This window comes from Ovis canadensis, chromosome 8, assembly GCF_042477335.2.
Source record: "Ovis canadensis isolate MfBH-ARS-UI-01 breed Bighorn chromosome 8, ARS-UI_OviCan_v2, whole genome shotgun sequence".
NCBI classification, from domain to species: Eukaryota; Metazoa; Chordata; class Mammalia; order Artiodactyla; family Bovidae; genus Ovis; species Ovis canadensis.
Window position 1 is genome coordinate 31,714,508 of NC_091252.1, and position 229,313 is coordinate 31,943,820.

The 229,313-nt window shown below is 38.0% G+C and overlaps 5 protein-coding genes across 12 annotated transcripts; 3 read left to right on the forward strand and 2 right to left on the reverse strand.

Annotated features, from left to right (window-relative positions):
• The first annotated feature begins 31,660 nt into the window (after positions 1-31,660).
• On the forward strand, positions 31,661-54,676 carry GPRC6A (G protein-coupled receptor class C group 6 member A). Its single transcript, XM_069598936.1, is given in 17 exon segments — positions 31,661-31,755; positions 34,767-34,803; positions 34,805-34,883; positions 34,886-34,924; positions 34,927-34,957; positions 37,604-37,819; positions 37,821-37,910; positions 40,261-40,418; positions 40,421-40,560; positions 48,220-48,259; positions 48,992-49,078; positions 49,081-49,163; positions 52,511-52,634; positions 53,456-53,781; positions 53,784-54,187; positions 54,189-54,308; positions 54,310-54,676. Coding segments are annotated over 17 exon segments (2,436 nt in total).
• An 18,415-nt stretch (positions 54,677-73,091) lies between these two features.
• Positions 73,092-85,969, forward strand: FAM162B (family with sequence similarity 162 member B). 2 transcript variants are annotated; one of them, XM_069599186.1, is made up of 4 exons: positions 73,092-75,591; positions 75,728-75,839; positions 78,149-78,257; positions 85,787-85,969. In XM_069599186.1, the coding sequence occupies exons 1-4, from the start codon at positions 75,183-75,185 to the stop codon at positions 85,883-85,885; spliced, it is 729 nt and encodes a 242-aa protein (XP_069455287.1). In that variant the 5' UTR covers positions 73,092-75,182; the 3' UTR covers positions 85,886-85,969. The 2 variants fall into 2 exon arrangements, with proteins under 2 accessions (XP_069455287.1, XP_069455288.1); XM_069599187.1 differs by lacking the exon at positions 85,787-85,969 and adding an exon at positions 82,919-83,018.
• Positions 85,970-90,243: 4,274 nt separating this feature from the next.
• Positions 90,244-139,480, reverse strand: KPNA5 (karyopherin subunit alpha 5). The gene is made up of 14 exons (XM_069599185.1): positions 138,192-139,480; positions 133,676-133,809; positions 132,227-132,328; positions 132,017-132,116; positions 130,550-130,644; positions 123,879-124,010; positions 121,896-121,984; positions 105,930-106,029; positions 101,797-101,960; positions 99,449-99,527; positions 97,399-97,524; positions 96,471-96,598; positions 93,938-94,116; positions 90,244-91,427 (listed from the first exon to the last, which is right to left on the reverse strand). Exons 1-14 carry the CDS (start codon positions 138,193-138,195, stop codon positions 91,240-91,242), a joined length of 1,620 nt encoding a protein of 539 aa, XP_069455286.1. The 5' UTR covers positions 138,196-139,480; the 3' UTR covers positions 90,244-91,239.
• On the forward strand, positions 137,552-162,069 carry ZUP1 (zinc finger containing ubiquitin peptidase 1). 6 transcript variants are annotated; one of them, XM_069599180.1, is made up of 10 exons: positions 137,552-137,971; positions 141,686-142,258; positions 146,418-146,528; positions 148,465-148,586; positions 150,433-150,601; positions 153,444-153,632; positions 153,923-154,088; positions 158,663-158,814; positions 159,858-160,078; positions 161,828-162,069. In XM_069599180.1, exons 2-10 carry the CDS (start codon positions 141,700-141,702, stop codon positions 161,873-161,875), a joined length of 1,737 nt encoding a protein of 578 aa, XP_069455281.1. In that variant the 5' UTR covers positions 137,552-137,971; positions 141,686-141,699; the 3' UTR covers positions 161,876-162,069. The 6 variants fall into 6 exon arrangements, with proteins under 6 accessions (XP_069455281.1, XP_069455285.1, XP_069455279.1 ...); XM_069599178.1 differs by lacking the exon at positions 137,552-137,971 and adding an exon at positions 139,750-140,081; XM_069599179.1 differs by lacking the exon at positions 137,552-137,971 and adding an exon at positions 139,792-140,029.
• A 1,504-nt stretch (positions 162,070-163,573) lies between these two features.
• RSPH4A (radial spoke head component 4A) lies at positions 163,574-178,276 on the reverse strand. Of its 2 annotated transcripts, XM_069599176.1 has the most exons (6): positions 177,452-178,276; positions 172,950-173,184; positions 170,350-171,090; positions 168,657-168,807; positions 166,632-166,749; positions 163,574-164,777 (listed from the first exon to the last, which is right to left on the reverse strand). In XM_069599176.1, the coding sequence occupies exons 1-6, from the start codon at positions 178,237-178,239 to the stop codon at positions 164,549-164,551; spliced, it is 2,262 nt and encodes a 753-aa protein (XP_069455277.1). In that variant the 5' UTR covers positions 178,240-178,276; the 3' UTR covers positions 163,574-164,548. The 2 variants fall into 2 exon arrangements, with proteins under 2 accessions (XP_069455277.1, XP_069455278.1); XM_069599177.1 differs by lacking the exon at positions 168,657-168,807 and having other exon boundaries at positions 164,671-164,777; positions 177,452-178,251.
• Positions 178,277-229,313: the final 51,037 nt, after the last annotated feature.

Here is a 229,313-nt window from a genome sequence, read left to right on the forward strand (position 1 = left end):
GGAGAGGCAACTCTCCCCACCTCTACTCTCGGGTGACATCAAGGATGCTTCAGGGGACTGCCCTGATTCTGCACGCCCAGGCCGGAGGAGGGGGACCTCAGAGCACCGCTCAGTCTGCAGAACATGGTCTGGGCTGATTTATTCCCAGAGTAATCCTGGGCGGTGGGGGGTGGGGAGTGGTGAGGGATCTTCTCAGTGACCCGGACAGACGCCATCTCGGCCCACTAGTGGGAAGACTGCCTTGCTCCCCAGCGCAGAATGCCTGCCTCTCTGCCCTCTGGGAATCTGGCTCTGAGCTTAGAGGAAAAGATGCATCCACTCTCTACGTATTTTGTAATTTAAACGCATCCCTGGCGATTCCTCACCCCTCATACCTGGTAGTAGTGCAATGGACCATTGCGGAAATGAAAAAATGAAGTTGCCACATTTCATTTCCAATCTAAAATGCCGAGATAGTCGTGTATGGGGGAAAATATCTTGTTCTTTCTTTAAGGAGAAATCAGTAGACTTGGGCTCTGTGTTGCCCCATTGACACCGAATCTTTCCTTCCTTCCACCTTCTGTTCTTTTGACAGATATTGCCCTGTGCTCACTATCTATATGTTTGGTGCTCTCCAGAGAGAGCAAATATCTTGCTTTCATTCACGCTTCTTCACCACAATCTGCAGCCTGCCATCCTCATTTGGAGCTTAGTAAGATAGATCACTCCTGAAATTTAACAATACTAAACTATATTATATCCAAATATAACATGGAAAAAGCAAAATGGGACCCAAGGTGGTGGATGGCTGAAGGGTGGATTATAGGTGGGAGTAAAACAATCTAAGAGCATTACTTTGCCAAAGTGGCTAAGATTATGAGTACATTTGACCCTTACCCATTTTTCAGCATAACTTATGGAAAAGTCACCACTTCTCTGTCAGAGATTTTCTCCTGGTACCTCCAGAGCCTGGATCTAGGTTGGGGCAATCCATCTATCCAGGCAACCAAAGCTCTAAGTCTATACCACTATCACTCCCTACAACCTTGAGTATCAGTCTCCTCCACCCAGTACCCCCTCTCTGCAAAGCCTCAGAGTTTTCTCAGTCCATGGGGCTCAGCCCTACAATGGTAAAGTTTAGAATGTCCCTTCTTTACAGAAACACCCTCAGACTCACTCTATAAAGGAAGTCCTCGTGGTTAACTGTGCACAGAAAGACTCTGTCCACTTGTATCACATAATCAGAAGAAAAACATTCAAGAAAATTACTAGGATTTAAAAATAGCTTTTTAAAAATATCACTTGATGGACAGGTTGTATGTGTGTGTGTATGTCATACGGACACTAAGTGAATATCTGGCAATTATCCAGTTGAATTGATCAGTGAAAACACAAACTGTTTAAGGCCCCAAGTGAATTTCTTGCTTTATTTTTAAGTAAACTCTTTCCCCTAACAAAATAATATGTAAGTTCTTTGTACTACTGGTCAGAAATAAAAATCTGAAAGACTTATCATAAGTAAAGAGCTTGAATCAGTAATAAAAACATTTCCAACAATAAAAGCCTAGGACAAGAGGACTTGAATGCTGAATTATACCAGATGTTTAAAAAAGAGTTCATACCAATCCCTGTCAGATGCAGTAAGAGTGGTGTTCTGAAAAGGGGGGAAAAAAAGCTTTTATCATCCTAAATTGCCATTTGTGATTATCATAATTTGAGCTCCTAAGAAAAATGATTTAGAGACATAAGACTGATAAGCAAGTTAAAAAAAAAATCCTAGGCAGGAAAATAGGTAAATATAGAAAATGATCTTTTAAAATACTGCTTCTAAGCATTTTGGTTTTTGTATTCCTTTAAGAAATTTGCATAAGCCATAGATTCTCTTCCCAGAAGATAAAAGCACATGCATGCACTCACATACGCACATACAAATTCTGTATGCAGTACAGATCTCAAAGAATATCTGAAAAAGTTTACTGTTTGAATAAAACAACCCAACAATATACAAGAAAGCAGATTCTTGGAAGTTCCCAAATGAGAGTATCTTCATGACTGGCTGCTGCTGCTAAGTCGCTTCAGTCATATCTGACTCTGTGCGACCCCATAGACAGCAGCCCACCAGGCTCCCCTGTCCCTGGGATTCTCCAGGCAAGAACACTGGAGTGGGTTGCCATTTCCTTCTCCAATGCATGGAAATAAAAAGTGAAAGTGAAGTCGCTTAGTCATGTCCGACTCTTAGCGACCCCATGGACTGCAGCCCACCAGGCTCCTCCATCCATGGGATTTTCCAGGCAAGAGTATGGGAGTAGGGTGCCATTGCCTTCTCTGGCTTCATGACTGGAGGTACCACATTAAAGGGAAAAGGAATTTGGAGTCAGATACACTGACACTCATTCTCCTAGTGACTCTGGGCACTTAACCTTTCTGTTTCTTTCTCTCTAAACTGGAAAAAATAGTAGCTATCTGTAGCAGACTCATGGGTGCTTTCTCAGATCCGCTTGGGTCCACCTTACATTTGTGAACCACACTTTCTCCAGCTTCAATTTCCTTTTATTTCCAGTAACCAGCTCTACCACCCACTGCCTGAAAGCACCTGAGACTCTTCTTTGGAGGAACTGCCCTTGGCTACTAGACCACCTTTGCCCATAGGCAGAGTGAGCCCCAGTACCTCAGTATTTATACGTCCCCTGGATAGCCCTTAGCCAATGACTGACGATTAAGGAAAATAAAAGTCTAGCTCATTGACCTCGTGCTGGATAAATATGAGCTGCAGTTTACAATCCAGATTTCCTCTGTGGGATCAGGCTGAAGCATCATCTGCTGGGCTGTTCCTGGAAGCCTGGTTTTTTTCTTTTTTTCCTTTTTTAAATTTTATTAGCTTTTTAAATTAGAGGATAATCAATTTATGATATTATGTGGTTTTTGCCATACTTCGACATGAATCCGCATTAGGTATCCGTATGTCCCCTCCCTCTTGAAACCCTTCCTACCTTCCTCCCTACTGTTCTCTCATATCATCCCACCCTCTCCTTCCCCACTGTGTCCAAAATGTCCATGCGTTTTTTCCTGCCCTGCAAGTAGGATCACCAGTACTATCTAGATTCCGTATACATGTGTTAATACATGACATTTGTCCTTTTCTGACTTAACTTCACTTTGTATAATAGGCTGTAGGTTCCTCCACCTCATTAGAACTGACTCAAATGCATTCCTTTTTATAGCTGAGTAATATTCCATTGTGTATATGTACCACAACTTCCTTATCCATTCATCTGTTGATGGACATCTAGGTTGTGGAAACACATTCTTATTTGGCTTCTTCCTCTTCTCTGTCCTGCCCCATCCTTTGTTTCTCCTTGAAACAGTTTCTTAAAAATCACATTTGTAGATGACTGCTTGACTCATGTTCTGCTGACATAAGATACCACACTATAGCACAGATGTAAGAATTAAATAAAACATCGTGAAAAAGAACCTAGGTGTGTTCTTTTTTATGACAGTGACTGGAACAGTTAAGCACTCAATAAAAGGTATCAATAGTTTTATTCTGAAACTTTAAATCTTCTTTAACTCCGTAGGCAAAAAAGAAAAATAAATTTTCTCTTTCATTGCAGAATGATTCTGAGAAACATTTTGCTCCTTGCCCAGACTCTTTCTGGGCTTTTGAATTTGATGCTCTTCCTCACACTTCTAATATATACAAAAATTAACTCAAAATGAATCAGAGACATAAATATAAGAGCTAAAACTGTACAGCTCTTAAAAGGAAATCTAAGTATAAATCTGCATGTCCTTAGAGTAAGCACATATTTCTTAAATATAATACCAAAAGCACAGCAACAAACAAAAAAAGATGAACTGTACTAAACTATGTACATCAAGGAACACACTATCAAGAAAGTGAAAACACATAGAATGACAGAACAGTTAAAAATCACTTACCTGATAAAGATCTAGTACCCAAAATATCTAAATAATTGTTATAACTCAACAATGAAAAGATAGCAGCCCAATTTATAGACGGACCTAAGATATGAATAGACATTTCTTCAAAGAAGGTAAATAAATGTCCAATAAACACATGAAAGGATGTTCAATATCATTATCCTTCAGTTCAGTTCAGTTCAGTCGCTCAGTCGTGTCCGACTCGTTGCGACCCCATAAATCGCAGCATGCCAGGCCTCCCTGTCCATCACCAACTCCCGGAGTTCACTCAGACTCACGTTCATCGAGTCAGTGATGCCATCCAGCCATCTCATCCTCGGTCGTCCCCTTCTCCTCCTGCCCCCAATCCCTCCCAGCATCAGTCTTTTCCAATGAGTCAACTCTTCGCATGAGGTGGCCAAAGTACTGGAGTTTCAGCTTTAGCATCATTCCTTCCAAAGAAATCCCAGGGCTGATCTCCTCCAGAATGGACTGGTTGGATCTCCTTGCAGTTTCATTAGTGTCTTATAATTTTCTGTATACAGTTTTTTTGTCTCCTTAGGTAAGTTTATTCCTAGATCTTTTATTCTTTTTGTTGCAATGGTGAATGGGATCAATTCCTTAATTTCTCTTCTGATTTTTCATTATTAGTATATAGAAATGCAAGTGATTTGTATATTGATTTTGTGTCCTGAAACTTTGCTAAATTCACTGATTAGCTCTAATAATTTTCTGATACTATCTTTAGGGTTTTCATGTACAGTATCATGTCATCTGCAAAGAGTGAGAGTTTTACTTCTTTTCCGATCTGGATTCCTTTTATTTCTTTTTCTTCTCTGATTGCTGTAGCTAGGACTTCCAGAACTATGTTGAATAATAGTGGCAAAAGTGGACACTCTTGTCTTGTTCCTATCTTAAGGGAATGCTTTCAGTTTTTCACTACTGAGAATAATGTTTGGTGTAGGCTTATCATATATCACCTTAACTATGTTGAGGTAGGTTCCTTGTATGCCCATTTTTTGAAGAGTTTTGATCATAAATGGGTGCTGAATTTTGTCAAAGGCTTTTTCTGTATCCATTGAGATTATCATATGATTTTTATCTTTCAATTTGTTAATATAGTGTATCACATTGATTGATTTGTGTATATTGAAGAATCCTTGCATCCTTGGATGAAAGGATGCAACCCAACTTGATCATGGTGTATGAGCTTCTTGATGTTTTGCTGAATTCTGTTTGCTAAAATTTTGTTGAGGATTTTTGCATCTGTGTTAATCAGTGATATTCGTCTATAGTTTTCTTTTTTTGTGTTTGTCTGATTTTCATATCAGGGTGATGGTGACCTCATAAGATGAGTTCGAAAGTGTTCCTTCCTCTGCAATTTTTTGAAAGAGTTTTACAAGGATAGGCATTAGCTCTTCTCTAAATGTTTGCTAGAATTCTCCTGTAAAGCCATCTGGTCCTGGGCTTTTGTTTTTTGGGAGATTTTTGATCACAGCTTCAATTTCAGTGCTTGCAATTGGGTTGTTCATAATTTCTATTCCTTCCTGGTACAGTCTTGGAAAATTGAACTTTTCTAAGAATCTGTCCATTCTTCCAGGTGATCTATTTTATTGCCATATGGTTGTTCTCAATAGTCTCTTATAATCCTTTGTATTTCTGCATCATCTGTTGTAACCTCTCCTTCTTCATTTCTAATTTTGTTGATTTGATTCTTCTCTCTTGTTTTCTGGATAAGTCTGGCTAAAGGTTTGCCAATTTTGTTTATCTTCTCAAAGAACCAGCTTTTGGTTTTATTAATCTTTGCTCTTGTTTCTTTCATTTCTTTTTTGTTTATTTCTGCTCAGGCCTTCATGATTTCTTTCCTTCTACTAATTTTGGTTTTGTTGTTGTTGTTCTTTTTCCCCTTGTTTTAGGTGTGAAGTTTGGTTGTCTATTTGAGGTTTTTCTTGTTTCTTGAAGTAGGGTTGTATTGCTATAAACTTCCCTCTTAGAACTGCTTTCACTGTATCCCAAAGGTTTTAAGTTGTCATGTTTTCATTGTCATTTGTTTCTAGAAATTTTTTGATTTCCCTTTTGAGTTCTTCATTAACTTGTTGGTTATTTAGAAACATGTTGTTTAATCTCCATGTATTTGTGCTTCTTACAGTTTTTTTCTTGTAATTGATATCTAGCCTCATAGCACTGTGGTCAGAGAAGATGCTTAATATGATTTTAATTTTCTTAAATTTACTGAGATTTGATTTGTGACCCAAGATGTGGTCTATCCTGGAGAATGTTCCATGTGCACTTGAGAAGAAAGTGTATTTTTCTGCATTTGGATGGAATGTCCTGAAGATATCAATGAGATCCATCTCATCTAATGTGTCATTTAAGACTTGTGTTTCCTTATTAACTTTCTGTTTTGATGATCTGTCCATTGGTGTGAGTGGGGTGTTAAAGTCCCTTACTACTATCATGTTACTGTCAATTTCTCCTTTTATGTCTGTTAGTGTCTGTCTTATGTATTGAGGTGCTCCTATGTTGGGTGCATAGATATTTACAATTGTTATGTCCTCCTCTTCGATTGATCCCTTGATCATTAGGTAGTGCCCTTCCTTATTTCTTGTAATATTCTTTATTTTAAGGTCTATTTTGTCTGATATGAGGATTGCTACTCCAGGTGATAAACAAAGGTCTGGACTAGGAAAATGGCAGTGAAAACAGAAAAGAAAGGAGTGATTCAAGAACATATTGAGGATGCATACAGGGTGATGCTGATAGATTTCTTTACAGTATTAGCTCCTAATGATTCATGAATTCTCCACCCATGCCTTTGGGAAATCCCCTATGTTGAGTCTGAACATGTCTATTAGCAAACATGCAAGCAGAGTCTTGAAAAGCACCTAATATATATTGAATCTCCAGTTCTCTTGATGATGCTGGAAACCTTGATACACCACCATGTGGCCAAGCCCAGGCTAGCCTGCCAGAGACACGTCAGATCCATCACTCCAGTGACACCCAGAATTAATTAATAACAAGAACCAACTGCTAGACATGTGAGTGATCTAAAAGAAGCCAATCTGAGGTAACTAGTCTCCAGCTGACTTGCCAGCTGAGTGCAACTTCATGAGTGAGTCTCAGTGAAGTCCAGCCCAGCTGAGCTCAACCCAAATTGCTGACCTATAAATTTGTGCACTAATAAACGATTGTGGCTTTATGCCAGTAAAGTTTGGGGTGGTTTGTTACATGTCAAAATCTCACTGATTTAATGATGGATCGGTGATAGCCTTGCATATTGCAAAAAGTTTGTTGAACTTTTAGACACTTTAGAAGTAGCAGTAGCTTGTGGGAAAGCAATTTGGCTAGTATATGTGGACGAATTTTTATTTGGTTTTCATGGGGTTTTGGCTTGTGTGTATTTTTTTTTTTTTAAGAAGAAGAAGAATAGAACTCAAAGGTGTGGGAGATTTGAGTAATAAAACTTACTTCAAAGAGTTCATAAAGATTAAATTCAAAAATATACACAAGAACACCAAATGAAAAATAACCATTGCATCTACTTATGCAAACCATACATATTTTATTTTTTTTCTTGACTTTTTAAGGAAATTCACACTAAACACACAGAGAGATCTACATATGCATCCCATTTTCCAGAGAAGCAACATGGAGTGCCCAGTACAGCAAAACAGCTCTGTAAAGTTTCTGGCTGCAAGTGGAATATAATTTTCAGAGGCACACCTCCTTCTATCCCCAAGCCCAGCAAATTCTGCACTTGCTTCTTCAAAGTGAAGAGTCTGTACAGAGACACACTCTATGGATATACGCAGAAAAAAAGAAGTGTGCACACTAAATCCTCTGAATAAATTAAGCACATTTGAGAGCTAAACAAACTCTATTCATTTGAAAACTTTTCATTACAGTATTATACTTACCACACATTTTCCTAGTGGCCTTGCAGCTGAAATGCCTATTATTTCAGATAAATAAATTATGTAAAAATATGTTAGTTAGTCAACATTTAATTTCAAAATATAATATGTAGTATATAAGATGAAAACAATACAGTGCCCCAGGGCAAAAAAATAAAGAAGCAAAAATAAAGAAATGGGACCTAATCAAACGTATAAGCTTTTGAACAGCCAAATAAACCATAAACAAAAAAAAGACAATCTAAAGAATGGCAGAAAAAAATCACAAACAATGTGAAAGACAGAGGCTTAATTTCCAAAATATACAAACAGCCCATAGAGCTCAATAACAAGATAACCAAGTAACCCAATGAAAAAATGGCAGAAAACCTAAATAAGCATTTCTCTGAAGAAGATATACAGATGGACAATGGGTACATGAAAAGATGCTCAAAATTGCTATTATAATTAGAGACATGCAAATCAAAACTACAATGAGGTATCACCTTACATCAGTCAGAATCAGTTCAGTTCAGTTCAGTTCAGTTCAGTCACTCTGTTGTGTCCGACTCTTTGCAACCCCATGAATCGCAGCACGCTAGACCTCCCTGTCTGTCACCAACTCCCTGAGTTTACTCAAACTCATGTCCATCGGGTCGGAGATGCCATCCAGCCATCTAATTCTCGGTCGTCGCCTTCTCCTCCTGCCCACAATCCCTCCCAGCATCAGAGTCTTTTCCAATGAGTCAACTCTTCGCATGAGGTGGCCAAAGTACTGGAGTTTCAGCTTTAGCATCAGTCTTTCCAAAGAACACCCAGGACTGATCTCCTTTAGGATGGGCTGGTTGGACCTCCTTGCAGTCCAAAGGACTCTCAAGAGTCTTCTCCAACACCACAGTTCAAAAGCACCAATTCTTCAGCATTCAGCTTTCTTCACAGTCCAACTCTTATATCCATACATGACTGTATGGAAAACCATATGGAAAAACCATACCCTTGACTAGACAGTCCTTTGTTGGCAAAGTAATATCTCTGTTTTTGAATATGCTATCTAGGTTGGTCATAACTTTCCTTCCAAGGAGGTAGCATCTTTTAATTTCATGGCTGCAATCACCATCTGCAGTGATTTTGGAGCCCAAAAAAATAAAGTCTGACACTGTTTCCACTGTTTCCCATGAAGTGATGGGACCAGATGCCATGATCTTCATTTTCTGAATGTTGAGCTTTAAGCCAACTTTTGCACTCTCCTCTTTCACTTTCATCAAGAGGCTTTTTAGTTCCTCTTCACTTTCTGCCATAAGGGTGGTGTCATTGGCATATCTGAGGTTATTGGTATTTCTCTCGGCAATCTTGATTCCAGCTTAAGCTTCTTCCAGTCCAGCGTTTCTCATGATGTACTCTGCATATAAGTTAAATAAGCAGGGTGACAATATACAGCCTTGACGTACTCCTTTTCCTATTTGGAACCAGTCTGTTGTTGTTCCATGTCCAGTTCTAACTGTTGCTTCCTGACCTGCATATAGGTTTCTCAAGAGGCAGGTCAGGTGGTCTGGTATTCCCATCTCTTTCAGAATTTTCCACAGTTTATTGTGATCCACACAGTCAAAGGCTTTGGCGTAGCCAATAAAGCAGAAATAGATGTTTTTCTGGAACTCTCTTGCTTTTTTGATGATCCAGCGGATGTTGGCAATTTGATCTCTGATTCCTCTGCCTTTTCTAAATCCAGCTTGAACATCAGGAATTTCACGGTTCATGTACTGCTGAAGCCTGGCTTGGAGAATTTTGAGCATTACTTTACTAGCATGTGAGATGAGTGCAATTGTGAGGTAGTTTGAGCATTCTTTGGCATTGCCTTTCTTTGGGATTAGAATGAAAACTGACCTCTTCTAGTCCTGTGGCCACTGCTGAGTTTTCCAAATTTGCTGGCATATTGAGTGCAGCACTTTCACAGCATCATCTTTCAGGATTTGAAATAGCTCAACTGGAATTCCATCACCTCCACTAGCTTTGTTATAGCGATGCTTTCTAAGGCCCACTTGACTTCACATTTCAGGATGTCTGGCTCTAGATGAGTGATCATGCCATCGTGATTATCTGGGTCATGAAGCTCTTTTCTGTACAGCTCTTCTGTGTATTCTTGCCACCTCTTCTTAGTATCTTCTGCTTCTGTTTCTTCTATGAAGACCTACAAGACCTTTTAGAAGTAACACCCAAGAAAGATGTCCTTTTCATTATTGGGAACTGGAATGCAAAAGTAGGAAGTCAAGAAACACCTGGAGTAACAGGCAGATTTGGCCTTGGAGTACGGAATGAAGCAGGGCAAAGGCTAACAAAGTTTTGCCAAGAGAACGCACTGGTCATAGCAAACACCATCTTCCAACAACACAAGAGAGGACTCTACACATTGACTTCACCAGATGGTCAACACCAAAATCAGATTGATTATATTCTTTGCAGCCAAAGATGGAGAAGCTCTATACTGTCAATAAAAACAAGACCGGGAGCTGACTGTGGCTCAGATCATGAACTCCCTATTGCCAAATTCAGACTTAAAGAAAGTCGGGAAAACCACTAGACCATTCATGTATGACCTAAATCAAATCCCTTATGATTATACAGTGGAAGTGAGAAATAGATTTAAGGGCCTAGATTTGATAGACAGAGTGCCTGATGAACTATGGAAGGAAGTTCATGACATTGTACAGAAGACAGGGATCAAGACCATCCCCATGGAAAAGAAATGCAAAAAAGCAAAATGGCTCTCTGAGAAGGCCTTACAAATAGCTGTGAAAAGAAGAGAAGTGAAAAGCAAAGGAGAAAAGGAAAGATATAAGCATCTGAATGCAGAGTTCCAAAGAATAGCCAGGAGAGATAAGAAAGCCTTCCTCAGTGATCAATGCAAAGAAATAGAGGAAAACAACAGAATGGGAAAGACTAGAGATCTCTTCAAGAAAATTAGAGACACCAAGGGAACATTTCATGCAAAGATGGGCTTGATAAAGGACAGAAATGGTAGGGACCTAACAGAAGCAGAAGATATTTAGAAGAGGTGTATTCTTATACACAGAAGAATTGTACAAAAAAGAGCTTCATGACCCAGCTAATCAGTCAGAATAGGAATTATCAAAAAGTCTACAAATAATAAACACTAGGGAGGGTGTGGAGAAAAGGGAAACCTTTTACACTGTTGGTGGGAAAGTAAGTTGGCGAAGCCACTATGGAGAACTTCCCTGGTGGCTCAGAGGTTAAAGCGGCTGTCTGGAATGCGGGAGACCTGGGTTCGATCCCTGGGTCAGGAAGATCCCCTGGAGAAGGAAACGGCAACCCACTCCAGTACTCTTGCCTGGAGAATCCCATGGAGGGAGAATCCCATGGAGGGAGGGGCCTGGTAGGCTATAGTCCATGGGGTCTCAAAAGAGTTGGACATGACTGAGTGACTTCACTTTCACTTTTCATGGAGGTTCCTTAAAAAACTAATACTAGAGTTACCATATGATCCAATAATCTCACTCCTGGGCCTATATCCAGAGAAGATGAAAATTAATTTGAAAAGATAATGTATGCCAATGTTAAAAGCAGCATTAATTACTAATAGCCCAGACACGGAAACAACCTAAGCACCCATCAACAGATGAATGGATAAAGAAGATATGTTATGTGTATGTATGTGTGTGTATATGTATATGTAGTGGGATATCACTAACCATAAAAAAAGAATAAAATAATGCCATTTGCAGCAACATGGGTGGACTTAGAAATGATCACATTAAGAGAAATAAGTTGGGAAGAGAAAGATAAATATCATGATATACTTATATGTGGAATCTTAAAAAATGATACAAAAGAGTTTATTTACAAAACAGAAACAGACTCACAGACCCACAGAACAAACTTATAATTACCAGAAGGGAAAAGGGGGAAGGACAGATAAATTAGGAGCTTGGGATTAACAGATACAAACTACTATATATAAAATGGGTAAACAAGGACCTACGGTATATCACAGGGAATTATATTCAATATCTTATAATAACCTATATGGAAAATCACTTTGCTGTACACCTGAAACTAACACAATATTGGGAATCAACTATATTTTAATTTAAAAAATCTGAAAGTGAAAACAGTAAACAACTTCATGTCATATCAGTGCTTACTTGGGAGAAATGGGCAAAACCAGAAATGCTTTTTAGTCCTAATATTCTCACCGAAACAAGGCAAATAATTAAAAGATTATATTGTAAGTATGAATTTTCAGTTATGTTATATATACTGTCATGGACAATTTTGAAGAAATTAAATTATCTAAAATTTAAGGTAGGATACATGATTTATCATAATTTCATCCTTATATTTAACAAAAAAAAAATCAATAGTATACTTAGTTCAATAGTATACTTAGTATACTAGGTATACTTTCTGTTTATCATTGCCCAGTTGTGACATACAAGCTAAATGATACCCTTACTTAAAATTTCTGTTCCATGAATATTGAAGATTGTAGCTTTTATTTTTTCTCAACCTTTCCATTTTTGTATTTTATAAAATTAACATGTGAATAATTGATTACAATGACTTTATTGTATATCATCATTTGACTAATAATCACTAGTACTTTTGATGAAATACATTGCTTTTTAATGTAATACTGAAATCAGTAACTCTTTTCAGAACTCATGTAATTTCCTCAAGTTAAACAAGATTAGTTTTGCTTAAATCACTAATTTTGTTACTTGTCACTGAGTGGAATGGACACTATGCCTACTAACTGCAAGCTGTGGTTCTAAGACTGTGTGTACAATATATTTATTCCTCATCTCTCACTGTGTTTGAAAGCTTTTGAGACCAATACATCATCTTTACGGAACAATCTATCAGTTGGAGGAGCTGAGTAAATGTTGCTCTTTCCATGACATATTGCTTTTGGGTGCCAGTAAAGGATAAATAACAATGGGACAACATAATAAGTAAGTAAACATTAGGTCAAAAGAAGAGGTAGGTTGTTAGACCTAATGTAAGGTTTAAAATGGCACTTCTTGAAGTTGGACCATCTGCACCAGAATTACCTGAAGTACATGTGAAATATGCAGATAACCAGGGAATCACTGCAAGAAATAGATTTATCGACATAGTGTCATAAATGTCTCACATCAAGACAAGGAAAATTTGCTTTGTGAAGATATGAGGGAGGAAAATATCTCTCAGCCTTAGCCACAGTCTAAAACCTTAGAAGCATAACAAAGGATCTGTCAACTGGATTTGATTTGGCATCAGCTCATTTGGAATGACAATAGGGAGGAGAGAGTTGGAGAAAGGAGAAGAGAACACATATGGAGGAATAATAATATAATAATAACACATATGGAGGCTGAGGAATAAGAAGGTGATCACAATCTCTCAATAGTCTCAACAGTGCTTTCCTGTTTTTTTCACACCATAGTACATGTAGAAAATGATAATGTTATATCCAACACACTAGGGTAAACAGATGAATCTTCTCACAGACAGAAGTAAGCAGATAAGAGACTCTGAATCCCCTAAAAGAGACTGAGGGGAATCAATACTTTCCCTTGGGGACACTGTGTTGGGAACAGCCATCAGTCTCTCTGTTAGCATGTATATCACTATGCACTGTTACCAATGCCTGGCACTGCCTGCATGTTCTCTGCTTTGAAGAACATAAAAGTTAGTACCAAGAAGTTGCAAGATCTTTCTCTAGCTCCTTATGAAGTCATGGGATAATTTTTTCATTTCCATAGTCAACTAGCGAATGCTATTAAATGAATAGAATACTACATGTGGAGTATTTTTGATTATTATAAGACATAATTTAAATTTGAATGAAATAATTTAATAATTATTATAAAAATATGGAAGAAATGGACAAGTTCTTAGAAAAGTACAACCTTCTAAAACTGAACAAGGAAGAAACAGAAATCACGAACAGGCCAATCATAAACACTTAAATCAAAACTGATAAAAAATCTTCCAACAAAGAAAAGTCCAGGACCAGATGGCATCACAGGCAAATTCTACCAAGTTTCGAGATGAACTAGTACCTATCCTGCTCAAACTCTTCCAGAAAATTGCAGAGGAAGGAAAACTCCAAACTCTTTCTATAAGGCCACCATCACCCTGATACTGCCACGCTCCTCTGTCCATGGAATTCTCCAGGCAAGAATACTGGAGTGGGTAGCCATTCCCTTCTCCAGAGAATATTCCTGACCCAAGGATTGAACCTGAGTCTCCTGCATTGCAGACAGATTCTTTACTGTCTGAGCCACCAGAGGAAAGATATCATCAAAAAAGAAAATTACAGGCCAATATCCCTGATGAACATAGATGAAAAAATCCTCAACAAAATTCTAGCAAATAGAATCCAACAACACATTAAAGGGATCATACACCATGATCAAGAGGGATTTATCCCAGGATACAAGGATTCTTCAACATATGCAAATCAACCCCATCAACAAACTGAAAGATAAAAACTATATGATCATCTCAAAAGATGCAGAGAAAGCCTTCACAAAATTCAAAGCCCATTTATGATAAAAACTCTTCAGAGAGTAGGCATAGAAGGAACCTACCTCAACATAATAAAGGCCATATAAGACAAACTCACAGCAAACATTATTCTTGATGGTGAAAAACTGAAAGCATTTCCTTTAAAATCAGGAATAAGACAAGGGTGCCCACTCTCACCACTATTATTTAACATAGTTTTGGAAGTCCTAGCCATGGCAATCAGAGAAGAAAAAGAAATAAAAGGAATCCAGATGGGAAAAGAAGTAGTAAAACTCACACTATTAGCAGATGACATGATACTATACATAGAAAATCCTAAACGTTCCACCAGAAAATTATTAGTTATTCAATGAAAATAGTGAAGTCACGGGATATAAAATTAATACACAGAAATCCCATGCACTCTTATACAATAACAATGAAAACTTAGAAAGAGAAGGAAACAATTCCATTCACCATTGAAACAAAAAGAATAAAATACCTAGGAATAAACCTACCTAAAGAGATGAAAGACCTATATGCAGAAAACTATAAGACACTGATGAAAGAAATCAAAGATGACACAGCACATGGAGATATATATAATGTTCTTCAATTGAAAGAATCAATATTGTGAAAATCACTATATTACCCAAAGCAATCTACAGATTCAAGGCAATACCTATCAAACTATCAACAGTATTTTTCACAGAATTAGAACAACATTTTCACAATTTTCATGGAAACACAAAAGACCTCAAATAGCCAAAGCAATCTTGACAAAGAAAAAATGGAGCTGAAGGAATCAACCTTCCTGACTTCAGACTGTACTACAAAGTTGCAGCCATCAAGAAAGTATGGTATTGGCACAAAGACAGAAATGTAGACCAATGGGATGAGAGAGAAGGCCCAGAGATAAACTTATATACCTATGGGGGCTTTATCTTTGACAAATTGACAAAGGAGTCAAGAATATACAACGGAGAAAAGATAGCCTCTTCAATAAGTGGTGCTGGAAAAACTGGACAACTACATGCAAAGACTGAAACTAGAACACTTCCTAACACCTTAGCCAAAAATAAACTCAAATGGATTAAAGACTTAAGTGTAATGTCAGACACTATAAAGCTCTTAGAGGAAAACACAAGCAGTATGTTTTCATCATAAATCACACCAATCCTCTTTGACCCACCTAGAGTAATGGAAATAAAAACAAAAATAAACAAATGGACCTAATTAAACTTAAAAGCTTTTGCACAGCAAAGGAAACAATCAGTTCAGTTCAGCCACTCAGTCATGTCTGACTCTTTGCAACCCAATGGACTGCAGTACGCCAGGCCTCCCTGTCCATCACCAACCCCTGGAGTTTACTCAAACTCGTGTTCATTGAGTCGGTGATGCCATCCAGCCATCTCATCCTCTGTCGTCCCCTTCTCCTCCTGCCTTCAATCTTTCCCAGCTTCAGGGTCTTTTCAAATGAGTCAGTTCTTCACATCAGGTGGCCAAAGTATTGGAGTTTCAGCTTCAGCATCAGTCCTTCCAATGAATATTCAAGACAGAGTTCCTTTAGGATGGACTGGTTAGATCTCCTTGCAGTCCAAGAGATTCTCAAGAGTCTTCTCCAACACCACAGTACAAAAGCATCAATTCTTCGGTGCTCAGCTTTCTTTGTAGTCCAACTCTCACATCCATACATGATTACTGGAAAAACCATAGCTTTGACTAGATGGGCCTTTGTTGGCAAAGTAATGTCTTTGTTTTTTAAAATGTTGTCTAGGCTGGTCATAACTTTCCTTCCAAGCAGTAAGCATCTTTTAATTTCATGGCTGCAGTCATCATCTGCAGTGATTTTGGAGCCTCCAAAAATAAAGTCTGTCACTGTTTCCCCTGTTTCCCCATCTATTTGCCATGAAGTGATAGGACCAGATGCCAAGATCTTAGTTTTCTAATGTTGAGCTTTAAGCCAACTTTTTCACTCTCTTCTTTCACTTTCATCAAGAGGCTCTTCAGTTCCTCTTCACTTTCTGCCATAAAGGTGGTGTCATCTGCATATCTGAGGTTATTGATATTTCTCCCAGCAATCTTGATTCTGGCTTGTGCTTCATCCAGCCCAGAGTTTCTTATGATATACTCTGCATATAAGTTAAATAAGCAGGGTGACAATATACAGCCTTGACGTACTCCTTTTCCAATTTGGAACCAATCTGTTGTTCCATGTCCAGTTCTAACTGTTGCTTCCTGACTTGCATACAGATTTCTCAAGAGGCAGGTCAGGTGGTCTGATATTCCCATCTCTTGAAGAATTTTCCACAGTCTGTTGTGATCGACACAGTCAAAGGCTTTGATGTAGTCAATAAAGCAGAAATAGATGGTTTTTTTTTCTGGAATTCTCTTGTTTTTTGATGATCCAGAGGACATTGGCAATTTGATCTCTGGTTCCTCTGCTTTTTCTAAAACCAGCTTGAACATCTGGAAGTTCACAGTTTATGTACTGTTGTTCACCCCACGTCCAAGGTCAGAGAAGCCCCAGCAAGATGGTAAACGCTGGAGTGGTGGCTGCGCAGTGCTGGAGCAACTTTGAGGAGATATCCCACTTCCAAGGGCTAAGGAAAAGTCCCAGCAAGATGGTAGGAGGGGCGAATTTGTGTTTAGAATCAAACCCCATTCCCACTAGAAATGCTCAGAGAGCTCAAACAAACCTTGCATGCACCAGGACCCAGAGACCCCACAGAGACAGACAGAACTGCATTTGAGCATCTGCTGTAGGGGTACGGGTCAGCAGTGGACTGCCACAGGGGCAGGGGCTCTGGGTGCAGCAGACTTGGGTATGGCATAAGCCCTCTTGGAGGAAGTTGCCATTTAATCCCACCATGGAGCTTCCAGAACTTACACAGGACTGGGAAACAGACTCTTGGAGGGCACAAACAGAACCCTGTGTGCACCAGGACCCAGGAGAAAGGAGCAGTGACCCCACAAGAGACTGACTCAGACTTGCCTGTGAATGTCCAGGAGTCTTCAGTGGAGGTGTAGGTCAGTGGTGGCCTGCTGCAGGGTTGGGATATTTCTCCAAAGAAGACATACAGATGACTAATAAACATATAAAAAGATGCTCAACATCACTAATTATTAGAGAAATGCAAATCAAAACTACAATGATGTATCATCTCACACCAGTCAGAAAGGCCATCATCAAAAAAATCTACAAACAATAAATGCTGGAGAGGATGTGGAGGAAAGGGAACCCTCCTACACTGTTGGTGGGAATGTAAACTGATATAGCCATTATGGATAAGAGTATGGAGATTCCTTTAAAAACAAAAAACCTAGGAATAAATCAACCATATGACCCAGCAACCCTACTACTAGGCATATACCCTGAGAAAACCATAATCGAAGAAGACACATGTACCTCAATGTTCATAACAGCATTGTTTACAATAGCCAGAACATGGAAGCAACCAAGATGTCCATCAACAGATGAATGGATAAAGAAGATATGGTACATACATACGATAGAACATTACTCAGCCATAAAAAAGAATGAATTTGAGCCCTTTCTAATGAGGTGGATGAACCTAGAGATTGTTATGAAGAGTGAAGTAAATCAGAAAGAGAAAAAAAATATAGTATACTAACACATATATATGAAGTCTAGAAAGATGGTACTGATCAGTTTATCTGCAGGGAAGGAATGGAGACACATATGTAGACAATGGACTTGTGAACACAGTCAGGGTGGGAGAGAGTGGGATGAATGGAGAAAGCAGCATCTATATATGTATATAAAATGTATATATATTATCAGATGTAAGATGGAAAGCTGGAAAGCTGGTGAGATGTTGCTGTGTGGCACAGGAAGCCCAGTCTGGCTCTCTGTGATAACCTGGAGGGATGGGATGTGGGGAGAGGAGGGAAGCTAAGGAGGGGGGAGATGTATATATAATTATGGTTGATTTGCTTTGCTGTATGGAAGAAACCAACACAACACTGTAAAAAATTTTTTTAATATTTAAATAAAAAATAGAAAAAATTATTGTATCAGAAAGCATGTTACATATGTTCTTTTTGATAAGCCATATATAGATGATGTGAGGGTTTCCCAGGTGGCACTAACGGTAAACAATCCACCTGCCAATGCAGGAGATGTAAGAGACACAGGTTTGATCCCTGGGTTAAGAAGATCCCCTGGAGGAGAAAATGGAAACCCACTCTAATATTCTTGCCTGGAGAATCCCATGGATAGAGGAGTCCATGGGATTGCAAAGAGTCAGACATGATTGAAGCAACCTAGCACACATGCACAGATGATGTGAAGTGAAATTTCAAGAGAATTTTTACTATTCTACATAAAATAAAGAAATATAAACTATAATATTAAAAATGCAAGATACATAAAAACCCATTTATTGTGATAGAACCCATTTTTATCCTTGGATGAAAACTGCTAACCATGTTGGCAAACAAACAAACAAACAAAAAATCATGCATTTCAGGTTAAAAAAAAAAAAAGGTGAACGGGAGGAGGAGTTAATAAGAGAAAGAAAAGCAAAGAAGTGGCTTTGATATTAACTTTATAAAACCAAAACAGCTAAAAACATCAAGTGATTAATATTTCAAATACAAAGCCTTATGGATCATTTTCCTAAAATCTGTAGTACTAAAAATGTATATCCATATACACAATAAGTCAACTATGTTGAATTTTAACAATACGTCTTTCAACATAAATTGTATGCATAAAAGTAAATTAGAAAATCTACCACTTTGAAAATAATACAACGTAAAAAATTAAATGTCACAGTAGTAAAGTATACTACAGTAACATTTACATTAACATGGAAAACAAATAATTACATACCATTATACATCTTAGGTTGATCTATCTGTAATTTCTGTTTGTTCACATCTCTAGGAACTTAATTCATTAACGTGTAAGGCAACATAAAATCTGATGTAAAACCAAAGTGTATATTAAACCTAGTCACAAACTTTAGAATAAATGTGAAATAAGCTTCACTTTTACGAACAGAATAAATAGCCACTTCATCCTCACAGCATAGCTACTGTAACTATTAAAAAGGTGGTTGATTTTCTGTTTCTAACCATGAGTTAATTTTGAAGGGAGACATAGGAGACATAAAAGTCAATTGGTCCCTCCAGAGATTCTAGGTAAATTGTCAAGGTCATTATAGGACTTGGTGGAGGGTCACATAAGGAGAATTAAACTAATGGAAAATTCTCCTACAAAGAGTTTCCATTAAATAATCTATGAATTACCAGCTGCCTTCAGCATTCACTTAGTTAGAAATAAAAGGATCAAAGAAGACCATAAATAAAAAAAGAAAAACCAATAGTTGAGACAGGAAGTGATTAAGGTAAAAAGATGGACTTGAGTAGAGTCAGGGTCACGGTAAGGATGATTTCTGTTATGACCCTGTTCCGGTATGTTGATAATTACAAGCCTATAGAGTGAAAAAGTAATTCCATGGTGCCAACAGCAGGCATATGTTAGACTTTCCATTATTTTATCATCCACTTTGATGGGAATGAGCCCAAATTTTTAAGCTAGAGAATGAAAATTTGTAGGGATATGAATACATGTCATGGATAATGTGATCCTGAATTTAACTTAAAAGTTAAGATTGTGAAGTCATTTTTTTTCAAATTCATGACATTCTGATGTTTTCAGATTTATTGTGCCAGAGAATGGAAGGATATGATGTTTTCACTGCTTCATTCTGTGAGCAGTAGGCCTGAAGCCCTCTCTGAAGGGGTAGCTTTGTGAAAAACCCTACTCTTTTGTAGGAAGCAAGGCTCCCTCCTCAGGGATGCACTTTGATTCTTGCATTAAGAGGACACACCCAGACTTGCTGAGGAACCAGGCTGCCTAGCCTCACCCAACAGAATGATCTCTTCTGTACACAGACTGATGACATAGAGAGCTGAACCTCACATTCACCTGTGTACAGCCCTGATGTCCAGCAGGGAAATGAGAGATGCTAATGAGACTATGGAGAATGAGAGAAAGGAAATTCAAAAAAATCCCCGAACTAAGATTTTGATACATCTGAATGCAAATTCAAGACCCAGAAGAAATAACTGGGATAAACTGAAAGGGGTAGAATTCTTTGTACTTGGAAAAAAACCACACAGTAGAAGGATAGCACATTGAATCCTTTAAGCCAGAATGGACACAAGTTCCTCGGGAATGAAAGAATAAATACAAAACATTTATCAATATCTGTATCATTAACAGTATATAGCACTTTGCTTATAATTGGTATTCAATATTTATTATAGGGGTTAATAAACTTTGGGAGTTTTAATAACACTACTTGCATACCAGGGCTTCCCTTGTGGCTCAGTGGTGAAGAATCAGCCTGAGATGCAGAAGACACAGGAAAGCTGGATTCAATCCCTAGGTCGGGAAGATCCCCCGGAGGAGGACACAGCCACTCAGTCCAGTATCCTTGCCTAGAGAACCCCATGGACTGAGGATCCTGGGGGGCTACAGTGCATAGAGTTGCGAAGAGCCGGACACAATGAAGCAACTTAGCACACACACACATGCATACCAAACACTAGTGCTGAGCACTGTGTTAAGTAATTTATATGTTATGTGGTTTTATCCTCACTGATTCTTTGAGATAGATGAAAACATGAGTTTTTTATAGATGAAAAAACTGAGATTCAAAGAATTTAAGTTACTTGCCTGAGGTCTCATGGTTAGTAAATGAGAAATCAGGATCGAATCCAGCCTGGCTTGATTTAAAGGGTCACAGTCTTATCAGTACGATAGCAAGCTTGCTAGACCGCCTACCAGCAAAGGGTCTGTGTCGTACACACTTGTATCAGTGGTTCTCAGCCCTATAAACCCACACCTCCACATCCCATTGTTATAAGAAATATTTTGTAATACTACTTTACTAGAGAAATTCATAGATAAGTACACACATATTTAATCAATATAATGCATTGGTTCCAATATAAAAAATGAACTAAAGAAAGATAATTAATAATAAGCAACATGCATTTCAAAATAGATATTCAACAGATACACTAAAACACTTTGTTAAGAAATCTGGTGCTTGTATCTAACCATAGAATCACCATGAAAAGAACAATTATACATATAGGGTAATATTGGTGTGGGATTCTTACATGGAGCCACAGAGTACCCAGACTATTCCAAGAATCAAGAAGTGCCCATTTCTAAAGACCTGGGCCTGGAAATTTGCATTGTGTCACTTCTGTGATATTGTATCAATCAAAGAAATTCTAGAACCAGCCAAGATTCAAGGAGAGGGGCCATGGATCTCACATGCCATCTCTTGGTGACAAGTGTCAAAAAATGTATGACAAGCACTACAGTCCATTCTGTGACCACAGATTACTTTCATTCCTCTCACTTGTAAAATACACTCCCTCTCTTTCCAAATTCCAAAATGTATCATCCCCTTACAGCACCAGGCTCAGGCTAAGTTCCAGGGTCTCATTATCTGCACCACAATCTCTTTCCCTATCTCCCATTGCCCCCAGTGTATGAGCTCTTATTCTAATCAGGATGGAATACCATCATACATTTTTTTTTCAAATCAACTTTAAAAGGCAAATACTTCATGTTCTCTTGACTTTGGGGCTTCATCTTTAAATCTTTTTCTCCCACAAGTTCAACCCTATCAGGTGAAAGTATTGGCTTGAAGACTTGTCTCTGATAAAAAAATTTAAAAGTCTTTTTCAAAAGTGTCTATCCAGAAACTTTTTTCCTTTGTTTTTAATTTGTATAAGAAAATAAATGTCACTGTACAGAATGGATACAGCTGGGGAAAAAACTGGAGGCTGAGAGGTAATTTAGGAGGCTGTGTGATTTTGTACATCTGAGATGATGTGGACCCAAAATCCTGCTTTGGATTGAGTCAGTGATTTGTCCTCTTACCTAATGATAATGTTGAAAATTATTATTTCTTCCTTAGGTTATATTGACTCAATCCAAAAAACAGTTTATTATTCTGTCATTTGCCCTTTCATAAAATTCTTGATAAGTTCTCCACGACCTTAAAGTGCTCAGTATATGTTAATCATTATTATTAGCAGTAGTACTTTATATCTTTAAAAGTAAGAATTTTCAGTTTTCACTAATTGAATAATATTATATAGAGTTACCAGTAGGTGGGGATGTTGAACAATATTTTTCTAGGATGTCACAAGCCTCGTTCCTGACTTAAAAAACAAAAGCCTAAGAATAAAGAACTTCCCTACTGTATTACACAATCTCTTATTAATGGAAATTTTTTTTCAAAATTTACAAATAACATTTTTTTAAGTATTCAAAATAACCATTAAAAAAAAGATTGGGTTCAGCTTAGAATATGAACTCTAGAGCTCCTGGAGGAAGGTATGGTCACTGAAAGGTCACTCTCTTGCCTCTGGGCTGCTTAGTGGACTTTAAATCAATGTCTCATCTCAATTTTGGACCCAGTACTTTGAGAGTAGATTACAAAATAGAAATAAAGAATAAGTGCCTGTGTCTGATCCACATGTCAAAAATACTAGGATAGAGTCTGGACTCTACTTCTTTCACTAATAGTAGCTATTTAGCAACTATAGGCAGACAAGGCAGTGGCACCCCACTCCAGTACTCTTGCCTGGAAAATCCCATGGATGGAGGAGCCTGGTGGACACAGCCCATGGGGTCGCTAAGAGTCGGACACGACTGAGCGACTTCACTTCACTTTTCACTTTCATGCATTGGAAAAGGAAATGGCACCCCACTCCAGTGTTCTTGCCTGGAGAATCCCAGGGACAGGGGAGCCTGGTGGGCTGCCTTCTCTGGGCTCGCACAGAGTAGGACACGACTGAAGTGACTTAGCAGCAGCAGCAGCAGCAACTACAAGTGCCAGGTGCTAAATTAGGTGCTCTTCAGATTTGGTAAGAAGGCTGCGCGTCAAAGAATTGATGCTTTTGAAATGTGGTGTTGGAGAAGACTCTTGAGAGTCCCTTGGACTGCAAGGAGATCAGTCCTAAAGGAAACCAGTCCTGAATATTCACTGGAAAGACTGATGCTGAAGCTGAAGCTCCAATACTTTGGCCACATGATGCAAAAAGCTGACTCATTAGAAAAACCCTGATACTGGGAAAAATTGAAGGCAGGAGGAGAAGGGGACGACAGAGGATGAAATGGTTGGATGGCATCACTGACTCAATGGACATGAGTTTGAGCACGCTCTGGGAGATGGTGAAGGACAGGGAAGCCTGGCGTGCTGCAGTCCATGAGGTTGCAAAGAATCAGACACACCTGAGCGAGTGAACAACAACAACAAATTCTCATAGCAACCCTAGGAGGTCGATATAATTAGCTCTATTTACAGATAAGAGAACTGAGGAATTAAGTTACTTAGCTAGTTTCATTCAACTATTAGGTGGTGGAGACAGAATTTCATCTCTGCCTTCATTGATTCTTATGTTTTGCTTGCAAGCCTGTGTGTGTGCTAAGTCGCTTCAGTCGTGTCCGACTTTTCCAGTCTTTGTGACGCTATGGGCTGTAGCCCTCCGGGTTCAACTGTCCATCGGATTTTCCAGGCAAAAATAGTGAAGAATATCCTTTCTTCCCCACTCAGGGATTTTCCCCATCCAGGGATCTTCCCCACCCATCTCTGCATCTCCTGTGTCTCTTACATCTCCTGCATTGACAACTGATGGTCTATGTTTTATCCTAGGAGTCAATTCTGACTAAATATCCTAAAGATGACATGAAACCAGCAAATATCTCCCCCAGTGCCAAACTACAGCATTCAGATGAATCTGCAGCTTCAGTCTCATTGTGGCATTTATGGAAAATGAGACTTCATTTTTGAAGTTGGCATCTGTGGAAACTTCAGTTTAGCAACAAAAGAACCATCATTTCCTGACTTACCCATGAAGTTGTTTCCTTGATCTTGTCATTCTAACCTAAATGGGACATTATTTTTCTCCAATATCCTAGGGACTAACAATGGAGAGAGGTTTGAGAAGACAAGATATAGAGTGTTAGGAAATAATTTTAATTCATATATGTAGCAGAATTTATAAAGAAACCTTAAGAAAAAGGTACAACCCTATTTTCCAATGGACAAAGCACTTAGCAGGTGCATTTTGTAAATGATATCTCCATGTGTCTGTACCTCTCTAGGGTAAAGGCTGAGAAATCAGAGACCTTGGCTGGGGCAAGGGATTTGGAGGGATATGCGTACTTAGTCTAATGCAAAGTTTCCCATTTAATTAAATAAAAATCATTTTATCAAAGGACAACTATAAACATCTTAAGAAAGTTTGGGAAACATTGACCTGGAGATTTTATTTTTTCTCTTCTCTAGTTGCTCACATAAAATTCTCTCTCAGATCTTCCTAGTACTCGAACTAGGAAGTCATCAGACACCTCTCTTGCCAGCATTCTATCATTTGTTGAAGTTGTAACTCATAAGTGTTTTGTTTTTCTTGTCTCTCCTGGAAGATCATTTTCTTAAGTGGAGTTTAAATTTTTGGTTTACTTCATAATCAAAAGAAAATGCTTTTATCATCTCTTGTTTACTAAAGCAAGTTCTAGTAGTTTTAAACTGAGCATGAAAGTGAAGTGTGGAAACACACCAAGTAAGAGAGAGTGGCAGAGTTCAAAAGCTGAAAAATGTCAATGATTATTCTTTTCCTGTTTGTCCTTTGCTGTCTTTGAAGCCAAATGTTTGATCTTTTGCATTTTCCAAGATGGACATATTATGCTGTTGTTAGGTAAACACCAAGAAAGAACCATGAAGCTCAAAATAAATGTTTCAGCCACAGCCACACTTCATTAAAAATAATATTTACTACATACTTAGTAAGAGAAAAATACGAACTGTGTTATATCTTTTATCTCATTTTATTGAATATTTTAGGAAAAATAGTGATGATACAAAATTAGAGAAATATTATGTAGTTTTTCTTGAACATTTACCTATTTAAAAATATAGGTTCTATAGCCAAATAATTTGACTTCCTGAATCTATACCCATATCCTTAGTGTAGGTATAATGGAAATTGAAAAAAGAAAAAAAATTGAATTTTAGAGTTGGCAATTTTTCTAAGTGAGCAACTTCTGTTGGCTGTGGTTTTTAAATCTATCTAGAACTTGACTACTTCTGACTTTCTCTGCTATAACTAGACTCACCAGAGTCACCATCATCTTGCCCAAATTATTGTAATGACTACCAACTCTCTTCTGATCTACTCTCAACACAGAAACAAACTGACCCTTTAAAAACTTAAATCAGGTAACACAACATTGTAAATCAGCTCTACTCCAATAAAAGCTTGTTAAAAAAGACATGAAAAAGCAATGCAGTGATCTAACACATGTAAATTAAGCTATATATCACTCTACGATTCAAAACCTTTCAATAGCTTCCCATTTAAAGTCCTTACAATGATCTACAAGGCCCTCATATGTGGCCCCCAGTCATTTCTCTAATTCATCTCTTTCTGCCCCCCTCCTTACTCCCTTTACTCCAAACGCTACTCTTTGCTATTCTGGATGCTCTCTATTCAACTTTTTTTTTTTTTAAGTCTTTATTGCTTCTGCTTTATGTTTTGTTTTTTTGACCACAAATCATGTGGGATCCTAGTTCCGTGACAAGGATCAGACTACGCGCACTGACTGCAAGCGAAGTCTTAACCACTATGCTGCCAGGAAAGTCTCCCTCTTCAGGCCTTTGTAACTGGATCACTCTTTTCTCCCATATCCACAGGCTCCTCTCCCTCACCTTTTAAAAATCTTTGTTCAAATGTCTCATCTCAGCAAGCCCTTGAACGACCAACTTGCCTTACCAACTCTGGAACTTTCTATCTCCCTCTCTGCTTCTTTATTCTTTACAACCTTCTTAATACCTTCTAATATATTATAAAACATACATTTTCTATAATTATTGGCCTCCTCCATTAGAGTGTAAGCCTCACGAGAGATGGATTTCTTTTTCTGTTTTGTTCACTTTTATTTCTCCAGCACCTATGCTAGAGACATAGAAGACACTTAAGTATTTATTGAATATGAATATAGTGTAGGCACAGTTTAATATGCCTTTTAACCAAGAAGGAAAGAATGTATAAACAAATGAAAAGTAACTTTGATCAATGGCCAGGCAACTGAGACTGTTTTAGATAAATTATATCTGAGAATAGAATTGTAAGTAAAACTGATCCAAGTTCTCTCTACATTTCTCCTAAAGCATTGAGTTGCTACATGATCAGTTTACCTTTGATAGAAATGGATAGTAGTCTATCAGCACACGAATGTTTATGTTTCACTTTTATTCTTGTTTCCAACTCTCATATTCTACTTTATACATTTTTAAAGAGTTATATACATTTATTTCTACAATGTTTGAGGACAAATTGAATGGATTCAAAGAGCTAAACGATGCTGGTCAATCTAACCAACTAGGATTCTATATAGTAGTCATAAGTATAATTGTTATCCTTCTTAGTAAGATATCTGTTTCACTGTCTTTTGTAATCATCACAGAGAAGATTTTTACCTGTTTGTTTTCAATAGTTCTGTTATCTCTTTCTATAAGTAAACTTTGAAAAACCCCTTCAGTGATTGCTTGCCAACAGAAGCAGCTAGATCTGCAATAATTCACCAACCTGGTTTAACCAAATTTGTCTGCCTTTGTTTGAGGGATTAAATCTGTTGATTATCTGGAATCTCAAGGGCGGAAAAGTTGAGCTTGTCTCTTACACTGGGCCCTATTTCCCACTCAAACTCACAACCTCTTTACTTCTGCCTGTTGATGAGGAACCTATAAAGGGAAATACCCCCATTCATGAGCAACTTTGCTATTTTTCCACTGATGAGCTGTTCATATGACAGAGTTCTGAGTTTCTCGTCTACTTACTTATCACTTACTTCGGCCTGTTTCTGTTAGTGATTTAAATTGAACAGCTACATGTGTAGCAATAAAAAAGGTATTTATCCTTAAAACTGTCACATGTAACATTCACAATGTGAACTGCGAACCTGATGGAGTATGTTGAAAACAAATAACAGGTCAGTAGTGAACAGTCTGTTGGGGCTACAATCAGCCAGGTGCTCACTATTTCAGCTTATTAGGAGCGGAAGGCGGAGAATGAATAAATAGGGGAGCAGGTATCATTGACTTCAATACAAATCTTCCTTCTGCGATCACAAACCAGAGAAAACCAATGTGAACTTGGGAGTTTCTATTTTTAGCTGCTTTTTTTGTAGGATTCACCAATATTCAGCTTTAAGAGTTTCTATGTGTGCTGTAGATTCCTAAAGCTATGTGCACTCAGTCAAGAACAGCAGTCTAAACTGTAGCCATTCGTTTTTGTCCTGTTTCAAAGTATGCATTCATTTGTCCAACAGCTTGTTATTGAGTGTCTACCATGTGTTGGGCCTGTATAAGATACTGGATACAGTCAAGTAACCTTATGGACATAATCTCTATCCTTGTAGAGTTTTAAAATATAATGGAAGACATGGACAGTAAACAAATAACTAATGGTGAGAGATATTAATAAATGCTGTGAAGAAAATGAATAAGTTCTCTAAGGAACTTACACATTTAAAGCCAAAACAAAATACAAACAGGTTGACAATAGTATCAACATCAATAGGGTAACAAAAAGTGATCTTTAGACTTTTTCAACTTTGGGCTCAACAGAGTAACCTGGGTAAGAAGGAATAGTTTTATCACTAACACAAGCATTGTGTGCAGAATGTTTATTAGGGAATGTGGGGATACAGGAACACAGTTTAGAAATTTCTGAAGAAAGTTTATTTTATAAATTAAGCATTACTTATTATCAATCACAATAAACTGTGGAAAATTCTGAAAGAGATGGGAATACCAGACCACCTGACCTGCCTCTTGAGAAACCTATATGCAGGTCAGGAAGCAACAGTTAGAATTGGACATGGAACAACAGACTGGTTCCAAATAGGAAAAGGAGTACGACAAGGCTGTATATTGTCACCCTGCTTATTTAACTTCTATGCAGAGTACATCATGAGAAATGCTGGGCTGGAAGAAACATAAGCTGGAATCAAGATTGCTGGGAGAAATATCAATAACCTCAGAAATGCAGATGACACCACCCTTACGGCAGAAAGTGAAGAGGAACTAAAAAGCCTCTTGATGAAAGTGAAAGAAGAGAGTGAAAAAGTTGGCTTAAAGCTCAACATTAGAAAACTAAGATCATGGCATCTGGTCCCATCACTTCATGGGAAACAGATGGGGAAACAGTGTCAGGCTTTATTTTGGGGGGCTCCAAAATCACTGCAGATGATGACTGCAGCCATGAAATTAAAAGATGCTTACTCTTCAGAAGGAAAGTTATGACGAACCTAGATAGCATAATCAAAAGCAGAGATATTACTTTGCCAACAAAGGTCCATCTAGTCAAGGCTATGGTTTTTCCAGTGGTCATGTATGGATGTGAGAGTTGGACTGTGAAGACAGCTGAGCACCAAACAATTGATGCTTTTGAACTGTGGTGTTGGAGAAGACTCTTGAGAGTCCCTTGGACTGCAAGGAGATCCAACCAGTCCATTCTCAAGGAGATCAGTCCTGGGTGTTCTTTGGAAGGACTGATGCTAAAGCTGAAACTCCAGTACTTTGGCCATCTCATACGACGAGTTGACTCATTGGAAAAGACTCTGATGCTGGGAGGGATTGGGGGCAGGAGGAGAAGGGAACGACAGAGGATAAGATGGCTGGATGGCATCACCGACTCGATGGGCGTGAGTTTAAGTGAACTCTGGGAGTTGGTGATGGACAGGGAGGCATGGTGTGCTGCGATTCATGGGGTCACAAAGAGTTGGACACAACTGAGCGACTGAACTGAACTGAATTGATTAATCACAGAGAAAAGAAAGCTTAGAGCTTGTCTTGGACTATATGTGCACATCAAAAAACTGAAAAGTGAAACATTCAATCAGCCAATTGTATCAACAACTTGAAAGTAGTGATTCAGCAGATATATTTTTTTCAAAGAATTTATAACTTAACATGATACTGAAAATGGCTTTCAAGTATGTGCAACTTAGACAAAAGATGAAAGCCTTATAACTTTTTTATAACTCCACTGAAGATAAGTGTGGGAGATTCAATTAATGCATAAAAAGAAGGCTGAAACAGTGATTGGATACTAAGGTTAATCATTTGGGATTTTTATTTCCTTGCCTAATATACAATTAGGGCTGAGCTGGGCAAAAGAAATATTTGTATAAGTGGAACAGTGTATCAGAGTTAGAAGATGATAAAATGCTATATTACCATTCCATGTGAGACTGTGAAAGGTAGATCTCAATGGCAACCTAAGTTACTAAAGTTCTCCTCTTAGAGAGGGGAACATACACACACCCTCAAATTATAACGAAGTATTTATTTTAATAACAGCATTTTTGCATGATTGGCCAAAAAAAAAAAAAGAGAGAAAATGAAAATAGCTTTGCACAATGAACATTCGGTCTGTTCTGTTTTGAAGTAATGAAACAGTAAAGACTGTTTTGGCTGCTTAACTTCACCAGGAAACAGCAATCTTTCCCTTCATTTTGTGGTCAGTAAGGTAAGTAGGTTTTCTTAGGGTGGTGATCTAGTTGTGATCTGCTTTGCAAGTGATGAGAAGTACTTTGTGGGTCTTTTGACTGGTGGTTTTAAATGACTACTAGATATCAAGCCAATGATGAAGTTGTTAGTGGAAGATTAGTGAGAATGATTGGAGGTACAAATGGATAACAAAAGCAGTATCATTATCTTGGAAAACATTCCCTTGTTTCCTGGGAAGCAAGGCTCCAATCAATTCTAATAGACAGTAGTGCTTAACTTCTCTGTGGGAAACAGACTAGGAGAATCTGATAAAAGCACTGCCTGCTCTCCCCCCAAAAAACACACACATGCATGTCCACTCAAAATTTTTATACACTTTTAAGGGATTCACAGACTTTCATGGATATACTAGGGTGACCTGAGTAGGATAATATCCCCTATGCTGAACATTCAAGAACACTAACTTTCAAATGCTAAATCTATATATTATACACAAACAAAATACTAGGAGAGAAATTTCAGTTACAGGCTGGAGTACAGCAGATGGTGTATGATGGAGCAGATGTGTTGCAGTGATAACTGACAGTTCAGTGAGGAGTACCCAATGATGGAATACAGACAAGGTGAGTAAACAAAGGGAACAAAGGAACTGGCAGATGAAAAATTGCAAGAACACCAAAATTTGACTCAATTATTTTATAATCTTCTTAAGAACCAAGTCTAAAATTACTTACATATTTGAAATCCAACTACTTTCAAAATTTGAAATTCAAATACTTACATATCTGAAATCGCTCAATCTTGTCCAACTCTTAGCGACCCTGGACTAGTCCATGGATTATAAAGTCCATGGAATTCTCCAGGCCAGAATACTGGAAAGGGTGGCCTTTCCTTTCTCCAGGGGATTTTCCCAACCCAGGGATTGAACTCAGGTCTCCCTGAGTTGCATTGCAGGTGGATTCTTTACCAGCTAAGCCACAAGGGAAGCCCAAGAATACTGGAGTGGGTGGCCTATCCCTTCTCCAGGGCATCTTCCCAACCCGGAAATCCAACTGGGGTCTCCCGCCTTGCAGGTGGATTCTATACCAACTGAGCTATCAGGGAAGCCTGGAAATCCAACTGAATGAAATCAATTACTTATCTACGCAGCTAACTAGTTCCATTGGTGATTTAGGCCTCAGCCATCTAATTTTACCTCTAGCTGAAGTTTGCTGTACTTTGTGACGTACGACACAGTGGTATCCCTCTAGCATCCAATGCTGCTTAAACATCATATGCATTGATAATTTGATTATTGCAAGTGAGCAATAATAGTAATAGCCTGTCTCAGATGCTGATCATATCTAGTAACCGCTGTAGCTCAGATTAGCTTACTGGGCTGCAGCAACGCACCCTATCAAAGTGCTATACACTAATGATAGTGCAAAGCACGCTTAGTCATTGATTTTGCATCCCTTACTGTACTTGTCCAAGCAGGGTAATGGTGTCTTTATGAGAATTACTTGGCCAGTGCTCTCACTTCTGTGCTATCAGCTTTAAATGATATTAGCCAGATATGTCTTCACATTAAGAAAATTTCAAAGAAATATAGAACCTTGAGATCAGAGGAGAAGTAAGCTAGTGCCATCAGTAATTCAACTCACTGGAAACTTTTTTCCAATTTTTATCTTTCAGAAGCAGTTAATTAAAAAAAATCTTTTGGAATAGTAGCAATTATTATTGTAATTTTAAAGTCTTTTAAAATTGCATAAAATGTATAGTAATTATAGATTCAAAATGATGGCTAAAACTTTTGTCACTGGTCCAAAATTAAATCTTGATAGTAGTAGAAACTACAACAATGAAGATAACATGCCCAGTGAAATTCTGAAGTAATTAACATACCCTTATCTTTGCCTATGCTGAACTTAGTAATGGATTTACATTCTAGGGAGACTATAGCCAGCTAATGGTTCTACCGCAAACATCATTTCCACCAGGCATGCATTTAAGATATTTGAGAAAGAGCTTTGAACAATGATTTACTTAGCCAATTGTGGAAAGCACTCCACATTTAGGAATTAATAACTTTCAGTTTGGTTTTAGGAAGGAACATGAGGGAACTGCTATGTTCTGAATGCTTATATCCTCCCAAAATTCAGATGTTAAAACCTAAGCCTAGAAGAGATGGCAAGAATACACAGAAGAACGATACAAAAAAGATCTTCACGACCCGGATAATCATGATGGTGTGATCACTCATCTAGAGCCAGACATCCTGGAATGTGAAGTCAAGTGGGCCTTAGAAAGCATCACTACGAACAAAGCTAGTGGAGGTGATGGCATTGCAGTTGAGCTATTTCAAATCCTGAAAGATGATGCTGTGAAAGTGCTGCACTCAATATGCCAGCAAATTTGGAAAACTCAGCAGTGGCCACAGGACTGGAAAAGGTCAGTTTTCATTCCAATTCCAAAGAAAGGCAATGCCAAAGAATGCTCAAACTACTGCACAATTGCACTCATCTCACATGCTAGTAAAGTAATGCTCAAAATTCTCCAAGCCAGGCTTCAGCAATACATGCACCGTGAACTTCCTGATGTTCAAGCTGGTTTAAGAAAAGGCAGAGGAATCAGAGATCAAATTGCCAATATCCGCTGGATCATCGAGAAAGCAAGAGAGTTCCAGAAAGACATCTATTTCTGCTTTATTGACTATGCCACAGCCTCTGACTGTGTGGATCACAATAAACTGTGGAAAATTCTGAGAGAGATGGGAATACCAGACCACCTGATCTGCCTCTTGAGAAATCTGTATGCAGGTCAGGAAGCAACAGTTAGAACTGGACATGGAACAACAAACTGGTTCCAAATAGGAAAAGGAGTACGTCAAGGCTGTATATTGTCACCCTGCTTATTTAACTCCTATGCAGAGTACATCATGAGAAACTCTGGGCTGGAAGAAACACAAGCTGGAATTAAGATTGCTGGGAGAACTATCAATAACCTCAGGTATGCCAATGACACCACCCGTATGGCAGAAAGTGAAGAGGAACTAAAAAGCCTCTTGATGAAAGTGAAAGAAGAGAGTGGAAACGTTGGCTTAAAGCTCAACATTCAGAAAACGAAGATCATGGCATCTGGTCCCATCACTTCATGGGAAATAGATGGGGAAACAGTGGAAACAGTGTCAGACTTTATTTTTGGGGGCTCCAAAATCACTGTAGATGGTGATTGCAGCCATGAAATTAAAACACGCTTACTCCTTGGAAGAAAAGTTATGAGCAACCTAGATAGTATATTCAAAAGCAGAGACATTACTTTGCCGACTAAGGTCCATCTAGTCAAGGCTATGGTTTTTCCAGTAGTCATGTATGGATGTGAGAGTTGGACTGTGAAGAAGACTGAGCACCGAAGAATTGATGCTTTTGAACTGTGGTGTTGGAGAAGACTCTTGAGAGTCCCTTGGACTGCAAGGAGATCCAACCAGTCCATTCTGAAGGAGATCAATCCCGGGATTTCTTTGGAAGGAATGATGCTAAAGCTGAAACTCCAATACTTTGGCCACCTCATGTGAAGAGTTGACTCATTGGAAAAGACCCTGATGCTGGGAGGGATTGGAGGCAGGAGGAGAAGGGAACGACAGAGGATGAGATGGCTGGATGGCATCACTGACTCGATGGACATGAATCTGAGTGAACTCCGGGAGTTGGTGATGGACAGGGAGGCCTGGCGTGCTGGGATTCATGGGGTCGCAAAGAGTCGGACACGACTGAGTGACTGAACTGAACTGAAAGGTGATGTTATTAGGAGGTGGGGCCTTCGGGAGGTGATTAGGTCATGAGAGCAGGGCCCTCCCAGTTGGGTTAGCTATATGAAAGCAGCCTTGAGAAAGTTCCCTTGCCTTTTCTGCCATGCGAGGTTTATAGCAGGCTGTCAGTAGAGACTGAATCTGCCAGCTCCATGATCTTGGACTTCACAACCTTCAGTACTGTGAGAAATAAGTGTTTGTTGATTCTAGGCCAACCAGTTTACAGTATTTCTGTGACAGCAGCCTTGATCAACTAAGACAGGAGCCAATTACTGAGTGCCTACTAAAATTAAGGAGCTTTACAAATCGATTCAGCTCAAGTTTCAGAACATATCCATGAGACAGATTATCTTATCTATTTTATATATGAGAAAATTATTGTCCAGAAAAGTTCAGTAATTCATTCGTGGTCACATGCTAAGTGGTAGGCAGAGTCAACCAATCTGTCAGTTTGCAAAGTCTAAGCACTTTCTGCCACATGACACTGAGTTTTATAGCGCAAAGTTTTGAAACTTTCTGTTTTTCTACCTTCATAAGGCTCCTTAATAGAAATAGATTTTTCAACTTAGATTAAACTGAAAATCACAAATATCTATATTTAACTGAATTTCATTTTTTACATAGAGTTTTTCTGGGAAAATAAATTTGGGATGTTATTTTTTATATACTGCCTTACAGTTTTTGTGCCTTGAATTTGATACCTTTGAAAATGCATAACTGTCCATTTCCAAAGTGAGAAAATGTTCCCAAACTGCTCCCTCTTGAAGATTCTATATCCCACTTCAAAAGAAATACCAACATGACTCAAAGCCTTTGACACGTCAGAAGAGTAAAAGATGCTATCACAGTGAGGAGCTGTGTATAAACACACACATCACATATCAACAATGGGGTATGAGAGGGTCTGATATGTTCGTATTGGTGAAGAACTGTTTTGACCATCATCAGATATCTGAACACTGGGTGTTTCTGGCCCTTGACAGTGTCCCACGCTGTATACGTGTTTACAGGTGAAATAGGAATCATGTTCCTGCCACCTGTGAGCTCAGGGATTCCTAAGAACTCTCAAGAAGTGAGCAAATGAGACAGAAACAGGGTACTATTGATAGTACTGATAACCTGTTTTGTGATGACCTGTTTTTGCTGCTTCTCAGCCTTGCCAGACCCCCGATGACTTTGTGGCTGCCACTTCTCCAGGACACATCATGATTGGAGGTTTGCCATTCACAAAAAAATGCTGTCCTCAGAAGAATACTCAGAAGGCCAGAAATCCAGAAGTGTGCCAGGTGAGTAAAGCCTCAGAGAACACATTCAGATTTCAAACTTGTCCTGTGAGACTAGGGCATGTAAATGTTTACTTGTATTGACATCTAAATCATTTTAATAAAATTTAAACTCAGATACTTTTAAGTTGCATATAATTACTTCTTGCTATTCTTTCTTAAAAGAAAACTATATTAGTACTATATGTATAATCAGCCTCCAAGTACAGAGGCTATGAATGCTTCCCATTAATGTATTTGTTTGGATTTTGCCTAAAAAGAATAACCCCAGAAGTTACACGAGAAAAAACAATGAGAAGACACAGTAGTAGCCGGCCCACCACATGCACACACAGCACATTTATATTTCCATCACCCACAGATGCAGGTTGTTCCAAACATGAATCTTAATTCTTCAAAATAGACTGCACTTCAAATTTTTCTTTACACTAATGTTTTTGTCAACACTGTACTTATTCCATTCTTGAAATAATCTAATTCTTTCATAATAAATTAAGATCCTACTTCAACTCAGAGTGTTCATATGTGAACACTTTACATTGTGAAAGCTGGACTATAGAACAGACATTTGTCATGGTGTATTATAGAAGAGTTAAGCTGAATGGAGGATATTGCAGATAGCTTTCTTTAAGGAGAGCAGACTATTTGAATTCTAATTTCACTTTGGGGACAAAGTGATTTTGTAGATTTAGGCACATCATTTAAACTCTTTGAGATCCAGCTTCTGATTTTTCTCTTCTGTAAAACAAGGGCCTAGATAACTTTTAAAGGCAGGCGGCATCAGCTTCTGCTGCTCTGGCAATGAGATTCCAGCGCTTCCTGCTAACTGCCAAACCTTGATATTTTTTATCTTGATATTTTTGGATGCAAATTTAATCTCATTTTCTCATCTCTCTTTTTTTTTTTAAAAAAAAGCTTTTTATTTTGTATTAGGGTATAGCCCACTAACAATGTTGTGATAGTTTCAGGTGAACAGCAAAGGGACTCAGCCATACATATACATGTATCCATTCTCCCTCAAACTCCTGTCCCATCCAGGCTGCCACATAACATTGGATAGAGTTCCATATGCTATACAGTAGGTCCTTCTTGTTTATCCATTTAAAATATAGTGTGTACACGTCCATCCCAAACTCCCTAACCATTCCTTCCTCCATCCTTCCCCAGCAATTATCTGTTTTTTAAAATTCAAAAGTATTTCGCATGTCCTATGTGAATGCTTTCAGGTAAAATGTGTTCCCATGTCATTCTAATATTCCTTCCTATCATTCTTTCCAGAAATTGGGCATTTTGAGCTACTGGCATCTTCATCATTGATTATCAAGTATACCAGTGAACACTGCAGAAAACATTAATGAGGATTTTTCAGAGCACTAATTGGCACCCAAAAAGTGACTATAGATTTAAGGCCACAATCATAGGTCAACTAATAAGGATGGAAAATGTGTTTTTAAAATGTCATCTTGTTTAAAAAAATTTATTCCCAAAAAAGGTCACTGAACATCCTTTGGTCTTATTGTCACTCCTTGAGAGAAACAGTATTCACTCAACACTGAACAACTCTTATTAAATGTCTATATTACCTTAGCCCTATTCTAGGCATGGGTGGTACTGAGGTGAACAAAAGAGATTCAGACTCCCATAGAGCTAATGCATAGGGGACTCTGAAAATAGTGTGCATTTTATTTGCCAGACAACTCATTACTTTAACTCTCTCTCTTTTGTATCTTTCTTTAAGTTAAAAACTTAAAGCTCATTGCCAAACTTCACATTTAGATGACAGTGACAAACAGCATTATCCAAATATTATTTAATTTATGTTAACTAAATGAATTAAAAGAAACTTGAAAATATCAAAACCCTGAAAAAATCCCCTTTTGTTCATTCAAAAAATATGTCTTGAATTCTTACTATATATTAGGCACTGTTTATAACCTTTTGTATATAGTGGTGGGTGAAGTAAACGTAACAGTGAGTCGATAATCAAACAATTCAGTGCTCTGGAATAATTACAAGTCCCGAAGTCAACTGGAAAAACCCACTAAATGAGGAAATACCCATGCCTCAGAACTAAAATATTGCACGTTATCTAGGAGAAAGCTACTGGTCTTTTACCCAGAGCCTGTTTTGTAAGTAATTCTTAAGACTCTTATTCATCTGTTTTCCAACCACAATAGCTTAGCATCACAAAACTAAAAAATGGGGGAAGTGAGGCTCTAAGAGCAGATTCTTGAACATCAATAAAATGCTGACATCTAACTACAAAAAGGAACAGATATCAGATACATCTTCATACTGTAGAATACTAAATTGAGTATTCAAAATCATCCTGAATAATCAAGAAAAGGTTAAATCCTGTTACACGGACTCCATTCGAAAAGCTGTGGATTCCTATATACATTAAAAAAATTTTTTTTGGCTGTGCCGTGCAGCATTGAAAACACCGGACTACCAGGGTAGTCCCACTATATACTCCTGAGAAAGGTGTCCATCAAAACCTGTTTTTAAATAAAGTTTGGATCCTCCGAAAGGTAAACTTCACTGATTCAGGAATTGTCCATCATAAGGCAGAAATTAGGGTAAAATTGGATATTATCATGTCTGAAGAAGAGCTATGTTCTAATTTCAAAAACACTTGTTTCTCAACAGCTTTGAAATATCAACTTTTCTTCAAACTCTTGCCATGATACACAGCATTGAGATGATCAATAATTCAACATTATTGTCTGGAATCAAACTAGGGTACAAAATCTATGACACGTGTACAAACATCACAGAGGCGATGGCAGCTGCTCTGAGGTGTGTTTCTAAGTTCAACAGCTCCAGAGAAATCGTAGAGTTTAAGTGTGACTATTCCAACCTCATGCAGGGTTAAGGCTGTCATAGGTGCTGGCTACTCAGAAATAACCAAGGCTGTCTCCCGGATGTTGAGTTTACAGCTCATAGCCACAGGTGGGTTTTGTTCTACCACCATTGAGTTGGTGTGATCATATTCTTCATCCTAAACGGATCAGGGTAATCTAGGAAACTAGTTGAGGAGATACCTCTACTTTAACTTTTCTTTCTCTTCAGAAAGAAATAAAGGATGTGCCCTAATATGGATAGTATAGTGATCAAAGTACTAAGGAGTAGTCACCCCTCAATCTGCCGGGTCTAGTTTCTGACAGCTTTTAGCATGATTTAGATAAGACAGATGCCTCTAAGCCACTCAACTGTCTTGTTTCTAAAGTTACATCAGTTAGATGCCATGAAGAAAGCTGAAAAGGAAGTGAGAGGTAAAGGGGCCCAGAAGTCCAGGAATACTCTCAAGGAAATGATGGCTAGCCTGAAACTTGAATGAGAAGAGACAGCCAAGAGAAGATGGGAGAGGAGTGGAAAGCATCTAGGCTGAGAAAACAGTTAAGTGCAAAGATGAAATGTCCAAAGAAAAGCAAAAATCAACAGGGCTAGACCAGTCTGAGCAGAAAGGTACAGACTAAGAGATGCATTCACAGAGATGTGTAGGGGCCGGGCATGCAGCATCCTGTAAGCTACGGTGTGCCTGGTATTTCATTCTGAGTATTACGGAAGGGCTTTGAGCAGAGACTGGAATATGAGCTTCCTATAATGTAAGCCTTTACCAGGAAGTAAGCAACACGGTCTCTGAAAGACCAAAGCACGTGTTTGAGAGCCCTGCGCTTAGTTCCTGTGCATTACTCTAACAAGTACCCTGACTTTAATTTTGAACTAACCTTCATATGACATCACTCTATAACTCAGTAGATCACTGCTTTCTAAGCTCAAGGAAAATTAGAAGCCAAAAGTTAGACAATGCTTATGGTCAGATTATCAAGAAGTGAGCTGATAAAAATATATATGAGTAATATAATAAATATGTGTAAGAATTCAAATTATATAACTTTTTGGAGCCAGACTAAATAAGTGTGTATATCCCTGTAAGATTCTGAGAGTTCCATTATACTGTAGCTAGCAAAGTTGATAATGAAAAGTTTAAATTAAAAAAATTAAAAAGAACTATTCCTCCAAATATCTCAGAGATAAGGTTTTGGCCCAAAATTTCTAGACTATGTATAAAACTAGTTAGGTGACAAGTAAGAAAAGTAGAATATTTTTAACAATGGATGTTTAATGTAAAAATGTAATTTCCATGATAGCACAATAGTAGAGAGGACTCTCCATGGTAACACAGATTTCACAGAAGCCCGGGTAGCAGAGTGAAGGTGAGCATAGCAATGTCTCTGGAGGCAATTAAGGTTTAGTGAACTGTGTGCCAATATCCATTTAAATCATTTACATTTTCTCCTTCAGTCTTCACAAGAATCCTGTCATTTCACAGTGAAAGAAATGTTAACTAACTTTGTCAAATTTATTGCAGTCAGGATTCTAACAGTTTGTTTGACTTTAAAGTGTATTGTGTTTCCTTGCATACCAGTAGCTGCTATAAATAGTAAAAAAAAAAAAAAAGGAAAAAAAATTCACTGAGCAAGTGGCATGGTGCAATGGCAGCTGTGGAAGGTAACCACTCTCCTTAGAATAAAATCAACACAGCTGTAAATTAGGCAAAACTTTGCACACAGTAGGGAGATTTTCCAAAATGCTACTGCTCATTTGAGTAGATTAGGAGTCAGAATCCATATTGCCTGTGGATCAAATGTGGCTCTCAATGTCTTGAGTTCTCAAGCTAAGGACGATTTTTACATATTTTTTGAAAGGTTGTTACAAAAAAATACAAACATAATATATGACAGAGACCATATGTGACCAACAAAGCTTAAAATATTTTACATTTGGTCCTTTACAGAAAAAAGTTTGCTGATCCCTGGACAGATGATTCTTTGTCTGGATGATTTATCTAGAATAAAAGTCATCAAAGTTGCCATTTATACAAATTTTGAACAAACAAGGAGTCCCAAAAGTCATGGTGCTTATTTGACTGGTTGCATTTTCTCATATTTATTTCTAAGTTTGTAAATAATATACACTGGTACCCCTGACCTGAGATATAAGATAGATATAAATACATATAGGCATGTAGACAGAGTTATAATACAGAGCCTGAACCCTTGCTTATACTACACACAGACAAAACAAGTGAGAGGCAATGACTCAACAGTCGTCAGGTCCTAACTATCATGATTTAAGCTATTTGTAAGGTAGTTCGTTGAAGGGGAAGGATAGTAAGGATCAAAGAATTTAGAAAACTTTATGGAAACTCACAGAAATCAAAGACAAGAACATCTACTATGAATAGCCACCTGCAGCTCATCAATACCACAACTGAAATATTCTGTCCATTTCCAGGTGAGTTACGAATCTACTGCAGAAACCCTAAGTGACAAAATTCGGTTTCCTTCATTTTTATGGACAGTGCCCAGTGACTTCTGTCAAACTAAAGCAATGGCCCACCTGAATCAGAAATCTAGACGGAATTGGATTGGCATCCTAACCACAGATGATGGCTATGGACTCTCAACACTTTTGCAGTTCAAATGGCAGCAAATAATGTGTGCATAGCCTTCAGAGAAGCTCTCCCAGCCTTCCTCTCAGATACTACCATTGAAGTCAGGATCAATCAGACACTTGAGAGAATCATAGCAGAAGCTGAGGTTAATGTCATTGTGGTATTTCTGAGTCAATTCCATGTTTTCAATCTCTTCAGTAAAGCCCTTGAAAGGAATATAAATAAGACCTGGATTGTTTGCTGCTGCTGCTGCTGCTGCTGCTGCAGCTAAGTCGCTTCAGTCGTGTCTGACTCTGTGCGACCCCATGGACTGCAGCCCACCAGGCTCCTCCATCTCCGGGATTCTCCAGGCAAGAACACTGGACTGGGTTGCCATTGCCTTCTTCATAGCTAGAGCTGGTCAACATCCACCAAGATTGCTACCATTCCTGATATTAAAAGGACTGGCAAAGTTGTGGGGTTTACCTTTAGAAGAGGGAACATGTCCTCTTTCCATTCCTGTCTTCAAAATCTGTATGTGTTTCCCAGTGATAACAACAAACCCTTAGATGAATCTGCCATGCCCTAATCTGCTTGTGCACATGCTGAAGACAGTGATTTGAGCCGATGTATCTCCAACTGCTCTCAGGGCACTTTGGCCAACAGAAAGGAACTTCTTCCTGAGAACTGACTTCCTGTGGGATTACACCGAACTGGGACTTGTTCACAGTATTCAGCTAGCAGTATTGGCCCTTAGTTATGCCATTCAGGATCTGTGACAAGTTTGAGACTATCAGAACCCCAACGCCTTTCAATCATGGGAGGTAGTAACTCACACGTACAAGAAAATTCCCCTACCATCATTTCTTTCTTTCCTTTAATTTGCAATATTGCTATAAACTGCTCTAAATTTTAATTCTTTTATAAGTAGATACTGTCAGTGTTGAATAACCTTCATTTCTATTATTAGTTCTTTGTTCTTAAGCATAACAGAGTTATTTTACCTTCACCTTCTATTCTTTTCCACCAAAGTTGTATTCTCTTATTTTCCAAGAAGATTCTGCTGATAGTGTTATTTTCCTTTAGCTTGTAGATTTATATCTGATCTTGCAGTTTTTCAAAACTTCATACAAATTATCTCTTTTGATGCTCTTAACAACACAAGACCAGGCATGTTTAATGATCCCTTTTATTATTGCTAAATATTGTGGGTAAGGAAGCTAAAGCCAAAAGTACTAGACTCTAGTCTGGGTCTTCTGACTCCATACCCTTTGGGTGATTACAGACGAACGCCTTCAGTTAGGACTCTTTCTTAGGGCAGTCTTTCTAGGACTCCAGTCTTCTTCAAAAGAATGTTATTAGGTCAATCATAACAAGTCCTGTGTTATCTCAGGTTTAAATGAACCGCTAATTGTGTAAGTCTTTCTCTTTCTTCTCTTCAATTAGTTTGTAGAAACTCTAATTAGAGTGGCCCTATTTAGTGAAGATTATCCACTGTGTCTTTAAAATGTTCATAAACAAGGCATTTGAAAGCAAACTGCTGCTTTGTATGATAAATTTAACTCATCAAAAACAAATTTCTCAGCATTCAAACTTGTCTGTCTTAAGAATCATGCTCCAAAATTTATTTCTTTTAAATTTGTTAGGGAAAAAAGGTAAAAGGGAATAAGATCCAGTTTTTCCTGATCACACAAGTGATCTGAACAGGGCTGGATCAGTCCAGGGCTGTTTCTACTTGTGTCATTTTTAAACATCCACAGCCACAAGCTCCGAGGTTTGAGGTGATCAGCTTTGGGTGAATCATGTGATGGTCAGAGGGTATTTTAAGTTGCTCATAATAAAACTAGTTTTCACTTCGTAAATGCAAGGCAAAAAAAACCACAACAACAACAACAACTAATGAAGAGGTAAGGCTAGAGATTAGGGTTTTTACTTTTAATTAAAAGTCTCTTTAAAATATATAGCACTATACACACACATGCATATTTATATGTCTAGTTATTTTAAGGTGGCTATTTGAAAGCATACTCTTTGTAATATAAAACTTTAACAATGGATTAGTTAAAAAAAAAAAAACCTATACATTAAGTGGACCAACATAATAAAACCTACTAGGTGAAATTTTTAAGAATGAGAGGTGAGAGCTAGTAATGGAGAGAAAACAGACAATCGGAAACAGATGGGATAAAGGGGAGGAGCTATAAAGAGACTTGTAAGAAAAAAGAAATACAAATAGCAATAGTTACTTATTCTCTGGGAAAGTATTTGAAATCAGGAATAACTCTCAAACATTCTGAGGAAGATCTTGAGAAAGTATAATTGAAGCAGCTCTTCTAAAATGTTTTATTTAAACACTGGGAGCCTGAGGTCATTCTTTATTCACCCCCTGGGACATGGTAATCCAGAAACAGACAGAAACAGCTTGGAAATGAGGAGCAGAGGAGTGTCTTGTTCCTTTGATCACCAGTGAGCCATGTCCCTGCCAGATCCAATAGGACAAATACAATAATGCAAACAATTGTCTTTTTAGGAAGAAATCTCCATATAGATATTAAATTGAAAAGATGCAATATTTAGGGTCACTAAACAAGGATATCGTCCTCAAAATTATTTTGTCCCCTGGCAAAATTCACTAATACTTAAATAATACTTTCTGAGTGATTTTAGATTCAAATAACATCAAAGGAGTTAGTTTTCTCCAGTATCGAGGCTAATCCTTACTTTGGCTCCACATTTGGTGATATCTGTGAGCAGTATTCAGGGAGACTGCAACCATATTTGTTTCATTGCAACAGATTTTTTTATGTTCTTGTCGAATAGTAATTATGGTTTCCTTGTTTGTTTCCCTTTATTCTGGATCAGGTACAAGGTAGTGAGTGATGTATGTGGGACAAGAGAATGTATAAGAGCCAAACTACTATTCACACAATTATTTGCCAAATATTTATTGGATGTCTCGGTGTTCTGGCCATGGTGTTGAATTTTGAAAATATTATGGGCAACGAGATAATTCTCTCACTGACAGAGTCATGTGTCTAGAGGAGTAAGCAGTCAAAGAATTAAGGAGCTGATTACAGTGCAGAATAATGCATTACAATGTTTCATATAAATACAAGACGGCAGAGAATACTCTCCAGAGATCGTGACATCCCTGGTGAATATGATAGATGACTGGGTGCTAGGCAGGACAGAAATACTCCAGCAAAGTCACAGAGAGAGAAAGCCTGGCATCTTCAGGGATCAGAAAGTGGCACCACAGAACTGGTCTTTTGTGGAAACTACAGAGTGGAGGGTTAGTGAAGCATTCATCATTAGGGCTTGACGATCAGAGCATCTCAAGCTCTGCTGGAGTGTTAATTACCTGGTAATCGTATTATCATGTTGATGCTAATTCAGTAGTTCCAGTGAGGGGGACCTGAAAGTCTGCACTTCTAACAACCTCTCAGATGATTCTGATTATTGCTGGTACAAAGACCACCCTTTCAATGGGAAGTCTGCAAGCTATGTTTAAAGGTTTGGACTTGAGAAAGCAAAGGGGAGCCAATTAGAGCTATTTTTAGACAGAAGAGTGATGTGACCTACCATTGTAGAAATGGTATTTCTACTGCAATGTGCTTTGATTAGATGAACACAAGACTAGCCAGAGAAAGTTTGTTAACCCAGGAATACATTAAGTATGCCTTATACTTCAGGTATAAGTATTATAGGTACTAAGAATGTGACAATGAGGAAGGAGTGATATACACTTAAGAGAAAAGATGAAGAGTCTTTGGAGATAGATTGGATGTAAAGAATGAGAGAGAAAAGCAAAGATGCTGCAAATGATTCTAAATTTTGGCAACTGGTGCCACTTATTGAGTTGAAAATGCAGAGAAAAGTGAAGGTCTGTAAAGTATTTAGCATTCCATTTTGGACATGTTGAATTTGAAGAACTTATAACACATTCAAGTGTACTGGTCTGGAAGTCAGAGGAGACATTGGGACTAGAAGGGAAAGATTGCGAAGTGATGAGGACAATAATAACTAATAATTTTTAAGGCTTACCAAACCAAGCCTTGGGGCTTCCCTCATAGCTCACTTGGTAAAGAATCCACCTGCAATGCAGGAGACCCCAGTTTAATTCCTGGGTCAGAAAGATCCACTGGAGAAGGGATAGGCTACCCACTCCAGTATTCTTGGGCTTCCCTTGTGTCTCAGCTGGTAAAGAATCCGCCTGCAATGTGGGAGACCTGGGTTTGATCCTTGGGTTGGGAAGATCCCCTGGAGAAGGGAAAGGCTACCTACTCCAGTATTCCAGCCTGGAGAATTCCATGGACTATACAGTCCATGGCGTCACAAATAGTCGAACACAACTGAGCGACTTTCACTTCACTTCACAAACTAAGCATTAACATACCTCATCTCTGATCTTAGACTGTTATGGTACATCCACAGATTCATGTTCACTGCACTTCATCCTAAAGAACTGGCAGGTTTTCCTGGTGACTGAGACTTGCAGCAGTTTAGAGATGGGGGGACCTCAATTGCAAGGATCTGGGGCCCATCAATAGCCACAGATGAGCAACAAAACTCTCCCAGTCTTAGTCATGTACTTCTGCTACACCATGGAAAACTTTACAAAAGTAAAAGACATGGGTTGGGTACCAGATAGAGATGCAAGGGTGCTTCCTCTGGAAGTCTCTGCTTGACTCACATAGATGTCTCTTTTCCCAAGCACAGCTCACTTACAGAGTTGCAGTGGGCAGCAGAGCGGCTGAGGACATGGAAAACAACATGGACCACAGCAGCTTAATGGGAGCGGCCTCCTGACCTTGTGTTCTCAAAAATAGGTCATCACCATACTGAGGTGAATTATATAATCAAGGAAATGCAAATCCTACTCTCTAAATATTTTGGGGTCAACTTATCATGAGGGTCAGAGTCTTGATGAAAAACAAATAAATAATGGATGGAAGAAGTCTTTAACAGCTTAATAATCATAGCATTAGTGTTCAGAATTTAATCCAGAGCAAACATTCAAAAGAATATTTAGCAGGTAATGAATACACTAGTTTGTTTCCATCCTCTTTCCTGTAAGAACAAAGGTGGAATTGTGCCATTTTATTTACATCATACAATGTTATCATTATTTATAGAACATAAGTGTGTCAGAAATTTACCCTGTAAAATCTAATTAAATACAGGAAACAAGCTGGTGGAAATTATAGTTCAAACAAGAGAATGGAAGAGGATTTGCTCCCTAAAGAACTAAGATACTAGGGCTTACATGTGTATATTGCTTAAGGAAGCAATGGAAGAAAAATCAATACATAGAGGTAGAGTTGGGAACACTGAAAGCTTGGATTTTTTTTTTTTGGCCTATTTTTGTTCCTTCCATTAATTAAAAGAACTAGAAGTCTGCGAAGACATATAATAAAATCAATACACACGCTTAAAGATTTTGCTAGTTATATTTGGTCATTGACCTGACTACTGTAGCTAATATAGTCACTTAAAATACAACTTGATTGTCTTACATTGTATTTGCCAAAGGGGGAAAAAACTGAAGGAAGGAAATATTCATAAAGGATTAACTGAGAAAAAACAGAGGAAGAAGAACTCTATTCAAGTAGAATAACTTCTGCCTTGTTCCATAGATTTTTGCACCCAGCAAGAACCACAGAAGCATCACAGGTACAGATGTGATGGTATTTGCTTAGCCATGATTATATATCACATTAACGGTGGAAGAACTCAAATGTTCTCCTCCTTCTCAGTCTAGTATTCTCTCCTGCACCACAAGTTCAATATGGCTGCCTCCTTTGTCAGTGAAACATTTTCTGTTCTAGCTGTACTGCATACAAGTTCTCACTGTACAAACTGAGTAATAAGAAGAGTAATTTTCCATTATATTTCTTTCTTCTCAGGTTAAAAACATCATTTTCTGAACTAAATTGGAAATAGAATTTAGAGGTCTCTTTATTATACCCGGGGGCTTCCCCAGTGGTTCAGTGCTAAAAAATTCACCTGCAATGCAGGAGACATGGGTTTGATCCCTGGGTTGGGAAGATCCTCTGGAGGAGGAAATAGCAACCCACTCTGGTATTCTTGCCTGGGAAATTCCATGGACAGAGGAGCTTGGCGGGCTACAGTCCGTAGGGTTGCAAAAGAGTCAGACACAACTTAGCAGCTAAACAACAATTACTATACCCTCTGCTACTGAAACAGACTTAAAAACCATTGGTGATGGTAAGATTCCCCACCTTCCACCCAATGAGTATGGACTCAAAGGGAGGTCACTAGCAGTTACTCTGTGCTCAGCTGTGTCTGACACTTCTGTGACTGCACAGACTATAACCTGCCTGACTCTTCTGTCCATGGGATTTCTCAGGCAAGAATGGAGCAAGTTGCCATTTTCTTCTTCAAGGGTGCTTTCTGACCCAGGGCCTGAACCCAAGTCTCCTGCTTTGCAGGTGGATTCTTTACCAGGAAGACATCTGGGAAGCCCTAGAAGTTACATTAGGTCCACCAGTTAAACTTCTCAGGTAGGGATGCACCCAAGAACAAGGTGCGTTTGTCATTGAACTCTCTCTGGCTTTGCAGCTCTGTCGCCTCAGCCTTCATTTTGGGGCTGGTGAGCATGACAACTCCTGGCTTGGATCACCTGCTGAGACTTGGGTCAAAGACCCAGGCTGAGTGTGACTCTAGAAGGAGAGGATGAATTTTCCTGCTTCCAAATGGCACTTTGATTATGGCTTTGAGTCAGAAGGGAAAAAAAGAAAAACACAGCGAGGAGAATTTAAACTAATACATCATTAGGTGCAACAGAAAGACCCCATAATGAAAGTCAAGATGTGTATCTTCAGAGAAGGTCTTTCACTCCTTGGCTGGGGTCCTCCTCTGAGAAAAGAGGAAGATGATCCCTGCTAAGTGTGCTTCACTGAGTTGTATGGAGTAAAAGGGCATCACAGATTTGAGTATTAGAAAGTAGCATATTAATGTCAGGTGACTTTATTACTTGATAGACTCAAAGCATCTTCATTTATTTGCACATCATCCCTGTTAGCTAATTATAGGTATTTAAAAGTATTAAGCTAATCTCTATTAACCCTTAATCTGTTCCTGATGCTAGGCTAAAGTGTTCATACACATGTGTGTGTGCTCAGTTGCTCAGTCGTGTCCAACTCTTTTGTGACCCTACGGACTGTAGCCTGCCAGGCTCCTCTGTCCACGGGATTTTCCAGGCAAGAATACTGGAGTGGGTTACCATCTCCTTCTCCTGGGGAACCACCCAATCCAGGGATTGAACCCACATCTCTTGCATCTCCTGCACTGGCAGGCAGACCCCTTATGCTGCAGCCACCTAGGAACAATTGCATTTAATTCTTACAACAATCCTATTAAGTATAATAGGTTTCATTTATCTCAACTGAGGCCTAGAAAGAAGTTGTAAATGTCAAGATCACACCACTAATGAAATTTGGAACCAGAATGAGAGTGGCATCTGCTCTAGAGGACCCATTCTGAAATTATGCAAAGTGGAATACATGAAGGTGCTCAGATTTCAGTTCTGTAAGTAAGAGAATCTACCTCCATAAACATTAACTTGCTTTCTCAAATTCACAGAGCAAGACATCAGAAATTCTCAACAATTCTCAAATTGTTGCCTCGTAGTTCAGAACTACTAGTCCTCAAGTAGTTTTCACACTCAGGGATCCAGAATATCCTTTTTTTTTTTTTTTTTCATTTTTAAGTGATATTCCTTGCAAGGAAGTGTTATAATTGGGATAATGGATACACTTAAAATATTTCTATCAGTCTTTATTTCTGTTTTTATTTTCCATAGTTACTTGCTACACTGGAAAATGTCACATTCATGGAGGGCTGCTGCTGCTAAATTCCTTCAGTCGTGTCTGACTCTGTGCAACCCCATAGACAGAAGCCAACCAGGCTCCCCTGTCCCTGGGATTCTCCAGGCAAGAACACTGGAGTGGGTTGCCATTTCCTTCTCCAATGTTTCCAGTGGTCATGTATGGATGTGAGACTTGGACTGTAAAGAAAGATGAGCACAGAAAAATTGATGCTTTTGAACTGTGGTGTTGGAGAAGACTCTTGAGAGTCCCTTGGACTGCAAGGAGATCCAACCAGTCCATCCTAAAGGAGATCAGTCCTGGGTGTTCATTGGAAGGACTGATGTTGAAGCTGAAACGCCAATACTTTGGCCAATTGATGCGAAGAGCTGACTCATTGGAAAAGACCCTGATGCTGGGAGGGATTGGGGGCAGGGGAAGAGGGATTGGGGACGACAGAGGAAGAGATCGTTGGATGGCATCATAGACTCGATGGACATGGATTCGGGTGGACTCTGGGAGTTGGTGATGGACAGGAAGGCCTGGCGTGCTGCGGTTCATGGGGTCGCAAAGAGTCAGCACAACTGAGTGACTGAACTGAACTGAACTGAATGCATGAAAGTGAAAAGTGAAAGTGCAGTCACTCAGTCTAGTCTGACTTTTAGCGACCCCAGGGACTGCAGCCTACCAGACTCCTTCATCCATGGGATTTTCCAGACAAGAGTACTGGAGTGGGTTGCCATTGCCTTCTCCAATTCATGGATGGAGGGAGTTCATTTCATTCTGATGCTCATGGAGCTATGAATACTGGATACAATATTGTGCTCTGGAGGGAGATCAACGGCCACATGACTATCACAAGATGGCACAATATGACCTGAAGAATGATGTCCTCATTGTCACAAATCAAGAAACAAAAAATGAGCACAGGAATCTTGAGGTAATTTTGTATTGGCTGCTTTGTAGCATTCAAATCAATTGATACTTCAACTGCAAAAGTCCTTGTCCCCACCAGACCCTTCAGTGGCCCTACTGCCTGTTCAATGTTCCCAGCTTCCCTCCTGAAATTCCATGGTCAACTTGTATATTACTGCCTTGTACACACCCTCAGTTTCCTTGCCCATCTCTCTATTCATCATTCATTGGACCAAAGTATAATCCTGATTATATTAAACTTTGTCTAACCAATACAGCTGATCTTGGCAAAAACAAACAAACAAAAAAACCCACCAACTTTGCTAACTGTTCTCACTTAAAATTCATGATCTCTAACTTCCATTGGGTTCTAAATGCTGTTGGGAAATCAGACTACTATCCTAGCCCATTCGTTTGTCCACCATCCTAGATGGTTATCTATACTTTCTTTTCTGTCCTTTTACTCCAGCACACCTTTCCTATCTTCACTTCCAGTGACCCTGCTTCCTATTTGACTGACAAAACTGAGACAATGAAAAGGGGCTGGCTGCCCCCACCACATCTGTGCTGCGCCACTGCTTTCCATCTGGGACTGTGCGTGGGCTCTCCGGGCTCTGAGCCAAGGTCAGCTCCTCTGAATCCCAGAGCCTTTTACTTGCTCAAAGATATTTCTCTGGCAATTCTCCACTCTCTTCTGCACCCTCAATTATTTTCTCTTCTGTGTTATCTAAATGGTGACACAAATAAGCTGTTCTTCCTTCCATCTTAAGGAAAAAAAAAATCCAAAGAACTGTATTGATTCCCGTCTTCCTCCTTCGTATACTGCCCTTTCCTGTTTCCCTTTACGGCAAAACTCCTTGAAAAAGTTGAATATATTTACTGGCCTCAATTTCTCTCCTCCCATAAATTATTTCTTTCTGGTTAATAAATACAAACATCATCTTACTTCGCTTACTGGCTAATTATTCTCCCCTCCGTGAAACACTTTCTTTATTTGCTTCCACGACAGCACACTCCCTGGGTTTCCTCTTCTGTGTCTGGCCACAGCTTCTCAGCCTCCTTTGCCCTTTCCTTACCATTCCTGCTCCCTCTGAATACTGATAGACCCAGAATTCAGAACTGCTCCTTTAAAAAAATTTTTTTTATTTTAGCTACACCCTGTGGCATGTGGGATCTTAGTTCCCAGACCAGGGATCAAACCTGTACCCTATAAACTGAAAGTGTATAGTCTTAACCACTGGACCACCAGGGAAGTTCCCTGTTCTTTTCTATCTGCACTTTTCCTTAGTGATCTCATCCATGCACTTAGACAATGTCATTATATAGAAGGCAGATGACTCCCACATATTTATCTTCTGAATTTCAACTCAAGTAAATATACAACTGTCTATCTGACATCTCTACCTGGGTGTCTAATAGTTTTTCATCTTAACTGATTAGCTCCAAGACTGACCTCCAAAATCTACCTCCATCCCAATAAATGGTAACTCATTTCTCCTAGCTGCTTATGAAAACATCCTAGTGGGATCCTTGTCACTTCTCTTTCTGTCACACTTCATAGCCCTTCTAGGTTACACTTTCAAAATACACAGTCTACACTTTTGTCCTCTACTCCACTGCTACCACCACCCTGATCCAAGCTCCAATCACCTCTCACCCAGACTCATTTTCTTATTGCTATCTTTTATGTGGGGAGAGAGAAAAAAAACTGTACAGCTAGGAAGAAAGGTTTCACTTTTATCCCCATAATGATGTTCAGCTTTATCTCATAGTTCAATCCTTTTGTGTCTTCTGAGCATCCTTTAGGAGTGTGATACTCTGGACTAAGTTTTCCCTGGGGAATCCACAGGGCAGATATCCTGCTTGCCGAAAACCCAGATCAGACATAGCTATGGTGAAGACAAGAAAGCCAGCATCTGCGAACGCAGAGCTACTAACCTTGGCTCCTTTTCTCTCTCACTCAGGTCATTTTCATGTCCCAAAGAAAAGACTAGTTAGCTAAGGGCTTCATTTTCCAGGCTAGGAATAGCTGTTAAGTCACTCTAGAGAAAGTCCCATTTACTTGTTCAGCTTTGGCTTCCCAAGGGTAAGAGTGAGACCAAAAAAAAAATTTATCTCACAAGATGTGCCATGAGAAAGGGATTAAGAATGAAAAAAAAAAAAAGCTGAAATGCAAAGAGTTACTAGCTATATTGAAAAGAGATGGTTCCATAAAAGTAGAATAGTATGTGTGACTCACATCATGACATGCAGAATTAAAGCTGAAATTCTCAAGATGAATTAAATATTAAATTTTATTTATATATCAAGGGTTATCTTTTAAAGTAATACTTTAATGGTTTTAAATTATAATTTTTCCATTATTTTGTTTTTCAAGATTAGGGTGAGTATGCTCCTTGGAGGCCATGATTAATAACCTTCATCTAAAGTATATGAAAGTCCAATGATTCTTATATAGAGTTGAACTCTTTATATAGCACAGGATTGAAATTTTCCAAAACACCATTTCTCCATTAGTTCCACCACTACACATTTCTACGTCTGCTAGTGAAATTAAAAGACGCTTACATCTTGGAAGGAAAGTTATGACCAACCTAGACAGCATATTAAAAAGCAGAGGCATCACTTTGCCAACAAAGGTCCGTCTAGTCAAGGCTATGGTTTTTCCAGTGGTCATGTATGGATGTGAGAGTTGGACTGTGAAGAAAGCTGAGCACCGAAGAATTGATGCTTTTGAACTGTGGTGTTGGAGAAGACTCTTGAGAGTCCCTTGGACTGCAAGGAGATCCAACCAGTCCATTCTAAAGGAGATCAGCCCTGGGTGTCCTTTGGAAGGAATGATGCTAAAGCTGAAGCTCCAGTACTTTGGCCACTTGATGCGAAGAGCTGACTCATTGGAAAAGACTCTGATGCTGGGAGGGATTGGGGGCAGGAGGAGAAGGGAACAACAGAGGATGAGATGGCTGGATGGCATCACCGACTCGATGGACATGAGTTCGAGTGAACTCCGGGAGTTGGTGATGGACAGGGAGGCTTGGTGTGCTGCGATTCATGGAGTCACAAAGAGTCGGACACGACTGAGTGACTGAACTGAACTGAGTGACATTTTGAAAGAGTTAATTTCCTTATTTGCTTACAAAATTTATTAATGTGACTAAAACTGTATCCTTCCTGAGCAGTTTCACTATCTGAAAGTTTCTAATTTTTTAAGGTTGTTGAAATTCCTCCAGATGACAAAAGAATTCTTTTACGCTATGAAGAAAAAAAGACCAAAATACTATTTTGTAAATAAATCTTTAAATTAAATCAGAGATATTATAGTTAGGATAAATCTTTTAAAAAACTTATTTAGAATTTCTTTTCACTTTGCAGAAAATTCAATCTAAATTCTCCAAGGAATGAAGTCCTGGGCAAATGAAGAAAACCACAAAAAGTCAACATACTTGATGCTATGAATGTGTGACCTGTCCTGAAAATCACTATAGTAATCAGACAGGCAATTAATTACACTCCCTACAACATGCATAGTGATACACCTGAACCATTTCTCTTTAAGCTGATTTTTTAACACGAATTCTATTTGGTTTATTTTTTTCATTTCAAAAAATAAAAAGTGTTTTATGCTTCTGCAGCAGATGAACACTCAATACCTAACAGATGTAAAAGTAACTTCACTTCCAAGGGAAGATGTTATTCCTCTACTGGACTTCCTCTCCCAGCACCTCTTAAAATAATGCAAGTTCTCTGTCAATTTTTGTCTGTATCCCACACAGACATGTCTGATTTGTAACTGAGACACGGTAACTATAGATAAATAAATGCTGAATTAACCAAACTGAGCATGATGAAAACCCGGAGGTGTGCATATCCTATAGATCTCATTATTCCTACCAACAGGCACTAGTTCAGTCAGCTTGTTCAAGATTACAGGACCCATAAGGGACAGAGAAAGGGCTGGAAATATGTCTGGTACCAAAGCTCTTATTCTTGACAGTCCCTGAACTGCCACCTATCATAGCAAGTTCATGAGAGGCTAGCATCTATCTTGAGTATATTAATTTTCTAAAGACTCATGGCCTGGATGAATTTTTCTCTTTTCTCCTTTTCTCTCCCACTCTTCCTGTTCCCTCACTGTCACCCTTTCTTTCTCACCTTCCCGAGTCATGTGCATGCTTTATTTTAATAAGTAACCGATGTGACAATTATCTATATCCATTTTCCAGTCAGAACTCTCACTGAGGAGTCTCATCTGTAGCACTGGGGACAATCACCTGGCTTAAATATTTGCAATGTAACCAAATCTGCTGTGTCTTTTAGATACGGATCATTGCCTTTTATGCAACAACGAAACTCACTGGGCCCCTGTAGGGAGCACAATGTGCTTTGAAAAGGAAATGGAGTACCTTGACTCCTTGGCTATCTTGCTCCTGGCCCTCTCTCTGCTGGGAATCCTGTTTGTTCTGGCCATTGGCATAATATTTACAAGAAACCTGAACACACCCGTTGTGAAATCATCCGGGGAATGTATGGTCTGCTACGTAATCCTCTTCTGTCCTTTCCTCCTCTTTGCCGGCACAGGCTTTTTCATTAGAGAACCACAAAGCTTCACAGGTAAAACCAGGCAGACACTATTTGGCATGAGCTTTTTACTCTCTGCATCGCCTACATTCTGATGAAGTCCCTGAAAATTCTGCTGGCCTTCAGCTGTGATCCCAAGCTGCAGCACATCCTGAAGTGCTGCTATAAACCCATCCCCATCATTTTCACTTGCACGGGCATCCTGGTTGTCGTTTGCACTCTCTAGCTCATCCTTGCAGCCCCTGCTGTGGGACAGAATGTCTCCTTGCCCAGAGTCATTATCTCTGAATGTGAGGAGGGGTCCATTCTTGCATTTGGCTCCATGCTGGGCTATACTGCCATCCTGGCCTTCATGTGCTTCATTTGTGCCTTCAAAGGCAGGAAATTACCTGACAATTACAATGAGGCCAAATTCATAACATTTGGCATGCTCATTTGCTTCATAGCTTGGATCACCTTCATCCCCATCTACCACGTTTGGCAAATATATGCTGGTTGTAGAGATCATCATTATTTTAATATCTAACTACGAGATCCTATGTTGCATGTTCTTCCCCAAATGCTATGTTACACTTTCTAAGCAAGAGACTAACAAAATCTGTCTTTCTCAAGATGACTTACAGTTATTCTTCCCACAGTGCAGGCAGCCTTGCCATGAGCCATAACAACGTCACAATAAGCAACCCCAGCTCTGCTGGTGGGTCTGCAATCCAGCAGAAAAGCAGAGATCTTCAGGTACGAGGCTTTGCACACATATGCAGAGAAAATGCTACATGCAGATCTAAAGCTTTGCCTCAAAAAAATATGAATGAGTCCTTAAGACATGATATGTTTCAGAATGAAATGTTTTCTAGGGTCTTTGCATTTAAGATGTGCATTTACTTCCTGAACAAATATACACTATGTTTCTTCACTACTACTACCTGCACCAAATTTCCCCCTGTTCAACCACCTGTGTAACAAAGAAAATAGAGCCCTCAACCTGAAACTCCTTTAATTCCTTAGCCACCCCCATCAGCCTCCATCTTTACCTACTTCTTTTTAGGCACAGAGTCAAAGGTATCTTTTCTATCGAAATCAATCTGTAATGCATCATCCTTATTCCATTCTCTATAACCTCTCCTCAAACCTCTTTGTATGGGTTCTCCTCCTCTCTTGAGCATCTTTGCCTTCTAGCCTTGTCTGCTGAACAGGCAGTTGATCAATTAAGGTCAGTTAAATAAGAAGTTAAGCAGTTACCATGTTCAGGTGATATGCTAAATACAAAGGTACAAAAAGGATTGAGGCATCATTTCTGACTTTAAAGAGCTCAGAATCCTGGGGAAAACAGTCACAAATCATTGTTCAGTCGCTCAGTCGTGTCTGACTCTTTGTGACCCCATGGACTGCACCACGCCAGGCTTCCCTGTCCTTCACCATCTCCTGGAGCTTGCTCAAACTCATGTCCATTGAGTCGGTGATGCCGTCCAACCATCTTGTCCTCTGTCGACCCCTTCTCTTCCTGCCTTCAACCTTTCCCAGCATCAGGGTCTTTTCTAATGAATAGGCTCTTTGCATCAGGAGGCCAGAGTAGCGGAGCTTCAGCTTCAGCATCAGTCCTTCCAATGAAGATTCAGAGTTCAATTCCTTTAGGACTGGTTGGTTTACACTCCTTGCATCCAAGGGACTCTTAAGAGTCTTTTTGAAAGCATCAATCAATTCAGAGCAGTTGTGATTGATGGTTGTAATGTGAGTAGGGCACTATAATCATATCGTGAAGTAGCGCTTAGCCACTGGGGGAATAATGGGAGGGTTTTAAAGAAAGTTAAATAAAGAATGTGATATTTAGCTGAAGTCCTGAAAAATGAGTAAGAGTCATGGCTACTCAAAGAAAGTACAGAAAGCTGTTCCAGATAAAGTGGGAAAACAGCAGCAGAAAATGTATCAAGAGTATGTACCCAGGGAAGGACAGTCATTTTGTATGACTAGAGAGAAGTCTTCAGCCGTATGTAAAGGTAAAATTATAAATGAATGTCACAGACCAGAGTTCTTTTATGAAAACCTTAGGTCTTTATCTTATGGGTTGAAGGTGACCATCAAAGAAAGAAAACAGGTTCAAAGTCCTGTTCTAGCAATTTGAATGTACTTCATGCCACTGAACAGTGTACTTAAAATTGTCAAAACAGTAAATTTATGTCGGTGGTTTAGTCACTAATTCGTGTCTGATTCTTTGTGACCCCATGGACTGTAGCCCAACAGGCTCCTTTTTCCTTGGAATTCTCCAGGCAAAGTTACTGGAGTGGGTTGCCATTTCCTTCTCCAGGGGATCTTCCCAATCCAGGGCTCAAACCTGGGTCTCCTGGATTGCAGGCAGATTCCTTACTGATTGAGCCTCCAGGGAAGCTCAAATTTATGTTATATATATTTTATCACAATAGAAAAAAAGTATGCAAAAAGAGTCCTATTTAAGGCAGATCACTCTGACACAGGCGATGGATGGAGTCTAGCTAACAGAGGATTAAGATCTATGCCAGGGAACAGAAAGAAGGTGTGGGGTGTGCGTGTGTTTATGTGTGTGTTTGTGTATTTATGTGCGTGTTTGTGTGTGTGTGTGTGTGTGTGTGTGTGTATTCAAGCTACATGGGAGGTGGGAATTTATTTTGAAGTAGTTGTTGAAGGTTAAGGTAATAGGCTTCTAGCTTGCTTCATTGATGGGTGGCATAGAATACAGGAGAAAGACTAACTTAAAGTAAATGAAGAATATTGGATTTGCCTGGAGTCTAATATTGGAAGTGCCTGGAGTCATCTCAAGATGTAACGGGCATTTACATGGATATAAGACTCTGAGCTCAGAGAATAGTCAGGCTGGTGATAAGGATTTGGATGCATGTTCATATCATTTCTATCCTTATAAAATAAATGACAAAATAATATCTCCCTCCTTTTCCTAACTGAATGCTTGAGGGAATAGTGTCATAAATGACTTGTGGTCTATTTACTCTGAGATCACTAAAATCTGGCCTCTAGATGCACCAGTCTACAAAAAAGATCTCAGAAAAATGAGGCTTTTTAATCTATCAAATTCAATGGTCATTTTTAAGCATCTCCTTTGAATCTTAATGGCATTTGTGGTATAATTCCTCCTCCTTGAAATTCTCTTTCTTCTTTACCACCATAGTTTTTTTTTAAGCTTTCAATCATTCCTCAATCTAATGCAAAGGCTCTTTTGGTTCTACTCTGACATCCCTGACCATTCAGATTTGGTCTCTATTGCTGATATGTCTTCCTCCTTTTGACTCTAAATGTGGTCATTCCCCAGAGTTCCTCCATCAGTATGAGTCTCGCTTCTTTCAACCCCCTTTCTCACTACAATATTATCCCATCTTCATGTCTCAACTTTGATGCAGATAACTCGCCAAACTCTCTGGTCCAGGTCATTCTCTAATCAAACTACCTGCTTGTCGCTCTAACACTTCAAAGTCAGTATGCCTAAAATTTATTCCATTATTTCCTCCTCCTCACTCCTCCTTCTGGTGTTTTCCACTTCTCAGCTTGTTGTACTACCACTGGACTAGGTGGAACCCTGGAATTCATCCTAGTCACCTTTAACTTCACTATTTCCTTCATTCTTCTCCATTTTTAATTCATCACCTATATATTTTTAAGTCTTTTTTAATTTGTTACAATATCATTTCTGTTTTATATTTTGGTTTTTTGGCTGTGAAGCAGGTTGGACTATTATCTCCAAGACCAGGGAATGAACCCACACATCTTGCACTGGAAGGAAAGAAGTGTTAGCTGCTCAGTTGTGCCTGACTTGTTGCCACCCCACGGACTATGACCCACCAGGCTGCTCTGTCCTTGGAATTCGCCACGCGAGAAAACAGGAGCGGGTTGCCATTCCCTTCTCCAGGGGAATCTTCCTGGCTCAGGGATCGTACCCTGGTCTCCTGCATTGCAGGCAGATTCTTTACTGTCTGAGCCACGAGAAGGCAAAGTCTTAACTACTGGATAGCCAGGGAAGTTCCTGTCTTTTATTTTCTAATTCCTGCATTTTCTCAAAATCTTGCCAAGATCTTTATCCCTGTCTTTAGTTCCTTAAGCTAAGGAAGGCCTTCATCACTTCTTACATAGATTATTGCAGTAGGCTTCAAATTGACTCTGGTCTCTCAATGTTTTATTCTAAACATAGAGAAGGACTCACTAAACCTTCCACTCACTTCTGATACACATATTTCTATATTAAAAACCTCTTTGCTTTACTCATTTGTTTTTAAACCTGCAATTAGCCAAAACTCCTTATCCAGATGCTCAAATTCTGCAAGTCCAGCTCCAACATGTAGGTGTCTAGTGCCTCACCCTGGGGAAATGGCCAGCTGCTGGAGATTGTCTGTTCCCGCCCCTCAGAGCCCACCTCTTCCCCCTGCCTTAATGTCCTCTCCACCCCTCTGTCCTCCTCACTGGTCCATCAGATACAATTCAACCATCTCCTTTTCTACCAAGATTTTCTTTCTTCTTCTGTCAAAGCACATATTACATTTTACTTCATTCATCTGTTTTCATTCTAATTCATTCTACTAACATTTATCAAATGTTTTACTATACACAGGCATACCATTCTATGCAAGGGGAATATAGAAATGATACAAGACAAACAAGTTCTCACCTCTTGAGCAGTTTACATTCTAGTGTTTCCATCATTTTGCAGTGAGCAGTCAATTCTCCTTTAGAAAGAGCTCTTTCAACTGCCCTTTCCTCTCTGCTATTACTACTGTCGGCATCACAATTTAAGCCCTTATGACTTTATCTCTCTCTTATTGGAAAATTCCATACTAGTTACCTACCCCGAGTCCCCTTCTGATACACAGAATACATCATTCCAGATCAACCTCTAACAAGTTTGTTCCAATACTGTCGTTTTCCTATTCAGAAAATTGAATAACCTCCTATTGCCTTCAGAATTAAATTACCCCACCTTGCTAAGCAAGACCTTCCACAGTCTTATCTCAGCATGGACTAAACAGTTAAGATAAATAAACAAATAAGCAAATGAAAAGAACAAAGATATTAATCCTAGGTGACTGCTTAGCTTAAATGTATTTACATACAATATGGTGATAATATCTCATAAAATTGTTAAGGGTATAAAATGTTCTGATGTACATGAAAGTGTTAAGAAATGAGTATTCTGTTTGTCATTTCATTGACTCATTGTGCTGTTGATATGAAAACAGTTTCTCCTGTTGACATGGGAGCAAAGCTGTGGGAACGCTTTCAGATTCTCAAGTATAATCACACAAAACAGAAATCCCAGCACTGTTGTGCCAACAGAACGATAAAAGAAATATTGTTTCATAGGAGTTGTGAGCTTTACTACAGTTACAAAGCTTTCAACAGTTATTCCACAAGAAAATGCTACTCAACCTATGAAATTAAGTTCTGAGTCCTTTAAACCCAAAGCTACCTCCTTGCTTCCATGTAAAATGAACAACTAAATGAATGACTATTGTACCTTTCATTTTTCTGTTAACTTTTGAGGTTTCTGAATTCAACTAGGTATAAATTCAATGATTTTCTTACTATTTGTCATAAAGGGCTTATTTTTAATTATAAAGACAGTATACAAATATTATAAAAATGAAAACATAAATTTATTATTTCTTCCCTGGTAGCTTGGACTGTAAAGAATCTGCCTGCAGTGCAAGAGACCCGGGTTTAATCCCTGGGTTGGGAAGATTCCCCTGGAGAAGGGAATGGCTACCCACTCCAGTATTCTAGCCTGGAGAATCCCATGGACAGGGGAGCCGGGTGGGCTACAGTCTTTGGGGTTGGAAAGAGTTGGACAGGACTGAGGGGACTAATACTAATACTACTAAGAAGATAAAAATAAGCAAATGAACACTCAAAAAAGGACCCATATAGTCATCTCCTTCCTCTGTTTGTGGAGATACACTAATATATTTTATTGCTAAAATGCAGGGGTGGGGAAATAATATACATCGTACCACCACTTTTATTGGCAGAATGAAATCAGAAGCCTATCAGCCCAGGGTGTGAGGATCTCAAGCGCAAGGTCCAACTGTAATTGTGCACTCTGGGTTTGGTATAAGGCCACCTCCGAAACTGGCATTCAATACACGTTAAATGAGCGATTTTAATGTTCTCACCAATTTTCCTTACATCTTGGTCAGCACAATAACTCAGTGTTTGTGTTCCCAACTTTCTCCACAGTTCTTGAGCTATCTTTAAACCAGTCCTTCAGATAGGCCCTTCACTGCCATGGTCAACAAAATTAGACTTTCAGAGCAGAAAACAATGAATTGCATAACCTTCAAAAGATGGCTTAAAATAAGGTGGAGAATAAGCATGTGAGCAATGAAACATGGAAGTAAGTGACACTTCCACTGTGATACTAAAAGGAAAGGATATGCCCTCTCCCAGCTTCTTTTCCCTTCTTGCTGCTTCTGTGGAGCAATGGAGCTATGATCTCAGATCATGAGATAGAATCCGCAAGTTGAAGACAGCAGAGCAACAAACCAGAGGAAGGCTTGGTCCCCCACACTCTAGCACTGCTTTTTCAGCCCTGGATTACTTATGCTTAGAGAATATGTAAGAAACACAGACAGCCTGATAAATTCATGTATGGGCTGCTTGTCTGCTTTAATGAGTGGCCAACTACAAAATCAATGTCAAGTACTGGAAGACAAAACACACGAATAGACGTATACATCAAAAGGTCTTTGGAGGAAAATCTCAATTGACATTTCTTGCATTTCATAATTTCTGCTCTTATATAATTTTTCTGGTACCTGGTATTATGTTTCCAGCCAAAATCAGATTATAGGAAAATAAAATTTTGAGAATGCCAGACCTAAAACAAATTAATCAAAGATCTTCTCATTTTTGCAAATAGCCATTCCTTCACATCTATAAATATGTGAACTTGATCTGTTTCTTGCTTGTTAGAAATAGAAGGCAGGACTAGAAGATGTACAAGCTGACAGTGTGAAATCTAGTCAGCAGTTAACCAGTGGGCCTGTGTTAGATTATTTCCCATCTAAAGAGCTATCAATTGTAAATACTTTAGATAAACAAAACCTGGAGGTCAAATTCTGCAAGTTAACAATGTAAAACTAATGGAATTCAGGATATTAGTCCTTACATGCCACTGTATAGTGACTATAGTCACTGTATCAGTGACTGATAGTATAAGAACTGATAGTGAGAGATGCCCATGTTGGTAAAAAGCACAAGAAAAGTGAAGTGTTGAAGGGTGCAAGTTATTTATTATATTTGCAACCACCTATTTCCAAAAAGACATCTGCAGTGTATTTTTTAAAAGGAAAATACATATAATAGAATTCTTAAACATTCTAGAAGGCAAATAATAGAAAGGCATTCTAGAAAGGCAAATAATAACTGAAATTGAAGCCAGGAGTAGTGATTGCTTTTGTGCTAAACTTAGCTCTGGGCATCTTGGCAGACAAGGGAAGTGGACACCAGCGCCCTCAGCAGGCATAACCTGCAGTGCAGTTGGGAAGTTCATCGTCTCCGAGGCTTGTTTGCTGGTCTCAGCTCCTTCTGCATTTGCTGTGTTCCAAGTCTCCATCCCTCTTTATAATTCTTTGAGGAGCTGTCTGCTCCACGTGACACTGAAAGGACTGTCAGTCCTGGAGCACTACAAGGGTGGAAAGCATCTGTGACTGAGCCAGCCACAGAGTCCTGGGTCCTCTCCGCACTGGGAAGCAGGCAGAAAGACCCTCCTTGATTTCAGTTTGTGAACGATAGGGCCATCAACGATAGGGCTATCAACGATAGGGCTACCTTTCCTGCCACATGAAGGAAACCTGTTTGAGACAGAAGATAATGAGTTCAAAATGAAAAGTGAAACTGAGCCAAGTAATACAGAAGAGGGAAGCAGGTAGAGGGGAAGAAGAAGAGGGGAGGGAGACCAACATTTGAACATCTCGATACAGCAGTAACTAAAGCTGAACTCTCTTTAGACTATCGGCTATGAAAGCAAATAATTTTCCTGTTTTCCTCAGTTTATTTTTCTTGGATGTCTACTAATTGAAATTAAAGAATCATGACTAAAACACTTGTGTCTCACATCACTGGTTACATGTTCTCATCTGTAAAATGAAAGACATGGAATAAATTGATTTCAAACTTCCCTTTCCAATCTAAAATTCTATATTCTGACTAGATTAATATGTGAATTCCTTCATCACAAGGATATCATCTCATCAACTTTGGTATCAAAAATGTGTGCCACTTAGAAGACTCTCAATAGCTATGTCTGGGAATCAATTGAAAAAAAATAGGTGGGCCACTCTTCAAACCTATTCTATAATTATTTATCTCTAATTTTGCTTACTTATTCCCCATCTGTATCCCAAATAAAGCAGTATCAGATATATGCTCATAGGTTCTCATTCCTGGAAAAAGAGCTAAATAATGCAGCTAAATCACTGAATGTGTTTACAACCCAAGTGAGAAATACACATTGAACTATAAGTCTGATTTCATGGGAAATATAATATTCCAAGAGAGTTATTTTTTAGTGACATAGTTCAAGTTAGGGAGAAAATTATTAATCATTCCACTCATAACGAACATTTAAGATTTGAATCAGAGGGAGTATAAAAGCAGTTACTGGATCAGTAGTTTTAAAAAGTAGAAGCCAAACTTTGGAACTCTAGCTCATGAATCTGTTAATGTCAAGACTTTCTTTTCTTTCAAGTATCTACTCCTACTCCTCAGATAGAAATAAAAATGCACATTTACATACACGTCCTCCAGGATGGGGAAGAAGATGACAAATCACTCTGCTAAGCCACATGGGAGAGGGTCCTTTTCTGGTTTACCTCTAAGAGCCAGTGTGTATTTTGTTCAGGGGCTATTCCTAACCAACCTAGTGTGTGGAAGGCTGCAAATCAGTGCTTGTAATGAAGCTCTAGTGTAAGCTGAGAAAACAGAAGGTGCAAATTATATGCAGAACCAAGGCTTCCAGTGGTGGAAGACACAAGAGGAAACTTGCCTATTCTATTTCCAGTGGGCATAGGTGAGTGAATTGCTATACAAAAGCAATGGCTGTCTAATAATTCATAGTACTTTTATAAACTTATAAATAACACACACATTTCTATTTTCTAGTCATTAAACTTTTCTCCATAACTATATTCAAAGAGTTTTGGCGGGAAAAGCAGAGGGAGACCTGTTGGTCACAGACTGGTCTTCTCATAGTAAACATCCTTAGGAACATTGGAAGAAATATCATATACACACAGGAACCCCTGAAATGCTTTGCTAGGAATATTTATGTAAGTGTCCTTGTCCTTGGTATTACCTTTGTGTAGTAAGATTAGCTTCTCAAAGAAACATTCCTTGATACTGTTACCACATCTTAACTGTGCCTTAGTTTTCTTATATGCAAAAATGATGATAAAAATGTGTATTCCACCTGCCATATAGGGTTACTATAAAGATCTTCCCTGGCAGCTCAGCTGGTAAAGACTCTGCCTGCAGTTCAGGAGACCCTGGTTCAATCCTTGGCTTGGGAAGCTCCCCTGGAGAAGGGATAGGCTACCCATTCCAGTATTTTGGGGCTTTCCTAGTGGCTTAGATGGTAAAGAATCCACCTGCAATGTGGGTCACCTGGGTTCGATCTCTCGGTCAGGAAGATCCCCTGGAGGAAGCCATGGCAACTCCCTCTAGTATTCTTGCCTGGAGAGTCCCCATGGACAGAGGAGCCTGGTGGGCTACAGTCCATGGGGTTGCAAAGAGTTGGACATGACTGAGTGACTAAGCACAGCACAGCATAAAGATCTAAAGAGATAATGCACCATTAATGTGTTTTGAAAGCTACAAATCACTATTCAAAAATATTATTATTATCCTCATCACTGTTATTACTAGTTTTCACAACAATCTTGTGAAGTTGGTAACTATTACCAAGGAGGATATTATGGAACAGTAAGATTAAGCATCTTGCCTGAAGTCTACAGCTATTTAGTGTCCAAACAGATGTGATTTCAGACACTCCAACTTGCTGCTAGACCATACAAATCTATGTACTCTGCAAATTTCAAGCAGAAAAGGCTTTCAGAGGTTTATATCAACACTTTTTTCATGTCTTTGACCTAAAAATGTTTAAACTTAAGGGGATACATCAGATGACCTTACAGACATCCACGTATCAGGTTAGAATCATAAACCTGTTTCTCCAGTGAGTCAATCAAAACCAGATACAGAACAAGAGGAAAGCGTGTGTTGAACACAGTGTTTACTCAACCAGGAAAAGATATTCTTGAAACCTTCAAATTGTGTTAAATTTACTAGTTTGGAAATAGGAATTATTATATACTGTAGATGAAACAGTAATTCAGGACAACTTTTTGAAGGTCAATTTGTCAGTATTTGTCACAATTAAAGAACAGTCCCTGACTTAGCAATTCTCCTGCTAGAACATTCATACCTCAGAAATAAATTCTCAACTACACAGAAATATATTTATTTACAAGATATTCCTTGTAAAAAACCATATAAGGATAAATTTATTTTAAAAATATCAATTTAATACCAAAAATAAAATAAAAAATTTTAAAATTTCAAATGTTAAATGTCTATAAAGAATTCACTAAATAAATTATGGCACATTTGTTCAATAAATGACTGTTCAGCCACTTGAAAAAGTGAAGTAAGTTTATATGAACAGGTATTGAAAGCCCTGCCTTCCATTCTGAATGTTGAAAATCAGTTGCAGAATAGTAAATTTTTTGCATATATAATATATATAAAGATTGGAAAGATAAGAATCTAACTGAAAACACTAGTTTTCCCTAAAGAATACTTGGTCGAGTAGACTTTCATTTGCTATGTTTCATTACTGTTTAAATTTTCATTACAATGAACATGTTTCATTTCAGAATAAAAATTTTAATAAAAATAATTTCTCAATTTAGCCCGTTCACTTTTTTTGTGTTATTGCAATGAAAATCATAAAAAGCTGTTTTATACAATAAAAATGGAAAATAAGTGGCAAAGAATATTCTAAAAGAGAATAAGAATGATACAGGTGGGAGAAGTACCAGGAGTCAGTAATGCTTCCAGATAAAGTAACAATAATTAAATGATGCAAAATTGAAACAAAAACAAGCATAAGTAAAACAGAACTTTAAAATCCAAATTAACCCGTTTATATACCCTCAGCGACCCCATGGACTGCAGCCTACCAGGCTCCTCCATCCATGGGATTTTCCAGGCAATAGTGCTGGAGTGGGGTGCCATTGCCTTTGCCAATATTGTAGTTAAGCAGTCAGTAAAATAAGAATCATATAATTCCAGGAAAGTGATTATTATGTAACAAACAGAGAGGGATATTGAAGTACAGTTTAGAGAAAATTGATTTAAATCTAAAACGTACACTCTGAATGAACACTCTGTCAACTATTTGATTATAGAAAAGTGACAAAAAAAGTAAAGCATTACTTACGAAAAATAAAGTTATGATAAAATTCACAGAATTTAAGTGAAGTCTGAAGAAATATCATAACATTGTTTTACTTGGACATTTTTGTTTGTGTGAACTGTGGACGTGAGTCTGAGTGAACTCCTGGAGTTGGTGATGGACAGGGAGGTCTGGCGTGCTGTGGTTCACAGGGTCACAAAGAGTCGGACATGACTGAGTGACTGATCTGAACTGAACTGAAAGTTAGAAACAACCTATGTCTACCATATAAATTAAAATAAATTATAATATATCTTTATAGCTAAATATTAAGATGCTGTATAAAAAGATAAATATAAAGATTAAGCTGTAAAATGGAAATGATTTATCATCTAATAAGTGAAAAATTTTAGATACTATGGATACTGTAATTAGAACTGTATAAATGTAGATCTGCTTGCTGATGCAGGAGACATAAGAGACACGGTTTCAATCTCTGGGTCAGGAAGATCCCCTGGAAAAAGAAAATGGCAACCCACTCCAATATTCTTGCCTGGAGAAGTCTATGGACAGAGGAGCCTGGCAGGCTATGGTCCATGGGGTTACAAAGAGCCAGATACGACTAAGCGGCTGAGCACAGCACTTGAAGGAAGCATAAGAAATAGAAAATATTTGTGTTCAGGATGTGAGAATGTGGAAATTTTATGTTACCTTTAATATGACCTTAATAATATATAATGTAAATAATGTAATGGAGTACAGTGAAATTTACAGATGAAAAGACTGAGATTGTTCCCATCAACTTGCAATTCTATTGCCACTAGTTAGAGCAAAAGTAGACTGTGAAGTAAATATAATAATCGTGAACTGAATGCCCTAAAGCACAGCTGCTTTCTAATGATAAATACTAGTTTTAATTGTCTGGAGGCTGAGAAAAATCATGAAAAAAAAAGCAAGGCCTGAAACCAAATACATTTTTAGTGGAAAAACTATCAAAGAATGTCTATTAGATTAACCTTTGGGGAGCTGGGTTTATGGCACACAAATCTCATATTTGCTTGCAAGCACCTCACATAACCGCTTGGTTGCTCAGAATCCACACTGGCAAAAAAAAGACTACAGTAAACTCAGTTTCTTTTCTGATATTTGAGAATAGTCTGTATTTACAATTTTTAGCTACAAAAAGGGGAAAGGAAAAAAACAGAAAGTACATATACAGCTGCGGAATTCAGACTGTGAGCTAGCTGAGGGCAGGGACAGAACTTATCCTTTTCATACCTATCATGAGAATTTAGGAAGACTCTATTTTGTAGGTGTGCATTCCTAGAACCTGAGAAGCCAGTGGCAACCCACTCCAGTACTCTTGCCCAGAAAATCCCATGGACAGAGGAGCCTGGAACAATTTGTAATTCTGCTGCCACCTAGTGGGCAATCATATTTTTACTATTTATGGCCAATAGCATAATAGGAACGAGGACCCTTAAGGAATGATTTTAGAACGACTTCATGATAAAAACTTATATTTATGTCTCTGTTTAATTCAATACTAACAAGAATTAAATGAAAAAATATATTTTATTAGTTTACAAGATAAAGTATTTAAGAAATGGGCAATGGCTAATAGAGTTTTGCCAAGAGAACACACTGGTCATAGCAAACACTCTTCCAACAACACAAGAGAAGACTACACATGGACATCACCAGATGGTCAACACTGAAATCAGACTGATTACATTTTTTGCAGCCAAAGATGGAGAAGCTCTATACAGTCAGCAAAAAGAGACCAGGAGCTGACTGTGGCTCAGATCATGAACTCCTTATTGCCAAATTCAGACTCAAATTGAAGAAAGTAGGGAAACCACTAGACCATTCAGGTATGACCTAAATCAAATCCCTTATGATTATACAGTGGAAGTGAGAAATAGATTTAAGGGACTAGATCTGATAGAGTGCCTGATGAACTATGGACAGAGGTTCATGACATCATACAAGACACAGGAATCAAGACCATCCCCATGGAAAAGAAATACAAAAAAGCAAAATGGCTCTCTGAGGAGGCCTTACAAATAGCTGTGAAAAGAAGGGAAGTGAAAAGCAAAGGAGAATAGGAAAGATATTCCCATTTGAATGCAGAGTTCCAAAGAATAGCAAGGAGAGATAAGAATGCCTTCCTCAGTGATCAATAGAAAGAAATAGAGGAAAACAACAGAATGGGAAAGACTAGAGATCTCTTCAAGAAAATTAGAGATACCAAGGGAACATTTCATGCAAAGATGGGCTCAATAAAGGACAGAAATGGCAGGGACCTAACAGAAGCAGAAGATATTAAGAAGAGGTGGCAAGAATACACAGAAGAACTGTACAAAAAAGGTCTTCACGACCCAGATAATCACAATGGTGTGATCACTCACCTAGAGCCAGACATCCTGGAATGTGAAGTCAAGTGGGCCTTAGAAAGCATCACTACGAACAAAGCTAATAGAGGTGATAAAATTCCAGTTGAGCTATTTCAAATCCTGAAAGATGATGCTGTGAAAGTGTTGCACTCAATATGCCAGCAAATTTTCCAGTCCAGTGGCCACAGGACTGGAAAAGGTCAGTTTTCACTCCAGTCCCAAAGAAAGGCAATGCCAAAGAATGCTCAAACTACCGCGCAATTGCGCTCATCTCACACACTAGTAAAGTAATGCTCAAAATTCTCCAAGCCAGGCGTTGCAGTATGTGAACTGTGAACTTCCAGATGTTCAAGCTGGTTTTAGAAAAGGCAGAGGAACCAGAGACCAAATTGCCAACATCCACTGGATCATCGACAAAGCAAGAGAGTTTCAGAAAGACATCTATTTCTGCTTTATTGACTATGCCAAAGCCTTTGACTGTGTGGATCACAATAAACTGTGCAGAATACTAAAAGAGATGGGAATACCAGACCACCTGACCTGCCTCTTGAGAAGCCTATGTGCAGGTCAGGAAGCAACAGTTAGAACTGGACATGGAACAACAGACTGGTTCCAAATAGGAAAGGGAGTACGTCAAGGCTGTATATTGTCACCCTGCTTATTTAACTTCTATGCAGAGTACATCATGAGAAACGCTGGGCTGGAGGAAGCACAAGCTGGAATCAAGATTGCTGGGAGAAATATCAATAACCTCAGGTATGCAGATGACACCACTCTTATGGCAGAAAGTGAAGAGGAACTAAAGAGCCTCTTGATGAAAGCAAAAGAGGAGAGTGAAAAAGTTGGCTTAAAGCTCAACATTCAGAAAACAAAGATCATGGCATCTAGTCCCATCACTTCATGGGAAATAGATGGGCAAACAGTGGAAACAGTGTCAGACTTTATTTTTGGGGGCTCCAAAATCACTGTAGATGGTGATTGCAGCCATGAAATTAAAAGACGCTTACTCCTTGGAAGGAAAGTTAGGACCAACCTACATAGCATATTCAAAAGCAGAGACATTACTTTGCCAACAAAGGTCCATCTAAGTCAAGGCTATGGTTTTTCCAGTGGTTATGTATGGATGTGAGAGTTGGACTATAAAGAAAGCTGAGCATCGAAGAATTGATGCTTTTGAACTGTGGTGCTGGAGAAGACTCTTGAGAGTCCCTTGGACTGCAAGGAGAATCAGCTAGTCCATCCTAAAGGAGACCAGTCCTGGGTGTTCTTTGGAAGGACTGATATTGAAGCTGAAACTCCAACACTTTGGCCACCTCATGCGAAGAGTTGACTCATTGGTAAAGACCCTGATGCTAGGAGGTATTGGGGGCAGGAGGAGAAGGGGACAACAGAGGATGAGATGGCTGGATGGCATCACTGACTCGATGCACATGAGTTTGGGTGAACTCTGGGAGCTGGTGATGGACAGGGAGGCCTGGCGTGCTGCAGTCCATGGGGTCGCAAAGAGTTGGACACGACTGAGCGACTGGACTGAACTGAACTGAACTGAACGTAAAGATATATCCTTAGGAGCAAAGAATTTGCTTTTAAATTGACTCAAAAAATTACAAGTTTTCATTTTGTCAAGGCAATGAACCCTATTTTCAACTTTTAAACATTTTTTTCTTTGGGGAAAACTGGTTCTAGAAATGGTTTTTTTCCCTAAAAAGTCAAACTATAACACATATGAACAAAATCTTCACAATATTTTTTAAAAGTTTCCCACCATTTATTCATTCACTCAGCATTTCTTTTTGTAGTCTTTCTTTTTTCATTTAAAGAAGCTCTTTTTAACACTGTTGTAAAGTTGGTTCAGGTTGATGAACACTATTTTTTTCTGTCTGAGAAGCTTTCTCTCCCCTTCAATTCTGAATTACAACCATCCTGGGTAAAGCATCCTAGATCATAGGATTATAGTTTGTTCCCCGCCCCCCCCCCACCCTTTGAGTACTTTAAATATATCACGCCACTCCCTTCTGACCTTATAACTCACATTTTAAATACAGCGCTTACACAACTAGTAAGTACTTTAATGGCCTCTTAGAGTAGTCTAGCTTTTTATGAACCAGCTTTCAAAACTTTAGATGACTACTAGAGGAAGCCAGGAAACATTTCAAACTCAGAACATGATGTTTGTAATAGAAGTAAAGAGTATTTAACATTCAGGTACCTCTGTCTCTGTTTCCATTTAACTTTGTGTTTGTTTGTTTGTTTGTTTTTGAAATATCTAAACAAAACTTTGTTATTGAATCAATATGTTTCAGCCTCTCAGTGTCATAATTTTTTTTGTTTTATAACTGCCATTTAGTCAAGATACACATGGAAATTCCAATAACAAGTATGTATTCAAGGAGATAGCTTTTTTAATATTATTAATGTTTTATTTTTGGATAGTCTACTAGGGTTGACTCATTGGAAAAGACTCTGATGCTGGGAAGGATTGGGGGCAGGAGGAGAAGGGGACGACAGAGGATGAGATGGCTGGATGGCATCACCGACTCGATGAACGTGAGTCTGAGTGAATTCTGGGAGTTGGTGATGGACAGGGAGGCCTGGCATGCAGCAATTCATGGGGTCGCAAAGAGTCGGACACGACTGAGCGACTGAACTGAACTGAACTGAGTAGGGTTGACTCTTGGATATTTAGTAGTTTAAGCTTTTGAGAATAGTGAAAGAATGAAGGAATAATAAGCTAATAATAGCTGATTTTTAACCTATATAACATTCTGTATCCTGGGCCATCTAGTTTTGACCTTAAAATATTTCCCTAGATTTTGATTTTTTTTACCTAGCTCTCTTGTAGGAGAGCTCTGATAATTTAAGTGACTTGTGGTATTAGTGTCCTGTCAATTATCTTTAACAAATTCTGTTGCTAATCTTCATGATCACAATCATAAATAGTAAATAATAATTTAGTGTGAATTTATAGATGGTGGTGTAAGGAGAAATATGAAAAAAAAAACCTCTTGAGACTCTACCCTTTTAATTAGCTGTGCCAAGATATAATTAGACTTCACATTGGAAATTAGAAATCAGTATGAGTAGCCCCAAGAAAAAAGGGTCACAATAGTAAAAAGAAAATTATTCTGATAAGCTGATCTCTTTATCCCTGAATAGGGAAAACATTCAAATAGGCCAATTCCCCATTTCCTAGAAAATATGATCACATGAAGGATTTCCCTGGTGGCTCAGACGGCAAAGTGTCTGTCTACAATGTGGGAGACCTGGGTTCGATTCCTGGGTCAGGAAGATCCGCTGGAGAAGGAAATGGCAATCCACTCTAGTACTATTGCCTGGAAAATCCCATGGACAGAGGAGCCTGGTTGGCTACAGTCCATGGGGTCGCAAAGAGTCAGACACGACTGAGCGACGTTCCTGTTCCTGTTCCTGTATGATCACAGGAACCAAGAGAGAGCAAAGCAGCCGAGAGAAGCTGAAGCTCTGAATAGAGGCATGTAGGGAAAGAGGCAGTTGTTTTAAGAGAACGTGAGATGGCATCATTCACATCATGAGTATGAAAAAAAACGCCAGCACCTTCTTCAATTGTAACTGTATAAGTAAGGTATTATATCACACATTTATAATGGACCTTTCCTATTCATGTGTAAGGAGGATGATGTGGGACTCGGAGCTGGAGAAGTACTAGCAAGCCATTATAAATTTCTATTGCAAGATACAGGTTTGAACCACATAAAGGCATGACTGTGCCTCAAGGGTGTGAAGTCTGTAGCAAATTCAGGGTTGGAGACCATAAAATCCTCATTTTTGTCATAAAAGATTGTTACTAGGAATTCTGGAGTTTGAAATTGATCATGGGTGCCAGAGGCTACTCTGCAAAAATGATTAGCAATTACATAAAATCTGACATTTATGTGTCTTTATAGACATTCAAGCAGGCTATAAAAATAACCTTTCAGCCAAAGAAAGTGAGAGACATGACCACTACAGATGCCTCTTCACTGTCCTAGGGGACAGTTTGCATAAGTAGTACTTCATAAATATGCTTATATCTCAGACTTGCTATTTCTAGAAAAAAATGCAAGCTATGTATTACTGAAAATATAAAAGGCTTTGATTGGTGCAGAAGCAGCTAATGCAGCCTGGTTTCTTCTGAATGTATTTCTCAGACTAATGTTTAGAACAATGGGACAACAAGCAACTCAGTCGGTCAGAACTCAGCCGTGCCCTGATGAGTACTGTGCCTACCCAGCTATATAAGCCAGAACTAAACCGTGATGTTAGTTGATTGCTGTTGTGCGTCACTATTAGCACAGAGTAATTCAATGTAATCTATCTACCTGTGCTTAGTGACATTTTAAATGTCTAGGGATATGACAAGGGCATAGATTTGAATCAAACTAGGCAAAATATCAAAGCCGAAGACTTTAAGAGTCCTCCCTGACTCACTATAAGTTTTTTCAGGGTCCTTTTTGTAGTCTGGGGGTCGGGATGTGGGGAGCAGGATTAGAAAAGGAATAGGGAAGAGACTGGCACCAACCATGAAAGTTTTACACGATAACATCCATGTTATAGAAAACTATCTCTGGCAACTAGGCAGAGAAGGGACTGGAGATGGAACTGACCAGAGATGGGGAAGATACTTTGGAGGTCCTTACAATAGGATGATTGAAAGAGAATAAAAGACTGAGCTGCAGCAATGAAAATGGAAATTAAAAGGAATAACATGAAGAGAAGTACATAGATCTTTTCAGTTTTCGAGATCTCATCTTGAACTTTGGCTGGTGTCCTCAGCACACACGTAGTAAAGAGCAGGTAATCCGACACTTACCTGGACCACCCACTTGGTAAGGCTGCCTGAACCACTGGACACCACTGTAACCTGGGTCTGCCAGGAAACTGTCACTTTAGAACTTTCCCTACAGAGGGACTAGTAGGGGATTGGAAACAGATTAGTTAAAATCCCTCCCAGCTCCTCCTTTGGGAGCAAGGCATTTCCTGATGAGGGAATATCATCCCAGCCAAACTGGGAACTTCTCCCGGACTGTGGCAGTCTTTGCATTTCCTACCTTAGCCCTGTGCTGAGCACACACTAGCTTTCAATAATAAAAAGTGATAATAATTTAAAATTGCCTACACTTTCCACTTACTTTATGTAATAACTTTATTCTAAAAAGTTATATATCTATAACACAAGTAAATAAATTAACTGTAGGAAATGGGAAAGTAAACTATACTAATCCAAACAAGCTTTGAAGGAGCAAAACTGAAAACAGTACATGCAAATTAGATGAACCATTGGACTGAGACATAATATTGAAGGGGATGGGTAAACTGAAAGCGCCATGGATTAGTAATAAGCTCTACGAGAAACAAAAATTTTTGTATGTTTACCTGCTATGCTATGACCTCAAAGCCCAGAACAGTACTCAGTGCACAGGAGACACTCGATGAACATCTGTGGAATGAAGAAATGAACTGTCCCGGTTTAAAAGAAAGAAAGAAATATAATTGGCTTTTTTTTTTTCCTATTAGGAGTTGATTTGAGTTTGTTTGTTTATGTTTTTGTTTGGTTGTCCCAATTCTAGAGCTAAAGAAAATATCTCTCATGCAGCTGTAACTTTTTAAAAAATGGAGAACACTGCCAAATAGCAGTATTTTAATCCCATCAGGAACAGAGAACAGACTGCAAACTGTTCTTTCTCTCATGACGTAAGCCACGATTCTCTTTGCCCTGTGGTTCTGCAATGCTAGAGAAGCCTGAGATGGAAAACCATGTGTCGATGCCTGACATTTGGTTCTCTCCAGGGAAATAAATTTATTTAACTAGTTTAATATTTCTTGGTGAACTATTAATGACAGGCTGATTCACAGAGATGTTTTTCTCTAGCTCTATGGATATACTCGATGACGTGTAGAAAATTAAATTAATAAAGGAAAAAACAACACATTTGAATAATGGGAGAATTTTCAAGTGGCATATACGTGCAACCATCAAATATTACCTTATGGCAACATAATTTTTCAGGTAGGAATTCATTCTGTTTATCACGCAGCATGTCCTAAGTGTCCAGTCTCTTCTTAAACTCGCCCAGATGCAGTCTATTTTATTATTGAAGATTCACATTAATTTTTTCATTTGTGTAAGATTAAAATTAAGTATCTATTAAGAGCCAGTGTTTGGGCTATACCCATAGAGAGCTCATAGCCTCCTACAGTTCCCTACAAGGGATTTCATGAATTAAAATGCACTTGTGCTTGGGAACTAGTTAAAGAATGTGAAGGGAAAGAAACATCTTTGAAAGGTTATTAACGTGCCAGGGACATTTAGAAGGGTATCCTTAACCATCCTCTCTAAATAGTTTCTACCTCATGTCTGCTTACTTTTTCTCATCCTGGTCTTTTTTTCTTCTTCATATGCTAATCCCCACTAGACATTGTTCACTGCTCTATGTTCAGCTCTGAGGAGTAGCTGGCATAGAGCAGGGTGTTGTTTTTTTATAGCTGTTGCATGAATGAACTTGAAAGGAAGCCATTCTTATTTTACAAATGAGACCAACACTAATGACTTAAATGATTTGCTAATAATTGTGCAACTCTTAAATCACAAATTAGGGGTTTAAACCTTGGTGTGAACACAAAGCTCATGGTACTTTCCATTATCACATCTCTCAACGCATGTTTCTTTATGGAGATATGAATGTTTTCTTTTGTTGAACACATTACATGAAAGATGCAAAGTTACAGAGATATTGCCCTCAAGAGCTGGACACTTCTAGTTAGGAAGGAAAGAAGTATCTGGAGACCCAACTAAAAGTAGCTCAGTGTCTGGGTTCAGAAAAACCTCAGAGACAGAAACAGGGAGGGTGAGCTGGCCTGGGCTCCCTCCAGGGGAGCACTTTAACTTGGATGGGGTCTGTGGTCCCTTGAATCTGAGGAAGTTGCATGTTATGTTAGTCCTCAGTCCTGCTGGCTCTTTGCAATCCCATGAACTGTAGCCCTCCAGGCTCCTCTAACCACGGAATTCTCCAGGCAAGAATACTGGAGTGGGTTCCCATTCCCTTCTCCAGGGGCTCTCCCCCACCCAGGGAACCCACGTCTCCTCATAGCAGGCAGATTCTTTTTCCTCTGAGCCACCAGGGAACATGAGGACATAGAATAAGTATATTTCTTTAGAGTTGACAGTTTTCCTACAAGCCTTTTTTTTCTGAGTTCCTATCTTCATTTAGATGCCAAAGAATAGAGGATTCTCCCCTCTTTTTGAGAGGGAAGGTGGTAGAAATGTAGAAAAGCTCATTTTGAAGAGTGTTTGGAGAGTTTGCGGTCTAAGAAATGAAGAGGTGGACAAAAACTGTAGGAACTGAGGTTGTTTTGTCTGGAAAAGAGAAAAGTATGGGAGTGGAGGGTGAGGTGAAGAGCTAACTTCAAAAAGTCGCCTGACAGGAAAGTCAGAAGTTGGTTGAAAGCCCTCACACTCGCTTGGTAAACAACTGAAACGACCTGCACTAGAAGGCCTGACTGTTGGCTTTCCCTGGAAGAGAGGTGAAATTCATTCTCTTAAGCACCGAACAGTGAAATTAAAAAATACATATACATGTGATGGAAACACGTTTCTATTCAACACCAAGAATTGCCTTTAAAAGGCATGGAGCTGTTTCGGGAGGAAAGTCTTCCGAGGCGCTCCAGGGGACCGACAGCCCCAGGGTCAAGACGCCCGATCGGGGGTCGCAGGCTGGGGGCGGGGACCCGGAGCCCAGGGCGCGCACGTCAGACTCCAGCTGCGCATCCGGGCTCCCCTGGGAGCGGCGCGGGGCGGGGCGGCAGGGGTCCCGGGAGCTCCGGCCCTGGCTGGGCTGAGGGCGCCGGACCAGAGCTCAGCAGCATGCTGGCCACGGTCGGGAGCCTCCTGCGCCTCCGCCTAGGGCGCATCCCCTGCTGCGCCCCGGGAGCGCCCCCAGATGTCGAGCGGCGGCCGGTCGCGTCTCTCTGGCCCCGGGGTCACCCCCAGTACTCCAGTGGCAGGAGCCCCGGCCGCTCGGAGCCCCCAGGTTCTGGTGAGCAGGGGCTGGGAACGACCCGGGAGGGACGGGTCCGTGGAGCGCTGAGGCTGGAGGATGGAGGCGCGAGTGCGCCCCGATCACTGGGCCGTCGGTCTCTCTGTCACTCTGTATGTCCCTGTCGCTTTCGCAGCCGAGAAGGTCCATAGGGTCCCCGCTGAGCACAAGCCGTCGCAATTCGACAAGAGAATCCTGCTGTGGACCGGGCGTTTCAAAGCGATGGAGGATATCCCGCCTCGGATTCCGTAAGTGTGCCGGGCCGGGTTGAGGGCCCCTTGGAGGGTCCGCCCCAGGCCTGGAAGGCTCGGGGTCCACCCACTTCCCGACCTGGGCGCACAGAGGTCGGGAGAGGTGTGCAGAGCCACACGGGTTTTCATAGTACTACTTACCACTCTAAAGGAATTACTCACGCGCCCCTAGTGCGGTTAAATGCCAAGCTCCTTCACTGGACTGTGAGAGACAAGCTAAGCTTATGGGGAGACTGTTGAAGTCGGGTGAAAATCCCGAAGTTCAGTGGGTACTTCCACGGTCACTCAGATACCCGCCCCCGGCGAACTCCGGGGCCGGGAGGCAGTGGAGCCCTTAAGCCAAACAAAAACCAAGGTCCTCGCATACGCCCGGCTGGCTGAGAGGCGGAGGGGCCCTGGCCTGGGCTGGGGAGGGGAGGAGTTGCGGCTCCCTGATCCACCCAAGGAAGGATCATGACTCGCAGGGTGGCCGGAGAGTCTCTGGGAAGAAGCCACATCCATGTGACCTCCTCTTCTGGGGCGGGAGATGCCTGGTGTACGCGGTTCTGCAGCCCTCTGAGCGCGGGTTTTCTGGGACTAAGCCAGGGCGCATCTGTGTCTCTGGCCTCCTCATCCCATACCCAAGACACACGTTCGCTTGATAAAACCTAAGCTGACAACTTCAACACCAGGGTAAATGTAATCTTTTACGAAAACAAAAATAAAGTAAAGGTCACGCGTAAAAAACATTTTTTACAGCTTCAGTTTATGCAAAGCCCAGAAATCTTCCCAGCACTTTACAAGGGAGTGGTTAAAAGGGGAAGGAAGGAAACTAAAGATAAAGCCAATCTACCACTTTTTAAACTGTTCTCAAAAAAGAAGTGAGACTAGAACTATAAAATCCAATAAGTATTTCAGATGTTCAAATATTATTTTATATGATGTGATCAATGCCTGTTAGATGATGGAAACTGGGTCTACACCTTGCTCTGTGCATATTGTGCACACTTTTTATTGATTGTTAATTTATTAGTCATCAACAGCATTTCAAATGGGAAAAATACGGTGGGAAATGTTCAGTAATGAATTCTCAAGCATTTTTATCCCTTTCTTGGATTAAATGATTTAATGAGGAATGGACATGGAATTTGAACTCTGTTTTCAGCACTTACTCACCATGGAGATCTTTTTTTTAATATTATAAAACAAATTTTGTTTTCCTTGAGATCTATAATTTAGCCCAGAGCAGAAATTAGCCCCAGAAGAGCTTAAAAAGACCATCCTCAGTGTTTTTGGATTTTGGATTTTAGGGCTATATGAGAGTAATCAAAAATGTAAAGAACCTGCATTGTTGTAAATTAACGCATGTCTAGAGATTCTAGACCCAGTATTATAGCAATATAGCTGTATATGTGAAGAGACCCATTTTACAGAAATAATTCTTCCCCAGGATCACAGTCAAAGAAATATCGTAAAAAAGGAGAAATTCTGTTAAATTAACTTTGAGCAAGGTGCCTAGGAAAAGTATTATAGTTTTGGGTTGGAGACATGAAAGTATTTGAATATTTTTTATTATTTTCTATAATTTTCAAATCATTGCTATTTAGGAGAGATATGCCTCCTAAGCTAAGTGTTAAATTTACAATGTAAACAGCTTTCACTTTTATGCTTTTAATGGACATATAATTAACAAGTGACCTATAATTTTTGTACCATACACTAATGATATTTAATAATGACTGTACTTTTCCCTTTCTTTTCAGTGTTAAACTAATTTGGTATAGCAGTTCAAAGACAGATGGATGGGTAAAAAAGATCAGATCTTTCAGGTTCCATCTGGAACAAAAATCAACAAGTGTAATCTAATAATGTACTAATATTCACCTGTTTGCAACTAATATCTTAAAACTTATATTAATCTGGCTAAAACCTGAGGAAAACAGGCTAGATATTGGTTTTCTGTGTTCTTTCAACTAGTGGAAAGTTAAAGATATATTTTCTAAGAGGAATTGCTTTTTTTTATGTTACTGGATTCTATTCAAATGGCATAGATAAGGAAAAATACTGCTGAATATTTTCTCAGAAATCATTCTTTACTTATATCTATTTATAAGCTGCCACTTCATATTACTGCAGCAATATAAATAATAAATACCTGTTAATTTGAAATTAGTAAGATAATGTACTAGAATGTGTAAGGCTTTCACATCTGCCAGTTGCATTCAGGGAAATTTTTGGAATATTTACGTAAAAAATCATTGTCTATTATGCCAGTCAGGAAATCATATTGCTTTAATGTAATTAATAGAATACACATCTTGGTTTAGGCCAGAAATGATAGATGCTGCAAGAAACAAAGCTCGGGTGAAAGCTTGTTACATAATGATTGGACTCACAATCATTGCCTGCTTTGCAGTGATAGCATCAGCCAAAAGGGTGAGTACCACTTTAAAGTAAAAATAGACTTGTGAATTTTAAGAAGGATTATGAGCTTTGTTCTCATTTGGGGGATTATTGCTAGTTTTCCAATGTAAGAACAGTCTCATCTCAGACAGCTTGACCCATCCTCACATTATCAATTGTACTGAAAACAACACTGTTCATGGAAATTTGAGTCAACAAATTAACTATCTGGACAGAAGGGATAGAAGCTTGTTTCCATTTATAAGACAAAGAAAAATGAGAAATTACAGTTTATAACCTGGTTAAAATAGGCAAAGGAAGAACTTTTTTGTATGAAAGTTATCCAAACTACACCCTTCCTTAAATCATGAACTGTTTAGCTATGGCATCAGTTCAGTTCAGTTGCTCAGTCATGTCCGACTCTTTGCGACCCCATGAACTGCAGCACGCCAGGCTTCCCTGTCCATCACCAACTCCTGGAGCTTACACTCATGGCCATCGAGTCGGTGATGCCATCCAATCATCTCACCCTCTGTCGTTCCATTCTCCTCCCACCTTCAATCTTTCCCAACATCAGGGTCTTTTCCAATGAGTCAGTCCTTTGCATCAGGTGGCCAAAGTATTGGCATTTCAGCTTCAGCATCAGTCCTTCCAATGAATATTCAGGATTGATCTCCTTTAGGATGGACTGGTTGGATCTCCTTGCAGTCCAAGGGACTCTCAAGAGTCTTCTCCAACACCACAGTTCAAAAGCATCAATTCTTTGGCACTCAGCTTTCTTTACAGTCCAACTCTCACATCCATACATGACTACTGGAAAAACCATAGCCTTGAGACTATGTAAAAGATATTGCAATAAACTAGGCAACAGATGGTTATCTCAGACAAGGGTGATATCAGGAGAGATGATGTGGAGTGGTCCAACTGGGATATATTTTTAAACAGAGCCAATAGGATTGCTGGTGTATAATGACTTACATATGAGTAGCTGGGAGGATAATGAAATAGTACCTGAGTGAGAGTGTTTCAGATGCAGTGGTCAGGGAAGCTCACTCTGAGAAGAATGAGAATAAGTCATCAGGGTAAGGCCAAGAGAATGAGGAAAGCCTATAGAGAGTAAAGTGTCTGGTGTATTAAGAAAAACAAAACACACAGAACTAATGTGGCTGAAGTATAAAGGGAAGACAGTTTGAAACATGAAGGGTCCAGGCAGTATTGGAATCCAGTCTGTCATTTAGGAGCTAGAGAATCACCAACTGGATAGGCAGGTTACTAAGTAGGTTAAAAACTAGAGATGACTGAATTTCTTTATTTTTATTAAGTGTTCATCCCAATAAACATTTACTAAAATTTCCATTTGATAAGAATAATTTCAAAGGCTAAGTTATTTGCCAAGCCAACAGAAAGAAACAGATATGTATACGGACTTCCCTGATGGTCCAGTGGTTAAGACCATGTTTCCACTGCAGGGGCAAGGCTTCCATTCCTGGTCTGAGAACTAAGATCCCCACATGCCACATGGCATGGCCAAAATAAAAGAATAGATATATAGATAACATTAGGGCTTCCTAGACGGCACTAGTGATAAAGAACCCGCATGACAGTGCAGGAGACATAAGACACATATAGGAAACAGGAGACACGGGTTCAATCCTTGGGTCGAGATCATCCCCTAGAAGAGGGCATGGTAACCCACTCCAGTATTCTTTCCTGGAGAATCCCAGGGACAGAGCTGCCTGGCAGGCTACAGTCCATAGCATCACAGAGAGTCAAAGATGCTTGGTTGGTTCCAGGCAAACTATTCTGTGTGATGAGGCTACCAAAATCCAGTTCAATCCCTGGCTGTGTTACTAAAACACAGTTCCAAAACAAAGAAGTTATAATTACACTCTAATGGGCTCAGTTGTAGGTGCCACCATGAAGAAGGACACTGATAAACTGGAGTGTGTCCAGAGGAGAGTTCAACACAGAGGAAAGTTGTTAAGAATGGAGAAATTCAGACTAGAGAAAAGATGATTCACAGAGATATCAATATTTGTGGGGCTGCATTTCATGGTAAAAACTAATCAGCAGATGCAAGAATTGGGGAAAAGCAAGAAGCAAAATTAGAGAGTTATTACCTCATAATTTCCCTTCAGAAAATACATATTAGAGATGGCAAGGAAAAGGGCTCATATACAGGACACAGGCAAACTAGACTCCGTGGTCATCACTTCAAAATTTTGCACTTCTACTTCATGATTCTATGCACAGACATACTGGAATGTGAAGTCAGGTGGGCCTTAGAAAGCATCACTATGAACAAAGTTAGTGGAGGTGATGAAATTCCAGTTGAGCTATTTCAAATCCTGAAAGATGATGCTGGGAAAGTGCTGCACTCAATATGTTAGCAAATTTGGAAAACTCAGCAGTGGCCACGAGACTGGAAAGGGTCAGTTTTCATTCCAATCCCAAAGAAAGGCAACGCCAAAGATGCTCACAGTACATACAATTGCACTCATCTCACACACTAGTAAAGTGATGCTCAAAATTATCCAAGCCAGGCTTCAGCAATATGTGAACTGTGAACTTCAGATGTTCAGGTTGGTTCTCGAAAAGGCAGAGGAACCAGAGATCAAATTGCCAACATCTGCTGGATCATGGAAAAACCAAGAGAGTGGCAGAAAAACATCTATTTCTGCTTTATGACTATAAAGAAGCCTTTGACTGTGTGGATCACAATAAACTGTGAAAAATTCTGAAAGAGATGGGAATACCAGACCACCTCTTGAGAAACCTATATGCAGGTCAGGAAGCAACAGTTAGAACTGGACATGGAACAACCGACTGGTTCCAAATGGGAAAAGGAGTACGTTAGGGCTGCATATTGTCACCCTGCTTATTTAACTTACATGCAGAGTACATCAGGAGAAAGCTGGGCTGGAGGAAGCAAAAGCTGGAATCAAGATTGCCAGGAGAAATATCAATAAACTCAGATATGCAGATGACACCACCCTTATGGCAGAAAGTGAAGAACTAAAGAGCCTCTTGATGCAAGTGAAAGAAGAGAGTGAAAAAGTTGGCTTAAAGCTCAACATTCAGAAAACTAAGATCATGGCATCCGGTCCCATCACTTCATGGCAAATAGATGGGGAATCAGTGGAAACAGTGGCTGACTTTATTTTTCTGGGCTCCAAAATCACTGTGGATGGTGATTGCAGCCATGAAATTAAAAGATGCTTACTCCTTGAAAGAAAAGTTATGACCAAACTAGATAGCATACTAAAAAGCAGAGACATTACTTTGTCAACAAAGGTCCGTCTGGTCAGTTCAGTTCAGTTGCTCAGTTGTGTCTGACTCTTTGCGACCCCATGAACCGCAGCATGCCAGGCTTCCCTGTCCATCACCAACTCCTGGAGTCCACCCAAGCCCATGAGTCGGTGGTGCCATCCAACCATCTCATCCTCTGTCGTCCCCTTCTCCTCCTGCCCTCAATCTTTCCCAGCATCAGGATCTTTTCAAATGAGTCAGCTCTTCTCATCAAGTGGCCAAAGTATTGAAGTTTCAGCTTTAGCATCAGTCCTTCCAATGAACACCCAGGGCTGATCTCCTTTAGAATGGACTGGTTGGATCTCCTTGCAGTCCAAGGGACTCTCAAGTCTTCTCCAGCACCACAGTTCAAAAGCATCAATTCTTCAGTGCTCAGCTGTCTTCACAGTCCAACTCTCACATCCATACATGACCACTGGAAAAACCATAGCCTTGACTAGACAGACCTTTGTTGCTTTTTAAAAATATGCTGTCTAGGTGGGTCATAACTTTCCTTCCAAGGAGTAAGCGTCTTTTAATTTCATGGCTGCAATCACCATCCACAGTGATTTTGGAGATCAGAAAAATAAAGTCAGCCACTGTTTCCACTGATTCTTCATCTATTTGCCATGAAGTGATGGGACCAGATGTCATGGATCTTAGTTTTCTGAATGTTGAGCTTTAAGCCAACTTTTTCACTCTCCTGTTTCACTTTCATCAAGAGGCTCTTATAGTTCGTCTTCACTTTCTGCCATAAGGGTGGTGTCATCTGCATATCTGAGGTTATTGATATTTCTCCTGGCAATCTTGATTCTAGCTTGTGCTTCTTCCAGCCCAGCATTTCTCATGATGTATTCTGCATATAAGTTAAATAAGCAGGGTGACAGTATGCAGCCCTGACGTACCCCTTTTCCTATTTGGAACCAGTCGGTTGTTCCATGTCCAGTTCTAACTGTTGCTTCCTGACCTGCATATAGGTTTCTCAAGAGGTGGTCTGGTATTCCCATCTCTTTCAGAATTTTCCAGTTTATTGTGATCCACATTGTCAAAGGCTTCGTTATAGTCAATAAAGCAGAAATAGATGTTTTTCTGGAACTCTCTTGCTTTGTTGATGATCCAGTGGATGTTGGCAATTTGATCTTTGGTTCCTGTGCTTTCTTGAAAACCAACTTGAACTTCTGGAAGTTCACAGTTCACATATTGCTAAAGCCTGACTTGGAGAATTTTGAGCATTACTTTACTAGTGTGTGAGATGAGTGCAGTTGTATGGTAGTGTGAACAACTTTGGTGTTGCCTTTCTTTGGGATTGGAATGAAAACTGACCTTTTCTGGTCCTGTGGCCACTGCTGAGTTTTCAAAATTTGCTAACATATTGAGTGCAGCACTTTCACAGCATCATCTTTCAGGATTTGAAACAGCTCAACTGGAATTCCATCACCTCCACTAACTTTGTTCGTAGTGCTGCTTTCTAAGGCCCACTTGACTTCACATTCCAGGATGTCTGGCTCTAGGTAAGTGATCACACCATCATGATTATCTGGGTTGTGAAGATCTTTTTTGTACAGTTCTTCTGTGTATTCTTGCCACCTCTTCTTAATATCTTCTGCTTCTGTTAGGTCCCTGCCATTTCTGTCCTTTATTGAGCCCATCTTTGCATGAAATGTTCCCTTGGTATCTCTAATTTTCTTGAAGAGACCTCTAGTCTTTCCCATTCTATTGTTTTCTTCTATTTCTTTGCATTGATCACTGAGGAAGGCTTTCTTATCTCTCCTTGCTATGCTTTGGAACTCTGCATTCAAATGGGTATATCTTTCCTTTTCTCCTTTGCTTTTCACTTCCCTTCTTTTCACAGCTATTTGTAAAGCCTCCTCAGACAGCCATTTTGCTTTTTTGCATTTCTTTTCCATGGAGATGGTCTTGATTCCTGTTTCCTGTACAATGTCATGAACATCCATCCATAGTTCATCAGGCACTCTATCAGATCTAGTCCCTTAAATCTATTTCTTACTTCCACTGTATAGTCATAAGGGATTTGATTTAGGTCATACCTGAATGGTCTAGTGGTTTTCGCCACTTGCTTCAGTTTCAATCTGAATTTGGCAATAAGGAGTTCATGATCTGAGCCACAGTCAGTTCCCGGTCTTGTTTTTGCTGACTGTATAGAGCTTCTCCATCTTTGGCTGCAAAGAATATAATCAGTCTGATTTCGGTGTTGACCATCTGGTGATGTCCATGTGTAGAGTCTTCTCTTGTGTTGTTGGAAGAGGGTGTTTGCTATGACCAGTGCGTTCTCTTGGCAGAACTCTATTAGCCTTTGCCTTGCTTCATTCTGTACTCCAAGGCCAAACTTGCCTATTACTCCAGGTGTTTCTTGACTTCGTACTTTTGCATTCTAGTCCCCTATAATGAAAAGGACATCTTTTTTTGGGTTTTAGTTCTAGAAGGTCTTGTAAGTCTTCTTAGAACTGTTCAACTTCAGCTTCTTCAGCGTTATTGGTCGGGGCATAGACTTGGATTACCGTGATATTTAATGATTTGCCTTGGAAATGAACAAAGATCATTCTGTCATTTTTGAGATTGCATCCAAGTACTGCATTTTGGACTCTTTTGTTGACCATGATGGCTACTCCATTTCTTCTAAGGGATTCCTAAGCTATGGTTTTTCCAGTAGTCACGTATGGATGTGAGTTGGACTATAAAGAAAGCTGAGCTCCAAAGAATTGATGCTTTTGAACTGTGGTGTTGGAGAGGACTCTTGAGAGTCTCCTGGACTGCAAGGAGATTCAACCAGTCCATCCTAAAGGAGATCAATCCTGGGTGTTCATTGGAAGGTCTGATGTTGAAGCTGAAACTCCAATACTTTGGACACCTGATGCGAAGAGCTGACTCATTTGAAAAGACCCTGATGCCTGGAAAGATTGAGGGCAGGAGGAGGATGACATCACCAACTCAATGGTTTGAGTTGGGTAGGCTCTCTGAGTTGGTGATGGACAGGGAGACCTGGCATGCTGCGGTTCATGGGTTGCAAAGAGTCGGACACAACTGAGCAACTGAACTGAACTGTATCCATCTTCTTTCTCTCCAATCACCTGTCACTTTGAATAATTAATGTTACCTTATCTAAGATGCTGTCAGATAGAGATGGAGAAATGGTTAGCAATTTGAGATTTGTTCGGAAAGGTAAAAAGGATAGACCTTTATGGTAAGTTCAGTGTGGCAAGAGAAAACAAAATGGAAGAATGACATCAAAAAAGCCTGGATTTCTGGCTTTAGAATGTAAGATGGATGGTGTTGCCATTCCCCATGTGTACAGCTGGGGAAAGAACTGGTAGGCCTGACAGACAAAATATATCAAGTCCTCTATTTTGGATATGTTAAGTGTGAAACGCATAACAGACTTCCATCAATATCTATTAGATTTTTTTTTTTTCTGCAAAGTACTTTGTATGTTCTTCAGTCTGAGGGACCTATTGCTTTGCTCACTTCTGAAAAAGTGTAAGCTGTTATTACTTCAAATATGACCTCTCCCCTCATTCTAATAACTCACCTGGTGGGAATATATGTTGGAATTTCTAATTATCCATGTCTCTTAACTTCTCTATTTTTTTGTACTTATATCTCTGTGCTGCATTTAGATTATTTCCTCTGATCCGTTTTGTAGCTAGAGTTCTTTCCTCCTGATCACAATGCTAATTATCTTCTCTTTTTACAAGTAATTTTTTCTCCCCCAGGTAAATGCTTAGTGTTCTTGCCAGTTATCAGGCTGGTAAGAGCTTTAGTCATTTCACAGGAATACCTCAGCTCCATGCCCATGATCTAAATCCTGAACTTGCCTATTGGTATAGCGATTCAACTTCTAGCCCACAGCTGTTAAAGCCATTATTTCCCCCTAATAAAGCCATTTCCGTCTATCCTGGCTTTTGTCCTTCTCATTCCCCATCAACTTATGCCTTTTGCATTCTTTTCGTAAAAGGTACCTGAGGATTTCCCTTTCTTGATTTTGAGTTTAACTATTTGAAAGTGATTTATTTTTTGTCCAACAACTATATCTTTGCGTGCCAAGAGGAGGTGGGGGCAGATTTCTGATACAGCGGTACTGTTGTCTAGAAGTCTAATAACTTAGGCAGATTTTTTCTGTATCAAAGGATTGTTTTTCTGAAATGCTACATGTGATTGATGCTTTGTTATTTTTCTTCTTTCATGGAGTCTGCTATGTATCTCTAAAATACAAATTTTTCCAGAGCGTCAAAATGCTTTGCCTTTTGCTTCTGCAGGCTGCAGAACGACATGAATCTTTAACAAGTTGGAACCTGGCAAAGAAGGCAAAATGGCGTGAAGAAGCGGCACTGGCTGCACAGGCCAAGGCTAAATGATATTCTAACTGACAAAGTGTTCATTGGAATATCATCACTATTACCAGCAACAATAAATGATAGGTAAAAGAGAATATTTAACAACGTACTTGTCAAGGCTTTATTTTGGTAACAAGAATAGCAAAATCTTTTTTTATTTCTACTTTTAGTAAATTTTTGCTGAATTATAACATACATTTAGAAAGTGCACAAAAGTGTACAGTTTGATAGAATTTTAGTGAATACTCCTGTATAACTGTTCAGGTCAAGACGTAAAACATCTCCTTTCTGCCTTATTTCTGCCCTCAGTCATTACCACACAGATAAAAAAAGATGTTGTTTTATCACCGTAGACTAGTTTTGCCTGTTTTAACTTTATATACACAGAATTATATAATATACACTTGTGTAAATTCTTATACTCAGTATTATACTGTGAGATTCATCAACAGACTGTGAGTAGCAGGAAGTCATTCATTTTCATTGTTATAGTATTCCATTGTATGAATATGCCAGTTTATCTGGTTATTTGGTCCAGTTTTTAGCCACTAGAGATAATGCTAAAATGAGCATCCTGGGGACTTCCTTGGCGGTGCAGTGGTTGAGACTCTGCACTTCCACCGCAAGGGGCACAGGATTCATCCCTGGTTGGGAAACTAAGATCCCACATGCCTCGGGAACAAAAGTAAAACAAACTTCCCCTACCACACATCACGATGTAGTCACAAAACAGAATAGTGAACAGCAAAGAGAATGAACAAACCACACATACATGCATCAACATGAATCTCAAAAAATGTTAACATTGAGCCAAAACCCCAAACTCCCAGATATAGAAAATATATGTAAACTTCCAGTTTACACATTTAGAAAACAGATAAGTGAGGCTATATTTCTTAGGGATATATACACACGAGATGAAACAATGAAGAAAAGCACAAGGATTATTAATAAAATCCAGAGTAATAGTTACAAGGGACTGATAATAATTAAATTGGATGGTGAATACACAGGAGTTTTATTATTCAACTGTCTTCTTACACATTATTCTCTTTGTGTATTTTATAATAAAACAATTTAGAAGGTGGAATGCTCAGAAAATAATGATTCAAGTTAAACCCCTAAAATTTTGCCATACTTTTTTAAACAGTTTAAAAAAACAACCATGACTGAAAGGGAACAAGAGGGATCCCTCAAAAGTAAAGCTGTCTGAAGTTTAGAACTCCCAATTTTTAAATAACAGGTACTTTTGAGCATTACACATTAAATTCCCCAAATTGCCTACTGCTTCCAAATTTAAATGTTTATGCAAAAGCTAGGTGGGCTGCCGTCTATGGGGTCGCACAGAGTCAGACACGACCGAAGTGACTTAGCAGTGGCAGCAGTGAGCATTTTAAGCTTTTTACTTGGTGGGGTTGCTCCCAATCAACATTTTAGTTCTGGTGGTGCTGTACAGCAATGCTTGCAAGTGCAACTATTTGAAAATTTTATTTCATAAGAATGGAAAATTGAAATGTTAAAGTGACTAATAATGATATGATGTATGTGTCTCTTAAAATTGCAGACGGCTTTATTGAGAGCAAGAAACCCTAAAAATAACTGACATAACTACTTTTACTACTCTATGATTAACAAAGTTTCAAATACTGAAGGAAATGAGGCCAGATGAAGCAAAAACAAAAAAAAATGGTAGTAGAATAAGAAAATAAAAACACTAAACTAGGGGCGGAGGCTAAGCTTGGCTACTGTGTGATTTCGTGTTTCAGAGCACACTAAGAAAGTTTAAATCAGATATTCCCTTCTATTTCCATATATTAGGTTTAAAACTCTAAGACTTAAATAAATGCAGTGCGTTGCATTAAAATAATAGAAAAGGAAAAATAATCTCAGCTGAAACATGTGAATGTCTCATTAATTGCCAAGGCATGAGATACAAACATAAATTAGATACATCCTCCATTATAGTTGAATATATAAGTTCTAAAATAAACGCAACATACTACTTTATCAGATAGTCCTACTAACAAAATCTTACTGGTTTTAGAAAGGGGATGGAATTTTACTCAAGGGCATCTATTTTTGCTCCGTTAGGAATACACAATCCTAAGTGAGAACAAATGAAACAGACACGCTTATATAAATGCAATTGTAAAATAGCATTTTATTGTTTTTAATATAGTGCTGTAACATTTCATAATATTGCATATTACTCAAATGTTGATTTTTTTTTTTAGTCAAGAACATCTTCCCCATCCCACTTCCCAATCAGAACTTAAAGACACATTATCCTTCTAGAGCTCTATCATATGGGCTCCTAATATGTTACATTCTGTGAAACAGTAATGCTATAAACTAAAATGAATAAAGGTTAACAATTACTTTGATTTCACAGTTTCACAAAGCAGCTGAATTTAGAACAGCAACAAAAATCCACTAAGACTTTGTATTGTAATTACTTTTTCCATAATGCTCCTTCTTAAGAGAAGAAAAAATATGAAGGCAAAGGTACTGTTTTGTCCAACAAAAGTCCTTTATCAACAAATCAATCTTTATCTGCATATAGGTTTTACAGTTACCAAATGATATGCTGTTTCTGTGCCAGCAGATTTTACTACACTTTTTTTGTTTTTATTTTTTGCTTTCCTGTTCTAGTGCTACCAATAAGTGAACAAAATGACACTAAAAATTAAGTTCTAGAAACAGTTTTCAAAATAAAACTGATAGTAAAAACACCCGGGTCATTGAGTCAAGTACTTACAAATATAAAACAAGTAAGCATAATTGCATAGATTAGCTAGGAAAAATTCAAATTCAGACAAAACTAAAACACCAAATTTAATTAAACGTAAAGGACTCTTTCAAGTATTTTTTTTAATTTCTGCATTAATGTTGCATGCATTGCCCTTTAGAACATGTTTTCTTTTCTTTTTTTTGGCACAGTTTCTCTCGGATTTAAATATAATAAAGCTTAGGAAAGCAAGTTGAAAAAAGAAAAAAATTTCCCACAAGGGCCAGGGAAGATTAAGGAAAATACATTTTGGAGCATTTAAAATAGCACATTTGAAAAGAGTAGTCATATTAAGAAAAAATTTAGAAACAAGTATTTGCTAGTATTGGTTCAATAAAGTTATTACCATACCAATAGCGGGTCCATATTGCCCCTTGCACTTAAATCTAATCAAATCAATTATCCTAGTAACAGATCCAATGAATTAAATATAATTTTTGTATATAAATGCCTAAAATATGGTCAAATTCTATACTTAGAGGTATAATGCTTGCTTTACTGGGAAAAAATTTAAAATTAAAGGCCATTCTATTATTTCCATTATTTTTCCTTCTGTAAGAACTATTTTGTTTGAAAGATGTGGCTTAGAGATTTATTAATCTAAATCTCCTAAACTGACTACAGGGTCCTCAAAATAAAAGCAGGCACAGCTGGTTAGTTTATGAATTATGCTGCATTATCAAGTTCAATTGATTAGAAAGAGTGGAATACCCTGTCACCTGATACTTATACTATCAGCATCACAAAAAAGTGTTGATCTGATAAATTCACCATCAGTTTGGTAATCTTTAATATAACTACCCTGTTCTTTTGAATATACACATACTGAACTTCATAACTTCTACTACAATAAAAAGGGCACAGATACAATACTCTACTTAACAATATAAAAGAGGTTTGGCAGATGCAGTCAGCATTATGGACACCATTTAAACCTGTAGTCTATAGCCTGTAGGTTTTAAGTGTCTTGCCAAAAGCTTAGTTTCATGATATATAATTTTACAAAGTGTCATACTATTTAAAAGTACTTCTGTATACATTTTCTTCTTGTTAACATGCCTCTGATTTCCAGCAGAAACATTATAAATGATACCATAAATGAAATCTTTCTTTACAGAATAGACTATGAGTCATATCAAAAATGCTTTTAGTTTCTATCTTAAAACAGCAATAAACTAATTTTTAAATAAGTATTTTAGATATATAACTGGAAATGTAAATAGCCTGTATATAACTATAAATGAAAAGACTGAGCTCAACAGTACCATATCTGCTTAGAAAACTACCAAGTATAGTACCGTGAAAAAAAACACATATGACACATGCATATATATGGATCTATAAATAAATATATATATATAATTTTCTATTGAAACTTTTTTAAGTTTCACAATATGAAGAGGTTTTTGCTGTTAATACATAAACACTTACATTATATTAACCAATCTGATACAAATGTAATCTAATACAATGGTACATTGATAAGCAGCAGTATGACCCTTTGAGTATTACCAAAGGGGAAAAAAATCCTAATATAGGTTTCAACCAATTAAAGAAGCCTTCGTAATTTTCATTAGTATCATCCTTTTGTGTCCAAACAGTAAGTACATTTAATAAAATTTAATACATAACAAGGTGATTTCTTCAGGAAAATTTTGCCATTCAAGTACCTAAGTTCATTATTACACAGAAAGTGAAACTTCTCAATTACTGCTCTGAAAAATCAGAGAAAGGAATACAGTATTATTTTTGCTATGCAGCACTACTTTAGATTCATAATGGCATCTCTATCATGATGCTCTCTAAAATGAGCAGTGAAAAAATAAAAAAGCACTATTTCAAAAATGTTAGCATATTTGGTCAAAATATAAAATATAGCATTTATATGTTAAAAACAAATATTTAAATGTTGTGTAATTATTTTAATGTGTTCAATATGAAGAACAGCTTCTCTCTTCACAATTGCTACATTTTAATTATCAGTACAATATTTTTCCTATATTTTATAAGTAACTTTTACAGGTTTTGTCCAACCTTTTTTTTTTTTTTTGCAAAGTATAACCTAGAGCACAGTGATTTATAATTTCTGGTAACACCTATCTTTACATTCTAATTTAGCCTTTTCTCTATTTCACGCTTCTGAAGCTTTTTTGTTTTGTTTTTGCTTTGAGAGGTAGATTTAGTAGAGAACGGGAATGTCCAACACTGCCAAAATGCAATTATCAACAGCTGTACTGTTAATGTGCAGTTTCCAAGAGCGCTAGAAAAATTCAGAACCATTATTGTCATACTTTACCAAAATTCTCCTTCTCAGGCTTAAATTATTAAATAATGTATTTAACTGTTCTCAGATAGACACAAAAAAAGATAAAACAATGAAAGATATATATACAGGCAGGCCAACATAACAACAAAACTATAATAAAAGGTTGCATATGAATGGAAACTTTTGTTTTGCTTTCTAAAAGTGCATCTTCTTTGTTTTTTTGTTCTACACAAAAACACATCAAATATTCCTACTGACAATGCAAGAAAGGGGAGATATGTAAAGCTACCCTTCTTAGCCATTAATTTACCTCCTACCAAGTTAAAGTTGGAACCCTTCCATTGGTGCTTCCTGCTGCTGAAATACAAACTGTTGCTGATTTTCATCCACTTGAGGTACAATACTGGGGTCATCATCTTCTACACCAAAGTAATGTTCAATCAGATCAAAAGCCTTTTGGTAAATTTCCTGATTTTCATGGCTTTGCAGAAATTCAATTTTATCTAGACCTATTATATAAAGCATATATATAAAATCAAAGTTATTACTCAGATTTCAACATATATTTAAATCAAAATAATGAATCAATAGATCACCAGTCCACTGTCAATGGAACTGTTATTTTTAATCTAATTTAAAAAATTAAAACATAATTTTTAAAGGTTGTATTCCATTTACAGTTATTACAAAACATTGGCTATATTCCCTCTGTTGTACAATACATCCTTGAGCCTATCTTACCCAATAATTTGCACTCCACCCCCACTGGTTGCACTGGTAACCACTAGTTTATATGAGTCTACTTCTCTTTTGTTATAGTCACTAGTTTGTAGCATTTTTTAGATTACACATTTCAGTGATTCTGTAGCTTTTATCTGATTTTTGCATATAATGATAGTCAATACTTATGCTTTATAGTTCACAAATAAAAATATTGGGCAATAAGGTATGAAGAGTAAGCATAGGCTGGGCAGTAGGAAGATCATAGAATCCACCCTTCTAGTTCTATGATTTTTCCCAAATAAGTTTGATTCCTCTGTACTTCAGTTTCTGAATTTTAAAATGACAGTTTTAGATCATGTAAACTCCACAAGTTGTTTCCAGGGTAATCATGTTAAATAAAAAGCACAAAAAGGGAAAGCAACAAAACAACAACAACAACAACAAAGCCCTAAAATTAATGAGGAAACTAACAATAAGTTCTCTCACAGAATAAGCCAAAGTGTATCAATAAGGAATAAATGAATACTATTTGTAAATCCAATACAGTTTATAAGTGAAACTTAACCCATTTTCATAGTGTAAGGAGAATCTACAGTGTTTTATTTTACTGCTCACAAGAAAATAATCCACATGTAAGTCTGGATGATGCTAAAAGTATTTTTCACTTAATTATAGATAAACCTCTTCAATTTGTTGCAGGATATAAATATATCAAGTAATCATATCTATATATACTCATAGAATAGCTTAAACTCTAGTATAACTTGGGGCCAAAATAATGATTGTAGCAGGAAATATTCTTAAATCAGCGATTAATATCTTTCATTTATATGATGTCTTAACCAGTGACATTATGTAATTTGAAATAAAGGCAAAGTGGTCTCCCAGGTGTGGTTGAATGGATATAATAGGATTTAAGACAGAAAGTGAATATTTAATGGAAATATACTGAAAGGAAAAAGAACTGACTTAGATTCATGCCTCATCTGGAAATAAATTCCATGGTCTTGGTTACAGTTGTTTGAATTCTGGATCTGATGCCAAACACAAAGGACAAGAAAGTAAAAATAAACAAGTGGGACCACATTAAACTAAAAAACTTCTGCACAGCAAAGGAAAACATCAGCAATATGAAAAGATAACCTAGGAAATGAGAGAAAGTATTTGTGAATCATATACCTAGTAGGGGGTTAATATCTAAAATATATAAAGAACTCATATAACTCAATACCCCAAAACCAAACTGATTAAAAAATGGGCAGACAATCTGAATGAACATTTTTTCAAGGGAGATACACAGATGCCCAATAGGTATAGGACAAGATGCTCAACATTATTAATCATTAGGGAAATGGAAATGAAAACCACAATAAGATTTCACCTTACACCTGTTAGAATGACCACTGTCAAAAAGATGAGACAGAAAGTGTTGGTAAGGATGTGGGAAAAGGAAACCCTTGTGTACTATTGGTGGGAATGTAAACTGGTGCAATCCCTATGGATAACAATATAGATTATATGGCAGTTCTAGTTTTAACTTTTCACATTTATTTCTTAAAATATAATCCAGCAATTTCACTTCTTGACATTTATCTCAAGAAAATGAAAAAAAAAATGAACTCAAAGATATTATGAACCCCTGTGTTCACTTCAGCATTATTTACAACAGCCCAGACATGGGAGCTATCTTATCTATCAAAGAATGAATTGATAAAGAAACTGTGGTACATATACACACAACACATACACATACAGAGGAACAGTATTCAGTTTTTTTAAAAAAGAAGAAAACCTTGCCATCTGCAACAACCTGGATGGACCTTGGGGGCATTACACTCACTGAAACAAGTCACAGATACAGACAAATACCCTATAATCTCACTTATATGCAGAATCTAAACAAACAAAAACAAAGAGCTCAGAGTAAGTGCATTGATACAGGATACAGACTGGCTGTTGTCAGAGACAGGAGGTGAGGGGTTGAATTAAATGGGTGAAAGGGGCTGTCAAAAGGCACAAACTTCTAGTCTGTATAAGCTTTGGGGAAGTAATATACAGTGATGGGGACCACATTTAATAATACTGTAATATATATATGAAAGCTGCTAAGAGTAAATCTGAAGAGTTCTCACTACAAGAAAAAAAATTTTAACTATGGTGACATGAACTATAATTATTACATTCATTTTGCAGTATACACAAATACTGAATCATTATGTTATATACATGAAACCAATGTGTCACTTGGATCTCAATTAAAACATTGATAGCAATATAAATTTTACTGAATGCTCACCATATGCTTCTTCAATGAGTGCACAGTATGGATTAATGCCTATTCCATTCTGCTTAGATTCTTGTTCCCCAAGCCGTAAAATATTTTCAAGTCCATTTAAAGCCACTTGAACTATTTTAGAGTCCATAACAGTCAACAGATCACAAAGTGGTTTAATGCAGCCTAAGGCTACCAAATACCTTCAGAATAATTAAAAAAAAATGTGGAGGAGAAACATTTTAAAATACTTAAATATTTATAGCAATGACATGAAAACATTCTTCAGTGAAATGTTACATAAACACTTAAGTATTCTTAAAAATACTTAAATTTTTACTTATATAGGAACCTGAAAAATCTTACTCTTATTTTCATAATTTAACATAATTAGCAATTAATGGTTTACAAATATTATAAAAATACATATAAGCAAATTGGTACTTATAGTTGTTTTTGCATAGCATATGAGTGCGAAGTATAGTTGGCTCAAGGTTTGTTTTTGTTTTAAAGGTTAGTTAGCCCGTATAACACATGAAGCCATATCGGGGTAGGTAGAAATGAAGACGGAAAAGAAACACCTAAATCAAACTGAAAGAAATTTTCCACAGAAACAATCGTAGTTAATGTTCTAAAATATAGGCTGTGTTTCAGAAGCACAGAAGGCTTCTAGAAGCAAAACAGGCCATGTTGTGAATAATCTTAATAAACAATGATCACAAAAATTGTTCTACTCATTTCCTAATGCTTTTTCCTTTTCTAGTTATTAGATCTTTAAAATAGCTAATTTCTTCACCTGGCAAAAAGTCCATATTAAGCATGCTCTAAAGTCCATGTTAAACATGCTCTGAAGCCAAACTGCATGGTTTCAAGTCCTAATCCCACTCCTCATTAGTTGTGTGCTTTTGTGTAACCTCTCTGTGCCTCAGTTTCCACATCAAAAGTGGAAATAATAATAGTTCTAAACTAGAATGTTGCTGTGAGAATACTGCAAATATTCAGTGGAAGTTAGTTTTCATCCCCACCTCTTTTAAATGTGCATATCTTCACTGGAATACTCACTTGCCATATCCTAACCTGTGACTGATCAAATATAACTGCTGAATGAATAACTATCTCATAGTTATAAAGTTAATGGAAATAAAATACATGAAAGCATCCGATGTACTACTGATGCTCAACAACTGAAATGACTTAGCATAACAACTAGCAGTCAATAAAAATTAGTGATATGAATGCTGAACCTTATCTGAGATCAAGTCTTCTTCCCCTATATGTAGAGTTAAAGAAATGATGGAAATGGCTAGAAAAATAATTATCTCAATTTGGACACCTGAGTCACACTAATACATTTTAAGGAACAGACACAAAGATGAAAATAAATTGAAAAATAAAATACAACTGTTTATAAACTGTTTACAAACTTTGGGCCCCAAAACAGACAAAAATAACATCAGCATCAAAAAAATATACAAGTTAGAACAAATGAAAGATCTTATTTTATTACTATTTGTAATTCATGACACAAATGAAATGAAAATAATACTGATTAAATCAGAGGAGGAATGAAAAATAAAAGGCAGAGACAGATGGTATCAACATATCTGAGAAAAGAAAATAACAGTAGAAATGAAGGCAATAATAGACAATGATCTCCCAAAAAGTAGATTTCAAAATCCTCCTAGTGATTTATAGATTGGCATAGCAGCCTAACTTCTTTTGTATAAATTAAGAATTAAATAAATATGTATTAGAAAATATTTCCTAAATAAGCACTTCAAGAAACCAAAGAAGTATCGAGTTTCAAGAAGTGATCCTCACAACAAGAAGATTCTGTAGAAAGTCAGGCTTTTCTAGAACGGCAAAGTAGAACTTTCCTATGGAGGAAAAAAGAGTGAAAGCAGGGAATTCTCTGGCAGTCAAGTGGTTAGAATTCTGTGTTTCCACTGCAGGGGATATGGATTTGATCCCTGTCCAGGAACTAAGATCCCGCAAACCACACAAAGCAGGAAGAAAAAAAGGTGACAGCAGAAAAGAGAATACCGATAATAAAAATTGATGATGATTACAAATAATAATGATAATAGCTAATCTTAGTAGAGAGCTTAATGTTTAGGCACCATGCTAAAGCACTGTAAGACTGTAAGTGTGCAAATTACATTTAATTGTCAATATACTACCATAACGTACTATCCATTATTCAATCATTTAAAAAATTGAAGACAATCATGGATTAGAGACATGCATGAGATTTTAATGGTCAAAAAAATACTTATTGCCCATAATAGTATAGTTTTCAAATTAACATATACTTCTTTTTCAGATTTTTAATCTCTGATTTTTCATAGTTTGCCTAGGAGAATATCAATTATACTTTGACAAAAATAAACCACTGTGAATGAATAAAAGATATAATAAATGCTATCATTTCACATTAGAAATGCTTATAAAACTTACTTAGAAATAATGTTTTAGTCTTATCAACAAATAAAAAGTATGTATTATTCCAAATTTTGTCCTATTTATATTTAAAAAACAATTAAAAAACTTTTTTCACCTGATCTGTTCTGGAGTGCCTCCTGATGTTGCATTAGTTATAGCCCAAGCTGCTTCTTTCCTAGTGCGAAACTCTGCTTTCTGAAGAATCTCAATTAAAACAGGAAAAATATTTGCATCTATAACAGCCTGAGGAGAAAAAATGATATAGCATAATCATTGCAAATAGTGTCTTATAAATATTATGAAGTAGAAGAATCTTGAAACTTGTTGGCTTTAAAACGTCAGACTTTTTGGAAACACCTTTAGAAATAATTTATTTCTAAATTTTCAACAAACTTTCACATACTTTCCTTTAAAGACTGGAAAATATATTAGCAGAATATAAATTTTAAAGATGATAAAGCACAGGCTGGTCATTGATCAAGATGAAATTAGTATTAATGACTCAAGCAGCTTGATGGGACACTAATAAATCACTATTTAAAAGCACTGAGAGGAAGATTATTGCCTAGTGTGTTAGTTGCTCAGTCATGTCTGATTCTTTGTAACCCCATGGACAGTAGCCCGTCAGGCTCCTCTATCCATGGGATTTTCCAGGCAAGAACACTGGAGTGGGTAGCCATTCCAAGAATACTGGAGTGGGTAGCCAATCTTTCCAACCCAGGGATCAAACCTGGGTCTCCTGCAGGCAGGTTCTTTACCATCTGACCCACCAGGGAAGTCCAATCATTGCTGATATTGAAACCTAATGAAATTCAAGCTCTTCTTAATGACTGTTACATGTCAGGCACTATACTAGAATACCTACAACAGGTAAATGTTATTATTTTAGAGGAGGAAAATTCAGTTTCTATAAAAAACTTTTCAAGGATCTTTTGAGAAAATGTTTTTAGTAACTCACTAAAAATATCACTGATAAAATGCCGACTTTTGTCCAAAATAACTCCTGAGGTCTCCTTTTTTTTTCAGATATGAAAGCTGTTTACCTGAATCTGAGCTCTGTTTCCAGCAGTGATATTTGAAACAGTCCAGCAGGCTTCTTTTCTGATTGACTCCTTTGAGCTACTCAATAAGTGTAAAAGACAGGGTAAAGCAGAGCAATTCAAAATTACCTAAAACAACAATAACAAAATGAAAAGTTTTATTGGAAAAGAACTACACAAAAATATACTATTTAGAAACACAATAATAATTCTGGAAAATGTATTAAGAAAAAAGAAATTTCTCTCAAAGTAAAACTTAGTTAGGCACTTGCTGTCTTCTACTCTCCCAATTTGCCAAAACTTGGTGTAGTGAAGTGCCCTGTTCTCCATCCACTCATTTGCAAATATGAAGAAAACAGAGGTGTGCCCTTCAAGTTTACAAATACATTCAGAGCTCAACTGACACAACTATTTGAACAGAGATTTAGTGATTGGTCAGGATCCAACCACTTAAGTTTTGCCAAATAAATTAATGGGGAAAATGTATCTATATTTATACCTCAAACAGTTTGAATGTATCCAACTCCGTAACTGTTAAGAAAGTGTCTATTAAGAAATTGTTAAGAAATGTGTATATTAAGTCTATTTGTTTCATTAAAATTTATACTGTCCTATTTTCCTTTTGTAAGTAAGTACAGTTTGCTTCCCTGGTAGCTCAGCTGGTAAAGAATCTGCCTGCAATGCAGGAGACCCTGGTTCAATTCCTGGGTCAGAAGATCCTTTGGAGAAGGGAAAGACCACCCACTCAAGTATTCTTAGGAGCTTCCCTAGTGGCTCAGACAGCAAAGAATCTGCCTGTAATGCAGGAGACCTGGGTTCGATCCCTGGTTTGGGAAGATCCCCTGGAGGAGGGCATGGCAACCCACTCCAGTATTCTTGCCTGGAGAATCCCATGGACAGAGGAGCCTGGTGGGCTTCAGTCCATGGGGACACAAAGAGTCGGACATGACTGAGGGACTAAGCACAGCATGGTTTGCTTTGTCTCTTTACATTCTTTATTTCACAGCAAGATTAATTATGCTCCATTTTCACAATAACCACAATGATTTACATTAAGTTTACTTGGTGAAGAACATATGAAGCAGTGCACCAAAATTCTGCTGAAAACAGTGTATGTGTGGAAGTGCATTTTATTTTAAAGAGCTCTTTTAAATTAATAATTATCAATTACTAAAGATCTACTGTTTAATAACTAAATATCTAAATATGACTTCAAAAGACTAAAACTTAAAGAATGTAGATTAGAATATATAGTTCATGATAGCAATGGATAATTTAATGTTTCTGAGTTTAAGTTTGTATCTTTAAGAAAGAATATTCCAGATCTGAAATCAGTTTGACATCACACCTTTTTTTTAAGTCTCACCATCATCCAAGACAGGCAAACACACACGTAGACACACACAGACACACAGACATGCAGACACAGACACACAGTTAGTTATCAATGTGGGAAAATGTTTCCTTGCTATCCCTCCTTCAACTCTCATAATCTAGTTTTCAATCTATTACATTGCATTTCCAACCCAACTTTTAACCTGTAAACATCTCCTAAGCAGTTTCTTTTCCAGCCAAGTTTAACACCTCTTAATCGTAACTCACACATGTGTGCCTCTACCTTATGACCACATAAATTTCTTCCAGTCTACTGAAATTCTTCTCCAGCAGTAATTCCAACTCCTTTATGGAATCGACAAAGATTTCTCAGCACACCAATTTAAAAAAAATTTATAGTATTTAAGGACAAATCAGTTCTCAGGAAACATACTACCTTAGGTAATTTGCTTTATTTCATTATATATTTTTTCCTCAACTGAAATGTAAACCCCTCAAGAGCCAAAGTCCTATCCTATACTTCTTTACATTGATATAGGTCTACGATAGTGCCTTCATATAGGGGTATTTGAGATGGATTACTTATTACTGAGAATATACTTACTGACATGTAACAGATGCCTGCATAATTATGGTAATACTAACATCTTGATTAACATGATAAACTTCTTAAAAGTTCCTTATGTTACCAATTTATCATATTAAAGTCTGAACTCACCTGTGTTTGAATATCATCACCAGTCACAATATTACCAACTGCTCTTAATGCAGGTGATACAACTTTATAATCATTGTGCCTAAAAGTAATAAAAATATGAACTTATATTCTATATTAAAATTTACAAAAAATTTGCAAAAATAGTACAGAAAACTCCTCCATACTCTACCAGAGATCCTTTTCAAGTTTCACTAATTTTCCCAGTAATATTCCTCTAACAAAGAAATCTAACCCAGAATCATGTGTTGTACCCATGTCTTTCCAGTCTCTTTGAAGTCAAAAGAATTCCTTAGTTTTCCCTGTGACAATCAAAAGCTAATTATTTGGTTTTGTTCAGGGATTAAGATGAAGTTATATGCTTTTGGCTGAGATATCAGAAATGCTATAGTCTTTTCATTACATAGTATTATATGGCATATGGTATCTATTTTGTCCACTATAGTGGCACTGGCCTCTGTCACTTAAATAAGATGGTGTCCATCAGATTTCTTCACTACTGTTTTTCCCCTTATAGTGTTTTGTGAGAAAATAATACTTTTAGACTATGTAAAATACCATTCCTTAATCCACTTTCACCACTAACTTTAGCATATTCTGATATTTATTGTCTGAATTAATAATCATTATTGTTGCCAATGATGAGTTTCTAATACTATCACTTACACTATATATCTTTTTTTTAAATCTATTGATCTATCTACTTATTTAAGTGTGGACTTATGGATTGCTATTTTATTCAAAAAAGTTGTAATGTTACTACAATTTATTTCAATGTTCAAATCATTCCAGGTTTAAACTGTAGAAGTCCCTTCAAGTGGCCTTCTGTGTCCTTTTGATATTTCTCTCCTCTTTGAGCTAGAGAAGGCAATGGCAACCCACTCCAGTACTCTTGCCTGGAAAATCCCATGGATGGAGGAGCCTGGTAGGCTGCAGTCCATGGGGTCGCAAAGAGTTGGACATGACTGAGTGACTTCACCTTCACTTTTCCCTTTCATGCATTGGAGAAGGAAATGGCAACCCATTCCTGTGTTCTTGCCTGGAGAAACCCAGGGATGGGGGAGCCTGGTGGGCTGCTGTCTATGGGGTCGCACAGAGTCGGACAAGACTGAAGCAACTTAGCAGCAGCAGCTTCTTTGAGCTCTCAATACTTTCTGGGTTCATCTTGCCTTTTTTTTTTTAATGCCCAACCCTGGTATTAGTCATTTTTCAAGAACTCATGACTCTACTTGATGAAAGCAGTGTTTAAAAACCAAGACTTGTGCATTTGGTGTGCTCATCTTGTTAGTATAGGTTTGTCACTGCTCTCAGGCCCTCTAAGAGGAAACATATACACACATACATGTATATTTACATATTTATTTATTTCTATCTCTTTATGATGAAAGCCATGAGGCCACATTGATACCGTTACTTCTGATCTAGCACCATAAGATTATTCTGGCTTTTCTCCTTTCCATACATCTATCTCCATTTTCTAAGAATAAGAAGCTGGCTTCCATTATCACAACCTCCCTATGTATGACCAGCTTCTGATTCAGCTAGACTGCTATCAGGTACTGGTTCCAATTCCTGCTCCAGCCTGCTTATCTGCTCTGCTCTAGTGGGTGTCATCGTCAGTATGGGCCCTGATCCGATCCCTCGGTCGCACTGTGTTCCCCTCTTCCTCAGATGCTGTCTTCAAGCTAGGGTCACAACCTCTTACTGAACCTCTCTTTTGTACCATCTTCCTTGTTTGAGACTACCTGATGACTATTTGAAAGAAGAAAAAAGGCAGAAAAATAACACACTTTTTCAAAAGAAGAGGATGAGGAAACTAAAATAATCTTTTTAAAACAAGTTTTCTTACAAGTTTTTAATTTCTTTCATAGAAAATCTGTTCTTTTAAATAAAGTAGCAACAATAGCCCAGCAAAGAAAAACATGATCTCTAATACAAGCAAAATACTAAATATTTTTCACTGCATGGACACATACACAAATTGATTACTGTAATGAACAGTTAACTAGATTATTGGTTCTGTGAGAGCAGAACTGTGTTCCATACATTATTAACATATTGCACAACACTCTAGCAGGTGATAGGCATTCAATAACTACTTGGTGAATTAAGTCCTGCCCATTTATGAAGAGATTAGTAAAATTCATTAACAAACTGATTAGTTCCAAATAGAGGATATAAAAGCTAAGTTTAAGGGTCAGATTTTCAGTATTTCAGCTATTCTGCAGAGTGGATTCAGTAGCTTTTCAATCCTTCCTGAAGTTCGTAACTCGAGATGTTTAGAAGACCATTACTCTAACTGCTAAACTTAAAACACAATCATATACTTATTAACCATAAATTATAGTTACATCAAAAGTTCCACCAATCTTCGACAGACTCCAGAATCAATGACTGCTTGAATTTTATCATTGGATCCATCGGAAAGATAAGAAAGGGCCCAACATACATCTGCTAACACATCTGGGTCACTGCTAAATAACAATCGTGACAGGACATTTAAGCAAGGTGAAACCTGGAAGGGAAGAAAGAACCAGTATTTAAAATTTTTCTCTATCCAAAACAGTTTCTTCAGGAAAATAATTTCTACTCAGTTTAAAATCATTTTAAATACAAAATTTAAGTTAGAAAAATATCAGAGAAATTAAGACATTCCACTGTTAAAATTATGATCGTGAAAACTACATATAAACATGAAACTGATTATGATTCCTATTTATCTTATACTGGATAAGTTATTTGGCAAAGTTTGTAAAAATAATTATGTATTAGGGATCTCCTATGTCTGAGTCATATACCACACCTCTACTATGATTTAAAAAACAATGAAGTCCTACAGAGTTCTAGTTTTAAGAAAACAAAATAAAAACATTTTTGCCCCACTGTCTTCTCAGAAACTAGAAAAAGAAGAAATAGAAATACAAATTCCATCTTTGAGGAGTCCAGTAGACATTTATAATCCTGACTACAACTGGGAAGCTACAGAAACTGAACTCTGGGGTACAGTTCATAGAAGAGGCTGAAATGAAACACTGGACTGTAAACTAGAGAGATTAAGAAAACATGGTTTTGCTACCCAATTAGTCTACAGTGAAGCTCGTAAGATGATGAACCTATATACCCATCTTTCAATCAGCATTTAGTTCCTGCCTCTGGAGTATTTCCAGAGTGTCAAGGATCACCAGCTGTATGAGAACCTCTAGTAGGGAAGAAATCAAAACAAACAGACCATAAACAAAATGAAGGAGACATCAGAAAAAAAGAAAAATTAAAAAATTATAAACCCACACATAAGACAATTTGCTGAAGTCATAAAAGAACAAAAATTTACATAAAGATGAGCAATCAAAGAATAAAAAATACTATTCTTGAAGATATAAAATATGATTGTAAAAATAAAAATTTAAAAACTTTGCATGATAAAATAATTTCTCTCAGAAAATCACAAAAAATTTACTTAACAAAAGTCTAATGAAAGAAAAAGACTCCTAACTTTAAGAATTTTATACTTTAGAGGAAGAAAGATTTTTTAAAATATAAATAAATCAACAAATAAACACATATTATATTAAAAGGTACTGACAAAAAAGAGTAAAATGTGGAGGTCAGTGGCTAGGGATGGTATAGATTATATTAAATATAGGAGTTAAGGTAGAGATTGAACAGGTAACTTTTAAGGAAGGACTTAAAGATGGAAATTAGGTAGATATTAAAGCAGTATTGCAGGTCAGGGGTTTTCAAAGTGTGGTTCTATGGACCCCTGGGGTATTCTTGAAACCATTCAGTTCAGTACAGTTCAGTCTCTCAGTTGTGTCCAATTCTTTGTGACCCCATGAATCGGAGCACACCAGGCCTCCCTGTCCATCACCAACTCCCAGAGTTCACTCAAACTCATGTCCATCGAGTCAGTGATGCTATCCAGCCATTTCATCCTCTGTCGTCCCTTCTCCTCCTGCTCCTAATTCCTCCCAGCATCAGAGTCTTTTCCAATGAGTCAGTCTTCACATGCGGTGGCCAAAGTTTTGGAGTTTCAGCCTCAGCATCAGTCCTTCCAATGAACACCCAGGACTGGTCTCCTTTAGGATGGACTGGTTGGATCTCCCTGCAGTCCAAGGGACTCTCAAGAGTCTTCTCCAATACCACAGCTCAAAAGCATCATTCTTCGGCACTCAGCTTTCTTCACAGTCCAACTCTCACATCCATACATGACCACTGGAAAAACCATACCCTTGACTAGACGGACCTTTGTTGGCAAAGTAATGTCTCTGCTTTTTAATGTGCTATCTAGGTCGGTCATAACTTTTCTTCCAAGGAGTAAGTGTCTTTTAATTTCATGGCTGCAATCACCATCTACAGTGATTTTGGAGCCCAAAAAAATAAAGTCTGACACTGTTTCCCCATCTATTTCCCATGAAGTGATGGGACCAGATGCCATGATCTTCCTTTTCTGAATGTTGAGCTTTAAGCCAATTTCTTCACTCTCCTTTCACTTTCATCAAGAGTCCTTTTAGTTCCTCTTCACTTTCTGCCATAAGGGTGGTGTCATCTGCATATCTGAGGTTATTGATATTTCTCCTGGCAATCTTGATTCCAGCTTGTGCTTCTTCCAGCCCAGTGTTTCTCATGATGTACTCTGCATAGAAGTTAAATAAGCAGGGTGACAATATATAGCCTTGACGTACTCCTTTTCCCCTTTGGAACCAGTCTGTTGTTCCATGTCCAGTTCTAACTGTTGCTTCCTGACCTGCATGTAGGTTTCTCAAGAGGCAGGTCAGGTAGTCTGGTATTCCCATCTCTTTTAGAATTCTCCACAGTTTATTGTGACCCACACAGTCAAAGGCTTTGGCATAGTCAATAAAGCAGAAACAGATGTTGTCTGGATCTCTCTTGCTTTTTTGAAGATCCAGTGGATTTTGGCAATTTGATCTCTGGTTCTTCTGCCTTTTCTAAAACCAGCTTGAACATCTGGAAGTTCACAGCTCACGTATTGCTGAAGCCTGGCTTGGAGAATTTTGAGCATTACTTTACCAGCATGTGAGATGAGTGCAACTGTGTGGTAGTTTGAGCATTCTTTGGCATTACCTTTCTTTGTGATTGGAATGAAAACTGACCTTTCCCAGTCCTGTGGTCACTGCTGAGTTTTCTAAACTTGCTGGCATATTAAGTGCAGTACTTTCACAGCATCATCTTTCAGGATTTGAAATAGCTCAACTGGAATTCCATCACCTCCACTAGCTTTGTTTGCAGTGATGCTTTCTAAGGCCCACTTGACTGCACATTCCAGGATGTCTGGCTCTCGGTGAGTGATCTCACCATCATGATTATCTGGGTCATGAAGACCTTTTTTGTACAATTCTTCTGTGTATTCTTGCCACCTCTTCTTAATATCTTCTGCTTCTGTTAGGTCCATACCATTTCTGTCCTTTATTGAGCTCATCTTTGCATGAAGTGTTCCCTAGGTGTCTCTAATTTTCTTGAAGAGATCTCTAGTCTTTCCCACTGTGTTGTTTTCCTCTATTTCTTTGCACTGATCGCTGAGGAAGGTTTTCTTATCTCTCCTTGCTATTCTTTGGAACTCTGCATTCAGATGGGAATATCTTTCCTCTTCTCCTTCGCTTTTCACTTCTCTTCTTTTCACAGCTATTTGTAAGGCCTCCTCAGCCATTTTGCATTTTTGCCTTTCTTTTCCATGGGGATGGTCTTGATCTCCATCTCCTGTATAATGTCACGAATCTCCATCCATAGTTCATTAGGTACTCTATCAGATCTAGTCCCTTAAATCTATTTCTCACTTCCACTGTATTTAGGGGGTCTTTAACGCCAAAACTATTTTCATAGTTATTATGTGTTAGCTTATACTAACATGGCTGGCCTTTTTCATTTTGTTGACATTTGTACTAAAAGTATAAAAACAATGGTGGGTAGTAAAATTATCAGCACATTTACACAAATCAAGGCAGTGATACCAAAACGTACCACAGATTGTTGTAGTCTTCACATCCATATACTTATAGTTAATAGTGGAGAGGGAGAATAATCCCAAAGAAGCAGTAAATATTACTAATTTTATTAAACCTCAATTCCTGAATATATTTCTTTTGAATATTGTGAGATAAAATAGAAAATACACATCAAGCACTTCTGCATATCAAAAAACTATGATGATGATCTCCACAAAATATATGCATTTGAGTTACAAGCTGAATTCGCTCTTTTATTTTCCCCATAGTAATACCATTTTTACTTAAAAGACTGACTCTTAATTGTTATTCAGTCAAATATTTCACAGACATTTTTCTTTGGGAAAATAAAACAAGTGAGCCTTTTCATTATGCATCTTTTGATTTTATGTATGTGCCAACACTGTCCAGTTAATTAAAAAATAATTACTAAAAAGAGTACAGTCCCTTCAATCTCTAAAAATCTATTATAAGGAGACTTATTTTTGTAGACAGATTCCTTAATTTGTGTACTTTACAAATACCTTACTAAAGTTTGGAGGAGGATTTTTGCCTCTACATAAATTTGAGAGGGCCCATACGGCATTTCTGGTTGTTGTAAGTCTGTTTGAACTTGTTAGTAACCTGCCAAGAAAAAGAAAAAAGGAACTGTCACTTTATATTCATTTTTCCTTTTCAGCTAGCTTCTACTATCATAACACAAAAGTTCTTAATATATCTTATAAGGAATCAAACTGATGTGGTAAAAGGAAAAGTGGGTTTTAAAGATTCATTATATTTCCAGAAAAAAAAAAAAAACCATTCAAAAGAAAAGTATCGTGGGAAATTGACTTAGTTATTTCTATATATTTTAAAAAGAATCCAGAGGGATGGGATAGGGAGGGAGGTGGGTTCAGGATGGGAAACACATGTACACACGTGGTGGGTTCATGTCAATGTATGGCAAAACCAATACAATACTGTAAAGTAATTAGCCTCCAAAGAAAATAAATTTATATTAAAAACAAAACCAAAAATAATTAAGAGTACATTATTAGATTACTTGTTTTTAACCATGAAAATAATGCACAATACAAATTCATTAAGTAAGGTATACAGAGTCAAATTGAATGAAGATCAGATATTAAGAAAAAATAGTTTTTGTTTTGTTTTTAACAAACTGCCTGTCTTAGTATTTCTATCTGCAACCTGCTAGCAAACTCCAAGAAGTACAGAGAATCTAGGTTTAGGAATTCTTATTCTAGAGTGACTTCGGCAAAAATGGTACAGGAGATAACCCTGGAGGCCTATCCTTCCCCAAATCACCAATTTTTTCAAACTGTGTTAGAATTAGCTCAATTAGAACTGTCCAAGATAGTAAATATTCATAGTAAGGAAGTAAACTTTTAATCAGGAAGGGGCCGAAATGTGGAAGGAGAGCTTTCTGGCAATATAACTTACCTTTTTATCCAATCCCCTCCCTAGCCTGGAAGCAGCCTTGAAGACAAAAGCTGGAGTTCCCACTGTGAGTTCTGTTTCCAAAAGGGTCTATGGAGACTTGTTTCCAAGTAATTATTGTGTTTCTCTGTTTTGACCTGTCTGGGTACTCCCTGAAAGATTGATGAAGGGTGCTTGCCTTTGTTTTGCGTAACTGGGAGTTCCCTCATTATGATCAACAGCTGATTTGTCATCAAAAATCATGGAGGACAGAGGCAATAATATACTTAAACTGCTGAAAGAAAACTATCAAACAAGAATTCTATATCCAGCAATATACCCTTCAAAAATGAAGGAACAACAAAAGCTGAGAAAATTCCATCATTAGTATATTCACTTTATAAGAATAACTAAAATAACTAAAATGTCCTGAAATAAGATGATAACTAATAACTCAGGACTGTGTGAAGAAATAACAACACTAAAAATAACTACACAGGTAAATATAAAAGACAATATTATTTCATTCTTGGTTTATAATTTCTTCTATGATTTAAAAAATATACACATAGAGCAGTAATTACAAATCTATGTTAACAGGCACACAAGGTAAAACAATGTAATCTGCAACAACAGTAACTTATTGTAAGAGATATAAGGGAGCAGAGCTTTTGCATCATACTGAGACTAAAGTGGTATAAATTCAAAGTTAAAGATGTTCATTGTACTCCTTAGATTTAAAAAATACAACCAAAAAATATACTAAAAAAGAAATGAGAAGGGAATAAACACAGTATATTATTTTTAAAAAGTCAATAAATGCAAGAGAAGGCAAGAAGGAAGGAACTAAGGAACAAAAAAGGTTTAAGGCCTAAGACACATAGAAAACAACAAAATGGCAGACGTACTTTCCCATGAGTAGTTTTACTGAATGTAAACAGACTGAACTCTTGAATTAGAATTAAAAGGCAGTGACTAGCAGCATGCATTAAAAAAAAATAAAAAAAACAGTAATTCATGAGCCATCTGTAATGCACTCTACAAGACACTCATTTTACATTCAAAGATACAAACAGGTTGAAAGTGAAAGGATGGAAAAAATATTCTGTGCAAATAATAACCCAAAGAGAGCCAGCATAGCTATATTACTATTAGAAAAATAGACAAGAGAAAAACTGTTTAAGAGATAAATAACATTACATGCTGATAAGAATGACAATCCATCATGAAGTTTTAACATTTAGCAACAAAGCAAATTGTACAAAGCAAAAACTGACAGAATTGAAGAGAGAAATAGACAGCTGTACCATCATAAAGGCCTTAATATAGTTTTCAGTAATAGCTAGAACACTTAAACAGAAGATCAATAAGAAAATAGTGGACTTCATCAACACTATACATCAACTAATAGTAAGACACCTAACAGTCTATGGGGACACAATGAGTTGGACACGACCAAGCACAGCACATACAACACTCTTCTCATTAACAGGAGAGCATACATTCTTTTCAAGTGCACATGGGATATTCTCCAGGATATACCATATATTAGACCACAAGATAAATCCTATATATTTTTAAAGATTGAAATCATACAGAGAACAATGGAATGAAGCTAAAAATCACTAAAAGATGAAAAACTGGAAAATTCACAAATATGTGGAAATTAAGTAACATAATCTTAGACAACCAATTAGTCAAAAAAAGTCACCAGGAAATGAGGAAATATTTCAGAATAACTGAAAATGAAAACCCAACATACTAAAACTTACAGAATTCACTGAAAGCTCACAGAGAGAATTATAACTGAAAACACCTACATTAAACAAGATATCAAATAAATAACATAAACCTTCATCTTAATTAAGAAACTAAAAAATCTGCAGCAAACTAAACCCCAAGCTAGAAGAAAAAAGGCAATAATAAAGAGCAGAGATAAATGAAACAGAGAAGAGAAAAACACTAGAGAAAATGAACTCCATCAAGAGTTGACACTTTGAAAGAAAAATCAACAAAATAAACATTTACCCAGACTGACAAAGAATAAAAGACTTAAATCAGGAATGAGAGTTAGGGATATTACTACTTACCTTTCAGAAACATAAGTAATTACAAGAGAATACTATGAACTATAAGCCAACAAATTGGATAATGCAAAGGATATGAACAATTTCTCAGAAACACATAAACTACCAAACTGATTCAAGAAGAAACAGAAAATCTAAATAGATATATAACAATTAAAGATAATGAGTAATCAAAACCCTCCTAATAAAGAAAAGTCAAACACGAAACAATTTCACTGGTAAATTCTACTAAACATTATAGAAGAATTAAATCCTTCTCAAACTCTTCTAGGAAATAAAAGAGAACATTCCTACCTTATTTTATGATGCCAGCATTACCCTGATACCAAAGCCGACATGACAAGAGTGTGTGTGTGTGTGTGTGTGTGTGTGTTACTAACAGATACAAAAAAATCTTCAACACAATTCTAGGAAACTGAATCCAGGAAAATATTAGAAGAATTATATACTATTATACTATAATTATATACTATTATATACTATGACCTACTGAGATTTATCCTAGGAATGCAAAGATGGTTCAATAAACAAAGACCAAACAATACATTCACCACATCAACAGCATAAAGGAAAACAAAACAAAACGTGATCATGTCAACTGATGCAGAACAAGCATTTAACATTTAACATTTAACAGATCCCAACACCTCTTCATGATAAAAACACTCAATAACCTAAGACAAGGAAACCATCTCAATAAGTAAATGATATTTATGAAAACCCACAGCTAACATTATTTTCAATGGTGAATGAGTGATAAAAAACATAATGTCGCCACTTTTATGCAACATTATGGTGGCTCACTGGGTAAAGAATCTGCCTGTAGATTCAACTCACATATGGATGGTCAATGCCTTTTCACCAAAGGTATCAAGATCATTCAACAAGGAGAGAAGAGTCTCTTTAAGCAACCATGTTGGAACAAGTGGATGTCCACATGTATCTCAAGTCACACAAAAAAATTAGCTCAAGATGGACCAAAAATGCAAATGTAAGAGGTAAAACTCTTAGAAGAAAACACAGTGTTTCATGACCTTAAATTTGGCAACAGTTTTTTACGTATGACACTGAAAACATAAGTAATAAAAGAAAAAATAGATACTACTGGACTTCATCAAAATCAGAAATTATGTGAAAGAAATTATCAAGAGAGTGAAAAGAAAACCCACAGAATGCAAAAGATATTCTAAAATCATCTATCTGATAAGAATCTATCCAGAACACATTCTTACAACTCAACAACAAAATGACAATTGAATTTAAAAATATGCAAAGGACTTAGGTATTTCTCTAAAGAAGATACACAAATAGCAAACAAATGTATGAAAAGATATGCAATGTCATTAGGAAATGTAAATCAAAGCAAAATTAAATACCACCTCATACCCACTGCTGCTACTGATAAGTCACTTCAGTCGTGTCCAACTCTGTGTGACCCTGTCCCACCAGGCTCCCCTGTCCCTGGGATTCTCCAGGCAAGAACACTGGAGTGGGTTGCCATTTCCTTCTCCAATGCATGAAAGTGAAAAGTGAAGGTGAAGTTGCTCAGTCGTGTCCAACTCTTCGCGACCCCATGGACTGCAGCCTACTAGTCTCCTCCATCCATGGGATTTTCCAGGCAAGAATACTGGAGTGGGGTGCCATTGCCTTCTCCCCTCATACCCACTAGGATGGCTTTAATCAGAATAACGGACAACAGAAGATGGCAGAGGAATAGGACGGGAAGACCACTTTCTCCCCCATAAATTCCTCAAAAGATCCTTTGAATGTTGCGCAACTTCCACAAAACAATTTCTGAATGCTGGCAGAGGACACGAGACACCCAGAAAGGCAACCCATTCTCTTTGAAAGGAGGTAGGACAAAACATAAAAGGAAAAAAAAGAAGATTTAGGGATGGATATCTGTCCTGGGGAGGGAGTTGTGAACGAGGAGAAGTTTCCACAGTAGAAACCCTCTCAGAGGCAGGTCTGTGGGGAGTTTTGGAATCTCAGAGGGCAATATAACCGGGAGGACAAAAACCAAAAACCACACATTATGTGCCTAACCACCACTGCCAGTGGAGAAGTAGCCCAGGGGCTTGCTGAGGCTGGGTTGTATCATCAGACAGGGCCTAAATGCCCTGAGGACAATATAAAGGATCTAACATGAGATAGCAACCAAAACTGTGGGATCTCCAGAGAGACAAAAAAAAAAAAAAGAACTTTCCCAAGAGGGGCTCTAAGGCCTATGTCCTAGACAGCTGCGAATAGGCCCCTCCTCACCCCTACCCAGCCTGGAGGTAGAGAGGCAGCCAGAAGGCAAGGGCGGCCCCAGAGATCAACATTTCAGCATCTTCCACCAAACTGAGCGGGCACCCAGTTGCTAACCACGTCTTCCTGGGATCCTGGGTGGTTGACATCCACCAGGAGGATCGCAGCCTGAGATCAACTCCCCAGAGGAAACACACAGACCACCTGAAACGGTGCCATTGCAGTGCACCTGGGAAACCAAGCGCCCGGGACCAGGGAGGTGATTCAGACGCACGCACGGCCCATCTGGGACGGTGTGCTCGCCAAGCACCTGGTCACCTGAGCTGCTTGGACCTGGGAAGGGCACAAATGCATGCCAAACTGGGTCTGTGCCCTTGTGGAGTACCCAAGAACCTGCGTGGTTTAGACCCGGGAAGTGCATGAAACACAGGGTCCACTTGGGACAGTGACCTTGCAGAGTGCCCTGGAGCCTAAGCAGTGTAGACCCAGGAAGCACATGCTGCTTTGGGTTGTGGCAAGCTCAGTGTGGTCCATATGCTGCGACCACTCCCCCGACACCAGATATTTGTTTGCAGTGTCCCTCCCTCCCCACAACTGAACAAGTGAGCCTAAATAAGTAACCACCTTTGCCCCCTTGTGTTAGGGCAAAAATTAGACACTAAAGAGACTTGCAAATAAAGGAAGCCAAAATAAACAAAGAGGGAACCGCTCTGGAAGTGAGAGGTACAACAGATTAAAACCCTGTAGTTAACATTAACTGCATTGGAGGGGGCCTATAGACCATAAGTTGACCTTGAGTAAAAGCTGGAACAAGGAACTATCTGAAACTGAACTGACCCACACTGCCCACAACAGCTCCAGAGAAATTCCTAGGTATATTTTTACTATTATCACTTTTAAATTTTTTTCAAGTTCTTTATTATGCCTTTAACTTTCACTTTGATAACCTACTATTACCTTGCAAAAAAAAAGACCCTATTTTTTAAGCAAATTTCATATATATATTTCTTTTAAAATTTTTGTGATTGATTTTGTTTTGTAATTTTTATATTGTATTTTTGAGAGTCTAACCTCTATTCTAGATTTTTATTCTTTGCATTTTGGTATTTGTTAATCAATTTTGTACATCTAAGAATCTAATCTTCAATATCCATTTTCACTTAGGGATGTAATTACTGGCTTGACTGCTCTCTCTCCCTTTTCTCTCCCAGGTCACCTCAATCTCCTTACTCCCTCTCCTCTTCTCTACTTAACTCTGTGAATCTCTCTGGGTGTTCTGGGCTGTGGAGAACACTTAGGGAACTGATTACTGGCTAGACTGGTTTCTCTCATTTTGACTCCCCGTCTTCTCCTCCTGGTCACCTCTATCTCCCTCCCTCTTCTCTTCTCTATGTAACTCTGTGAATCTCTCTGGGTGTTCTGGATTGTGGAGAGCACTTAGGGAACTGATTACTGGCTAGACTGGTTTCTCTCATTTTGACTCCCCGTCTTCTCCTCCTGGTCACCTCTATCTCCCTCCCTCTTCTCTTCTCTGTGTAACTCTGTGAATCTCTCTGGGTGTTCTGGATTGTGGAGAGCACTTAGGGAATTGATTACTGGCTAGATTGCTCACTTCCTTTTTGACTCTCCCTCTTCTTTTCCTGGTCACCTCTCCCTCCTACTTCTTCTCTTCTCTATGTAACTCTGAATCTCTTTAGGTGTCCCTTGCTGAGGAGAATTGTTTCACCATTAACCTAGATGTTTTATCATCTGTGCTTTATGGATGGAGAAGTCTTGAGGCTACTGTAAGAGAAGGACTGAAAGCCAGAGGCAGGAGGCTTAACTCTAAAACTTCAGAACATTAGAGAACTCCTGATTCCAGGGAACAGTTACAGACAACAGCTCACCCAAAAGTCTCCATACCTACACTGAAACCAAGTTCCACCCAAGAGTCAACAAGTTCCACGGCAAGACATACAATGATAATTCTCCAGCAAAGCAGGAACAAAGCCCTGAGCATTAAAAAACAGGCTGCCCAAAGCCATGCCAAACCCATAGACACCCCAACACTCACTACTGGGCATTTCATTGCACTCCAGAGAGAACAGATTCAGGTCCACCCACCAGAACACAGATACAAGCTCCCCCCAAGCAGGAAACCTTGACAAGCCACTAGTCCAACCCCACCCACAGGAAGCAGACTCCACAATAAAGAGGAACTATGAACTTCTAGCCTACAGAAAGGGCACCTCAAACACAGCAATCTAAACAAAATGAAAAGACAGATAAATATTCAGCAGGTAAAGGAACATGATAAATACCCACCAAACTAAACAAAAGAGGAGGAGACAAGGAGTCTACCTGAAAAATAATTCAGAATAAATGATATTGAAGATGATCCAAAATCTTGAAAACAAAATGGAGTTACAGATACACAGACTACAGACAAGGACTGAGAAGATGCAAGAAATGTTTAACAGGGACCTAGAAGAAATGAAGAAGAGCCAATCAATAACGAATAACGTAATACTGAGGCCAAAAGCACCCTGGAGGGAACCAACAGTAGAATAACTAAGGCAGAAGAGAGAAGTGAGGTGAAAGACAGAATTGTGGAAAAATGAAGCAGCGAGGAAAAACGCAAAAAGAATTAAAAGAAATGAGGACAACCTCAGAGACCTCTGGAACAATGGTAAACGCACCAGCATTCAAATCACAGGTATCCCAGAAGACGAAGACAAAAAGAAAGGGCATGAGAAAATACTTCAGGAGATAATAGTTGAAAACTTCCCTAAAATAGAGAAGGAAATAGGCACCCAAGTCCAAGAAAGCCAGAGAGTCCCAAACAGGATAAACCCAAGGTGAAACATCCCAAGACTCATATTAATTAAACTAAGGAAGATCAAACACAAACAATAAAACTATTAAAAGCAGCAAGGGAAAAGCAACTAGTAACCCACAAGGGGATCCCCATAAGGATAACAGCTGATCCTTCAACAGAAACTCTTCAGGCCAGAAGGGAATGGCAGGACATACTGAAAGTGATGAAAGTAATGAACCAGTGATGAAAGAGAAAAAGCCAGATTACTGTACCCAGCAAGGATCTCATTCAGAGATGAAGGAGAAATCAAAAGCTTTACAGGCAAGCAAAATCTGAAGAGAATTCAGCACCACCAAACCAATTCTTCAACAAATGCTAAAGGATCTTCTCTACACAGGAAACACAGAAAAGGTTTATAAAATCAAACCCAAAACAACAAAATGGCAACAGGATCATACTTATCAATAATTACCTTAAATGTAAATGGGTTGAATGCCCCAACCAAAAGACAAAGACTGGCTGAATGGATATAAAAACAAGACCACTATAAATGCTGTCTATAAGAAACCCACCTCAAACCAAGGGTCACATACAGACTGAAAGTGAAGGGCTGGGAAAAGATATTCCATGCAAATGGAGACCAAAAGAAAGCAGGAGAAGCAATACTCATATCAGATAAAACAGACTTTGAAATAAAGACCATGAAAAGAGACAAAGAAGGACACTACATAATGATCAAAGGATCAATCCAAGAAGATGTAACAATAGTAAATATATATGCACCCAACATAGGAGCACCTCAACACATAAGGCAAATGCTAACAAGTATGAAAGAGGAAATTAACAGTAACCCAATAATAGTGGGAGACTTTAATACCCTACTCATACCTATGGATAGATCAACCAAACAGAAAATTAGCAAGGAAGCACAAGTTTTAAATGATACAATGGACCAGTTAGACCTAATTGATATCTATAGGACATTTCACCCTAAAACAATGAATTTCACCTTTTTCTCAAGTGCACACAGAACATTGTCCAGGATAGATCACATCCTGGGCCATAAATCTAGTCTTGGTAAATTCAAAAAAACTGAAATCATTTCAAGCATCTTTTCTGATCACAATGCAGTAAGATTAGCTGTCAACTACAGGAAAAAAAAACTATTAAAAATACAAACATATGGAGGCTAAACAATATGCTTCTGAATAAACAACAGACCACAGAAGAAATCAAAAAGGAAATCAAAATATTCATAGAAACGAATGAAAATGAAAACACGACAATCCCAAACCTCTGGGATTCAGTGAAAGCAGTGCTAAGGGGAAGGTTCATAGCAATACAAGCTACCTCAAGAAAAAAGAGAAAAATCAAATAACAACCTAACTTTTCACCTAAAGTAACTAGAAAAAGAAGAAACGAAGGACCCCAAAGTTAGCAGAAGGAAAGAAATCACAAAAATCAGAGCAGAAATATATGGAAAAGAAACAAAGGAGATATAGCAAAAATCAACAAAACTAAAAAGTGGGTCTTTGAGTAGATGAATAAAATAGACAAACCATTAGCCAGACTCATCAAGAAAAAAAGGGAGAAGAATCCAATCAATAAAATTAGAAATGAAAATGGAGAAATAACAACAGACAACATAGAAATACAAAGGATCATAAGAGACTACTATCAGCAACTATATGCCAATAAAATGGACAACTTGGAAGAAACAGGTAAATTCTTAGAAAAATATAACTTTCCAAAACTGAGCCAGGGAGAAACAGAAAATCTTAACAGACCCATCACAAGCATGGAAATCTAAACTGTAATCAAATATCTGCCAACAAACAAAAGTCCAGGACCAGATGGCTTCACAGGTGAATTCAACCAAAAATTTAGAGAAGCACGACCACCTATCCTACTCAAACTGTTCCAGAAAGTGGCAAAGGTAAACTCCCAAACTCATTCTATGAGGCCACCATCACCCTAATACCAAAACAAGACAAAGATGCCACACAAAAAAAGAAAACTACAGGCCAATATCACTGATGAACATAGATGCAAAACTCAAGAAAATTCTAGCAAGCAGAATCCAACAACATATTAAAAAGATCACAAATCATGACCAAGTGGGCTTTATCCTAGGGATGCAAGGACTCTTCAATATTTGCAAATCAATGTGATACATCACATTAACAAATTGAAAGAAAAGCCATATGATTATCTCAATAGATGCAGAGAAAGCCTTTGACAAAATCCAACAATCCATTTATGATAAAAACTCTCCAGAAAGCAGGCATAGAAGGAACATACCTCAAAATAATAAAAGCCGTATAGGATAAATCCACAGCAAACATTATCCTCAATGGCAAATAATTGAAAGCATTTCCCCTAAAGTCAGGAATAAGATAAGGGTGCCCACTCTCACCATTACTATTCAATATAGCTTTGGAAGTTTTAGCCACAGCAATCAGAGAAGATAAAGAAAAAAAGGAATCCAGATGGGAAAAGAAGTAAAAGTCTTCCTGTTTCCCTATGACATGATCCTCTACACAGAAAACCCTAAAGACACAACAAGAAAATTACTAGAGCTGATCAATGAATATAGTAAAGCTACAGGATGTAAAATTAATACACAGAAATCCCTTGCATTCCTATACACTAACAATGAGAAAACAAAGAGAAATTAAGGAAAAAATCCCATTCACCATTGCCAATGAAAAGAATAAAATACTTAGGAAAACCCTGAATAGCCAAAGCAATCTTGAGAAAGAAGAATGGAACTGGAGGAATCAATCTGCCTGACTTCAGACTATACTACAAAGCTACAGTCATCAAGAGAGTTTGGTACTGGCACAAAGACAGAAATATAGATCAATGGAACAAGACAGAACGCCCAGAGATAAATCCACAAACCTATGGACACCTTCAGAGAAGGAAATGGCACCCCACTCCAGTACTCTTGCCTGGAAAATCCCATGGATGGAGGAGCCTGGTAGGCTGCAGTCCATGGAGTCGCTAAGAGTCAGACACGACCGAGTGACTTTCCTTTCACTTTTCACTTTTATGCACTGGAGAAGGAAATGGCAACCCACTCCAGTGTAATTGCCTGGAGAATCCCAGGGACAGGGGAGCCTGGTGGGTTTCCGTCTATGGAGTTGCACAGAGTCGGACACAACTGAAGCGACTTAGCAGCAGCAGCAGCACAGACACCTTATCTTTGACAAAGGAAGCAAAAATACACAATAGAGAAAGACAATCTCTTTAACAAGTGGTGCTGGGAAAACTGGTCAACCACTTGTAAAAGAATGAAACTAGAACACTTTCTAAGATCACACACAAAAATAAACTCAAAATGGATTAAAGATCCAAATGTAAGATCAGAAACTATAAAACTCCTAGAGGAAAACAGGCAAAACACTCTCTGACATAAATCATGGCAAGATCCTCTATGACCCACCTCCCAGAGTAATGGAAATAAAGTCTATGTCTGACGCAGGATGCAGCATGCTTGGGGCTGGTGCATGGGGAGGACCCAGAAAGATGTTATGGGGAGGGAGGTGGGAGGGGGGTTCATGTTTGGGAATGCATGTAAGAATTAAAGATTTTAAAATTTAAAAAATAAAAAACTAAAAAAAAAAAACAACAACAAAAAAAACAAAAGAAAAAATAAACAAATGGGACCAAATTAAATTTAAAACCTTTTGCACAACAAAGGAAACTATAAGCAAGCTGAAAGACAGCTTTCAGACGGGGAGAAAATAATAGCAAATGAAGCAACTGACAAAGAATTAATCGCAAAAATATACAAGCAGCTCATGCAGTTCAATACCAGAAGAATAAATGATCCAATCAAAAAACAGGCCAAATAACTAAACAGACATTTCTCCAAAGAAGACATACAGATGGCTAACAAACACATGAAAAGATGCTCAACATCACTCATTATCGGAGAAATGCAAATAAAAACCACAATGAGATCCCATCTGACACAGGTCAGAATGGCTGCTATCAAAAAGTCTACAAACAGTAAATGCTGGAGAGGGTATGGAGAAAAGGGAACCCTCTTAGACTGTTGGTGAAAATGTAAACTAGTACAGCCACTATGGAGAACAGTGTGAAGATTCCTTAAAAAACTGGAAATAGAACTGCCACATGACCCAGCAATCCCACTGCTTGGCATACACACTGAGGAAATCAGAACTGAAAGAGACACGTGTACCCCAATGTTCACTGCAGCTCTGTTTATAATAGCCAGGACGTGGGAGCAACCTAGATATCCATTGGCAGATAAATGGATAAGAAAGTTGTGGTGCATATACACAATGGAATATTACTCAGCTATTAAAAAGAACACATTTGAGTCAGTTCTAATGAGGTGGATGAAACTGGAGCCTATTATACACAGTGAAGTAAGCCAGAAAGAAAAACATCAATATAGTATATTAATGCATATATATGGAATTTAGAAAGATGGTAACAATGACCCTATACATGAGACAGCAAAAGAGACACAAATATAAAGAACAGACTTTTGGCCTCTGTGGGAGAGGGCAAGGGTGGGATGATTTGAGAGAAAAGCACTGAAACACGTATATTACCATATGTGAAATAGATGACCAGTTCAAGTTCAATACCTGAAACAGGGCAATGAAAGCTGGTGCACTGGGACGACCCAGAGGGATGGGATAGGGAGGGAGGTGGGAGAGGGGTTTGGGTCGGGGGGACACATGTACACCTATGGCTGATTCATGTCAATGTATGGCAAAAATCACCACAATACTGTAAAGTAATTAGCCTCCATTAAAATAAATAAATCAATTAAAAAAAAAGAATAACAGACAACTGTTGGTGAGAAACTGGAACTCTCACACATTGCTGGTAGAAGTACAATGGTGCAGCTACTATGGAAAAATTCTGGCGATAAAAGGTAAAGACAGCATTAGCACATTACCCAGCAATTCCACTGATAGGTATATACCTAAAAAGAATTGAAAACGCTGGTGTTCAAACAAAAACCTGCACACAAATGTTCACAGGAGTACTACATATATACAGTAACCAAAAGGTGGAAATAACCCAAATGACCATCACGTGATGAATGTACCACAAAATGTGGTATATCCATATAATGGAATATTATTTAATTGTAGGAATGAAGTACTGATACATTCTACGATATGAATGAACCCTGAAAACCATATGCTAAGTGAAAGAAGCAGACACAAAAGGTCACACAGTGTATGATTTCATTTATGTAAAATATCCAGAATAGGTAAATCCAGAGAGACAGAAAACAGATTAGAGGTATCCAAGTACTTGGAAAAAAGGGTATTGGGGCTTCTGTTTGGGATGACAGAAAGTTCTAGAACTAGATAGTTGTTCTGGTTGAGAAACACTGTGAACATACTGAGTGGCAGTAAATTGTACATTTTTAAATGGTAAATTTTTTATTGCGTATATTCTGTCACACAAAAAATATGCTCTAAAAGTTTTGCTATAAAGAGTATTTGAAACCTCCTAAAACCATAATTCATTTAGAAATAAGTTAGTTATACTGACTTACTACATCAAGAAATGACAAAGTATTATTTATTTTTAGTATTATTTAGTAGTATTTATTTTCAGTAAATACTTTTGGCTTCACAGGCCTTCCTCTGTTGCAGCCACTGAACTCTGCTGATACAGCATGAAAGCAACCACAGACATTAAGTAAGCAAATTGATGTGATCCAGTAAAATTTAATTTTCAAAAACAGAGGACAGGCCAAATTTGGCATGAAGACTGTACCTGGCCAAGCTGTGATGCATATTATCCTCCTTGTATTAATGGGAGTATTATGAGAAATTACAAATCTTTTCTTGTCCAAATTTGCTGTATTATAAATTAAAGTTGCATTAAATTAAAACAACAAAGCTATATCAGTATATTGGGATCTTCCCTCGTAGCTCAGTCAGTAAAGAATCTGCCTGAAAGGCAAGAGAGCTGGGTTCGATTCTTGGGTTGAGAAGATCCACTGGAGAAGGAAATGGCAAACCACTCCAGTATTCTTGCCTGGAGAATCCCATGGACAGAGGAGCCTGGCAGACTACTATCCACAGGGTTGCAAGAGTCAGACACGACTTGGTGACTAAATCACCATATCAGTATATAAAGTCCATAATAGTAAAAGCTTTACATTTACTGAGAATCAAAATGCAGAACTGATAAAACTGTATTATATTGATAAAAATTTTATACATACTTAACACATTAGCTAAATGTTAATTTAACTGCAATGTGAACTACAGATTATCCATAATCTTCTTAAAGTTAATACCATTTTTCCTTTTGATCAACCACGGTGAGAACATCTTGACATACCTTCCTTCTTGTCGTCTTTCTCAATTTTTTAATGAAACTTTGAAAATTTCTAAACCTACTCTTTTTCTGAAATTTATTATGTTTATAACCATGATTCAATAGCTGGGTACTGTTTGTTTCTCATTAGACCTTTGTTTTTTAGTTTGGTTTCTTTTGTCATAATTAAAAGATCGCTAAGAGTTGGGCACGACTGAGTGACTTCACTTTCACTTTTCACTCTCATGCACTGGAGAAGGAAATGGCAACCCACTCCAGTATTCTTGCCTGGAGAATCCCAGGGACAGAGGAGCCTAGTGGGCTGCCGTCTATGGGGTCGCACAGAGTTGGACACGACTAAAGCAACTTAGCAGCAGTAGAACATTTAGAGTAATTAGAACTAAGAAATGCTTACTTACCATTTCACAAACCATTACCAACTTTAAATATTAACAAATAATAAATGACCCAAACACAGAGAGCAAAGAATATGGCCTAGAGACAAAGTAAAAAGAGAAACCAAGTGCTCACAGTTAATCTACAAACCATAAAATCAGGCCAAAAAAACCCTAAGTTGAAAATTTAAGAGATACTTTTAGCAGTATGAACATCAAAATAATTCTGATATTGAACCCTAAATCAGTATTTTCCTTTATAATTGGACTAACTGCTCAGATATTATTTTGAATAAGCCCAAAGTAAATGAAATCACAAGTGGTTCAGTGGCCTGAACATAGTTAAGTACTCAGTGTGAGTTGAGTGAAATGATGCTGAGAAATCCATTTTGTCCATGGAAAGTTACACATTCTAAAACAATAAAATATATTTTGCAAAACTGTATCTAAAAACATATTCTTTCTGTTTGTATCTAAAAACAAAACAAAATTGTATTTAAAAACATATTCTAATTTCTAAGCTTGGAAAGAATGGCAAATGGCACAGAAATGGTAAAATTTTCCCTTTCAAAGTATCTCCTCAATTACTTTTTCCTTTTTCACTATTTGCCAATGGTATTTAGCCTAAATAAAAATTCTCTCAGTAAATGATAACCAACTTGGATAAATAAACCTATCTTTCAAATAATTTTATGTCATTTCTGTAAAGAACCCTATATTATGGGGAGCTTCTTTTCTTAAAAAAAGTATTAGAAAAAGGAACCACTAGCTGAATCATTTTAAGTAAAATTCTAATTCTGAAAAAATTTCTCTGTTCTCTGAACATTTCAAAATCAAATATGAAAATCTGACAAGTTCAACATATCATCTGTTCATCCACTCAATATTATCTGCTTTAGTAACTAAAATTTTTAGTGTATTAAAAACTACTACTTATCCTTGTTCTCTAGAATAATTGTTTTAGCACAGTAGGCATCAAGTAAGCAATGGATGCTGTGAAGTGTGGCTTAAGGGAACATAAAAGACAGATATGATACAACCAGAAATTTTCTTTGTTAGTTTTATATAATTTCAAGCTATTTCAGGCTTGGCCAAACATAAGCAAAATTTAAAAGTATCACTGAAGAAGTAAATGTGTATGTAGAAATATAGTGTACAAAATAGTCTGCTTTTCCAAAAGTTAATAGTATTTAATTGTGATAAACTTAAAGTACTTACTCTAAAAGAGGTGGAAGTATTTCACAATTCAAAACAAAATCTCTGCATTCTGCATTGTCACCAGCAATATTACCAAGTGCCCAAACAGCCTTCAAAAAATAATAAAAAATATTCTTTTACAACAATATCTTAAATAAGATTCTCTCTTAAGAATGAAATGTTATTGTAAAAGGAAAAAACTGGTTAAGTTTTCAAGATGTTAAAAAAAACATGCTAGTAGACAAGAAAGGAAAACTTCAAAAGTATCTTTAATAATATTCTTAGTCAAATTAAAATACAGGGCATTTAAAAATTTTTTCTTACATGCTAGTGAAATGTTTATTCTCTATAAGAAGGAGATAGTTTGTCTACTTTGAATCTACATGGAGAGACAAAATATGGTTGACCTCTGAACAATTTGGCAGTGAGGGGCATCAACCCCTGCACAGTAGAAAATCGACGTATAACTTCAAAGTTGGCCCTCCTTACCCAAGATCACTTGCAGACTCAACCAACTTCAGATTGTGTAGTACTGCAGTATGTATTTATTGCAAACCAAAAAAAAAAACTGTGTGTAAGTGAACCAACGCATTCAAACCTGTTTTGTTCAAGGGTCAACTGTATATCTACATAGGTAATTTTATAATTACCTATGCTAGAGGTTTGCTACTATGCCAAAGAATCCACTCACTGGGAAGGAACTGACTTGTAAAAGAAAAAAGGAAGGAGAGATAAAGCATAGTAAACTAAGGTAAAGCTAATGTGAGCACTGTCTTGAATCAATGCTTAAAAATAAGCTTAGAGATAGTCCAGGTTAAATAAATGACAGTAAAAGATCAAATTATTCATGTATTAAATTTCAATTAGATAAGAAACTACACAAATGCAAATGATCATTATATTTTCATTTCAAGTTTCTCATATAAGCACAAAAGTAGATATGTTAATTTTTCAACTGGGAAAATTATATTTTAACATTTAAAATTTACACTAATATTTTTAACATCTACTCTAGACCTAAGTTTATTTTTCAGATTTTTAAGAAAAAGTTTTTAAAATGATGACATTTTGCACCCTAGGAAGTATTTTGTTTGTGGCATATCAATTTTTATAACATTTTGGAAGTCAACTTTGAAATAGTAATAGCACTTTAAAAGCTTTTCTTTGAGTATAATCATTTTTCCTTAATGAACTAATCAAGGCATATATTAATGTCAAGACATATTACTATCAAGATTGATATATAATGATGCTCACCACAATATTAACACCAATAAGCTAGAAATAATTGTACAACTACTGAGGAATAGATAAATTATGGTAGCTACCTGAATGGATAATGAATAATCAGTAAAATGTTCTTCAAGAATAATTAATGCCATAAGAAAAAGCTCTCAATACTATTGTCAAGTGGGAAAAATTATAAAAAATATATATATAAATAAACAAATGGAATGGTAGTGAGATCTACGGATCAATTTGCATGAACATGAATCAAAACAAAAATAACAAAACATTTGACTTTCTCTAGATGGTAAAAATCTTATGTGATTAAATTTTCCCTGTTACAACAACTATGATAATTTATATATAGTCTAATCTAAAATGGTTTATTAAAAAAACAGGACATATTAAAAAGAAACAATAAAATAATCTAAAGAACAAGGAGTCAGACTGGTTTAAAAGTCAGCCAGGTTTAAAACCTGGCTCAGTCCTTCGCTGTGACTTTGGGTAAATTACTATCTTTTCTGGGTCTCAGTATGCTCTTCTATAAATGGGAATAGTAATTCTCAATAGCTGAAATCTATGTACAAAGGAGCCAGGACTATACCTAAAACAGTTCATTCTTCCTTCCAATTTGACACTAAACAGAAATTATTATATTCTCACAAATGTAATGCACAGGCAACTTGGTAAAAATGAATTTTAAATCATAATCACAAATGATACTTCCAACAGAAAATTAAAATCTAGTAGATAAAACAGTTTAAGTTAGAAACTTACCTGTTCTTGAACATCTTCATGCTCTGAATTAAGAAGTTTGATAAAAATTGGAACAGCCCCAGTTTCAATCACTACTTTGGTATGCAGAAAAGTTCCAGATGCTATATTAGTTAATGCCCACGCAGCTTCAAACTAAGGAAAAATAAAAGCAAAATAAATGAAAGCCCCAAAGAAATGTCAGAAAGAGGAAGAAAGGGAGAAGAGAGGGAGTCAAGACTTAGCTGAATAAGTCTGAGAGAAAGATTCACTTACGATAAATAAGATTCAATGTGAAATCAGATTTGATAGGTAAAAATATTTTTTTAAAAAAGGACTCTTTAATCTGGAAAAATAAGAAATGAGAAGAATATAACAAAAATTTATAAACCCATGGACAATAAATGAACACATCTGAATTTATATTTCTTAAGACCCCTGATGTTTACTATTAGGGAGCCAGGTATTCTAAATCAAGCAGTTTAAAACAAAATGATACACACTACTTAATTAATAGAATATTTATGGAACTTAGAATCATAAAAGGTTACTTTTGTTTCCCTAAGGATCATCTATTCCTAACTTCCTCACTTAAGAAGTAAGAAAAACTATAAAGCCATACATTTAGGTGGTTAGTTCAAGGTGAAAGAGTTCATTATTAGCAGAGCCACAAGAACTTGTGTAACTCTTTCAAGCAGCAGAGCCTCTGGGAAGTTACTCATAACAATCAGAATTCAGATATACTTATCTGTGATGGATTTATAATGATGCAATTGAAAAAAATTTAACTCATGGTTCTCTAACAAACTAGCAAATTAGACCTGCAAATTAAGGAGTGAGGATAGTGACAATAGCTTTAAAAATATTTGGCCTAGACAACTTCTCACATTAAGGTAGGTATTATTATGATTAATAAAAGTGTAATAAAAAGCATTGGTGAAAGGCATGAAAAGTACAGATAAAACTAGAGAAAATGGTTATATTTTTAAAAAAGAAAAAAAAGGGGGGGCGGGCAGAGCTCCTATTCGACTCCACTAGATCTTTAGTATGTGGCAACAATGCCAATTCTTCTGATTTGTAAAAAGAAGCCCTAAATCTAGACTTCCATTTGAAATTCTTCAACTTCTGAAAGCCTGATATCTGAATTAATATATTTTAAAACATGTGCAGGCCAAACATGTAGGTCCCCAGTTTGAGGCCTCTCAATTACAGTAAGTCCCCTACATATGAGCCTTCAAGATGCTAACTTTCAAAGATGTGAACGTGTGTTCCATCAACATCAGGCAAGAGTGAAACTGTAGCTTAACCTCCATCTCCTATTGTTGAAAATCCTTCAGCTCTATCATCTCCCACTTTCTCTCCCTCCTCCAGTCAGTAACTCTTCTCGCCTGGCATGTCAGCCCCTGCCTGCCAGCTGCTGTACTACACTACTGTACTTTTCAAGGTAGTAGTATACTATGAGATTAAAAATGTTTTATTTTTTGGTTGTTTTTTATGTATTATTTGTGTGGAAAATATTATAAACCTTTTACAGTACAGTACTATATAGCCAATTGTATTAGTTAGGTACCTAGGGTAACTTTATTGGACTGATAAATGCACTCTCAGAACAGAACTTAGTATAGTTCAGTTCAGTTCATTCACTCAGTCGTGTCCAACTCTTTGCGACTCCATGAACTGCAGTACACCAGTCCTCCCTGTCCATCACCAACTCCCGGAGTTCACCCAAACCCACGTCCATCGAGTTGGCGATACCATCCAACCATCTCATCCTCTGTCATCCCCTTTTCCTCCTGCCCTCAATCTTTCCCAGCATCAGGGTCTTTTCAAATGAATCAGCTCTTCGCATCAGGTGGCCAAAGTATTGGAGTTTCAGCTTCAGCATCAGTCCTTCCAATGAATATTCAAAACTGATTTCCTTTAGGATGGACTGGTTAGATCTCCTTGCAGTCCAAGGGACTCCCAAGAGTCTTCTCCAACACCACAGTTCAAAAGCATCAATTCTTCTGTGCTCAGCTTTCTTCACAGTCCAACTCTCACATCCATACATGACCACTGGAAAAACCATAGCCTTGACTAGACAGACCTTTGTTGATAAATTAATGTCTCTGCTCTGCAATATGCTGTCTAGGTTGGTCATAACTTTTCTTCCAAGAATCAAGTGTCTTTTAATTTCATGGCTGCAATCACCATCTGCAGTGAGTTTGGAGTCCAAAAAAATAAAGTCAGCCACTGTTTCCACTGTTTCCCCATCTATTTCCCATGAAGTGATGGGACCGGATTCCATGATCTTCGTTTTCTGAATGTTGAGCTTTAAGCCAACTTTTTCACTCTCCTCTTTCACTTTCATCAAGACACTCTTTAGCTCTTCTTCACTTTCTGCCATAAGGGTGGTGTCATCTGCATATCTGAGGTTATTGATATTTCTCCCGGCAATCTTGATTCCAGCCTGTGCTTCCTCTAGCCCAGCGTTTCTCATGATGTACTCTGCATATAAATTAAATAAGCAGGGTGACAATATACAGCCTTGACATACTCCTTTTCCTATTTGGAACCAGTCTGTTGTTCCATGTCCAGTTCTAACTGTTGCTTCCTGACCTGCATACAGGTTTCTCAAGAGGCAGGTCAGGAGTCTGGTATTCCCATCTCTTTCAGAATTTTCCACAGTTTATTGTGACCCACACAGTCAAAGGCTTTGGCATAGTCAATAAAGCAGAAATAGATGTTTTTCTGGAACTCTCTTGCTTTTTCGATGATCCAGCAGATGTTGGCAATTTGATCACTGGTTCCTTTGCCTTTTCTAAATCCAGCTTGAACATCTGGAAGTTCACGGTTCATGTACTGCTGAAGCCTGGTTGGGAGAATTTTGAGCATGACTTTACTAGTGTGTGAGATGAGTGCAATTGTATGGCATTCTTTGGTATAGTTAGATCTATGGTTTGAACAACATATTTCATATTAACTTGGATAATATGACACACCATATAGCTGCCCCAAGAACACACTGTTGAATTTCACTAGGTTTCAAGCATAATGATTAATTGGAGGTCAAAATGTCAACTCGCTCCAGTATTCTCGCCTGGAGAATTCCATGAACAGAGGAGCCTGGAAGGCTACAGTCCACAGGATTACAAAGAGACACGACTGAGTGACTAACACACACACAATGATTGATAAACACTCAAATCCCCAACATTCTTGAATACTGTGTGCTTTCTACACATGCTATTTTCACAACCTGAAATTACTTTTCCTTTTATTCAGCCTGTTAAACTCTCATTCCCTCTTAAGACTAGCTGTGTAACACTGTAAACATAAGCTGTTATGTTCTCTCTGCTCTCAAAGTACTTTGTATAATTTTCTGTTAGCACTAAGCATACTATAGTATCACAGATCTATTTAGGTGTTTGTCTTCCCCAACAGAGTGAAGAGTTTCTACAAAGAGAAAAATATCTTACCAATCTGTAACTACAATGTCTTATACAATGTATTGTTTAAACTAACATTCAATTTTATCCATTCATTTCTTCTTTCAATCACTTAGAATTGAAGAGCCAAATAATAAACTGCTATCAGAAGGCTTAGGTTTTAGTTTGGACTCAGAGCTTACAAATAAAGTGAATGACCAAACCATGATTCCCAGCCCTTACAGCACTACTACGTAAAGACTCTAGTTGACAGATAGATTTTAGGTCAGACTCAAATTGAAGAAAGTAGGGAAAACCGCTAGACCATTCAAGAATGACCTAAATTAAATCCCTTATGATTATACAGTGGAAGTGAGAAATAGATTTAAGGGCCTAGATCTGATAGATAGAAGGCCTGATGAACTATGGAATGAGGTTCATGACATTGTACAGGAGACAGGGATCAAGATCATCGCCAAGGAAAAGAAATGCAAAAAAGCAAAATGGCTGTCTGGGGAGGCCTTACAAATAGCTGTGAAAAGAAGAGAGGTGAAAAACAAAGGAGAAAAGGAAAGATATAAGCATTTGAATGCAGAGTTCCAAAGAATAGCAAGAAGAGATACGAAAGCCTTGCTCAGTGATCAATGCAAAGAAATAGAGGAAAACAACAGAATGGGAAAGACTAGAGATCTCTTCAAGAAAATTAGAGATACCAAGGGAACATTTCATGTAAAGATAGGCTCGATAAAGGACAGAAATGGTATGGACCTAACAGAAGCAGAAGATATTAAGAAGAGGTGGCAAGAATACACAGAAGAACTGTACAAAAAAGATCTTCACAACCCAGATAATCATGATGATGTGATCACTAATCTAGAGCCAGATATCTTGGAATGCGAAGTCAAGTGAGCCTTAGAAAGTATCACTATGAACAAAGCTAGTGGAGGTGATGGAATTCCAGTTGAGCTATTTCAAATCCTGAAAGATGATGCTGTGAAAGTTCTGCACTCAATATGCCAGCACATTTGGAAAACTCAGCAGTGGCCACAGGACTGGAAAAGGTCAGTTTTCATTTCAATCCCAAAGAAAGCCAATGCCAAAGAATGCTCAAACTACCGCACAACTGCACTCATCTCACATAATAGTAAAGCAATGCTCAAAATTCTCCAGGCCAGGCTTCAGCAATATGTGAACCGTGAATTCCCCGATGTTCAAGCTGGTTTTAGAAAAGGCAGAGGAACCAGAGATCAAATTGCCAACATCCGCTGAATCATCGAAAAAGCAAGAGAGTTCCAGAAAAACAGCTATTTCTGCTTTATTGACTATGCCAAAGCCTTTGACTGTGTCGATCACAATAAACTGTGCAGAATACTAAAAGAGATGGGAATACCAGACTCCTGACCTGCCTCTTGAGAAACCTATATGCAGGTCAGGAAGCAACAGTTAGAACTGGACATGGAACAACAGACTGGTTCCAAATAGCAAAAGGAGTACGTCAGGGCTGTATGTTGTCACCCTGCTTATTTAACTTCTATGCAGAGTACATCATGAGAAATGCTGGACTGGAAGAAACACAAGCTGGAATCAAGATTGCTGGGAGAAATATCAATAACCTCAGATATGCAGATGACACCACCGTTATGGCAGAGTGAAGAGGAGCTAAAAAGCCTCTTGATGAAAGTAAAAGAGGAGAGCGAAAAAGTTGGCTTAAAGCTCAACATTCAGAAAATGAAGATCATGGCATCCGGTCCCATCACTTCATGGGAAATAGACGGGGAAACAGTAGAAACAGTGTCAGACTTTATTTTTGGGGGCTCCAAAATCACCGCAGATGGTGACTGCAGCCATGAAATTAAAGATGCTTACTCCTTGGAAGAAAAGTTATGACCAACCTAGATAGCATATTCAAAAACAGAGACATTACTTTGCCAACTAAGGTCCGTCTAGTCAAGGCTATGGTTTTTCCAGTGGTCATGTATGGATGTGAGAGTTGGACTGTGAAGAAGGCTGAGCACCGAAGAACTGATGCTTTTGAACTGTGGTGTTGGAGAAGACTCTTGAGAGTCCCTTGGACTGCAAGGAGATCCAACCAGTCCATTCTGAAGGAGATCAATCCTGGGATTTCTTTGGAAGGAATGATGCTAAAGCTGAAGCTCCAGTACTTTGGCCACCTCATGCGAAGAGTTGACTCATTGGAAAAGACTCTTATGCTGGCAGGGACTGGGAACAGGAGAAGGGGACGACCGAGGATGAGATGCCTGGATGGCATCACGCACTCTATGGACGTGAGTCTGAGTGAACTCTGGTAGATGGTGATGGACAGGGAGGCCTGGTGTGCTGCTATTCATGGGGTCGGAAAGAGTCGGACACGACTGAGCGACTGAACTGAACTGAACAGTCCTTATAGCACTACCACTTAATTGACAATAAGACTGTCCTTATTGTAAACATTCTCAGCATGTTTTATAAAGCTCATGATGGATAATATTCACAAGTGCAGCACATTTCTTCGCTTACACCTAGAGACAGGATCTTTCCCAAATTACTCAGATTAAGTGGAACACTATTCTAAGATGTAATTTCAAATTATTCAAATATCAGGAACAGTTCTCCAATACCAATAAGAGCATTGAGAAAGTAGGTGTAGGTTATATATATAAGAATGAAAGTCAGGAAGAACAATCTTAAACAGTAAAATATTTGTAAACTTCAATACTTTTAGTAGTCAATTATTTGGAAGACATCTTTAAATTTTCAATATAACTGAGAAGCAACACTCTTTAAGACACACTCAACTTTGGTCACATTTTAAGTAGATTTATACTGATTTGTTCTTTCTTAAAAAAGAAAAAAAAGGAACTGATCAATCAGATAAAAATGTTTTAAGAGGTACAAGAGTTTATACTAAAAAGTTACAACTTTAGTTAGGAGCCAAAATTAATTTAACCATTAAGAAAGTTAAGATTTTGATTTATGATTTTCTAAAGCAAAAGTTATTAAAGGTTGACAACTATAAAACTTTTCTTAAAATTACAAATGATTTAAAATATATTTTTCAAAAAAAATTGTTTAATGATAATAGTTTCAGAGAAAGTAATAGTTTCTAGAAAAAATTAGCACTGTAAACTTGACCAGGGCAAGACAGGTAGCACCACCTTTAATCGCCACCTACTGATTTTTACTGAATGCTTACAATATATTCACTACTGTAGAAGTTGCTTTCACTAGAAACTAATCCTACGTCATTTCTGGAACGAGATAATTAAGAACATAAACTACAGAACTCACTTGTAATGTACAATTTTCATGTCTTTCAAGAAATTTGACAAATCTCTGCACCACTCCTGGTTTCTGTATAACTTGATCAATTGGTGGATTAGGTTCTAAAAATTAAAAAAGAATGAAGCTATTATGCAGATACAAAAGCACAATGATCTGGACCCTGTGTCAGTTAACAGGACACACAAAATAACTCTTTCTAGATTTCACTGCCAGATTTGAAACCTTTAGCTGGATGTAACTGAAGAAGACAAATGCTCTCATAAGTGTAATGTTTGCTGCAAAAAAAAAAAAAAAGTACACAAAAAGGCAAATTCTTTTTCATTAGTGTAACAGTAAGAAAATTTTAAAATATTTCCTAAACAAATATTTAAAATTCATAAAGGCTATTTAGCAGGTCACCTTTACAGTATGGGAGTATTTCAGTCCAATACTCAAAACACCAATCAAAGGATAATAATCCTTCTAAGGGTGACAGTCCTTCTAATTCTTCATAACCATACTCCAATTTCCAGGGATGTCCCTTTCACTATCAACCATGAACTGCCTAATGTCTTTCAGCCAGACAAGTCCTATCTTCTCAAGATGTTATTTACAAAAATGCTACTGAACTATGTAGAATTCTTGATTAAACTCTCATTATAGGTGAGGACTTATGAGAATAATAAAACCTCTGAGAAGTTTAAATGCAAATTTAAAATAAATGCAAACTTAAAATAAAGATATTTCTGGGATTCCCTGGCAGTCCAGTGCACTTGCAATGCAGGTGGCCCAGGTTCAATGGTTGGGAACTAAGATCCCACAAGTCAAGCAATGTGGTCAAAAGAAAAAAAAAAAAAAAAAGGAATAGACTTTCTTCCTTTTCTTTTTTCTACAAATTTGCTATCCTAACTTTTTCAAAAATTGGGAGATTTCTGCAAAGCTAGTAAAATACTACAAAGTTTTGTTTTGGTGTTCTACATGAAAAGTCTGGATCCTTCAAAATGTAAATTCCAGACTACAGCCTAAACTGCTCTTAAAGTTATAAAACGTCAACAAGATAATACATAATATTAATGCTTTTACTCCCACCCAATATAAAATACAAATTAATTTTTTTTAAATTTGGAAAAAAAGAAATATCTGATTAAATTATTTTACATTCATGCTCTCCTGTCATGCTGCCATTTTTAAAAAGTCTGAAAAATATTTCTGTAAGAATTTATAAATATGTATCTCTAACTCTCTTAGCAATGGGACTGATTTGGGACTATTTTGCTTCTTTAAATTCTTCTATATTTGCAGATATTCTACAATCAACATGTGTTACTTTGACAGTATAATGGTTTTAAAAAAGAGATTATCATAGAAAAAATCAAGACGTACTGGCAAAGAAAGTGTCTTAAAATTAAAAAAAACTAACAAAATTGCACTACAAATTCCTGTAACATCAGGAAATAAGTAACATCAAATAAGCACACTGAAAATAATTCTTGCCTTTAGAAAGCAGCTTTCTAAATTTCTGTGTAGCTGTTAGCTGTTGATCAGCATTATTAGAAAAAATCATCTGAACCATATCTGAAGTAATAACTTCTTCCTATAACACAGAAAATATAATTATTATCTAAATATTTTAAATTAATAATTTTGCAGTACATCTCTGAAATACTGAAGAAATATAATTTGAAATACATTTGTAATATCTACCTCTGGAATGGGTACAGTGGAACTGATGTCTGGATCCTGGATAGGATTTTCTAACATAGATTCATCATTTCTGGGCAAAGAGACATTTCTGCGTTTGAATAACTATAATAAAGAGAAATAATATATTAAGTTTTCCATAAAACACTAAATGTCCATAGAATTATTTTTTTCTTTAAGTGAACAAAACAAAACAATCATTTTATCGCTTAAAGTTCTGAATATTTTAGTATTTCATAATCACCATACAATAAACAACTAAATTATTCAAGAGAAGTTAAACATCTGGGGCTAGATTAGCTCTTGTCCTATAGACTGCTTTGGGGCATTCTTAATCTCAGGTCTTTTAACCAGTTTCCAGTATCATAAACAGAACACATATTTATATTTTATAGCACTTGGAAAAACACATATGCCTACACTGAATTATGAGATATCTAAGAAGGAAACCAGATCTGTTATATGAGTGAGATAATGTGATATATTAACAGAGCCAGGATATCGGACTAACAAGTAACAAGAACAACTCTCAGGAAAGATGACCCTATGCTTAATAACTGAGTGAACATAAAGAAAAAAAAAAAGAGGAAGAAAGGGACATGGTCAAGTCACTGAGCATGATTTACAGGTATATTTCATAAGTCAAAACTGATAAAAAAAATCTGGTATCATAATCTTTTTGATAGCTAAATGAAATTCTGCTCTTCTCAGTCTCTACACAGTTCTTTTCCTATTCATTTATTCAACACTTTTTTTTCTTAAGTACCTACTGTAATATAGTAGAGACTATGTTAGATGCTATAAATAGAGGAGATAATCATATTTCTAAAACAGGCTTTTTTTTACTTTCTACATTGCTAGTCCCTTTTACATAGTAGTTCTAATTATGTATGTGAGGACCATACCCTTCTACTTATTTATGAATACTTCTAAATTTCAGTGTATCTTGGAATGAAACATGTGGAGATGCATTCTTCTAAATGAATTTTTCTATTCCTTATGTTCCATATATAAAGCTCAAACAGAGAAGGCTAAGAGGTCTGCCTGATGAGACTACAGGAGGAACAGTATAAGCAGCACAGGAAAACGATTATAATTAACTTAGGGGCAAGGATTATGAAAACCACAAAGTGACAAATGAATAGAGTTAATGTTTTTCTAGGGGGCAAATTTTACAGCGCTCAGTGGAAGTGATACAAATAGGCTCAAGAGTAAATATGTCTGGGGGTAGAAATATTGGGGTAGAAATACTGACATAAAAGGTGTATCAATGGAATAGAAAAGGCATTCTTGTCAGGGATTAAAAATAGCATAGGGTTCCGATTCATGAATTTGCTAATATTATTGGATTCTAATAAAAATACATTTATATTCAATTTCCTAGAAAAAATTTTTCATTTAAAATTATCTAAAAATTAGCAATAACAGCATTAAATATTTTATAACACCTACCTGTTCTTCTCTTTTTTGTTTTCGAAGCTGTATTCCTTCTTCTTCTCTTCGTCTACGCATCTCCTGGGGGTTTAGGGCTTTATTCTTATAACTTTTCATTCTATAGTTATCTTTCCCAGGACTAGCCATGGCATCTTAAGATTAGGAGAGGAAAATAGATATATATTACTTTCAAAATAACATGAGATGTTTACTCTGGGACAACTGAATTCAGGCTCGTGGATCAAATACACCAACAAAACTCATCCTGAAAATTATGTACAATGAATACATCCTCTCACTCCCACATCAAAATTGGAGGAAAACGATCAAATGTTTTAGGACTTTACTATCAAACAAATAATAGATTTTGGTCTAAACACAAAGTCATTATCATAATTTCACTGATTCGGAGAGGCACTCTCCTATCCCTGGTATTTTAACCTTTCTATAAGTGAGGTGCATCTTAAAATAACTGTTAGCCAGGAAACAATCATGAAACAGCTGGATAAAAAACTTCTAAATCACAGCTTCTGGAAAAATCAAGAAATAATCAGCAATGAATTGTCTTATTTTCAACAAAATATGGCATCAAGTTTCAGTAAGCACACCTGATGTATTTATTGGTGTCTGGCTTCTTTCATTTACTTAAGGAACTGCCTAAAGAACTAAAACCACATAGGTCAGGACTTGAGTTATGACTACAATACCAATTTTCAGTACTAGAGTATAATTATTTCATTTAAAATACTGAAATGTTTCTATACTTTAAGTAGTTTTATTATACATATTTTAAAAAATTAACACATAAACATTTTATAAATATACAAAACATATAAACATAAAATATATTTTAAAAGGGGCAGGAGATAAAACCAGAAAGGTAGGTAAGGCTGAAATATATAGTTCCTGCAATCTAGCTGAGAAATCTGGTCTTGATCCTAAGGAGAAGAATAAAGAAATTAAAGAGAAGGTTGTTTCAAACATTGATGATAAAAGACCTAAAGTAAATTAGTAGCTGCACTGAAAAACACAGAAGACAGACTGATGCCAGAAACATTTCAGATATTGATTCAATAAGAATTAGAGACCAAGAGAACATAAGGAATATGTGCTAAGAAAGAAAAAGGAGTTGAGGATGATTTCATGGTTTTCAGCATGAACTCTTTCAGAATAAGGACAAAATAACCCAAGACAGGGAATACAGATGGAGGATTGGCGTGGTGGTTTTGTGTTTTTGCCTCCTCGTTTTTGAGTTGAAAACAATGAATTCAATTATTTTATTTTTCATTTATGTACAGCAAAAATCACTCAGTACACAATTCTACGAACTTGACACAATGCTCAGGCATATAACCAACACAATTAAGATATAGAACAGCTTCATAATTCCCCCCAGAACTTCCTCATGTTGCTCCTATTTAGTCCTTCTCCTACTCCTAAAACCTGGTAACCACGATTTCCATAGCTCTGCCTTTACCCAAATTTCACATAAATGAAATTATAACAGTATATAGTCTTAATTGTCTTCCTTCATTTAACATAGTATATCTGTGAGTCATCATATTGTCGGCATGTATCAAAATTCATTCTTTATTGTTTAGTAATATTCTATTATACAGATATACCATAGTTTATTGATTCACTAGCTTAAGGACATTTAGGTGGTTTCTAGTTTAGGGCAGTTACAAATAAAACTGTTATAAACACTCAATGTACAGGTTGTGTAAATATAAGTTTTCATTTCTCTCAGGTAAATGTGTAGGAGTAGAATCTATGGATAATAGGACAAGCATATGCTCCACATTTTACAACTGCCATTCTGAAAAGTAAGTATACCACTCTGCATTTTCATTAGCTATTACTGTTGCTCTGTATCCTGGCTACCCTTATTAGAATTTTGTTATTGTTTACTGCAGCCACTCTAATAATGTATAGTGACTTTAATCTTAAATGTGTTAAATTTATAGTACATAGAGCACAAACAGAAGGTTTTGATTTATAGATGGTTAAAAATTATGAGTCAAACTCAGGAAAAGAGTATTGAATGATCATTCAAGAGCATTAGAGCTATAAAAGAAAGATGCCCAAAGGAGAAATCTTAAGAATGTTCACATTTCCATGGAAAGCAAAGGAAACCAAACATAAATAGAAGGATCAGAAGAAAATAAGAGTCATGAAAAAGAAGGGAATTTAAAAGATAAAGAAATATTTCAGTTGCAGTGACACTAAAAAAAAAATAGTCACTCAATTTATTCATTCATCGATTTATCCCGCAAATATTTAAGTGTCTGCAATAAGTCAAGTGCCATAGGAAGGTAGACTTGATAATCAGGTCACTGGTAAAGACAGAGAAATTTCTTTAGTGGTGGAACTAAAGGTAGAATGGAAAGGGCTGAGGACTTTACAATGCTTTAAAAAGTACTTTGCACCTCTTAACACATGTATATAGTTGTGCAACTAAAATACATGTATAATCAACCAATATCTTTATAAAACAGTCAATAAATTAATTTTAGCAATACTGTGTGCACCTACAAATACTTATGTCTAGAAACAGTTCAATCTAACTTTCTTAATAACGTTTAGCATTATTCTCTATTTTATATATAAAAGCTCTGTTGCACTAATAAAAGCTTAGGCTTGGAAGGGAAAAACAAAGTTAATTACCAAGCAAACTGGGCTTCATATTAGTTGTTGAATTACACTTAACAGTATAATATCTTAGCAAAATGAAATGTTCGCAGCAACAGACCTCTTTACAATATTTACCACCTATACATTAGGCATCTTCTAAGCCACTGGCCTCTAAACTTTTGATCACATATCCTATGCACACAAAATACATTTGGGAATGCACCCTCAATATGCTTGTTTATTTATATATGCATATTACTAACTTAATAAACTATCCAATTATAAATTCACAGAAATTTTTTTAAAAATAGTTTTATAAGATAAGCATAAGTTCTAATATCTTCTCCCCACATCTGATTGAATTACCTTGTGCCTCCCATCACACACAGCAGACAGTACTCCTAAGATCATCAATCTAGGCAATGACAAATTAAAATCTTTCAGTATAAATGCTAACAAAATAAAATCTCACGCCAGCAACTCATATATTATTTGTTTTCCTTCTATAGTACTAACTTCTTGTCTCTTATTTAACATCTGCATCCTCACTGCAGTTGCTTTAAAGGGGATATAAAGTTCAAGGAAAATGATTTTTTAAAGCTGCATCACCCAAGGGGATTTTCTTTCTCTGGAATATAGCTTAAAAGACTATACTTCAAAGCCTGCTGTCTCATACAAGTTATTTCAAATATAAGAAATGCCAATCAAACACTATAATGTTGCCAGAGGAATTTTTTTTTTTCAGTCATAAGCTTATTTTTGACTCCACTCTTTGAAAAAACTGTGCTGAGGTTAGGCAAACAACTGGAATCTGAACTTTTTCTAAAACATATTAACGGAATTTCTTGTCTCCATAAAGCCTGCGTTTCTATGGGCTTGGGTGTCTGTTAGTAAAATGACAAGATCAGTACAAAGGGGAAAGTGCAGCAATCAGAACCCCTACAAGCAAACAAGCAGTACCTGAAGATCTAAAGGACAGAGCTATTCCTGTTTACCATGAGAGAAAGTCACTTTTTTAAAATAAAATATAAATCATGGAATGCTGTAACTAAGAGACATCAGATCAGGTTTTTTTAAAAAGTGTTCAAAAAAAAACGAAGAGTAAATGCCAGTGTCATATTCTTTTGAAGTAGCACTATCCCTTCTCACAGATTTCAATTCCTCTCAACTCTTGTGCATTAGTGAGGAGACACTATTAAACTGTCACCTTGGAAGTGATCTAGCAGAAGCATCTAACCCGCGCTGGCCCGCGTCAGCACTGAGCCCTTCCAGGCATCTGCGCCAGGTGGACGGCAGCGCTGGAGGTAGAGGGTGCGACACGTAGGCCCCTGGGGCTGAACCTGCCTTATTCTGGACACAAAAGAACTTCTAACAAGCGGAACAGATTGCTGAGCCCCTGAAGTGGCAGGCAACGTCCGATAAGACCATGTACCGAAAGAAAAAAAAAATACTAATAACTGCCGAGAGACAGCGGAGCAGAGCGGCGAGAGGATCCTGTGCCTAAAGCTCCTGAGCATCATCAGCCTGGCTCTCGGGGAGGCTCTGAGCTCCCTGCGCCTTCGCGTCCTCAAGGGAAAGGTCTGGCCGCCACGCCCCCGCCGTCTCCCTCTGGAGAAGCTGAGAGAACCCGGCCCAGCCCGGAACCCTTTGTTGCTGCTGCTGCTGCTACTGCTACTGCTGGTAAGTCGCTTCAGTCGTGTCCGACTCTGTGCGACCCCAGAGACGGCAGCTCACCAGGCTCCCCCGTCCCTGGGATTCTCCAGGCAAGAACACTGGAGTGGGTTGCCATTTCCTTCTCCAATTGTAGGGGAAGATAAAAACAGTGGCCTCAGGAACTAGTAGCTCCCGAAAGGACCAAACCCGAGGCTCACCCCACCTGGCGTGTGTCACTCCCACTTACCCATTAATGTGGCACTAGCCGGCGCCCTGACTTCCCAGTCTCCGGCTGTGGCGGCTGCTGCGGTAACTGTGGGGTCAGCCCTCCGCCCCTAGCTATGAGTACAGAGACCAGGCTCACAACGCAAGATGGCGGCCTCCTGCGCCCCTTACTCTAGACCCCCAAGTCTGGGCTCCCAGAAGCCCTTGCACGCGGCAGCGGTGGCGGCGGCGGCAGCGGCGGCGGCGAAGCTGCTGCTCCGACAGGCAGAGGGGCGGAGAGACGCGGACGCCCCAGCCCCACCCACTCATGGAGGATCCGGCGACTTCTAGACTCTGGGATTTTAACTCTGCGCGTTGCTGTGGCAGAAGTGTGTCCTACTGCCCTGACAGCAGTAGTGCTCCCTGCCAGTTCTGTCATTCACCCGTTCGTTCTTTTGTTCATCCATCCGCCCAAGCTTCCATCCATTCATTTATTCATCTTACAACGTAGTATTGACGGAGGGACTAATCTGTGCCAGACTTGATTTGATGTTGGAGGTACAATAGTGTACACAACGGATAAAAATCCTGACCTCGTGGAGCTTCATTTTCTTCAACCTCATTCACTGCTTCCTATCTTCTCTGCTCATTTGTTTCAACCTTTCAGTTGAAAATTTTTGGATGCCGTGACATCTGTGGATTTTTTTTTTTGCAAAATAGTAGCCACTGATGTATGAAATAACTCCAAGTAAAGTACTCTTGATTTTTTATAACACACATACAGCCTTGTTCAACACATGATTCAACCTTGGGGTTGAACAAGCAGTATTGAAAACAGGTTGTTTTCTCTATGTAGTTCTAGGCACAGAATATGCAAGATAAATAACACATGATTCCTTCCCCAAAGAAGCTTCTGTTTTCCATCTCTTGTTCTTTTTGTTCTCTTTTCTGAGAAAATTTTGGGTTATCTTACAGCTCTCTATTAATATGATTTTTTAAATTCTGATATTGTATTTTTTAAGTACCAAGAGCTGTTTCATATTTTTAATTCAGGGATCAAAATAGCGTTATCTTGTAACCGTGAAGCAAGAACAGGTCTTTGCCACCCTCCATAGTTAGAGGACTTTGGCACGCTGTAACATTATAAGCCCTTGCTTGATAATGTGAGAGTGCTACTCAGTCAGGCCCTGCTGCTGCTGCTAAGTCGCTTCAGTCGTCTCCGACTCTGTGTGACCCCAGAGACGGCAGCCTACCAGGCTACCCCGTCCCTGGGATTCTCCAGGCAAGAATACTGGAGCGGGTTGCCATTTCCTTCTCCAATGCAGGAAAGTGAAAAGTGAAAGTGAAGTCGCTCAGTCGTGTCCGACTCCTAGCGACCCCACGGGCTGCAGCCTACCAGGCTTCTCCATCCATGGGATTTGCCAGGCAAGAGTGCTGGAGTGGGGTGCCATTGACAGTGGATATTGTGGATTCGTGTAATGCCTTAGGACACAACCTGAGAATTCATTCATAGAGACCTCTGAGTCTAGTGTCTCGTCTTAAATTAGGCGTTGGAACCTTGACGGGGAAACGACTACGACTCCCACAATCCACCACGACCCAGATTAGCGTGCAGAGGTTCATGCTGGGATTCCTTCTCTTCCGGGGAAGAGAGGAAAAGCTTTTTTGAATGTGCATCCGGAGGCTGAGGCTTTTCAGAGTCGCTGGTTCTCTTCTCGGTTAACCGTCAGTGTCTGGGTAAAAATAAGGGCCTACCTCAGTTTTTCAGGCCGGGAAAGGGAATCGACAGCGCGCAGCACTCCTTTGCCCGCGAGCCAGACGGCATCTGCTGCGGGATCCGAAGAAGAAGGGCAGTGTGACAGCGGCCGGCTCTTCAGGCCGGTAGGAACTGACCGTCCCAGCCCCGGATCCCTAGGCCGAATGCTTTGACCCAGTTAGTATCGGGACTGGTTTCATATCCTGGCCTTGGGACGTTGCCATGGACCTTTGGGCACGCTCCGGCACCTTCCGCCGACCTCCACACATGTGTCATCCACTTGCTCTAAGTGTTGGGGAGCTCAAGCACACCATTCTGGGTCCCGGCCCGGGAAAAGAAGAGAAATGAGTGTCACGTTCTTTGCACTGATGGTTTGGGAGAATTTACATCAAAATCAGAGACTGTTTTCACTTGTCTGAGGAAAAGGGGTGGGGGGCAGGGAGACGAAGTTGGGCGATCTTATTAAACTAAATTTATTTAAATAGTGGGGATAGTTTCCTTATTTTCACTTTCTCTTTGTTTTAAAACAGTTTCTAGCTGAAAGATAGTCTAGGTAGTAGAAAGGTTGTGACTGTGCTTGCTTTTGAAAAACTTCTTAGCAAAATTTGTGTCAGAGCCAGAAATTTGTAAAACCCAGAAGTGACTGCTGATTCAGTGTAACTCATTTTGTAGGCCGAACCTCAGAAAGGGGAGGTGTGTCATCTAAAATTATGAAACCTGAGATTATAACCCAGTTCTCTTGACTCTGGAATCAGTGCTCTTTTTAACTGTGTTCACTGTGCTTTTATGTTTTGGGTGGAGAGTGCACCTCTGGAGCCTGACTGGGTTAGCATTTGGGCTAATCATTTTCTGGTGCTGGTGACTTTGAGCCAGTTTCCTTCATTTAGAATGATCGTGTGTGCCCAGTCAATTCAGTCCTTACAACCGCATGGACTATAGCCTGACAGGCTCCTCTGTACATGGGATTTTCATGGCAAGAATACTGGAGTGGGTTGCTATGCCCTCCTCTAGGGGATCTTCCCGACCCAGGGATCCAACTTGCGTCTCCTGCATTGCAGGTAGATTCTTTACCGCTGAGCCATCAGTGAAGCCCAGAATGATAGTAATGGTGCTTTAATTAGTTTGACATATAAAACTCTTCAACTGTTAGCTGCTATCATGGAATTTGTTTATTTGCGCAACTGATTGTTAACTTTAAAGTTTTTGTATTTAGATATATTGGTTGATAAGGTTTCTTCTCTTTGTTTTCTCTTACTTGGCTTATTTTACCTGGGCGAGTTTATATACATTATTTTTTCTTTACCTCAGTCCAGACACACTGAAATTTTTGAAAAATTTTTTATTTCAATTTGCAGTATCATTGCCTTTGTTTAGGGATTCCCTGGTGGCTCAGAGAGTAAAGAATCTGACCCAGGGCTCCATCCCTGGGTCAGGAAGATCCCTTGAAGAAGGAAATAAGAACTCACTCCAGTATTCTTGCCTGGAAAACCCCATGGATGGAAGAGCCTGATGGACTACAGTCCATAAAAGTCAGACACGACTGAGCAACTTCACTTTCGCTTTGCCTTTGTTTTATCCAAACCATTAACTTGAAATACAGTAGTTGAGATTTATAAATAAATTAGTATATTTGAGGAACAGTAAGGACATTGAAAATTTCTTCATCTAAATAATCTAGTCATAAATAACATATATAGTTGTTCCAAATCCTTTTATAAAATGTATTTTCTTTTTCTTCAGCTCTTACTTTCTAACATAAATAACATTGTATTCTTTTCTAGTTACCTGCTCTACCATGCTATCTTGTGATATTTGTGGTGAAACAATATCCTCAGAACCAGACATGAAGGCTCACCTAACTGTTCACATGGAAAATGAAGTTATATGTCCATTTTGCAAGTTGTCAGGTGTGAATTATGATGAAATGTGTTTTCATATTGAAACTGCTCATTTTGAGCAAAATGAACTAGAAAGAAACTTTGAGAGGATTAATACAATACAGTATGGAACTTCCGATAACAGGAAGGACAGCAGCCTACAGTGTAGAGCAGACATTAATTCAAGTGTTCATTCAGCTTGTGCATCTAATCAGCCGAAGATTTCAGCTCAAAGCCTGCCTGAGGATGGTACTTTAAAACATAAAGACTTTTATTCAGAGAACTTAACTGAATCTAGAAAATTCCTGAAAAGTACGGAAAGACAGTCTGACCGAACCAAAATTAAAGAATCAATTTATGAAACGATGTACAGTCCTCCTGAATGTCCATTCTGTGAAAAAATAGAAGATAATAGTCAAGATATGGAAACTCATGTGAAAACAAAGCATGCTGATCTTTTAGACACTCCATTAGAAGGTAAAGTATTCATTTTATATAATAAGTAGCATTAGTCTCAATTTAATATGTAGTATCCCAAAAGTTGGTTTGTAAATAAGATTACTACAAATGTGTTTTTAATTTCAGTTTATAGCATTGCTCATTTGCCAATTATAATATGAAACTACTATAACGGAAAAGAGTTTTGATGCAAACAAATGTTTCATCTACTTCGAAAGTAGCTGTAGAAACTTGAGGAGAAGCAGACTCACAGTCTAGTTTCCAGAGGAAGAAAGTGAAAATGAAAGTGTTAGTTGCTCAGTCCTGTCTGACTCTGTGTGATCTCATGGACTATAGCCTACAAGGTTCTTCTGTCCATGAAATTCTCCAGGCAAGAATACTGGAGTGGGTTACATTTCCTTCTCCAGGGGATCTTTCCAACCGAGGGATGGAACCTGGGACTCTTGCATTGCAGGCAGATTCTTTACCAACTAAGCCACAGGGAAGACCAGTTTCCAGAGGGTATTCTTTTATTTACTACCCAGGCCAGTGGCATCTGGATTCTCTGGGATTGTGATTTTCTGTTACTGAGTTCTACTTTGATTCTTTTTTGATCAGAGAGCAAACTATGATTTAAGTTCTTTTGAATTTGTTCAAGTTATTTAAACTTGTTTTATGGCCTAAGATATGGGATATGGTCTGTTTTAGCACATGTTCACATGTTCCATAGACATTTGAAGAAAAAAAATTCTGATGTTGTTGGATCAAATGTTCTATATTTGTCAGAGTGTGTTGTTTGATTGTGTTCAGATCTTCCATGTCCTTACTGATTTCCTGTCCAGCAGTTCTACCAGTTTTTGGAAGGAGGTTAAAGTTCCCTATTATGATCTATATATATCTATATATCCCAGTATATTTGTCTGTTTTTCCTTTAGGCTCTATCAGACTTGTTTCATATATTGTGAGGCTCTGTTGTTGGTGCATACACATTTAGAATCATGTGTTTCTTTGATACTGTTGAGTTTTAAGAATAATTTATATATTGTGGATGCAAGTCCTTTACTGGATTTTGCAGATATTTCACAGATATTTTCTCTCAGTCTAAGACTTGTCTTTTCATTCTCTTAACAGTGTCTTTCACAGAAGTTTTTACTTTTAATGAAGTTTGCCTTATTTGATTTCTTTTTTCATGGGTTGTGCTTTTGGTGTTGTATCAAAACTCTGCCAAACCCAAGGTCACCTTTCCCATGTTATCTTCTAGAAGTTTTGAATTTTACATTTAAGTCTGATTCATTTGAATAATTTTTATGAAAGGTTAAGGAGAGAAAACCTATATGCAGATCAGGAAGCAACAGTTAGAACTGGACATGGAACAACAGACTGGTTCCAAATAGGAAAAGAAGTACCTCAAGGCTGTATATTGTCACCCTGCTTGTTTAACTTACATGCAGAGTACACTATGAGAAATGCTGGGCTGAAAGAAGCACAAGCTGGAATCAAGATTGCCAGGAGAAATATCAATAACCTCAGATATGCAGATGATACCACCCTTATGGCAGAAAGTGAAGAGGAACTAAAAAGCCTCTTGATGAAAGTGAAAGGAGAGTGAAAAAGTTGGCTTAAAGCTCAACATTCAGAAAACGAAGATCGTGGCATCTGGTCCCATCACTTCATGGGAAATAGATGGGGAAACAGTGGAGTGTCAGACTTTATTTTGGGGGGCTCCAAAATCACTGCAGATGGTGATTGCAGCCATGAAATTAAAAGACGCTTACTCCTTGGAAGGAAAGTTATGACCAACCTAGATAGTACATTCAAAAGCAGAGATATTACTCTGCCAGGAAAGGTCCGTCTAGTCAAGGCTATGGTTTTTCCTGTGGTCATGTATGGATGTGAGAGTTGGACTGTGAAGAAAGCTGAGCACCAAAGAATTGATGCTTTTGAACTGTGTTGTTGGAGAAGACTCTTGAGAGTCCCTTGGACTGCAAGGAGATCCAACCAGTCCATTCTAAAGGAGATCAGTCCTGGGCGTTCATTGGAAGGACTGATGCTGAAGCTGAAACTCCAGTACTTTGGCCACCTCATGCGAAGAGTTGACTCATTGGAAAAGACCCTGATGCTGGGAGGGATTAGGGGCAGGAGGAGAAGGGGATGACAGAGGATGAGATGGCTGGATGGCATCACTGACTCAATGGACATGCATTTGAGTGAACTCCAGGAGTTGGTGATGGACCGCGAGGCCTGGCGTGCTGTGATTCATGGTTCGCAAAGAGTCAGAGATGACTGAGCAACTGCACTGAACTGAACTGAAGGAGAGGGCATATATTCATTTTTTGAATTTTAATAAATGCTATTTTTTAGGAAAGTTCAGGTTCACAGTAAAATTGAGTAGAAAGTACAGGGAGTACCCAAGTACCCCCTGTCCCTATATCCTCCTAAACTCCTCAAGCATTCAACAACCCATACCAAGTGATACATTTGTCAAAGTCAGTGAATCTGCATTGATGTCAATATCACCCAACGCCCATGTTTATATTAGGGTTCACTCTTGGTGATGTACACAGGTTTGACACATGTATAATGACATGAACCCACCATTTAGTATTTAGTATCATACAGAATAGCTTCACTGCCCTGAAAATCCCCTGTGCTCCACCTGTTCATCCTTCGCTCCCTGTGGCCACTGGCTACCATTGATCTTTTTACTGTCTACATATTTTTGCCTTTTTTAGAATGTCATATAATTGGAATCACATGCCATGTAGCTTTTTCATATTGGTTTATTTTACTTAGCAATGTGCATTTAAGATTCCTCCATGTCTTTTTATGGCTTAATAGCTTTTTTTTTAACTGAATAATATTCTTTTGGATGTTCCACAGTTCAGTATCTGGTCACCTACTGAAGGTCCCTCTGGATGCTTCCAAGTTTTGGCAATTACGAATAAAGCTGCTATAAACTATACTGGCTTTTGTGTGGACAGAAGTTTTCAATTCCTTTTGGTAAACACAAGGGAATTCGTGATTTTTGGATCATGTAGTAATAGTATGTTTGGTTTTATAAGAAATTGCCAGACTTTTTCAAAGGGATTAGACCATTTTGCATTCGCACCAGCAGTGAATGAAAGTTCATGTCCTTGTCAGCATTTGGTGTTGTCAATGATTTTGTTGTTGTTCGGTCACTAAGTCACATCCAGCTCTTTGTGACCCCCATGAACTGTGGCACACCAGGCTTCCCTGTCCTTCAATATATCCCTGAGTTTGCTCAAACTCCTGTCCATTGAGTCAGTGATGCCATCCAACCATCTCATTCTCTGTCACCTGCTCCTCTTGTCCTTAGTCTTTTCCAGCATCAAGGTCTTTTCCAAAGAACTGACTCTTCATATCAGGTGGCCAAAGTATTGGAGCTTCAGCTTCAGCATCAGTCCTTCCAATGTATGTTCAGGGTTGATTTCCTTTAGGATTAACTGGTTTGATCTCTTTGCTGTCCAAGGGACCCCCAGAAGTCTTCTCCAGCACCACAGTTCAAAAGCATCAATTCTTCAGTGCTCAGTCTTCTTTACGGTCCAACTCTTACATCCATACATGACTAGGAAAAACCAGAGTTTTGATCATACAGATTTTGACTAGCCAGATTTTGGTCATTCTAATATATATGTAGTGTTGTTTTATTTTAATTTGTAATTTTCTAATAACATCATCTGTACCCAGTATCAGCTAGGTCTTGGTCTTATAGAGGTACCATTTCTCTCTCGGGCAAGTTGTACCTGTCTGTCTGAGGTACTGGTTAATGGATGCAGCTCTTTGATCTTATGCTTCCAACTAGGGCATTTGATCCGTGCCCAGCTTTGTGCTGAATGCTTGAATTCTGCATATCACCACTTAGTTTGGAGGGTACTGAGAATCCAGCCCCCAAAATCCATATCTAGACTGACCGCTATTTACCATTTTTTTTTTCCTTTCTACTTTTCTTATTTTGACTACAGAGCTGAATATTTATAATTAATATTTTCTTTCACTGTAGTGATAAGAGGTTTGTGCTTATGCTCAGTCTTTCATCTAGAAGTAGAAAATTGCTTTAAATCCAGCTACAAAGAGCTTTTACTTAATAAAGTTAGTGAGTAGTAGACAGTCTTTGACTTGATGTGAAAAATCTAAAGATTTTAAAAATAAAACCAACTAAATTATATTTCTAATACAGACTGTAATCAACTACTCTATGACTGCCCTATGTGTGGGCTCATCTGTACAAACTACCATATTCTGCAGGAACATGTTGACTTGCATTTGGAAGAAAGCAGCTTTGGACAAGGTATGACTATATGTTTAAAGATAAGGATGTTATGATTTAATTTCTACTTCCTAGGACATTATCTACTTTTTAGATTAGTATTATAGAGGGGAAGAAAACACATTGGTTAAAAATAAATCTGTCCCTTAAAAAATTTTTCATACAGCTTCAACTTGTCAAAGATTTTTCACAGAAAAGATTGTAAAGGATTAACTGGTGTGACTAGCAATTGAATTAGGGGTGTGCATCCAGGGTTTTGACCCAGAACATCAGAAGATAATGAAATATTGTACCATTTTTAAAATCTTTTTGATTTAAAAGTTGAGGCCATTCTTCCAGCAGCTGGAAGTAATTGAATTTAACATCTTATCAGTAAAAATTGTTTATGAGCTCAGAAGCTGCCATATGGCACATGTCATTTTAAAAAGAATGTGAAGTATGTGACTTCAAAGTTTTTCAAGTACATTTTCAACTACTCTTCTAGCTTCTTTATTACCACTGACTAGTTTTATAAGAAATTCTAAAATTTTCTTCTGTTTCCCTATCTTTTTTGCTAGTGGCATTGATTAAGTAATCATGATGGTGCCTTAGAAATGGAAAGATCCTATATGAGTTTCACAATTCCATTGAAACAAAATATAAAGTAGACAAAAAGAGAAACCAATTGTGTTCTACTGGATATCAGTTTCTTAAGGTACATAGATATCTCCTGTTACTGCAGAGGTTTCTAGTATTCATTATCAGCGATCCTAGTACAGTTAGTGATATCCATGGACAGCATTACCCGATCACTCAGCCTAATACCAAGATGAGAATTGCTGGAGTAAAGGTGGAACAGTTCTTTACTAATTACGGTGGAAGAATAACTCTGATGTTGAGTTTCTGATAATTCTTTGTTTATGATAAGCTTAGTATGCTGCTGCTGCTACTGAGTCACTTCAGTCCTGTCCAACTCTGTGTGACCCTATGGACTGCAACCCACCAGGCTCCTCTGTCCATGGTATTCTCTAGGCAGGGGTACTGGAGTGGGTTGCCATGCCTTCCTCCAGGGGATCTACCCAACTCCAGGATCTAAACTGGGTCTCAGGCAGATTCTTTACCACTGAGCCACCAGGGAGACCCAAGCTTTGTATGGGTACATGAGTTATTTTCTGTAACCTCCATAGGCTTACACATAGGCTATGTGTACTCCATAGGCTGGAGTCTGAGGTGAATCTGAGTGAATCACTGTAGATAGCCTCATAAGTATGCTAAAAATCAGTTTTGGATTGTGTATTTCCGCCAGTAAAAGTGGGGACCAATTAGGAAGAGGTATCAGAGGCTGAGCGATTTGAAGGGAAAGAAAGAATATTCAGATACATAATTAAACCATCAAATTGAGAGGTCTAGGAGATGCTAGCCAGAGGGCACCGAATAATAGATGTGTAGGACACTGGATAGAGAGCAAAATGGGCAAGTTATACTGTTTGCTTGAGGTCAGACATTAGGTTATGATCTAATATCTGTACTTTGCTCACTTGTTTTTTTATTCTCTTAATTATTTCCATCCTCCCCTCCCCCCCACCAAGTATGTCTCTTAAAAACTAATCTGCCTTATATGTATTAATGAGGGGCACCACTTCAGGGTGCTACTTAATTTCTCTCAAGTTCCGGTTTCTTCAACAGGTAATAATACTTCCTAACTGTTATGAAGATACAAATGAGATATTTAATGAGAATTAATGAGACGTGTTTGTCACAGCCTAAACACTCAGTGAATATTAGTGATTTAAGTGAAGGTTGTACCCTTACAGAGGCAGTTCAAGTTCTGCTGGATTTATACTCAGTATTTCTGTGACATCATAGTCATGAATAAACGGCAAAATAATAGCCTTTACTCCATTTAAAAAATATGTACTAACATATAATTGAGCCTTGATTTCAATCTTTTATTCTAAATATTAAAAATATATGATAGGTGTGAATAGAGTCCAGTGTTCTAGAGATCTAGAGTTGGCTCAACAGCTTCAACAAGAAGAAGACAGAAAGAGGAGATCTGAAGAATCAAGACAAGAAATGGAAGAATTTCAGAAGCTGCAGGTACAACGATTAATAATAATTATATTATTTTGGTTCAGTTAGAGTTCTTATTTTTCAAACATGCTGTTAAAACTTCAGTTTATTATTTTTGTCTTTATTATAATACAAAATATTTTTTACGTGTATTTTTTATAGTTCATAACAACCACCATTCATTTACATACTGGAGCAAACACTTCTTATAAAGTGGCAGTCCCCAACATTTTTGGCACCAGGGACCAAGACAGTTTTTTCATGGACCTGGAGTGGCAGGGAGAATGGTTTCAGGTTGATTCAAGTGCATTATGTTTATTATGCTGCTGCTGGTCTGACAAAAGTTTCAGACAGTAATGCAAGTGATGGGGAGCGGCTGTAAATACAGATGAAACTTTGCTCACTCACCTACTGTTTATCTCCGGCTGTGCGGCCTGGTTCCTAACAGGTCATGAACTGGTACCCGTCTGTGGCCCCGGAGTTGGGGACCCTGATGTAAAGTATCTTGCAGTCTTCCATACTCCATGAAGTTATGTTAGACTTTTTTTTTTTTGAACAGCAGAGGAAGAAATGGAAACAAAGAGTGCTTTATGTAGCTTAACTTGTTCAGGATTGGGCAGTATCAAATGGTGAAGCCTACTTTTAAACCTATGTTAATGGAGAAAACTAAGAAATTGAGACTCAGAATTTTAAATGTTTGCATAAATACTTAAAATAGAAACTTAGAATTAATGTCTTCTGAGTCTTAAATTCTTTTAGTGACTGAAGTTCAAGAATTTAGAAAGAACCACTTTTAATGGCAAATGCTTTTTTATGAAGTTTGAGCCTATCTTAGGTGAATGGTAGTATCTACTGAACTAAACTGGTAGCTTCTTTTATATTTTAACAGCTTTTACGACTCTTTTCAGTCCTAACTTGCTGTGGACTACGTAGTCATTTGCTAATAATGCTCATAGATTTTAAATGTTCTTTTTCTATGTGCTTATAGGATAATGTCTGAATAAAAAGGGTTTATGAATGGTTTGAAAATGTTCAATTAAACAGGTTTGTGTACCTGATGTCTTCTTAAAGCCTTTAATATACTAATATGCATTGTACATGTCATAATCTTCCTGAACTTGTTTGACCTCTAACTTTTTTCCCTCTGATTTCTTGCACATGGCTATTCTTTCTTTAGAATATCTAATTTAGGCTATTTTTCTCATCCATGGTTCATCTATTTGCATAATTATTTTCCCACCAAGATTCAGAGGAGAAAAAAGTTGACTTTTCCTATATCTTCTCTACCTTATATTATCAATACAACAGTTTTCAATGTTTAGGAGAGTATAAGTTGATTATGTAACTTTGCAGGTTAGTTGTTTAGATCTCAGAAATATTTTTGTAGGGGCTGTTTTAACATATTATTTTAGGTTTTCTGTCAGTGTGCAAAAACATAGTTCATTTACTGCATAGAATAAATACCTGAGTGAATTGTGGATTAAATAGGCCTTTCTAGGCTAGCCTAGGAACCAGGTAACAAGTACAGGTTCCTTGACAGGTTGTCTTGAAAAAAATCAGCAATATGGTCAGAACTCATCTGCTTTTCACATTACTATTAACAGGAAGATTGGATTCTCTACTTTCCCTACTTCAAGGAAAACAAGTCTCTTGCCATGATGGTTGTTTGTAGAGAAAGGCTGTTATTAATTAACTCAAGGATTTTTTTGTGCGTGATTATTTTTCATAAAAATCTGTAAGTTGACTCATATAGAAGTCTATAAACCAGAATGTTTCAAAATATATTTCCAGATGTATAAAATAGTGGTAAATTTTTCACCTCATTGATATAAAGGGACATAAAAATTAAGTCATTTGTTTTTATGTTCAATAGAGACAGTATGGTTTAGATAATTCTGGAGGGTACAAACAACAGCAGCTACGAAATATGGAGATAGAAGTAAATAGGGGAAGAATGCATCCATCTGAATTTCATAGAAGAAAAGCTGATATGATGGAATCACTAGCTATTGGTGTTGATGATGGAAAAACAAAAACATCTGGTGAGTATTTAAACATCCAAATCATGGTTTTAATATTGCAAACATCACTGAAGTAATAGGATTATTTGAATTGTGCTTGATTTTCACAACCCACAGTTTATATAGTTTTAGGTGAGACCAGGTGTTCAAATAATTTTTTTGTGTGTTGTTTTAAAACTCCTGACCTTTTATTTTTATAGTAAATGATTCACTTTTATCTTGTATCAATTTACTTGACATTTGAAAACAGACCTTTGAGAATAGTTTTTATTGAAAGCTTACTATTTTCCAGACAATTACTGTCTAGTAAAATGTAAGTGAGCCACATAAATAATTTTAAATTTCCAATAGTCACATTAGAAAAATAAAGACTAGGTAAAATTAATTTTAATATTTTCCCAGTATATCCAAAATATATTTCAGTGTGTAATCAGTATTAAAAATTATCAGTGCAGTATTTTGCAATCTTTGTACAGTCTTTAAAATGCAGTGTGTATTTTAGTTTGCAGAACATCTGAGTTTGGACAAGCCACATTTCAGGTGTTCAGATAACCATATGCAAATAGTTTCTGCCATATTGTTCAGTATAGTTTTAGACACTAAGACCTTTATATATATATTGTGTCATGTAACTCTCAAAAGAAAAATCTTGTGTATTAGATTTTTCTGGATGAGGAAATTGTCTTAGATTAAATACTTTCCTAAGGTAAGGTTGGGCTTCGCAGGTGGTGCTAGTGGTAAAGAACCTGCCTTCCGATGCAGGAGACATAAGAGATGCAGTTTCAGTTCCTGGGTTGGGAAGATCCCCTGGAGAAGGGCATGGCAGCCCACTCCAGTATTCTTGCCTGGTAAATCCCATGGACAGAGGAGCCTGGAGGGCTACAGTCCATAAGGTTGCAAAGAGTCAGACATGACTGAAGCAAATTAGCAGAAGGTGAGGTTGTGTAGCTAGTTATTGGCCCAGTTGGTATTCACCATCAGATCTGTCTTGTTCCAAAGAATCTATTTTTTCCTGATATCTTCCACATTTATAAAAAACATATCTGTTAGTATAGTTAAAAAATATTATATGAAAACAGCTTTGTTCCTGCCACCCAATTTTTATGAAACTTAATGTTTTTAAGCTGTAAAACCTTTTATATGTATTTTAAACCCCTTGTGTACCCCTCTTTGATTTCTAATTTCTCCTCCTCCACAAAGGGAATCATTATCCCAAATTTGGCATTTATCAATCTCATATATGTTTTAGTAATTTTATCTTATATGTAAGTTTCCATAATAATATATAATCTTTTATATTTTAAACTATATGTAGGTTGGTGTACAATATGTGTGCTCTGATTGGATTTGCTTAAATATGTTGATTCTTAAACTGTGCTGTTTTCACTTTGCTGAATAGAATTTGCTGTTATGACTTACATTGTTTCCAGTGTTTTATTCTTAAAAATTATGAACAGGCTTCCTCCTCAAAAGTTTCTCTAACATCCAGACCAGAAATACTAGATTAAAGGACATTTGCATAATTAATTTCATTAAGAGTATTATGAAGTTGTTTTCTAGAATGGTTATAACCTTCATTAGATCGTTGTGTTTTTGACTCACACTTTATATTGTGACACGTTTAAGTTTTTGCCGTTTAATGGTAAGATACTTAATTGTATTTCTCTGATGACTCCTGAGTTCGTTTCTTCTGTAAATAACCTAGTCCCTTTTCTCGTGTCCATTGGGTTGTTTGTCTTTTTCTTATTGATTTTTGGCAGTCCGTTAAGTATTCAAGATATTATTTCTTCATTGATGATATGAGGAGCAGTTTTCTTTTTCAAATCTATAATTTGCCTTGAATCCAGGTCTCCCGCATTGCAGGTGGATTCTTTACCAGCTGAGCTACAAGGGAAGCCTGAGAATACTGGAGTGGATAGCCTATCCCTTCTCCAGTGGATCTTTCCAACCCAGGAGTTGAACTGGGGTCTCCTGCACTGCAGGAGATTCTTTACGAACTGAGCTATCAGGGAAGCCCAAATTTTGTATGTGGTGTCTTTAATTAGGTAGAATTTTTTAAATTTGAATGTAATCAGATTTCTCAGTCTTTCCCTTTACTTGTGTCTTAAGTGTCTTATTTAAGAAATTCCTCCATCTTTGATATCATAAACATATCCTTTTATATTGTCTTTAAATATTTATACCCTTAAAATGGATAACCAGCAAGGACCTACTTTATTAGATACATAGCACAAGGAACTCTGTTCAATATTATATAATAATCGTAATGGGAAAAAGAATTTGAAAAAGAACAGTTATGTATAACTGAATCACTTTTCTGTATACCTGAAACTATCACATTGTTAATGTTAATCAACTATACTCAATATAAAATAAAAAGTTAAAATAATTACGTATATATATGTACATAAAAACAATTCTTTCATGTAGATCTTGGTATTTTTTTATGCCAACTGGAACTAATTATGTCACATAAAAATCAACTCACTGTGATAAACCATAATGAAGTTTTTGAATTGGGAGCAAATTGATTAGAACTGAGCTTCAGAGAAAATGATGTCCAGCACAATGTATAATAAAATGGAGAGATAAGAAGAACATTCATTCAGCAGTGTACTTTTATGTTGCAGAAATAAAAAAGGCAAACAATTTCAATTCAGCATAATAAGTGATATGCTAGTGTTAGGAATCTTACATTGTGTAAAACAAGCAGGACAATAACTAAGACTATGTCAGTAAAAAGGTAGAAGACGGAATTGGCAGGATTTACATGTGCCTTGAGAAAGAGAATGATACTGGAAATGTATGAGACAGACATAGAAAGGTGATAGCCTTCTAAACCTAAATCTCTTTTCCATTTTAGGAATTATGGAAGCGCTTTATACGTATTATCAGAATGCTGCCACAGATGTGAGGCGTGTGTGGCTTTCTGCAGGAGTGGATCACTTTCATTCATCTTTTGGTGATAAAGGTTGGGGTTGTGGTTACAGAAATTTCCAAATGCTGCTTTCATCATTATTGCAAAATGATGCTTATGATGATAGCTTGAAAGGTATGTGAAATACAGACTCTGAATTTACCATCTAATAAAGTACATATGATGTGGAATGAATTAATATATAGTATGCATATTAAAATTAATAGCTTTAATAAAGATGTATTTTAGTGGATATCTGCATTAAAAATCTTCATTCTGGTTGTAGGAAGAGAAAATGATATAGTAGATGTCAGAAATAACTGTCTTAGAAATGATAGGTTCTTGTAGAATATATGATATACCGCTAAGTATTATTCAGTACTTTAGTAACTGTCATATTACATGTTTGCTTTGTATAATTTTAGGTATGTCAGTTCCTTGCATTCCAAAAATTCAGTCTATGATTGAAGATGCTTGGAAGGAAGGTTTTGATCCCCAGGGTGCCTCTCAGCTTAATAACAGGTTACAGGGAACAAAGGCCTGGATTGGAGCATGTGAAATATATACCCTTCTCACTTCCCTAAGGATAAAGTATGTACCTAAAAAGCCAAGTTAATGTTATTGTCATATCTAGGAAGTTTTTGTCGTTTGTGTTTTTTATCAAAGGGATAGTTTAAAAATAAAATTTCAGTTCAGTTCAGTCGCTCAGTCATGTCCGACTCTTTGTGACTCCATGAATCGCAGCACGCCAGGCCTCCCTGTCCATCACCAACTCCCAGAGTTCACTCAAACTCACATCCATCGAGTCGGTGATGCCATCCAGCCATCTCATCCTCTGTCGTCCCCTTCTCCTCCTGCCCCCAGTCCCTGCCAACATCAGAGTCTTTTCTAGTGAGTCAACTCTTCGCATGAGGTGGCCAAAGTATTGGAGTTTCAGCTTTAGCATCATTCCTTCCAGGGAACACCCAGGGTTGATCTCCTTTAGAATGGAATCGTTGGCTCTCCTTGCAGTCCAAGGGACTCTCAAGAGTTTTCTCCAGCACCGCAGTTCAAAAGTATCAATTCTTCGGCACTCAGCTTTCTTCACAGTCCAACTGTCACATCCATACATGACCACTGGAAAAACCATAGCCTTGACTAGACGGACCTTTGTTGGCAAAGTAATGTCTCTGTGCTACAATATGCTATCTAGGTTGGTCCTAACTTTCCTTCCAAGGAGTAAGCGTCTTTTAATCTCATGGCTGCAAAAACCATCTGCAGTGATTTTGGAGCCCAAAAAAATAAAGTCTAACACTGTTTCCACTGTTTCCCCATCTATTTGCCATGAAGTGATGGGACCAGATGTCATGATCTTAGTTTTCTGAATGTTGAGCTTTAAGCCAACTTTTTCACTCTCCACTTTCACTTTCATTAACAGGCTTTTTAGTTCCTCTTCACTTTCTGCCATAAGGGTGGTATCATCTGCATATCTGAGGTTATTGATATTTCTCCTGGCAATCTTGATTCCAGCTTGTGTTTCTTCCAGCCCGGTGTTTCTCATGATGTACTCTGCATACAAGTTAAATAAGCAAGGTGACAATATACAGCCTTGATGTACTCCTTTTCCTATTTGGAACCAGTCTGTTGTTCCATGTCCAGTTCTAACTGTTGCTTCTGACCTGCATATAGGTTTCTCAAGAGGCAGGTCAGGTGGTCTGGTATTCCCATCTCTTTCAGAATTTTCCACAGTTTATTGTGATCGACACAGTCAAAGGCTTTGGCATAGTCAGTAAAGCAGAAATAGATGTTTTTCTGGAACTCTTGCTTTTTCGATGATCCAGCAGATGTTGGCAATTTGATCTCTGGTTCCTCTGCCTTTTCTAAAACCAGCCTGAACATCTGGAAGTTCACAGTTCACATTAAGGAGCAATAATAAAATGAAAGACTTACAATGGAAACCAACCGCACATACCCTGCTTCTTGATCTTCTCTATTCTCAAGTCTTATTTCTTAGAGACGGCTGTCACTTTCATTGTTTTTAAATGATATGCTTTCATGGCTTTTTCTTGGTTTGTCAGCTTTAGACATTTTCTGTTACATTCTCCTTGTATCTCCCACCTGTTTCTCCTCAATTTTTATAATACAGCTAAATCTCAGTTTTTATTAAGTTAGAGTCATAACTATGTAAATATTATTCACTGATTTTATATCTTTCCTGAAAAGCTTTTTAAAGTTTTCCTTAAGAATTGCCTTCCCTTTTCCCTTTTACTGTTTGTCTACATCATGGTCAAGTTTTTGCAGAAACTCCACTTATGTAACCTGAGGAACTCCTTATTCCTGGAGACGTTTTTCGTGAAGCCGATTGTCCTTCTCTAGTCTGGGTTGTTTACTTCTTGATTCTTTCCATAGCTCTAATCGTGTTGCATATCTTCACTCTGTTGAATTGGATCCTGGAGTTTTTCCTGGATTCCATGTCTCTCTCATTTTTGGATTATTCTCTTTTACTTGAACACTTCCTTTATTAGCTTCCTAAGAAAGGACACCTAGGCTTATTACTGAGTGATAGTTTGTGTTGCTCTATTATTCTTAACTCAAAATCATTTATGGATCAGATTAAGTTGTTCCTCTACTGGCTTCTAACAGTCAGTATTACTTAATGAGAAGGCAAGATGTACCTGGAGAATCCTGTGGACAGAGGAGCCTGGTGGGCTACAGTCCATGGGGTCGCAAAGAGTTCAGTATGACTGAGGGACTAAGCACATAGTGGTTAAGAGCTTAGACTTTTTGAAATAAAATTGCCTACAACTGATTCTAGCTCTCTGCTTATTAGCTCTATGATTTAACTTGTTCGTACCCTAGTTCCACCATTGAAAAAAGAGCATATAAATAGTGACTGCATCGTAGAGTTGTAGTGATAATATAGTGCTTAGACTGTGACTGGCATGTAGTAAGAGCTTAAGGGTTCACTGTTGTTTGATGAGTATGATCTCTCCAGTTTCTTTATTTTTTTTTCTGGCACTCCTGTTGGCCGCTGAACTTTTTTGACTTTTTGAATTCACTGGTTGTGTCTCACTTTTTGATCTTTGCTTTTTGTTTTATTATTTGGATTCTCAACTTTATCTCCTCACTACTGTATTGAAATTTTTATTTTAACAATAATGTTTTTTTATTTTAAGAAGTAATTTCATAGCATCATGGCCTTTTATGGTTGTAAAATTTTTCTATTCCTTGCATTTTTCTCTTTCCTCCATGTTAAGTTAGTTTCATGTCTATTTATTTTAGTCTATTCATTTAGAAGACTTTCTTCTAACTTTTAAAAATCCTTACTGTTTTTCCTAAAGTGAAGAATGAGGCAGTAAAAAAGCTGATTGGCAGTCCTGTAGGGTTTCATGGAGCTTGTAGTTGAGAAAACTTCATTTCTCAGGTGGAAGTTTGCTATGTGGTTGGGGACTCTCAAATATTACTATAAGAGGGAGCTCTTTTCTCAGAGTCCATTCTTGCCTACAGTTCCTCCACTAGGTGAGGAGTTGATCAGTGACTTGCTCTGTTTATTCAACCTTCCAGTTAATCTCGGTTTTCAGCCTCAGTACTACTCTGCCTAGTACCTGGTGTGCATTAAACTTCTGTCCTCTTTTGGGTTTTAAGAAAGTCGTCTCTATTTCTCTGCGTTCACTTTTATGTTTACTCTCTCCTGCTATCCATTTTCCAGAAATGTGTGCCAGTTTCTTGTCGGACCCTGTTCTCTCTCTCCATAGGTGTTTAAATCATTTTCTCCTTCAGTATTACGTTGTCGCGCTTTCAAGAGGCGTCAGAGATAAATGCTTATGATCATCTTTAATAGAAAGTTTGCCTTAAGCTTCATGACTGTATATTTCCTTTTATGTTTGTTTCCAAGTCATTTTGCCAGTGTTTTACATCATTTCTATATATGAGTTATATTCAGAGATAAAAATACTTCTTAAATTTTAAATAGAAAAATGACTGTGTGTATAATAACTTTCTTGAATTATTAAATTCAAAGGACTGTTTTAATGCCCTTTAAATTTTTCTTCTTTTCCTTTTTGCCAGTCTGTTCACACCTTCAGATTATTTATACTATATCATATTTTGAGCTTTTAAGTCATTTTTAAGGAAAGGAAAATTTCTGTTTAAAGTACCTGATATATCATGCTGTTTTCTTGGTACCTGAAATAAATTAGTTCTTTGTAAAGCCTTTCTATTACTATACCCTCAATTTGTTTACTAGTTATTTAAATGTTTTCCTTTTGCTCTATATGAACTTATCCATAGAATACCATTCAAATTTTAAATCTAAACCTGTAGTCAACTGCTAACCCAAGATCACTGTTCTTACTTGTTAATAGCTTTTCCAGAAGTTCATTTCAATATTTAAAGCTCAGGAATAATCAGCTGAAAGTTGTAAATATTAAACTTACTGAGGCTGAAGATAGCAACTAGTACAATGTGGGTGTATTTGGAAACTTTATGGCCAAGAAAGACAAGAATAGGATGTCTGTGCTATACTTTAAAGTGAAAATAAATCTTTTAATTGTTTTTCCTTTCCTTTATACTCAGTCTTTTTAAAATAGTTGTTGAGAAGTATAAATAATGCTCCTGGTTAAAATAATTTGATTTATTCATGGTTGACTTCCTCTTGAGGAAACGGTACCGGCATGGTCTGTTGCCAAATAGTAGATAGATAGATATATAGATGGGGGTACACACAGGTTTTCTGTGATCTTTACAGGTATTCTTTTCTTGTCTATTATTGAAATTTGAGAGAACTGACAGGAAAAATATTTAGGATAGTTTGATAACTTCTTATGGCTGCTGAGGAATTAAAAATCAACTTCTAATTAATCATCAGGTTTAGAGACTTTAGAATAAAAGTCCCCATGTCTCAGGTTATATGTAGACTCTTTAAAATCAGGTATGATCCTCATTTACTACGAAGGGAGATTTTCAGTGTGAGAAAATTTTTGTAACTTTGATAGCTGTCATCAACCTTAAGTTATTTAAAGAATTTCCTCCTAAAATAACAGTTTTCAGATAAATAATACAATTTTATTTCTTCTTAGGAAAACAATGATGAAATAAAATTAATTTAAAATGTTTGCATTTTATAACTCCATTGATAAGTTTTTAAAATATTTTCTAAATAATCCATTTTGTCAATTTTTTTATAGGTGTCGTATTGTTGACTTTCACAAGTCAACTGGTCCTTTGGGTACACACCCTCGCTTATTTGAATGGATATTGAGCTACTATGCTTCAGAGAGAGAAGGAAGTCCAAAAGCAGTGTGTACGTCTAAACCACCTATCTATCTTCAGCATCAAGGTTAGTATGATTTATAGATACTGAGTGTAACTTATAAGATGATTTATTTATATAAGACAACTAATTAGCTTTTGCTTTAGGGTATGTTAAGATTCTGGTAATAGAGGAGAGAAGTATACTGACATTACTCTGATTTGTAGAGCTATATTGTCATCATAATACATTGCAGTAATGGATGATATCCTTGATATCTTTGGAGCAACCTGATTCAGGGCTACCTCTTCCTTTATTATTCATCGTTAATTTTTTTCAGGGCTTTACCTCACTTCAATGAGGGCTTCCCTGACCACCCTTTAAAATTTTTTAGCTCATTATTCTATCCCTTTCTAGCACTGGCATATCCTTTCCCTCTTCCCTGCATTATTTTGCTTTAGCTAACATATATAGACTTTACTCATGTACCTTGTTTATGGAGCATTTCTTCCTATTAGAATGTAAGCGCCATGAAAGCAGACACGTTTATTTTGTTTGCTTTTGTGTCACGAACTGTGTGGAACAGTGCCTAATGTGTGGGTATTTCATGAAATTTCTCAAGTGGATGATTTGAATTGACAGGAAGAAAGAGAAGTAAATGTTAGGAATTTCATTGTTTAGGATAAAAGTTAAGCCCTTCCCATTGAAATTATCTTATATATAAATTAACTTTTGTCTACCTTTTCGAACCATGAGTTTTTGTTCCCCAGCAGTTAAATTTCAAATCCTTTTATCTGAGATCACTTGAATAAAAAGGACTATGGGATTAGGAAAGGAAACTAAAATATTTGACATAGTAGAAGTAGAATATTTTGCCATGAAGCCTTTGGAAAACTAAAATTGAACGAAAGAAAACTGGAGGTTAGGCAGTAGAACTAAAGTTTTGTGTCTGAGAACTCAAAGAACTCAGATAACCAATATGTCAGAGGGACTGACTGTATTTATATACGAAACACACATAAAAAGTATATATAGGGTGTCTGTGTGTGTGTGTGTGTGTGTGTAGTAACTTACAGCTGCTCAAATAGATATCTCTCGCACATTTGTACTCTTTTTTTATTTTTCTACAGGTCATAGTCGAACAGTTGTTGGAATTGAAGAGAGAAAAAACCGAACATTATGTTTACTAGTATTTGATCCTGGATGCCCTTCTCGAGAAATGCAGAAACTCTTAAAGCAAGACATGGAAGTTAGCAGTCTCAAGCAACTACGGAAGTTTGTGGGGAATTTAAAACATAAGCAATACCAGATAGTGGCAGTAGAAGGTGTGCTTTCTTCAGAGGAGAAAATTGTAAGTGTCTAAATATTTTTCATGTGACGCTTGGACAGGTTGAACTTCAGAGTGTAAAATTTTTAAGTTAAAAATCAGTGTTATAAAAAAAAAATTCAATGTTATTCCTTTGTAACTCCTAACACCTCATTCTATAACATTAGATTGGCAAAGATCTGTTGTTGTTCACTACATCATTTAATTCCAGAATGGACATCTTTAAATTTCAGATGATACCCAAATATTGTCAGATACTTTGCTCAGAACTTCATAAAAATATTTAATTTTATAATACATTATTTAATTTTGATTATCAGGGGAGTAATGAAAATGGCAACAGTATGATAAGAAAGTCTAACTTAATCAAGGAGTTCAGCTCATATTGGTCTTAGTTGATTAAATGTGATCCTAGAGATTCCTGAGTCTCTATGTTAGGCACTTGGATATATTGGATGTACTATTGGAGGTATAATTATCACACTATTGAGAGAGTTAAGTACTCTGAGGGACATGTTTTTCTTTCAGATTCAAGAACTGTTCATACACATAATACTTACTGGATATATACAGTTCCAGAAATTAACTCCAGTAGTGTTGCCTCTTTATCCCTTGCATTTAAGTGATGAGCAGTACATTATAGAAAAATTCCTAAGGAGTGGAGCCCCTCTGTTTGTATAAACAGAAGCTATATGGTAGCATGTCAAGTCTAGAAAATGCACAATTCTCTAATCTTGAAGAAAAAAAGTCCCTCTTAAGTACTCCACATTTGTTTCCCTCTAAAGAGAGAAGGGCTTCCCTTACGGCTCAACTGGTGAAGAATCCTCCTACAATGTGGGAGACCTGGATTCAATCCCTGGGTCGGGAAGATCCCCTGGAGAAGGGAACACTTACCCACTCCAGTATTCAGGCCTGGAGAATTCCATGGACTGTATAGTCTGTGGGGTCACAAAGAGTTGGACAAGACTGAGCGACTTTCACTTTCAAAGGGAGAACAGACACCCAGTAGAGAGGAGCATTAATGAAGAATAATAGGATCATGAGGGAAAGGATTAAAGTTGTTTGAAATGAGAGAGAGCTAGAGTAATCTTTTTAGCCTCACAACTTGGGATATAAAGGTAAGGATTGTTGAAGAAGTTCTTCAATTTAATTATGATAAGTTTCTTTGCAAATGTTTATGCAAAGAGGTTTCTTTGCAATGACTTAAATACCAGAATTGCATTCCTTTTTTTAAACCCTCTCATTTATTTGGCTGAATGAAGTTAGAGGTTAATTTTAACTGTTAGAAAAAGCAAGATGCTTGCTCGCCAATATACAGATGACTTTTGAGATCATAGATGAGGTTAGATACTAAGATGGAGTTTAGCTGAGTATTTTATTTGGCTGTTACTTTTCTGGTCTTGAAAGAGAGGCGCTGGTAGTATTTCTCTGCTCATAGTCTCATCTTTATCTCTCCTTCCCTGTATTTACTTGTCTCTTTCTGAGTTTCAGCCACATTTTTACTTTTGATTCATTATTCCATAAAGAGGTGATATTTTCTTTTTAATTTTTTGCATTTTATCTTTATCTCAAATTTTCTTTAATTTTTTATGGCTTGACTTTAAAAATGATTTCCTAATTTCCTAAATTTGAAGTTGTACTGTTCCTTACAGGATTTTCATTATCTTGAAAAAAAATCCCAGATTTTAGTTTTTTTTTAATATTAGATGATAATGCATATTTTAATTAATTGACTTGTCAACTTACTTAACATTTTTAAAATTTCTTTTCAAGGCTAGGAGACAAGCTTCTCAAGTCTTTACAGCTGAGAAGATCCCTTGAAGAAGTCAGCATTTCAGTGATTGTGGAATTTTACTTTTTATTCCAAATTCTGGTATTAACCTTAATACAACATATGAATCTGTGGATTTTCTAAATACTCCATTTATATTTTAATTTCTGAAATGTCTAAATTATACCTTTAGTGCTTCATTGTTTAGTAATTATTCCAATAAAATATCTTGTTTGCATTGTGAGTTTTGTATTTCTTGATTTATCCATGTTTCAGAAACTAGTTTTGTGTTATAGTCATATGACTATTTGTTGAGTTCTAACTTATGTTAGGTATTCTCAGTATTTTGCATGTATTAATTAGTTTGATTTCCAAAATATTTTATAGTTTTGTGAGACAAATACTGTTATTAGCCCTGTGAGGAAGCTGAAACTTGCGAGATTAGTAATTTGCCCAAGAAAGTGGCCCTAATCTAAGATGTGAACCCAGACTGTCTCACCTCCAAGCTCTTACCATTATAGCATTCTGCTTTATTCTGTTATTATTATATATGTAATGAAATTCCCTCCTCACTAGATAGAAAGAACCTTAATACTTCATAGGCATAATTCTGAAAAGAGTAATTTGCTTTTGTTAAATATTTACACTCTTATATAACTGTGAGAGTCTTATGTTTAATGTGTCCTGTAAGAAGGAATCTTTCAGTTTCATGTTAGGATTGCCAGTTAAGGTTGAAGCAAGAATCTTATTCTGGCCAGTTTTAAGCAGAAGAGAATTCGTTCAAATTATCAGACGTTCACAGAATCCACAGGTAACTAGGGAGCTACTCTAGAACAAAGGCAACAGTTGAGGCTAGAATATGGCCTAATACAGCAGGGGCAATCAGGTTAGGAGTTGGGGTAGAATGTCTGCTTAGATTTCAGATTCCAGAGAGAGCACATCTGATTAGCATGTGACTGACTGTCTGCCATGGGTCAGAGGCCCTTTCTCAGAAGGAAATCTGGGTAGATGAAAAAAGAGATATTAAAAAGGAGAAGCAGTAAGGGGCTGCTACCCCATTAAAAAATGAACAAGAACTTACTTGAATGAAGTTCTATGAATATTATCTATTGTATTAAATACTAAGTGTTGTACTCCTGGAATGAATAGTATTGCCAATTGGAAAATTCTGGAAAACCTCCTTTCTAATATTGTCATTCAGACTGGTAAACAGATTTCCACTCTCTATCCCCATGCAGTTATGGTGCTTCATGCCCTCATTATCTCTTACCTAGACCGCGTAATATCCTCCTAACTGGTCTGCTTGTCTTGATCCTCTGTCAGTCCATCTTCCACATAGAAGCCAAATTGTTCTAAAATACAAATACGATTTTGTGACTGCCTAGTTGAGTCCCCTTCATTGCTCATGGTTAAAATCCAAACTTCCTACACAATCTGGGCTCTGCTTACCTCTTCAGTTTCATCTGTCACCATGCACAAAGTTTCACTCCTTTCAGCCTAAAGTCCTTTGCCAAAGTACAGCTGGCGCTGCCTAGGACCCTTTCCCCCTTAGTTCTCCTCTAGGAAGGGCTTCCTCTTAGAAGTGCTTCCTGAACGGCTCAAGTTTGGATTAAATACACCTAAGAATTTGATAAGCAGTGTTACTCGAAGATAAGATCACTGATCTGCAAACCACCAGTCTATGACAAGAACATTACAGAAACTACAATTACTGATACTTTTATTTTACACAGATAATGACCATGGAGTAGAAGGGTTTTTTATTTTTATTTTTTAATTGGTTCTTCACCACAGGGCTTGACACTGTACTATGGCATAATATTTGTATCACAAAATATTTACCTCCTTGAATGTAAGTAAGCTCCTAAGATTTCTGAAGCAATGCCTAGTATTTAACAGTAGCCTTGGAGTGCCAGGGATATAGGACTTAAAGATACTTTTTCAGTGAATAAAAATAACTAGTTTTAGAAAAGCAGTGATAGAAAATATCAGTCTGAAGTCTTTTGATGTCCCAGCTAGCCATCTCTGCAAATAGTTTTTCCCCAAATCAGATAAAACCAATTTCCATACGATGAAAGAAGAGTTACATTGAGAAGTTTCTTTAAGAAGTAACAGGTAAAAGCTAAAAAATTTGAATGTTCCTACAGTCTTGGAGCAGGTAATAGAATTGTATACCCTCTCCACACAGAGGGTTGGGGGGAATAGATAGATAGATAGATGTTTATACATACAGTATTTGCAGTAGTATCACAAATTGCTGAAGAACACATGCTCTAACTTAGTTATCAATATTTTTGGTCTCAGTATTCCTTGACACTCAAAAAATATTTAATCCCCCCAAGTAGCTTTTGTGGGGTGTATATTACCTTGTTTGCCTATTGGAAATTCAACCTGAGGCTTAAAAAGTACATATTCGGTTAGCTGAAGCCATCAAAACAGTAATTTACAATATTGTAAAGTAACTAGCCTCCAATTAAATAAATTTAAAAAATAATAAAAAAAGATGATTTTTTTTTTAAAAAAGAAAATGTCATTTCACCTCTGAAAAATCTATTGAGCATCTTTCTAAAAGTACATATTGATAGTTCCAAATGTGAAATTCCAAATTTTTATTTTCAGAGAATGACATTTTACACATGAATAGTAATTTATATATATAAGTCAGTCCCAAATAAGGAATATGTGTGTATCGGTCTCATAAGACTGGGCTAATTCTACTTGTATTAGTCATAATCATCTTCCTCTTCCTCAGTTTCTTCATTCTCCTCTGTTGAATTTGCTGCTGCTTCTTGTGCAGCCCTGAAGGCCTGCTCCTCCTCCACAGTAGGATCATCCATTTCCGTAATTTCTGGTCCACTGGGGTACTCTTGATAAACAGCTGGGGGAACTGGAGGTGTATAGCTGTCTGGACTGTATTTATGACCCCAGCCTATGTAGAAATTTTCAAACTTTCTGTAATTTAAAAATAAAATGTAGATCATATAAGTTTTCAGTAAGAAAAACTTATCCTTTTCTGTGAGAATAAAGTACTTAAGAGTATCATAGTCCCATAATGTTAAAACAGTACAGTATATTTAAAATGCATTAGAGATGAAACATCCCTAAATGATTCTTCTACCACAGGGAGCTGTGTGTGTGTGTGCTCAGTTGTGTCCGACTCTTTGCGACCCCGTGTACAGTAGCCCGCCAGGTTCCTTTCTGTCCATGGGATTTCCCAGGCAAGAATACTGGAGCTGGTTGCCATTACCTCTTCCAGGGGATCTTCCCGACCCAGGGATTGAACCCACATCTGCACTGGCAGGATTCTTTACCACGCACAACCTGGGAAGCCCACAGGGGGTTACTATGAGCCAAACTGCTCAAGCTGGGTAAGAAAACATAGTCAAAATGTACCTTACACCTGAACTGAACCACAGCCTTTGATCTTTTAATTATTTTCAGAAAAACAGCTAAGTTAAAGGTTGCATACATTCTTTAGAGTTAGGAAGAAGTAAGAAGTTGCCAATCTAGCAAACTTGGCTGCATGAGGATTTGGGCTTGTGGTTAGAAACCTATCATGATTTTTCAGGTCCAGCCTTAGGCAATCACAAAAGCTTTCCCTGGTAGACCTCATGGAGAAAAGTGCTCTCTCCGCAACAGATGGTGCAGAGCCAGTGCACTGCAGTCGCAGAGGAGTTGTGGGCAAGGACTCTGGCCCCTCTGGCCTGTCATGCTCTTGATAGAATTGTGTTTCTGGCTCAGGTGCCTTTATTCCCAAGCCTCTTTATCTGGGGCCTTCAGCAGAAGTCTTCAGGTCCCTCTGCCAAGGCTTCCTAATGGGGGTTGAGTAAGAGAAAAGGAGAACTTATAGATGCTTTCCCCTACTCTGACTCAGTACCCAGTCGTTTTTTGGTTTTGTTTTTTATTTTTGGTGTTATGGCATGTGGGATCTAGTTCCTTGACCAGGGATCAAATCTGGATCCCCTGTTGTGGCAGCTCAGAGTCTTAACCGCTGAACCACCAGGGAAGTCCCAGTACCCAGTGCTTTTCCCTAGCCCTCCCCACCTTCCTCTGGTCGCAGGTTCATAAAACTGCAAAAGCCTTATGTGGAGGACTTCCTTGTCAGTGGGATGCCCTCACAACTGTGCTGACCCATCTGACCTTCCACCAGTGTGCCGTTCCACGTGGGCAAATGGAATGAGGTGGCGGACAGCAAGTAGAATCAGTGCTTCAACTTGCTTATGCCATCACAGTAAGTGATTAAAGGCTTGAAAACACTTTCATTTTTGATCTCATAGCTACTCTGACATTTGACCACTCAGTTCTCCAGCTCAGCCAAGCTTCTGACCCTAGGTTATTAAGTAAGAAATGGAAGCATAAGACAAATGGAAGTATATGCTCTGGGTGACCAAAGGACATTGACTATCCTCTTATCCTAATTCTCTTGAAAGTGATAGCCTAAACATACATATTTTAAATTATCTTTTCTCAAGATAACTAACAAAAATAAGACTCAATTTAACACTGCTTAGAATTACCTCCATGAAATGATTATCAATTACTCAAATAACCATAGAATAAAAAACATTTTAGCTCCATAAATTGGATAATTCAGATAAAAACACAGAAGTCTGAATTACTCTAATGTTATGAATTTGATGCTTTGTTTTATAAGATGGATGTTGTTTGAATTCATCTTATGCCATTACAGACTTTACATGCCAAAGAAGAGTTAAAACAGTAGTAACTTAACATTCCAGTGATAACTTATAATTTCCATAAGTTAAATCATCAAAATAACAGGCTTACACGTGGGCACATACTTACTTGCCATTGGAAAAGGCGTATGCTCCAGGCCAAAGGTTGGATCTAAGGACTGCAATCGCATATTGAGGAATGAGATTTGAGGATAACCGTGTTGTCCAAGGCGATGTATTCTGGATCTCTGTAAACCAAAGAGAAATTCAAAATAGATTTAACTCCTAAATAGACAAGCATATACTATGCAACAGAAAAGCTATATTTATATACCTTAAAACACACACACACTTGACATAGAAAAGTTAAAACATCTGTTTAACATAGAATCAGGAGGGTACTATTTGAACATTGTGGAACAATGAAATTTGAAAAAAAAAAGTGTATTTATATACATTTGTCTGTGTTTAGATATGTACATTTGAACAACAGAGTAAATAAGTTTTACCAAGGGAAAGGAGGCCTGTGCGGTAGAGGGAAAAATACGTGATGATCAAATCAGTATTATGAAAGAGAGCTAGGGTTTGGAGTATGAACACTCCAAAACTGAATAATAAAAAAAGAAGAATATGAGAACAATAGTATATTGGAAAAAAATAGTACTTCATGATATTTTACTCTATGTCATGTGTTTTGATCTGTAGAATGCAAAACAAGTATTTTAAAAAAAGATAACTGTCAGCATTTCTAGTAAGAGAGCCAACTTATGTTTCCCCTCTGTAATACACTCCTGCAACCTCTGTCCTAGAAAGTTCTTTGTGGGGCTGGCCACGTTACATTCTTTACTGCCACCATTAACTACAGTATGTGTGTGTGCGTGTGTAATGGTTTCCCCCACTATCCAAAAGTAGAGCGCTCCTATGAAACCTTTTGTAAGCTGAAATGACATAGAGCAAAGAAGCAATTACCTTAGGACACATCTTGCTAATAGATTGCCAAGATAAACAGATAAAGCACAGAAGCTCCAAACACAATTCAAAGCAATGACAACTTGATGCTGAGTGTAGTTCCTGGGAAAGGAGCTTGGAGGTGCTGCTCTGACAGCTTGAAGTGTGTGCTGCTCTATAACTGCTCACTGCAAAAATGCTGAACATTACTTTTGTTTTGCCTTTTTAAAAAAATTTCTATCAGTGAAAAATGGTACTAATGTAGTTCTCTCATAAAAGCAAAGTGCTGTAAAGTGACTTTTTGAAAAGCCAGAATTACCTGTGTATATATTCATATACAGGTTTCCCTCATAGCTCAGTCAGTAAAGAAGCTGCCTGCAATGTAGGAGACCCCGGTTTGATGCCTGGGTCAGGAAGATCCCCTGGAGGAGGGCACGCACTCCAGTATTCTTGCCTGCAGAATCCTCATGGTCAGAGGAGCCTGGTGGGCAATGCCCAAGGGGTCACAAAGAGTCGGACACGACTGAGCAACTTTGCATGCAGCATGTCACCATGCCAAGATCTTATGTTATTTGGACTATATTCCCCACACCTTACATTTCATAGCCATGAGTGATTTATCTTGTAACTAGAAATCTGTCTCTCCTAATCTCCCTCACCTAATTCTCTCATCCCCCCACAATATAGTATTTTCTAATTAAGGCATGTACATTTTTTAGATACTATGTTATTGTACACTTAATAGACTGCAGTAGAGTGTAAACATAACTTTTATGTGCACTGGGAAACCAAAAAGTTGACTCATTTATTATAATATTCACATTTTCTGCAGTGGTCTGGAATCTGTCTTACAATATCTCCAAGATATGCTCGTAAATGGGCTTCCCTGGTGGCTCAGAGGGTAAAGCGTCTGCCTGCAATGAGGGAGACCGGGGTTCGATTCTTGGGTCGGGAAGGTCCCCTGGAGAAGGAAATGGCAACCCACTCCAGTATTCTTGCCTGAAAAATCCCATGGACAGAGGAGCCTGGTAGACTACAGTCCATGGGGTTGCAAAGAGTTGGACACGACTGAGCGACTTCACTTTCACTTTCATGCTCGTATATACGTGTGTACATGTTTATGTATTCCTGTACACACACACACACACATACATATATACATATACATATATGGACACACATACATATGTAGGATATGTAAAATTACCTAAATCTTCAGAGATTGGTGTCAAGAGTGGAGGCCCCACTTCCTGTTCTATGTCATCAAGCTCTTCTCCTTTTTCTTCTTCTTTTTCTTCATCTTCTTCTTCCTCTTCTTCCTCACTTTTTTGTATGGGGTTGAACCAATTACACCGACCCTGGGCAAAAATACTGCAAGATCTAGTGGTCTAATGAGGACCTTAAAATGCCAGAATATTCCTTTGGATTGAAGTAATTATCTGCATGGTGTTCCACTGTGTGGCATATTGACCATTCATTCATTCAATGTATATTTACCAAATGCTATTTTGATCTATGTTATTTCAAGCAAAATATTGTTACAGGGTATTTATATATTAAAATCATTCAAACCTTAGTGAAAAGGTAATAGTGCATTTTACTAATTAATGTGATGGTAAGATACTATTATTATTAATAGCAACAATGTGATAATAAGATTAGGTATGGAGTTTTGGGAGAAGGCAATGGCAACCCACTCCAGTACTCTTGCCTGGAAAATCCCATGGACGGAGGAGCCTGGTAGACTGCAGTCCACGAGGTCACTAAGAGTTCAGACACGACTGAGTGACTTCACTTTCACTTTTCACTTTCATGCATTGGGGAAGGAAATGGCAACCCACTCCAGTGTTCTTGCCTGGAGAATCCCAGGGGCAGGGGAGCCTGGTGAGCTGCTGTCTATGGGGTCACACAGAGTCGGATACAACTGAAGCGACTTAGCAGCATGGAGTTTTGAGATTATAATTTCTCGTTTAATCAACTCAGCTAGAGACATTTAAGAATATCTCTTATCTACATCAAAGTATAGTGAAGATATTCTACCCGTCAACGAGACTGTTTACCAAATTGTTTAAGAGTGTGGACTCTGGATCCATTCTGCTCATTCACATCTGAAACTTATTAGATATGTTACCCTTGTGACATTTTCTAAACTTTCTGCCTTAATTTCCTCATCTGTACAATAAGGAAATGAGTCTTCTATACAAGTGTGAGTTTTAAATGAGCTACTATATATAAAGTACTATTAAAAACTGGCAGAATAGGTTCTATGTAACTACTATATGACACTTTACTTGTTTTTGTTAAAATCTTTTATTGTTCATGCAAAAAAAGTTCCTTGGCTAATAAGAATAGAATAAAAGAACTCTTCCCAAAATTAATGTACCCAATTATATCTAACATATAAAGATAATTTCAGAACACACCTAAACCTGAATTCTTCCATAACTTGCCAAATACCTCATGTGTGCTTAATCACTCAGTTGTGTCCGAATTTTAGCGACCTCATGGACTGTAGCCCACCAAGCTCCTCTGTCCATGGGGATTCTCCAGGCAAGAATATTGGAGTGGGTTGCCATTCCCCCCTCCAGGGGATCTTCCCAACTCAGGGATCAAATCCTGGTCTCCCACATTGCAGGCAGATTCTTTACCAGCTGAGCCACAAGGGAAGCCCAAATAAAATGAAGCCCATTTTACTTCCATTTGGAAATAAAATCTGTTTGAAGATCCTGGGTCTAAACAACTTGGCAATTATGTACTACTTTGTGTTTAGATTTTTCAATTGTCTCTGTCTTTGTCTACAGTCTGAAGGCCTTTGTCTTGAATATACTGTGTGCATTATAGACAGAATTTAATACATATTTACTGACTAGCTGATAGTCTGAGAATTGCAAAACCCCTACCTGAGGGAGGATATGTTGTACATGATGAACCCAATTGGATAGGGATTCCACCAGATCAATCACTTGGATGCCTTCAAAATCAGGGTTTTCTTCAAAGCTATCTTGCCCACTTTCTATTTCTTCTTCCTCTTCTCCTTCTTCCTCACCAAAATGATAGAATCCTAGAGGGCTGACATGGGTCCCTGCTGAAATTCTGGCAATTTGTGCTCGTAAGTAATTACTCTCATTTCCTGGGAAGGGTGGGTAGCTTATAATGGGAGTATCCAATCGCCCAGTGAAAAACTTCTTGATTTTTCTTGCAATAACGATTTGCGCAGGTGTCACTGCTGGTAACTTCACCCATGGTCTTCCTGGTTCATTGCAAACAAAATAGACATATTTGTTGGCACCTGTTCTGCTTTCTTCTTTTGGAATAGCCTGTGGGGCCTTGTAAAAGGGCCTTGGTAATTCATCTGCATCGTCTTCATCAGCTTCACTATCTCCATTGTCCCTCTCTTCAGGTACGTCTTCCTCTTCCACCTCCTCTTCATCTTCTCCCTCACGGAATTCCACTTCAGCTACAATATAATTCATTTCCAGACCTAAGATCTTGCCCCAGAAACGACATTTTTGGATTGGGTGGGTGTCAGTAAGCTGCTTGAGGGCAAGAAATATGCGGTAAGTCTCATCTGTGCCCAAACCAACTCCAGCTTGTTCAAAATAAAAAGCTGATTCCATTATGTTTGGAAGAGCATGTTCTGCCTAGGAATACAAGCACTGTGATTAATATTTTATCCATAAGACAACTGCTTGCAACCCAAAGACTTAATACAATCCCTATAAAAATGACCTTTTTCATAGAACTAGAACAATTAATACTAAAATTTATTTGGAGCTACAAAGACCCAGAATAGACAAAGTAATCCTGAGGGGAAAAAAAAGTTGGAGGTATAACCCTCCCAGACTTCAGACAATACTACAAATGCTATTATAATCCAAATAGCATGGTATTGGCACAAAAATAGACAAATAGATCAATGAAACAGAATAGAGCACCTAGAAATAAACCTGTGTACCTATGGTCAATTAATCTGCAACAAAGGAGGCAAGAATAGTGTACAGTGGAGAAAGGACAATCTCTTCAGTAAGTGAATTTGGGAAAGCTGGACTGCTACATACAAATAAGTGAAATTAGAAATTTCCCTCACACCATCTACAAAAATAAACTCAAAATGACTTAACAACCTAAATGTGAGTCATGACACCATAAAACTCCTAGAACAGAACATAGGCAAAACATTCTCAGACATAAATCATAGCAATATTTTCTTAGATCAGTCTCCAAAGGCAAAAGAAATAAAAGCAAAAATAACAAATATTTGATCCCCACATGCTGTTTGTCCCCAGACTTGTCCATAACCAAATGTTTTGAGTAAGATATTTTTAGAAAAGATCAGCTAATGTGAAGTCCTTGACACCTATCACTCGTCCCTTCTATATATCTCGCTGCATCATTTGTGTCTCCTTATGAAGGCTACAGAGCTCTAGAGGGTTTGTGTGTGTGTTTACTAAGCTGCTTCAGTCATGCCAACTCTTTGTGACCCTATGGACTGTAGCCCTCCAGGCTCCTCTTACCATGGGATTCCCCAGGCAAGAGTATTGGAGTGGGTTGCCATGCCCTTCTCTAGGGGATCTTCCCAAGCCAGATATCTAACTCGTGTCTCTTAGGTCTCCTGTACTGGCAGGCGGGTTCTTTACCATTAGTTCCATGTGGTATATCCCTACCCGACCTATCTTTCCTTGACTGAATTCTGCGTCCTTTTTTGAACATATCTTACTCCAAACATCAAATTTGCAAGTATGTAGACAGTTTTAAATAGCCTAACAGTAATGGAACATAGAAGCTTGATAGATGTACAGTATAAATTACTCAGTAGAATAAATTGCAAATATGCAGGCATTTAGGAAACAAAGCGGATACTGATTTGAAATATTTGAAGGTAAAATTTCTGTAATACAGCTGATTTCATTCTTGAATGATAGCTTGTAATCTCTGTCACCAACTTTCTCTGTAAATATTTTTAACAATTTATCTTTGGGGATTAAAAGAAATCTTTTATTTCTCTCCTATTATGTCTCATTGACATAATATACATACTGTCAAGTTACAATATGAAGAAGTAGCCTTGGAAGAAAATGCAAATGACATTAGAAACTCTTTACATTTTTCCAGTAAATTAAAGGGGAAAATACGCATCTTGATTTAAAGCCAAATTTTAAATTATGTGCCATTTTTTCATTCATTCAACAATACTCAATAAGAAACAGCTATGAACTCAGGCTGTCCCAGGCACTTTGGAAAATATAAAAGATGAAGAAAACATTTTCACAGATACCAAGGAGTTTAGCCCCACAAACATAAAATAGCTATATCTGTGAAATACTAAAACACAATGTGAAAACATAAGAAACTCTAACCAAGGAAATGAGTGGTGTGAAATGAGGTTGCAAATACTATTTAGTAAGCTATAAAAATGCAGTGGGTATGAATTTAAAGCCACACCCCATTCACCTCAAAAAACCCATAAGATTGACCTATTCAAATTTACAGAGTGACTTACTATTTCATCTTCCAGTTCTTGGTCAGCTCCTTCTAAATTTCCCTGAAGAAAAAGAGTTTTCTGTTTCTCTGCCATTTCATAGGTTGGAAGCATCTCATTCTCATTTTGGAGTGTATCTAATTTTTTACTAAAATGTTCCATCTTGACATCTTGGCTAATATTTTCAATGATGTCCACAGCATTTTCAGGACGCTTATCTAAGACCTTGGTCAGCATTTCAGAAAGATGATCATATCTACCCGAAAAGAGAAAATTCCAAATAATATCCCTGTCTAAAGCATTTGAAGAAATAATTTCATACATATTCACTGGGTTTTTAGGAAACTTCAGCAACCTAAAGACTTGAGAGATTTTTAGTGGAGAAACTCAGTAACTTTTACCACTGCCAAGAATAACTTATCTTAGAACTTTTTAAGAAATTCCTTCAATATGATATGAATATTTAACTTATTAAAGAAAAACACACTGCAGCAAGATACATGTTCTACATCAGCTACAATTTTTACTTTTTATTTCATATCAAAATCTCTCAGTTATGTATTTAAAAGTAACTAAGCTTATTTTTCATTCTTTTAACATAACTTCTTTCCCATCCCTCTTTCCTACCCCTCATCAAATACAACTTGATTTTTAAATACAGCTGACTCTTAAGATCAATTCTCTTTTCACATTTCCTAAGCCAGTTATATACTTCAGTGTTTTTAGACCTACAAGAAATACATTTCACATTGTAACCCCAACCCACCCCCCTACACACAAACGGAGAGAAAAATGTCATCTGATGTTATTCACGTTTATTAAAATGTGATGCACTCTAATATTTTTTGTCCTTTTCTGTTAAAACCACTGCTGTAGCTTTTTATTTCATAACTGAGTTAGTGAAGCTGCCTCTAACTTCTCTATTGATTCATTAATTAATCTCTGCTGCTGCTGCTAAGGCACTTCAGTCATGTCCGACTCGGTGTGACCCCATAGACAGCAGCCCACCAGGCTCCCCCGTCCTTGGGATTCTCTAGGCAAGAACACTGGAGTGGGTTGCCATGTCCTTCTCCAATGCATAAAAGTGAAAAGTGAAAGTGAAGTCGCTCAGTCATGTCTGACTCTTAGTGACCCCATGGAATGCAGCCCACCAGGCACCTCCATCCATGGGATTTGCCAGGCAAGAGAACTGGAGTGGGGTGCCATTGCCTTCTCTAATCTCTCATTAATTCATTATATTTTACACATAACTGCTAGGAGGTGCTTTTTAAGATACCAGTTTTTCAATGTGAAATTTATTGCTGAAGAACCCAAAAATGCCTGTCAAACTGCTCTCAGGAGAGATAGAAATTCCTCTGTCCGGTTTGAGGACTTGCATAAATTACCTCTCTGGTGGATAATCACTGTCTCTCTCCACTTTCATTTCTAATAATTAGTTCAGTTAGAATGTCTGCCCAGCAAGGTAAATGTCTGTCCAGCATCTTGTTGCTGTCTGACTTGAGAGCCTTTGCTTGTCGTGTCCTATACATATTTTTCTCAAGAAATGATTTAAAATACAATTAATCCTCAAAGCCTTACCATTCAGGTTATTCCTGAAACTGTTCCTCAGTGTGGACTGGGCCTTTCTAAGATCACTGATACACTGTGGTGTAACTGTGTATAATACATATTTCTCTCTCTTTTTTTTTTAGTTTTTTATTTTTTAAATTTTAAAATCTTTAATTCTTACATGCGTTCCCAAACATGAACCCCCCTCCCACCTCCCTCCCCACAACATCTCTCTGGGTCATCCCCATGCACCAGCCCCAAGGATGATGCATCTGCAGTAGGTTCTTCCAGGGCTGAAATTAGGTTTTTGTTTATTGTTTTAATATATCTCCTTTCTTATTATAGTGAAACAAAATGGATGTTCAATAAATTCCTATTTTAACCTGCCCTAGTTATTTAATTCTTTCTTTAATATCTGTATTTGTCTAATGGATCTTAAGAATGTCAAAGAAAAATAGGTAAATTATAGGCACAACCAATGTGATGGACAGTTTGCAAATATTATATATGAAGAATATCTTCTTCTTTCTCCAAAAATTGCTATTTTTATAAATGAACAGAAATGTTATGACTGGCAGAAAAGAAGGAAGCAATCTTTTTTGCAGGCTTTTTATTCAACAATATGAAAACCAGTTTTGTATTTTAGTCAACATTGTTTTAACTGCAATAAAAAATAGCTTTCATGGTTGTTAAATAATAGCTGTATATAAGATATGGAGTTTAGTTCCTCTTTAATGAGCCATTTTTAACTACAGGCTATAAAGCACTTAGAAAGTAATAGTGAATATTATGGATGGTATTCATTTACCACCTCAGAGACTTAGCATTTGGACGCTAAATTAAATTTAGCTATTTAAGTAATGTCAGTTATAAAATAATTCAGTAAAAGAAAATTTCCCATTTTATGTTTTGTATTCAGTTTTAAATTGTGAACTTTCAAGTATTTATAATGAGCTTTTTTGACATTTTATCAAAGTTTGTAAATTCTTGCTTGTTATTTAACCTAGAGAATTGTGATAAGAAGTTTATATCAGCAATGCAAGTAGAATCCAGCAAATCACATCCCTGAAGTTTAAGTAAATTGTAGTTAAAGACAGTAATTTATAAATAATATTTTAATTTGGGTTTGTGAAGGCTTCTCACATTATATATTAACTGATATCTTATTCTTCAGACTTTAAGATTATACTTCATATTTTTAAAAGCCAAATAATAGCTTTTTTTACAACTTTGCCACATACGTATATTGAATGGCACTCATTTAATGTTTGCTGACTAATCAGGAGGCATCTCAGCAAATTGTTTTGGGGATTGTTGTCATTGTTTAGTCGCTAAGTTGTGTTCAACTCTGTTGCGACCCCATGGTCCGTAACCCGCTAGGCTCCTTCTGTCCATGGGATTTACCGGACAAGAATACTGGAGTGGGTTGCCATTTCCTTCTCCAGGGGATCGCCAGGAGATCCCAACCCAGGAATTGAACCTGCATCTCCTGCATTGTCAGATGAGTTGTTTACCGCTGAATCACCAAGGAAGCCCCCATGTTGAGAATTAACTAGATTTAAAAGGTTTAGATTGTGTCTCCTGTACTGCCATTAATTAATTAATTCTTTAGTCAGTAAATAGCTGATAACACTGTGCTAGGCATTAAATATATAGTGGTGTTCAAAACTCAAATGGTCCCTGTACTCGGGACCTGCACTTTAGTGGGAGAGTCAAACATTAAATATAAGTCTGTAAGTCTCTATACAATTATAAATGACCTTAAGTACTATGAAGGAAAGAGCAGGCAGCTATAATAGAGCTCTATGGAAGCTGATTCCTAAGATGTGAAGACAGCCAGCAAAGACTAAGGAGGACTTAGGGAAGAAGCCACTGGGCCAAAGCAGCAACACTGGAACTGACGAGGCCATGTGGCTGAAGCATAGTGATAGAGGAAAGGGAAGAGTCAGAGAGTGTTGTAGCCAGAGAAATGTTGAGCAAATTAATTTTTCCATGATTAGTCCCCTCATTTAAAAAGCAAGCGGATTATATTAGATGTTTTCTCAAGTCCCTTCTAGCCCTGTAATTTTGTTGACCCTATGATTATGTAACCCTGGAAGCAAGAACCTCTAGAAATCTGGACTCAATGATGAGATCTGAATCTTAGCTATAACAGGATGGTCAGAAAATTCTGGGTCATTGGTTACCACATTTTACAAGAGATCTGGATAAAATGGCATGCACTTGGGGTGGCCTGTATAGCAAGGAATTCTCCTGATTTGCCTCGGACTGAGGAGTTTCTCAGGATGCCATGCTTAGTTGGGACAGCCCCAGGTGAAGCAGGTAATTTATCACTCCAGCACTGGCCTGGGTAGGGACTTGAAACCACACCATGCAAGCACTGAGAATGCTTAGATTTTGGTAGACAGTCGGTTTTAATAAGCATCCTGGCAAGACACTTTCAATGGCACCTCACTCCAGTACTCTTGCCTGCAAACTCCCATGGACGGAGGAGCCTGGTGGGTGCAGTCCATGGGGTCGCTAAGAGTCAGACATGACTGAGCGACTTCACTTTCACCTTTCACTTTCATACATTGGAGAAGGAAATGGCAACCCACTCCAGTGTTCTTGCCTGGAGAATCCCAGGGACGGGGGAGCCTGGTGGGCTGCCTTCTCTGGGGTCGCACAGAGTCGGACACGACTGAAGCGACTTAGCAGCAGCAGTAGCAGAGATACTTTATGGTTTCTTTCAAACCCCAGATTCCATAATTCCTAGAGTTTATTTCTGTGTATCTAGGATCTTTAAAGAAGCTAAAAGAAACTCCACCAGTGACCTGTCTTGAGTCCTACAATACAAAGAGTTATGAAGTCACTCTCTCACTAATTCAGACTTTTCAGATATATTTTCATTCACCCACAGAAGCACATCCTCACACAAAGATAATCATACCCCTCCCTTTGCCAGTTTTTCCTCTCTCTTTTCCTCCAAGACTTACAGATTTAAGCCCGACTTGCTGCTGGTCTTCAGTAGGTAAGCCTTAGTATTTTGAACGGCAATCTCAAGCACGCTGGGGGTCACTTCAGAAGCCCCAGACTCAGGCTGATCTAGATGATAGTTACTGTTTGAGTCATCTTCTTGAAAAATGTCAAATCTCAGCTCTTTCTGTTTAGAGGTGTGGTCACTCACATCCCTCAGTTCATACAGGGGATATTTAGTTTGCTGAGACTGATGAAAGTTGTTTCCCTTTGACTGACATGTTTGATGAGGAGTTGATCCACCTTTATCAGATAATTGTCCCAAATGGCCAAAATGAGGTGTCTCAGCTTCAGAAATAACACTAGTGGTCTTGTCTGACTGCCATGGTGCCATAAAGTCCTGCCTGGCCAGAGCCAGGGGAGAAAGAGTGGAAGGGAGCTCCTGAGATGAGGAAGATGGAAATGATGCGCGTGGTCCTACGAGGTCATCCGCAGGTCGATCCGGCGTTCTGGCTCCAGAGAGGGGCATTCTAGGAGGGCTGCTCCTGGTCTGGAGTCCAGTTTCTGGCCCCTGCTCCAACTCTAGGGCTTCGGATAACCCAAGCTCAGGATCTTGGGAATTAGTTACCGTTTCTTCCCACGGCCGCCCTGTATTCCCATGTTCTTGGTGTTCTGTTTTTTGGTTGACGGGGATGGAATCTTCCATGGAGGGAGTCAAGAGAAAAAAAAGTTTTGGATGAAGAGGGCGTGCAGATATGGAAGGCAGCAACGCAGGGCACTGGCTTTGCTTAGGTTTGCTAGGCGACATTTGGGTCTGAGTTGCTCTGCAAGCCGCAGCGTCACGTCTCCATAGCAACCCCAGGCTGGGTTCCCCTAAGAGAAACAACGCACACCTGTTGCCGGGAGTCTAGGGAGGAGACCGAGAAGGATGAAAATCCTGGATTTGTGATTTGGTGGAGCCTCTGCTCCTCCAATAGCTCAGCCAATCTAATCTGCCGTCCATCAGGCCCGCCTGGAAACCTGAGAACTGGGCCGACGCAGAGGAGGAGCCCTGGGAGAATTTTCAGGGTCTGGTGCTAATGTTTTGATTCAAATTGAGCGTTGAGGAGTGGGTCTTGCATTAATGGGGGCGGGGGAGAATGCATTTACAGAGCTTGTGTGTGTTTTGGGGAGAGAGTGTGTGTGTGTGTAACGGAGAAGAGACCTGACGGGGGTCAGGGCGAGGTGAAGGCCTTGGAAATCTGGACGTTCAGGTGACAAGGAGACTCCAGTGTGCAGAACTCAGAAATCAGAGTCTCGTTTGTGTCAACCAAACGGGAGACTTTTGGACAATAAACAAAGGAGCCCTGATTTTCCTCTTCTCCCTCCTGTGAAATCTGCCAGATAAGTAGGCAGAAAATTACCTTCAAGGAGAAGATAATGAGAAGGTTACCCTATGTAAATAGATAATTCATGGGTTACCTGTTTTCTAATAACCGAAATTCAAATTAACCCTAAAACTATATTAGTATAATGTAATCTTTCTTTGATAATACACCTGTGATTTCATAATTTTGCAGTATCTAAGGTCATGATTATGACTATTAAGTAATATTATTCCATCTCCAACAAAAAGAATGTATAGAGGATGGAATCATACATACCTGGCTTTGACTAAAAACTGTAAATTAATTAAAGTCTTTCATGTTAATTTGCTCTGTATCTCTCTTTTAAAACAAGCCAATTAATACTTGATATAACTTCTAATTCACAACTTACTGGTCATAAATTCTAACTTCATGAAAGAGCATCATATTTACCACCACCCACCCCAAGTTTAGTGGAGGTTAAAAAGCACAGAACTCCTCTTCAATACTTTGTTCAAAGCTGTGGATCTTTACCCCTCCCAAAATGTATGTGGGTGTGCACACACAGAATGTTGTATGTAATTTCTTCTAGTTCAGGGACTCCTTGAAGTCAGAAGCCCCTGATTAGAGCTCTTGGAATAGATTCTAAAAACAAAATGAAAGGTAAGCTAGAATTATAAATTGGAGATCTTATTTTTTATAATTGGTACAAGGATTGAAGGGAGGGGGGTAGCATTTTTTTTTCCCCTTCATAGTTCTATTCTCTCCACCCTTGAAGCTGTCCAGAAGTGATGGAGGCTTTTTTCTTGGACTGACAAGCCAGAGCAGGATGGTAAGACCAGGAGAAAGGGAGGATAAGGAAGAGTTTTTTGCATCTCTATTCTCAAGAAGTATGTATCTGTGGTTTCTTTTTCTTGTAATGTCTGTCTGGTTTTGTTGTTAGAGTAATTCTGGCTTCATAGAATGAATCAGAAAGTATCTTCTCTGGTTCTGTTTTTTAGAAGAGATTGTAGAGAATTGGTAGAATTCACCTGTGAACCCATCTGGGCTTATTTTTGAAGATTACTAATTATTGATTCAATAGATTCACACACACACACACACATATATGAGGAATTTGTCTATATATATAAGTCTATGTATGTTTTGGCAGACTGATTTTTTCAAGGAATTGGTCCATTTTACCTAAGTTATCAAATTTACAAACCTAGACTTGTTCATAGTATCTTTTATTATCCTTTTAATGTCTGTGGGATCACTAGTAGTATTATATCTTTAATTTTTGAATTAGTAATTGCAACTTCTCTCCTTTTTTTTCTTTTACTTAACCTTACTAGGCCTGGCATGCTGCGATTCATGGGATCACAAAGAGCCAGACACGACTGAGCGACTGAACTGAACTGAACCTTGCTAGAGGCTTATTAATTGATTGACCCTTTCATAGAAATAGTTTTTGGTCTTGTTAATTTTCTGTTTTCAATTTCATTAATTTCTGCTCTAATTTATATTGTTTCTCTTCTTTTGCTTACTTTGAATTTAATTTGCTCCTTTTTTCTAGTTACCTAAGGTGGAAGTTTAGATGATTGAAGCTTAGATGACTTATATGTTTCTTCTTTTCTGATATATGTGTTCACCTATATAAATTTTCCTCTATATACTGATTGTGCTGCATTCCCCAAATTTTGATGTTATATTTTCATTTTCATTTATTTCGAAGTATTTTGAGATTTCTACCTATTTTTCTGTTACTGATTTATAGTTTAATTCCATTGTGGTCTATATGATTTTAATATTTATTTTCTTATATCCTTTAAATTTGTTAAAATGCTTTTATGGCCTAGAATGTGGTCTACCTTGACGAATATTCCATCTGGGCCTAAGCTGCTGCTGCTGCTGCTGTTAAGTCACTTCAGTCGTGTCTGACTCTGTGCAACCCCAAGACGGCAGCCCACCAGGCTCCCCTGTCGCTGGGATTTTCCAGGCAAAGAGCAATGGAGTGGGTTTCCATTTCCTTCTCCAATGCATGAAAGTGACAAGTGAAAGTGAAGTCACTCAGTCATGTTCAAGCCTCAGCGACCCCATGGACTGCAGCCTACCAGGCTCCTCTATCTATGGGATTTTCCAGGCAAGAGTACTGGAGTGGGGTGACATTGCCTTCTCCATTGGGCCTAAGCAGAATGCATGTTCTGCTATTGTTGTATGAAGTAGCCTATAGTTGTCAGTTACAACCTGTTGATTGATGGTATTGTTGACTTTAACTATGTGCCTATTGATTTTCTACTTGCTATATCTGTCTATTCTGATAGAGAAGTGTTGAACTCTACAACTCCACTAGTGGATTCACTTATTTATCCCTGTAACTCTATCAGTATTTGCCTCATGTATTTTGACTTTTTGCTTGTAGGTGTGAAGCCACCAATGATTGTTATGTTTTCTTGCCTGGCGTGCTGCAGTCCATGGGGTCACAAAGAGTCAGAAACAACTAAGTGACTGAACTAAACTGAACTGATGTCTTCTTAGGGGCTTTCTAGGTGGCTCAGTGGTAAAGAACTTGCCTGCAATGCAGGATATACAAGAGATGCAGGTTTGATCCCTGGATCAGGAAGATCCCCTGGAGAAGGAAATGGCAACCCACTCCAGTATTCTTGCCTGGAAAATTCCATGGACAAGCAGAGTCTGGTGGGCTATCATCCATGGGGTCACAAACAGCTGGATATGACTGAGCAACTGAACACATGTCTTCTTAGACGACTGATTCCTTATTATGTGATACCCCTCTTTATCTCTGATAATTTTCCTTGCTTTGAAGTTAGCTTTGTCTGAAATTAATATAGCTGCTCCGAGTTTGAGTGTTAGCATGGCATGCTTGCTCACCCATTTACTTTATCCTATGTGTGTCTTTGGCGATGTTTGTGGCATAAGATTGCGGAGTAGAAGGATGTGCGCTCATCTCCTGTGAGAACTCCAAAACTACAGTTCGCCGCTGAACAACCATTGACTGGAAAATGTTGGATCCCACACACACACATGCAATGTCCAAGGGCAAATGAGAAGCCCCAGCAAGACAGTATGGGGGTGAAATTGCATTTAGAATCAAACCCCTTACCTGCCAGAGACACTCAGAGGGCTCAAACAAACCTTGTGCCCACCAGGACCCAGAGACCCCCTAGAGACTGAGCCAGAACAGTGTTTGAATGTCTCCTGCAAAGGTATGGGTCAGCAATGGCCTGCCACAGGGGCAGGGGCTCTGGGTGCAGTAGATCTGGGTATGGCATAAGCCTTCTTGGAGGAGATTGCCATTAACCCCACCATAGACCCGCCAGAACTTACACAGGACTGAGGAAACAGACTCTTGGAGGGCACAAACAGAACTTTGTGTGCACCAAGACCCAGGAGAAAGGAGCAGTGACCCAACAAGAGACTGACCCAGATTTGCCCGTGAGTGTCCAGGAGTCTCTGGCAGAGGCGTGTGTCCACAGTGGGATGCTGCAGGGTCAGGGGCACTGAGTGCAGCAGTGTGCCATTGAAGGAGGTCACCATTATCTTCATCACTTCCACCATAGTTTGGCCTAGGTCAAAAAACAGGGAGGAACAAAGCCCCACCCATCAACAAAAAATTGGATCAACGATTTACTGAGCATGGCCCCGCCCATCAGAACAAGACCCAGTTTCACCCTCAGTCAGTCTTTCCCATCAGGAAGCTTCCATAAGCCTCTTATCCTTCTCCATCAGAGGGCAGACAGAATGAAAATCACAATTACAGAAAACTAACCAAACTGATCACATGGACCACAGCCTTGTCTAACTCAATGACTATGAGCCATGCCCTGTAGGGCCCTGTAGGGCTCGCCAAGACGGACAGGTCATGGTGGAGAGTTCTGACAAAACATGGTCCAATGGAGAAGGGAATGGCAAATCTGAATCCCCCATGAGCAGCAGGAAAAGGCAAAAAGGACACTGAAAGATGAACTCCCCAGGGCAGTAGGTGTCCAATATGCTGCAGGAGATCAGTTGAGAAATAACTCCAGAAAGAATGAAGAGATGGAGCCAGAGCAAAAAGAATACCTAGCTGTGGATGTGACTGGTGATGGAAGTGAAGTCCGATGCTGTAAAGAGCAACATTACATAGGAACCTGGAATATTAGGTCCATGAATCAAGGCAAACTGGAAGTGGTTGAACAGGAGATGGCAAGAGTGAACGTCAACATTCTAGGAATCAGCAAACTAAAATGGACTGGAATGGGTGAATTTAACTCAGATGACCATTATATCTACTACTGTGGGCAAGAATCCCTTAGAAGAAATGGAGTAACTATCATAGTAAACAAAAGAGTCTGAAATGCAGTACTTGGATGCAGTCTCAAAAATGACAGGATGATCTCTGTTTGTTTCCAAGGCAAACCATTCAATATCACAGTAATCCAAGTCTATGCCCCGAACAGTAATGCTGAAGAAGCTGAACAGTTCTATGAAGACCTACAAGACCTTCTAGCACTAATACCTCCAAAAAATGTCCTTTACACTATAGGGGACTGGAATGCAAAGATAGGAAGTCAAGAGATAACTGGAGTAACAGGCAAACTTGGCCTTGGAGTACAAAATGAGGCAGGTCAAAGGCTAACAGAGTTTTGTCAAGAGAACACAATGTTCATAGCAAACACCCTCTTCCAACAACAAAAGGGAAGACTCTACACATGGATAACACCAGATGGTCAGTACTGAAATCAGATTGATTATATTCTTTGCAGCCAAAGATGGAGAAGCTCTATACAGTCAGCAAAAAAAAAAAAAAAAAAAAAAAGACTGAGAGTTGACTGTGACTCAAATCATGAACTCCTTATTGCCAAATTCAGACTTAAATTGAAGAAAGTAGGGGAAACCACTAGACCATTCAGGTATGACCTAAATCAAATCCCTTATGATTATACAGTGGAAGGGACAAATGGACTCAAGGGATCAGATCTGATCGACAGAGTGCCCAAAGAACTATAGACAGAGGTTCATGGCACTGTACAAGAGGCAGTGATCAAGACCATCCCCAAGAAGAAGAAATGCAAAAAGGCAAAACAGTTGTCTGAAGAGGGCTTACAAATAGCCGAGAAAAGAAGAGAAGTTAAGGCAAAGGAGAAAAGGAAAGATTTACCCATTTGAATGCAGAGTTCCAAAGAATAGCAAGGGGAGATAAGAAAGCCTTCCTCAGTGATCAGTACAAAGAAATAGAGTAAAGCAATAGAATGAGAAAGACTAGAGATCTTTTCAAGAAAATTAGAGATGCCAAGGGAACATTTCATGCAAAGATGGGCACAGTAAAGGACAGAAATGGTATGAACCTAACAGAAGCAGATGATATTAAGAAGAGGTGGCAAGAATACACAGAAGAACTAAACAGAAAAGATCTTCATGACCTCGATAACTATAATGGTGTGATCACTCACCTAGAGCCAGACATCATGGAATGCGAAGTCAAGTGGGCCTTAGAAAGCATCACTACGAACAAAGCTAGTGCAGGTGATGGAGTTCCAGTTGAGCTATTTCAAATCCTGAAAGATGATGCTGTGAAAGTGCTGCACTCAATATGCCAGCAATTTTGGAAAACTCAGCAGTGACCACAGGACTGGAAAAGGTCAGTTTTCATTCTAATCCCAAAGAAAGGCAATGCCAAAGAATGTTCACACTACTGCACAATTGCACTCATCTCACACACTAACAAAGTAATGCTCAAAATTCTCCAAGCCAGGCTTCAACAGTACATGAACTGTGAACTCCTTGATGTTCAAGCTGGATTTAGAAAAGGCAGAGGAACCAGAGATCAAATTGCCAACGTTGGATCATCAAAGAAGTAAGAGAGTTCCTGAAAAACATCTATTTCTGCTTCATCGACTTACGCCAAAGCCTTTGACTGTGTGGATTACAACAAACTGTGGAAAATTCTATAAGAGATGGGAATACTAGACCACCTACCTGTCTCCTGAGAAATCTGTATGTAGGTCGAGAAGCAACAGTTAGAACATGGAACAAAAGGCTGGTTCCAAATTGGGAAAGGAGTACATCAAGGCTGTGTATTGTCACCCAGCTTATTTTACTTATATGCAGAGTACATCATGTGAAATGCCGGGCTGGATGAAGCACAAGAAGGAATCAAGATTGCTGGGAGAAATATCAATACCCTCAGAATGAAGATGACACCACCCTTATGGAAGAAAGTGAAGAACTAAAGAGCCTCTTGATGAAAGTGAAAGAGGAGAGTGAAAAAGTTGGCTTAAAACTCAACATTCAAAAAACTAAAATCATGGCATCCAGGGTCATCACTTCATGACAAATATGTGGGGAAACAATGGAAATAGTGAGAGATGTTGTTTTCTTGGGCTCCAAAATCACTGTGGATGGTGACTTCAGCCATCAAATTAAAAGATTCTTGCTCCTTGTAAGAAAAGCTATGACCAACTTAGACAACATATTAAAAAGCAGAGACATTACTTTGCCAACAAAGGTCCATCTAGTCAAAGCTATGGTTTTTCCAGTAGTCAGGTATGGATGTGAGAGTTGGACTATAAAGAAAGCTGAGCACCGAAGAATTGATGCTTTTGAACTGTGGTGTTGAAGAAGACTTTTGAGAGTTTCTTGGACTGCAAGGAGATCCAACCAGTCCATCCTAAAAGAAATCAGTCCTGAATATTCATTGGAAGTACTGATGCTGAAGCTGAAACTTTAATACTTTGGCCACCTGATGCAAAGAGCTGACTCATGGAATAGACTGGAAAATCTGATGCAGGGAAAGATTGAAGGTGGAAGAAGGGGGCGATAGGATGAGATTGTTGGATGGCATCACGGATTCAATGTACATAAGTTTGAGTAAGCTCTGGGAGTTGGTGATGGACAGGGAAGCCTGGCGTGCTGCAGTCCACATGGTCGCAAAGAGTCGGACATGACTGAGCGATTGAACTGACTGATATGCGTCTTTATATTTAAAATGGGTTTCTTGTAGATAAGATATAATTGACTTTGTTAAATCTTTTATAATTGAACTGACATGCCCAGTGTACAGACAAAACCTTTGGTATGTACAGGAAGCTAACACCATAACTCCTTGAGCTTAGTTCAGCATCATTATTCTTTGTCCATGGTATGGAGTATGAGTATCAAGTAGATAAAAAATGGACATATCATTATCCTCTCGCTCTGCTGTTTCTAACTGCCAATTTAGTAGACCAATTTCACTTCAGGATAAAAAGTACTGGAAGAATGCAAAAAAGACAAAAAGAACTAATATTGTATCTCAATAACCTCTGACATATATAATAGCCTATCACATTAGCTTACTCAGACTTCATTGTTATCTCACACTTTAGAAACAAACCACTTGCTCCCTGATAGTGATATGTCTTTCTGTGAGAAATGCTTGTGAGTTACAGACTCTCAAATTAGGGCCAGATTACTGTTTAACTTTTGAAGGGAGGCTTCTAATTCTTTCGTAATTCTCAAATTACTTTGAAAGAAACACCTTTGCAGACAATGAATATATAACTTGATACCAGGTTATTTGGGGGAACTTCTTACATAAATAGGTTCCTGGCTCTCAAACTTTTTATTGAGAGCCACTTTACACTTTTACAATTAATAACTCTCTGAAATAGCTCTTGCTAATGTGGGATATAGTTTATATGATATAGTCACAAGCTCTTTCCATTTTAAAGATATGCTTTTTCATTCTGCCCACTGTCCTTCTCTACCATGTCATTGCTATCATTTTAGACAAAGCTAGCAATTCTTAAGATGAAGGGTGGCAGAGGCATTTGGGTTTGTTCACAAGATAAAAATCTATCGGGTATTTATGTAAAAACAGGATGAATTAAATCTATTACCTGAAAAATGTTGTTAGCCCTCTAAACTTAGAAAGCTGTCCAGTTTTCTGTTTAATTTTCTGGCGTGGACCTGGTGATTTTGGTTGTGATTCCACTGCCATCTTTGGTATTCCTTTTTTTCTTTTTGCCAGGACTTAAACACATAGAATTGTGAATTCCAGTCCTGGCTCTCTACTTACTAGTTATGTGCTAAACATAGGAAAGTTTCTGAAAGACTTCTTGCCTCAGATTTTATCCATAAAAATGTGGGACTAATATCTATAAAGGGTTGTGGTAAGAATTTCAGGACGTGTGGTCAAATAGTGGTATTATGATTAACATCATTATTTTTAATACAGTAAGATATTAAACTTATATTGAGTTTCGTATTTGGAGACATTCTCTAAAGTACTTATGGCTGATTGCTTTAATGACACAAATTACTATTACTTCAGCATTCTCACATCTTTATAGATATAGTACACATAGTTTATTTTTGATAGGATAAAATTTCATTATTCAGGGTACTTAAAAGTAGTTCTCAAACACAGAAATAATATGTGCTCATAATAAACATTTAAACAGTATTAGTATAATGTAAAAAAGTTTATGCACATACAATTTTAAATCCACTAATTAAATATGAATGTTTTAATAGTGTATATTTCTAAGCCAATTGATAAAAATGCATGAACTTAGAAAAAATATTTTCCCACTGTTTAGTTTATCTTTCTTATTAAACGAGAAGGGAATATATGTATTTGTGAATTTACTTTGTAAAGAAACAAATGGGATAATGTTAGGCACTATTCTAAAACTGTTTATTACATTCAATAATTAGTCAGCATATTCTAAAACTTGTATATGTATGTGTATATAACATATTTGATACTAAATATGTTCTATAATTTATTTAATCCTAATGGCTATTGATGGAGACTTAGTTGTTCAATTTTTAATATTTGAAACAGTGTAACACTTAAACATCTTACCACAATTATGTCTGTTCAGATCATTAAGTATATATTATATGTGTGTATATGTATTTTTATATATGTGATAAATTCTAAATGTGAAATTTCTGGGTCAGAAGTTATGTACATTTACAATTTTTATGTACATTGTCAAATGATAGCCAACAAGATTGATAATGACTTCCCTGGTGAATCTGCCTGCCGATGCAGAAGACAAGGGTTCAATCCTTGGCTTTGGAAGATCCCCTAGAGAAGAAAATGGCAACCCACTCCAGTATTCTTTCCTGAGAGATCCCATGGACAGAGCAGCCTGAAGGGCTATAGTCCATGGAGTCTCAAAAGAGTAGGACATGACTTAGTGATTAAATAACAACAAAGATTGATAATCTACTATAATTGTTACATTTTTAAGATGTCTGAAAAATCTGGGGCAATATGTGAACTGAGAAATTATTTGAGTTGTGTAGATATGAATGGCTTGTGCTCATATTTATAAATTAACCTCAATAAGGCAAGCTCTGGGAGATAGTGAAGGACAGGGAAGCCTGGTGCCACAGTTCATGAGGTCACAAAGAGTCAGATACAACTGAGCAACTGAACAAGTCAGTTGGTTAAATAATATCTTATCTGAAAGATTCTGATTCTGTATAAAAATTTTCTATTAAATTGTATTTATAAATGCTTCATTTTCCAGTTAAATTTTTATATGGAGAAGCAGCAATGCAACCGTCTTAAAATGTCAGTATATCAATTACATTGATGTCACAGAGAATGTGATGCAAATACAAATAAATACCATGATCTAGTATTTTGGCCATTCAAAACAAGTTTGTACTTATGTACATGCTATGTGATATACTCTTTATAACTTAGCACTCAGATAATGCACATAAACATCTAACGAGCCATTTAAAATTAGAAGCTAAATGTGTCTGTGTAAGCATATCGGGCTTTAAAGCACCTTATTGGCTGGTAGTAGTGCTAAGAGTCCAGACTGTCTTGTTTTTATTCCCCAGGTACTGCCCTGATACACAGTGAATAGTAAAGAAATTAAGCTCACTTTTTCTAAACTGTTACTCTGCTTTAGTAGCATTTCACTGAACAATAGCAGATCAAAACAAAAACCGTTGATAATCAGTGGTACACTTTCAAAACTCTAACTTTTCATGCCCACTTTTGAACCCAAATTTCCTAAATGTGCTGGAAGACTTTGAAATCCACCCTACTCATCTTTATTGATTCTTATCTGAAATATAGTAAGTCATATAATTATTTTTATTTTAAAAACATTTTAGTGTATATATCTGGAGAAGGCAATGGCAACCCACTCCAGTACTCTTGCCTGGAAAATCCCATGTATGGAGGAGCCTGGTAGACTGCAGTCCATGGGGTCGCGAAGAGTCAGACATGACTGAGCAACTTCACTTTCACTTTTCACTTTCATGCATTGGAGAAGGAAATGGCAACCCACTCCAGTGTTCTTGCCTGGAGAATCCCAGGGATGGAGAAGCCTGGTAGGCTGCCATCTATGGGGTCGCATAGAGTCGGACATGGCTGAAGTGACTTTGCAGCAGCAGCAGTGTATATATCAATAATCACTAGAAAATATTGTTAGAAGCATTTATTATCATTTTTTAGGAATAATTTTTTTCCCCAAACATGTCCCAAGAGAGGAAAGGTGTAAGAAAGTATGTGTATCGTGATCAGTTTTAATGGAATATATCACTTCATTGTTAAATGCACAAACCATTCTTTCTTAACTTGAGGGAGCCCAAGAATTCCCAATCATTGATGACTAACTTAAAAGATCTTAGAGTGTGAGCTGGATCTACTCAAGGCTAGAAACATTTTCTTCTACTTCCCATTTCCTTTTCCCAAGTATAGCTCTATATGATCCTGTTTTCTTTTTTTGTTTTGTTTTGTTCTTGTTTTCCCAATACTTTTACTTGCCGACTTTATCAAATAGACCCTTTCATAAAGTATTTTGAGGAGGGAAAGGCAGAAAGGAGAAGGCATGGAAAAAAAGCTCATTTGACTGCTCCACTAGCACCTGTTCAGCAGGACCAGTGTCTTTTTTTCCCCACATTCATTTAAATGATATATTTGAAGCTGAATGTGCCGTCACAGGGTAGGTGTTTGTCTTTGTGTCTCCCACACAAATCTTGATGATGGGACCCAAGTTTACTGGGCAGGTGCATCTAGTCTGTTTAAAATTTTGACAGATAATATTCTCAGTTCAGTATGGGTTTTAAGACTTGACATGTTCTACAAATTTCTTGAAAAGCAGCTGATGAATGAGCCTGTGGAATCCACAGTGAAACAGGCTACTTTCAAAACCATGGAAGAAGACCTCAGAGTAAATTATGAGTTTGTGGCCCACACTCTTGGGAGGACAGAGAAATAAGACTTTCTTCCAAAAATTAATGAAGTACTGTGCTCTGTTTCAAAATCAAAGATAAGCTCCTACTATCAGAATGTTATTAGAAATATTCTTCTGTCTGGAGATGGGTTTTGCTTCTTACACTCTCTCACCAACTCTTGTGTCCAATGACTCAGCTTGGTGAGCCAGTTAACTGTTATCAGATGGCTGTCAGGCACTGCTTGGAAATCTATTCGTTTCATCTATTCGTTGTTCTAGAAAATTTATCTAAACTCTGTATAACAAAAGAAAAGGCACATAAACATGTTACAATTCAAGAAGAGTTGTTAGACATGTGACTTGGTAAACTAAAATTATAAAGTTACCACATATACTATCCATACAATGTGGAGTTAAAACAGTTTGGATTTCTAGTATTATCTTCTGTGGTATGATCATGCCCTCATAGCATGTCTTTACTGGCCTAACTGTGTTCTTTGGGATGAGGCTCATCTCTGAGCAAAGGTTTACCACTACTGACTTTATTTGGATCTTTGATTTCATGAATTGGCATTCCTTAACTAACATTGCACAGATTTATTGTTCTTTAATATTAATTACTCATATTGAAGCTGTGGTGAACTTTTTACCAGTTATGTTCCCAATATACTCTTCTGTAAATTCTGTGGTTTCTAATAAGAGAGTGGATTATGATAATGCTGAGTCCAAACAAATTACATTTCATATTATCCCTGTTTATTTAGCACAATTTGATAAATATCAAACTAATATTTGGAGCTTTATTTGTTTTTCACATTCATTATGTATATGTCTAGGTATGAACAATAATATAATACCCATGGAAGATCACCAAATTCTTTTTTTAAACTTGAGTACATCCTGTTTATTCTAACAGTAACACATCTGAGAATACCTTCCTTCTCTTTTATGAATTGAGAATATTCTTTGTCCAGAAAATATACTCCTTTCCTTATCTTTCACAAATCTATGTTCTTTATTACAACACTTCAAAAAAAGTATTTGTTTTTATATGATGATATACTTTTCTCTAGAAAATATTACTAGTTTGTTCAATATTACCTTTATTATGGAGCCACAGCCTTGACTCCATATTCAGTCCTCTTCTCTAGATCCTTTCTTCACTTTCTCTAACAGCCAAATTTATCAGGAAGCCAATGAGACTTATGCATCAGGGCCCCACCCTTGTATGTGCCTTGTATGTATAAGCCCTCTGTTTAATTCTGTATTCACAAATTTGCATTCTATTTCTTAAGAGACCCCCCCCCCAATCCAAATTATAGAAAATTTAGGCACCACAAAGCCTGGATTTGCCCTGTTCCTTTATAGGAATCAAGAGAAGGTTCATGCAAATAAGAAGTAATGCTGTATCTGGATTTAAACTTGTAACTTTGCAGATTAGCAGTCTAAGTCTCTCTGGTGGCCAGCTCTTCTATGTTGTTTGAGGTGAATAGATGTAACTCATTTATGGCTTAGTGCATTCTTCTATAGAACCCTATTTTACAGTGAGAAATTAACACTTTTGAAAACACATATGTGCTATGTTGTTGATATGGAATTTTTTAATTTAACCCCCACTAGAACCCAAAACTAAGATCATGGCATCCAATCCCATCACTTCTTGGCAAATAGATGGGGAAACAGTGGATGACTATTTTTCTGGGCTCCAAAATCACCGCAGATGGTGACCGAAGCCATGAAATTAAAAGATGTTTGCTCCTTAGAAGAAAAGCTATGAGCAACCTAGACAGCATATTCAGAAGCAAAGACATTACTTTGCCGACTAAGGTCCATCTAGTCAAGGCTATGGTTTTTCCAGTGGTCATGTATAGATGTATAGTTGTATACATGTATAGTTGTATACATGTATAGATGTATAGTTGTATACATGTATAGTTGTATACATGTATAGTTGGACTATAAAGAAAGCTATGGTTTTTCCAGTGGTCATGTATAGATGTATAGTTGTATACATGTATAGTTGTATACATGTATAGATGTATAGTTGTATACATGTATAGTTGTATACATGTATAGTTGGACTATAAAGAAAGCTATGGTTTTTCCAGTGGTCATGTATAGATGTATAGTTGTATACATGTATAGTTGTATACATGTATAGTTGTATACATGTATAGATGTATAGTTGTATACATGTATAGTTGGACTATAAAGAAAGCTGAGTGCAGAAGAATTGATGCTTTTGAACTGTGGTGTTGGAGAAGACTCTTGAGAGTCCTTTGGACTGCAAGAAGATCCAACCAGTCCATCCTAAAGGAGATCAGTCCTGGGTGTTCATTGGAAGGACTGATGTTGAAGCTGAAACTCCAATAGTTTGGTCACCTGATGCTAAGAGCTGACTCATTTGAAAAGACCCTGATGCTGGGAAAGACTGAGGGCAGGAGGAGAAGGGGATTACAGAGGATGAGATGGACAGCATCACTGACTCAATGGACATGAGTTTGGGTGGACTCCGAGAGTTGGTGATGAGCAGGGAAGCCTGGCATGCTGTGGTTCATGGGGTTGCAAAGAGCTGGACATGACTGAGCAACTGAATTGAACTGAACTGAACTGAGAACCCAAAACTGTAGGAATTATGGTCCCCAACTGTGTCTCAGAGTATTAATTTGTCCAAGCTTATACAGCTGGAAAGTTTGCCTCTGGGATTTAAACGGAGCTCTGTGTGACTGTAAAGCCTGTAGAGCCTCCATACAACACAGCTGTAGTGCTTTTTTAATTTTTCCTCAGTTGATATTTGGTTTTATGAAGATCATCCATAGAATACAAAGTTAGAGATTAATATGAGGGATAAAATAGAAACTTTTCAAATAAATCACTTGGTAATAAATTTAACATAATGTATTTCATTTTTCTATTTGCTTCAAGATATAATAAAATTGTGGATGAGGACTAGTTAAAAGAAACATTCAGCTCTAAATAGGTGGTGGCAACATTTTGCTTTCACAGAGTAACTCTTCACTTCCTCACACAATTAACATTGCTATTCCTCCTGGATACATATCCAAGTGGAGAAATTTGTCATGGGATTCTGTAAGGGCCAGGAAAATAAAAAAAGAACACGTCCTCTCTTAACTTCCTAGTTGGCTAACTGTAAACTCAATTAACATTTGGAGGATGGATTTATAAAATCTGGCCATAGTTGTGCCAAACATTTATTTGCAAGACAGTAGACTTCCTTAATTCTTAAGCATAGATTTCCACAACTTCTGTCCAATGCCTTCAACTCTGCTCACCCCTACCTGTGACTCCTCTGGCTGGGGTCGGGGCTAGTGATCAAAATCCGGAAGGTCACGGAAGGAGCAGCCCGGGCAGCCTCGGAAGGCTCTGTAGGCGACGATCAGGTAGTAGAACCCGGGGAGGAACACCAGGATGCCGACAGTCAGGACCGGGAAGGCTCGATTGGTGCCCACTTTGCTGATATAGCCTGCCAGCAGGAGGCAGCCCGTAATAATGAGACAAGCACCAACCAAAAACTGTGAGAAGGCGCAGGCAATGGCCTTAAAAGGAATGTCAGTACAGCTTTTCTCCAATACATGAGGTCCTACGACACCTGGGCATCTTTTCGGCTTTAAGCTCTCTTTGGCAGGTGAAGTTTCCTTCTGACTGTTAATTTGGCGCTGGAGAGCTTTGCGTATCTCACTTTGCCGCTGGGCATGCCAGCAGCCACGTTGGTGGGAGTGGGCACGATAACCGCTGAGCGGGTGCGGAGCTTGCCCGTGGCTACACAGCGGATGGAGGCGCCAAGGCCAGGGCGTCCACCCAACGGCCGCCTGACCACGCGGTTGGCTTCCCCAGCATCTCTCCTTCATCTGCCTTCCCCTTCTGAGAGACTGCCCTGTTTTTGATGGAATCTTTCTTTTAACATGTGAGTTTGCCATTGTTTCCATAATCATCAGGTTATTGGCTGTATTATTTTCTTAAGCCAGTTCTAGTAAACTCCCAAATCCTTTACCATTAAAACTGTTTAGATTGAACAGATTAGATTACATTCTTTGTTTTCATTTAGTCAATTTCATAGAATTTCCATTTATACTTGCTTATAGCAGATTCGCTCAATAAAGCTCAAATGCTGACATGATGATCAAGGGCAAAATATGTTCAAAGACGTCAAGGCGTTTCACTCCTAAATTTTGGCTCGTTTTATAGGGGACAGCTCTCCTGTAGGCTGTATTGTCTCAACACTGATTCAGTGATTGTGGGAGTGATAAGCTCTTTGGAATGTTAGAGTTTAATGAGAAGCAGTGTGATGTTTTAGGAGATTGCAGAGGGGGGCGGTTCCTACTTTATGAGAGTTCAAACTGAAACCTCAAAGTTCTCTCTCAATATCTAAAGAGCTTGGTCCAGAGCTGCAGCCTCTGGTCAAGGTTCTTTACCAACCAAACGTTTGACCCCTCCCCTTTGCTGTGTTCTATGTCTACTACTTACTGACCTGTGTGTCTTATAAGTTTATTGCTAATTGCTAAGCGGCTTCAGTCCTGTCGGACTCTGCTCGACCCCATAGATGGCAGCCCACCAGGCTCCCCAGTCCCTGGGATTCTCCAGGCAAGAACACTGGAGTGGGTTGCCATTTCCTTCTCCAATGCATGAAAGTGAAAAGTGAAAAGTTATAAGTTTATAACTCATCTTAAAATTTATTACCTATTACATCATCATCCTATTTAATTCAATTTGACCTCATTTGGAATGTGCATTCTAAATTCAATCGCAAAGTTCTGTTTTTTAAAACATATTCTTTTATATTTGGGATTCCCTCATTATCCTAAATTTGTTTATAATTTGAGTATAAATTTGTTTATGGAAGTAACAGTATGACTTCCCCATTCATTTAACCACAGAGATCCTAGCAGTGAGCCCTTGACCTTCTGTAAACCTAGTGTTAATGTTGGTTAAATTTACTACAAAATGCAAATATTGTTGTTGTTGTTCAGTTGCTAAGTCCTGTCTTCTTTGTGGCCCCTTAAACTCATGCTTAAACTCATGTCCATTGAGTCAGTGATGCTGATAATTTTCCCTTAGCTATTCAAAGTTAAATTATAATTTTTTTATTTACATGAATTTTATAATGTACATCTCTTCTCCCTAACATATCTCAGAAATATAAAGTTGGGTGGTACATTTGACCCCAAGGTCACACAGCTGGAAATTAATGATATGAAGAACATCTCCCAACTATTGCATTATATGCATATTATCACATTTGATATGAGCCAAATGAGAAAGATAGTGTCTCAGACCTGTACGTTATGGGCTGTTGAAAGGAGATCTGTGCGTTATGAAAGAGCAGAGCATCCAGAAGAGATATCTTTGAGAAGAGAGAGTTGAGCTGAGTCAAGGGAGGACATTCTTATTTCAAACAGGCCAATCTCAGAGAGGCTAACCACTTTCAGTGAGATCATGCTGGCACAAAGGAGACTCATGTCTGATGTTGAAATTGTGCTTCTGGGAAACAAGAGGAAAAGGTATAAATCAGAGAGCATAAACTGTAGGGCAACTCTGACATAGCAGAATACAGAAGAGTTTGGTAATTCATTGTAGAAATATATTTCAAATAGCTTAACATTATTATTTCATTAAATTGATTTTATCAACTAGGATGCTCCAAATTATGTTTTGTTTGCTTAAATAAGGCTAAGTTTATTTTATGCATATGTAGGTATATGAACAATTTTGAAGTTTAAGAATATAGTAGATATAAATCTCAGTACTCATTTAAAATAATTTAGGGTCCAGACTTCACTGACATTATGTGACAATTTGGCCAGTTGTTAACTTGGGATCATTAAAATGAAGTGGTAGCTTTGCAGACCTGACCCAGGTATCACCTCATGTGTGTATGTGTTAGTCGCTCAGTTGTGTTCAACTCTGCAATCCCATGGACTGTAGCCCTGCAGGCTCCTCTGACAATGGAATTCTCCAGGCAAGAATACTGGAGTAGGTAGCCATTCCCTTCTCCGGGGGATCTTCCTGGCCCAGGGATCAACGAACCCAGGTCTCTCACATTGCAGGCAGAATCTTTACCATCTGAGCCACCTACCTCACACTTCTCTAAATTAAAAGTGGTCAGGATGCAGTAAATTATTCAGAGATTTGAAGCTTTCAACAAAATATGCCTTATTTGTGCAAAACTCACTTGCAGCTGACCTTTTTACTATTTCCTCCCATCTGTACCCACCTCTGTTACATATGGTTACTGGCAACTGACAGCAACAAAATCATGAATTTTTTTTCAGGAAAAGATGAAAAATATTCCTGTTGAGTTTATCTGGGGGTAATAATGAGCTTTAAATTCAAGGCAACAGAAAATCACCTATGATATTTGTGCACTAGAATAACACAGATATGTAAAACAATGCAGGTGCTTTCTTGATTCTTTAATATTTTGCTCTACATTGCTTCTTTTAAGCTTTGAGCTTAATTTTGGGCATAGTTTTTTCCCTTGACTAGATGGGGTAAATTTTGACCTTGACTACTTAGAGGAGACACATTTCCTGCTTCTTAACTTTCAGACTATTTTAAACTCCCATACCTCTGTTTACCAAGAGAGAAAAATGGGACTGGTGGAAAGACTATTTCCATAGGATCTTTTCATGAATATGGTCCCTCAGTTACAATTCAGTCTTGTCTCTGGTAGTATGCTTCACAATGGTTCTCTCTTTTCTCCTTTGATGAGAAAGAAAAGATTGTCACAGTGAAATAACTCCAGGATCAGCAGCCACTCATGTTTACCATCATTCTAATAGCCTTGAATATGTGGTCTATCTCTGTTTCCTCATAACACTTCTTTTTGCTTTCCTTTTATTGCAATGCATGCATGCTAAGTCGCTTCCATTGTGTCTGATTCTATGAGACACTATGGACGATAGCTCGCTGGGTTCATCTGCTCATGGGATTCTCCAGGAAAGAATACTGGAGTGGGTTGCCATGTCCTCCTTCAGGGGATTGTCCTGACGCAGGGATTAAACCCTCATCTACTGCAACTCCTGAATTGCAGTCGGATTCTTTTACCACTGAGCTGCCAGGGAAGCCCTTTATTGCAATAGCTATATAATAACCTTGCTATACAATACCTATTTTCTTCTTGTGGAAAAGCTTCAGTTAAATGGTTGTATTACTGAATCATTAGACTTGGACTTGGTCTGGTTATTTATCTACCTATGTCTCGTTTAATTTAATTAGACTGTTTACAATAGTTACCTACCCCTCCCCCCACTCCTCACCCCCCACTCCCACCCTCCTGCTATGGGCTACAACAGAAGCTGTTCTGTCAGGGGCCAGATCAGATAGAGACAATAGATTCTCCTTTGTCCAAGGTTTTGAAGAAATTGTCTATTTAGTTAAATGATTCCTGTTTAGAAATAATTGTTATGAAGATCACAAGTGATTCTATACATCAGCAATTTTGCCAGAATTATTTCGATTAAAAACATTTAACAGTACTCTCCATTCATATACACATGCACTTTTCATGGTCTGTTGTTCACTTGAAGATCCATTCATAATTTAGAAAACAATAGTGGAAATATTAGTATTTCCTTCTTTTTAAAAGAATTAGATGCATTACTGGACATGCTTATGTGTTTATTAACTTTTCTTATCCCTTTCCTTTTATCCTGTAATCCTTAGGTGATTTTCTGGGAATTTGTCCTCAAATCCACCTTTTCTGTATATTGTCTATCCTTTACTGTGTGCATACTGACCTCTGGCCACATCAAACTATCTGGCGATTCACAAAAGCATCAATACTCTTCTCATTTTGTGAGTTTTCATACTTCCTACTTGTTTTCCCAGGAGTAATTTCCCTCTTTTGTCTGCCTAATTACTTTTATACTCCTTTGAGAGTTAACTCATTGAACAATTTTTGTGTGTGTGTGATTACTATGTACCAGGCCCTGTGAAATAATAGAAAATAGTCCCTTTTCTCACAGCGTATTTAGTCCCAGCATAAGAGTGGAGAGTGGAGTGAGACTTCCCTGACCCAGGGGTTAGGACTCTGCACTTTCACTTCATGGGGCCTGGATTCAATCCCTGGTCAGGAAGCTAAGATCCCACATGCTGCAGGCAGTGTGGTCAAAAATAAATTTAAAAAACAAGAAGAAGAAGAACGGAGAGAGAAGAAGTGTTAAATAAAATACGCATATATAGAACTGTAGACTGCAATAAATGTAATATGAAAAAGTAAATGAATCAATAACACTAATTGAGTGACCTACACCACATTAAGAAAGCAGGGAAATCTTATAGAGAATATAGATGTGGGTGAAAGGACTATTGCTCAAAGAGTCTGTGGCTCTGTAGACACTGATAGCAGACAAAGTGGCTGTAGAATAGCAAACGAAAAGCTCAGCAGTGTAGGCTGAGACTGCAGTTAGACCTGGACGAGCCACACTGGATTTTTAAGGCTATAAAGGGACTGAGGTGAAGGATGCGTTCACTAAGTTGTGTCTGACTCTTCGTGACCCCATGGACTATAGCCCACCTGGCTCCTCTGTCCAGGCAAGAATACTGGAGTGGGTTGCCATTTCCTTTTCCACGGCATCTTCTGGACCCAGGGACTGAACCTGCATCTCCTGCATTGGCAGGCTGTTCTTTACCACTGAGCCACCAGGGAAGCCATATATGTATATATATATACACACACACATATGTACATACATATATGTAACAAGCATTGTAAATCAGTTGAGTTCAGTAGCTCAGTCGTGTCCAACTCTTTGTGACCCCATGGACTGCAGCACGTCAGCCCTCCCTGTCCATCACCAACTCCCTGAGTTTACTTAAACTCATGTCCATTGACGGAGAAGGCAAAGGCAGCCCTCTCCAGTACTCTTGCCTGGAAAATCCCATGAATGGAGGAGCCTGGTAGGCTGCAGTCCATGGAGTTGCTAAGAGTTGGACGCGACTGAGTGACTTCAATTTCACTTTTCACTTTTCACTTTCATGCATTGGAGAAGGAATGGCAACTCACTCCAGTGTTCTTGCCTGAAGAATCCAGGGATGGGGCAGCCTGGTGGGCTGCCATCTATGGAGTCACACAGAGTTGGACACGACTGAAGCAACTTAGCAGCAGGAGCAGCAGCATGTCCATTGAGTCAGTGATGCCATCCAACCATCTCATCCTCTGTCATCCCCTTCTCCTCTTGCCTTCAATCTTTCCCAGCATCACGGTATTTTCAAATGAGTCAGTTTTTGCATCAGGTGGCCAAAGTATTGGAGTTTCAGCTTCAGCATCAGTCCTTCCAATGAATATTCAGGACTGATTTCCTTTAGGATGGACTGGTTGGATCTCCTTGCAGTCCAAGGGACTCTCAAGAGCCTTCAACAACACAGTTCAAAAGCATCAATTCTTCAGCACTCAGCTTTCTTATTTTATTATTATTATTATTATTTTGCTTTACAATACTGTATTGGTTTTGCCATACATTGACATGAATATGCCATGGGTGTACATGAGTTCCCAATCCTGAACCCCCCTCCCACCTCTCTCCCCATATCATCTCTCCGGGTCATCCCAATGCACCAGCCCCAAGCATCCTGTATCCTGTATCAAACCTAGACTGGTGATTCATTTCTTACATGATAGTATACATGTTTCAATGCCATTCTCCCAAATCATTCCACTCTCTCCCTCTCCCACAGAGTCCAAAAGACTGTTCTATACATCTGTGTCTCTTTTGCTGTCTCACATACAGTGTTATCATTACCATCTTTCTAAATTCCATATATATGTGTTAGTATACTGTATTGGTGTTTTTCTTTCTGGCTTACTTCACTCTGTATAATCAGCTCCAGTTTCATCCACCTCATTAGAATGGATTCAGATGTATTCTTTTTAATGGCTGAGTAATACTCCATTGTGTATATGTACCACAGCTTTCTTATCTATTCATCTGCTGATGGACATCTAGGTTGCTTCCATGTCCTGGCTATTATAAACAGTGTTGCGATGAATATTGGGGTACACGTGTCTCTTTCAATTCTGGTTTCCTTGGTGTGTATGCCCAGCAGGGGGATTGCTGGGTCATAAGGCATTTCAATTTCCAGTTTTTAAAGGAATCTCCACACTGTTCTCCATAGTGGCTGTACTAGTTTGCATTCCCACCAACAGTCTAAGAGGGTTCCCTTTTCTCCACATCCTCTCCAGTATTTATTGCTTGTAGACTTTTGGATCGCAGCCATTCTGACTGGTGTGAAATGGTATCTCATTGTGGTCTTGATTTGCATTTCTCTGATAATGAGTGATGTTGAGCATCTTTTCATGTGTTTGTTAGCCATCTGTATGTCTTCTTTGGAGAAATGTCTATTTAGTTCTTTGGCCTATGTTTTGATTGAGTCGTTTATTTTTCTGGAATTGAGCTGCATAAGTTGCTTGTATATATTTGAGATTAGTTGTTTGTCAGTTGCTTCATTTGCTATTATTTTCTCCCATTCCAAAGGCTGTCTTTTCACGTTGCTTATAGTTTCCTTTGTTGTGCAGAAGCTTTTAATTTTAATTAGATCCCATTTGTTTATTTTTGCTTTTATTTCCAGAATTCTGGGAGGTGGATCATAGAGGATCCTGCTGTGATTTATGTTGGAGAGTGTTTTGCCTATGTTCTCCTCTAGGAGTTTTATAGTTTCTGGTCTTACGTTTAGATCTTTAATCCATTTTGAGTTTATTTTTGTGAATGGTGTTAGAAAGTGTTCTAGTTTCATTCTTTTACAAGTGGTTGACCAGTTTTCCCAGCACCACTTGTTAAAGAGATAGTCTTGTCTCCTTTGTATATTCTTGCCTCCTTTCTCGAAGATAAGGTGTCCATAGGTATGTGGATTTATCTCTGGGCTTTCTATTTTGTTCCATTGATCTATATTTCTGTCTTTGTGCCAGTACCATACTGTCTTGATGACTGTGGCTTTGTAGTAGAGCCTGAAGTCAAGCAGGTTGATTCCTCCAGTTCCATTCTTCTTTCTCAAGATTGCTTTGGCTATTTGAGGTTTTTTGTATTTCCATACAAATTGTGAAATTATTTGTTCTAGCTCTGTGAAAAATACCGCTGGTAGCTTGATAGGGATTGCATTGAATCTGTAGATTGCTTTGGGTAGTATACTCATTTTCACTATATTGATTCTTCTGATCCATGAACATGGTGTATTTCTCCATCTATTAGTGTCCTCTTTGATTTCTTTCATGAGTGTTTTATAGTTTTCTATATATAGGTCTTTAGTTTCTTTAGGTAGATATATTCTCAAGTATTTTATTCTTTTCATTGCAATGGTGAATGGAATTGTTTCCTTAATTTCTTTTTCTACTTTCTCATTATTAGCATATAGGAATGCAAGGGATTTCTGTGTGTTGATTTTATATCCTGCAACTTTACTATATTCATTGATTAGCTCTAGTAATTTTCTGTCTTTAGGGTTTTCTATGTAGAGGATCATGTCATCTGCAAACAGTGAGAGTTTTACTTCTTCTTTTCCAGTTTGGATTCCTTTTATTTCTTTTTCTGCTCTGATTGCTGTTGCCAAAACTTCCAGAACTATGTTGAATAGTAGTGGTGAAAGTGGGCAACCTTGTCTTGTTCCTGACTTTAGAGGAAATGCTTTCAATTTTTCTCCATTGAGGATAATGTTTGCTGTGGGTTTGTCATATATAGGTTTTATTATGTTGAGGTATGTTCCTTCTATTCCTGCTTTCTGGAGATTTTTTATCATAAATGGATGTTGAACTCTCACATCTGTACATGACTACTGGAAAAACCATAGCTTTGACTACAGACCTTTGTTGGCAAAGTAATGTCTCTGCTTTTTAATATACTGTCTAGTTTGGTCATAACTTTTCTTCCAAGGAGCAAGCATATTGTAAGTCAATTATATTCCAATTAAAATAAATAATAAAAATAAATAAACTGAAGAAATCAAATTGTGTCCATACATTGTAAGCCTAAAAATAAAAAAGAACTGAATACCAACACTGTAATCCAGTTGGTAGATTTCTTCTCATAGAAGAATGACTCAGCAATTGTTATACTACTCACATGTGTACTAGTGTTGAATATATAAGCAAGTGGATTGTGGAGATCACTTTCTCAGTGTAAGAGAAAGAGGGAACTTTGGGACTACATACTATCTTTGGAAAACTTTTGTAGATCTACTTATTTAAAAATAAAGAGGTTTGAAAATAGACCTTGATACACTGTCTAGGAAGAATTATCCGGCTTTGTTCTTCTGTTAAACTGATTAAACTGATGTTCTATTTTAACTGTTAAATTGATGTTGTATTTTATAATTTTTATTTGTAAAGAGTTTGCTCCATAAGAACATGTAAAACTAATACAGAAACTCATGAAGTTCCCTTCTCCATGTTTCCTCCAATAATAATATCATACATAACCATAATATATTATCAAAAGCATGAAGTTGATTTTAGTAAAATATTAACTCAAAAACAGACATTGTTAAGATCTCACCAGTTTTTACATCCACTTGTTTTGGGGGGCTGAGGTAATTATACTCCTATGAAACATGATCTCATGTAGAGTCATGTAAACTTCAGCACAATCAGGAAATACAAAGTGCCCCATCACCACAAAGACACCTCCTGTCATTGCCCATTAGTAGTTATACCCACCCACCTACTTTAGCCCCTGGATTTTTCTTAGCTGCTTTGCATCACTATAGTTTTGTCGGGTTGAGAATGTCATGAAAATAAAATCATAAACTATGTTACCTTTTGAGTTTATCTCTCTTCAGTTAGGGTAATGCCCTGGAAATCTGTTGAAGTTATTGTGTTTTGTACATTTCGTTTTATTCCTGAGTGAAATGCTATTGTATGGCTATACGGTGGTGTCTTTATCTGTTCACCTACTGAAGGGACATTTGAGATACATCCAGTTTAGGTTTATACAAACAGATGTAATAAAAATTCATGAACAACTCTGTGTGTAAATAAAAGTTTCCCTTCTCTAGGATAAATCCACAACAGTGGGATTGCTTAATTACATGTTGTTGTTGTTGTTTAGTCCCTAAGTTGTATCCAACTTGTTTGTATCCCCCATGAACTATAGCCTGCCAGACTCCTCTGTCCATGGGATTTCCCAGGCAAGAATACTTGAGTGGGTTGCCGTTTTCTTCTTTAGGAGATCTTCCCGATCCAGGGATCTAACTGACATCTCTTGTATTGGCAGGCAGATTCTTTACCATTGAGCCAGCAGGAAAGCCCAATCATATGTTAAGTATATGTTTAATTTTATAAGAAATTTCCAAACTGTCTTCCAAGTGGCTGTGACATTTTGTATATTACTCAGCAATGTAAGAGAGATCTATTTGCTCCATGTCATTGGCAGCATCTGGTGTTGCCAATAGTTCATAAAATCGATTCAAATAAGTAAGCAGTGATCTCTCACGATTGCTTTACTTTCCGTTTCTCTGGTGCTTAACGGTGGCACATAGAGTTTGGTGTGTTTATTCTCCATTCCTTTGTCCTCTGTGATAAAGTGTCTTTCAAGTCTTTTGCTGATTTTCTGATTGGACTGATTGTTTCCTGACTGTTGAGTTTTAGAGAATTCATTTTCCCTGGATACAAGTCCTTCAGAAGATACTGTATGTGATTTGAAAATATTTCCTTCCAGTCTATGGCTTTTCTTTCTTTCTTTTTAAAAAATAAACAGCTTTATTAAAATAGGAATATTCAGAGTATACTACATTAATTAAAAAGCTTTCTACATCTCCTAAGAAAATAATTTGCAGTGTGAGTTTTTTTCTTAAACAAGTTCATTATATCTTTTTAATGGATGATGCCTTGATTTCACGGCTAGGAAATTTGTGCCGAAGTCATGAATATTTTATCCTATGTTTTCTTCTAAAAGTGTTATAGATTTATGTTTTATATTTATATCCACGATGAACTTTGAGTTAATTTCTATCAGATATAATATTTAAATCAAATGTCATTGTTTTTGTTTATGAATGTCCAGTTATTACAACACCATTTACTGAATAATCTATTTTTCTTGATGTAACGGCCTTTGCAGTTTTGTCAAAATTCAGCTGTACATCTGTAATTTTATATGTGGGACATTTATTCTGTTCCATTGGTCTGTGTGTCTTCTTCTGTCAATACGATGCTGTATTGATTAGCTGCTCCTCTATGGTCTCTTAAAATTAAATTTTGTGTCATAATTTCTATAGAGAACATTTGAACTGATTACCATTTTTGCAAAAATGTATGAGACTGTTTATTTCATTCTACTCTTTCAAACATTGAGCATTACTGAGTTTTTAAAATTTTGCCAATTATGAATTGGGCTTCCCAGGTGGCATTAATGGTAAAGAACCTGACTGCCAAAGCAAGAAACATAAGAGATGTGGGTTCAATCCCTGGGCTAGGAAGATTCCCTGGAGGAGGGCATGGCAACCCACTGCAGTATTCTTGCCTGAAGAATACCTTGGACAGAGAAACCCGGTGGGCTACAGTCCATGAGGTCACAAAGCATTCAACATGACTGAAGCAACTTAGCATGCTTCTATGCAGGTATGAATTAATGTTTTGTCTTTTCTATAAATGGTAAGCTTTATGTTTAGTATACAAAATGTTTTCATATTTGTTATTTATTTCACATATTTATTAAATATGACACAAATACAGGAAAATTAAAAAATTATTGTGAATAATAATGTTTGAAAAATGACTAAACCTATGGAACTAGTACTAAGATCAAGAAATAAAATATATCTAGGACAAACTAGTGGTTACCAGTGGGGAGAGGGAAGGGAGGAAGGGCAATATAGTGGTAGAGGAATAAAAGGTACAAACTGTTATGTATAAAATAAGCTACATGGATATATTATACAATACAGGGAATATGGCAACCCACTCCAGTGTTCTTTCCTGGAGAATCCCAGGGATTGGCGGGGGGGGGGGGGGGGGGGGGGGGGCGGAGGATCACACAGAGTTTTACACAACTGAAGTGATGCAGCAACAGCAGCAGCATAAATGGAGCATAATCTTTAAAAATTGTGAATTATTATTTTTTTTATTTTTAGTTTTTTATTTTTTACATTTTAAAATCTTTAATTCTTACATGCATTCCCAAACATGAACCCCCCTCCCACCTCCCTCCCCATAACATCTTTCTGGGTTGTGAATTATTATATTATACATCTATAACTTACATAATATTGTACAGCAACTATAACTCAATTAAAAATATTACTAAGACGCTAAGACTTTTCTCATTTACCTAATCAGTTGACTCATTGGAAAAGACTCTGATGAGGGATTGGGGGCAGGAGGAAAAGGGGACGACAGAGGATGAGATGGCTGGATGGCATCACCGACTCCATGGACGTGAGCTTGAGTGAACTCCCGGAGTTGGTGATGGACAGGGAGGCCTGGTGTGCTGCGATTCATGGGGTTGCAAAGAGTTGAACACGACTGAGTGGCTGAACTGAACTGAACTGAATCAGTTACTATACCATCCTCAAAAGGTAATTACTCATGTTTTCAAGCCATAGATTAATCTTACTGTTTTTTAATCTTTTATAAAGAATTGTGTGATGTATCTATTTTTTCCAGTGAATATTATATTTCTGAGATTCGTATATGTTTTCCACGTGGTTGTAATTCATGCATTCTTATAGTGTTTCCTTATATAAAGCCGCACAATTTCTTTATTTGTATTGCTGTACATGAGTATTGAGTTGTTTCTATTTGTTGACCGGATAGTAGTCCTCAAAATGTTTATGACCGTAAATTTACTAATTTTTTAAAGTTTCTTCCACTGCTTTTATGGTTCACAAGGTTTTTGCAATTTGAAAATTATGATCAGATTCACCTATACTTCTCTAGCTGTTCAAAATGGTTTTATCTTAAATATTTAAGTATTAAATATAGCCAGAGTTAGTTGTCAGTTTTGTGTTATGGACAGAACTATGTTTTTCATCCTAATAGTTAAATGATTAATTTACCTTGAACTTTTGATCTTTTGTGAAAACTGTGATGTGGTAAATTATTAATAGATGTCTGTATTTACATGTGATTTCTCTGTTTCAATATTTACATTGAGTGTAAGCCAAAGCATTAAAGTTTAATTCAAAGGATGAAAAGACTGTTTAACATTTGATTGATCCTAAATTTAATTGAGATAAATAAAAAGTATACACTACAGAAAACTCAAGATATTTACAATTTATATTGTATGCTTTTTGTCTTTCCTTTATCATTCAGGCTAACAATGCAGACCATCATTTTAGTTTTTGAAATTTCAAGGTGTTCATCAAATTCATGACAACTAATCCAAGCACAGTTTACTGATTTTGTTAATGTTATAGTTAACATTTATATTAGAAATACAAATGAATATGTATATTAAAATATGCTCTCTAGGTAGTGAATTTTTTAAATATGATTCTTTTGTAAATTGTACTCCTTATTTATATCCCTGATGAACTTAAAGGAAAATATCTCATCTTCCTTTGGAATACTCTGTCAGATCTTTCATTTTGCTGCATTGTCAAATGATGCTTCCAGTTTCCAACCATACCTAGTAGGACAAGCACTTGCGTGTAGTTTCATGTAACCATGAGCACAATCAGGGTACGAACTGATTCCTCAATTGGAAGAAACACTTCCTGTGTCACACACTTCTTTGTGTCACCCATCAGTATTCACAACCACTCCCCAAATTTAACACTTGGAGATCACTGATCTGTTCTCCCTCACTATACCTTTGTTACTTTGAAAATATCATAACAAGAAGATAATGAGCTATGCAACCTTTTGTGTTTGGCTTTCTTCACTTAACATAACGCCCTTGCAATCCACTGAAGTTATTGTGCTTTGTTCAAGGCTGTTCACATCCATTCATCCATTCCATTGTACGAATACACTAGACATTTTTTAATCCAATTACCTATTATGGGACATTTTTAAAGGTTTCTTCACTGCTCTTATGATTCACAATTTTTCCCCATTTGAGATTTGTGGTCAGATTCACCTATATTTTTCTAGTTATTTGAAAAGATTTTATCTTAAACTATTTAGCTTATTAAATACATGTGGAATTAGTTCAGCGAGTGATATATTACAGATACAATTATTTTTTTCATGCAAATAGTTTAGTTCACTAAATAGTCATTAGTGTAGACTTTGTGATCTGGTAACCATTTCAGTATTCTTGCATTGAGAACCCCATGAAGAGTATGAAAAGGCAAAAAGCTATGACACTGGAAGATGAAACCCTAGGTCATTAGGTCCCCAGTATGCTACAGGAGAAGAGTGGAGAAATAACTCCAGAAAGAATGAAGAGGCTGAGCCAAAGCAAAATTAACGTGCAGTTGTAGATGTGACTGGTGATGAAAGTAAAGTCCAATGCTGTAAGGAACAATATTGCATAGGGACCAGGAATGTCAAGTCCATGAATCAAGGCAAATTGGAAGTGATCAAACAGGAGATAGCAAGAGTGAACATCAACATTTTAGGAATCAGTGAACTAAAATGAACTGGAATGGGTGAATTTAACTCAGATGACCATTGTGTCTACTACTGTGGGCAAGAATCCCTTAGAAGAAATGAAGTGGCTCCCATAGTCAACAAAAGAATACAAAAGATTTCAGTACTCAGATGCAGTCTCAAAAATGACATAATGATCTCTGTTCATTTCTAAGGCAAACCATTCAATGTCACAGCAATCCAAGTCTATGCCCCAACCACTAATGCCAAAGAAGCTAAAGTTGAATTGTTCTATGATGACCTACAAGACCTTCTAGAACAAATACCAAAAAAAGATATGCTTTTCATCACAGGGGACTGGAACGCAAAAGTTGGAAGCCAAGAGATACCTGGAATAACAGGCAAGTTTGGTCTTGGTGTACAAAATGAAATAGGGCAAAGGCTAACAGTTTGCCAAGAGAACACACTGATCATAATAAACACACTGAGCATATCAAGCACCCTCTTCAAACATCACAAGAGACAACCCTCTACACATGGACATCACCAGATGGTCAATACCGAAATTAGATTGATTATATTCTTTGCAGTCAAAGATTGATAAGCTTGACACAGTCAGCAGAAACAAGTCCGGGAGCTGGCTATGGCTTAGATCATGAACTCCTTATTGCCAAATTCAGACTCAAATTGAATAAAGTAGGGAAAACCACTAGACCATTCAGGGATGACCTAAATCAAATCCCTTATGATTATACAGTGGAAGGGATGATTAGACTCAAAGGATTTGATCCGGTAGAGTGCCTGAAGAGGGCAGAGGTTCATAACATTGTATAGGAGGCAGTGATCAAAACCATTCCCAAGAAGAAGAAATGCAAAACGGCAAAATGATTGTCTGAGGAAGCCTTACAAATAGCTGAGAAAAGAAGAGAAGCTAAAGGCAAAGGAGAAAAGGAAAGATATATCCATCTGAATGCAGAGTTCCAAAGAATAGCAAGGAGAGATAAGAAAGCCTTCCTCAGTGATCAGTGCAAAGAAATAGAGTAAAGCAACAGAATGGGAAAGTCTAGAGATCTTTTCAAGAAAATCAGAGATATCAATGGAATATTTTATGCAAAGATGGGCAAAGTAAAGGACAGAAATGGTATAGGTCTAAAAGAAGCAGAAGATATTAAGAAGAGGTGGTAAGAATACACAGAAGGACTATACAAAAAAGATTTTAATGACCCAGATAACCATGATGGTGAGATCACTCACCTAGAGCCAGACATCCTGGAATGTGAAGTCAAGTGGGCCTCAGGAAGCATCACTACGAACAAAGCTAGTGCAGTTGATGGTATTCCAGTTTAGCTATTTCAAATACTAAAAGATGATGTTGTGAAAGTGCTACACTCAATATGCCAGCAAATTTGGAAAACTCAGCAGTGGCCACAAGACTGGACAAGGTCAGTTTTCATACTAATCCCAAAGAAAGGTGTAGGGAACAAGGTATAAGGAAGGTTGAGAAGTGCTTGCAAACGAGACTCTCAACCAGGGCTGAACATTCTTGCAAACGAGATGTTCCGCTAAGAATCCTCTGTTTGTTCCCGTGGGAAAAGAACATTTCTTGCACACAAGGATGTTTCTCTGATTCCTCAAAAGGAACAGACCCAGGGACAAAATGGACTCTAAGTTGATAAAGAAGTTCCCCAAAACAAGGTCTTAGCTGCAGTAAATAAGTTAAGGTAAAGGTTATCTCGCCCCACGCCTGCGCACTGTATAGTCACTAAATCATGGTGCTTGGCAACTTGCCCTGTAGATTGTTGTGCAAAGGATATAAAATAAAGCAGCTGTAAGAAGCAAAGAGTTAAAGTAAAAAGATTCAAACCACTCTGCAGTGTTGGTGTTTCATTCCGTCACCAGCAAAAGGCAATGTCAAAGAGTGTTCAAAGTACTGCACAGTTGCACTCATCTCACACGCTAACAAAGTAATGCTCAAAATTCTCCAAGCTAGGCTTCAACAGTACATGAACCGAGATCCAGATGTTCAAGCTGGATTTAGAAAAGGCAGAGGAACCAGAGATCAAATTGCCAACATCTGCTGGATCATAGAAAATGCAAGAGTATTCCAGTAAAACATCTACTTCTGCTTCATTGACTATGCCAAAGTCTTTGTGTGGATCACAACCAACCATGGAAAATTCTTCAAGAGATGGGACTACCAGACCACCTTACCTGCCTCCTGAGAAATTTGTAAGCAGGTCAAGAAGCAACAGTTAGAACCAGACATGGAACAATGGACTGGGGTTGTCTGTTGGCATACTTGAAGGCTGTATGTTGTCACCCTGTTTATTTAACTTATATGCAGAGTACATCATGTGAAATGCCAGGCTGGAGGAAGCACAAGCTGGAATCAAGATTGCTGGGAGAAATATCAATAACCTCAGATATGCAGATGACACCACCCTTACGGCAGAAAGTGAAGAAGAACTAAAGAGCCTCTTGATGAAAGTGAAAGAGGAGAGTGAAAAAGCTGGGTTATATAAACCTCAACATTAAAAAAAGGAAGATCATGGCATCCGATACCATCACCTCATGGCAAATAGATGGGAAAACAATGGAAACCCTGACTGACTTTATTTTCTTTGGCTCAAAAATCACTGCAGATGGTGACTGCAGCCATGAAATTAAAAGATGTTTGCTCCTTAGAAGAAAAGCTATGAGCAACCTAGACAGCATATTCAAAAGCAAAGACATTACTTTGCCAACAAAGTTCTGTCTAGTCAAAGCTGTGGTTTTTCTAGTTGTCATGTATGGATGTGAGTTGAACCATAAAGAAGGCTGGGCACACCAAAGTATTGCTGCTTTTGAACTGTGGTGTTGGAAAAGAAGCTTGAGAGTCCCTTAGACTGCCAGAGGATTAAACCAGTCCATCCTAAAGGAAATCAATCCTGAATATTCATTAGAAGGACTGATGCTGAAGCTGAAGCTCCAATATGTTTGCCACCTGATGTGAAGAACTGATTCATAGGAAAAGATCCTGATGCTGGGAAAGACTGAAGGCAGGAGGAGAAGGGGACGACAACCACCTCAAAGGATGAGATGGTTGGATGGCATCACTGACTCAATGGACATGAGTTTGAGTTGAGTAAACTCCAGGAGTTGGTGATGGACAGGGGAGCCTGACCTGCTCAGTCCATGGGGTCGCAAATAGTTGTTCATGACTGAGTGAATGAACTGACTGACAGAAACTATTAAAATGATGCATGTTTTATTGAGAGTTCTTTATTTCAATATTCACATTGATTTTAAATCAGTAAGTAAAATTTCTTAGAAAGATGAAAGAATTTTTAATGTCTGATCCTAAATTTAACTATAAATAAAGGAAAAATACACACTATAGAAAATGGTCTCAAAATTTTTAAATTCATGTTCCATGCTTATTTCCTTTCCCTTTATCATACATAATACCAGTGCAGACTATCACCCAAATCATTTTACTCTTGAAATTTCAAAGTGGTCATAAAATTCAAGGCAACAAATCTAAGCAGAGTTTCCTCATTTTGTTTATTAATAAAGTTATCTAAAGATTGAGGGCAGGAGGATAAGAGGGTGACAGAGGATGAGACGGTTGGATGGCATCACCAACTCAATGGACATGAGTTTGAGCAAACTTCGAGAGAGAGTGAAGCACAGGGTAGCCTGGAATGCTGCAGTTCATGGGGTCACAGAGCTGACATGACTTAGCCACTGAACAAGAATAAAAGTTATATAATTAACTTTACCTTATAATTTGTAGGAGAATCACAAATTAATGTGTATCTTAAAATATGCTCTGTCACTTCAGTTCAGGTCAGTCACTCAGTTGTGTCCGACTCCTTGTGACTCCATGAATTGCAGCACGCCAGGCCTCCCTGTCCATCGCCATCTCCTGGAGTCCACTCAGACTCACGTCCATCGAGTCGGTGAGGCCATCCAGCCATCTCATCCTCGGTCGTGCTCTGTCACTAGTAGATTTTTATATGACTCTTTCACTCTGATTCTACTCCTCATTTATATCCCAGATGAACTTCAAGGGAAAATCTTTCATTTTCTTTTGAAATGCTCTGTCAAATTTCTCATTTTGCTCCATAGTCAAATGACGTTTCCAATCGCCAATGGTACCTAGTGGGACAAGCACATGAAAAGCACCTGAGTAGGAAGGTAGCACAGTCAGCACCAACATTTTCTACAATCCACTTAATCTCTTCTTCAAGCCAAGCTAAATATTTATTAGATTTCCACAGGATTTTATCTTATTTCCCTTTCACAATTTTGAGCTAAGAAAACTTTGCATGCAGTAAACACTGAAAATAGAGTTATAGTTCACTTCCTTATCTGTTTGACTTCCACCAACTATTACCATTAAATTATAACCTTTCTCTAGAAAACCCTGGGAGGGATTGGGGGCAGGAGGAGAAGGGGACGACCGAGGATGAGATGGCTGGATGGCATCACTGACTCAATGGACGTGAGTCTGAGTGAACTCCGGGAGTTGGTGATGGACAGGGAGGCCTGGTGTGCTGCAATTCATGGCGTCGCAAAAAGTCAGACATGACTGAGCGACTGAACTGAACTGAGCTGAAAATATTAAAACATCTAAGTATGTTTTACTAAATTCCATGTACCATGCTAAGCAAACTACACCTATCATGTAGTATAATTCTTAGCAAAACTCTTCAAGTTAAGTATTTTTCCATTTATAAAATAGAGAAAAATGAGACCCAAAGATTTTAAATAATGAAATCAATATCACAGAGGGTATTCTGAGCTGTTATTTCTGCAGTTTTACTTCATGGAAGATTGAAACCATTATTAAATTATTTTTTAATTAAGATTAACATTTGGTATCTTTAGCTATCAGATTTTCTACTGTAAATATTATTGTTGGCATTTGTAAGAGTAAACAAGCTCTTACAGGCATGAGAAATGCTTTACACAGTTGAGCAACAAGAAATGAAAATCAATAATAAATAGGACAAAAGAAGAAGCAGTGATTTTTTTAGATAATCAGTACCTACAGCAATTTCAGTAAAATAACTTTACATAATTAAGAATATATGTTCATCAGCATAATATAAGTTATGTATACATTCAGTTCAGTTCAGTCGCTCAGTCGTGTCCGATTCTTTGCGACCCCATGAACCGCAGCACGCCAGGCCTCCCTGTCCATCACCATCTCCCGGAGTTCACCCAGACTCACATCCATCAAGTCCGTGATGCCATCCAGCCATCTCATCCTCTGTCGTCCCCTTCTCCTCCTGCCCCCAATCCCTCCCAGCATCAGAGTCTTTGCCAATGAGTCACCTCTTCGCATGAGGTGGCCAAAGTGCTGGAGCTTCAGCTTTAGCATCATTCCTTCCAAAGTAATCCCAGGGCTGATCCCCTTTAGAATGGACTGGTTGGATCTCCTTGCAGTCCAAAGGACTCTCAAGAGTCTTCTCCAACACCACAGTTCAAAAGCATCAAATCTTCAGCACTCAGCCTTCTTCACAGTCCAACTCTCACATCCATACATGACCACTAGAAAAACCATAGCCTTGACTAGATGGACCTTAGTCAGCAAAGTAATGTCTCTGCTTTTCAATATACTATCTAGGTTGGTCATAACTTTTCTTCCAAAGGGTAAGTGTCTTTTAATTTCATGGCTGCAGTCACCATCTGCAGTGATCTTGGAGCCCAAAAAAATAAAGTCTGACACTGTTTCCCCATCTATTTCCCATGAAGTGATGGGACCGGATGCCATGATCTTCGTTTTCTGAATGTTGAGCTTTAAGCCAACTTTTTCACTCTCCTCTTTCACTTTCATCAAGAGGCTTTTTAATTCCTCTTCACTTTTTGCCATAAGGGTGGTGTTATCTGCATATCTGAGATTATTGATATTTCTCCTGGCAGTCTTGATTCCAGCTTGTGTTTCTTCCAGTCCAGCGTTTCTCATGATGTACTCTGCATAGAAGTTAAATAAGCAGGGTGACAATATACAGCCTTGATGTACTCCTTTTCCTATTTGGAACCAGTCTGTTGTTCCATGTCCAGTTCTAACTTTTGCTTCCTGACCTGCATACAGATTTCTCAAGAGGCAGGTTAGATGGTCTGGTATTCCCATCTCTTTCAGAATTTTGTACAGTTTATTGTGATCCACACAGTAAAAGGCTTTGGCATAGTCAATAAAGCAGAAATAGATGTTTTTCTGGAACTCTCTTGCTTTTTCCATGATCCAGCGGATGTATGTATACATTAGGGGATAAAATCTTAACATAATAGAGAAGTACAAATTATGTTTTAGAATAATGTGGATTAAAAATTGAATTTAAAATAAAGTTTAAATATATTGGGAGGGAAATATATTTATTATTAATGACTCCAGGCATGTTACAAAAATACAATAGAAATTTACTACCTATTGTTTAATAATTGAATTTATAGCAGATTGGTTTGATGAGGTATCAGCCTACTTTTTACAAGAAGAAATCTGACACATGAGAAAATAACAGTAATCCAAACACCCTCCCTCAGAGAAAAAATACATATTAACTAAATCTCTAGTATGTTCTAGGAGAAATAAAGGAAATTGAAGTTGGAAATCTCTTTTGCCACTCCAGTACTCTTGCCTGGAAAATCCCATGGACAGAGGAGCCTGGAGGGCTGCAGTCCATGGGGTCGTTGAGGGTTGGACACGACTGAGTGACTTCACTTTCACTTTTCACTTTCATGCACTGGAGAAGGAAATGGCAACCCCCTCCAGTGTTCTTGCCTGGAGAATCCCAGGGACGGGGGAGCCTGGTGGGCTGCCGTCTATGGGGTCGCACAGAGTCAGACACAACTGAAGTGACTTGGCAGCAAGACTTGCTTACAGATGTTAGAGTAGGGTCATTGTGATCAGTAAGGAAGATCCTAATATTCATTAGTCACATTAAAGTGTCCAGCTCTGTACTGTTCTGTTTGCCGGAACACTTTTTAGGGACATTTTCAGTTAGGATTTCGTTTCTCTCCAGGGACCAAATGGCGGTACTGGGAGAGACATTTTGGAAGCACTACTTAATTAATGTAGTAGCCAAGTACTCATGGAAACTCTCAACAGTTTTGCTTCTATAAACCTTTGCACAGGAAACATCCTTCACTTGTTCGTGTCCCAACTTCAGATGTCAGAATATTATGGTAATTAGCTCGTGGATCATCCTTCATATTCTGAAATGAAGCCTGCTTCACAATAGCATGCACATCCTCTTGATTCAGTTCCTTCTCAAGAAAATTGCTGATTTTAGTCACAGAACTTCTGAGATCCTGAAAGAACTGTATGAGAAACTACTCAGTCTATAAAGAATACATGAGTTACAGCCCAACATCTTTACCATGTTTTGGAAAGCTGGAAGTCCTTGGGTTTATTTTACATCTAGAGCTTTTCACTCGTGCCTGGAAAATCCCATGGTCAGAGGAGCCTGGTAGGCTGCAGTCCATGGGGTCGCGAAGAGTCGGACACAACTGAGCGACTTCACTTTCACTTTTCACTTTCATGCACTGGAGAAGGAAATGGCAACCTGTTCCAATGTTCTTGCCTAGAGAACCCCAGGGACGGGGGAGCCTGGTGGGCTGCTGTCTATGGGGTTGCACAGAGTTAGACACGACTGAAGCAACTTAGCAGCAGCAGCAGCAGAGCTTTTCAAGGATATATCAGAGAGCACACATGAAAAGGAGTGTTCTGATTGTCAGCTGTGTTGGAGCTTCCTACTGACTGATTTTATAAGGACGGCTCATCATTCAATCAGCACTTTTAGAATATATTATATATTTCAGAAACTGTGATAATTGCTCGCAAGTACTGAGAACAATAATATGCTAATCTGTGCTTAAGAGTCACAATTTCAAGAGGAAAAAGTAATTAAATTCAAGTAATTAAATGTAGTGGGCACATGAAAAAGAAAACTCAGGGTTACGTGGCTTTACTGGTGACTTCTATCAAATATTTATAGAACTAACATCAGTCCTTCTCAAACTCTTCCAAAAAATTGAAGAGGAGGAAGCATTCACAAGATTATTCTATAAGGCCAGCATTTCCCTGATACCAAAGTCAGAGAAAAGCACTAGAAGAGAACTAAAGATGCATATAACTTGTAAAATGTAAGATGCAAAACTCCTCAAAAATTAGTGGCAAAATAAACTCAGCAACATATTAAAAGGGTTATATACATCATGATCAAGTGGAATATACTCCTGGGAAGCAAAGATGGTTCAAAATATGAAAATTAATTTTTGTAATACCACATGTACAGAGTGAAGGGAAATAAACCACACAAGCATCTCAACTGATATAGAAAAAAAGCATTTCATATCCAACACATTTTCATGATAAAATAACTCAATGAATGAAGAATAGAAGGAAAATACTTCAACATTAAAAGGACATATGTGAAATACTACTGCCAGCATCATACTCAATGGTGGAAGACTGAAACTCTTCCTGCCAAGATCAGGAAGAAGGCAAGGATACCCATTCTCATCATTTATTCAAAATAGTACTGAATATCTAGGCTAGAGTAACTAAGCAATCAATCAATGAAAGCCATTCAAATTGGATGTAAGAAGTAAAATTACTTCTCTTTGCAGACAAGATGATTTTATACATAGAAAAATCCCAAAGATGTCACAAAATCTTTTAGAACTAATAAACATATTGAACAGGGTTGCACAATGCAAAACCACAAAAATGAGTCTCATTCCTATATAATAAGAATGCACAGTACAAAGAGCAAACTAGCAAAAAAATTCTTTCAAGTATAGTTGATATACAATGTTTCAGGTGTACAACAGAGTGATTCAGTTATACATATACATGTGTATCTCTCCTTTTTCAGATCCTTTTCCATTGTAGGTTAATGAACATCTTAATAATTACCTTGTAGGTGACAACTGTCAGTGGAATAGTTTGAGTGTTGGTTGGTGAGTAAAATAACAGGACCATCTTTACTATATTATTTCTACAAATAATTTTTATATAGAATAACTTATATAAATCAAAATATGCAAGAACATTAAGCAAAAGACAACGCAGTCAACCATCAGCAAAAATATAGTAATAATAGAATGATACATTTTACAGATGCTGCAATTATCTGAAAATTTAAGTTACTATGCTTATGGTATTCAAGGTATAAAAGACAAAAATAAAAATTTGACAGAAAACTGAAAATGATAAAAAAAATAATAATAGAGGGGATTTCAACATATGAACTTGTGAACTGTACTCCAAACAAGACAATGAGCACCCTTCTCCCTTATCACGCTATGACTTCAGCCTCCAGAGACTACTTCACCCATACACATACACACATGTACACATAAAAGTGTGTATGAGTTTCTTTATGAAGGTTTCAGCCAATGTCAATATATGAATGAAAGATCACAAAAGATGAAAGATTCATTCTCTCCCCAAATTAGGCTTTAGGCTTTCTCTAGGATATGTCACTCAGGAGCTTCCCATTTCACTTAAGATAAATTAAAGTCTTCATGAGGTGTTTTTTACACTTAACAAAATTACATACATGTAGAAAAGGCATAAAGTAAACATGAAGCATAATGAATTATTATGAAGTGAATATTCATGATTACAACCTGCTCACCAAGTTAAACTCTGCCAGGATTTCAGATCCCCCACAATATACATCCCTTTCCTAATCATAAACCTTGCCCTCCACCCCCTAAATAACTACTACCTTATTTTTATAAGTACTATTTCTTTGATTTTATTTTTAGTTTACTCACTTAAATATGAATCTCCAAACAGTATGGCCACCCTTGCCTTCATTCCAAATACATACTGCTTGATACTTGAGACAGGGTAGAATAAAATGACTCTTCATGGTCACTATGATCCTGGTGATAATACCTCCAAATCTGTGGGAAACATGCAAAATCCTCTGAGATACGTTTTATATGGGCTTTGGGTATTTCCGATGCAATTAATTAGCAAGCCAAGCATCAACAGTTATAGGTAAAATTACCAAAAAATTTCCATGGGAGGTAGTAGACACAGAAAGACCTAAAATTCCACAACATAATGTATACTCAATAGCTTGAGAAAATTGAGATCTTTATCTAGACAGAGCTTTAAAACAGAAAACATAATTTGACTAAGATCTATTTTTCTTTGATAGGGGAAGTTGAATAAAGATTCTCTCCATATTATATAACCAAAAAATTATTATTTGAAAGGCTGGCAAAAACCTAGATCAAAAATACACAAATAATTGCTACTTGACAGAAGGTAATTTAAAAGTGATATCTGGTGAAGTGTATTGATGACAGACAGAGAAAATATTAATATTCAAGAGATCTTGCCCAGTTCCTCTGTGGTCTTTATGTCCAAATTTTCAATAAATTCTATATTTATAGATAGTTTTGTCATGAGCACATTTATATGGAGAAAATAAAATATAAAAATAGGGAAAAAATCAGATCTTGCTTTTTGAGTTGATAACTCTGGTTGAAAAATACGAGAATAAATGTTGACAGCTGAGATTGCAGGTAGGTAGACCAATTAGGAAGACTGATCTGGACTAGGGGGAAGGGTAACATGGATTGAGAGAAGTTTGTCTTTCACAAAGTTTGTTTGGTTTATGCAATATTTTAAGACAGTTTTGATCAGATGCCTGCATGGAAACATTTTGTGGTTTCACAAGAAAGCAACCTTAAAAAATTCTCCTTAAAATTGGGAAGAATTTGCATCAATTGCATACATTCACTTCTAATTAGTCATAACTTAGTGGCTCCTCAGCCCAGTGCCCCCACAGTCCCTTTTCAACTTTTCAAAGTTATGGTTGCTCTGCACATTTGAGTTTGCCTTTATAGCTATAAATTTTTACATGAAAAGGAATCACAAGAGATGACTTGTACACAGTGAGAGGAGAGCTCTGACAAATGAAGGGGCAGGAAATTAGAAACATCAAAAGAAGCTTGAATAGTTAGGTATAAAGATAACTATAGGAGAATATGGTTCATTGAAACCAAGATAAGAAAGGATTTCAAAGAAATAATTAAAATAAGAAAAACACACCTCTTACCGTCTTCATCTCTTCATACATCAGGAACAGTATATTGCAGTCATGTCTGTGTTCATACCAGCCTCTGATGTGATCAAACCAAAGGCTTCTAACACTGTGGGAAAATTAATAAAGAACAAGATAAAATTCTTATACTTATTGAACAATAACTATAGTTTCTTTTTAGTTCTGGATTTCTCACATAGACAAGATTCCACCATTGGACATCTTTACTGTCTTTTAAAAATCGTGTTCAGGGGAGCCATTACATCATTTGAATACCAAATCTGCCTTTGCAACCTACTGTCTGTGTCTACAGGAAAACAGCAATGTAGACAAAAGAATCCCAAAGATCTAATTTTGAAAACTTTGTTAAGGTAAGCCCCTTTCTTTTCCTACTTCTTCCATCTGAAAACATACATCTTATTGTCTATTTTAAGGTCTGTGGATAGCAATTTTAACTATCTACAACAGGACAGCAGCTGAATATAATCTTTTAAATGAGTGACAGCCCTGACCCAACATTGCACAAGCCTCTTGCATCAATCTGTTCTCCTCAGTGCTGGAATGAACATTCCATAGCTGCCATATAAGACCTACCCTAAGTCCATGACAGAGTCCAAAACCTACACCCATCCTGAACATTAACTATTCTGGAACACTTGGAGGATCTAGCTTTGAATCTGGCTAGTATGAGTTGTTAGACTGTTTGTGATATCTTATACTCTGGTAAAAATATTTCCTGTACAATTGCTTCTGCAACCTTGACAATCTCCAGAGTGTCCCTCATGAGGACAGAAAAGCCACCGGATGGCAGATTTAGTAGACAGACTACTGGGAGTCAGCATGAGGAACTCCGCCCATGGCAAAGGTCATGAGGAAGGAGGCTTGGTATACACAAAGGCGTGATCAAGCCTCAGGAAACCCCCTGTTCCCGAGCATCTAACCCCCAAACCAGAGTCTGTTTTATGCTCTCACCTAAACCTCTGACTTTACGGGGGGCTCTCCCCCATAACCGTTTCTCTCGGAGAAGGAGTAAAAGTGCAGCTCCAAGGCAATAAAAATTCTTGGGCGTGACAAGAGTGTTTCAACTTACGAACTCCTCTGAAGGTTATCTAGCCCACCTGTATGGGTTCGTCTGGCCACATGTGATTGTTTACAGCCTCCCAATCTGAGAGGCACGAGATGTTTTAGACTTACTAAAGGCAAATTCTTTTGGGGAGTTAGAAATTGTTAGTAAAGTGGGTTGGTTAGGAATTATATTGGTGAAGGGTTTTTCATTTGTTGTGTCAATAATTGCTGCTAATTCCCTGCTCTGGGTGGGACAAGGATGTTTCAGGTCAAACCTCTCTGCTGACAGATTAGCTTGTGTGACAGGATTATCCATACTCCTGCCACTAGCACATGATTGTTTACTACCTCTTAACCATAAACAACACAGAGAGTTTTGGAGTATTTTGAGAGTCTTAATTAGCATAGGGCTTTTTCTTCTTATTGAGTCAATGATTGCCGCCAGGCCTCCATATCCTTAGGCACCTGGGAATATATTAATCAATGTGTTTGGAATATAGAAAATGAAATATAGTAGTTTTAAGGTTAGCAATACTAGACTTTTTGAGGTAATGGATTTTCTCTTTTGTAATAGATCACTGTACTTTGTTATAAATCACTGTGTCCTTGCTATGTAAAAATGTAACTTTATCATATCTTAAGACTAAATAGATCTTAAGGGGAACATTGGTGAAAGGATTTTCATTTGTTGGGCTGATGTTTGCTGCTAAATCTCCATGTTCCCTACCCTTATAATGAATATAACTAACATATAGGAGAAATAAGTATTAACCTTTAAGCATATAGGAGAAATAAGTATTAACCTTTAAGATTAATCCTGTTAACCTTAGGTTAAATAAATTCCTTTCTTTTTTTTTCAGCATTTATTTTATTTTATTTTATTTTGGCTTTTTATTTATTTTTTTAAATAATTTAAAAATCTTTAATTCTTACATGCATTCCCAAACATGGACCCCCCTCCCACCTCCCTCCCCATAACATCTCTCTGGGTCATCCCCATGCACCAGCCCCAAGCATGCTATATCCTGCGTCAGACATAGACTGGTGATTCAATTCTTACATGATAGTATACATGTTAGAATGCCATTCTCCCAAATCATCCCACCCTCTCCCTCTCCCTCTGAGTCCAAAAGTCCGTTATACACATCTGTGTCTCCTTTGCTGTCCTGCATACAGGGTCGTCATTGCCATCTTTCTAAATTCCATATATATGTGTTAGTATACTGTATTGGTGTTTTTCTTTTTGGCTTACTTCACTCTGTATAATTGGCTCCAGTTTCATCCATCTCATCAGAACTGATTCAAATGAATTCTTTTTAATGGCTGAGTAATACTCCATTGAATTCCTTTCTTGATTGTAACTCACTATACCCTCACCCTATAGGAATGTAACTTTATTTGGAGGGTGGTGCCTGGTTTAAGAAAAAACACCCTGGGAAGAAATAAGTTTTTTGGTTATCAGAAAGAAAGGATCATAAAATGTCAGCAGGTCTCACTCATGGCCAGAAGATGATGTACCTTTTTTTATACATTTATGTGAAGCACCTGATTTTGATAAAGGTCAGGACTGCTGACTCCCGCGTGACTCTGTATTCATCCCTATGTGTAACAAAAGGTATATAAGCAAACCCAAAAATAAAGAAATCAGATCAGTTTCTGGAAAGACTGATTCCCTCATGTCGTTCTTTTCTGCTCCCTGTTTTTCTGGCTGAATTCCCATCTGGAGCGTGGGTGCCCTCCAAGTCTACTTATTTGCCCCGGTTTTCAAGCCCACGCGAGAAGGAGCCCAAGGAGGGGCACCTTCCGATATTCAAGTGGCACCAGTGGCCCAACGTAGATGGTGCAAATTCCTTGTCTTGGAATTTTATTGGTATCCCACGTAAACCAAGTTATTCAGCCTCTTTTTCTCTCCTACTATTTTCTGGCTGAATTCCCATCTGGTGCATGGGTACTCACCAAGCCTATTAATTTTGCCTGGGCTTCTAAGATCGGACCGGGGGGGGGGGCTCAGTGCCACCTCTCCTTCGGGAGAACGGGAAGACACCTGCGGCCGGTGTAGCTGGTGATTGGTATCCCATGTGAACCAAGTTATTCAGCCTCTTTTTCTCTGCTAATCTTCTAATCCCTTTCTATCTGTAATTAAGTAAGTTATTTCCAAAGACACCGACTCCGTCCCCACCTTCGAATCACCCTGGATCCACCGGGGCTGGATCCCGGCAACAGACAATTGTTGTTCAGTCTCTAAGTTGTGTCCAACTCTTTGCAATGGACTGCACTATGTCAGGCTTCCCTATTCTTCACTATCTCCCAGAGTTTGCTCAGATTCATGTCCATTGAGTCAGTGACACCATCCAACCAGCTCACCCTCTGTCACCCCCTTCTCCTCCTGCCTTCAGTCTTTCCCAGCATCAGGAAATCTTCCAAAGAGTTGACTTTTTGCAACAAGTGACCAAAGTATTGGAGCTTCAGCTTCAGCAATAGTCCTTCAAGTGAATATTCAGGGTTGATTTCCTTTAAGATTGACTGGTTTGATCTCCTTGCAGACAAAGGGACTCTCAATAGTCTTCTCCAGCACCACAATTCAAAAGTATAAATTCTTTGGTGCCCTGCCTTCTTAATGGTCCAGCTCTCACATCCATACATGACTACTGGAAAAACCGAAGGTTTGAATATATAGACCTTTGTTGGCAAAGTGATGTCTCTGGTTTTAATATGTTGTCTAGGTTTCTCATAGCTTTTCCCCCAAGGAGCAAATGTCTTTTAATTTTATGGCTGCAGTCACTGCCCACAGTGATTTTGGAGACCAATAAAATGAAATATGTTACTGTTTCTACTTTTTCCCCATCTATTTGCCATGAAGTTGTGGGATCAGATGCCATGATCTTAGTTTTTTAAATGCTGAGCTTTAAGCCAGCTTTTCCACTCTCTTCTATCACCTTCCTCAAGAGGTTCTTTAGTTCCTCTTTCCTTTCTGCCTTTAGAGTGGTATCATCTGCATATCTGAGGTTGTTCATATTTCTCCAAGCAATCTTGAGTCCAGCTTGTGATTCATGCAGCCTGGCATATCCCCTGATATACTCTGCATAAATGTAAAATAAGCAGGGTGAAAATATACAGACCTGTCGTACACCTTTCCAAGTTTTGAACCAGGCCATTGTTACACGTCCAGTTCTAACTACAGTGACATTCTGTCTTCTATGTCCATTCTCTCTTTATGATTACCACTTCCTCATCTTCCCAAAATATGTCTCCCAGGTTGAGAATTTGGCTACAAGCCAACATTCCTTCATAAACATGTTGCTTGATAAATAAATTTCAATTTAGTTCAGTCCAGTCGCTCAGTCGTGTCCGACTCTTTCCGACCCCATGTATCGCAGCATGCCAGGCCTCCCTGTCCATCACCAACTCCCGGAGTTCACTCAGACTCACGTCCATTGAGTCCGTGATGCCATCCAGCCATCTCATCCTCTGTCGTCCCCTTCTCCTCCTGCCTTCAATCCCTCCCAGCATCAGAATCTTTTCCAATGAGTCAACTCTTCGCATGAGGTGGCCAAAGTACTGGAGTTTCAGCTTCAGGATCATTCCCTCCAAAGAAATCCCAGGGCTGATCTCCTTCAGAAAGGACTGGCTGGTTCTCCTTGCAGTCCAAGGGACTTTCAAGAGTCTTGTCCAAAACCACAGTTCAAAAGCATCAATTCTTCGGCGCTCAGCCTTCTTCACAGTCCAACTCTCACATCCATACATGATTACTGGAAAAACCATAGCCTTGACTAGACGGACCTTAGTCAGCAAAGTAATGTCTCTGCTTTTCAATATGCTATCTAAATGGTCATAACTTTTCCTCCAAGGAGTAAGTGTCTTTTAATTTCATGGCTGCAACGACCATCAGCAGTGATTTTGGAGCCCCCAAAAATAAAGTCTGACACTGTTTCCACTGTTTCCCCATCTATTTCCCATGAAGTGATGGGACTGGATGCCATGATCTTCGTTTTCTGAATGTTGAGCTTTAGGCCAACGTCTTCACTCTCCACTTTCACTTTCATCAAGAGGCTTTTTAGCTCCTCTTCACTTTCTGCCATAAGGGTGGTGTCATCTGCATATCTGAGGTTATTGATATTTCTCCTGGCAATCTTGATTCCAGCTTGTGCTTCTTCCAGTCTAGCGTTTCTCATGATGTACTCTGCATAGAAGTTAAATAAGCAGGGTGACAACATACAGCCTTGATGTACTCCTTTTCCCATTGGGAACCAGTCTGTTGTTCCATGTCCAGTTCTAACTGCTGCTTCCTGACCTGCATACAGATTTCTCAAGAGGCAGGTCAGGTGGTCTGGTATTCCCATCTCTTTCAGAATTTTCCACAGTTTATTGTGATCCACACAGTCAAAGGCTTTGGTATAGTCAATAAAGCAGAAATAGATGTTTTTCTGGAACCCTCTTGCTTTTCCCATGATCCAGCAGATATTGGCAATTTGATCTCTGGTTTCTCTGCCTTTTCTAAAACCAGCTTGAACATCAGGATGTTCATGGTTCACGTATTGCTGAGACCTGGCTTAGAGAATTTTGAGCATTACTTTACTAACATGTGAGATGAATGCGATTGTGCAGTAGTTTGAGCATTCTTTGGCATTGCCTTTCTTTGGGATTGGAAAGAAAAATGACCTTGTCCAGTCCTGTGGCCACTGCTGAGTTTTCCAAATTTGCTGGCATATTGAGTGCAGCACTTTCACAGCATCATCTTTCAGGATTTCAAACAGCTCAACTGGAATTCCATCACCTCCACTAGCTTTGTTCATAGCGATGCTTTCCAAGGCCCACTTGACTTCACATACCAGGATGTCTGGCTCTAGGTGAGTGATCACACCATCATGATTATCTGGGTCATGAAGATCTTTTTTGTAAAGTTCTTCTGTGTATTCTTGCCACCTCTTCTTAAAATTTTATGCTTCTGTTAGGGCCAGATCAGTTCTGTGCTTTACTCTGCCCATCTTTGCATGAAATGTTCCCTTGGTATCTCTAATTTTCTTGAAGAGATCTCTAGTCTTCCCCATTCTGTTCGTTTCCTTTATTTCTTTGCATTGGTCGCTGAAGAAGGCTTTCTTATCTCTTCTTGCTGTTCTCTGGAACTCTGCATTCAGATGCTTATATCTTTCCTTTTCTCCTTTGTTTTTCACCTCTCTTCTTTTCACAGCTATTTGTAAGGCCTCCCCAGACAGCCATTTTGCTTTTTTGCATTTCTTTTCCTTGGCGATGATCTTGATCCCTGTCTCCTGTACAATGTCATGAACCGCATTCCATAGTTCATCAGGCACTCTATCTATCAGATCTAGGCCCTTAAATCTATTTCTCACTTCCACCGTATAATCATAAGGGATTTGGTTTAGGTCATACCTGAATGGTCTAGCAGTTTTCCCTACTTTCTTCAACTTGAGTCTGAACTTCGTAATAAGGAGTTCATGATGTGAGCCACAGTCAGCTCCTGGTCTTGTTTTTGCTGACTGTATAGAGCTTCTCCATCTTTGGCTGAAAAGAATATAATCAATCTGATTTTGGTGTTGACCATCTGGTGATGTCCATGGTAGAGTCTTCTCTTGTGTTGTTGGAAGAGGGTGTTTGCTATGACCAGTGCATTTTCTTGGCAAAACTCTATTAGTCTTTGCCCTGCTTCATTCCGTATTCCAAGGCCAAATTTGCCTGTTACTCCAGGTGTTTCTTGACTTCCTACTTTTGCATTCCAGTCTCCTATAATGAAAAGGACATCTTTTGGGGGTGTTAGTTCTAAAAGGTCTTGTAGGTCTTCATAAAACCATTCAACTTCAGCTTCTTCAGTGTTACTGTTCGGGGCATAGACTTGGATTACTGTGATATTGAATGGTTTGCCTTGGAAACGAACAGAGATCATTCTGTCGTTTTCGAGATTGCATCCAAGTACTGCATTTCAGACTCTTTTGTTGACCATGATGGCTACTCCATTTCTTCTGAGGGATTCCTGCCCACAATAGTGTAGATATGATGGTCATCTGAGTGAAATTCACCCATTCCAGTCCATTTTAGTTTGCTGATTCCTAGAATGTTGATGTTCACCCTTGCCATCTCTTGTTTGACCACTTCCAATTTGCCTTGATTCATGGACCTGACATTCCAGGTTCCTATGCAATACTGCTCTTTACAGCATTGGACCTTGCTTCTATCGCCAATCACATCTGCAGCTGGGTATTGTTTTTGCTTTGGCTCCATCCCTTCATTCTTTCTGGAGTTATTTCTCCCCTCATCTCCAGTAGCTTATTGGACACCTACTGACCTGGGGAGTTCCTCTTTCAGTATCCTATCATTTTGCCTTTTCATACTGTTCATGAGGTTCTCAAGGCAAGAATACTGAAGTTGTTTGCCATTCCCTTCTCCAGTGGACCACATTCTGTCAGACCTCTCCACCATGACCCTCCCCGTCTTGGGTTGCCCCACAGGCATGGCTTGATTTCATTGAGTTAGACAAAGCAGTCTCAAAAACGACAGAATGATCTCTGTTCATCTCCTAGTGTGATTAGATTGACTAGTTTTCTGTGAGTATGGTTTCAGTGTGTCTGCCCTCTGATGCCCTCTTGCAACACCTACTATCTTACTTAGGTTTCATTTACCTTGGGCGTGGGATATCTCTTCAAGGCTGCTCCAGCATAGCACAGCCGCTGCTCCAGCTTGGATGAGGGGTATCTCCTTACCGCCACCCTTCCTGACTTTTAATGTGGGATAGCTCCCCTAGGCCCTCCTGCACCCACGCAGCCACTGCTCCTCAGGTTGTTCCTCCCGGCCGCCGCCCCTGGCCTCGGGCACAGGGTGGTTCCTCCCGGCATAAAGAACAGAAATGGTATGGATATAACAGAAGCAGAAGATATTAAGAAGAGGTGGCAAGGATACACAGGAGAACTGTACAAAAAGATCTTCATGATCCAGATAATCACGATGGAGTGATCACTCACCTAGAGCCAGACATCCTGGAATGTGAAGTCAAACAGGCCTTAGAAAGCATCATTACGAACAAAGGTAGTGGAGGTGATGGAATTCCTGTTGAGCTATTTCAAATCCTGAAAGATGATGCTGTGAAAGTGCTGCACTCAATATGCCAGCAAATATGGAAAACTCAGCAGTAGCCACAGGACTGGACAAGGTCAGTTTTCATTCTAATCCCAAAGAAAGGCAATGCCAAACAATGCTCAAACTACTGCACAATTGCACTCATCTCACACACTAGTAAAGGAATGCTCAAAATTCTCCAAGGCAGGCTTCAACTATACATGAACCATGAGCTTCCAGATGTTCAAGCTGGTTTTAGAAAAGGCAGAGGAACCAGAGATCAAATTGCCGACATCCCCTGGATCATCGAAAAAGCAGGAAAGTTCCTGAAAAACATCTATATCTGCTTTATTGACTATGCCAAAGCCTTTGACAGTGTGGATCACAATAAACTGTGAGAAATTCTGAAAGAGATAAGAATACCAGACTGCCTGACCTGCCTCTTGAGAAGCCTATATGCAGGTCAGGAAGCAACAGTTAGAACTGGACATGGAACAACAGACTGGTTCCAAATATAAAAGGAGTACGTCAAGGCTGAACTCCTCAGGTCAGTAGGTGGCCAATATGCCACTGGAGATGAGGGGAGAAATAACTCCAGAAAGAATGAAGGGATGGAGCCAAAGCAAAAACAATACCCAGCTGCAGATGTGATTGGCGATAGAAGCAAGGTCCAATGCTGTAAAGAGCAGTATTGCATAGGAACCTGGAATGTCAGGTCCATGAATCAAGGCAAATTGGAAGTGGTCAAACAAGAGATGGCAAGGGTGAACGTCAACATTCTAGGAATCAGCAAACTAAAATGGACTGGAATGGGTGAATTTCACTCAGATGACCATCATATCTACACTATTGTGGGCAGGAATCCCTCAGAAGAAATGGAGTAGCCATCATGGTCAACAAAAGAGTCTGAAATGCAGTACTTGGATGCAATCTCGAAAACGACAGAATGATCTCTGTTCGTTTCCAAGGCAAACCATTCAATATCACAGTAATCCAAGTCTATGCCCCAACCAGTAACAATGAAGAAGCTGAAGTTGAATGGTTTTATGAAGACCTACAAGACCTTTTAGAACTAACACCCCAAAAATATGTCCTTTTCATTATAGGAGACTGGAATGCAAAAGTGGGAAGTCAAGAAACACCTGGAGTAACAGGCAAATTTGGCCTTGGAATACGGAATGAAGCAGGGCAAAGACTAATAGAGTTTTGCCAATAAATGCACTGGTCATAGCAAACACCCTCTTCCAACAACACAAGAGAAGACTCTACCATGGACATCACCAGATGGTCAACACCAAAATCAGATTGATTATATTCTTTTCAGCCAAAGATGGAGAAGCTCTATACAGTCAGCAAAAACAAGACCAGGAGCTGACTGTGGCTCACATCATGAACTACTTATTACCAAATTCAGACTTTAATTGAAGAAAGTAGGGAAAACCACTAGCCTATTCAGGTATGACCTAAATCAAATCCCTTATGATTATACAGTGGAAGTGAAAAATAGATTCAAGGGACTAGATCTGATAGATAGAGTGTCTGATAAACTATGGATGGAGGCTCGTAACATTGTACAGGAGACAGGTATCAAGACCATCCCAATGGAAAAGAAATGCAAAAAACCAAAATGGCTATCTGAGGGGGCCATACAAATAGCTGTGCAAAGAAGAGAAGCAAAAAGCAAAGGAGAAAAGAAAAGACATAAACATCTGAATGCAGAGTTCCAAAGAATAGCAAGAAGAGATAAGAAAGCCTTCCTCAGTGTTTAATGCAAAGAAATAGAGGAAAACAACAGAATGGGAAAGGCTAGAGATCTCTTCAAGAGACATCAAGGGGACATTTCATGCAAAGATGGGCTCAATAAAGGACAGAAATGGTATGGACCTAACAGAGGCAGAAGATATTAAGAAGAGGTGGCAAGAATACACAGAAGAACTGTACAAAAGAGATCTTCATGACCAAGATAATCATGATGGTGTGATCACTCACCTAGAGCCAGACATCCTGGTATGTGAAGTCAAGTGGGCCTTACAAATCATCACTACAAACAAAGCTAGTGGAGGTGATGGAATTCCAGTTGAGCTGTTTGAAATCCTGAAAGATGATGCTGTGAAAGTGCTGCACTCAATGTGTCAGCAAATTTGGAAAACTCAGCAGTGGCCACAGGACTGGACAAGGTCATTTTTCTTTCCAATCCCAAAGAAAGGCAATGCCAAAGAATGCTGAAACTACCGCACAGTTGCACTCATCTCACACGCTAGTAAAGGGATGCTCAAAATTCTCCAAGCCAGGCTTCAGCAATATGTGAACTGTGAATTTCCAGTTGTTCAAGCTGGCCTTAGAAAAGGCAGAGGAATCAGAGATCAAATTGTCAACATCCACTGGATCATGGAAAAAGCATGAGAGTTCCCAAAAAACATCTATTTCTGCTTTATTGACTATACCAAAGCCTTTGACTGTGTGGATCACAAGAAACTCTGGAGAATTCTAAAAGAGATGGAAATACTAGACACCTGACCTGCCTCTTGAGAATCCTGTATGCAGGTCAGGAAGCAACAGTTAGAACTGGACATGGAACAACAGACTGGTTCCAAATAGGAGAAGGAGTACATCAAGGCTGTATGTTGTCACCCTGCTTATTTAACTTCTATGCAGAGTACATCATGAGAAACGCTGGGCTGGAAGAAGCA

What these genes read in the sequence shown, in the direction of transcription:
- FAM162B (XM_069599186.1), top strand. Translation starts at nt 75,183, where the DNA reads ATGGAGCTGTTTCGGGAGGAAAGTCTTCCGAGGCGCTCCAGGGGACCG. An exon ending in GATATCCCGCCTCGGATTCC is followed by an intron (nt 75,840 to 78,148) that starts GTAAGTGTGCCG and finishes ATCTTGGTTTAG; the next exon opens with GCCAGAAATGATAGATGCTG. An exon ending in TGATAGCATCAGCCAAAAGG is followed by an intron (nt 78,258 to 85,786) that starts GTGAGTACCACT and finishes TTGCTTCTGCAG; the next exon opens with GCTGCAGAACGACATGAATC.
- ZUP1 (XM_069599180.1), top strand. Translation starts at nt 141,700, where the DNA reads ATGCTATCTTGTGATATTTGTGGTGAAACAATATCCTCAGAACCAGAC. An exon ending in AAGAATTTCAGAAGCTGCAG is followed by an intron (nt 148,587 to 150,432) that starts GTACAACGATTA and finishes TATGTTCAATAG; the next exon opens with AGACAGTATGGTTTAGATAA. An exon ending in TGGAAAAACAAAAACATCTG is followed by an intron (nt 150,602 to 153,443) that starts GTGAGTATTTAA and finishes TTTCCATTTTAG; the next exon opens with GAATTATGGAAGCGCTTTAT.
- RSPH4A (XM_069599176.1), bottom strand. Translation starts at nt 178,239, where the DNA reads ATGTCGCCTAGCAAACCTAAGCAAAGCCAGTGCCCTGCGTTGCTGCCT. An exon ending in AAGAACTGGAAGATGAAATA is followed by an intron (nt 171,091 to 172,949) that starts GTAAGTCACTCT and finishes TTGTATTCCTAG; the next exon opens with GCAGAACATGCTCTTCCAAA. An exon ending in TACAACATATCCTCCCTCAG is followed by an intron (nt 168,808 to 170,349) that starts GTAGGGGTTTTG and finishes ATTTTTGCCCAG; the next exon opens with GGTCGGTGTAATTGGTTCAA.
- KPNA5 (XM_069599185.1), bottom strand. An exon ending in AACAAAAAAGAGAAGAACAG is followed by an intron (nt 132,329 to 133,675) that starts GTAGGTGTTATA and finishes TCTTTATTATAG; the next exon opens with TTATTCAAACGCAGAAATGT. An exon ending in ATGAAAATTGTACATTACAA is followed by an intron (nt 124,011 to 130,549) that starts GTGAGTTCTGTA and finishes ATTTTTCCTTAG; the next exon opens with TTTGAAGCTGCGTGGGCATT.